Below are 221291 nucleotides of genomic sequence, written 5' to 3' on the forward strand. Positions count from 1 at the left end.
TTAATCTTGTTCATTATGGAGGTGCCTAAGTAACAAACAAAATTGGGACCCCCATTATACTATGTAATGCACAATATAGTAGACAATTCCTGTCCCAAAACATTACAATTTAAATAGAGAGGACATACAATAGTGGAAAGGTATAGAACATACAAGCAAAGTGCACAAGATGATGGTAAATAGCATTTTAGTTCACAGTCTTTTTCGGGGGGAGTTAGGAGGTGGTAGCTAAATGGAATGACAAGTGTAGGGAGCAGGGATGCAGGGAGAAAAGCATTTGTAAGAAAGGTATAAGGGGCAAGTGAAGACTGAGGAAGGGGACAGGAAGGAGTTGGAGCAAACAGGGCAGAAAAAGTCAGTCAAAACTGGAGAAAAATATCAGTGTCTGTCATCCCCTGCTTAAATAGCTGCTTCAACTGCTCTGCCATCTTCAGTCTGGCTGGCTCCTCCCTACAGTTTCTTTCCCAAAGCTCACATGGCTGAGGGGAGGAGGGATGCTGCATGATCTTAGTTTCCCGCAGAGGCAGGGGTCCTCCAATGCACAGTTCTGGGAATGGGGTTGCCCCAGCTGGGACCCATTTACTCCTTTCCCAATGCAACAATCCCTGCTTAAGATGCTTCTGTAGCTTCTCCAGTGGGTTTGTTTTCTGGCTGGCTCTTCCTTGCTCTAGTTTCCAAACATCCATAGTGAGTAGCTCGGTTCAGAGTGTATTACACTATCCTGACCTCAAAGTGATAAAGGCTTGAGCAATCCAGGCCTACATCCACCAGAAAAAGTCAAGTCAATCATGGGGAAAAAACACTCTTGGTCCCTGCTAGTATCTGGGCAATGAGAAAAGTGGTATTTTTTTCACTGTCCCCTAAAGAGTTAAGATTTTTCCAGAGGAAACTCATTGTTGAACGAAGACCATATATAGAAAACTTCAGCCCTCAATGTAAATGTTTGGGAATGGAACAAGCAAGTGAAAATAGGGGTCTATAGTGAAAACTGGTTTTGCAACCTCAGTTGTAATAGTCACTACAGGCAGTTGCAATAAAAGCCATGCTACAATAAAGTTAGGTCCCGTGGCCTGATTTCTCAGCCTGAGCTCCTTCCACTTTTTATAGTGTGAGCCAAAGCACTGATGAATTGCAGCCTTGAAAACTTCCCACCATCATTCACCTGGGACATTTTTTGTTTTTGGATTTGTTTGTTTGTTTTCCTTCCAATCATCATGGTAAAGAGAAGGCAAGTTTTGTTTTGGCCTGGGCCTCTACATTTTTATGATAGATGTGCAAGGTTGGATTACTCCATCCTGTACACTCACACAGGATTGAAGATTAACAAACAAAAGTTCAGTATAGTTAGAATGAAAATCCTCTCCACTCTGGAAAGTTTAAATCTTGGTTTGACCTTTATGGTTAAGGCCCATTACTTAAAAGCAAGTCATTAGCCGCATATAGGCTCGCTTTACAAACAAGAGGGCCCTGTAGATGTCTCAGAGCATAAGCCAGTCCTAATGACAGACCATATATGTAATTGAAGTAATGGGAGCCAAAAATAAAATAGAGCTCACTAGGCCAAGCAAAAATGACTTCTGTATAAAGGAAAAGTTAAATGTATAACCATTGTTCAGGTACATAAGTTGGGGAAAGTCAGGGTGGGTTTTGTTTTGGCAAAACTTAGTCACTGAGTTTGCAGTTTGCATGAAGGAGGCAAAACTTGACAAGTTCTGGATTTTGTTTTTGGATTCATGGCCTGTAAATATATATTCATACTTTCCACCTTTTGTCCTGTTCAGTTGCAATTCCTATGTTGAAAGAGTAACTTCCTTTGCTAAGTTTTGCTCTTTTACGTTGATGAGACATGGAGGAATAATTAAGAAAAAAAAAATGACCCTAAAATTAAGTCTTCAAAAATCACTTGTATAATAAAGCATCTCTAAAACATATAAACATAAACATAAAAATGGCCCTACTGGGTCAGACCAAAGGTCCATCTAGCCCAGTATCCTGTCTTCCGACAGTGGCCAATGCCAGGTGCCCCAGAGGGAAAGAACAGAACAAGTAATCAAGTGATCCATTCCTTGTCACTCAGTCCCAGCTTCTGCTAAACAGAGGCTAGGGATACTAGCCCTGCCCATCCTGGCTAATAGCCATTGATGGACCTATCCTCCATGAATTTATCTAGTTACAAAATTATATAAATTCAACAACTGTAAGCCTATGTGATTCTCACCCAGCATATGCATCCTGAGTATTTTGAAATACTGTAATTTAAGATTTGTATTCTTACTGTCTCATTCTAGTCCAAGAGTGTCTGCTAGCTATTGCCTCTCTGAATAATCTTGCACCTACAATTTATAAAGGTGTTAAAGAGTAAACAATAGACTTGATTCCAATAATTTGGCCACATCAATATTACTGATATTAAACAACTCACTCTGTCAGTGAGGATCCACCTGTAAAAAGAAACATTTGGCTAGTAATTGGACTAATGGCTGCAAAGAGGTTGTGATTTGGTCACTGCCCTGAGTGAGGCTGAAAGGTGTGCAGGTTTTTTGTTTGTTTGTTTTGCCATTTCAAAACACCTCATACTGCCAGCCAAACTCAGTGATATAAAAGGACATAGCACAGATCTCCATCTAATGTAAATTGTCATAATTTACTCCATCTGAGGATCGGCTCCCTTAAGTATAAGTTGGCCAGGATGTGTGTAAAGTGGTGTAATTTGTACATAAAGTCTTCAGTGTTTGTACAAAACAACTGTAATCCACAAATGCCTGTTTGTTGCTTCATATGCTACCCCATTCCCCTGTTACCCCCTAACTTTGGTGTGACGGTTACATTAATTTTGCAAGCAAATTTCCCCTGTTTTCTAAGTAGCTTACATGTAACATAACTTCCATCACAATTTATAGCCTCTCTGAATTTACCCCAGAGATTTGCGGGAGCTGCACCCACTTATACCAAATCTAGAACTGGTCTTGCATGTTTATGAAAACACAGCAAATTTGAAAATTGCACAAAAATTAAACACAAATTATTTTCCCAGAGCTGTTTAACACGTAGGCAATATGCTTCTCTTCTGAAGTTTTGTTGGGTTCAAACTGTTTTTCTACTTTACATAATTAATCAGATCTAGGTTGTTCATCTGACCTTTCATTCACAAGAGCATCTGGAAAACAAAAGCATTGTGTAATCTCATTTGCAATCCTTGTTCTTCCTTACTCATTTACTTTTCCTGAACTTTGATAAAATCTTAGTCTGAATTTAGTTCACTGGGTATTTTCTCACTAGGGGAAGGTCTTATGTCTATTTTTCAGCTGCATCCTTCTATGAAATATAATTAACATGCAGAGACAGTCCTATGATACAAACTGGAACTGAATAGTCAGTGTAAGATTGTCATTAACCCCTTTAGGCTCCACTGAGCCACTGCTCTCAGAGAAGAGCTGCTATTAGAAAGCTATCTGTAACTCGTTTTATAAATAAAATATTTCAAAGTCACAAAAATCCATTGAAGATTTAAAAAAAACTTCAATACTCTATGGATAAAATATTACTTCCAAGGTTTACTCAAATCTGTAACAGCCTGCACTGCTTCAGTATTGCAAACATTCCCCGAATGGCTCTGCTGCTCCATGTACTGTACAGGTTCTTTCTTTCTTCTTTCTTGTATATGGAGTTATTACTTCTAGGTTTCAAAAATGAAATCACTCACATTTTGTATAGTACTTTGCAGACCATATTTATCATCTGTTTCAGTGGTAGGGGAAGTCAGAGTCTCAGTTAGCAAAGTCTTGTCCCCAAGGTTTGATTGTAGATGATGGTGTTTACACATAGAAAACAAAATGGATTTACATTATTATTAAGCCAAACTCTCCAGGACTGAATTCTGTCACTCTTACTCACATGTGTAGCCCAATTCACTGGGACTACTTAAAGTGAGGGCTACTCAGCATCAGTATAGGCTTGTAATTTGTTGTACAAGCCAGTCTTGTGATTCCCTGTGCATTGTCAAAGACGTTCCTCCTGTCTGATTGCCACTTAGGTCTACATGGCAATCACATCTGTGATTGCAGCACATTAGACACATGCTAGCTTGGGTACCAATAGCAGTGAAGCCATGGCAGCACAGGCTAGCTGCCCAAGTGCACCAGGAAACCTGAGTATGGGCTTGTACACTGCTAGGCTTTGCTGGTGTTGCTTCACTGCTATCTCAACCTGAGATAGCTAGCTTGGGTATGACTACATGACAATCACACCTCCATCTGCAGCGAGAGCCTGTTTGTACCTTCAGCCCATAGCCCTCCCTCATCATTCTCCCCTGTACAGTCATAAAAAGTTGAAGGATCGTAACTGGATCCTGACTGACAAAGACCCCAACGCCCTCATCATTTGTTTGTGCCACTATAGTGACTTCTAGTGAAAAATTCTAATGCACTCAGGAGTATGGAAATGACCTCGGTCAATAGTCAAGGAGCAGGTGTATTCCTGAAAAACAAAGCTGCTGTTTTCATACATACGGTGAAGTGACAGACTTACAAGATAAATGGTTGCTTAATAAGAAGTTTAAAATAAAAAGCTTTCCACAAAACAGCAGCACTTTGAGTTGACCTACTTTTTTGTGGGTTGCAGGGCTTTTTATAGAAGAGACTTTCAAAAGAGCTTGAAGAGCAATTGTATAGGGAGAAATGCTGTAAACCTAAGGATATGTCTACACTACCATTTACGTGGCTATAACCTATGTTGCTGAGGGGTGTGAATAAGCACTGGTGTGAACAGAGCTATGTTGGCAGGAGAGCTTCTCCCACAAACAGAGCTGCTGCTGCTCATTAGGGGTGAATTAATTAAGTTGATGGGAGAACTCTCTTCTGTCGGCTTAGAGCGGCTACACTAGAGAGCTTGCAGCTGCAGCTACACCGCTGTAAGCTCTCTCGAGTAGCTGCTCTGCTGTAAACTCTCCAGTTCAGTCATAACCTAGGAGGCAGTCAGATCTAGACTCTAGAAGAAGGAGTATAGGATTGGGAGACAGGAGCACCCTCATTCTAATGTCTGTTTGCTGTGTAGCTTTAGGCAAGTGACTTCACTAGTAAGTTTCCATTTCCTAATTGGAAGGGGAGGCAGGATTTAAACAGGGGTTTCCCACAACCAACGTGAGTACTCTAAGTACTAAGCTATTGGATATTCTTTGCGGCGGAGCCCTCCCCCTCTAGTCTGTCCCTAACCACCAGCCTACAGAATCATTCCCTGCCACCTTCCTCTCTCTAACCCAATAACTATTTATTTAAGTATAAATCCACAGCAGAACAGTCTTTAGGCCAGAGAGGGAATGATTCTGTGGTGCAGTGGTTAGGGCATCCATGTGGGAGACCCAGGGTCCAGTCTCCCTGCCCTAGTCACTCTTCCATTATTTATCCACAGGGGCACAGTTTCAACAGGAGAGATTGAGGGAGCCCCACATCAGAATAGCCCTTAGCTCAGTGGGTAGAGCTCTCTTCTGAGGATTTGAACAGGGTCTCTCACCCCTTTCTCCCCATCTTGTAGAGAGGGGGAACTTGAACCTGGGTGTCCTCCATTCCAAGGGAGTGCTCTAATCACTGGTCTAAAAGTTATAAGGTGGGTAGTGCCTATAAGGGCCCAGAGTGTAGGTGGTCTGGCCTAGCTGTCACAGCTGGGCTCAAGTCCACACATCAGGGACGGTAGTCAGTGAGCAGTGGTTGGAGGAATCACTAGGGCTGGGTTCAATAATCAAGAGTCAGGGTCCAATTCAGGCTGGGGTTAGAAATCAGGAGACGAGTCACAGCAGGCCTGAAGTCTGTGTTGTTGCCCAGACAATTTCCTGGAGCACCCTCCAGGGTTAAATAGGGTGGTTGGCCAGTCAGAGGGCTGAAGTGTACTGTCTCTCTGGCTCCCCTGGGTGGTACTTCCTGCAGTGCCTATTGGCCCCAGTGCTCCCTGGCCATGGCTCTGCATGGCCTCCTGGTGGCACTGTGGTAATGTCAGCCATCCCAGGCTCTGCAGACCTGCGTTCTAGGCCTTGTATCCTTACAGCAGGTCCTTCTCCTACAGCCATTTTGTATGGAGCAATGAAGATGCCTAACACGTTCCTGCAAGAAATGACTTCGGTGCCTGACTCCAGGAGAGGGGTGTCTGTTTGTGGCTCTCTAAGCGGAAATAGGCACCCAGTCCAAGCTGCAAGGAGGCACCTAGCTCCACAAGATGGAGAGGGGTGGCTTAGGACACACCCCTCTCATTGGTGTCTCCTATTGGTTAGCTTAACCTGCTCTCTGCTTACTGTGCTGGCTTTTGAAGATTGCATTCTAACGTGCCTACTCTCCCCATTCATTGTGTAGACAGCATACACACCAACTTGGCTTTGTGGATCGCAGTGTTGTTCCCATGATTTTCTAGGTGCCTATAAGGCTCCATGATGCTCTGTGTTGCAACACCTAAATCCCTTGATGCATCCTATTGCTTGAGATTGACTGTAAAGTGCTACATTAGAACTAGGTATTAAAATTATAATCTGCCTGGAAAAAAGACCTGCTCACCCCCCTTCCTCAGCAAATGTTTAACAATGACAGCACTATACAGAAGTGACACATAAATAAGACTTTTACCTACAAATTCTACTACATTAGGTTTGCTAACATATTGTGAAGTTGTAGTATTTTTAATTCAAACCAAACCACAATTTTCAAACTGAGTAAAGTTTATGTTGTGCTACTCTGCTTGCTTTATATATACACTTATTGGCTAATATATAAAATGCAATATGATTTTGATTAATGTAGAAGAAACTGCATTTTTAAATATGAGGCCGATTCTGACCCATCTTCCCTCCTTACAGAAATCACAATTAACTGTATTTAAGACCTTAAATAGATTGGGATTCCATTGTGCTAGGTACTGTACAAATATAATTCCACAATCAGATCCCATTCATTTTAGTGCACTTCACATGGACGCAAGGGTCCACGCTATACAGTAAGTCCTCCAGAAAGTATAGAGATGCCACACCTCCTGTACATTCTTCAGGTAGATTTTGGTTGCCTCTGAGACACTTCCTGCTATGGGGGGAGGGAGAAAGGAAGCCTAAGCCAGGGCAGTCACAGGCTGCAGCTACACCGGAAGTTTTGTTATCTCGTTTCTGTGTATAGCTCCTGTTCCTAATAAAGGGTTTACATTGAAACTAGTCTGCTGGTCATGAAGATGCTACCTAGTACCAGGAGTGGAAGTCACAATGCGCTGGAAGACCCTTGGAGAGGTAACGTTGAAATGGCTACTACAGAGCCTGTACAACTGCAAGTAAGTCTCCCACCAGCCCTGAGATTCAGGGGAAATGCTTAATCATCTGGATCACCTAGATAAATTGGTCCTTCAGCCCTCATATAGATTGTGCTGATCACAAGAAGTCTTCCATTTTTCTTAATATGCTTTTTGCAAATATGACTGTAAATGGCTCAAACAGTAGTTTGAGCTGCATATGGAAGCCACAGGGGCAAATAAACTGGAGGATGACCAAAAGATTGCTCTTCTCTTAACAGCAGTATGCACAGAAGCCCTAGATGTACACAACACATTTCATGGCGGGCGGGGGAGCGGGGAACTTTGCAGAAATAATGAAAAATGTTTGAGGATCACTATGTCCCTAGGAAAAAATCTTACTTGTGAGAGATATGTTCAGCATGAGAATACAGAATGAAGGAGAAACAATAGAGAAGTTTGCCACAGATTTAAAAACTAAAAAGTCAGTTCTATAAATATGGAATATTAAAAGACCATATTATCCTGGAATGTAACAACAAAAATGTCTGTGAACAGTTACTAATGGAGATAGATTTGATGCTAGAAAGGGCAAAATGTATATGCCATGCAGCAGAACAAACTGAAACACAAATAAACGGCCTAGAGAAAAGTACTGACCATATAACTGATTACCATAGCTAAACCACCAAGGGAAGAGTTCACAGAAGTTAAAATGGCCAAGGAGAGAAACAGAAAGCATTTGGGGGGGAGGAACATGTGTGGAACATATCAGAAGTACAGAGATTCCCAGCAAAAAGAATCAGTGATATTTCACAAATAACGATTAGTTCCATTGGACAAAGTTGGAATTGATATGTTCAGCCTAGGAAGATATGATCAGCTGGTTATAATGGACTATTTTACCAATTTCCCAAAAGTAGTCTCACTTGAAGATACCATAGCTTCAAGGCACATTAAATCTGTATTTGCACATTATAGAATTCCAAGAAAAGTAATAACTGACAACAGACCATAGTTCAAAAATAGAGAATTTTTGGTCTTTACTAAAACGTACAACTTTCATCACAAGACATCTAGTCCCAGATATCCTCAAACCAATGGATTAGTTGAATGTGAAGATGCACAGTGAACAAATTGCTCAAAAAGACAATGGATGCAATATTTGGCACTACTCGATTATAGAGCTACAATACTATATAGTGTGAAAGTCACCTGCTGAACTGCTCTATGTAAAATACCCGATTACCAGATATGCAACAAAAAAAGACTGGCTGAGAAGTCAGTTATAGTGAGGGGGAAAAGACTGGGAATGTACAATCAGACAAAAATATGACGATATAGGAACAAGACCTTTCCCGCAGTTAAAAAACATAGGCTCTTGAGAATTTGGCAAAGTGGACACTGGCCACTCAAAGCTACAGTGATCACTGATGAAGGCAAAATTTTACAAAGGAATTATAAGCATCTGCTCAAGATTCCTGAGAACTTGGCTGCAAAACGTCACACATCAAAAATAATTCACAGATTCATCCTGTTATTGACCATAAGACTGAACGGTCTTTTACAAACAAAGATTTGTCTAAAGACGCTTTTGCAATACAGCAGATTGGGGAGATTGCTGAACACTCTAAGAAACTGATCAAGGCATATTAACATGTTAAAGCAACCTGAAGGATTGTTAAGTCAGTTTATATATTTGTTATAGTTTGTTATTTTAGTTCAGAAAATTGAAAAGGAATCTAAAAAAGGGAAGATAGTCTACAGAGTAAGTTCTCGAGGAAGTGGTGAGGTGCCATATGTCCTGTATGCTCTTCAGGCAGCCTTTGGTTTCCTTTGAGACATTTCCTGCTGGGGAGCAGAAACAAAGAAGCCCAGGGCAGGGTAGTCAAAGGCTGAAGCTTCATAGAGTAGCAGGAAGTTTTGTAACCTCATTTCTGTATATAGTTACTGTCTATAATGAAGGGTTTATCTTGAAACTAGACTGCTCATTAGTAGATGCTACAGGGTCCACCTGCAGGATATGATGCAGGATCAGAGTGTATAGAGAAAACAATTCCTGCCACACTAGCCTTACACTAAGAATAAGAGAGAGAACAAGAGGGTGAGCAAATGAAAGCAGTGCCTTGTGGACAAAGCACTTGACTGGGACTCAGATATGAGTGCAATTCCTGGCCCTGGCACAGAACTCCTGTGTGAACTTGGGCAAGTCACTTAATGTCTCCCTCCCCTATCTGTAAGACAGGGATAATAATAGTCAGAGAGTAGGAGAAAGGAAGTACTATCTTGTCTATGTAAAATTTTAGCAACGTGGGGCTGGGATTCTTGTTATTTGTACATGCAGTGTCTAGCACAATACTGAGTGAGGCCTTCAGAAACTACTGTAACCCAATAATAAAGGAAGGGTGGTGGGGAAAAGGACAGGGTCTCAGTAATGCATTATCAGTTTATGATGTTCCATTGGCATCCTCATAGAAGTGGGTTTGGGAAGTGGAAGGAAAAAAAGATAGGGAGTTCTACCCCAGTATGGAGCAGGGCAGCTTCCAACCTCACCCTCGTGAGCACTCGGGAGGGAACCAACTACATCACACCCCAAGAGAATATGCTCTGCATACCAAGGAACCTCATCAAGTCTCCTGATTGAAAGCAGGTCTGCTGATACCTCTAGTGTGCTCTAGCCAGAGTTAAATGCTCTTTCTGTCTAACGGGCCTTAGCTTTCAGGAGGTGCAGCTGCTCCCTTTGAACCATCTTGTGCTGACAGGATGAGTCTGTTAACTCATCAGCAGCTGGAATTGCTCTGTTTCCCACCCCTGTGCTAAGTGCACTTCCTGTTAATAAAAATGGGGTTTGGCCCTAAATTTAAAAAGTAGCAATTTGTTTCTGCCTTAGAAAGCACAGAACTACTATAGAAACATATGAATAACTGAGTGCTTCAAAAACATAATATCCTGTCTGGGGAAGTGAAAAATAATGGGCATTTCCTTAACTGCTTTTAAACAAGAACTTCCAGGGCTGTCCCCTTTAAGTATCAGATGTTGGGAATCTGCTCGAGACAATAGATAACGCTAAAAGAGAAACACATTAGGAAGGTTGACATGTATGCTTCTATATAAAGAGCAAAAAGATGAGCATAGTTCATCTAACTAATCCAATATGGTGCAGGTTTTTAAGGAATGGCTTCTCTGTCCTATTTGGAATCTGATAAACAATTAAGGAGATGAAATACACATTGTATACATTTAACATGATCATCATCAGTATCAGTGCTGATAGATTATTGCCAACTGATCTCCCTACAGGTTATGACCTGAAAGTTAGTATTAGCAATTAGAACACTGAGTTAGTATGTCTTTAACTGTCTTACTCCAGTATATTTGAAAACTGATTATAATTGATTCAGACTACTCCCACCAGGGCACATGTTGAAGCAGATGTTCAGCTGGTTTAAATAGGCATAGCTCCACTAAAGTCAAAGGTAAGATAGCAAATAAAACTCTTTCAATTGAATTGGGGCAGATTCTGATCTTGATTACAATAGAGAAGTCATTAGACATACTTGGGTGAAACTGAGATCAGAATCTGACCAACTGTTTTATTTATTTTAATTAGCTCAGTGATATTATATGAGCTGAAGATTGGCCCACAATGCCTGATCTTGAGAAGTTCAGAGGATTCAGCACCTCTAAGATCAGGCTCACTAACTGTACATTTTTGAACTAATAAAATTCAAGTAAAATCACTTTCATATCATGGTCAGAAGTAAGTGAAAATCAGTCAGCTAGAGGGGATGAAGAGTTCTTGGAGGCATGAGTGTTCAGAAACTTACAATGATTCTCCTGATGTGCAACTTTATTTCCGTTTAGCTAAGTGATTGGGATACCACTAGGTAACAGCCAGTTTCACAGTAAAAGTCTAACATTTGATTTTTCTAATCATTTATCCACGACGCTTCAGTTTCAAGAAAAGCCTTAAAGACTATTTAAAAGTTGGACATTAAGGCCTAGGTTCTCAAAGCTCTTTAGGCCCCTCTCTGCCATTTTGAGCACCTCACTCCACCATTTAGGCATCCCTAACATTTTCAAAACTTCCACTCAGCTGCCACCACATCTCCTTGGTGCCTGAATTACTACTGGTCAGCTTTCAGAAAGCCACCTAAGCCCTGATGCGGCCTCACAGCTAATAGCACAGCACCCACACAAGAGATAGCCAGGTACAGGGAGACATAAGATAAGCATGAGAGGGGTAACAAGTGGAGGGAGAATGAAACCCCAGCTTAGAAGTGAAAGTTCTGAAAGCACATAACCAAATGTGAGGGAGGGGAAGGGCTTTCAGCTGCTAGGGCATAGGTTACCTAAGTAGCTGACCTGATTTAGGTGCCTAACTCCAGGAGAGGTTCATGGCTAAGGATCCCAAGTGGAAGGAGGTACACCAGGTCAGTTGTTTAGGAACCTGAGCCCCTCCCATCTCCGCACCCTGCCTCAGTATTTCTCTCTTGAGTAGCTTAGGTGGCTCTCTACTCAACTTGCTGTCTTCTCAGAATCCCTTCCTTGGGTTCCTAACTCTCCCATGCATTGTATGAGAAGCCTGCATGCCTAGCTCAGCGATGAGGAGTCTATTAAGTGGCAGAGTGTCTGGGGGTTAGGAATTGTATCACTGAGCAGAGAAACACTTATGTATCTTTGAGGATGTGGGCCTGAGTACTTCCTCCTATAAATAAATAGACTAAACTAATAGGTCAGGTCTAATTTTCACCCCTATAAATCCAACGTAACTCAATTGACTTTGCTGTTGTAACCAAGATCAGAATCTGGCCCAATTACCATAGAGGATTTAGATACCTTTATTTGTTACTTTACCTTTTATTAATGTACTTGTCAGAGCCAGGTTGTGGGCAGCCAGACCTAGTACTCAGAGCCAGAGTCCACAAGCACAAGACAGGAGTCAGAAAAACAGGAGGTCAGAGGCAGAAGAAAAACCAGAGAGCAGAACCATAAATCAGGAACCAAGGTCAGGCCAGGTCAGAATACCAGGAACTCAGAGTCAGGAGACAAAATGGAGATCAGAACCACAAATCAGATGCCAGGAGTAACACTGGGTTGGGATGCCAGGAAATCAAGCCAGAGGAGCGGGAGCAGGAAGCACAAGGCACACAGTCCAGAACAGGGTGATGCCCAGTTGTTCAGATACCTTCCTGTTCCTGGCTTACGTAGGGCCTGGAGGCCAATCAGCTGCTCGGTGACTCTGCCAATAGTACTGCAGGGGTGAAGCTTCAAACTGGGGCTGGGCTTCATGGGTCCCAGGTAAGCAAGGATCAGCAGGCTGCCAGATGGAGGGTTAGAGCAGGGCTGTTCCTATAAACCCTGCAGACCCAGATTTGAGACCTTGGGTCATGACAGTACAGTTATATACAACTTAGAGAACAGAATAACTCAGAATAGACACATAGATCCAAACATAATGATGATTCAGGAAATCCTAAAGAAATCCTATAACCAGAACATCCATGAAGGATCCACTTTGATATTATTTAATACTTGTATTACATTAGTCCCCCTGCCCGCCCCCATTGTGGTAGGTGCTCTGCAAATAGTGTAAAAGTTGGTCTCTACCTCAAAGAGTTTATACTCTAAGATACCATCCATCAAGTAGTGGTAATGAACAATTAGCATGGTGGGAATGAAACCGAGGGTACCCAATTATAACATGCATTCATGCAGGCCAAATAGCTAAGATAAACATCAGAAGTCCCTACTGGCCTTATACCTAACCATAATAAGTTGATCGTTTCCCATAGGCTTCATGGCAGCAGTGTCTCTTGAAGAAGGATTTGAAGGGGGATGAAGTAATGGCTTTAAAAGCAGATTCATATCCAGAGAACAGTGATGATGTGGGTTATTTTTGTTTGCTGTTTCTACACTGCTTTTGTCTTTTTAAAAAGTGTTAAGTAAATTTCATGTTTGTGAAAGGGGCCCTGACTGGCAGCCTCAGAACTCTGGTGACCTGTTCAGTCTGTCACCAGAACAGGTACAACATAGAGTGCAACAATGCAAGCTTTTCATATGTGCTCTGTCGATATGCCCCCAAACCACAAAGCGGGAAAGAAGATTGGGACTCAAAATAGTGGGCAGATGAATGAAAATGAATCTGAACCAAAGGATCCTATTGGAGTTATCTTCTGATGTAGGTTTAGGCAGGATGACATAAAACTCTTGTTTAACTGACTTGAAATTGCCACAAATAAAAATACACATCCAATAATTCTGTACATTGGATTGCAGAATATATGGTATTTTAAAGTTACAACCACAAGGTAGCAGAAGAACTTTAACTTGAGCTGCATCCAGTGTTGTAACAAAAGTCTGGGCAGATAAGAAAAGCTCATTTAAAAAAAAAACACTCAAGACATTCCTTCATGACATAAATGCTAACATTCAGTTGTGTTTGGAAGTACAGCGGTGGAAAAAACTGCATAATATGTAATGTAGTCACATCATAGGGAATGTTTAAAAGTTATATTTTATAACCCATGAAATACAGTAACATTTCTCTCATTAGATTTGGGTTTTTTTTAATTGTTTAAAGTCTGGGAGCTAATTACAATGTGAATTCAATTTTGTTCTGTCATTGAATGAAGTACTCATTTTCTTGGTCATTACATGTGCAGATATTCCTAATTTCACAATAAAAAGGGTGTAATTTTTTTGTTTTTTCATTAAACTTCAGTATCTTTTTCAATTTTAATTTTTTCTTTATATCTAACTTCCTTTTACCTTTTGGGGTTGGGTTCTTCCTTTGAAATCAGTGGAAGTTAGACTCCTAAATACCTTTGTCGACCTGGTGCTTAGCCTTGGCCTAGCTTTGTTCCCTTTGAAGCTAATGGTAGAACTCCCACTGATCTCAGTAGAAGCAGGGGTAGGCCAAGCAGTGCACTTTTGGAATTCCCATCTTTGTTTCTAAAGCACAGGGTTTTTAGCACCGCTGTTGAAATCATATAATTTGCGTCTACATAAGAAATATAGAGGAAAAAATTTAACTCACAAAATGGCTTTAATAATTGTTCCAACATTTGGAACCTGCCCGAGTTGCCAGCAGGCGACCTGGTACCAATCTGTGTTGGGAAACTTGTCTATTAGCTGTAGGAAATGGAACTGGCAGTTCTTCCTAATTACATATTATCTATCCTTTTGGGGTTTAACCAGCTGTCTCGTGTGATCCTTGTGGAGGTGTTAACTTTCATTTAATAAAAACAAAACAGAACAACTCTGCATTGTGTCTGGATATGACACAAGAGACAGAGACGTAGAACAAGGTCAAAAGAGGGTAATTGCAAACCCCAAGTGAGATTAGCTAAAAGAAGATCAACAGACATTCTTTACCACAGTAATTCTAATTAAAACATTGTTCACTGTATAAAAATTTACTAACAAAGAGGTAGCTTAAAATATAGTTTTCAAAATTTATGTTTTGCTTCCAGTGTAAGGAATCCTACACATCTGATCAAAAAGTTACATATAGAAAATAACAGTTCAACCAAATAGAGATTTAAGCATATTTAAATGTGAATGTAAATGTTTTGACTACAACTCACATAAAGGAAAAGGGAAGCTAACCACCTGAAAATTTCCCCCTTGGTTTTCACATGGTTAAATTATGGTTATCCAGTGTGGCTCATCTTGTACATACGAATTGCTTTTGATCAGATATATATGGAGGCACAAATTAGGCATTTGGAGGGACAAAAAGCTTTGGGGAGATTGAGTTTAGGGATTGCTAATGGAAATTAGAGACTTTTGATAAATGACAATGTCACAAATGCAAACGCACACAAATATATATATCAGAACAGCATGGCTTCTTTGCAACTGTAAGTCTTTGAAAAACCTGAGGTTAACATTTGAAGTGAAATATGGGAGCTAGGTAATGATCTGGATTACAAACAAGTCTTTTATTGCATTTAGTAGCTGAACCATTTTTATACTGATTGGAGTGCTGTGCAAACCCTACAGTTTTAAACACTTCACTTTCAGCATTTGAAAAGCTTTGTCTTCCCACTTATTGTACTTATGAAGCTCATCACTTCTTCTAACAAAAATTAAACATTTTCAAGTATCTTCAACATTCAGTAGGAGGACCCGTGAAACAGAAAAAGTTTGAAAGACTTATTTTACTGCAGGGGTGGGGAAGAAAGGAGAAGTGGGGAAATGTTATACTAACCAGTCTAGGAAATGGGGAAATAACTTAAGATTAAATTCAGATGCTAAGCAAAAAAATTGCTGCTAATTACGTGCACATTGCACCCTACTTTAAAGAAGAAAAGAGTAAAAACATAAACTCCTTCCCCTCACCATTTATGCCAATACTACATAATTCTCCATGCAAAATGTTAAAATAAATTATTTCAGGCTTCTACAAATGTTTATACACATGAGTGTGGTATTATAAGGATAAGAAAAAAGGAACTATTATTAAGTCAAGAATAAATTACAAACTAAGGAGTTAGAGTCCTGAAGCAAGACAGCTTTGTTAGGCCTTGGAGATGAATAACTGAAAAGAGGATAAAAAGACTTAATTTAAACATGCATAACTCAGAACAGGCATTGCAAATAATGTATGTTTAGAAGGGGAGCAACATTATGTTAATGCACCAAGTGAGACAGCATAATCAAACTGATTTGATTTTGAAAGAATCTATCCACAGAGTTTTGAGACTAGTAAAGACTCAACCCAGTGCTTATAGAAGTCAAATGGGAAGACTCCCATTGACTTCAGAGGGCTTTGGATTAAGCCTCAAAATAGAATTTCATGCTGTATTTATCCTAGTTCTAAGTTTCAAATAATATTTTTTTTTCTGTTTTTGTAATGTTCCAGTAAAAAAACAAACTGAAGTAAAGGCTACCCGAGTATTTCTAGCATCTGTTGTTACCGATATCAAATGAGCAGGTACATATTGCTGTTTTAAGACTTTCATAAATCAAAGAGATCTCACTCCATAATGTTTGCACTATTTATCATATCAAGGGAGAAGAATTGCTAACCAGGTTATGGGATGCTATCAGACAGACAGCTATAATGATGTATCACTGGCCACATGTGGGAAAATTTATGGTGTATCTTTTATAAGATTTTGGATTTTTATGTGTTTAGACTCCAATCATGCAATGAAATCTATGTGTGTGGACCTTTTGCCTGTGCAGATTCCTGCTACTACTACATCAGGAGTTCATGTAAATCCATGTGGATTTTATTTCAGGATTGGGGCCTTAGGTAAAGGTTTTCTTTTGGAAATGGTATATTCTGCATAAAAAAAAATCCATAATGCTTCAATTTTAGGTGATCAAATTGAGATAACATAGAGGGATCTGGTGCTCAGAAAGGGCTGAGCAGCCACTTACTGCAAATCAGGCATCTTTACAGAGTCTGCACTGGGCACTCAAACTCACTCGTCGCTTTTGAAAATATTGGCTTTGTCAACAAAAGCATTTCTGTTGCTGTAGCACTCACAATTGTTCATAGGGAGAAAGGAGATCTCATAAAATTTAGATTTTTGAGAACACACTTGTCTCCAGGCAACACTGATAACGAGACAGCTGAGATCTGACATGTATGATAGAAAGGAAAAGAGGAATAAATATATATCAACAATGGACACAATATAAGTTATTGAACAACTACAAACTATTAAACTTTACATTGGTTTTTAAATCAGTTCTTGCCTCTGTGTCCTATAATTGTTATCTACAGTTAAACTAATGATGTAGATGGTAGACTCTGCAGCATTTATCTGTATGTGCTGTTGATTTCTTTCATGTTTCAGGTTTGAAAACAACCATCTTTAGGGATAACTACAGTCTATACTATGTATGTATATATTATCTATCTGTGTATGACCCCCAACAACACTTTGGTCCTGAGTCTCCCTCAAACTTCTCCCCTGAAGTGTCCAGTCCCTCTTAGAGGTACCACTAAGTTCACTGCCTCCAAAGAGCCAGTACACACAACAGCTTGTTAGCTCAGCTGGGATGGTCACTCCACCTTAATGCACAGCCCTGAGATAGTTTGTAGTAAAACCAAGAATACGTTTATGAACAAAGAACATAGATTTCAAGTGATTTCAAGCAAGAGTGAAAGAGATATGAAAGGGTTGCAAACAAAACAAAAATAACATGTTTTCTGGTGTCTAAAATTTAATTCTAGCAAGGTAAAGCTTTGCCTAACATAGATTCTTACTCACACCAGGTTATCCGCATTGCCCAACTAATTTAGCAAGAGGACCCATCTTTCATAGATACAAAGCACTGGCTTCTTTGTTCTCCCAGATGATGGATGACTCAGATGTCTCTTTGCTGCCCCCCCCCCCACATATTACTCAAAAGATCATTATTTCTGTTTAAAGAGCCCAGAAGGTACAGACGCCATCTCCTGTAGTGATCATTAAGCAGTCATCTCCCATACTTACTAGCTTGGTGGCTTTGTTTACCTTACATGTAAATAACACTTTTCATTGTCCTCTGCAATCAAGCTGGTCAGACAAGTAAAATACATGTTCCTTTGTCTAAGGCAGGCTGGGCTTTATTAACTATCTGCCAAACACCTTTTAAGAATGTATTTCCAGCATGAATTTATAACTCTTTGTACACACCCTGTACATACATCACACAATGATTTTCGGGACCAGCTTGTTATCAGTTTGCATATGATACTTTACACAATACCTTTTAAATACAGATTACGATAACAGTAAACTGTTTTGTCCCCTCTGTCTGTTAAAAGACTCAAAAACATAATATCAGAGTTTCCCTAATTTCACATACAGCATTGTTACATACATTTCCCAGTGATATTTATGACCAGTGTGTTATTAGTTTTCAAGTGATTATCATGACAGGGTGTCAGGTATATTGCACCGGTCAGGCCAGCTGAGATTTACTGTTATATCCCCAGGAGCCCTTTGCCATCTTGTACTGGGGTGCTTTTAGCGTCACAACTTCATGTAGGGAATACCTGTAAAACTGTAATAATTTGAATAGTAACCACTGTGCTGTGTAAAAGTAAGGACCGATATAAAGCACTGCACACTTAGGTTAGAATGGTTTCCCGTCCTTTGTCAATTGTGGTTTATCTTAAAAGCAGTGGTTGGCATGCCCAGGTGAAGTGAGACAAGACACTGTATATAAAGTATTATTGCAAGATTTATGATTGTTTCTAATGTGTTTCAACTATGAAATCTAGTATCTCATTTATTTGGTGTGGTCTGTAGAAATGGGCTCAACTATTCTGAAAACTTCCAAATACAGGACAGACTTGCTTACCCATAAAGTGGTAAAACAAAAGGTAAAGCATAACTTAGGGGATTGGTAATGGCAAGCTCAACAGATACTACTGTGGCATTTAGCACTTCACAGGATCAGGCCCACAAACTTCTTACCTAGATAGATAGGAATTTATTTCCCTTAGCATCTACTAAAACCTGCTTTGAGGCTAATTTTTGGAGTTCTTAAGCATTTCATGGTTTGCTTCCACTTTGTTTTATTGTTTCTTTGAGATTGTTTTGTTTGCTTTGTCCTGGTTTGAGTTGTTAATTCGGGTTGTCTTCTTTCTTTAGTTGAGCCTGGAAGTCTTCTTTAATGCTGGTATATCATTTTATCAACTGAAACTGTTACTTCTGGTGGTGCTGAAAAGGGTAAGTTACAGGAGTGAAGATTGTTTTAAATTGATAAGGATATTAGGGATCTACCTCCTGAAATCCTTATTCACACCCTTATCTAACTTTCATTAAAGTCAATGGGACACTGTAAATTGATTTTAACTGGAGTTGGATTGAACCATTAATCTTCACTTGGGCAAAATTCCCTTTATTGGGAGTTTTGCCTGAGTAAGGACTTCAGGACAGTGCAGAATATCCTGCTTCTGACGTTCTAGCCAAAATTCTTCCAATGGACATATGCACAGAATTCTCATTACCTCTATAAAAGGCATGCTCCTATATCTGAGGATGGAATTTCTCTCATAATTTTTCCTTTTTTACATATATTTATATATTGCTTTTTGTTTATTAGTATAGATTTACTGTCACTATCAGATTTTTGTGCTGCCGTCTCCCAAACCAATTAGAGTTACTAGTTTTCAGAGTTATAATATTGTTGCATTAAAACCTTACTCTGAATTCTTCAGGATCATGTGCAATACTATATGATAATATTTTAGTTTTATACTATGCTATTCATTGTCATGTAATTTTAAAAAACTGTTCCTGTAATAAGAAAAGGAGCACTTGTGGCACCTTAGAGACTAACAAATTTATTTGAGCATAAGCTTTCGTGAGCTACAGCTCACTTCATCGGATGCATTCAGTGGAAAATACAGTGGGGAGATTTATATACACAGAGAACCTGAAACAATGGGTGTTACCATACACACGGTAACGAGAGTGATCAGGTAACCAGCAGGAGAGCAGGGGGGGGTGGGGAACCTTTTTTAGTGATAATCAAGGTGGGCCATTTCCAGCAGTTGACAAGAATGTCTGAGGAACAGTGGGGTGTGGGGGTGGGGGATAAACATGGGGAAATAGTTTTACTTTGTGTAATGACCCATCCACTCCCAGTCTCTATTCAAGCCTAAGTTAATTGTATCCAGTTTGTAAATTAATTCCAATTCAGCAGTCTCTCTTTGGAGTCTGTTTTTAAAGTTTTTTTGTTGAGGAATTGCCACTTTTAGGTCTGTAATGGAGTGACCAAAGAGATTGAACTGTTCTCCGACTGGTTTTTGAATGTTATAATTCTTGACGTCTGATTTGTGTCCATTTATTCTTTTACGTAAAGACTGTCCAGTTTGGCCAGTGTACATGGCAGAGGGGCATTGCTGGCACATGATGACATATATCACATTGGTAGATGTGCAGGTGAACGAGCCTCTGATAGTGTGGCTGATGTGATTAGGCCCAATGGTGGTGTCCTCTGAATAGATATGGACTACAAGCCGCCAGGAACAGTATCCCCGATAATGTCACGGCATACCTGGTGGCTGAACTTTGTGACTTTGTCCTCACCCATAACAGCTGGCTCCCCACTTGGACCCTGGTAACAACTTATCAATGCAGAAATAGAACTAGCTAGACTTCAGAGAGACGACCTAATGATTCTGTGTTTCCTGCTTGGTTATAACATTAGACAACAACAGAGAGTGAAAGAAGAGAGCTCTTTGTCCTTATTAAATTAATGGAAAAGAACAGGGATGGATAAAACAATTGCATTGAACAGATGATGATAGACACTAAAGAAGTGTGTTTTACAGCAGTTGCACTTGATTCTTCCTTAACCTCTTAAGAATTTTGATTATTAATAATACTGGTTGTGTACTTTTAAAGACCCTTCCATCTGAAGTACAAACCTTTTAGTAAATTAGGCTGGGATTCCCTATGGGGGAATTAAGGGACACAACATCAGTGGGAACTGGGTGCCTAGCTCCCTTAGGCCTCATTAGGTACATCTGCACTGCATTTTAAAACCTGGAGCTTGTGTGGCTCACACTACAGTACTAAAAACTGCAGTATAGACATTGTGGCTCAGACATTGAAGCCTGGGGAAGAGAGAGAGCTTCAGAGCCCGAGCTCCAACCCAAGCCACAATGTCTACACTGCTGTTTTCAGTGCCGCAGCATGAACTCCTCAAGTCCGAGTCTCTAGACCTGGGTTCTGAGACTCTCTGTCATGGGTTTGAAAACATAGTATAGACATGCCTCTGGAAAATCCCACCATTAAATATGATCATTTCCAGTTTCCAGGTGGGGAAGCCAGACATAGAATCGTAGAAATGTAGGCTGGAAAGACCACAAGATCATCCCTGACAGGTGTTTGTCTAATCTGTTTTTAAAAGCTGTTTTTAAAAGATGGGGATTCCACAACCTCCCTTGGAAACCTATTCCAGAGGTTAACTATCCTGACAGTTACAATGTTTTTTTCTAGTATCTAGCCTAAATTTCCCTTGCTGTAGATTAAGCCCATTACTTCTTGGCCTGCTTTTAGTGGACATGGAGAAGAATGGATCACTGCCCCCATTATAATAGCTCTTAATGTATTTGAAAGCTATTATTAAGCTTCCCCTCAATCTTCGTTTCTCAAGACTAAACATGCCCAGTTTTTTTAACCTTTCCTCTTAGGTCTAGTTTTCTAAACCTTTTTATCATTTTTGCAACTCTCTGGATTCTCTCCAATTTGTCCAAATATTTCTTAAAGTATGATGCCCAGAGGTGGGCCCAGTACTCCAGCTGAGGCCTCACTAACACCAAGTAGAGTGGGACAATTATCTCCCCTGTCTTGTATATGACTATCCTGTTAATACACCTCAGAATGATATTAGTCTTTTCCACTACTGCAACACATTGTTGACTCATATTCAATTTGTCATCCACTGTAACCCCCAGAGCCTTTCAGCACTATTACTGCCTCGCCAGTTATTCTCCATTTTGTAATTCTGTATTTGATTTTTCCTTCCTAAGTGTAATATTTTGCATTTACTTTTACTGAATTTCATCTTGTTTATTTCAGACCAATTCTCCAATTTGTCCATGGGCCAATTTTCCCATCAGTTGCCCCCATGCAAACAGACTGGACTGAATGAAGTTGCATCATGTATATAACTGAGGGCAGAACTGGATCCTCAGACACAAACTAACTCATAGTTTTTCATGTGTTCGTAAGCAAACAGTCCACACTATGTAAAAACTAAAGGCCCAATTGTCCTTTCTCATGGGAAAACCCAAGGAGTGGGGAGCAAAACTCTGAGGTTCTATTTGCTTGAGCATTCTCCCTAATTGTTCCATTGCAGATGCAGGGATAGGCACTGCACAACAGGTCCTGAGACGAGCCTTACAAACTCTGCAGATGTCCTGTGTTTTGTATGGATCCTAGGGGATTGGTGAGAGGCCCTGGCCATCCATGCTGAAGCACAGTGACTTCACAACAGCTCTCTGCAACACCCAGGCAACACAGCTCCAAGTGAAGCTAGGTTTGGGGCATTTGATAGCTGCTTCCAGGACTTTACTTTTAACAGGGGCTCTCAATAGCAAATGTATCTTAGGCTGCATTATTTTTCTGGAGGACTAGTAAAGGGCAATAATCTGTATCCTCCTTAGCCCCACTCCTATCCTGCCTATTGTCCAACCCTTCCCCGCAGGTATCCCAAACCTGCAGAGAGATCTCTGTTGAATCTGGAGAAAGGAAGGAAGCTCTGGCCACCACTCCATGCCACCCTATATGGTAGGTCCATACTCAGAAATGCATGATCAGGCACTAAGTGCATTAGTCGTTTGGAATAATTCCATCTTCACCTATGCCCATCCCAAAATGGGATGTGATTTAGCACATTTGAGTGTAATAGTTTATATTCGGGCAGCAGATATCAACCACTGCTAGTACTTCATCATCTACACGTCTCTTTGATCTGAGTTATCTCGTTTCCATTTTATTCCAAACTACAATGAACACCAATGTCAATTTAATCCACTTCTTATTGTTATTTTTATTTCTAGCCATATTGATGTGATCCTGCTTGTATCTTCTTTAATGTTCCTTATCTCAGTTCATTCCAAACTTCCTTCCTCACGTTTCTGTTCAAAACCACTTCTTTCCCTTACTATTTTATCTCTGAACCAGATAAAATGGTGTATTTTTTGCTAGCCAAAGCCTGGATGATGGAATACCGTCTGTATTCAGTTCATGTAATTTCAGTTCCCATATATTTAATATATTTAATATAATAATTTATATATTAATAATTAATATTTTTATATTAATTTTTATATTTTATATTAATATTTATATATTAATAATTAATATTTTTAAGACAGACACCTTAAACATTGCCCATGATTGATTCTCTTAATACATGTCAAAGCCTCTCCTCATTTTCTGATTTGTTTTCCCCCTCAACATTCCTTTTTTCTTTCTAGGCCTATCTGTCAGCTTGACTACTTAATATTGTTTCCCTTCTGTCAACCATTTGCTTACTTTATTCAATTTATCCTTAGTGTGTTGTTTTTTCATTTAAATTATGTCTTTCTCTTCCTCTCCCATTCACTCGTATAAACTCTACCTGTGCAGCTCTCATCAGTCTCTCATTTGTTATAATGGCCTCCCATTTCATAGAATCATAGAATCATAGAATATCAGGGTTGGAAGGGACCTCAGGAGGTCATCTAGTCCAACCCCCTGCTCAACCCCCTGCTCAATCCCCAATCAAATCATCCCAGCCAGGGCTTTGTCAAGCCTGACCTTAAAAACTTCCAAGGAAGGAGATTCTACCACCATTTAATTCAGGTATCCCCTAAAATTAAACTGATGGTCTCCTGAATTTCATGAAAAGTACATGAAAATAATACAAAACGCTCTCAAGAAAGGGAGGAAGGCTGGTCCAGGGGTTGGGGCCCTCGGCTAGGCCATAGGAGACCTAGGTTCAATTCCCTGTTCCACCACAGGCTTCCTGTGTGAACTGAACAAGTCATTTATCCAATTTGTGCCTCAGTTCCCATCTGTAAAACAGGAGTAATAGCACTTCCCTTCCTCACAGAGGTGTTGTAAGCATACATACATTAAACATTTTGTGAGGCACTTTGAGATCTACTGATGAAAAGCACTACATAAGATCTAGGTTTTATTATTACTTTAGCTATTCACACACACACACTGCCCCACCTATATTGGAAGCTCCTGAATTTCATGGAAACTTTTTTAAAGGTCATAACATTTTTTAATTGTATATTTTGTCTAATGTATGCCCACCACTTTAGCCAGACATCGTACTTGTACATGCATAATGGTTTATAATTAGCACAACTCACTGCTCCTAAGATGCTATGAACAAGTTACATATTGTGCCCATTCTAGCAGCAGTGCCATTCTAGCAGCAGATGAGAACTCAGGAGGCCTGACGACCAGCCCATATTCTCCTCTAATCAAACTCCAAAGCCTCTTGTTTCCTTTCCTCAGAGGCAACCATTTGTTAAAGAAGTCAGAGAGTAGGTAATGATTTAGATATTCCATTGTCACTTCACGTGTTCTTCCTCCTAAGCCACGTGCCTTCTGCAAAGTGCTGAGCATTCCTGGAGCTGCAATCATTTTAAATCAACAGGAGCAAAGGCTACGCAGCATCTTGGAGGAATCTGAGTTTACAGTACATATCAAAAAGACAGAAGCATCCACTGCAAGCATGACTGGGTTTGTCATTGGTGTAATGGGCAGCTCACCATAACTAATTGCAGGCTTCCAGTCTCTAGCTCAGTCTTAATTGCTGGATGTTCTTTCTTCATGTAGTCTTGACGTTATGAATAGACTATTCAGCAGACAGTAGATAATCCCTTCCTTTTAGTAGAACTATCGTCCCTTTCACTAGTGATCTATACTGGTTTGTTGCTCTCTGGCTATCTGTCTTTAGGAATCTTTCTATTCTTTTCTTTTGATCTCTCGCAGTCTATTTTTTTCTTCCTTGCAAATTGAGGTGCCCAACTCATTGTGGTTGGGACACTCTCAAAGTACTATGGTGTTTCCCAACCAAATAATTCTGTTAGCCACAAAGTAAACATTCTGGATGCTTGACACTCTTTTTAGGTGTAAAATTCTCCCCTGTACAGAAGGCCAATAATATAAGGCTATTGAAGTCCCACTAATGCCTAGGAGGTTTAAGTGCTGGTCCCTCTGGTTTTTCAGTATTAAGAGCCAGATCTGTTTCTGCAAGCCATTTTGTTTGAATTGAATCACACAGTTCCTCAGACAAATCTCCTTAAGAAGCGTTTGAACTGGCAACATTCTTACAGCTTCCATAGATCTTCTAACAACAAGAAACAATTTTTATTTTTTCCTTTCTTTTTGTGTGTGTGTGCTTTGATGTAATTTAATCTGTTAATGAATACAAGGGGACTCTCTAGCAATGCATTTATTTATAGTATTAAAGATTCTGCACCTGATCATTCCCCCATCCTCTGTCTGCGGATCTCCCGCTCTCATGTGCAGAGGCTGCTCAGACATTTCCATGGCCTGGAGGCAAAAATCCTTTGAGCAGATGTCTCTGGTCTCCAGCTGTTTCCCCCAGGATTTGAAGTCAGCCCTGAAGCCAGTATCCACATTGCTTCAGACTGATCCTGCAGCCAGTTCACAGGAGGGCAAACCCCACCCTGTGCTGAATGACTGAGAAGAAATCTCCAGGAGGAGATGGATCTTTGCAGAGTTTTCCTTCCCCTCTAGCCCCTACCACAGGTTATCACACAGGAGGGGTGCCCAGGCCTATGTCTTTTTTTTTTAATTAAGCCATCTGTAAAAACAGCACAAAGTTAATAAAATGGCTCTGTGAGTGGGGCTTGTTTGCTGTTTGTTTGTTCATCTTGGCCTGTTAGAACATTTCCTGCACAACAGTACTCTTATCTTTTCTGTGTGTGTAATACAGGGTGCAGTTTGCCCATTTATAGAAAACAGCACTCCAATAAGATGTTCAGACCCCACTGATGCCTTTAATGGTTTGATTCACTGAGGTGCTGAACACTCTCAATTCTTGTTGTAAGCTTTCGTGGGCTAGAACCCACTTCATCAGATGCATGGAGTGGAAAATACAGTAGCAGGTATATATACATAGTACATGAAAAGATGAGAGTTGCCTTACCAAGTGTGGGGTCAGTGCTAACGAGACAATTCAATTAACAGTACAATAAGAAGGGAGGAAAAATCACTTTTGTAGTGGTAATGAGGGTGGCCCATTTCAAACAGTTGACAAGGAGGTGTGAGTAATAGTAGGGGGAAATTAGGTTTTGTAATGACCTCATTTTGTAATGACCACCCTCATTACCACTACAAAAGTGATTTTTCCTCCCTTGGTATTGTACTGTTAATTGAATTGTCTCGTTAGCACTGACCCCAAACTTGGTAAGGCAACTCCCATCTTTTCATGTACTATGTATATATACCTGCTACTGCATTTTCCACTCCATGCATCTGATGAAGTGGGTTCTAGCCCACGAAAGCTTATGCCCAAATAAATTTGTTAGTCTCTAATGTGTGACAAGGTCTCCTCGTTGTTTTTGCTGATACAGACTAATACAGCTACCACTCTGAAACCTGTCAATTCTTGTTGGTTTCCGTTACAGCTGAGGGTGCTTAGTACCTTTGGGAGGCACTCAGCACTCACAGATTTTGGTTCTAACGGCTAGCTTGTGACATTAGGCACAGCCCAAATCAAAGGCTAGTGTGTAAGCTGAACTTCTTCACACCTCTGAGTCACAATTCCTCTTCCTCTTGCACCGGGGAAATGGTAACTTACTACTGGCCTATATTAGCTGCAAATTATAACACCCAGTGCTCTAGCTCAGCTGTGCTGGCCAGCAAGTAGGGGGAGTGCAACCAAAGTTCCACTCACTCCCATCCCCATTCATTCCTGGCCCACCTGCTGCATGCTCTGTGCCCCCTTTCTCCTATATACCTGGATTCAAGGTCTGGGTATGTCACACACAGGTGTAAGGGGATGTTCTTGTCATCCCTCCCTTATGTTCTTGCACAGGCATGCTGTCCAAACCATTCTTAGCCCAAAGTTAGTACTAGATGAGTCAGTTTTCCCATGTGTAGCCAATAAATAATAAGTTCAGCTACTCCACTCTGCTTTTAGAGCTTTCTTTTCTTGTTACTTTACTAAGTAAAATAAAGTTCTTCTGTTCTGGCAAAAGACAAAGAAGGGAAACCCTTCTACTTCTTTCATCCCTCCCCCTTTTCCTCAATCACTTTGTAATGCCCAAGCCATACAGTATATATGGCTGACAGACACATTTTTCTTTCATATTAATTTCAGCTTTATTGTCATGCTTTTATTTCTCTTTTCATGGTATGGTCTCATTCAGCTAGATCCCAGCCCTTATCATTAGCTCATTTGTCACCAAAAAGAGATGTGTTCTCAGGGCAGGCAGAGTTCCATTAGTTCTAATATCAGAACAAAATCTATCTATGTTTTTAAACCACATTCATCGCCACGGTACCGGAGTGCCTACGCTTCAAGGAGAATGGCTGCACTTCATGCAGCTAACATCTCAGTCATATAGTATACAGGATGGGTTACAAAGAGCAGTTTTTCTCGTGCACTCACATTTTGAAGTAATCATTTTATTGTGCCTGCAATGGTTATCCATGTTGCTGTCACAGGGGGATCATCTTTGATCCATTGCTGCAATAAAACATGTGTTTTAGTTTATGAACTAAAAGCACTTGTGAAGTCCAGCAGTGTCACACAATCAGAATGGTATAGACTCCTGTGAAATCTTTATTTGCCAGCTGGAGTTTGGAAGGCAACTTGGTGTAATGCGGTATGTACCTTTGTTTAGGCTCATTTAGCAGGAAGTACCTAAAGCTTTCTCCGCTGATATTGAGTGTGTACACAGAGTGACATCTCTAGTGAGAGAACAGCCAAGCCAGTCAGAAGCACGTCCTCATCTGCTGAGGTCAGCCAATATGCTGTAACAGCTAATATTTTGGGCTTTCAAAGGGTGGGAAGTTTGGAGACTATTTTTTCCCTTCTCTCCCAGGAGAAAGTATAAATACCAAACAGGCCCATTTGATATCTGGAAACTAACAGCTGGAGATGAGAAATGAACTTGCTGAAATCATTGAGTGACAGAATTTGAGCCCAGGGATTAATTTCATCTTTCCTAGTGCAGGGAGGGGTAAACTACACCTTCCTGTGTGGACCCAGCCTGTTGTGCCCCCAGGAGATGGTATGTGGCCTCCCGCTCTGCAATGTAGTGTTCTATGCCCTCCCTCAGGGTATTTATCAGGGAGGTCAACTTCAGTCTCCCCCAAGGGGTCCATTGCAGCCCTACTGCTAGAGTGGTACATGGCATCAGAGCATTCCCTGGCCCTAACAAAGCCATAAATTTGGCCAGCTCTGTCTAAATTTGGGAAGAGTTCTGACTGGCTTTGAGCCCTCTTCCCTAAGCTCTTTGGGACACTCTCATTTGTACAGTGCCTAGTGCAATGGTACCCTCCTGGCACTCTCAGGGCACAACACACCCCAAAAGGGGAAGGATGGAAGCAGATGCATAGCTTCTCTACTCCTCATGATCAGTCCCTGGAACTACTTGGGTATGGTGCAGGGCACAGACTGTACCAACCAAAGGCACAATCACTCCCAGAACTTTGCTGAGGAGGAGCAGCTCTGCACTGCACCCAGTATGTGCTGGTGGCTAAATGCCATTAACTGGCTTCATATTTTCATAAGGTCCAATTGTTACATGGCGATCTGAATGAGAATTTCCCCTTTTCTTACCCTATAGGTAGTTCTGAGGCAAAATGTTCATAATAGCATGTAAAACAATTACCCTTTGTTACCAAGTGCATTCTAGGATTGTGAAAGGAAAAAATAAAAAGCTCATTTGAAAGTGAATTCAGTCATTTCTTATACAAAAAGCACCCTCAGGAAGAATACAATTTATATTCATATGTGTTTTTTACCTGTCATTCCTTCATCTTGATGGCTGTCAGAATACTAGATTTTTTGCAGAGTTGCAATTGCTGAAGAACTTAAATATACCCTGTGATTATATTCTGCAAGGCCGACAGCTGGAATTCTGAATGGCCATCTGTAATGCTATTGGCAATACTATTCTCCCTTTGTTGCAGAAATTCAGGTGCTTGTCTTCTATTGTAATTAGTGTTTGATGTTTGGAATAGTTTTTTTCTCTCTCTCTCTCTCTCTGTCTCTCTCTTTTAACATTACTGATACAGTCAAAAACTGCATAAATTACTATTTCACCCAGCTTGGATGTTATGTTATGTTAAAATACCTTATGGAATTGTAAACTAGTCTGTTTCAAAAATCCTTGGCAAACTATACAAAATTGTGTCCTTTCTAGGGACCATTGGTAATCTATAATGTAAGTGAGAAGAACAATCAAATGATATTTGATAGGCCAGCATGGTAACATTGCAGTTATTAACAGAGTTTATCTAAAAATTAAATGTGAAAAAATCTTATAGCCAATATAATGAAACAATCACTATGTTGAGGGTTGCTTGTTTTTTGAGAGAGAAATGGTAATCAAACATTAAATATTTCAGAGAGGCACTGAAGCTAAAATGTCTTTAAAGGAGCAGACACCTTTATTCTTGTTACATGTTTTAATTATTTGCTTTTCTGTATACTTCCCCATTCAACAAATATATAGGGGAAGTGTACAGAAAAGCAAATATTATATATATATATAGTTAACATGTTTTTGTTCATGGTAAAATGGTGGACAGTGAAACTAGAACCAAGAGATGGCAGTTTTTTTCCAAACTGTCATTCTATTCTTGAAAAAAAAGAAAAAAAAAGAAACATTCACCTTAACAGCTGTGGAAAAATCCAATCCATATTTCTTTTCCAATGCATTTACAGTGGATATGATTTTCTGAGCTATCATGAACTGGCATGCCAGCTTGTGGTAACCAGAAATGTTACTTGCCATGCTACTGGACAAGTTAATTTGCATTGTGTTGATGTATGGAGGCATGGCCTGTACATGAGTGTTAGGGCTGTACAAACACTGCAGTTTATGTGGGCCACACAAACTGAATCCTGCAGGGTCTACTCAAGTGCTGGCAGCAAACCAAACCTCACACATTTTCTTTAAGTTTGCATCTTACATTAACCCAATAAAACCATTTAAATCCAGATACAGTATCTGCCTCTATATGGCCCAGCTAATGCATTTTAGCTAGATGTCAGCATTTTACCTGAGGGGGAAATGTTCTCTACTCTCCAAAAATATTTATTATTTTCCTTTCTGATCATCGGTCCAACAGAAGTGTCTGCAAAGTTTTTCTGGTCCTGAAAATATTTATACTTTTTAACTAAAGAAATTCCTATGGGTAGATCCCATAATTATGGATCTTTTAAAAAAGACAAGAATCTGATTATCATCCTGTTTTCCCCACCACTTAAATTCTAACATGATTTAGTCACTGCTATCTCAAGAAAAGCTAGAGTTAAAAACCAGTGCTTCATATATAGTGAATGCCTGAAATTCTAACTTTCAAATGTAAAATACAAATGACTAACTCCAGCTCTTAATGACATAACAGACCCTATCAGAACTGAAGTGGAAGATGTCAAGGTGGTAGTCAGGATGGTGGCCTATGAGCAGATTATTTAGTAGCTGCCTAGTGCAAAGTTCTTATGCCTTCCTCTGAAACAACTGGTACTGGCTAATGTTGGAAGGAGGATACTGGACCTTGTGGAGCACTGGTTTGTCTTCCTTTGTTTGTGGAACACTTTGTTTCTGCTGTCTTGGAACCTTCAAGGGCTGCAAATGAATGCTATGCAACTCCGGAAGGCTGAGAATCCCCTGATGTGTAGTGTATGTTTTGTTTCTACTACATAGAATTTACAAGACTTTGAATCTTCAACCTGTCATTGTCCTCTGTCTAGTGGTAATTCTTTTGAGCTGGCCCAGGACTCAGTATAACTCCCTGACCTTGGACTAGTGTAATATTTATTCCCTCAGAGGATTCCTTTATATAGGGTAGGAGAATGTCATCCGCTAAGGTTTGTGAACCATTAGGAAACTTGGGCTGAGATTCACAAATATATAAGACACCGAAACTCACCCTTTATACTGAAGTTCCATGTGAACAGTCACAGCTCTTTCATTTAGGGCTAGATCCTATAGTCTTTACTCAAGAAAAATATATTTTGAAATCAATGGGGCATTTGCTTGAATAAGGCCTGCTTTAAGGACTTTAACAGTAAGTTAACTGTACTAAGTCATGTATCTATACTACATATTGACATGGAGAGTGCTTAATACAAATGCCACAGCCCTGCTAGAGTTAGAATGTCCTTTATTTTGTTCCCTGTTCCGGTGCAAGTTGCCAACTGGAAGTCAGTTAGACAGCCATTCAAAGTTGAAAGACCAATAAACAATTGAGTCAAATCTGTCATTTACTAGGTTGACATTTCCAAAAAGAACTGGTGCACTTGATTACTGAATATATTATATCTGTGCACAGAATATAAATGAAAAGGAGTTAAAATCAGATTTTCTTACACTGCAGTCCTGCCTGAAAGTCTGACTGCTAGCTGTCCCTCCCAGGCCTTTAAGATTTGAATAGCTAGCCACTGCCTATGACCTAAACTAGCAGCTACATGTGTAAAGATGTGGGGTTTATAAATACAGTTTGACAGATAGAAACAAAAGGAGATATACATGATCTGATTCTCCCCTATAGCTAACAGAACATTGGGAATCATTAGGAAAGGGATAGATAATAAGACAGAAAATATCATATTGCCCCCATTTAAATCCATGGTACATCCACATCTTGAGTACTGAGTGCAGATCTGGCTGCCCCATTTCAAAAAAGATATATTAGAATTGCATACAGTTCAGAAAAGGGCAACAAAAATTATTAGTGGTATGGAGCAGCTTCCATATGAAGAGACATTAATAAGACTGTGACTTTTCAGGTTGGAAAAGAGACAGCTAATGGCGGGGGGGAGATATGATAGAGGTCTATAAAATTATGATTGGTGTGGAGAAAGTAAATAAGTAAGTGTTATTTACTCCTTCTCATAACACAAGAACTAGGGGGTCACTAAATGAAATTAATAGGCATCTGGTTTAAAAAAAAACAATAGGAAGTATTTCTTCACACAATGCACAGTCAACCTGTGGAACTCTTTGCCGGAGGAGTTTCTGAAGGCCAAGAATATAACAGATTTCAAAAAAGAACTAGATAAGTTAATGGAGGATAGGTCCATCAATGGCTATTAGTCAAGATGGGCAGGGATAAAAAACCATGCTCTGAAGTGTCCCTAGCCTCTGTTTACCGGAAGCTGGGAATGGGCGACAGGGGATGGATCACCTGATGGTTACCTATTCTGTTCATTCCCTCTGAAGCACCCAGCATTGGCCATGGTCGGAAGGCAGGATACTAGGCTAGATGGACCATTGGTCTGACCCAGTATGGCCGCTCTTATATTCCCCTTATGTCCCCTGGTGTAAATGAGGAGTAACCTTTTGATGTCAATGAGAATTCACTGATATAAAGCCATTGTAAAGGAGAGGAGAATCAGTCTGACTATCTTTATAGGTAGTTTTCTCATACTATATTAAAACTTACTTTAAATGTACATGACTTAGGCCTACATTTTCAAATAATCTTTGCATACACACATAGTGTTATGCTGTATCTGAGCATTCTTCTGTTTGTAGGAAATGGGATCTGTTTTCAAAGACATATGTGGATGCCTAGGATGATCTGAAAATTAGGCCCAAATAGTGAGTGAGCAAAGTCTAAGTGCTGTGTGTGTATGCACAGATTTGAGATTTTGGATAAGGGGCTTTAGATCGTCATAGAAGAGCTCTGTGTAAGCTTGAAAGCTTGTCTCTCTCACCAACGGAAGCCGGTCCAAATGCCCACTTTTATAAAAAAAAATTGGGTATAGAATGTGCAGGGAAGTGAGTGGCGATGCCAGGCCCACGCAGGCAGGGAGGCAGGATTCGGGCAGCGGGCAGGCAGGGCTCAAGCAAGCAGCGACACCAGCCCTGTGGGTGGAGGGGTTCAGGGCTCTGATGAGCGACTTGGGTCAGCCACATTGGTGGGGGGGCCCCCTCAGGCCAGCCCCAGGTGGGAGTAGGGACTTAGACTAGTGGCTCAAGCCAGTCCCACATGGGGGCGGGGAGGTTTGGGCTAGCCCCACGCAGTGTCCCGTTTTCCCTTTGGGAAATACATACCCTACACATGAGGCTTTTTTTCCTGGAGGCTGCTCCAAGAACTGAACTGTGTTCAGAAGCAAAGGATGTGTGAGAGAGAGTAATCACTTGTTAGCACTGAGTCGTCACAGGAGTGCTCAAGTACAGTGAAATTGCATAGCTAATTGCAATGGTCCATAGCAAGTGTTGCTAGGTATTTGGTCAATGTACAAAGACAATACCAAAAGACGTGGAATTTTCAATGAATTTAGTGCTTGTGAAAAGTGTCATTTCTAGGTCTGAGTCTTCTATCCCCAGAACAGGTAGCGCACAGACAGCATCCAGGTAAACTTCTCCAAACTTTGTTTCCATTGTGCCTACGCCTTAGCCTGGAGGGATCACCATTAGCCTGTGTAGCAAGGCGAAGTGGCCTCCTTCTGAGTTAACAGGGAGGAACCGGAAGTATAAGAGGCGGGTCTCCAGCTCAGCTGCGCCAGCATCAGGGAAGGAGTCAGACACCTCTGTCATGCTGCTTGCCCCTCCACCAGGGACCAATCTGTGCCAACCCCTGCTCCTGGAGGAGGACCCCAAGGGAAGAGAGCTGCTGAGGCTGCCATCAGCCAAGTACCCCAAGAAACTGCAGGGACTACTGGCTTCAGAGGAGCCTGGGGACCTGTAAGCAACAGAGCCCTACAAAAAAGTTGGGAAAGCCCAGGGAAACCAGACATTAGTCCAGTTGTGTTGCAGAAACTACAGTCAGCATGTTTCGGGAGGATCCCCACTGACACAGTTGTGGGATCACTCACCACTGATAGGGACATGGGCTGGGACCTGGTGGAGTAGGGTGGCCTGGGTCTCCCTATCCACTGCTGCCAACCCCATCCCTGGGGTGACAGCCTACCCACCTGAGACCGGATGGCCTGTGTCTGTTTGCTGCCTGACCCAGCCAAAGAGCTCGGCTATAGACTGCTGCTGCCCTGCCCTGCCCCTAGGGGCCAGAGACCTAGACTCTTTACTGGCACATACTACGCTTGTCCCCTGCCAGTTGGCTATCAGCTGCTAGGTGGCATAGCGAGGTGGAGTGATCTCCCTCCACAGCTGATGGAGAGGAACCACTCAAAGCCACTACAGGAAAGAATAATTTAGGCCCACTTTCCTATATAATTGTACGAATTATCCTGTATTGTTTTTATCTGTCTTATCATAGGTAGGAAAAAAATATGGTTTGGGGGGCAGGGAGGGGGAGTTCTCCAGAACCTCTTGTGTGCAAATCTGAAAGAGAAGTTGGCAGATGGATTGTAGAAGTCAACCCTTCCCACATACAAGGTGACTATTCTTGCAGAACCAAAAGTGCAGCCACTCCTGTTCGAACTTGGTATAGCAATGGCTCAGCCTGCCTCCCCTTGCTCCTCTCTCAGCCTTCCCCAGAATACATCAGTATGGGAATGCAGGGGTGACCTCCATGGAATTGGATTCCATAGTAAGAGTGGGAAACAGTTTTCCTATCCTGTGAAAATTTGTGAGATTCTGAAAAATCTTCACATCCCAAATTGGGAAGAAACATCAAAATCTCAAAAATAGTTGTGAACTGAAAATTTTAAAAAAAGATTCTGTTCCGGTCAATCAAAACATTTAATTTCAATAATTCTTAAACACTTTCTTTAGATTTCATTTTTTATACTCTCCTTAAATTTCTAAACAAAAAGTCATTTTAACATGGAAAACTGAAGTTTTTCATTTTAAAAATGTTGAAATAAACATTTCAATAATTTAAATGTTTTAAAAAAATTTCCAGTAAAATATAGTTGATTGAAACCAACTCTTTCGCACAAGATGTTTGTTTCAAATAGGCATTTTTTAGGACAAAAATATTTTGACTGTGTACTCTACTCCACAGTACATAGGGATCCCCAACTCCTGCCTCCTACATATAGCAGAGCCAAACTGGTTCTGCTACAGGCAGGGCTTTGTGCAAGCACAGACAAGGGGCTGAATTTTTTGCTTAACACAGGAAGCTGTCATAAAGTATAAATAGCTCTGCTGTTGGCACAACAAAGGCAAGGGTTGCTATTGCACAGCAGAGCCTGTAGCCTCAAAAAGAAAACCAGAAGTATGTAAACTGGCAAGGATAACTGTTCTTAGTTCACTTTTTCAGAAGGGAGAAATATACAAATATGACGCTCTTCTATATTTGTCTAATGAGTCCTATTAACCCACCACCATTACTGCTCAGGAAAACACATGCATTGCTTTAAATGGAATATAGAGTATTTCTGCATATTGCACTTAAATGCATAAATGTTTTGTTGTCTCTTCTGTTTGTTCTTTAAGTGTTCTGTAAAATTTTATCTGCATGAATCCCATTGAGGCTTCATGGGAGTTTCACACTGCTCTGAAATTTTCAGTGAAAATTGTATATACTTAGGAATGGCTAAAGCATTCAGAAGACTTAAATAGAACACAAAATATTTCACATTTTTATTTTGTTTTTTGCTTCCACTTCTCCATTAAGGGAATGTGCTGTAATTACACAGCGATAAACTTTGACCTTCGCAGCAATTCATTAGATTTCTTGACTGCATTTCAAGGCGAGAATCTGGAGAGACAAAAATAAAGAGCCCTTCTTACAAGGACAAATTTCAAGCTGACGAGTGTACAAAGAATCCAGCTGATTCCAGCTGTCTTTGGCTGACTGTAGATGCATACTTCAATGTTCAAAATAATCCATCCTGAAGATCATTCACCTCTAATATTACAGAACATTGCCAAGAACAGGATATCAGTTTGTAGTACCAAGTCACAGTAAAAGCCATTAAAACAATAACATTTGCCAACGGTTATCACACAGTGACCACCAGTGTCTCTTTTCCAAATGTTTTAGCAGCAGAAAGAAACGAGAGAGGGAATAATCTTAAGAGGCCATGAATAGATCATTCTTCCCCCAACATTCGTCTGTATACATCAGCAGAATCTCTCAGCCTAACAGATTTCCTGATCCCCCAATAACCCTTTTTTCAATTTGAGTCTCATTTTGTACTGAACTGAATTTGGAGTATAATCTGTATAATCGCAGATACCACTGTGTAGTGCTTGTTGGCAAATGTACCTGTGCCAGGTGTTGCTGGCAGCAACTAGGGCCAGGTTCAAATAGTTAGGGGCCACTCTTAAAACTAACAAACCCCATTGACTCGAGCCCCACCCAGAATTTCTGGGATCATTAACTCCCTATCCTGGGTGCTCTTAATAGGTAATATGTCCCCATTCACAAGCAGGGAGTCTGTGTAGAAAACAAGGAGAACACAACGGGGCAAAAGGGAATATAGCAAAAATATATGTAAATAAATGAAAAGTAAAATACACCCCCTGTGGCAATTCTGGCAGTAACTCATTAACTTGGCTCTCCACACACCAGTGTGAATGTCCAATTGGCAAATATCTCCCTTTACCACATCACGTTCCCACTCCCTCACTCATGGTTTGATATCAGCAGGTAGTATAGTCCCAGCGTCCTGAGGTGCACTGGGGCAGGCCTGTCTCTAGTCCCTAGTGCCTGGTCCTGTCCTGAGGCTCTACCTCCATCACCGAGAGATTTCAGCTTTATTTAGCGGCTGTAAGAGAGGCCTCACCAAAGGCCACATAGCTCTGCTGCTGTCCTCTGTGGCTTCAGCGAAAAGGCATCTCTGCACTGCGCCTGTTGAGAAGCCACCTCTACATCATGTCTCTTATCCTGACATCCTCAGTCTGTGTCAGCTCTCTTTTGCCAAAGCCTCTCAACAGCACAGGATCCTCAGAAGAGGTGAAACAGTGGCATGTAGGACACTTGAGCAGAGTCCTTGCTCCTGGAGAGACACTTCATACTGCAAGATAGGAGTCCTTTTCCCCCTCATTCAGTTGCACTAACCAGCCTGTTCTGAGTTTGTGAACTATGGTGGTGTCCAGAGTGTCACTGGAGGAATTCTTGGAAGAAAGGTCATGCTATTGAAGTGCTGTCTGTAACTATACTTACCCTGTTCACCACAGGATGGGGGCACAGAGCTCCTTTCCCTTTGGAGCATCTGTCCATCCGGAGTTCTGACTACATAGTCATGCAGATGAAATAGCTCTGTGGCCATTCTTCCCCCGTTCACCAACAGATGGGAGCAGAGAGCTTTTTACTCCTTGGCACTTCAGGACTGGCCCCCATATAAATCTTTTAATAACAATCACTGAGGTGGTCTGCAGTCTGGTGCCCTCCCTCATTATTGCCTTCCTCCCCTCACTTTTACTTCTCCCAGCCCTATCCACTTTGCTATTTGCAAATGATAAACACATATGTTTTGATTCTATCATTCAAAGCTCAACCATCGCACTGATATGTTAACTGGTTAGCTACATAATAGACTGTGAAAGTACATATGACTTTTGTATCTATCTACAGTTCAATAACGTTTGTGGCTGGGGTTTTTTGTGTGTGTTTGTTTTGTTTTTAGCCGTGTGTACTGCATAATAGATCTGACTTTTTGAAAGTCATACTCAACTTTGCTTGCTTTTTTTGTCTGGTGTATGGTATGTGATCATGCTAGCAATGGCTCAGAACCTCAGCTCCTGTAGATCACAGTAGTTCCATTGGCCTCATTTTTAAATATTAATTTGTTCAGCTTTGGAGATTTGTGAAGACATTTAGCAGGAGTGGAAATGGGACTAAGAAGATACTGCAGTTTATTATAGATTTTTAAAGCTGTGTAATTTCAATCTATTTGATAACCCGGCAGTCCCACATTGTACATTTGCATCTTACTCTCACCCTTTCACATCTCCAGCCTCTGACTTGCTGGTCTAATTCTGGATCTGGTTAATTTGTACAACATTTAGTGTACCCTCATAGATTTAAAGCCCTGTTTTAGTTGTCTTTTAACAGTTCATTATCTGATTTCTTCTCCTTTTATCTTGTTCCCATACTGGTTTAAAAAGGCCTTATTATTCATCTTCTTTTCTATTTAGATGTAGATTAATACAATTTTATACTTGAATGGCTTTATCCTCTTAAGTAAAAAATGGCTGATTTTTATCATTAGTAGATGGGACCGAATATTTCTTGAAAACAGTGATGGAGTTGCATTTCCAAAATACTCTTATGAACTAAAAGTGGGCATTACTATCCCACTAGTAACTGAAAGTCCTTGCTGTAGCATGGGTGTAATTCATAAAGTCATGTGTGTAAAAGAGCCAAAAATGGCTTGGATAGTAAGAGATGGTGAATCCCAGTGATGATTGAACCTGGTGATAGTCCAAACAAAAAGACATTTCAGCCATGCTTGTAGCTGTTTCCATCACTTCACTCTGACTTAATAGATGTTCTAGACTTTCGAGTGATGTTTGGGGTTATTGTGGAATTGGCTTGTGTTGTGCTGAGATAGTTGTGTGGACTGGTGCAGGTAGCAAATGAGGGTGTGTGCTGTGGCAAGGGGCTATATATACTTGGGGTTAATGCATATGCTGGTTGTGTTGATTTGTTTGTAGGGAGTTGTGCTGGGAGATTTGTGTGGATTTGTGAGGCAATTGAGCACCTCGGGGTGGCAGCTGGGCCAAGTAATCCCTCATGTGTGCTGTCTCCCTCATGCACCAATTATATTGTTGTATGCAAATTAGCTGTAAAGTAAGGGTGGTGATTGGTTGAGTTACCTCTCCTATAACAATGGTCTAGGACTCTTGGCATGGCATAGATACATGCCTTACTGTAGCTATATACCACACGGGTATAATTTGTAAAGTCAAAATGGCAGAGAACTTAAAAATTGGATGGTAACAGATCACAAAACCCAATGATGTTTGAACCTAGTGATATTCTGAACAAAAAGAGCCCTGAACCATGCTTGTGGCTGTTTCTTTTGCTTCACACTAAGGGTATTTCTACACTGCGCAGTTGTCACCAAAACTTTTGTCTTTCGCGGGTACTTTAAAAAGCCCCCCCGCAAAAGACAAAAGTTTTGCCGACGCAAGCAGGAGCGTGAACACGGCTTTGTCGGCAGGAGCGCTCTGCCGACAAAATACCACAAAAGAGTATTCACACTCTCTGACTTTTAGCGACAAGGCTGTGTCGACACAGCTTTGTCGCTAAAAGCTGCCTACTGTAGACAAGCCCTGACTCAACAGACATTCTAGGCTTCAGAGAGACACAGAGAGTGAGAATCCTGGAATCTTATTACGTAGATTGATGACAAGCCTAAGACCACTTTATATGTTTTCTCTTCCCATTATCTTCAGCATGTTAACTTTCTCTATATTCAGGATTATTGTTTATTTCAAATATGTCATCAAAGTTACACCAGCAGCATGAGTCCCACAGGGACTCAGATAAAGGCCAGGCACTGTGTGCTCTGGCCTTACCCTGACATGGAGGGGTCCGGTGGCATAGGTATAGGTTCACTGGCTGTACACCACCCAAGATTCCCCTGCCTTGTGAGAATCCTCAGCTGCTCCTTGTGCTGTCAGGTCAGGAACCAAAGATCTGGCCCTAAAGCTCCTCTCCTTCAACAGGAAATCTGGAAGGAAGGCTGTGCCATCTATTTTCCCTGGGAGTGAATCCCCCCTTGATGCAGGTGGGCAGGCTGTTGCAGAGCAATGTAATTCACACCTTGCTGAACCAGCTTTAGTTAATATGGGCAACTATCTCCATGAATATATAACTGTTGGTATGTATATAATTTTTAACCCTGGAGCATAGTAGTAATACTTGCCATTCCTGATATGAACTCCTTGCCCTGAACTTTCCATCTGATGAAAGCCAGGCAAACATTTAGGAAAAGTGTAACATTTCCAGCAGTTCATGAACTGTTATTGAATACAAACCTCACATCCCATCCTATTTCTTGTTTAAAGAACAGTAGTGTTCTGAATAAATCTTAGCCAGAATTTCACCTATAGTCTCTTTTCACACTGGTTCCTTTGATGCTATTTTAATTCCACTGACTTCAGTGCAGTTACTCCTGATTTCCATTGGTATAGGGGCCCATTCTGGCTGCCATTGAAATTGGTTAAATCTCCCACTGCAAGACTGGACACTAAAGTGGGGCAGAATTAGGTTCAGTGGGACCTGTCCTTCAGTTCTTCCTTAAGGACAATTCCCATTGTAGCCTGTGAGAGTCTTGCCTGAATAATAAGGGCAGTATCACACCCATGGTCCTCAATAAGCAGGCAGGAAGAACTGACTATGGGCATAATGATACTGCCCTTCTTTGTAAAGTACTTTGAGATTTACCAATGAAAAGTGTTCAAAAAGTGTTAGGCAGTGTGATGCTGTATTATTGAAATATGAACATTCTCCTGGTATTAGCTCATCTTAAGTGATCATTCTCCTTACAGTGTGTATGGTAACACCCATTTTTTCATGTTCTGTGTGTATATAAATCTCCTCACTGTATTTTCCACTGACTGCATCCGATGAAGTGAGCTGTAGCTCACGAAAGCTTATGCTCAGATAAATTGGTTAGTCTCTAAGGTGCCACAAGTACTCCTTTTCTTTTTGCGAATACAGACTAGCACGGCTGCTACTCTGAAACCTGTCATTTATATCAATGATATTGCCACTGTTAAACAATTGCAACAAATCTTACAAAAAGTATATAATGTAAGGTGTCAATGGAAGAGTTATGATTTGCTAAATAAGATTATCCTGTTTATATGCATGTATCTTTTTTTTTTTTTAAAAAAAAGGAGGACTTGTGGCACCTTAGAGACTAACCAATTTATTTGAGCATCAGCTTTCGTGAGCTACAGCTCACTTCATCAGATGCATACTGTGGAAAATACAGAAGATGTTTTTATACACACAGACCATGAGAAAATGGGTGTTTATCACTACAAAAGGTTTTCTCTCCCCCCACCCCACCCTCTCTCCTGTTGGTAATAGCTTATCTAAAGTGATCACTCTCCTTACAGTGTGTATGATAATCAACGTGGGCCATTTCCAGCACAAATCCAGGGTTTAACAAGAATGTCTGAGGAACAGTGGGGGGAGGGGAGGAAGGAATAAACAAGGGGAAATAGGCTTGAATAGAGACTGGGAATGGTTGATTCTTTTTAACCTAAGTTAATTATATCCAATTTGCAAATTAATTCCAATTCAGCAGTCTCTCGTTGGAGTCTGTTTTCGAAGTTTTTTTGTTGAAGGATAGTCATTTTGAGATCAGAAATCGAGTGACCAGAGAGATTGACCAGTTCTCCGACTGGTAATTCTTGACATCTGATTTGTGTCCATTTATTCTTTTATGTAGAGACTGTCCAGTTTGCCCAATGTACATGGCAGGGGGGCATTGCTGGCACATGATGGCATATATCACATTGGTGGATGTGCAAGTGAACGAGCCCCCACTGTTCCTCAGACGTTCTTGTTAAACCCTGGATTTGTGCTGGAAATGGCCCACGTTGATTATCATACACATTGTAAGGAGAGTGATCACTTTAGATAAGCTATTACCAACAGGAGAGTGGGGTGGGGTGGGGGGAGAAAAAACCTTTTGTAGTGATAAACACCCATTTTTTCATGGTCTGTGTGTATAAAAACATCTTCTGTATTTTCCACAGTATGCATCCGATGAAGTGAGCTGTAGCTCACGAAAGCTGATGCTCAAATAAATTGGTTAGTCTCTAAGGTGCCACAAGTACTCCTTTTCTTTTTGCGAATACAGACTAACACGGCTGTTACTCTGAAACCTGTATCATTTTTTGTATCTGAAGTTAAGAATATTGGCTATGCACTGGTATCTTACATCTGTGCTGTCTTCCTAGGCAACAGCCATCAGATAAGATTTACATCTAGGCTAGACAGCTATGTGTTGATGGCCCATCAAAGATACTTAGCTGTCACAATGGGCCATAGAAGAAACTCATTCCACCCAGATGTGTCTTCCTGAAGATGCCTCAGTCTCTAAGGGGACAATGACCTGTGAGTCCTCAAGCCATGTAAGGACATATGATATGCTCATGTGACCCTGCAATCCATCTCGTGCTAGTAACATTCCAAAGACTGGGCTGTGAGCTTTGTTTGAAACAGAAAATGTCCAGGCATATGGCAAAGGATATAAAAGACCCCTGGAATGACTCCATTCTGCCTCTTTCCTTTCCTGAGTCTATAGACTGTGGATTTACAACTAAAAGAAGAATATTGGCTATGGACTAAGGACCTTCCAATCTTTTGGAAGTTACCAGGGACTTTAAAAGGCTACAAACCTGATAAAAGGACCTTGCCATTATTGTATGTAAATGATCTATTAACCATTTTTAACTCTCTTCTTTTCTTTTATTAATAAACCTTTAGATTTTAGTTGCTAAAGGATTGGCAGCAGCATGATTACTGGGTAAGATCTGACTTATATATTCACCAGGCTATGTGGCTGATCTCTTGAGATCAGAAGAACCCTTTGTTTGATGAAATAGCTTTTCGGTAACCACTCATCATAAAGTCTAGTGTCTGGGTGGTGAAAATAGGGCTCTTGTTAACCAATGTGGTGAGACAGAAGTTTACTTTTGTTACTGGCTTGGTATATCTAATGATAGAATAACCACCAGTTTGGGGTGAGTCTACCCTATTTTTCAGCAGTTTGTCCTGAATCTGGCACTCTCAGCTGTGACCCACTGACAGATGATGATAGGTGGTATTGTTATTATATCCAAAAAGAACAGGAGTACTTGTGGCACCTTAGAGACTAACAAATTTATTAGAGCATAAGCTTTCATGGGCTACAGCCCACTTCATCGGATGCATAGACTGGAACATATAGTAAGAAGAAATATATATATACATACAAATAAGTTGGAAGTTGCCATACAAACTGTGAGAGGCTAATTAGTTAAGCTGAGCTATTATCAGCAGGAGAAAAAAAACTTTTGTAGTGATAATCAAGAATGGCCCATTTAGACAGTTGATACCATTAACTTGGGTTTGAATAGAGACTGGGAGTGGCTGGGCATGACACATATTGAATCTATTTCCCTAAAGTTAAGTATCCTCACACCTTCTTGTCAGCTGTCTAAATGAGCCATCTTGCTTACACTACAAAAGTTTTTTATTCCTGCTGATAATAGCTCATCTTAACTACTTACAAACTGTGAGAGGCTATGGCAACTTCCAACTTATATGTTCCATTCTGTGCATCCGATGAAGCTTATGCTCCAATAAATTTGTTAGTCTCTAAGGTGCCAGAAGTACTCCTGTTCTTTTTGCGGATACAGACTAACACGGCTGCTACTCTGAAACCTGTCATTATATGATTAGCTAGGGTCTGACACATCCCTGGAATACCGGGCATTCTGGTACTTCCAGTAATGGCAAGGGCCTGCCCCTGCCTGCATGCTCCCACCACAGCAATGGTGCCTACGAGATCTGATAGCACAGAGAACACCATTTTGAAGAGCATATTGCTCTACTTCCACCAACTTTGCACACATGGTGCACTCTTCAAAATGTAAGCAGAGCTGTGTGAACAAATGGTTTGTTTTTTTCTTTTTTCGTTCTCTGGCCAGATTAAAAAAAAAAAAATCAAGAAAAAAAAATTGTGTTTATCTATCTTCAATAATTTTTAAATAAAATTGAAGTAAATTCTGAAATGAAAAGTGGTTTCAAATAGAAAAATTGAAACATTTCATTTCAATATTTGTAAGCAAAACATTTCAATTTTTTCAGAATGTTTTTTCAACCAAAACAATTCAGTGACTGATACAAATTCACAAAATGTTAACCTGAATCTGCATTTTTCAGTGGGAAAAAAGTTTCAGCCAAAAGATTTCAACCAGCTCTATTTGTAAACACTTTGTAGATTAAACACACTATATACACACTAAGTATTATTCCATAGGATTAGTGATTGGGATGGGAGGGGGTTGTTGGAAAAAATGTATTAAGAATTTTTCTTGATATGTGAGAGGTTCTGAAAGGCACTCTTCTCACAAAGTAGCAAACTGGATAATATTACCAATAAGTTATTTGTGGTAACAGACTGAAGTAAAAATGTTGGAGTTTAAAGATGTATTTCAGCTTCTTATTTGTTCTTCCTGTGCTAAATCAAGCTACCCAGAGAGTAGGATTAGAATGTACTAGATTTTATAAATGAGATTAAAAGGGTAAAACAAAGCAGGCTTTTGTTAAACTGATGGGAACTGACTAATGTAATATCTTTGTACATAAAAGGCAGCTCTCCAGCTAGCAACGAAAATAAGAGTGAGAACAACTCAGCATGTGCCCATACTTACAATGTTACTCCTCTCCTAAAACAATAATCTCCCAAAGTTTGATCTCACTGAGTTCAATGGGCAGACTCCCTTGACTTTCATGAACTTTGGATCAGGCCCATAATGTTTGTTCTTATTGGAAATTATACTGAAATACAGAATAGAAATGGATAGAAGTTTGTCTTTAGATGACTCATGAGCTCTTTGGGGGCAGAACCAAAGGGGCAGATCCTCAGCTGATGTCAATCAGTATAACTCTATCGATGTCAATAGGGCTATGCTGATTGACACCATCTGAGCATCTGGTCCCAAGTCTTCAAATATGTTTCAAAAGCATTGGGCATATTAATAGGCATTACTCAAATCCTCATAATAACCACCAAATAATTTTCTCCATTTAATGCTTGAGCCCCTTCACTGGGGCTCATTTTAGTAGTTGTTTTTTAAGTTGTTATATCATTGTATCCAAATGTCATACTACATTTTAAAACACCTTTAAATGTTATATAGTTTCACAAAAGTGCAACATTTTCTGAGCCTGCAATCTTTCCTTATTGCCTTTGTGAGCAAGAGCTAAAGGATTTTGTCCTTTAGTTTTAAAAACAAAGGACCAGAATGCAGTTGGCCCTGATGTAGTGGAGAAGGGTGGAAAGAGAGCACAAGAAGCCTCTCTCCAGGTCTGGCCACAAGGCAGCACAGCACCAAATGCTGCACTTCCTAAGACATGGCACATGTCATAAAAATAAAGGGAAGGGTAAACCCCTTTGAAATCCCTCCTGGCCAGGGGAAAGCTCCTCTCACCTGTAAAGGGTTAAGAAGCTAAAGGTAACCTCGCTGGCACCTGACCAAAATGACCAATGAGGAGACAAGATACTTTCAAAAGCTGGGAGGAGGGAGAGAAACAAAGGGTCTGTGTGTCTGTCTATATTCTGTCTTTGCCGGGGATAGACCAGGAATGGAGTCTTAGAACTTTTAGTAAGTAATCTAGCTAGGTACGTGTTAGCTTATGATTTCTTTAAATGGCTGAGAAAAGAATTGTGCTGAATAGAATAACTATTTCTGTCTGTGTATCTTTTTTGTAACTTAAGGTTTTGCCTAGAGGGGTTCTCTATGTTTTGAATCTAATTACCCTGTAAGGTATCTACCATCCTGATTTTACAGGGGGGATTTCTTAGTTCTAATTACTTCTATTTTTATTAAAAGTCTTCTTGAATGCTTTTTCATTGTTCTCAGATCCAAGGGTTTGGGTCTGTAGTCACCTAGGCAAATTGGTGAGGCTTTTTACCAAACCTTGTCCAGAAAGTGGGGTGCAAGGTTTTGGGAAGTATTTTTGGGGGGGGGAGACGTGTCCAAACAGCTCTTCCCCAGTAACCAGTATTTGTTTGGTGGTGGTAGCGGCCAATCCAAGGACAAAGGGTGGAATATTTTGTACCTTGGGGAAGTTTTGACCTAAGCTGGTAAAGATAAGCTTAGGAGGTTTTTCATGCAGGTCCCCACATCTGTACCCTAGAGTTCAGAGTGGGGGAGGAACCTTGACAGCACATCAGCCAGGCTCAGCAGGGAAGTTATAGGGAGCAATATGCCCTACACAGTGCCTCCCAGAGTTCTGCTACACACCATCCTCTGCTCAGAGCTGTGTCTTCGTGACACTCCAGCTCAATGTTTAGTTAGTACAGTTCCAGTAACATTTGATATGTATTTTCTATTAGAGATTGGCCAAATCAGCAGATCAGACTCTTCCTAGCCCACAGCTCCATTTGTTTCTGAACTCTCAGAGCTTTATCCTGATACCAAAATCCTACAGTTGCCTCCAATTTCAATCACCCTTTGGTTTATACCAGAGATATCTAGAGCCGTGTGTCTGATGCTGAAAAGTTTTAGAATCCCCTAGGATACAGGGGGAACTCTAAATTTTGTTCCAAAAACTTTGTTTCAGTTACTCCTCAGTGTATATAGCAGCAAATATAAACTTTCCATATTTTCTAGTTTAAATTATGTGCTCATCACCAAACAAGAGACTGCTTGCCCTTATAGCTCACTTCATAACACTCAACTAGAGCTTCCATCATTCCAGCTGCTGATGCTGTGGTTTTTCCACTACTATCCTGCCAAAAACAAAATTGACTGTTTAAAGCAGCAAATGTCATTACCAAGGAGGTAAACCACCCATAACTACTAACAAGTGAATCGCACTCAGAATAAACAGAGAAAGTCAGGAATCCTGCATTGTAAGCTTACTGCAAACTGAGAGCTCCAGCAAGCGGATTTCTTTCTGACTAGCGAAGAAAGCTGAGTGATTTGCACAGATCTCTGCCACATATCCAGCACTTTGTCCCTGGTAAGATTACGTGAGCCCTTTATCCTTCAGAAGCAGTTCCATGCAAATTTTCTGTAGGTGTGTCATAGAGTCCCCACAGGTTTCTTCCCTCTTGAGCCTGTGGCCTGTGTCTAGACTGGCATAATAAAGAACCTTCCACACCTTCTTTTACTGGATCACCCAAGTGTCTTTATTTACAGTGTTCATGAAGTTCCCAGACCCTTCCTTCTTTGGTAAGGAGACAGAGACAGCAACACCACCCTCCTGTCTCCTCCCAGGTCAGCCTCCCCACTGAGCTTTGCCCAGGGCTTTTATAGCCTGCTTATGCCTCAGCCCAGCTGTCAGCACTTAGTTCAGCATGTTCCTCTGAGCCAGCCCTCATTAGGGCTTGCAGCTGGGCTCCCTGCCGAGTACCTGTGTCTCTACCCCGGTCTCCTGGCCAGAGAGCAGGCTGCAGCGAGCATTTTGGCAGGGCCTTAAAGGGGCTTATCCCTGTCCTGCCACAAGGTGAAATTCACTTCTGAGGAAAGGACCAATACAGGACCTATGCACCATATAAATATGAATTAAATTCACCCAGTGTGAGAGTCTTTTGGCTAAGATCTTCATATCCATTGTCTTGCCTGCTCTGTGTGGAGCGTATTGTTAAGGCTTGTCCTGGCATCCTCAGCCAAAAATTCCCTGGTCTGGCTTCTATCCTCAACCCCATATGTGGCTGCATTTCAATGACAAATTGATTCCTACATGCACATAGTTTGTAAATAACTGTTTCTTTGGAATGAAAGAGGCAATAAATAAAAGCTGTTATAATAAATGCACAAAAATAGTGTTAATACAGCCCTAAGGATGTGAGAAAGCATAGGCAGAAGTCAGGAAATTCTAGAATATAAGGTTGTTCCAATAACCTTAACTCAGCCATCACCGTATATCATATATACTTTATGGAATAGACTCAGAACAAAATAATGTATTAAGGTTTACAACTGGTGCCCAGTCCTGTAATCCTTACTCACGGGAGTAATTCGTACTCATTTGAGCAAACCTAGTGACTTCAATGTGATGTGGCTGTGAAAAAGGCAAATGCAATCTTAGGATGTATCAGGCGAGACATTTCCGGTAGAGATAGAGAAGAATTAACGCCATTGTACAAGGCACTGGTAAGACAACTTCTGAAATACTGTGTACAATTCCAGTCACCCATGTTCAAGAAGATGAACTGAGACTAGAACAGGTACAGAGAAGAGCTACTAGAATGATTAGGAGAATGGAGGGCCTCCCTTATGTGAGTAGACTGGAAGAGCTTGGCTTTTGTTTAGCAAAAAGCAAAAAGAGCTTGCCTTTTGTTTAGCAGAAGTCTGAGGGTGGATATGATTGCTCTCTGTCATTAGTGGGCAAATACCAGGGATGGTGAAGAGCTTTTTAATCATTTAAGACCATATTGTGACAGGAACAAATGGATATAAACTCGTCATGAACAAATTCAGGCTGGAAATTAGAAGAAGTGGTCTAATCATCAGAGGGGTGAGATTCTGGAAGAAGCTTCCCAGTAGAAGTTGTGGGGACAAACAACTTAATTAGTTTTAAGAGAGAGCTGGACAAATTTATGAGTGCAATTGTGATGATGGGGGCAAAGCTTAACAGCCTTGGGGCTCAATTCCGGTTAACATTTTATGTTCCTAAAAAGCTCATTCTTCAGAGTTTCAGTTGGCCAGCTGCAGTGGTCAGGAAGGGATTTCTTTTTTCCCTCATAATGTATTCTGTTGTTTGGGTTTTTTTTCTCTCCTTCCTCTGAAGCATTAGGGATGGCAACAGCTGGAGAAGGGAGATTGGGCAGGGTGGGCCAGGTGCTTTGAGGTTTCCCCAAACATTCTCTCTCTCAGATGCTTGGCTAGCTGGTTATTTTTCACACGTTCAGGATCTAACTGATTGCCATATGTGGGGTCAGGAAGGAACTTCTCCCCCAGGTCAGACTAGCAGTGACTTTGAGGGATTTTTGCCTTCCTCTGCAGTGTGTGGGTGCAGCTCACTTGCCAGGATTATCTGGGTATATTTCTTGTTTAATCATTTCCTTGTCACTGTGGGGACCTCGGGCACTGGTGCACCTCAGTCCCTTCTATTCTCTGCCTGTGGTATAAAACATTCTAGTTTCCTGTGGGCTGTAATACTTCGGTCTAATTACAGTTATTGGGTTTAATGTAAAAAGAAAAAGAGTACTTGTGGCACCTTAGAGGCTAACCAATTTATTTGAGCATAAGCTTTCGTGAGCTACAGCTCACTTCATCGGATGCATACTGTGGAAAATACAGAAGATGTTTTTATACACACAAACCATGAAAAAATGGGTGTTTATCACTACAAAAGGTTTTCTCTCCCCCCACCCCACTGGGTTTAATGTGTGGATGCTGGGTGGTTTTGGTGGCTGGTGATATACTAGTCAGATGAGGCAATTTGGTGGTTCTTTCTGGCCTTAAACTCTGACTGTAATGGGACTGTTTGCTCAAGCAAGGATTACTCATGTGAGGAAAGGTTGAAGGACTGAATCCTTAACAAGAGAAAGAGAAAATACTACATACTATATGTGCTGTGTGGTCAAATTAAGATTGCTGGAGTAATTCTAACTTTGAATATCCTGACTCTTGAATACTTGATCGCATGATCTTAGCATTGCAATAATGCGTTTGTGGTTTGGTTTGGTTTAGAATTTTTTAATGTCATTTGCTTTTTAAGGGGAAACCTGTAAAAGAAAGAAAAACTGGAGCCAGTGGAATTTGTGTTTTTTGAATAAATAAGTGCAAACATATCTATCTGTGCACACATGTATGTTTCAGCCAAATTTTCAAGTAGCCTGTCATTTTAATAGTCGTTTTAATCTGTGAATACCCACTAAATAGTTTTCAAATGCTTGGGTATTTGTTAAATCAATACAGTGCTTTGGGGTTTTGTGGAGGTTTTTGTTGTTTTTTTTCAAAATCAAACAAAAGTGTTATTTCTCTGTGATGGGTTGTGTACCCCACACAGGCCCTGAATGGGTTAAGGTGGGCCTAAGAGGCCAATTAACATACCTGGCAGCACCTGTTAGAGAAAAGGCCAGGCTTCATTAATGATGAAGCCCAGCTGAGGAGGAGCTGGGTGGTGATCAGAAAGCCAGGAGGTTGAGAGCAGAACGGACAGCCACAGGGAGCGTCTGCAGTCTCGAGAGGTCATAAGGAGGAAGCCCAGGGGGTAGAATAAGTCCTGGGATCCTAGCCTGACAAGAAGAAGCCAGCCAGCAACCAGGGACACATTAAGCACCCACTGAAGTGCAGCAGGCTCTGGGATTTGGACTGCCATGGAGAAAGAAAACCCTAGAAGAGGTGGATTAAATTGTCACTTGGCCAAAGGGTCAAGTTATGGGAAGACAGACCACTGACAGGGGGCGCCAGACAGCGGCTATGCAATGTGTGGCCAGAAAGGGCATGCTCTGGTTCATGAACCCCTTCACACCCTGAAAAGGCCTGTTTTCATGTCAAGTTTTGTTTCAAACCTCAGCTCTTTTAGCTAAGATCAGTGGTTCTCAAACTAGGGCCGCCGCTTGCTCAGGGAAAGCCCCTGGCAGGCCAGTCCGGTTTTTTTATCTGCCGCGTCTGCAGATTTGGCCAATCGCAGCCGCCGCTGGCCGTGGTCCGCCGCTCCAGGTCAATGGGGGCTGCGGGAAGCAGCGTGGGCCGAGGGATGTGCTGGCTGCCCTTCCCGCAGCCCCCGTTGGCCTGGAGCAGCGAACCGTGGCCAGTGGGAGCCGCTATCGGCCAAACCTGCGGACAGAGCAGGTAAACAAACTGGCCTGGCCTGCCAGAGGCTTTCCCTGAACAAGCGGAGGCCCTAGTTTGAGAACCACTGGCCAAGATCCTGTCTAAAAGGGTATGGTCACAACTTTTGAAAAACAGGAAAAGGATTTTTCTCACATACCCAAACTAAAAAAAAAAATGGCTGTTGGGATTTTTCTCAAATTTTCCAAATACAAACTTCCTTTAGCCAGAGAAAAATCATGTACATTTATAGCCTAAATTTTGAATATTTTTGGAGAGTTATCAGAACACAAAAACACAGGGCTTTAATGGAATTTTAACTTGAACAGATGCTATAAGAATTCTTTATAATAATCACATACCAACAGGAGTCCAGCTCTGAAGGGCTGTCTATCATATTTCTGCAGAACCTTCCAATGGCATTTCACCCACATAAGGACTACAGGATTGAACTTTAGGATCTAGAGTCTTTCCAAGTGCAGAAAAACCCATGTAGTGATGGGAAATTCCTATCTAGCTCAATCATATTTGTAGAGTACCCATTACTATTTTATCTGAATGCTGTCTCAGGGGCTCTCTGACCTACTCCCTTTCAACAAGTGGCACAAACTTTTGAAAAATACTCTTTTAGAAAAACATTGGATTGTAGGATTAGAAGCAGGAATGGTTAACTTTGTAACATTATGAGAATGGATTCATGTGGTGTTCTTTTCTATTTTAGTTACACAGGTTATCATAAGAATGATATTTTTAATCCCTCCTTGTTCCTTGAAAGACACTGGGTTAGCCTACTACCCTGGCCTTTTAAAGGTTCCATAATTTGATTGGCCTTTCCTATTCCCCTCACTTTCCTGTCTCAGTAGCCAGAGAGTGGTAGAACAACCATCCAGCCAAAACACAAAATATTTTAAAAGGTCACTGTAGCAGTACAAAATTCTGTTTATTACAAAACAAACTGGATTTGTCATTAAAACTCTTGCTTGGCATATGCAAACCAGTCAAGCCAAGCCACAGCATTGTTATCAACAATGTTCAAGGCATGAAGACCTCCAGGAAATTGCGTAATTCTGCCGTCCTTAACAATATGTGTTATGGTTTGTGACTGCTCACATCGACATAGTGGACTGTCTCTAAAATGCCACCAAAATTCCATTGCAACACAAATTCCATGTTCAGTACGAAAGCAGTTCAGAAGGCTCCATTGCCTTTGTAGTAAATCAAACCCAGGTTGACATTGAGTGGGGTCTGAGACAAGATAATTATTTGTCACTTTCTCTGTGGACCATGAAGCTCATCACACGTTCTCTACTGTAAATCCGTCACCCAGTAAACTTATCCACCATGGGCCACATGAGGGCAGATGACCATGTGGTGGATTAAACTAGTCTTTAATTAACAGTAGATGTGGCATATCCTGCAGTTTCATCACAACCTTTGCTACACTTTCCTCTATGCAAACACTGGCTGGAGCAATATTGCAGAGAACTGGTAACCATGGTAGAGGAATAGATTTAAGTGTGCCTAAAATAATACGCATATGGGAATTAAGCTGTACATCAATCATCTTTGTGTGAGACGAGCGAGCCCATACTGAAGCGCCATACTCCGCTGCTGAATAACAGAGTGCCAAGGGTGAAATTCGTAACATTTGGACATTGCCTCTCCATGTCGTTAAGGCCAGTTTTCCAAGCAGGTTGTTGGGCATTTTGACCTTAGTCATTGCCTTTGTAAGATGGTCACAATATGTGGGAGAGATATTCTTGCTATTATGAATGAAAAATAGGACAAATGACAGTTTTGCTTCTCATCTAGATCTGTAATTTGCTCACTTCTCTTAACAGTAACAGATACATTGTACCACCCTGTTCTTGTCTGACGTAAAAGTATTGCTTATGTTGTGTGCTGAACACTAGTGATTTCAGTTGCAAACCTAGGGTAAATGTTAATTATGCAATATGACATTACAAGGCAATACATGAACGGTGCAAGACTGAAGGTCAAAAGACCTTAACCACTCTACAATTGCAACCATTACCCAGAACTGTACTATCTTATTTCCTATTGACATTTAAAAGTAAATTTCAATTAAAAAAAAAAACAGACAGAGCGTTATTGACTTGGAATGGTAGACCTGAGAATTGCATATTGCAATTGACAACCAACTAAAAAGCTCTTGTTATGTCCAAAGTCCATGTGCTATGTCAGGTGTTTTTGTGCATGTGTCCCATTTCAGCTATGTTCGGAAAGAGTGACGCTGATGACTAAAATGCTTTACTATAAATCTGCTTTGCACAGTCTCTCCATTGCAATTGAAAAGCAAAACAATCAGTTACCGCTGCTTATTGATCACATGGGTGTCCGCCGAAGACTGCCCGAAGGCATACGTGAACAAGGACACTGATAACTGTTGGCCCCTCTAGATCAGGGCATTGTGATATTGCTGGTGCAATGTAATGAAGCTGCTACTACCACAGCCTGAGAAATAACTTCTTCATTCTTTTCTCAGAGAAAAACTGAAAGTGAGTATTAAACATAATGTAGACTTTTTTTTGTCTCGAAGCTTCTCTCCCTCAGCCCCAAAATATCTGAGGGGTGAAAAGTCTGTTTGAAATGGGATCTTTAAGCTTTGTTTTGCAATAGCTCTGACAAGTCATTTGAACTCCCTGTTGTGTTCCAAAGACTATCGCGGGTAACCAGAAGCTATAGTTGTATCAAATCTACCCACTCTTGCCATCAGCCTTGCAAGTAATACCAACTGCAGGCGTGACTGATGGCTAATATTTGGCCTAACGGCATGAGTCTCTACAGCTTGAGCTAAAACATCAGGCTGTCTCAAGCTAACAGCTGTGTCATGCCTGCATCCTCTATGGTTTAGGCCCAGAGAGGGATATATCGACCAATGGGTGATGCAACCTCTTCAAATTTGATTAAAAATAGGCTGAGGTTGTTACAGTGAATATAATTTACTGAAGGAGGCTACTTATTGTAAATGGAACGAATCCCAAGGTCCTTACTCAGTTTGAAATCAATAGTTTTGCCTGAGTAAGGATTGTAGGGTCCAGATTCTTTCTTTCTGCAGAGGAAAAACAAACCAAAACAGAAAGAGGACAGGAAACTGCACAAGGTTCCAGTCAGAGTTCCCACCCACCTCCATAGAATTTGCACTTCCCCTCACATCCACCCTGATTTCTGAGAATCCATCAGAGACCAGCGTATTCCATGTGGCATCCCTATGTCTCTCCAGTGACTCCTGATACTCTATGGCTTTCCCCATCCCTCTGTCAGCACAGTGGTGTTAGGGCTATGTTGACAGGGCTTTTGCTTTATGAAGTTGTCCCTGGAACAACTCTAAGAGGTGTCAGGGAATTCCATACAGTCCAACGGTAACAAATTCATAGTGGAGCTCTCGGTAGTTTCCAGGTGGAACAATGCACATGGCACACCTATTGCCCCAGTCCCTGCCCTCCCACAGAACTCCTCTCCATGGAGAGCTTTCCACAGAGTTGTAGAGTAAGTTGGGAAGAACAGTGGTTAGAGGTGGCACTCAGCCCCCTTCCATGCAGACAAGGATTGCATGGATCCTCGCCGCCTTCCTTCCAGGACCAAAAACTAGAGCAGCTATAAGGATATGCCTGCCATATGCTAGAGACACACCGATTACAAAACAGGATCTATATCCTTAGTGCCGTATTATCCATCAGTCAGTCTGAGGCTTGACAAGGCTGAGGTTTGATAATGTCAATATCAGAAAAAAATGAAGCCAAAGCTAGTGAGAAACTGAAAGAAAATAAAAAATGGTATTAAAAATTCCTGGGATGCAAATGGCTCTAAAAGATGTGTTAAGAAACAAACCCCATTGTTATTCTAGCCAGGAATCAGGATCAGCTGGTTATCCATTTAAACAGCTCTCAGACTGTCCCGCCAGCAGATGGTCTTCCTCAGCCTGTATGACCAAAGCCACAGTTATTGGAAAAACTTCAAGAAATATAGCATCATTCTGATCTCCTCCAGAAACTTCACAGTGACTAAAAGCTCTTTCTCTTCATTCAATAAATAACTGCAGCTCCTGTTGAAAGACAGGCAATGGAATGTCTGTCTCACTTTTCGCCTGGCTGGGAGTTCAAGCTCCTGGGAAAAGGTGAGAACCACTTTTACCCTGAATGTTTATGCTAAAAATTTCCATTGCACACACAACCCTTTGTTCAATGACTAGCAGCAAGTGCAGTTTCCTTTAAGGCACTGGCTACATTGTTTATTTGGGATGGGCGGTTCACTCACTTTGTGCTAAAATGGCACAAGTCTATTTGAGGTCATCTATTGTTTAGTTACTTTCACTTACAAATTAGTTGACTTGAACAAAAAGAAAAATACCCAATGTTATCACATAGAAAGAACCTTGAACAATTTCCAAGGAATCTTTAATCAAGCCCCAAGACATAAAAAGAGTGTGAAGAGATACAAAGTGTGTATGTTGTGGGGTGGTGAGGGAAGAGGGCTAAGCCAGCAATAAACAAGCAAGTCATATGGGACAAATGTTGATCCTACTGATGTTGATGGCAAAACTCCTATTGATTTCAAGTCAATGGGAGTAAGATTGCCCATAATTCAATTTCTGGAATCACTACAAAGCAGGATTAACTATGGAGATACAAATTTAACAAAATTGCAATAAGGAACAAGAGACCTTGTGAAACCCTCTTTGCCACTTAAATCCCATGTGGGATGCCATGGAACCAATTCCTCTGCATCGCAGAGATGCACTTTGTACTGGCTTTGAATTTCACCAATAGATTAATCTAATTTATCTGTAGTCTGATTAGGATTTTGTGTCCATTTACAATTCCTTAAGTCATTCTAACATTTTTTGTTCCATTTGGTTGTCTAAAGGAATTTATTTTTTGTCAGTAAATACTACTGTGTCAGATAACATCTCAGGTAAGATTTATGAGATTTTATAGCAGTCAAATAATGCTTTTTAACGGATAATTATGCCTTAAAGTGTAAGGAATTATGTAGCCATTCAATAAAATATGGATTTTTTTTCTAGTTAAATTGTCATTTGGGGGGAATAAAATAGAAGATGACTGTTATCTAATCTCAAGATAAGCCATAACCAGAACATTTTCATTTGATTGATTTTATCTCCTGAGGGAAATATAACAGCTGGTTTCCAAAATTATATTCATTCAGTATTTCAGCTTTTTTAAAAGGCTCTATCCAGTGGAAATGAAGAACATGTGCAACAAATATAGTTTTATCTCTGGTTCATTTGAGAAAACAAATTACCTTAAACAGGAATGCATGACATCCTGTATGAAGCATTAACCTGCACTATGCTTTCTGCAAAACCACCTCATCTTGTTTATAAAAATTCTCAGCACCTTTTTCTTAAAAAAATGTTAAATACTGGTATTCCATTAATTAAAGATAACTAAAATCCTTGTAAGTGCCAGCAGTAGGATAAAGAGCTCCAGTTTCAGTCAAATCCTGCATTGTAGTCTCAAACAATGCAGTTTAGATTAGTTTCAACAAAAGCCAGTGTGTCCTGGACTTCAGGAAAAGGAGTGGATGGCTTTTGTGCACCAAACTTCCGGAAATCTATGTTTACAAGGAGTTTGCTTTGTTGCAACATTTCTAAATCTGTTGTGATTCTCCCTAGAAAAATGCTGACTTCATTGAGGCATATGGCTGTCTGCCTATGTTTTCTGTCCCTAGGGCAAGTGTGTCTGTTGTGGACACATATTAGAACTTGAGATCACATGAAGGATATCATAGCCAAAGCATATAGTAGATGTAAAATATTTTTTATTATCAAGCTGGTGAGAAATCTCATCAACTATTTATTGTGCCACCTGTTCCAACACTGACCTGTATGATAGGATATAAACCATAATCTGCCTGATAATGAATATAATAAATAATATGAAAAATGTCCCTGGTTTCTTGGTCTCGTGATGTCATCTCTGGAGCTTTGGAGGATCCCAGAGACAGTAGAATAACTACAGTTCCACTGCACAGAGACCAAGGCAGGATTTGCTGACTTGATGTGTGGTGCGGCAGAAATGGTTAGGTAATGGGGCTGGAAATCAGGAATATTTTATGCAAATGAAAACATGAGATTATGAACTGCTTTTTGATCTTATCTCTGAGCAGATATTATAGTATGTTTGTAAGCACGATGTAACTATCATCACCAAAAAATAGTAGGTGGACTCTTTCAGTAGCTAATGAACAGAAACATATTATGTTTGTGTTTGTAACAAGAGGTATTGCACACCATACATCTATAAGTGTTACAGCTCTGTCAAATCAATAAAGCGAATGGTGACATGATGTCAGAATAAAAAATGCCCCAATATATATCTTGAAAAATATATATATCTTGATTCAAGTTTATGTCCTATACTTTATATTTCAATATTATTTTGTTCCCCATATAATTTTCTGTCCTGGTGTCAAGGAGAAACTATTATGAAGAGAAGATTAAAAACAAAAACAGGATATTGTTACATTATGTAGTGAGCTTCATTTCAGCACTAAACCTTAGAAATAAAATTAGATAGATTTAGGTTTACAACATGTCATTTTCACCTCTAGAAAAGCTTGCTATGTCATGTGTATAATGAACAGAAAACAGATGTCTCCTGGAGATTTTAAAATATATTTACATCTATTTATTAAAATGTGAACTTGAATCAAAATACCTACTTACCATTAGAGAGATAAGGTAGGTGAGATAATATCTTTTACTGGATCAACTTCTGTTGGTGAGAGAGACATGCTTTCGAGCTTACACAGAGCTCTTCTTCAGGTATCAGACCTGGTGGCTATGTAGGCTCAAAAGCTTGTCTCTCTCACCAACAGAAGTTGGTCTAATAAAAGATACGATCTCACCTATCTTGTCTCTCTAATCTCCTGAGATACAACACTGTTGTGACTGTGCACACTTACTACTAGTAAGCCAATCTGTTTGGTTGCAGTTGGTTGGTTCCTAAATTTATCCACACAATTTCAGTAAACTGGTGCAGGAGATACAATTGGATGTTGTGAATGAAAGAATTTTTCTTTGCATCTGAAACTCAACAAAAGGTTAAAAGTTCATTCCAAGATAAAAACTTTGTTACAGTTAACTTAAGTTGAAAATACAGATCTGAAACTTTAGGTGAAATTTTCTTGTGTGTTTTGAACCTTAAAAGAAAAAAAAGTTAAATAGAAAATTAAAAAAAAAAAAAAAAGGAATAGCTCTATCATTGTAAACCAGAATCTCCTTGGCCAAATAGGGCTACCACTATCATTCAGACATATTCTTTTATTTTCGCTAGGGCCCTTGTAGAGAGCAGGAGTGAAGAGATGGCTTTATGGCTACTGCTCACATCTTTCCAGTAGAAGAACACTGGCAACTGGCAGTATCCACTGACACAGAAGTCCACTTCCAGAAAGCTCATCACTGGATAAGATCCTACAAGATCAATGTTTTTAGGCTCCACTCTCCTGAATGACTATCTTACTGCTGAGCCAATCTTGTTGAGAGATATTTTAGCAAGTACAGCTCTTAGGAGTAGTAGCTTCTCTGTGGAGTCTCATGATCTTGGTGCTTCCGTGCATAGTCAAGCTGTTTATGGGACCTGATGAAAGATGACATTTGACTGTATGCAATCTTAAAGTCAGCATAGCCAGCAATACTTCCCTCAGCCAATGGTCTTTGCCTTCTCCACCACAGGCAGAATCCTAGTTGATGAGTTTTCCCCCAACTTCTACCCTGGTAACTTACTGTGTTTTAGACTTCTAGAACTGGAGTCTGGAAAACAGAGAGGGCCCTTACTCTTCCTTGAAGACTTCTGAGACACTTGGAAGCTGTGTGAATCATAATAGGAAAGACTACAGAGGGTGCTTCTTACACTGCCTTTTCATCTGAGGCTGTTTCGTCAGAGGTGGTCAGAAGAGGGATGCTTATTAATTTGCAGACACCACTTGTCAGCCCCTTTTGTTCTGAGCAAATGAGGCATAGATTTCTTAGAAAGATACTCAAAGAAAGGGCTGCCATACTTGCTGCAGCTCGGTGGTAGTGGTTACTGCTTCCTCACTGAACCTACCCTTCCACATTTTTGTTTAGGATTGGAAAACACTGCCTTTCTTTATGTGTGAGGGCATACAGAGACCCTTCAAAAGTTGTGGCTGTGTGATGGGGTGTCCACCCCACAAATGCCCTGAAAGAGTTAAGTCTGCTTGAGAAGGGGGCTAATTAATGCAACAGGCCACAGCTGAGAGGAATCAGGTGGCTAAGCAATCCCCTGACTGAGGGAGGAAGCCCAGCTGGGGAGGAACGAGCTGGGCTGGATTTATAAATACAGGAATTGGAAGCAGAGAGGGCTGCTGGGAAAGCCTGCAGTTGCTCCCTGGGAGAAGGGAGGTGTGGTTGGATTGGCAATCCCGGGGGGGGAAACCAGGAAGGTAGGACAGGAATCAAGGAAAGACAGTAAGGTCTAAGAGGGAACAGACCTTGATTGCTGGCTAGAGGGTCCCTGAGCCAGAAAAAATGGAGTAGAGAGCGGCCCCAGCTTCTCCTGTCAGCCACTGAGGGAGTGGCACTACGAGACAGTGAATAGGAAGACTACCTGAGCCTGTTTCTTGGAAGAGACTTCCCAACCCAAGAAGGAGAAACCATTATGTGGCCTGGCCAGAGGGCCAAGTCACAAAGAGTCAGCAGCGGTTCCTGGAGCGAGAGAGGGTTGGCAGACGAGAGAGAGATGAAGAGATGGCGTGCTACTGCAGAAGGGTCATCTACCTCCGAAGCTAATTCTCAGAGCAGCCAGGAGGAGGTGCCATCCCTGTGGTAAGTGGACCACCTTGTCACAGGCAGCTATTGCTGAGTTGTAAAATTCAAAATTAACAGTTTTGAACTGTATATCTAGTGATCGCATTTGGGCAAGACAAGCAAGATAAGGCTAAAAAACCCCAGCTAAATAGTCTTGAGTCAGTCAGTGGTCTCTGAAGCAGTGTTCAGCTTGGGAAGGCCTCTGTGGAGTCCAATACAAATAAAGTAACCATCCAGCACATGCTTCGCACTCTCCACAACACCACGGTTGCACAGTCGGCTGTCCTGGATGCCCCTACCATAGTCGGTCATGGCACAGTGAACCATGCCACACCTGAACCTAGAGGCGGCATGGGAGTCCAAAGCCAGGTAGTTGCTCATCTGGCCTGGTGGTGATGTGGGAGTTCCTGTTAGTGGCAGAGGCTCTCTCCCATTCTGTCCACCAGAGTGAGCTGAAAATGTTATCAGCTGGATGGAAAGCATGCCGTACTGTCCTGATAGGATTTCTGCTACACAGTCAGTGGCAGGGTGCATCCCATATATCCCTGAACACTTAAGTGTGGTATTTGCTGTACCTTTATTAGTTTGTTGGCTGCATTCTGATGACGGATGTTAGGTGGAGGGATATTGGCTAGGACTGGTAAACATACAAGTTTTGTTGGCGTCAGGGCGCCTATGATAATTCTGTTGGTATGATTAAGCTGTGTTTCTACCACGCTAGTGCAGGCGGAGCTTAACTAAACGGGGGCACAATATTCTTCAACTGACCAGCAGAGAGTGAGCCCTGAACAGTATTGTCACATTCCCCTGGAAGGTAATCACAGGGTAACCAAAACTGCAACCAGCAAACTGAATCTATTGGATCCTGGTTACTGTGGACCTAGAAAAGAACAAGGATCTGTATTAAATGTTGGCCCAAAGAATTATGAGTATAGTAATTGCTGGATCAGCCTATCTACTTATGTGCAAGAATTTGGGGGAAGAACCATAAATACTTACACATAATTAGGTTTGGCTAATTCAATTTTTTAAAATAATTTTGATGGATTATATCAATGTTTGTTTTTAATAATTTTTTTCTGTTTTTATCCATTTAAATTTTCACAGTTATGGGAAATAATGGCAGTCAGACAACAATTATTTCATGACGGTAGACGTTGAGATTCAAAAATTAAACCTTTCAAACACAAAGTGTGAGTATCACAAGTCAAAATATACACAGTAAATATGCTTAAATCAAACTCTAGTTCTCAAGCAGCATTTTTTTTTCTTTGCCTAACTGTAAATTTTTATTATTATCAGTGGAAACATTTTTGTCGGTTTGTGTGTATATGGTGACATTGATTGTTTGCCAACAGTTACTGATAAAAATTGAATCCTTCCAAGCCTTCCCATAATGGACATTTCAGTTCTGACTCATCTCTAATTCTGAAAGCTAAACGCTTATTCTTTCTTGGAAATACTTCATTCTCTCCTTCCCACGCCCCGCCCCCCATCAACAGTGCTCTGAGCAAGGATTCTCACACTTATCCAATGCAGGAGATTGTCTCATACACCACTTCCCCTCCTACTCAAAGTTACTTAATATCCTTGTGACAACTAAGCAAGTGCTCACACAGAAAAGCAATCGTAGGAAAATTAAGTATTCTTAGCTGTCTTTAGTACAATATGTTTAGTTTTTATGGAACACGAGTTGAAATTCTGGCCATGTTGAAATCATTGGGAGTTTTGTCTTCAGTGGGGTAAGGGTTTAACCCCCATTGTCTACTTTGCTTTCCATTTCATCTCCCACTCTCATCTGCTCTGCTTCCCTCAACTGCAACAAAGAAGGAAAGTCAATGCCATGGTACCAGCCAGCTCTGCATGGACCATCAGTGGTCCACTAATAACCACTTGAGACCCACCAACTTACAGAATATCTATTTCTCTTCTTTATATAAGAATGTTGTTCATTCTTCCTTCGCAGCAGCAGCATCATTGATCAGTATTCTGTCATTCAAAATTTCTGGTAAAAGAAAAACTACACTCTTTGATGTCATACTAGTAAATGGGTAGTGAGTAAGAAGGAGCCCTGTTAGTGATGTTATAGTCAAGGTTTTCAAAAGCGTTCAGTAACTCAATTGTTAAATGCCCAACCTGAGACACTATGAAGGGTATTGCTTTTCAGAAAATGCTGAGCATTCATCCACCCTCTGAAAATCAGCCCCCTTAAAGGTATCTCAAGATGGGAACCAAAAAAATTAGGCACCCAAAATTACTATTCCCTTTTGAACATTGAGGCCTATTATATAAAAAGGCAACATGCTTCTAATGCCTCATGAGCTTCATCCTTCCCCCATCACTTTGGATGGTGCAGCTGCCTTCCCCAGGATGACCAGTTCTGTGGGCCGGTACCAACAGGGGTATGAAGCCATGGCCCTGACTCCACCATGGCCCTCCCTTCCATTTTGGGACAACTTGCACCCCTGGGAGATATCAGGAGGGAGTAGACCCTGTGTTTTCCTAAGCACTAGGATAGCTTTTATGCCTGGCCTTTGCATGGAGTGCTCTGCATGGGGAAGGGTAGGGGGAGTCTCTATGTTCCTTACCCCCAGCCAAGTACACCATGCTATGGCCAGATGCAATTCTCAGTGCAGATCAGGAGGGAGACTGCAAAGCTGGTGCTGGACTAGTCCCCTGGCATAAATTAGAGCAGCTGTGGTGGGTCTATGCCAGTCAATGCTCACTTTACACAAGGAGAATCCCTAAGTGGTAAGATCCCATGGGTTAAATTCTGCTTTGAGATGAGCCAGAGAACTGGGGCCACAATCTTTATCAGGGATGTACACTTCTGGTACTCTATTTCAGCAATATCTTTAAGATTCTTTTACATTCAGAATTCTGAAAAAAATGAGAACTTAACATTAATGTAGGTTAAGTTGATGTTTTTGGTCTTGGCTTGTTTAATGGGTACCCTGCAGTACTGTTTAGACTGGGGAATGGAGAGATTACTGTTTGCTAACAGGAAATTAGGTTGAGTTCATTATAAACACACCAGTAATCATCTGGAATGTATTTAGGATTATATTTTAACCCTGTCCCTCCTGCGTATTATACTATGTCATGTTTTCCTCCATACCAACCCTTACACATGGAAGATCATTGCTGAATTGTTCCATAAAACCACTACCCTTTCCTCCTTGAAATTCTTCCCAAGACCCACTCCCTCTGTAATACCTACAAGAAAATTGTCTAATACAATTCCAATCAAATAATAATATAATATCTATTTCTCATGTATGGTAAGTCTTAGCAGCTTCATTATAGACCTTAACAACTGATATTTAATAATTCAACAAAGAAAACAGTTTTGACTGCCATAGCTCTGATAATAGTATCAAACATGTCTTTTTAGATAGTTTACAGGTTGATGGTTTTATGTGTATAGTCACATTTTCAAAGCACCCAGTTTTGTGCATTCTGGTGCTTGTAGACACATACTTGCCTGTACCAACAGGATGGTGCCTGGTTTCCAAAGCCCTATGGGTACAGGTTGAAAAGTAGGCCTGACTGAGAGCACTGAAGGTCTTGGCACACAAATATTTTGGGCAGAAGGCAGTGCAGGGATTTAAAAATGGGCTTGAGTGCATCAGATCTTGACACCTTTAAGAACTCATGGAGGACTGGTGAGGTCCCAGAGGCCTGAAGGACAAACATAGTACTTTTCTTTAAAAAGGGAAACAAAGATGACCTGGGGAACAATAGACCAATCAACCTAACTTCAATACCTAGAAACATACTGGGACAAATTATTAATATTGAGGAAGGAATGCAAGCCAAAATACATAAAGAACAGGTTAAAGAATATTTAGATGTTAGGTGTATTCAAGTTGGCTGTTGGAAACTTTCACTTCAGTTTCCCTGCTGCCTCCCCATTGCCAGAGCCTTTCTCCATTACCAGAGACTTTCACTACAGCAAAAAAGGTTCCAGCAGTGGAGAGGCAACAGGACACCAGACTGCTAAAAATAGCCCTGTAGACATGGGAGGCACTGCTTGTGTAGAGAGCCAATAGGATATATACCATAAAGGTTCTGGTGTGTCTGTACTCTACTAGTCTAAACAGTGCCTCACAATCTACACTGCTGTTTATATCCAAGCTAGCTGGGCATGCAGTGTCTCTATCATATATGCTGCCATAAGTACAGACATAGCCAAAGAGTTGTTATTGATGGTTTACTTGGGGAGTATATCTAGTAGGATCCTTCAGGAGTCAGTCCCAGGACTGGTACTATTCAATATTTTCATTAATGACTTGGAAAATGAAGGTGAGAATATGTTTATCAAATTTGCAGATGGCACCACTGTGGGAAGGATTGCAAGCACTTTGCACTTGTCTTTATTGAATTTTGTCTTGTTGATTTCAGACTAAATCTCCAATTTGTCAAGGTCATTTTAAATTCTGATGTCCTCCAAAGTACTACACTTAGGAAAGAAAAGTCAAATGCACAACTACAAAATGGGGAATAACTGGCAAGGTGGTAGTACTGCTGAAAAGATCTGGAGGTTATAGTGGATCACAAGTTGGATATGAGTCAAAAATGTGGTGGAGTTGCGAAAAAGGCTAATGTTCTGGGTTGTAAGACATGGGAGGTAATTGTAAAATTGTGCTTGGCACTAGTGGGGCCTCAGCTGGAGTATTTTATCCAATTCTGGGTGCCACACTTTAGCAAAGATGTGGATAAATTGGAGAGAATCCAGAGGAGAACAACAAACAGGATAAATGGTTTGAAAACTTGACCTATAAGGAAAGGTTACAAAACTGGGTATGTTGAGTCTTGAGAAAAAGAAAACTGATAAGTCTTCAAATACCATAGGGTCCTTATAAAGAGTACAGTGTCCCCTGAAGAAAGGGCAAGAAGCAATGGGCTTAATTTTCAGTAAGCAAATTTAGGTTAAATATTAGGGAAAACTTTCTAATTAGAAGAGTAGTTAAGATCTGGAACAATCTTCCAAGGGAGTCCGTGGAATCCCCATCATTGGAGGTTTTAAAGAACAGACTGGGCAAACACCTGTCAGGGATCGTTTAGGTTGACTTGGTCCTGCTGTAGTGCAGGGGGCTGGACTTGATGATCTCTCAAAGTCACTTCCAACCCTACATTTCTATGATTCCGTGATCTCTCCAACTCTAACCCTCCCCTTTCTTTTGTTCCCCAACTCTCCTTTGTAGCAGCAGGCTCTGGGGAAGTTGAGGCATCACCTAGCAATTCTCTGCTCTACCGGAGCTCAATAATGTGTTGACACAATTCAAATTAAGGAAATAAAACTTTTCTATTTAACGTTTAGAGTATTAGCTGCTCTCATGCCTTGTGACACATGAGGCAACCCAGGTTTTTCACCTCCGTCTGTATAATGCCACATGTCTTGTTCCATTGTTGGTTGTATCCATCACAGCAACATCTTTCTCAGTGGTTTTCTTATGTTATCTGTTGTCTCCCCCTCTTCCATCTTTCACCAAGTTGCATCCAGTCAAGGGCTTGTCTATGGATATAATTTTTTAACATCCATTCAACATGCCCAAACCATGTCAGCCTTTTTTTCTCAGATCATCGCCTCTACAATCTGTAGGACAGTCCTTTGTTACTCATCAGCGTAAGTTACTATATCCCACTGGCAGACATCAGGTGTTCTCCACAAGCATCTCTGATGGAATGTGTCAAGTTCCCTGTTGTGGGCTTCTAGCATTTGCCAAGTTTCAGAAGCATATAACCATGTGGGTATCATGGTATCATAACACTGCATAACTTTATCTTCATTCTTGTGTGTATCTCCCTATTTTTTTTCATATATTTGATAATCTTGACAAAGCTCCACATGGCTTTCCAATTCTTGCTTCTATCTCCTTATGAAGTTGACCCTCAGTACTGATTGTGCTTTCAAGATATGCAGATTAATTAACCTGCCTATACTCTTCTTTATCAATCACATATACGCCACCATTGCTGACTCCTCTTTTAATGATCTTGACTTTTGTTTTCTTAAAGCTGATTTCTAATTCTACTTTGGTGACCTCACGTTTGACACTGATAGTGGTCTTTTTTATGGCATCATCATCTGTGTCTAACAAAACAATATAATCTACAAAGTCAAGTTCTTCTCTATTGCACATAACTCCTGTGTCTTCCTTTGATGTTGCTCTTCACATCATGTAGTCTATCAAAATGCAGAAACAAAGGGGTGATAAGATTCAGCTTTGCCACACTGCTTGGCATGGGTCAGCCCTAAAGACGTATAGAGCTGCTTATTATAGAAGCTTATGTTACTACTTTAAATCTAAGGCTGTAACTCATTTGCATGGGTACATTTCCTGTTTTAACCTTGTAAATAACTTTCTTGTTTATAGTTTATTACAGGATTGGCTACAGGCATTGTCTTCAGTTTTGAGATCTGCACACAGTGACTTTGGGTAAATCACTGGTCCTTTGGGACTGGGAGTAATCTGAATATTATTGTGATTTTTGGTGTAAAGTGACCATCAATCACAGTCTGACTTACCAGGGTGGCAAGATAGACTGGAATGCCCAAGAGGCTGTCTGTGACACCATGGTAAGACTGTTATAATACTTTAGGAGTTCACATTTGTTACTGGGTTGGTGAAATCTAATTATAGAACATACAACCAGTTTGGGGGTTCTGCCTTGCTTTTTAACAGTCTGCCCTGAGATTGGCACTCATGATCATGAGCCACTCCAGATAGCATGACTGCTGTGTTTAAGAATGTGCCACCATGAAACTGACTATGGAAAAAAAATGGCAGCATCTAAATCACCAATCTATCCCTCTTTCCCCATGCATTCTGTCATAGCTACATACTTCACATACGTAAGTTCCAAGTTTACTTCTGTTAGCTCTTCAGAGCCAACACAACTATGGAACATTCAACTAGATCCTATTAATCAACAGCATTGTTAACTAAGTTCTGATTGCAGATACCATCCAGTGGAGGGTGATCAGACAGGTGTGGGGAATGGGCAGAGTCATGGCTTCTCCCCCTAAATGCTGTGGCCAACAAAACTACAGTTATACATTGGGAGCAGTAATCTGCACAAGATGTAGGGCAAGAGAAGATTCATCCTTCTCCTTCCACCAGATAAGGAAGGGAATTGGAGATAGATCGTGACTCTATAGAGCAGATCTGCAGCTGGTGTAAATTGTCATAGCTCCATTGAAGTCAATGGAGAGGATCTGCCTCAAATTCCCAGTAAGGAGTAACAAGGCACTCCCCCTCATCGAAGGTTTGTGGCAAAGCCATAATTTAGCCTTAGGAGGGCACACTTCACTGTAGAAGCCCTATCTTTTGAATGTACTAATTTATATGAAGTAAGGTTTTTCTTTTTAAATTGATGCCATAAAATATTATATACATGTAATATGGAGCTGTTCACGTTGCTGCAACCTCTCCTGATGGTGCACCTAAAAAAAATCCAACAATACTGCATTATGAGCCTTCTTTTGTTGGAGAGGGAGTAACACCTTGTGTGGTAAAATAGCAGTTCACACTTGGTAATGCTTCTCTCCTGACTGTGGGGATTTACAGTTTTAGAGCAAACACTTTAAATATTACCTTATAACATGGGGTAAAGATGTTATTGTCATGAATTAGATAATGCTTCTTCAAGCTCTTAAAATGCACAGTGGTCTCTTAGTGCTAAGTATTGGTTTTCTAAATACTTTTATGAAAGATTGGAAAATGTCTGAATAATAACTAATCTTTGTTTGAAAACATAATTAACTCACTTATTTACAAGAAAGGCTATAATGAATATAAAATGCTGCAAAGGGATAGACAGCTAGAATGAAGCTTTTAAACCTACAAGTAATAAAAAATTAATTCACTATCTCAGATTTCTGGTCTCAATTCAAATAACTTTATTTTTCTAGATTGTATACAATGGTCTCAGAAATGAACCAAGGAGGCTTGCATTAGACTGTATGTTGTATGTGTCTTTTTATGGCTATCATCCTTAGAATATGGATTGCAATCTCTGGCTGAACCTTTTCTTTAATACATTTAAACCTAAATGAGTAAACTCATTTTTTTTCCAACTTCTTGGTCATAAAGGCTTCAGTCCTACTTCCATTGAAGTCAATGGCAAAACTACATTGATTTTACTGGTGCAGAATTAGGCTTCACAGAGTACAGAAGCAGCACCACTTGTGTTAAAGATCAACATAATTTTAATCTTATTCTATGAATGAGTATCCAAATAAAACTCAGGGTTTCTGATCTTATCTTGAGATAGACAAGGTAGGTGTGGTGATATCTTTTATTGGACCAACTTCTATTGATGGAAGGCATAAGCTTTTGAGCTAGACAGAGCTCTTCTTCAGCTCTGAGGACGGAAGCAGAGTGTCTAAGCTAAATACAAGTTGGGACTAATTTTTAAGCAGAAGGGGTAACACATGTTGGAGGTGATCACTTGAAATGAGCAACTGGGAATTAGATTGTTGTGCGTAAAGGGTTTCAAAAGCTTGTACCCTCCACCAACACAAATTGATCCAATAAAATGTATCACCTCACCTATCTTGTCTCTCTCATATCCTAGGACCAACACAGCTACAACACCACTGCAAGCAGTTTCTCTTTCGATATCGATTGTTACATCGCTCAATACGTTACATTCCAAAAAGAGACATTTTACTTGTGCTTGGGTCTGGTACAATGTCATGGAGTTCAAAAAAACATAACCTGAGTTAAAAGCAATGCTATAGTATGCCAGAGAATTAAAACAGTGTCCCATGAGCCACAGGAATCAGTGAATCAGGTTTTCAGTGTAGGCTGTTGACTATAAAATAGTAGTTTACTCAGTAGAAATAGAATAGTACAGAAAACAATGAAAAAAGGTCTCTCAATGCAAAAATAAATAGAAGCACCATATGTAAGAATCCTTTCATTCTATTTTATGTGAAAATCCTACTACATTAATAATAAAATAAAACTTAGTCATAGACTAAAGAGAACAAGTTGAAGTTTGATGGCATTATATAAAAAGAAACTATGTCATACATTCATCCCTTTCTGCTTTAAGATATTCATGAATACAAAGAAGTCATCAAGAGAAATGAAGGCTTGAGTAGATTTTTCGGAACATGTTATCTTTCCAGAAAGAGCTGAAGTAATAATTACAATAAGGACTACAAACTCAGGTTGAACACTAAAGAAAACAAAACTGTCTCTTACGAAAATGTGGGAGAGAAAAATCATATAGTAGTAGTTGGAAAGTATTTTAAATCTGATGAGTATGGATCGATTCCTTTGATTTCAGTAGAGATACAGACTAGGGATGAATTTGGCTCAAGAGTATTCTAGGTCAATTGATATATAAACTCATATTCCAAGCCAGGAAGACAAACTGAAGAGAACAATAAATCCTGGCTGTTCAGTTTTTGTGACAATATCGAAAATATGAAGAATTTTGAATATGAAGCACTTGTATAGTATTTTCCACTTTTAAGATGTTTTACAAACATTAACTAATTAAACTATTACAAACTGGAAAACAAAATAATATTATGAAGATCCATGTGTCAGGCTGTCTGGAGTGGCTCACAACTGAGAGTGCCAACCTCAGAGAAGACTGTTACAAACCATAAATTGGTTGTATGTTCTATAATTAGATTTCACAACCAAATATCAAGTGTGAACTCCTCAAGCACTGCAACTGCCTTAACATGGAATCACAGACAGTCCCCTTGGGCAATCTGGTCTGTTTTGCCACCCAGGCAAGCTTGCCTTTATGATAGATGGTCCCTTACACCAAAACTCACAATATTCACGTTACTCCCAGTCCCAAAGGACCAATCACTTACCCCTGATCAATTGTAGCTCAGATCTCACACCAAAGACAATACTTGGAACCAATCCTATAACAAACTATCTAAAGATTTATTAACTAGGAAAAAGAAATAAGAGAGTTATTTACAAGGTTGAAGCAGGTAAACATACACACACAAATGAGTTACAATCTTGGGCTCCAAAAGGTAATTGAAATTGCTGTAATATGCAAGCGCTATATGTCTGGTAGGGCTTACCCAGCTAAGCAGCTTGGGGATCCCTTGCTTATGCTTAAAAATATTGCCCTTTCCAAATTCCAAGCAGCATAGGGCTAACAATTTCTTCTTGACAGGGATTTTTAATCCTTTCTCTCCAGAGTTCAAGCTGTGATGGAATGACTGTTTGTGCACAGGTTTCAGAGTAACAACCGTGTTAGTCTGTATTTGCAAAAAGAAAAGGAGTGTTGTACCAATAAATTAAAAACCAGCAGGATCTTATTAAAGGGAAAAAGGCAAAATACCACATTTATTGTGAATACAGAAAGAATCATAGTGAGCAGTTAGTTACAGCTATAACATTCCATTCAATCTCATATTTATTCACACATTCATTCACACACACACACACACAGGTTCTGCAAGGTTGTTATCATAGTTACCAGCCTTAGAGTTGCTCATGCCAAGCCACTGGCCAGGTGGCCTGGACATGAGGAGGGAGCAGGGCCTTGTCAGATGCTCATCTGATGCTCCTGGAAGTTGGTTTGCAGAATCAGACCCCAAAGTTCTCACTTTTTAGAGTCTATTTTTATAGGAATTTCTTCCTATGCCAGTCTATGGGAATTGCTTCATCGTGCTGTTGCTGAATCAATCAGCAGATAGCACATTCCTGACGGCTCCAAGATGTTATCTTGTTCTTTAGTTCTCCCATTCTTGAGGCTGTTGGGTGGATTCCAGTCTGCCCTCCGGGGGTCCTCTGGTTATTTCCACTTCACGCCTTCTTCAGCCGATGGACACTGGATTCTTAGGCTGGCACCTCCCTGATCATTCAGTTATTATCCACACCAAGCATCCATCCACATACATCCTCTATCTCTATTTTAATCACAATGGTTAATACAACAAAAGGGCGGGGAGTCTCTGGGTGCTGTTTCTGTTGTTAGAGTATTGCTTTGAGTCTCTCTCTCTGTGAATTGCTTTGAGAACAGACTCTGTCTTAGAATGTACTAACACAATTAGCAGCTTGCAAGTTTCACACATAGAGGGAGAGAAACAGTACCAAAAACCAAGAGACCTCTTAATTAGTAATACCCTGGAATTTAAACTATGGGGAATCAAACTCATTTGTGATTTTGATACAGAACTTCTTTAATATGATCCAACAGGAGTACTTGTGGCACCTTAGAGACTAACCAGTTTATTTGAGCATAAGCTTTTGTGAGCTACAGCTCACTTCATCGGATGCTGTAGCTCACGAAAGCTTATGCTCAAATAAATTGGTTAGTCTCTAAGGTGCCACAAGTCCTCCTTTTGTTTGTGCACATCCCCTCTTCGTGGGTGTGAAGAGAGCAATCAACAAAGTCTTTTGTCCACTGATTTTTCACAATGGCTTGCCTGGTGTCTATGCGGCTTCCTTTGTTGGGCAGGAAATGAGCTCTTGTGGTAAACTAGCATTTCATATTTAGTAATGCTTCTCTCCTGACTCTGGGGGTTTTCAGTTTCAGAGCAAAGACTTTTATAGTTACAAAGCAAATACTTGAATATTACTGTATAACATGGGACACAAATACTGTAAGTGAGATGAATGCATGCAGCAACTCACAAGCATTTCCAAAAGTCCAAACACTGAACACAACATCTCTACAAATCTAATACCTATTTTAACAATACTAACAAAAAGGTAAGCCAGATACATTTCCAGCTATGCATTTGTCAGTGTTCATTGAGACCTAGGGGCCTTGGCGTGAGCTGGCACCTGGTATGCAAGCATCACACTCTGTCTACAGGAAAAAGTGGGGTATTGGGGGAAAATTCATACCACTGACCAACAAAGACAGAACCAAAACTTGGCATTCTCCAAGAATATCACTGTCAGGACCAGGACTTGGGTAGTCAGACCAAGTGGTAGGAGAAGGAGCTGAAGTCAGGAGTCAATAATCAGAGTCAGGTATTGAGCCAAAGGTCAGAGCCAGAGTTGTAGTCAGAGACCAAGGGCAGGGATCAGGACCAAAGCAGGAACAAGTCAGGGATGCGCAGGGCCCAGGACCAAGAAAAGGGAAGCAAAGTTGAGGAGTTAGGAAAAAAGGCAGGATCCAACATAGCAGCCAATCAGGAATTCACCCAGTTGCTTAGACAACGTTCTCTGCTTCTTTCTGGCTTAATTAGCACAGACAGACCAATCAGTGGAGTCAGGCGCTCCTCCAGTCAGGACTCCTGTGGGTGGATGACTTTGGTGGGGCTATGGTTCCATCAGTCACTTGGCCCACCAGCTACTAACAAGCCCCTGGATGGTGTCTCAGATGCACAGGACTTTGGACCTGGGTTCAAGACCCATGGATCATCACCCCTCTTCTAGGACACCTTCAGGGCATCACTTGTCATCCACTCCCAGCTTCTGGCAGTCAGAGATTAGGGAAACCCAGAGCAGGGGTTGCATCCCTGACCATCTTGGCTAATAGCCATTGATGGACCTATCCTCCATGAACTTATCTAATTCTTTTTTGAACCCCATAATAGTTTTAGCCTTCACAACATCCACAGGCAGCGAATTCCACAAGTTGACTGTGCTTTGTCTGAAGAAGTACTTCCTTTGGTTTGTTTTAAACCTGCTACCTATTAATTTCATTGGTTGACCCCCCCCCCCCCCCGGTTCTTGTGAAGGAGAAAATAACACTTCCTTTTTCACTTTCTCTACAGTGTTCATGATTTTATAGAACACTATCATATCCCCCATTAATCATCTCTTTTCCAAGCTGAAAAGTCCAAATCTTTTTAATCTCTCTTCATTTGGAAGCTGTTCCATACCCTTAATAATTTTGTTGCCATTCTCTGTACCTTTTCCAATACTAATACATATTTTTGAGATGGGGTGACCAGAAGTGCACACAGTATTCAAGGTGTGGGTGTACCATTGATTTATATAGTGGCATTGTGTCTTATTACCTATCTATGATGGGGCATCTGCCCCACACTGGCCCTTAAGGGGTTAATAGAGCCCTAGGGACATTGTGCAGGAGGCAACCAATCACAGAAGGGCTTATAGGAGCAACCAATCAGGGCCAGGCAGGCCCATATAAGAAGAGCTGCAGTATGGAGCAGCTTGAGGAGGATTGGTTGCCTTGTAGGCTGAAGGTAGCAAGCACCCTGGACAGAGCAGTGCTGCAGGCAGAGACCCGGGAAGCTAAAGGCAACTCCTGGTAGGCTGCAAGAATCTGTAGGCTGAGGCAAGGGCAAAGAGGGTGCTGGGCCTATGGGGAAGTGGCTCAGGGAGATCTACAAAGGGGATGCAGCAAGTGGCAGCCATCTACAGGGTCCCTAGGGCTGAGACCCAGAGTAGTGGGCAGGCCCAGGTCCCTCCCCCAGTCGCCACTGGGGAAGTGGCAGAACTCTGGACTGCAGTTGCCACTGAGGGAAGTGGCTGGACAGATATTGCAGAGCCCCTGGAAGGGAGGAACCCAGAGCATAACATGGCTGGAGGGTTGTGTCACTAAAGAGGATGCCACAATCCTGGGAGCGATGTGGGTCCCAGAGCAGAAGCGATGGCACTGAGGCACCACCAGAGGAGGGTGCCCTGGCAAGCAGAGCTAATTCCCAGGACAGCTGGCAAGTAGTGCCACAGCAGTGAGTTGCACCACATCACACCATCCCTTTCCTAATGTTAGCTTTTTTGGCTGCTGCTACACATTGAGTGGATGTTTTCAGAGGACTATCTACCATGACTCCAAAATCTTTCTTGAGCAGTAACAGCTAATTTAGATCCCATCATCTTGTATGTATAGTTGGGATTATGTTTTCCAGTGTACATTCTTTTTGATCCACATTGTTTGTAATTTTTTTGTTTCTTTGAGGTGGTTCTTTTAACTGCTCTTGGGTCTGCAGTAGCCAGTCTGAGGCTGCCAGGATAAAGGAGATTGTGGGTAATTCCAGGTGAATCTGGGATATAACTTTTAATTTGAAAGGGGGGGGGGGAAAGAAGGGTGGGCGGGGGGAGGTTGCCTTGTAGAGTCACATTTGGAGCTATTAGACGCAAACTCCGCAGAGGGAACAGTGAGGACCAATTGCTGTGATGATGATTTATGTAACAACATATGTACTATTCTAGTGTTTGATTTACTGTCTCCATCTGGCTGTTCATCTGGGGGTGGTGGGAAGAAAAGGGGCAGGAATGAACTGTTAATATTCTGAGGGCTTCATGCCAAAAACAGGAGACGAACTGTGGGCTGTAATTGGAAATGGTGTGATCTGGGACAACCCAATTTATCCATAGCTGGAGAGTTTCCTCAGAAGAAGGCAGGCAGGTGCAGGGAGCAAAGTAAGTCATCTTTGTTAAATGATCCACAACTATCAAAATTGTCATATAGCCATTGGACTGAGGTAGCTTCACTGTGTTGTCTAGTGCAATAGCTTTTCAGGGTCTAGGTGGAGTCTCTAGGGGTTGAAAGAGTCTGAGGGGTTTACTGCACTGCACCTTGGTGAGGGCACATTCATTACAGAAGGCAACATATGCCTGTGTTGTCAATCACAGAAATCCGATGATAAAAGCTGGGTCTTGGCACAACCAAAATGCTGCACCAAGGGGGAATTGTGACATGGTTGCAGGGTTGCAACTCATGAGAGTTCGGGGAGAGAACATATGTGTCCCTTCACAAAAGAGCCCATTCTGGGCACTGTGCAATTATTTGTTTATAGCTTCCTGTTCACAGGGGGATCCCCATGGTAAAGACCACACAGATTAGAGCAAACAGTTCCTGGTGGAATGTTGCACTGAGGAAGTTATGGGGTTTAAAGATGTACGAGGTTTCTTGACTAGGCCCTTTTGGGTCAATGTAGTACTCTCCCTTCTGGGAAAATGCCATTACAGGATCCCAGAGAGTAGGAGATACAAAGTCAAAACAGGAAAAGAATAAGGCCCACCAAAGCTGTTGCTGATTGAGAGGCTTGGCCCTGCAGAAATACTCCAAGTTCTTGCGGTCAGTGTAGACCTGAACCAGATACCAAGCTCCTTTAAGTTAGTGGTTCCACTCTTCAAAGACAACTTTAGCCACCAGAAGTTCCTTGTCTAAGACTTCATAATTTCCCTCCACAAGGGTGAGCTTCCTAGCACAGAAGGTGCACGGATGCAGTATCTGCTGGGGTCCACACCTCTGGGAGACTGCCACTCCAATTGCCATATTGGAGGCATCTGCTTTGACAATAAAAGCTTGAATGGTGTCTTGGTGGGTCAATATAGAAGTGGTGTTGAATGCAAGCTTTCGATGCTCAAAGGGATGCTGGGACTTGGGGGACCAAAGGAACTTGGAACTCTTGTAGCGCACTTATGTAAGAAGTGTGTTTTTTTTTTTTTTTTTTTTTCTCAGAGAACCTTGGAATAAACTGATGGTAAAAGTTTGCAAAGCCCAAGAAGCACTGTAGGTTACAGACATTTTGAGGCATTGCCCAACAGTGGACCTTTATATTACAGGTCCATTTTTGATAGTCTCCGGAGGCATGATAAACTCCAGAAACTCTATGTATGCATGGTCAAAAGCACATTTCTCCAACTTGGCACAGCACAGAGGCCATGTTGGTAAAGTCTCTCCAAAACAGTTCAGACATGTATGGTGTGTTGCTCAGGGTTGTCAAAGAAAACAAGTATAGTGCTAAGATACATACTGGTCCATGATGTCCTGACACTGATGAGATGTTTGAATGTGGTGGAGACAGGAAGGTAGGGTCTGATGTAGCAGAAAGCCAGGAATTCACCCAGTTGGAGACACAGGAAGTTGTGTGTGCTTCTGGATTAAATAGTGCAACCAGACCAATTGGTGGGGTTGGCTCTCCTCCAGTAAAAACTCCCAAAGGCAGTGCCTTAGGTTGAGCTAGGGTTCCACTAGCCACTTGGCCCACCAGTTATTAACAAGCTGCTGGATAGAGGCCAGAATGCAAAGGTTGTCACAGACCCACGTTCACAGGCTGGCTCTAGGCACCAGCCTAGCAAGCAGGTGCCTGGGGTGGCAAACGGGAAAGCGCAGCATAGCGGTGGATTTCGGCGGCACACCTGCGGCAGCTCCTCCGCCTCCCTCTTCGGTGGCAGGTCCTCCTCTGGCTCCCTCTTCGGTGGCATTTTCCTTCGCCACTTGAGGCAGCAAAAAAGGTAGAGCCGGCCCTGCACGTTCAGGAACCATGGATCCTCACAATCAAGCATCAATTAAAAGCACAGTGTAGTGCTGGAACTATTCTAGATCCTGCAAGGTCTTACTCCGTGTTCTTCATGAAGGAGCCCTTGAACCTTTCAGACATAATGTGTCAGATGAATTCGGATATGGTCCTAGAGTCAGATGGAAAAGCTGGAGAGCACGAATATGGACAACAGAACAAACCAAACTGAATGACATTTCGAAGACTATATGAATAAGCAAATGTACTAATGGGATGTAACAAAATGGAAGCTTAATTATATCTACAACATAATAAAAATCACTAGAGATAATAAGGGCTACAAGTAATGAAGACAGACAGAAACTATATAGTCACATTTGAACATGTGGTGTCTTGCAAGTATTGAACATAAAGATAGTGTGGTGATCACCTCAGTGATGATGGACATAACTGGAACATAGGTAAATATCAATATCATGCCCCCCTGAGAATTACTGATGTTGTTAAACTATCCATCTAATGGAAGTCCATGCTCAGTCCACTTCTGACAATTTGAAGCTGCAGTCTTGTGGTGTTCGCTGTGTGCTACCAATTAGCAGATGTCTTTTCCCACTACAGGAAGTGAATACCTCCTTGAAAAGTTAATGGAAGTTGCTCATATCCTACAACGAAAAAGAGGGCCCATGGAATGTGGATCCCACATATAACCAGTCGGGTAAGTCACCCTATTTAGAAGACCATATGAATCTGCCCAGTATTTTTAAAGCTTTGGCCTTGTTCTTTCATCCACCACCCACTAGATAGGAATCACTCCCTTTGGTTTCAGTGGGCATGACTTCTATCCACAGGGAGAAGATTCAGTCTCCTTTTGAGTTTTTTTACCATTTTGTTTCCTCTGACCCCTATCTAACATAACACTTAAACTCATGCATACCTGTAAGCACTTGAGTATGCTCATTTGGCTTCAAAGGGACTACAAATGTGTTTGAAGTACTTTGCTGTATCAGGGACTGACAGAGGAGTTCTGCTAAAGACAAATAGTTCTCACTTTATACTACTTTATAAAAAAAAAATCCTCCATGGATATTTTTGACATTTTACAAGAGAGCCAAAGAATTTGCAAGACCTTGAGATTATTTTAAAATTAGCTTTTACTTTCTTTTCCAGCCAACACAATATGAGATTTTTTTACTGAGCTACTCTGATCCACTGAATCTGTCAGCATTTGATAGGGTGATGTTCTGATATTAAAAAAATACTTAACTGTGATGGGCAACTGGGCAACAAGGAGTTAAGGAGCTGCTCTGGGCTCATCCTGCTCGGCCCCACCACACCTGCAAGAGGTGCACAAGCAGAAAGAGGAATCAAAAGGGAGCAGAACAGCTCACTTGCGGGCACAACAGGGAAGAGAGCAGACCTGTAACTTGCAGCACCTGAGAGAGGGATAGCTCAGTGCTTTGAGCCATTTAGGGATCTGGGCCAAAAATTGGGGATTGGTCCTGCTTTGAGCAGGGGGTTGGACTAGATGACCTCCTGAGGTCCCTTCCAACCCTGAGATTCTATGGGCTTCTATTCTAAAAGATGTCCCTCTGCAATATCCAGAATAGGCCAGCAGAAGCAGTAAAGAATTGAGGGAATGCAGGATCTCTCCCTTCAACAACTGCGGAAAGATCCTTCCCTGAGGGAAGGGAGGACCTGCTTCAGGTATACCCTGAGACTGAGGGAGGCATTTCCCCCATCTCTGTCATGTGGACTCAGTTTATTTGTGTTACGTCTCCTCCTTTTGTTTATGGGCTACCCCTGAAGAGGAGAGATTTGGAACTAACCTGGCTGGAGGGACATGGCATGAGAGAAGGCAGCCGTCACTTCCAGAGGAAGAAAGTTACCATTCCCTGCCTGGCCATGAAGAGCCACCATGTGGTGAACTGACCCCCTTTCACGCTTCCCTGTACAGACTGTAAACAGGGACAATAGAGGGGCAGTAGGAAGTGGCCCAGGAAGGGCAGCCTTAAGGTGCTTCTGGGTGTTGGACCCTTTTGTTGCTCTCATAGGGCCCTGGACTGGAGCCCAGTGCAGTGGGAGGGCCTGGGTTCCCCTACCAAAACTCCCTTTGCAGGTTGAAGGACCTAAGCCCTAACCATTAGGCAATGGTCCCTATGAGTGAAGAGCATAACACCAAACTACTAAACACCCAAGCAACTCAAAATACCCACATATCAAGCAGGTACCTCCATATATACCTATTAACTATCACTAAAGTAAATTTTTAAAAATTCATAAAGAGTATTTAGCTAGGACTTCTCAGCTGGGGAATGTATCTAGCAAAATTGGCACTTACTGTAGAATGGTGTAAAACAACTATTCCAACCACAAGGAGGGATGAATTGGGCTTCATTATGGATCTGTATGTTCACTTCCTTTGTTTGAACTAGGAAATAATTTTGGCTTGTCCTAAACGTGATGTCATATGGTTCAAATTCTCCTGTGTACACAGGAATATACCTAATCAGTCCAATGGTCCATCTAGTTCAGTATCCTATCACTGACAGTAGCCCTTATGAGATACTTTGGATGCTACCACAATACAAATAAATACTGATTATAATAATTCATAATTGCCTATGAATTATTATAAACCTTATCAGGGTTATTTCTAATCCCAAAGAGTGAGTCTTACTCTCAGCCAGTATGTACATTTTCCACGTGTACAGAAGATCACAGATGTAGTATAATAATATTTGAAATGGCCTTTCTTTTGAATTGTGCCTGGAACAGTTAGTTATACAATGGAAATAAGTATTTTGATATACTGTAAAAACGAGAGATGCTCCCCCATAGTTATTTTGTTTGTGTGAAGATAAGGCAATAAAAAAAATCTTTAAAAGGTAAATATTTGTCTTGCAGAAAACATGCAGAACTAATCTTTTCCTTCTAATTGATAAGATGCAATCAGACATTTGTAAGATTTCATGAGGAAAAATACTAAATTATAACTTTTGCATAAACTCACTTTTTTATTGCTCAAGATTAGCATTGGTTTGGTTTTATTCATAACTCTTATATCTGGAGAAAAAGTTATATTTGGCTTCTTACATGGGCACCAACAGTATCTAAGGTCCTGATCCTGCAAAGACTTATATACAGTACTTGCTAAACTTTATGAACTGAGGGTAGTAGCATTGAAGTAAACAGGACTACTCAATGTTCAAAGTTAAGCACGTGCACACATTTTCACAGGATCAGACCCACATTGAACATATTTAGAGCTGAATTTATCAATCTTCTGAAAATCTGTATTTCCACAGACTTTACATAGAAGAATTATGTTCAGGTGTTCTCATAACACTTAAGGCAGAAATAGAAAACACATTTTAACTATGGCTAATGGTCATTAGTACCCTTATTTTATTAGCCTCAGAGGAACTGAAGAAAATTCACTGAAATCCTGGCTCCAGCTCAAAAAGGGGAGGAGAATTCCGTAATGACCCACAATCTGTAAGTCCTTGAGATCATGTTTTGAACTCTATTTCCTTGCCATAGTGCAGCACTGCACCATCTCAATTTCCTTTCTTTTGTAAAGAGTAATACAATAACTTGGTAGTATGTTCAAAGATGAATCTCAGATCAATTGTTTTGAAAGGAATGTAACACAAACTGGATACACCTCTGGAACATCAGAAAAGAATAAATGTTGCCAGGCACATTTGCAGTTGAGTTTAAAATATCCTGAACATAGCTAACTTCAGGGTGAGCAGTGTCTCAGCATTATTCATAGGGTTTATTCAGTGATTAATTCGTGAAATTCCTGAGGGAGAATGGAAGGGACCACAAAAGAGTTTGGAAGTTGTGGGCAGAGGTAATTTTTGTCTTGTGCTTGAATGATAATGCAAAGCACGTGCAAATGCAGAGAGCATGAGGAAATTCATGCATCCTCTGTCTGGGAAGCCACTGAAAATTTAGATCCCGGCAACACGTAGTTTGGTGGGGAAGGGGGAAAATTCCCCGATTTTCTCCTACGAGCAAGTGACCGGCTTTAGGACTGTGGTACAGCACGTACACACTTTTAGAGTGACGTAAGTGAAATAAAACTAGCCCAACAAAAGCCGCTCTCAGCCTGGAAGTGTCTTGTAATCTGGATTTAACGCACTTCTCTTCATCTCTTTGATTTGTTTCATATGCTGAGGGAAGGAAGGGGCAGGAGACCAATGACACGCCAGTTGTAATCCAGAGCCGGACATCCAGCTCTCTCCTACTGCCCTCCCACTCCCATCTGGGGTGCGGGTTGGCCGGTAGGAGACACCCATGAATTATAAAAGTGCATATGTCCCTTTAAGGTTTGCTTTGCTCCCTGCAGACTTTAGCCTAAACACTGAGATCTGACTTTATTTGTGCATGTCTCTCCGCTCTGGGATCCTGCCACGTGGGGGTTTCAAAGGCTCAGAGACCGTTTGGGGTTGCGGGGGGGGGGGCGGGGGTGTGAGGGGGCGCAACTCATCTTGATGAGAAGAGAAAACTTAAAGGGACTGAAACAACAAACAGGAAATGCCTAGCCCGGCTGCTGATGCAGAGGGGACCAGAGGCAGTTGCAGCGCACTGAGCTGTTCTCCCTAACAGGCAGCGTGTGAACGACCGAGCTAGGACAGGGGATCTGCTGCCCCCCCGGCCCTGTGCTCCTTCACGGGCTATCCTTGCCACTGCAGCCATGGGCTCTCAGCCCCTCCGTAGCAGAAGCCCAGGGGTCGCTGTCCCATGCGGGATTCTGACAGGTGAGAGAACTCTTCTCTCTTTCCCTCTTCTCTGAAGACCCAGATCTGCCAAGTCTCGCTCCTCTGCAGGGAGGCTCCCTTCTTGGGGAGGATGAATCTCTCAGGATATGGCATCCCAGAGTCCCTTCAAATAATCTCTGCATCCATCATCCCCAACAACCTCACTTCGCTCAGAGTGCCCCGGTTTAAGACGGCTCTTGGGAGTGGGTTTTTAAGAAACTTTTCCTCGCCTAGGATCTAGGGAAAATACTCAAAAAGCAGGAGGGATGGGAGAGGAGAACAATACAAGTAGAAGCTGCTGGGCGAAGGGTGGGGTATGTAGGAACAACATTTATGAATGTGAACTTTTTTCTTGGTTTCTGATATGGTTGACTGCGAAGGGCAATGTTAACTGTTCAGAGTGACTGTGGGAGAGAGAGGGGAAAAAAGGTTACAGGGACGGTAGCTCAGCCCATTAAGCATGGAGTATTTCCATGTAAGGTCTTAATGTTGTTGGGGATTTCTTTTGTTTTGCCAAAAAAAAAAGGGGGGGGGGGCAGCGATTCAAGTATGGACAACAATTTTTGATATGTTGTGGGATTTGTGGCTAAAGCATTTGTATTTGGAGAGAGAAAATTCAAGGAAATGGAAATGAGTTGAGGAAATGCAAACATTCACACAACTGTGGAATTTGGCTCTCTGGGGTACAGTTTTCTTACAGTGTGAGCAAGCCAAAATAATTGAGCTGAGAACGTCTGAAATTAACCAATAAGAAGAAATAAGCTTTATATAAATAATCTAAATGGAGAGAGACAGGGGGTGGCGGGGAAGGATAAGATCATTTATATTGTTGAAAGTGTTTTGTAACTCTTTTCTTCACTTTGGGATTGTTCTGAAATGAGATTCGTGTAGAAACCTGAACAAGTGTAGCACACTAGGTTTACCAGGCAGTTGACAGGTAGCACTTTTCAAATGTATATCATGTTGTTATAATCTCCTAAACTATTATATGATCCTTTTCCAAATCCTTATGCTTGGTTTTGTGTAAGCGATGGTGGTGTTTCTTTGTGGAGGGAGGATATGCAGCAACAGCAGTTTGAAATACTTATCTCTGGACTCCTTTTCCATCTGGAACTGAAAAATTAACACTTGTATTGGCTTCAGATGGTTCAGCAAGAAAAGTGCAAATTTAAATGAAGTCAAGAACTGCAAAAGTTAAGGTTCTTTCACGTGTGTACAATGTGGACAAATTAATAGTGCTATTATCTTAATTGCCTAATCTTTATGACAATTATAATACCATTGCATACACAAAGATTGTTTTGATATCAAAACAATGAGGCTTCCTCAACTTTCAGCCTCACTCACTCTCAATCTGTTTCTACACAGCCCCTGAGCCTTCTCTCTACTGGAGCTCTTTCTCTTCACGGGCACATTAATGAATTAACCATGTTTATCATAGTTCCTAAGGACCAACCAAGAATGGGCTACACAGAGTAGAAGTGAAAACACAGAGTAGCAGATAGTCCCTACCCAGAAGAACTTACAATCCACATAGACAAGCTAAACACAGGCTGAAAGTGATATAACAGAACTATCCCATCCCTTCTTTTCTTATGCCTTCACTACCTCTTCTCTTTTCTTTTCCTCTTGTCCATAACAATTTCTCTCCCATCATTTCTCAGCTGCTCTCCCCACAGCTTTTTGCATTCAGAGACCTCTTTCCCATTCAGAGCCCCCTGTCTTGTTCTGGACTGTTGCAAGTTTACAAGTCCAAGATACACTGGTCACACCCCTTCTTCCTACCAGTGTCACCTCAGTCTTGTCTGGATTCTGCTTTAGCCAGAGCTACTCTTCATACAGGTTCTGATCTAAGATAAGCAACGAAAAACAAGTTGATGGTGCAACTTTGGTTTGACTAAAGAGAGCTGAGTGACTCAATTGCAAACAAGATATTATCTAATCAAAAAGAGGAAACTTCAGAAAATCATGTTAACACACACTATACACACTTTATTTATTGTACTGCTCAGAGCTTGAAAATCAAGTACTGAACTGCTATATTTAAAAAGAAAATAGAACCCTTTAAATTATCTAGGAAAACAAAACAGAAAGCTAGAAAAGGTAGGGGTGGGGGAGTGAGCGTAGCAAGAGCTCATGGGTCCTACACGTACAAATCTCTCTCTCTCTCTCTGAGAATGAATGGGAGACAACATATAATCCTTCACATTTCCCATTGAGCTCTTGGTACTTTTGAATTTTCTGAAATTTTTAAAAATAAAATTGATTGATGAAAAAATGTAATGCATAGTAATGGGTACTTAGCAGATGTCTCCTTGGTCATAGGATCCTGCCCTACTGAAGTCAAAGGCATAAGTCTCCATGTCTCATTGGGATCAGGACCAGGTTTCTGGTGCCACACAACTCAGCTATGTGTTCCTCAAACTTACTGAGATAATATTTATCTCTCCAGGGGCTAAAACTTTTGCCCATTAAAATGAACAACACATTCTTGAGCTCAGTGGATGCAGGATCAGGCCATGGGTGCAATACCCTGCTTGTAGTATAGTTTTATACAAAACTATTATAAGAAGCAATTTACTGCTTCCAGAAGCTCTTAATGAACTAGGCTGTATTGATCTCTGTGTTCAAGAGATTGCTTACCACATATGAAGTTCAATTGTCACATTGTAACTTCAGATTTTAAGCAGAACTCCTGACTTTTGCACCTCTAACTTTTTTTATCTTAATACTGCAACTTCTGTTTTAAATTGTCACCCTATGCTGCAGAAACAGGCAAAATAATTTGATATGTTGGGAAGTCAGAGTTTACTATTGCTTTATTTAAAATTTAAATTCTGCTTAAAGAGACACTCTCAACTTGAAATCTAGTTTGTTTTTTAACATCAGTTAAAAATAGCGTCCGGTAAAATACCTGTCAATTTTTGTCCTGCTCTTTAGTCTCCCTGCCAGCTTATATGGTTTTACAATCACAATTTCCTATTTTTTAAAAAAATATTTCTCTCCCGTGTCTTCCACAAAAAGGTGCTACACAAAATAACAGGGAAACTGTTTAAATGACTGAGTTCAATTCTACAAGCATTATGCTTGTGCTTAATTTTACACAAGCAAGTAGTTGCAAGAGACCAGATCCTCAGTTATGTAAGCTGTCATAGGTCTTCAAAGTTTAAACCAGGTGAGGATCTGGCCCATTGACTTGAATGGGATTACTCACATAAAAAAGATAGGTTTCAGAGTAACAGCCGTGTTGGTCTGTATTTGCAAAAAGTAAAGGAGTACTTGTGGCACCTTAGAGACTAACCAATTTATCTGAGCATAAGCTCTAAGGTGCCACAAGTACCCCTTTTCTTTTTATAAAAAAGATACTCAAATGCTTGACTATTTACAGGATTGTTTGATCCATGACATTACTTCACTGCCCATCGCATGACTACTTAGCTACTCTAAGTCTTTTCTGAGGGACCTTGTTAAAAGTCTTTTGATAAATCTAAACAGTCAAGTGGTTTTTCTTTATCTACTACTTTAATGATGCTGTCTAAGAGATTAATGAGACATTATTTTCCTTAGCAGAAACCCTGTTGGCTAGATACTATCATATCATGAACTTCAAGTGTTTTATTATTTGATTTTCAATTGTTCATCCAATTTGCCAGGTACAGGGTAAGGCTTCCAGGTCTGTAATACTCCCCAGAACCATTTTATACACAAGTACAATATTTGCTACCCTTCAATCATCTGGAACAATAGTTTAGAAATCTTCCAAAATCTACCTAGGGAAGTAACCCTTACTCACGCATGTTGTCCCCTTTGCTTCTATAGGGCTCTTCAGGTGAGTAAAGATTTGTAGAATATGGGACCTACCAGTTTGATCTTTTTCTGTTCTTCAGAGATCCCTGTATGTTGTTAATTTTTAATTAAATAATGAGAGTATTAGTATTTATCACAGAGATCTTGGAACAAGTGAATAGTGACATATGAATGGTTAACTTTTAGATGTTGGTAGAATATCTGAAGTTGACAAAACAGGCTAAAATGTGTTTGTCTATTGAAGTTGTATTAGTTTCATTCTTAAAATATTTAACTTGATTCTTTAATACTTATGCAGCTGATCAGAATGCATAATTTAGGAGCACACGTCTGAAAATTCTGGCCCATATTCTTACTATCAATATTGCTATAGTATACATATGCTGTGACTTCTATAAAGAGCATTGACTGTGCACTGTTATGTTAGCCACTAGATGCATATACAATATCACATAACATAAGCCTCAGAGTAGATGTGGACTATGCTTTCCCCACGACAAAAATAAGTATCTGTTCCCTAATATCTGTCTGTTCATTGTATGAATATAAATCTAGATTACAAGAACATAAGAAATCATAGGGATGGAAGACTATCAATTAGAGCCTCTCCACATTGCTTATATTGTGTTGGATTAACTATCTCCCCAATTCGTGTACCTCTGATATTTTTCCTTCCAAATACCTTATGGTTTTTAAAACTTTGTTAGATGCTTCCATGCCTGCTCTTGACAGAACAGAAAAAAGATTAGTAACAGGAAAAGACAACCTGGCTCACTTACATGCCCTTTCAGTTTGTGGTTTTAATTTCACTTTCAGCATTAACTACTCTTTTTTTAAGATTAAACTAATGTTTTGACTCCATTGTGTCTATCAAGCATAGCCCCAGACCTCCCAAATGCACAGAAAAAGTATGTTCCCTGCCACCCCCATTAGAGAAGTGCAACATGTAATCCTCTCCACTAGCAGGTACAAAGAGGGAGAAATTGAGACCCCATCCTCACTTCTTGGATGGTTGTTGCCCACAGGGATACTAGCAATCATTGTTACATTTTTCCTTTCTGTTCCTTCCAGGTTTCTCTGCCTTAATGTGATTGCTTCTCAGATTCCTTTTTTCAAAGGATTCCAAGCCTCTACCCTTTTTGTATAACTAAAAGACTGGTCTTGTTACTTGCTAAGAATTAATTTTTTTACATAAACAAACTATTCCAAAATAAGAGTTTTCTACTAAGGCCTGCACTGAAATAACTGAAAGTGCAAACTGCACCTCTAATTTCAGTTCCATTTTCCATGTAGACAAGGCCTTAAATGAGAGAGGAGTACGTTCAGCGTCTCAGGGCCTGAGTTTCTCAATTACTTGAGTCCATTTGATTGCCTCTATCATAACAACCTTTAGAATTCAAGATATAATAGAATTAAGTACGTTTTTAAAAAAATTCCATGCTAGGAAAAAGTTCCTTATTTTTTCCAGTACTACTGTTTGAAAAAAAATGCCCCAATTCTTTCTGCAACTTTTTCAGTATATACATAATGCTACACGGTGCATCTACACGGGGAAAAGAACCAAGACAGTTAGAAAATTAACTTTTACTAACCCTGATATTTTTTTCACAGAGAAGTTCTTATGTGAACGATCTGCACTTAATATAAAAAGAAAAGGAGTACTTGTGGCACCTTAGAGACTAACCAATTTATTTGAGTTTAAGCTTTTGTGAGCACAAAAGCTTAAACTCAAATAAATTGGTTAGTCTCTAAGGTGCCACAAATACTCCTTTTCTTTTTGCGAATACAGACTAACACGGCTGCTACTCTGAAACCTGCACTTAATATAGTTTCTTATCTTGCTTCCTCTCGCACAGTGGCTTTCAACCTGTGGTCTCTAGACTGCTGAGGAGGTCTGCAGACTATGCCTAAGATTTCCAAAGGGGTCCTATCTCCATTTGAAATTTTTTAGGGGTCCACCTAAGAAAAAGGTTTGAAAACCCCTGATCTAGCTGGCACAATGCTGCTTTTTAACATTTCCCAAGAGTTTTATCCTTCATGAATTCCAAGGCCAGAAGGGGCAATGTGATCATGTCATCTGACCTCTTGTATAACACAAGCCATAAATCTAGCTTCATATCTAACTTACTTAGTCTTCAAATTTGGCTTGTTGTGGGAACTCTAACACTGGCAGCTTGTGGGAGCCCAAGAACTGCACTCAGGAGCCTTGGGTGCTCTGCCACTGAACTGCTGAGTAACCTTGGGCAAGTCTCTGCTCTGCACCTCGGTTTCCCCATCTGTGAAATGGGGTAATGATACTAACCTCCTTTGTAAAGTGCTTTGAGAGCTATTGATGGTTAAGCGCTGTATAAAATGTAGATATTATTACTAATCACTATTAAATGGAAGAGCTAGCCGATGGCTATATGTGCGGGCCCTACTGACCAAGGTGTTACTCTAGCTTTGTGCCAAAGGGAAGTGGAACAGAGCAAGGCCCTGCACCCAGGTGGGCCCGGCTGTCAAGCAGGGCGAGAGAGGCTCCAGCTGGAGATGCTCCACCTCGCTGCCTTCCACCAGGTGTCGCAGTCCTCGCCCGGCCCGCACTGACTGCGTCAGGAACTGCTCGGGGCGGAGGGCGGCGGCTGGACAGGGACAGCGGAGCCTGGGAGCAGGGGCTGGGCCGCGAGCCGCCTGGAGGTCAAGCGCAGCCCCGGTCAGAACAACGGTGATAGGGCCACGTGCGCCACCCCGATCCCGCTTCTGTCCGGGCCGCGGCCGCCACCGCCTCTGCCTCGGCAGCAGCAGCCGCATCCAACGCCGACCGTCCACCCCAACCCTGGCTCCCTCCTCCCGGCCCGGGCACCTTCCGCGCATGCGCTAAAGGCGCGCGCGGTGGGGGTGCAATCAGCGTCGGCGGCGCCCGGCTTTTCTGTGCGCATGCGTGAGTAGGACTCGCTGCGGGCTCCCTGAGCCAGCTTACCATAAGTGCGCCGGAAGTAATCTTAACGTCTCTGCTCCGGGTCGGCAGTGTACGCATGCGGTGTGTGAAGGAGCTGCCTGGCTGGCGCGTACGCGCGGAGACCATGCTGTCGTCGGCTGCTTTTGAGCGTGCCGCGTCCTGTCACCAGCCAGTGCGCAGGCGCGTCCCGGTGTCGCCGCCGCTCCTCACTGACTGACTGCGCAGTGTCGTCAAGCGCCGCTCGGATCAGCGCGGTTCGGCGGAGCGATCAGCCCCTTCGCGGGAGGGGTCCGGCGCCGGGCAGCACCACCCCCGCCCTGTGCCCCGGGCCTAGAGCCGGCCGGCCTCGTCCCACGTGTCCCCTCCGAGAGGCTTCTGTCCCCGCTGTGTGGGCCAGCGCTGTCCCCGTCCCCTTCGCGCTGAGAGGACGCGGGGCCCCCAGGCCGTGTGAGGCCCAGGGCGGCCCGTGCGTAGGCTGAGGAGCCAGCGCCTGTCCCGAGTGCGGGGCGCCGTGCTATCCCCGTTTCCCGGTGAGATCAGAGAGGGGCGGGCCGGGCAGCGGCAGGATGAAGCTGGTGAGGAAGGACATCGAGAAGGATAACGCGGGGCAGGTGACCCTGATCCCCGAGGATCCCGAGGACATATGGCACACCTACAATCTGCTGCAGGTGGGCGACAGCCTGCGGGCATCCACCATCCGCAAGGTGCAGACCGAGTCTGCCACGGGCAGCGTGGGCAGCAACCGCATCCGCACTACCCTCACTCTCTGCGTGGAGACCATCGACTTCGACTCGCAGGCCTGCCAGCTGCGGGTCAAGGGGACCAACATCCAGGAGAATGAGTACGTCAAGATGGGAGCCTACCACACCATCGAGCTGGAGCCCAATCGCCAGTTCACGCTAGCCAAGAAGCAGTGGGACAGTGTGGTGCTGGAGCGCATTGAGCAGGCCTGCGACCCAAGCTGGAGCGCTGACGTGGCAGCCGTGGTCATGCAGGAGGGGCTGGCTCATATCTGTCTCGTTACCCCCAGCATGACACTGACCCGGGCTAAGATTGAAGTGAACATCCCTAGAAAACGAAAGGGTAATTGCAGTCAACATGACCGAGCACTGGAGAGATTCTATGAGCAGGTGGTGCAGGCAATCCAGCGTCATATCAACTTTGAGATTGTGAAATGTGTTCTGGTGGCCAGCCCGGGGTTCGTAAGAGAACAGTTCTGTGACTACATGTTCCAGCAGGCAGTCAAGACTGACAACAAGCTGCTGCTAGAGAACCGGTCCAAATTCCTTCAGGTAAAGTAGATAAGTAACCCTTAAACTGGGAAATCCAAAAAGAGTGAAGAGTTATACAGTGTGACAAGAAGGTGTTATAAGTAAAGTGACATTAACACAAAGAAAACTTAGGCTGAACATCAAGAGAAATTTATTTTTTGTGAGATCTTAAATGATGGGCTAGTAAGGAATGTAGGTGTCCTTTCGTTTGGGACATTTAAATCTAGACTAGATAAAGCAGTAGATAATTTAAATGCAGCAGTGCAAAGGTAAGGATGGCATGGTATGGTATTGCTACCCTTACATCTGCACTGCTGCCTGCAGAGCTGGATCATCAGTCAGCAGCTGACACTCTGTGGCCGCCCAGCTCTGAAGGCAGCAGCACAGAAGTAAGGGTGGTATGGTATGGTTTTGGTATGCTTTTTTTTGGTATGCCACCCTGACTTCTGTGCTGCTGCCTTCAGAGCTGGGTGACCAGCTGCTGCTCTCCGGCCACCCAGTTCCAAAGGCAGCACAGAAGTCAGGGTGGCAATACCACGCGATCCCCCACCCCCAAATAACCGTGCGACCCCCCCCCCCCCCCGCAACTCCCTTTTGGGCCAGGACCCCCAATTTGAGAAATGCTGGTCTCCCCCGTGAAATCTATATAGTGTAAGGTAAAAGCACACAAAAGACCAGAATTCACGGTGGGAGTCCAGATTTCACAGTCCGTGACGCGTTTTTCATGGCCGTGAATTTGGTAGGGCCCTAATCATGAGTGTTTAATGACAAATTTAATGCTGCTGTAAAAAAAAAAAAGCAAATGAAAACATATCTGTAACTGGCAGGGCTGAATTAACATTGCTGTTGAAAACCTTAATATTTGTTTCTCTTCACGTTTTGCTGTCTGCATGACCTTAAGGTTTCATTTACTAATTATTTTTCATCTGACTTCTCGGGTATTTTTTAAAGGAGGATGAAAAAAATAAGAAAATCCAGATCTTCTTGGCTTCCTGAGTTTACTACTTCTGGCTTCCTAGATTAAGCAGGTCTTTAATCCAAAATCAAGCTTCCAAGCCTTTGGAGGTCCAGTGCATTAAAAATAGCTTCAGAAGTATGAAACGGGCATTTGTTTTAACTCAGTGTTTTAACATGGATATGCATCAGGTATTATCTGATTTGCAGTGATGACCAGCATGAGGAGCAGGGTCCAATCACTACTGAAAAGCATCTGCAGCATGTGCAATGCATGCCTCTTCTGAAGCATATATCTGTAGCCGTAGCAGGTTGTTGTTTTTCTGAACAGTTGGTATATCATTTCAGAGCTGTAACTTTAGAGAGAAAAACAACCCATCCTTTTTTTTTTTCTTTTTCTTCTTTTTTTTTTTTCAAATGTAACAAAAGCACTAGTTCCTATTGAGAATTACTCTGTCTAGTTTCAGATATTTTTTGCTCTAGGCCAGTGCTTAAGATCCCAGGATGTTCAAAACAAATCTTGAACGATAGAAGCATTTTTTTCTATCCTTGCTAAATTCAGAGGTAGCTGAAGAGATTTTGTTCAATATTTCTGAAAAAAATTCACCTTGATAAAAAGACTGACGATGGAAAATTTCAGTTCACAGGTGAAACATATAAGACTGAGTAATCAGCATGGACTAAATGATCCACTTTTTCTTCTATCTATAACATTTATTATTGTAGGTCCACTCCTCCTCGGGACATAAATATGCACTGAAGGAAGCTCTTTGTGACCCAGCTGTGGCCAGCCGTCTCTCTGACACCAAAGCAGCTGGTGAGGTCAAAGCCTTGGATGACTTCTACAAGATGCTGCAACATGAGCCTGACCGTGCTTTTTATGGCCTCAAACATGTGGAAAAAGCCAATGAGGCCATGGCCATTGATACCCTGTTGATCAGTGATGAGCTCTTCAGGCACCAGGATGTGGCTTCTCGCAGCCGATATGTGCGGCTGGTAGATAGTGTGCGGGAGAACATGGGCACAGTGCGCATATTCTCCAGCCTCCATGTGTCTGGGGAGCAGCTTGGCCAGCTGACAGGGGTAGCAGCTATCCTGCGTTTCCCTGTTTCTGAGCTCTCTGACCAAGAGGAGGAATCCAGTTCTGAAGAGGATTGATGATGATGGCTCACTCCACCCTTCCCTCATAGCATAATAAGACTAAAGTGACAGTCATGGCACTTCCTTTCCAAATACTGCAAGCAGATGTGCTATGGCATGCAATTTAACTTTTTGAGGACAATATTTTTTAAGGTGTCTGGTTTTGTTCAACACACTCTACTGGACGGTCATATATATTTGCACTTGCTGTGGTAATGATGATGATGGGTATGTTATAGGTTGGGGTTGACCATTGTTTGTACAGACTACACTCTGGATCTCCAAGAGCACAACAAACTAATATAAAATTCTCTGATTTGGTTCCTGAAAGCTGCTGATTAGGTATTTTAAAGCAGATGAGTTTCTTTGCCTTTTGGTGAATGTACAAAAAAGGATAATAAATTAAGAGGGGGAAAAAAACACAAAACAGGAAATGTGACATTTTAAAGTTATGTGCTTGCAAACAATACTACAAAGTATGGGAAGCAACGTGTTAGGTATCATATTATAAAGAATACTGATACTTTTCAATCAGCTATCCAAGGCTTGCCCATCTGAAGGGCTATGTTGACAACTAGGTCAGGAATCCAGGGGCCATATCTTACTGATGTAAAAAGGAGTAGATTGTAGTAGGGATGGGAAGAATACCAGATGTGGATCTGTCTTCGTCATGAGTCCAGCCATCTGGCTGAATTTGGCAATATTTAATACTGTTCTATCAGAAATGGAAACTAAAAAAAAACCAAAACTGAATTGACAATATCTCTTTAGACATGATGGAAACTGCCGGTCAAGGTGTGAAGCTGTATGTGCCATGCTTTTAACATTTCTTTAAATGCACTACTTCAGATCCCTGTCATGTGAGCTCCAGAAAGTTGTGCTCTGTGCTGGTTTATATGCTATAAATCAGACGCTCCAGCTTTAATTAATTGTTTTCTAATGAATCGGCATTGGGATCATTTGGACCTCAGGCTGCAAACCCTTACTTGCATGAGTAAGGTTTGCAGAATTAAGTCCATAGCTTCTCCAGGAATCCTTTTGGCAATAGATAAATGGCTTGCATTACAATCTCACAATCTGTTATTCTCATGTAGATGTTTTTAAAAACAGGTATGTACAAAACAATATCTTTTGGAAATAGAAGATCTAATTAGAGGCAGGACTTTGACCTTTTTGAAGGTAGTGATCGTTAGAAAAAGTTAACTTTATTTCCCAATTTTATTTAACCTATTTATCCATATTTATTAAAGGTGCTTAGAATTGAGGTGATCAAACAGTAATTCAGTATTTCCTGGAGTTTATAGCTTGGAAAAAAAGTTTAGCGGAGGGGAAAGGGAGGGAATCTTCAGAATCTGAAACCCAATTAAGGAGGGGTTTTTGGGGGGGCGTTCAGGAGTAATAGTGTAATTTTTACATACAAATAATACTCAGTTGTCAGGCAAGGCATGGCCCCAAATTTATTTTTTTTTGTTCTTTAAATATAACTGTTAGAACTCAACTTATGGGCAGCCCTTTAATTATAACTTGAATTAACTGCAGTGAGTTGCTGTGGTCCACTTTGGATATCTGATTATAGGAATCTTGGCCTTAGAGCCCAATCATGCAAGGTCTTGAACACTCTCAACTCCTATTGAACATTTATCTATTTGAGGAATTATAAGTAATCACTGAATTTTTCTCTAACAATTAGCACTATTTCACTTTAAAAAAAAACAAAAAAAACATTCTTGTTGAAAGGTTGTAGTTTTATTGGGCAAGATCCTGAGCCACTAGCAAGGGTTGGAGTGCCCTCAGCTTACATTAAAGTCAATGTGATTTGACAGATACTCAGCACATGGCAGAACCAAGTTGCAATAAATAGTCTTAAATCTGACAAGTTAGTTTTATAGCACTAAATGGTTTCACTGTGTCTAAATACTGCATAAGTATTTTCTCCCTTGAGATAGCTGTAGTAGGCCTGTATGTTGGTAAGCAAACATCAGTGGTCGTTATTAAATATTGCAATAATCTTCAGGATAACGCTATTTATAATTAAGACCAGACTACAGTACTGAGCTTGTATTTAGCATGGATAGCTAGTGCCCCCTTTAATTTGGTTGGATTAAAATATCTTTACATTGGTATAATTTGTTGAATTATGCTATCCCAGATTGTGGGACAGAAGGGCTTGCTGATTGTTTGTGTCTTGAGTGGAAAAAATGAGTTCATTTAAAAAAACGTTCAGTGGTACTACTTTTTTTAGCCTTTTGTAGTACATGAAAGGTACAAAGTCAAAAATACTGTAATTCCACAGTTCTACACTATGTGCCTCTAAGTATGACAGCATGTACTGTATTGTCAAATACAGCTCTTCAAATAAATACAGCTAACCAATATATCAGTTTTTTGGAAACGTATAATTCTCAGAAGTGAGAGAACTTATTTTTGCAGTTCAGTAACAGTTGATTTATAGTGATTTTGTTTCTCTGCAGTATTTCTGTTTAAGTTTAGAATTGGGAGTTCTGCAGTGAATGAAATTTGTAAAATACAGATTTTTCTTTTAACTATTATTGCAGTGCCGCTAGTTTACTGGAAGAAATACATACTTCCAGAAAACAAGACACCTGGAAATTTGTTCATAAACACTTTTGTAGTGGAATCAAACTCATAAATGATACACAAGTAACAGGTAGAAAAATGCATCAGATTTCAGGAAAAAGGGATGAAATCATCCTCCAGGCAGATACAGTAATGCAGACTCCTTACACTTGGCAGAGTTCCATTGATGCTGATACCTTTGTAGTTAGAGGTATTTGCTGAAGAGTCCTTTCCATACTGGCACATGTACTTGCAAAGTTAAGTCCTTAAACTTATATAAACCATATACAGGGATACTTCACCACTAGAAGTCAGCAAGTGTTAAACAACACAGCAGTATTACACTACAACTTAGGACAGGAAATGAGTACCTTTTCTAACCAAAACTGCAATGGAAGTAGAGATCCCTGCGCTGGGATTGGGCCAGAACATGGAGGGCCCCACCCTTAAATTTATGCCTTTGGGTTTTCAGCAATCACAAAGAGGACCTCAGTATTGCCTTTCTGAAAGAAGGATGAGAAGTATAGACTTATATTAACTCTATATAATATGGTTTATGCTGTGGTTACCTTATTGATCACCCCTTCACCCCAGATCTGAGACTGTGAAGTATATGGGACTTAACATAGAAAGAGGAGTCCGCTCTAGCATATCTGCTTGTAGGATTGGAATGTTGTGACCTGGCCTATGCTTAACATTAAGAGTATCAGTAGTCCTGTTTATTTTGATCCAGCAACCCCTGTTCCTGGACTGAATAATTCACTTGGGAAAAACCACTGCTGATCTCAACATGTAAGTGTTCTGGGATTTTCAGTATGAAATTTACTATAAAAATAGAATATGATCATCAACTAAAAAATAAATCCACTTGATTATATATCTTATTTTATTTGCTTTGTAACAGCTTTTTTAGAGAAGAACATGATTAACACAGGCAATCATTTATCTTTTTATTTGGCATTGAGCAGTTTTTTTCTCATTCAGGCCACTCAAATAAAATGCTATTAATTATGGACATATAAAGGTTATTTTACCAAACTTAAAACAAATTTATAGAGCAGTATTACTCAGACCTCAGTGGTTCAGGAGCCAAGTTAGCAATCAACATTACCCAAAAGTGCCACAGTAGTGTGAATTCATTATATGTGTAATACACACACACACACACACACACACAAACATTCTCTTACAGTAAAATGAGTAAGTATTATTTTATCAACCACAATTGGTTAATAACATAGTAAAAGCATCCTGACTGCTTAATAACTTAGACTGGTTAATAATTAAATCACATCATGTTTTAATGTGTCTCCTGCTGCTCTTTGCAACACACATTAAAGAGCCACTTGCAACTCTTGAGCCTCAGTCTGAACCCTCTAATTTGAAACATCCATTTAAAATGCAGACACTAAATCTGGATGCAGTGGTAGTGGACTCAGGGATTCATGATAGTGAGCCTTGAAATGTAAAACTTGATTTTTAAGTTCCTTTTGTTACAGCAACACTAGTTAAATAGAAACCATGTAATGATATTAAGGATTATATTTTATTGTTGTATCCTTGGGTCTGACACCCTCCAAAAAAACCTTAAGTACTAGGTTTGGAGCAGAACAGAATAGTACCAACTCCACTTATTTTTAACTGTTGAAAATATAGATGGACAAACAAATTTTTTTTTTGTTACTTAGCATATATTTGACATTTTGTTCTGTTTACTTTGAACTATACATAATGAAAATGTAACCTACTTATAAAAAGTGAACATATATATGTAGGCTTTTAATTTTCATTTTTGAATTAGCTCAGCTAGACCACTGTTTACATAACTAAAGTTTTCATATTCCTAGCTATGCTTTCTTAAACAGAAATGGCACAAGTTACCTCATTTTTAGAAGGAAAAATATGTCAAGTGTCAAATAGCAAAAAGGTTTATGCTACTGTTCATCTTATCCCCAGTCTGTCATCTGCAAAGCATAATCTGTTTCTTATACACAAGATCTCTGAAAGTAATTTTCAAAACAGTGAAATTCTTGAAGAGGGCCAACAATTTATGGAAATGCTTACTGAGAAATCTGAGTTACTTTGAGGATGTAGTTATCAAAAACATAAGGGAAAGATTTAGAAATATGCAGTTTTCATACTTTTGAAGTAGATTCAAACAAGCATGAATTTGGAAGGTCATTTTTATATAAAGATCTCTAAAGATAAAGAAACATTTTATCGTGTAATAAAGTGAATATTTTGAGGTGTGCAATTTAGATAATAGTGAAGTTTTTCTGAGAGGGAATGACTTCAGGATAGTTGATTCCACAGCACCGTAATTATCTGATTACTTCCCCAGCTTGTAGGAGAAGATTGTCATATTCAAATGTTGTGTAGAAAAGTAACTTTATTAAAACCTATAGAACTGTTAACATGGAAATCCTGATTAAGGAAATCTTTATTCAGTGAAGACTGAAGTAAAGAAAATGCCAAACAGTTCAGATCTTGCAAGTATTATATTAGGATCTAAATTCAAGCTCCAGATTGAGCTTTTTTTTTTTTTTTCCCAGCAATGGAAGGAATAAACACAGGCTGGAGAGCTTCTAGTCTGACACTTGCATAAAGAATTGCTGAATGAATAATGTTTAATGCTGCCAAATTTTTTGTGTCTGACTTATTTGGTGCATTGGCTCTGATTTTAAGATAATGACCACTTGTATTACACGAAATATAAAAGGAATGAAAATCTCTTAACACAAAGCTAACCAGTAGCGCAAGCTCTTTCAACTGACTGAATTAGAAATATCACAAAGTCAAGTTGTTTTGTAGTCTCCTAATGTAAAACAGAGTATTAAGAAAAAAAATGTTAAATTCGTTCCTTATTGTGCCATTGTTCAAAAATTATTGCCCTTCCCCATCGCAGCTGAGAACTGTAGAAGGTGGGGGAGGGGAGTGAATATTGCTTCGAGCAGCATTAACTCCTGAGCTGATCTCTTCTAGGAATTCCACTATTCAACAGCATGCTAGGGAAAGTAGTAGCTCCCTAGCACCTCAGGCTTCTGGCTGATCCCAACTGTCAATTTAATTCTGAACAAGTACTGGCCCCTGATTTTTTGCCATTCACTTTGGAAACTCTGAATTCTGCACAAAATGTAGCTGATACCATAAAGCTCAAATAAATTAATCATACAGTATAGAAATGCTTAAAAGTTTCTGTGCTGGAAAAATGTTCAACTGCCTTTTTACTGGAAGAACTTCAAAGCCAGCAAACAAAATATATATTGCTGCAAGAATATGTAATGTCTTCACATGAAAGACAAATTTAATTAAGTCTTTCAGTGAAGCATTAACCTTCAGAAAGCTGGCACTTCTATTTGCCAGCCAAAAGAATGTTTAGGAGGAAGGTTATGTCTTTTCTTTATATGTATTTCTGCAGGCCCCAAATGTTCAACTTTTGTGTGTAGAAAAGACCTGATTTGTACAGTGTTAAACACTATTTCCTTTTTCTTTCTTGGGAAAAATTTGGCAGCCTCTCAAAATCACAGAACACTCCAGACCAGGCTAACGCTATCATATTAGTAGGCACTACTGCTGAAAACCCCTGAGAGCTGCCACAGCAGCTTTTGGTGGGAGGAGAGGGGTGTAGGAAGGGGTACTACATGGAGCAGGAGTTCCTCAAACTCCCAAGATAGAGAAATCCAAGCTGGGCTTCTATATTATATGGACCCAGCAGCCCATTACCTCTAGTGAGATGGCTCTGATGGCTCCTAGGGTGGGGTGGGGGGGAGAGAGAGAGCCAGCTATATTCTGGACATAGCACATAGTTCCCTTCCTCTATCTGGGTTAACAGCCTGCTGCCAGCTAATGTTGTTAGTCCTGTGGTTTAAGTGGTAGATGTCTGTGCTGTAGTGTTAAAGGTTCATGTTTCAAACCCTGATGATCATTCATTATGGGGAAGTTGTTACAGTTATACATAAATGGGTTTTAGATTTGCACACCAAAAAAACTAGGAAATTACATATAAAAATCTATGTTAAAAGAATATTATTTTTTCAAGCATTCTGAAGCATCCATCTCCCTTCTGCATATGTATTATGTTAGTCTTTAACTGCATCATCACATACTATTTTTTGTCTCAGAACACCTATTTCATTCAGTGCACAGGTTAGATGCAGAGGGGGACGAATTAAAGTTGAACAGACAACGGTAAATCTGGCATTTCCTAACTTTTGAGTGTTTGACTTTGCAACCTACCGTAGATAGATAACTTTTAACAGTTAGGAATATATAATTTAGAACATATGGAGCGTTTCATGTCTAGAACATAAGCAAAAATTCAGCTCAGGTGCATAGTGACCGACAGCCATGACTGGGGTCCTACCAAATTCACGGTCCATTTTGGTCAATTTCAGGTCATAGCATACCATAAAATTGTAAATTTCATGATTTCAGCTATTTAAATCTGAAACTTCATGGTGGTGTAATTGTAGGGGTCCTGATCCAAAAAGGAGTTGGGTAGGGGGTGTCACAAGGTTAGGGGGGGAAAGGGGGAAGGTCTTTTAACACCGATTTTTATATATAATTTCTTTTTGTATGCAAAAGTAAAAACCATTTATGTATAACTGTAACAACCTCCCCATAATGCATGATCATCAGGGTTTGAAACATGAACCTTCAACACTGCAGCACAGACAGCTACTCTTACTTCTGCGCTGCTGCTGGCAGAGGCACTGCCTTCAGAGCTGGGCAGCTGCAGAGCAGCGGCTACTGGCCAGGAGCCCGACTCTGAAGGCAGAGCCACCACCAGCAGCAGCACAGAAGTAAGGATGGCCTGGTATGGTATTGCCACCCTTACTTTTGCGCTGCTGTCTGCAGAGTTGTGCCCTCGGTCAGCAGCTGCCAATCTCCAGCCGCCCAGCTCTGAAGGTAGCGACACCAAAATAATAGTGGCATAGTATGGTATTGCCACCCTTACTTCTGCGCTGCTGCTGCTGGTGGAGTGCTGCCTTCAGAGCTGAGCGCCCAGCTGACAGCCGCCACACTCCGGCCGCCCAGCTCTGAAGGCAGTGTAGAAATAAGGGGGGCAATACCGCAACCCCCTAAAATAACCTTGTGGCCCCCCTGCAACTACCTTTTGCGTCAGGACCCCCAAATTAAGAAACTCTCGTCTCCCCCAGTGAAATCTGTACAGTATAAAGTAAAAGCACACAAAAGACCAGATTTCACGGTCTGTGACACGTTTTTCATGCCTATGAATTTGGTAGGGCCCTCGCCATGACTATTTTGGAGGTTGAGTAGCCTTATATGAAATAAAAGATTGCCTCAGTTTAGTTCTTAGTGGGCATTTGTTTACATCACATGAGGACCCCAACAAGGGCATTGAATGGACAGGAACCATTTTTCACCCCTATAGCTGGACCTTCCAGACTAGGAATGAGGCACACTAGCAGAGTTTTGTGCAGATGCTTACTTACACTTATGCTACCTATTCTGCAGCTGTTGTGGGAATTAACAATATTTCAATCTCTAGTACCTTTCATGAGCTCTACATTTTAAAAAAATATAAAATGAGAAACCTGGAGTCTCCTGTTTTAGATTCTCTACAGGCACTGAAGTGATTGAACTTATGTCACTAAAGGTATAGCTGCACTTAAAATGCATTGGTGTAGGTAATCCACCTCCCTGAGAGTACTCCTGGGGGAATTCTGCACCAAAAAGTTAAAATATCTGTGCACAGTATTAAAATTCTACAAAATTCTGCAAATGTTATTTGTTAAAATAACACAATATAATCAAAAAGAAAAGGAGTACTTGTGGCACCTTAGAGACTAACCAATTTATTTGAGCATAAGTTTTCGTGAGCTACAGCTCACTTCATCGGATGAAGTGAGCTGTAGCTCACGAAAGCTTATGCTCAAATAAATTTGCTAGTCTCTAAGGTGCCACAAGTACTCCTTTTCTTTTTGCGAATACAGACTAACCCGGCTGTTACTCCGAAACCTGACAATATAATCACTCCAGTTTCAATTATTTTGGTAATTTGTGTCCAAATACTTGTCTGCAAACATGTCTGTAACAATACAGACACACACAAATTTCCCCAAGGGTAGAGAGTTAAAGAAATCCTATGACAGCCCAGTTCTTATTTCTCTGCATTCTCTGCCCCCAGAGCCCAGCTAGGGGAGCAGACACTCACACTCCTTCCCACTCAGAGCGCAGCCCTGGGGCCCTCCCCAGCCCAGGCACTCACACCCCCTACCCTCCAGAGGCCAGCTTCAGCCTCCCCACCTCCCACAGAATTCCATTGACCTACCACTGTCTTCACCAGGGTGCTAGTCCGCTATAGCTATGTCTCTCCAGGATGTGGATTTTTCACAGCCCGGAGAGACGTAAATGTAAATTCCTACTGTAGACCAGGCCTCAGTATTTAGTTTTAAGGTTAAAAGCAACTGTTGACGTATATCTAGTTGACCTAACAATTTAATACTCTGGGCACTATAGAATTGCCTTGTTAAAATTAAATTATGTGTAGCCACTGTGAATTCTAAAGAATGGTGCATATACTAGAAATGTGTGGGTTGAAATGGATTGATTTGAATTACAATAAACAGTTTCTGCTCTATGGAACATGGGCCCTCTGAATCCAGTTCCACTGGTCATGATACAATCAGTACAGTAAAGTAAACTATTATTTCTGTTCTTACTAATAGTTCTTATTAATTAGCCAACCACTATTCTTGTTTAAAGTCACTCAATGAAACATTTATGAGGGAACTTGAACTTGGTTACTCTAGTTCTAATCTCCTCTTCCAGGAATTATAAAGTGCTGGATGTGGAAGCTCATAGCTTGTGCAGTCCCAGTCCCTCCCCCCCCCCCCCTCGCCCCACCACCACCACCAAGTAGAAGTTCTAGAATGTTAAATTAAATTGGAAATGTTGCAATATGTAAGAAAATACCTTAAATACACCAGATAAATAGATTTTTAACTATAAATTCCTAAGCTTGACAAAACTAAGATCCAAATTCTCTACTACACCCAATCTCCATGCACTACAGCAAGGATAGGGTCACAAAGGAGCAAACACAACTTCCTGATATTTTTTTTCTTCTCCATTCACCGCAACATAGTTTAGAACAGCCTGGGGTCTTCCCTAAACAATGGCAGCTGTTAACATCCTCCAAGGAGCTGTCAGCTAGCTAAGACTAGTTGAAACACAATATAGCTTCTGGCACACCCTGTAAGCTGAGGCTGGAAGAAAAGGGTAACTGGCCAGTTTCCAGCCCCTTTGTCCTGCTGGAGCTATAAAGCTGAGAGCCTATTGATGTAAGAGAATATGATAAAACTATAAAGTGAAAGTGTTTATTCACAAGAGTTCATTTCCCTGTACATGTTGGTAGCTTATAGCTTTTTAAAAAAGGTGTTGAGCACTTGCAGCTCCTATTGGCTACTGAAGATGAGACCATTGATGTGCATTGCCAAAACGAGTAATCTACATGAGCCTTGCAACATTTGCTCACCCAGGGCAAGCAGTGTCTAAAATAGTGAATAAAATGCCTAACTAGTAAATTTTCATGTTATCTTTGCAAGGCTGATCTAGATGTTCACAGGGAAGAGCAGCAGCCTCTTCACTAAATTCTTGTTCTGCTAGGATACTAACTTTTTTACACTCACTGGAGTCCTAAATGTACCATGGGTGGGGAACGTACAGTATCATCAGCAATTATCCATGTATAAAAGCTCTGGTTTTAGGACTAAATGTGAAAAACTAGATTTCTCCCTTCCTCAGAATCCAAATGTCAAAATTAAGGCTTTAAACTCGAAAAAAAATCAGCTTAAAAAAATCCTCTGCATGGCTGGTGCCAATTTACCCTGTGTTTTTATTAGACAGTTGAGCAACATTCACAGTAAAAAGCCAGAGCTTAAATTAAATTAAATTAAATTACATTTTCAGGACTGTCATCTAGCTCGCAGATAAAAGGTCCTTAAATGACTACTGAGCATCAAACTCCACTGCTACAACACAAAAGGTACTTAAAGCTCCTCCTGCTGGCCAGATCCTCCACCCCCATACAGTCTGTGGGCATACATGTTATGGAAGCCATATATTACACATGCAACTGAAGATGCACATTCGCGGCTTCAAGTTGAAAATCTCTTGAAATTATTTTAGCTCTTCAGAGAAATGATCCATTTTTACATAAAATCTAAAAACTTCATCATTTCAATCCTAAAACGAATGTGATTTTTAGTCTGAACACCTTCCTAAAGTGTTAATGATTTATTTCACCTAAGATATTTTTTGAACTAGTTCAACTGATGAACTGCAGTCTGCAATGGCAATAGCAGGCAATGGCAATATATGTCTCTTGAGTATAATGCACTTCAAATAAAGCACACAAAAGAGAATTTTCAGATATAGCCACAGCAACATAATAAATATATATGTAATTTTTTGCACTTACTTCAGCTAACTTAGAGATCCAAGTGCTAAATTAAGTACTCAGGGGCTTCATGTGGATTTGTGATGTTCCGTGGAGGACTTAAATCCTAGACCAATTACTGTAGTGAATCCATTCACAGGAGATTATCTTTCATCTGACGCCGATATATAACATGGATAATATTCCTCTTATCTTCATTTTATTTATAACTAACTAGCAGGTACTAATATGCAGTACAGTGAGTTTGTAACAGTGTTTATCTGTCGCAGACCACAATAGAAGTGAATGTGCTTATACAAAATCTGAGAGAGAGTAGTAGCAATTTGTCCGTCAATTTAAAAATATATATCTCAAAACAGATGTGTCTCAATGAACGAAATAATATAATTCAGAAACATTATAGTGTAAACCATTCTTCACACAGAACTTGATATATGAAAACATCTGTCACTAATGCTCTTCTATTTCTGTCTATGACAAACTCAACATATCAACCTAATTACTACCAAAAGATGACACATTTAAACATGTATCTTCTAAAGATGTGCAGTGTTTTGACAGAGCAGAACAGACTATTCTATGTTGGAATTTAGCATCTAGATAATTGGAGATGAGGAGACGCTTCCATTTGACCTCCATTTACACGAAGTACAGGCTCTCTTTCTTAAAGAGATGGGGCTCCTCCCTGGCAAAATTCCAACAGTAGAACTAATTGAATATTGCTTTCTTTTCCTGTACTGCTTATAGTAATCACTAAAAATCCATATGCTTGTTGCAGCTGTGACTGCTAGTTATATGTTAAGAATTTTTTTAAAATGACATCTCAAACTATATTACTTAGCAAGTTGATTTTTGTGAAGAATTAGCACACTAAAAGCAATGGAAGATAGCAACACTTACAGTGATGCTTTCATGATAATCTAGATTCGATTTCCACTACCATAATTACATATTTTCTTCTGTCTCATTGGCTATTTAACATTTAACTTCATCTAATTAACGTCTATGTAAGTATCTTTCCAATAACTACTAATATATCAAGATACTAATATATCCAAGACATTCACATTGTGTCTAAGAACATAACATACAGGATCAATCCAATAGTCCATCTAGTCCAATATCCTGTCTTCTGACAATGACTAATACCAGATGCTTCAGAGGGAAAAAACTGAACAGGACAATTATTCAGTGATCCATCCCTTGTCGTCCAGTTCTAGCATCTGGCAGTCCAAGGCTTAGGGACACCCAGAGCATGGGGTTGCATCCCTGAACATCTTGGCTAATAGCCATTGATGGACCTATTCTCCATGAACTTATCTAATTATTTTTTGAATACAGTTATACTTTTGGGCTTCACAAGATCCCCGGGCAATGAGTTACACAAGCTGAGAGTTCATTGTATGAAGTACTTCCACTTGTATGGGCAGCAGGTATCGTAGGCACGGGAACGCTTCGCCTTCCCAAACAGCCTGACATATTTCGCCCATGCTCCACCCCCAGACCCCATCCTGCCTGCTGTTCCCTTTGTGCCAGAGGTTGGGGCAGGCAGGCTGGGAGCTGCAGTGCGCCCCCGGGACTGCACCACGCCACCCGTCCTCCCAACGCTGAGGCCGCACTGCCCAGCTCTGGGGCTGGCAGCTCCACCGGGGGGGTGCCTTTGGTGGGGGCAGCCAGGCGGGGGTCAGGCCCTTCGGCATGGCCCATGGAGGCTGGGGCATGCGGGCCGGGCAGCGTGGCCTGGGGAGGCTGGGGCCACGCTGCCTGTTGCTCCGGGGTCGGGGAGTTGGGGGTGCTAGCCTGGGCAGGGGCCAGCAGCCACCGTGCGGGCTGGACTCTGGTGGGCGCGGACTTGGGTGGAAGAGGCAGGGTTGGGGGGCTAGCCCACCTCCCATGTCCATTGGCTTGTTTTAAATCTGCTGCCTGTTCATTTAATTGGGCCACCCCTGGTTCTTGTGTTATGTGAAGGGGTAAATAACACGTCCTTATTCACTTTCCCCACACCATTCACAGACCTCTATCATATCTCCCCTTACTTGTCTCTTTTCCAAGCTGACCAGCCCCAGTCTTTTAATCTCTCCTCATATCAAAGCTGTTCCATACGCCTAATCATTTTTGTTGCCCTTCTCTGTACTTTCTCCAATTCTGGCATTATGATAATTTCTGTCTTATTACCTAACCCTTTCCTAATGGATCCTAATATTCTGTTTGCTTTTTTGACTGCCACTGCACATTGAACAGGTGTTTTCAGAGTACTATCCACGATGACTCCCAGATCTCTTTCTTGAATTATAACAGCTAATTTAGACCCCATCATTTTGTATGTATGGTTGGGATTATGTTTTCCAATGTGCATTTTTTTGCATATATCAACATTGAATATACTCTGCTACTTTGTTGCACAGTCACCCCATTTTGCGAGATCCCTTTGCAACTCTTTGCAGTCTGCTTTGGATTTAACTATCTTGAGTAATTTTATTTTGTCTGTAAACTTTGCCACCTCACTGTTTACCCCTTTTTCCAGATCATTTATGAATATGTTGAACAGCACAGGTCCCAGTACAGATCCTTGGGGGAACCTGCTATTTACTCTTTCCACTATGAAAAATGACCGTTTATTCCTACACTTTGTTTCCTATGTTTTAGCCAGTTACTGATCCATGAGAAGACCTTCTTTCTTATCCTATGATTGCTTACTTTGCTTAAGAGCCTTTGGTAAGGGAACTATTCAAAGGCTTTCTGAAAGACCAAGTACACTATATCCACTGGATCACAGTTATCCAGATGTTTTGTTGACCCCCCTCAAAGAATTCAAATAGGTGATACAGCATGATTTCCCTAAAAACATTTGTTAACACCAAAACATATTTACAATGTGACCTGGTGTGTTCTAACTTATCTCTAATTTGCCTCTAAATTATGTCACTTCACTCATATTTTACTGGGCCTTCTTATTATCAAGCCCAAATTTAGGCCCCAAAACCTATTCCCGACTTCCATTTTAGCACATTTGAGAGTTAGGTGGCATTATTTATTTATTTACTTGCTTATTTATTTATTTATTTATTTTGCTAAAATGATAGAGATTTCTCAAGTCCTGATGAACTAAATATTATGAATAAGAAAAAAATTGAAGGTAATTTTAATATTTTACATGGGGCCCACTGCAGTGCCCATTAAAGTCAACACAAAGGTTCTCTTTGACATTAATGGACGTTGGATCAGGAATAGAAACAGTTACTGAACATTGTTCCAAAACTATCTTCCAAATGAAAAACTTAATGTATTATTAGAGTTCCCCATTAATTGTTCCTGCGAAAAACATGAATAGGGCTTTTGTGCTAAGAAATTCCAAGAGTGGAGTCTACGTTCCCATCAGACTCTGAAACTTTTTCTTTGCTCACTTCCCTGTTTGCATTATAATTGGGTTTTCTATTACATAATTATACAACATATATGCCATGAGATAAATTAATGTCAAGTCATAAGGAAAGTTAGATGCCTGAAGTCCTGATCCCTATTCTTACTGATTCCCTGGCACAATATTGAGCCTTATATTGATAACAGTTTTTCATATCACTGAGGTATTAATATTTAACCCCTGTAGAGCCTTAAGATGAACAATGCATACCCTATGTAAGACTACTGGGGCTTTCAGGATACCTGCATGGCTGCATGCATTTTTGCTGTACGATAGCAAATTACAAGTCTGTCCTTAAACATTCTGTTCCAAGGTCAGTTCTAAAGGCTAGTTGTAGTATGATGTGCAACTGACTTGCAGTTGAGACTAATTCACTCTTTTGCTCCCTAGGCTAGCTGAGCTTGGGAGGATCACATAAGGATGGTTGCTATTCCTTCTGGATGATTTCTTCTTTTGCTTCAGCCTGTACTGATGGAATCAGAATGAGGCCTGAATGTCTATATGTTCAGCATATGGCATGGCAGACACAAGGGTTTGTGGCTATTGAGGATCAAAGAAGTGAGAAAAATAGCTATTTTCAGAAAAGATTTATGCTGAAGTTCCATTCCTCAAATTACTTCTACTCTGATATCTGCCTCTAGCCAGACAAGCTTTGCGGAGATCTTCTCAGGGAGGGAGAAATCCACAGGGAAGCTGTTTGGGAAGATAAATAATGGTGTAGCCTGGACTGGCAATGAACAAGCCAACAGGGCAAAAACTGTTCTTGGGTATTTTTAGTGAGATGTCAACAATATATTTTAGGTAGCCCTCAGTTTTGATAACTGGGCTCCGATGTTTATATTTCATAGACTGCAGGAAGGGAGTTGTTATATTTTCTTTTTCCATTCTAGAGATCACTAGATGAGTGTAACGGCGTCCCCGAGGTGCAACCTGGACCATGGGACCACTGAGCCCTCCAAACCCACCCACCTGGGCTATCTCTCACACTGTGATGCTAGTGTCAAGCTACAAGTCTCTGGCAGGCACTCCACTTACACAGCCATCCACAGGCAGGGACACACCTAACTGAGTTACATGAATGATCTCCCAGCCACTCATGAACCATACACAGAGAAGCTTCAGACAATTCCCTCCAGTTCCAGCCCTACACCCCAGAACTGGACAGAAACCTGGCCACTGTAAGCTCATTACCTAGTTCACCGCTCTGTGGAATAGACATACACTAGCCTTTGTAGTCTGAGCTGAGATTCCCCAAGCACTTCAACCAGAAACACACTGAGTTTTAGGTAAAATATAAAACAGATTTATTAATTGTAAAAAGATAGATTTCAAGTGATTATAAGTAGCAGGCATGGAGATCAAAGTTGGTTACCTAAGAAACAAAAATAAATCTGCAGTCTAAATTCTAACTTAAACAGACTAAGCATGATTTGAATCAAACTGACTCTCACCCTAACAGACAGTACCAGCAGTTTACAGTTCTTTGATACACTGACTGGACCTCTTCCAGCCTCGCACCGAACTCCGTGTCCAAACTCTTTGTCTTTCAAACAATCTTCTAGGTGTTGAAATGGTGGGGAGAGAGGCCAGGTGATGATGTCACTGTCTCTCTTTTTACACCTTCTTCCAGCAGCTAGAAAGATTCTTGCTGTGACGGATCAGGCAGTCTCCATTGGTCAAACAATCTCCATTGCATATGTGCTTTCTCTAAGGAGCCTCTGGGATAGCTGATTCTTTTTTGATGGGCCATCAATGCCCATCTGGCCAGTGCTTCTTTGTCCTTACAGAAAGTCTGGCTGTACGCATCTCCCTACCTCACAACATATTTCAATAGCCCATATAGCCAGGGGTGAAAATAACATTCCACACTTACCGGTAAGGGAGCTGACTCCGTCCCCCAGAAGGGGCGGGGCCTCAGGCGGAGGGGGCGGGGATGGAGGGGTCAGCGTCTCTGAGCCAGCCCATCTGCACTGCCTGGCCCACGCCACCCAGGGCTCCAGCAGTGATTTAAAGGGCCCGGGGCTCTGGCCACTGCTGCAGTAGCGGCAGCAGCTGCCAGAGCCCCGGGCTCTTTTCAATCACGGCCCTGGGGCAGCTGCTCCTTTTGCCTGGGGGGCGGGGCAGCAACAGGCAACACTTTAAGTAGGGTCCTTTGCTGTGGCAGTGCTTTAACATCAGCTGAATATGGGCACGTATTGGCAGCCACTTTTTACTGGTATGCCGTACCAGCCCGTACCGGCTTCCTTTCACCCATGCGTATAGCAGTACTTCATAACTTCACATACAATGACAATGCGTACAATCCAACAGGATATTAATGTTCAACAAATCAAGACTTTTAAAATGATACCTCACAAGGCATACTTTGTACAAAACATATCATAATTATATGACAGTGGTGAATATGGGGGTTCCAGGGTGCTACTTTGAGGTACAGAATGTCAGAATGAGTAATTGTATAGGGCAATAGCATTGACTGATGTAGAGCAGTTAGTGCCATAGCTTCATATTCCTGGTAAATTAAAACGAGATGGCAAATTTTTATAGCTCTCAGCACAGTCCCAATGCATCCAGCCTCATCACTACATTAAGTTGACTGCTGTGTCTAACAATTTTTCCTGCATTATTGTCAGAGTATTTCTATTGCATTTGTAGAAGATAAAATGCTAAGCAAAACAGCTGACAAGGAAAAATAACATATATGCAAAATAACATTTTCAACAAGAGACCTAAAATGCACAGATATAGACATTATGAGCTTTTCAATGAGTGTCTGAACATTGATGGATGGAAAACTGCTCTGCCTCACCTGAAAGAGTGACCACCTTGATAAGTCATAGCTTCAGTGGGGTTAAGGTTTAGGTTTCTTCTAGGGCTTGATCCTGTACTTACAAGTAAAATTGGGATTTTTCTCTGTGTGTGGGTATAAAGCCATTGTCAGGGTTCCTTCCCCACTCTGAACTCTTGGGTACAGATGTGGGGACCTGCATGAAAGACCCCCTAAGATTATTTTTACCAGCTTAGGTTAAAAACTTTCCCAAGGCACAAATTCCGCCTTGTCCTTGAACAGTATGCTGCCACCACCAAGTGATTTAGACAAAGAACCAGGGTAAGGAATCCTATTTCCCCAAGCCCTACACCCTCTTTCCAGGGGAAGGCTTCAGAATAATATCCTCACCAATTGGTACAGGTGAGCACAGACCCAAACCCTTGGATCTTAAGAACAATGAAAAATCAATCAGGTTCTTAAAAGAAGAATTTTATTTAATGAAAAGGTAAAAGAATCACCTCTGTAAAATCAGGATGGTACATACTTTACAGGGTAATCAGATTCAAAACACAGAGGATTCCCCTCTAGGCAAAACTTTAAAGTTACAAAAAAACGGGATAAACTTCCCTCTAGCAAAGGGAAAATTCACAAGTTGAAAACAAAAGGTAATCTAACGCGCCTTGCCTTATTTACTTACTCTTTTTGTAATATCAGAGACTTGTACAGGATGGTTTATAGAAGAAGGAGTTTTTTCACCTGATGCTTCTCTGCTTTCCCCAGAGAACACACCAACAAAGCCTTCCCCCCCTCCCCAAGATTTGAAAGTATCTTCTTTCCCCATTGATCCTTTTGGTCAGGTGCCAAGCAGGTTATTTGAGCTTCTTAACCCCTTACAGGTAAGGAGGAATTCTAGGCTACCCTTAGCTGTATGGTTATGACAGCCATGCATCAAAGAGGAAGATGAGGAGAGAGATTAACAGTCGCCTATATGCTTATGATTTAATTACAGAAACGAATCCTTCTCTGGGTGAAGAATAGGCACCACATACATTGTTTAAGGTGCCACTTCTGCAAACATTTATGCACAGGAGTAGACCTACTGATGTATTCCTAAAAGATTTCACATATTTGTGTTACGAGGTTTGACTTCAATATTGTAGAACTTCTCTGATACTAAGACATATCTTTTTAACCGGTTGATTACTGACTACAGAAAGCAGCAGAGTGATACTAGTCAAGGATGTTATAGCACAGCATTTCTCAAACTGGGGTAACCCCTGGAAGTCCACAAGGGTACTCCAGGGAGTCCACGGGCCCCGCTGATCAAACCTTCCCCTCCCCCCCTCAACTCCTCCCCCTCTCTCCCAGCGCCTCCTGCACGCTGCTGAACACCTGTTTAGAGGCATGCAGGAGGCCCTGGGAGGGAGGGGGAGGAGTGGGGATGGGATGCGCTCGGGGGAGGGGCGGAAAGAGGCGGGGAAGAGGAGGGGCAGTTGTGGAGTGAGGACAGGAAGAGCTGGGCTGGAGGTGGGGCCTTGGAAGGGGTAGAATTGGGGCGGGGCTTGGGGCTGAGCAGGAGGTTTCGGAGTCTGTGAAAATTTTTTAAATCAAAATGGGGGGCCTTGGATTGCTAACGTTTTAGAACCGCTATTATAGCAGATTTAACCCTGGTGGTAAATTTAACAAGGTAATGAATGATTTTGCCTCACTAACTTATTTCTGCCAGGTATAGCAAGATACCAGCTAAACTCTTCAGCATGAAGCAGAGGAACAATGTTGAAAAAACCTTTGTTTGGGGAGGACTGATGTGCGTGGATGGATAACAGTTAGAAAATTAACTATAGTATTTCTGGAAGCTCAGTGTGATAGCAAAAAACTGCAATGCTAATGTAAGAGCTAAAAATATTTCTTTGCTTCCTCCTGTTCAAGTTCATATTTTAGAAATCTGTTCTTAAAAGAATATTACATTTAAAATGAAATCACTTATTGTGATTAAAAATACATAGGAACATTGAAGCATGGTAGAAAAAATAAGACTAGATACTCAAATGCTACTTGTAGTGCTCCAAAGAAATTCTCAGGCTCTTATCAGACATATGTCTTTGTATTTAGGGTAATATTAATATACTGATATTGTGTAGAGATGTGTAAAGGCATGTGGTTTTAATTGGGGATAAGAAGCCAGCTTACTAGTAGGGGCATTTGATGAAAAAATACCATGGAAGAAGTAATACATGTCTAGGGCTTGGTAAAAGTGTAGTGTGTGTGTTTAGTTCTAAAGACAACATAACTGACAGAAAGTGCTAGATTAGAAAATGCTGCAACATGCAAAGCATATAGTGTTCACTTAAACTTAACCTTTTGCATAAAATAATTTTCTGTACCTTCACACTACTTGGTTTTTTTAAAAGTCTCAATATTTCTTCATAACAAATTATAGCCTAAATAATTTTTAAAGATACTCTAATGTATTGCTTCCTAGGCCTGTATAAAATAAATATATATGTTATCCTTTGTTCAGCTATTAGGTCAGGGGACAGAAGTTGGAGTCTGGTTTAGGGATAAGGTAGAAAATGATATGCCAGGACCTAAGGAAGAAAGTGAGATGTACAGAAGGGAGTAGACCTCAGAGTCCAAACTGGAGTGGGAGCTGAGTTTCTAGATAGTGGAGTAGAGTCAATGGTACTCAGGGAGGGATATATGAGGAGATGGATTGGAGATCACTGAATAGATGAGTTGAAGAGTTTTCTAGAATTTGCTGTGTGGCCTTCAGCATATCACTCAGCCTCTCCGTGCCTCAGTTTACATATATTTCAAAGAGTATAACAACGCTTAACAACCTCACAAGGCTCTTTGTGAGGCTTCATTCATATTTGTAAAGCACTCTGGGAACCTCTTGCATAAAATGAAATGTGCAAATTGTTAAGAGCTGCATACATACAAATGCCAGTTTCCAAATTTCTAAATTCAATGGGCTTATTCAGATGGTTGTACAATTTAGTAGGTGACATTTTCTAAAACTCTGTTATTGTATTTAGAAAAGTTTTTCCTGTTATACAGTCTTATTCATTCATGAACAGATTACAAAGCTTTGATTCAATACATTTCCAGGCTTGATACCACATTATAAAACTATGTTCCAATACAAATCACTTTGTGCAAGCCAGTAAAGGAAGCTTTCATTTGCTGGTTTGTACAAAGCATTTTATTGGGGTTGAATAAGTCATGACTACTGAATTTGGAGCTTTTTGCAAGATATATATTTCTTTGCCTTGTTTTATTGGACAATTGTCTACTTTTAATAATGAAAAGTCGTTTTTCAGTGGACTGGAGTCTATCCAGAAAGTCAGTCTTTTGCTCCTCAAAGGTTAAGGATTAAGGAATACTAGTTGGAGGCAATATTATAAAAAGGTTCTTTTGTAGTCCAGAGAAATAAAAAGCCTGATTTAAACTGTACTGAAAGGTTTATAAAGTATAAAACTTTTTATAAAGCTTTTTCTGAAATACAGACACTGATATTTAGCCAACTGGAATTAAATACAATGTGAACTCCCAGCATAGCTGTCTCAGACTTCTGCTGTGAAACTAAAGCACTCTGTCTCCTAAGTTCACAGAAGTTCATTGTACTACAAATGAATATTTTCTTCCATGTGGAATGTTTGCAACTAGTCCTATATTTCACTAAAAAGAATACTGGTCTGATAAATAATAGACCAAGATTGTACAATTCAGTGGTGACATTATCACAACCCAGGCAAAAGTTAAAGTGTGAAGCTTCTTACACTTATCTTACACAATGGAGGAATCCACTTCCGTGTTCTTGAGCCGCCAGTTAGTTATTAGCATTTCTGTGAGTGAGGTCTAGTGATAGCATCCAAGCACTGAGAGGGCCTTCTTGTTTCTATCCTTAGCTCTGCTTTTCACCAACTCACAATGTGACCTTGGTTAAGCAACTTCTGACTGTGACTCATTTTCCACATCTATAAAGTGAGGATAACACCTACTTTTGTGAAGAGCTTTGGGCCTCAGTTTCAGAGTTGCTTCATGTCCTCAAATGAAAGGTGCTTTGTAAGTGCAAAATGGTGGTTTTACTTGACTTCTTTTTCACATTAATCATAGCAGTGAAGCCCAGAAAACACTCCCAGTCAACTGTCCATTATTGCCATTTCTAAATAACTCTCTCCAGTAATTTGTCAATAACTTGGAAATTTCTTTTTTTTATCCTATTTATTTCCAATTTTCATATGGACCATAAGAGCACTAATGGAATAGGCAGACTTTTACAAGGCAATAATTTGGTTCCACATCAGCATAAACTAATGTACAAGGCACTCAGGAACTCGATTATTGCCTCATAAAACGGGACACCCATCCTAGTATCACTTAATTATAAAAGAGTGCATCTTATAAAAATATGTTGATAAGTTCTCAGGTATTCACATATCCTTATAATGGCATTTGATGCATTATGTGTTGTACAAAACATTATAGCAGTATTTTTTTTTCCTGCATAAGGTTCCTGACTGAACTTTTATACTCTGTACAACATTTTAATCTTCATCTTAAATTCCCCTGTCATCTTTTATTACCCAGAGTCATGGTTAGATAGATGTTGGATTTTCCTAGCTGCTTTTTTGTAGTTTCCTAAGGCTTTTCAGTTTTATATATTTAGCTTTCTGTGAGGTGTTTCAGTCTGTTTTGTTCTTTTGCATTGCACTCAACCCTTTTAGTTTTTAACTTCTTTTTACAAAGTGTCAAACCTTAAGCACCTTTGTACCATTGTGCGCAAAGACTGATATGTATATAGGTTTGGTGTTCGGGGGCCAAAATCGAATACAAATAAATTTGAATTTGATCTTTCTACAAGCTGTTGGGGAGGAAGATGAACATAAAGCCAATATGCAGCCTCTGTTAGATGCAAGGTACAATCCCTCTTGTGCACCGCAGCTGGCCTGTGTCAGCTGACTTGGAGTTGCAGGGCTCAGGTTGCAGGGCTATTTAATTGTGGTGTAGAGATTTGGGCTCAGGCTGGAGCCCAGGCTCTGGTACCCTCTCCCTCGCAGGGTTCCAGAGATGGGTTCCAGCCTGCGCCTGAACATCTACACTACGGTTAAAACCATGGACTTATAGACTTTAAGGCTGGAAGGGATTATCGTGATCATCTAGTCTGATCTCCTGCACCTGACAGGCCACAGAACCTCACCCAACCACTCCTGTAATAACCCATAACTTCTGGCTGAGTTACTGAAGACCTAAAATCATGATTTAAAGACATCACGATACACCATTTACTCTAGTTCAAACCAGCAAATGACCCGTGCTCCATCCAGCAGAGGAAGGCAAAAAATCCTAGATTCTCTGCCAATCCAACCCGGGGGGAAATTCCTTCCCTACCCCAACTATGGTGATCAGTTAGAATCTGAGCACGTCAGTGACACCCACCAGCCAGACACCTGGAAAAAATTCACTGTAGTAACTCAGAGCCTCTAGTGTCCCATCTCTGACTGTTGGAGATATTTTCTGCTAGCAGTCACAAGATGGGTCACTTGCCATTATAGGCAATCTCATCATAAACAGCCCCGCAGCCTGGGTCCTCCAAGCCTGAGTCAGCTGACATGGGCCAGTCATGGGTGTTTGATTGAAAGGTAGGTGTACCCTATAGGGCATGCTAAGAACAGATTTCAGATCTGAGCTTTAATTTTTTTCCTGGCTTTCCTGGTTAAATCAGTAACCAAGGACATCTCTTCCGGATGATATGTGGTGATTTCTTTTTTCTTCCACAGCACAGCCATGTGTCCAATTTTGTGCTACCATTCTACCTGTGTTTGCATCACTCTATTCTGGGAAAATCTGGACATTTTACAACAGTACTTCAGCAGAAGATAATGTGCCCAGATGACCTGCACACAGAGTGGCACCAACATTATATTATTATGATGGTTTTCATAATTATAAGGAAAGGAGGGAGTGAGAGCAGCAGAATGGACAATGGACTTCAAAATGTAGACTTTAACAAATTCAGAGAACTGGTAGGTAAGGTTCCATTGGAAGAACATTTAAGGGGAAAAAGTTGTTCAGGAGAGCTGGCAGCTTCTCAAAGAGAAAATATTAAAGGCACAACTTCAAATTATCCTGATGCAAAAGAAAGACAGGAAGAAGAAGAGGAGGCTGGTGACACATGGATAAATTGCTTAGGATAAGTATAAAAGAATAGAATAAACATGCAGGGACAAAATCATAGAGGGTAAGGCACAAAATGAGTTATACCTAGCAAGGGACATAAAAGGCAGTAAAAAGAGGTACTATACATACATTGGGAGTAGGGCTGTTAAGCGATTAAAAAAATTAATCGCGATTAATTGCTTTGTTAAACAATAATCGAATACCATTTATTTAAATATTTTTGGATGTCTTCTACATTTTCAAATATATTGATTTCAATTACAACACAGAATACAAAGTGTACAGTGCTCACTGTATATTTATTTTTGATTACAAATATTTGCACTGTAAAAAACAAAAGAAATAGCATATTTCAATTCACCTAATACAAGTACTGTAGTGCAATCTCTTTATAATGAAAGTTGAATATACAAATGGACAATTATGTACAAAAAATAACTGCATTTAAAAATAAAAGAATGTAAAACTTTACAAGTTTACAGAACCTACAAGTCCACACAGTCCTACTTCAGCCAGTCGCTCAGATAAACAAGTTTGGTTAAAATTTGCAGGAGATAATGCTGCCCACATCTTGTTTACAATCTCACCTGAAAGTGAGAACAGGCATTCGTATGGCATTGTTGTAGCCGGCATCGCAAGATATTTACATGCCAGATGCACTAAAGATTCAAATGTCCCTTCATGCTTCAGCCACCATTCCAGAAGACATGCTGATGACGGGTTCTGCTCGATAACAATCCAAAGCAGAGCGGATCGACACATGTTCATTTTCATCATCTGAGTCAGATGCCATTAGCAGAAGGTTGATTTTTTTTTGTTTGTTTGTTTTGTGGTTCGGGTTCTGTAGTTTCTGCATTGGAGTGTTGCTCTTTTAAGACATCTGAAAGCATGCTCCACACCTCATCCCTCTCAGATTTTGGAAGGCACTTAAGATTCTTAAGCCTTGGGTCGAGTGCTGTATCTGTCCTTAGAAATCTCACATTGGTACCTTCTTTGTGTTTTGTCAAATCTGCTGTGAAAGTGTTCTTAAAACGAACATGTGCTGGGTCATCATTCAAGACTGCTATAACATGAAATATATGGCAGTATGTAGGTAAAACAGAACAGGAAACATACAGTTCTCCCCCAAGGGAGTTCAGTCAGAAATTTAATTAATGCATTCTTTTTTTAACGAGCATCATCAGCATGGAAGCATGTTCTCTGGAATGGTGACCAAAGCATGAAGGGACATATGAATGTTTAGCATATCTGGCATGTAAATACCTTGCAAGGCTGGCTACAAAAGAATAAGGGTGACCGGATACTTAATACAATTAATATTAACAATAAGTGGAAGAAACACAAGTCAAATTGGGAAAGAACAGGTTCAGCGATATTTGGATAGATTAGCTGTATTCAAATTGGCTGACCCTGATGAAATTCACCCTAGGGTGCTTTTGAAACGAGTTGGAACAATCTTGTAACTATGAGTAATTGTGTTAGAGAACTCCTGGAGGACATATGAGGTCCCAGAGGACTGAAGAACGGAGACATAGTACCTATCTTTAAAAAGGGGATCAGAGAGGACCTGAAGAATTATACACCAGTTGGCCTAACTTTGATACCTTGAAAGATACGAGACAATTATTTAATAATTTGTTCCAGTAAGCACCAAGAGAATAATAGAGTTATAAGTAAGGCTAAATTTTTATCATGGATATTTTTAGTAAAAATCATGGACAGGTCATGGGCAATAAACAAAAATTCACAGAAGCCTGTGACCTGTCTCTGACGTTCAGTAAAAATATCCCTGGCAAAAGGAGTAGGCAGGTTCAGCACCTGCTGCTTCTGGGGCTCCCGGGTCCCCCACTGCTGCGGTGCGTGAGAGCTCAGGGGTCCCCCGGCCTGCGGGTCTGGGCTGCTGCAGGGTCCCCTCATCCCCAGGGCAGCTGGGAGTTGCAGGGTCCCCTGGTCGGGGCTGGGGAGCTGCGGGGAGTCCCCCCACTGTGGCTGGGAAGCTGAGGGGTCCCAGGGTGGGGGCTGGGAGCTGCAGGGGCTGGGCTGGTTGGGAGCTCCAACCCCGGGGAAGAAAATGTCACAGAGGTCAATGTAAGTCATGGATTCCGTGACCTACATGACATAATCGTAGCCTTAGTTATAAGTAATAACCAATGTGGATTTAGAAAAACAAATGATGCCAAGCCAAACTAATTTTCTTCTTTAACAGGGTTACTGGGATGCGGGGGGACATCTTGATTTTTAGTAAGGCTTTTGGACACAGTCTTATATAACATTCTCATAAGCAAACCATGGAAATGTGGTCTAGATGAAATTACTATAAAGTTGGTGTAAAACTGGCTGAAAAACTGTACTTAGAGTAATTACCAATGGTTTGCTGTCAAAGTGGGGAGACGTATCTAGTAGGGTCTCTCAGGAGTTTCTCCTAGCATCAGTACTCGTCAATATTTTCATTAATGACTAGGAGGCAAAGACAGGGGGTAATTCTGAGGGATCACTGGCTTCATGCCCAGGTCCCATGGAGTCTTAGGCAGTGCTCAGGCCACAATTGTTACCCAACAGCTCACCTGAGTAAACTGGGAAGGGTCAGCTTGCAGGGGGCCCCACTCCAAAGGTTCCTGATTAAGGCAAATATCCAGCCCCCTGATTGGCTGAGGAGTGCTATATAAACCAGGAAGTTGTCTGAGCAGGTAAAGGAATCCCTGGCTGGCTACTACTATGGAGCCCTCCTGCTTACCTGACTCCTGAGCCCTGTATTTCTGCCTGCTCTTGGTTCCTGTCCTCCATCCTAACCCAGACTTCCATCTATTCCCAGTTCCTACTGTCCTGTCCTACTCCAGGACCCTACTCCTCCACCTTATCCCTGGCTTTGTCTTTGGCTGTGGCCCCTGGCTGAGCACCTGATGCTGTCTTAGGTTTTGACCGTTGGCTCTGACAGCTAGGCCTGACTCCTGCTCTGACTACTAGGCATGACTGTCCCTGCCCTGGTCACTACAGTAATAGGAAATGAGGAGGAACAAAGCTGAGTGAGAAAAGGAGAATGAACAGATCAGTAAAGAGAGAGCATTAGAAGGAGCGCAGGGATCAAGATAGGGAGTGGAAGGAAATGACACCAGAGATGTAGGTAGGAGTGAGCTTGTGCAAGGCCTTGAAGTGAAGAATGAGGAGTTTGAATCTGAGACAATAAAAGAAAAGAAGCAAGTAAAGGACTGGGAAGACATGTGTGTGTGATATTATGTAATCCTATATCAGTGTTTCTCCTTCCTGTGTATAATACAGGTGAAATCCTGGTACTATTGAAGTCAATGGCAAAACTCCCACTGACTTCACTGGGGCCAGGACTTGACCCTACACCTGCTTCCTAATCTAATTTGCATTCAAGCTGGGTGAGAAACATTTTCCCATCCCAGGAAAAAAATTGAGATTTTGAAAAAAAAATTCCTATACCAAATTAGATGAAAAAGTAAATCTTGAAAGTTTTTTTATGAAAAGACGACAACAAAAATCGGTTTGGGTTAATGTTTTGATTTTAATCTTTAATTTTCTTTTACTACACTTAGCTTAAATTTTGAAACAAAGTCCTTTTGAACTGGAAAAAATGAATTTTTAATTAAAAAAATATTGAAATGAGACATCTTGTCAATTTTGAAACTATCCCAATTTTTTTCAAAATGAGAAATTCTTTGAAACCACTCCTTTCCCATGGACAGTTTCAGTTTTGATAAATCAGTGTTTTCCGATGAAAAAATGTTTTGTTGAAAATTCCCAACCATCTTTAGTAATCTTACTTTTATCCATTATGGAGAGTGTTTGGGTGTCTAGGTTCCTTTCACTGACTGTATGTTGAAGTTTAGTATATTACAGCTTTCTGCATTGCATTAGAACACAGTTTGAACTTGTAAGAAGGCTCATATATGTATTTCCTTTAATTTTCTGTACAATAAAAGTACAGCTGATATGAATGTATTCTCCATTTGGACACTCTGGTATCAAAACTCTATTCAAATTTCTTCTAGTAAGTTTCTAAAGACCCAATTCATCACAAAAAATTCTGTTTTTACAAGAAACATTGTCGACAGCAGTGGTTCTCAAAGCCGGTCCACTGCTTGTTCAGGGAAAGCCCCTGGTACGCCAAACCAGTTTGTTTACCTGCCACGTCCGCAGGTTCGGCTGATCGCTGCTCCCACTGGCCGCGGTTCGCCACTCCAGGCCAATGGGGGCTGCAGGAAGCGACGCGGGCCACTGGACATGCTGGCCGCCCTTCCCGCAGCCCCCATTGACCTGGAGCGGCGAACCGCGGCCAGTGGGAGCCGCGATCGGCCGAACCTGCGGACGCAGCAGGTAAACAAACCGGTCCGGCACGCCAGGGGCTTTCCCTGCACAAGCGGCGGACCAGCTTTGAGAACCACTGGTCTACAGTATTGTGAAGCTAGACAACATTTATTTTTCTCTTTGTTTTGTTAATTGAAATGAATTGGGTCCTCACACCGAGTCACAGTTACCCAGTGGATTACAATTATAAAACTCTGTTATAATCTTTCAAGGGTAAAGGTGGAAGTCTTATCCATGAAGATAATTGAAACAAAGCATGGCAAAAGATGCTATCGAGAACCATTCTATATTATCAGGGCACTAGATTTCCCAGTCTTATACAGGAGAGCAACTCTCATCTCTTGTAAACTGTTGAAATTAAGAGTTACACAGGGAATAAAGAGGGCCTATGTCTCTCCATTACTAGTTCCAGTAATTCTATTATTGTTTCTATTATTATTATTATTATCTGTGGAATAGGAATTATTATAGTTGTGCTTTGAATTTATATAGAAACATCTTTCTTCCAGGGAGCACTGTACAAGCATCCATGAATTAAACTTTATAACACTCCTGTGAAGTGTCCACATTTTACATGTGGGTTAACTGAGGCATGAGATGTTGGGTAATTTATGCAAGGCCGTACACTGAGTGAATGGCAAGCTATTTAAATGAAGTTGAAAAGTGGGCATTCTGAATCCCAGTCGTATTCTCTAACCAGTAGACCAGATTCCCTTTTTGCCTTATAGTAAGACAATGTCAAAAATTCATTGTACCAGTTGATTATTTTAAAATATTTGAGATTTAACAAGTCATTTTTATAACAAGTTACATATTTATATCTATCACAAAGCTCTTGAACTTTAAGGAGCAGATTCCACAACCATTCCATGGAACTTCTTGTGTAAAGAACTACTTAGCATCAATAAGTGTAACACAATATGGTCCTTAATATTTTAATGAGAGGGACTTGTGCTAAGTAGTCTTTTTTTTTCCCCAGTAATCCCTGTCCTTTTCTCCTCAGAACATCCTACCATAAAACTTTTTGCTCAGCCCTCAACTCAAACCCATAATAAATCATTTCTGAGGTTTAAAAGTTGACTTTCTGCACTGCCTCATACTGTCTGGAATCTGCAGAGTTAAAATATCACAAGAAAAGCAATTCTTAGGCTATTTCCTGCCGAGCTAGAGCCAAAAATACCACAAAAAGAGTATTTGTGAGTTTGTTTCAGAAAAGCAAATAAGTACAGTATTGAACATTTGAATATTCAAGGGTTCACATATGAGGTTCACATATCACTTCATTTTAGGCTTGGTAAGAAAGTTGTATCTAAATGACCACTGGTTATTTAGACAATTTACTGATTTATAACAACTGTTACATATTGATATGTGTATTTTTACATAGTTGTTTAACTTCAATAAATATTTAAAATCATCAATTACTTTTTGCGATTAAATTAAGTTTAAGTGTATAATTGTTTACTAAAATAGTTGTAATAGCATGTAAATAGTTCTTGATTATTTACCTTTTTCTTGATTCCTTCACATTAGGTTACTTTTACACACTTAATATCTGATCTTGCACCACAGAGGTCAGTGGGAGCCTTTTAGTCCTAGAGCAGCATTTACAGTATTGAAATTTAGAGCAACTTTCACCATTACTCTATATTTACACCACTGTCAACAAGAGCAGAATCTGGCCTCTAAACTCTGCCTTGCATATGGTGTGGGGATTCTGAAAGTATGAATGAATGGTCATCCTTGGTTGGTCACTTCCCCTAGTTTTGCAATAAGGTCTTGGCTTTGACCTGTAAACTTGATATTTTGATAATCTGGCCATTTTTCATGTACATATTCATCAATAGGGTCATTGACACAAAATGCCAAAACACGAAGGGGAGCTAGATAACATATAATTTCTTATTTATGGTTCTGATTTCACACTAATATTATGTGGACCACCAGCTCTGTCTGCTTGAATTTTTTTACACACTCATGTTTGAAAACATGCCGTGTGTTTAAGAATTGATAAACTTTTATAATTAAATTAGGAGAAGTCAATCTGAATAGTCATTCTTCATCATTGTGTGGAACCGACATAACAAAACAGTATGAAGTTGTATGTGTGGCAAAGAGACAATCCACAAGAGGCTAATGGTTAGAATTCTGGCAGTGCTCACAAAAATGCAGACAAATACTTTCATGATAAGAACATGTAGTTGTGTGAGAAATTACTGTTTCATCCCATAAAGAAATATTATAAATAAAAAACATGGTCATATTTGCAAACACTCCAGACAGGACAATTGTAGTATTACAAGAAAACCATTTTCTTCAGTCCAGCATTTTGGAATTTAACTTGGCTGAAAGCTCTTCACAATATCCTTCATGCATACATTATGACTTATGTTGAAAATCATGTTGTATTCAAATAGGCAATTCCTGAGTTTAATAAGGGCAATGGAGATCTTTTGTGACTTCATATTTTACATTAGAACTGCAGATAGATGAAACCCATGAAAATGACTGTAAGCTAAGATCCTCTTTGATACTGATTTACATGCAGATGAAGAACTTTACATAATGAAGTTTAATTTTTAGACACAATGGTCCCAGAACAGAAGAATGGTACAGTAACGTAAAAAGGGTAATGCTCTCCAGGTATAACTGTGTGTGAACGTGAAAGGGAATGGGAAAGGAATCCACTCCAACATACAGTAAATAAACAATCAATCAATCAATAAACAACACAAACTATAAAGGAAGCAAGGTTTTGAGCTTTGCCCTGAGGAGTACCATAGATGTTCTCTGGTGAATCAGGGGAAAACATTTCTGTTGCAAGCATTCAGCAGAGAAGGCTTTGCATCCATCCTTTCAATCTTATGCCTAGTAGGCAGTAACTCCAACCTTAAAGCTAGCTTGGTTTCTGCTGTCCTCACGCTACTTTTCCCTGTCCCTCCAAAGTCCTTTATTATCATTATGTCTCCAAACAATATTCTCCCATCCATTTAATATAATAGGTATCTAAGGATTTTCTCTGAGTGTATCGTTGGTGTACCCTATTGAGAGTTGGTGCACAGGTGTGATATCATTAAAATGCCCAAACTGGCCAATTGGAATGAGGCTTTGAAGAATCAGCATCCCCAGCCATACCCAAACAATATGTAAAATCTATAATAGTATATCACGTGCGTATGTGAGGATCCATTTCCTCATAGTCTGTTGTGATAACTGAGATAATTTCAGCAACAGTTTGTGTCCCTTTCAGCCACTTGTACCTTATTTTTCTGTGTAAAAGCTTGGGAGTTGTTCTATATTCCAGAAGTAGACTTTATGAAAGGGAAATGAATTAAAATTATCTGCTGGGCCAGAAATGTCTTGTGAAATAGGGGACGAGAGAAGAAATGGGTCCAAACAGCTTAGGGAATTTTTTTAAAATAAGTATTATAAAATAGTTGAAAATAGGTATTTATATCCTTTCCCCTACTACTTTCTTTATCTCCTTCAGAAGAAACTAATTTTCCTAGCGCAAGGATATATATTGGCAACTGTCGATTCACTGGATCATGGTGTATGTATAAAAGGTCTAGTCAGACTTATGGCTGGGAAGCCTAATTAGAGAGCGACACTGCTCGATACAAGTTTTACAGACGTACGTGTTGTCAGAGTTGGAGTCCAAGATTACAGCATGCTGCTTTCTTCTTTTTTGCTTTGTTTCCATTCTCTGGATCAAAGCCACTTCATCTTGAGCTGCACCAAGTGCCAGATGTTCTCCTCCCAGTTGTCTACATTGATGTTGAATAACTTCAGATCATTTTTGTACACATAATGGTACAGCCATAAAGGGTGACCACACTTTCTAGTGCTGTCTTGAATCTCCCTGTAAAAAATATTCTTGGGGATATGGCCTCCACCCATTCTCCTGATATGACCGAGCCATCACAACGTCCTCTTCTTGATAGTAGTTTCTAAGTGTGTCAGTCCCACACGCTCCAGCACCTCTGTGTTTGGTATTTTGTCTTCTCACTTTATTTGCAGAATCTTATACAAGCATCTCATGTGGAAGCTGTTCAGCGTCCTGATGTGCCTAGCATATGTAGTCCATGTTTCTGGACCATAGAGCAGGGATGACAGCACACAAGTCTCATCTGCACCTTAGCTGATAGTTTGCTATTATTACATGCACGTTTCTGTAATAGCCAGAAATTCTTAGCTGCTTTTCTGATTCTGTTAGTTCAGTCTGAAGATCAAGATTCCTGCTGATCATAGAACCCAAGTAGCAAAAGCTGCCGATGATGCCAGGAGATTTACCCTCCAGAGTAATGTCAGGCTATGAAAAGTAGTTTTATAAAAAATAATGAAGTGTTAAAGGAATATGACAGGGCATCATCCCACTCCTGTCTCTTTTCTAGTCACAAACCATCCAGAGTCCTTCTGCTGGTCAAATTTGCACCTTGTGCAATTTATTTGCAATGCTCTTTCCCACCAGCCTTACAGACTTGTGAAGCTCAGTATTTACAATAGCACACACTCCTTAGCTGGCGTGACCATATTTTCCCAAAGGGAAAATGGGACTCCACAGGGAACCGACCTGAGGTCCTCCTCCCTTCTTCCCTGATGTGCAGGGCTGGCCCAAGCCCCCCCCTGCTGCCTGCCTATATGGGCTCAGCCTGGGCCACTCTCCTGAGCTCTCCCTCCTGCATGGGGATGGCGTTGCCGCTTGCCCCCCTGCACGTTCCTCTGTGCTCCACTAGAGGTCACATCCCACTTTTTGGGCAAAACTGGGCATTTGTCCAGCTTGCTCTTGCTAACTGATGATCAGTTGGCAAGAGCAAATGGGACAAATGCCCAGTTTTGCCAAAAAAGTCGTGACAGCTGGGACAGGGCTTAAAAAAGGGACTGTCTCAGCTAAAACTGGACATATGGTCACCCTATCCTTAGCTCACTCAGCCAAGGAGTGGAGAAGGCATCTTCCCTCCAAGACATCTCTTCTGACTCTGAAAACTCTATCAATCTCTCTTCCCACCTGACCACTTTCTTCTTGCACCTTTCTACTTACTGGGTTAATGGGTTAATTAGCCCATCCTCCAGCCCATCCTCAGTCTATCAGTTAGACACAGCTTTGCCCCTCAAGTTTACTCTGGGGCAGTTTAACTAGTAATCCAGTGATCAGATCGCAGGTACAGCTGCTGTTGCCATACCCTCTAGCACAAGGAACAAGTCAGACTCTAATTGCAATAAGCCATTCTGACTGAGCATTGATAGGCTATTAGAATAGTCAAGCACAGATATCACAAAGGCATGGATCATCATGATGAACTCTATATGTAGAATTAAAATGTACAACTTCTGGCCTGGTGCTAAAAGCCTGTTCTTCCATATTCTGCTGATGGTCAAAAATTACACCCAAAGTGTGAACCTTATTATTACTTTCCTGGAGTGCACTTAATTAACAGATAGGAAGAGATCCTGAGTCATCAAAATCCATCCATCCAGAATCCAACCAGTTCTCCCATTCCACAATTTATAATTCTGTTTTATCTAGCTTTCTTGCATCAATCCTGCAATTCAGCTATTGCAGAAACAGAATCCTCATTATATTTTTGTTTTAAAATTAATGAAGATTTTTTATAAAGGAAAGTTATGAAACTAATATTAACTAAAATTAAAACTTAATGTGGTTGCTTAATATTTATTTCTGCTATTCAAAAATGCCATTTTGAGCAAAATGGGTGACTCCAATAGCCACCTCAGTAAAATCACTTTTAATCAAAATCACAATGGTCACTTTACTCGGTCTTGATTTGTATACATAGTTACATAATGTTGCATGTTACATTGAATTTAATTTTTTTTAACAGCTCTGCTTCACCTCAGTGCATCTTTCAATGTTGATGTCAAAAATGCAATGACGTTCAATGGCTCTGTGGAGGACATGTTTGGGTACACGGTTCAACAGTATGAAAATGAGGAAGGAAAATGGTGAGTTTTTTCTAAATAGCATAATATCCTAATGGTAAACTATTTAATAACAGGAATAGCACACATTGGAACTGTATTCTGTTCAATAATTTCAGTAAATAAGGGCCAGGTTCTGCCTTCTTTAGTCATGGTAAATATTTCCTTGCTTTGTACGGTTGTCTCTAATGGGTTCTGTCAGTGATTGTCTCCACTGATTATGCCAACCTGGAGGAAGACTTTTAGATCAAAATATCAAATAATACAATACCCTTTAATTTGGGCTAAAATGTCTTCTTTGATTATTATATTGGTGTTTGGTGTTTTGGACCCTCTGCTCATTGCTGCTACATTCTGAAATAAAAGTTTTATTCAGCCAGGTTTGTTGCTGTCTTTGCTTCTTCAGAATGATGTCATGCTAGATGTTCCACTGAGATGGCAATGCTATGAGAAAGCTCAAATCAGAGAGGGGACCATCTCCTCTGCACTGAGAGTGGAATTCAGAATAAGACTATCTCGTCCGATTACCTGTCCAGTTGATAGGGAGTTAATAGTCCTCTCTGCAGGTGCATCTTTGAGAATTATTCCTGTTCCCACACTCGTTGCTGGTTGGGTAGAGGATTGAATTGGAAGTCGAATGACCCAAAAATTGGGAATACTGAAGCATAGCTCTGTAACATTCACCATTCTGTGTAGGTTTCCCTATTTTTGAAATGGGCTTCTGCAGCAGTCTAATATTTCTGCTGAACAAGACAGGAAAACAGCCAATGACAATCTACGGGTTTGAGGCCCATGTGGCAATAGATATATTCTGCTAGATCAGGCTATCAGTATGTAATACCTTCACTAATCTTATGCACAAATGTAACAATATAGCCGCAGGTTGTTGATGAGGCCATGTACAATATTACTGTCTCACGCTGGCTATTACAGAATCACTAGAAAGTATTGAAAGTAATGAAACTGCAGGTGCCCCTTTTAAAATACTATTTCATGATCTTCTGGCTTGTGGGTTCTTTAAATATACATTAAGGCAGTGGTTCTCAAACTAGGGCTGCCGCTTGTTCAGGGAAAACCCTTGGTGGGCCGGGCCGGTTTGTTTACCTGCCGCGTCCGCAGGTTCGGCCGATCGTGGCTCCCACTGGCTGCAGTTCGCCGCTGCAGGAAGTGTGGCCAGCACATCCCTCGGCCCGCACCGCTTCCCGCATCCCCCATTGGCCTGGAGCAGTGAACTGCAGCCAGTGGGAGCTGCAATCGGCCAAACCTATGGACGCGGCAGGTAAACAAACCGGCCCAGCCCACCAAGGGCTTTTCCTGAACAAGCAGTGGCCCTAGTTTGAGAACCACTGCTGTAGACCATTGTAAATTGTAATTTAAACTAAAATGGAAAAAAAAATAAGAGAGGAGAGAGAAGATGTTTTAAAAAAGACAAATGCAGATACTTTTTCAAATCTTTTGTCTCCCAAAATGTCCTTGGCGTTTGGCATTGTCTTTTCCTCCACACATCCATGAACACATACACTCACACACCTCTTTCCTTTTTTTGTGTTCTTCTCAAGGAGCAGAAGACAACATGGTTACTTTTCTTTGTCTCTGAACTAAGAATATGATGCCATTTTTTCCAGCTGTGTCTCCAGCTTGCACACTTGTGCAGAGCTTGCTGCAGATGGGCCCCCCAATAAGTTTTATAAAGGTGCATTATACTCAGTACTGACTTTCATGTCCACTAATGGAACAAAAAGAAGAATGTATGCTTTGAGGAGAAAATTCATGTGACTTATTTCATTTTCAGGGTACTTATTGGTTCTCCATTAGTTGGCCAACCCAAGAAGAGAACAGGAGATGTCTACAAATGCCCTGTAGGGAAGGGCCAATCACGTTGCATAAAACTGAACCTACCAGGTATGAAATAAAATAGGGGTGGCAGAGGACTACCCTTATCCTGTGTGTGGAGCTCTCATAGAGGTGACATCTTAGCAAGTTTATAGCTAAATTTTTTTTATTAAAATTGTTTACAAAAAAAGATAGCTAAATTTGTGTAGCTAAATGCTTACATTCTGGGGGATAAAATAACTCATGATAATGAAATAGGAAGTCTTTCAAATCAAGGTTGCACATTTGAATATTAATAACAATAGTATTCTCTTCATGTCTCTTCAGTGCCCTATGTCTGCATGAAATATGTTGGTGATTTCAATCCATTTGATGGTGAACAATGGCTATGTTATATAAACACCAGTACAACTGGCACTAATTGTCTCTGTGTGGCAGTCCCTAAATTATCATGGATTACCTTTTCAGTATCTCATCCAAACCCCACTGAAGCCAATGAGAGTCTTTCCAATTACTTCAATGGTCTTTAGATGAGATGGTCACTGGCTAGAAGTGGTCTCACCAGAACAGGGATGAAGCAATTACTATGTCAATTAGAGTAAGCCTGGATTGCCACCATAACTGTGGCTGGCATCTGGAGATCCTTGATAGTGACAGGAAAAGAGTTACTGTCAAGCTGAGTTTTACCAGATTTATTATTTAGTTTTAATCTTTACTGAAACCCCTTACATATTAGTGATTTATTTCGATGTAAAATCTATAATATATATAACAGCAGACTTCTATACAAGATGTAATGTTTATTTGTTCTAACTGGTAAAATTGTGTGAACAGTAATCTCCTGCTTTCATCGCACTGCTATTTCTACGTTCTTTTGTGGTTCAGGAAAACTATTTGAGACAGTGACCCAGACAAAATTCTGGGATGAAAGCCAGTCTTGGCATGTTTACTTGTTCATTATACTCCTAATCACTGTTCCGGCGGGAGGAGGAGTGCTAAAATACTTGATAGAACCAAAAACAAGCTGTGTTTTATGTTTGGAAGCTTTATACTAGAGGACATATAACTTAACATCTTTTCACTTTTCAAAATACTTAACATTTTGATCTATTTATAGCTGACACTTCAGTTCCTAACGTCATGGAAGTAAAAGAGAACATGACTCTTGGAACAACTTTAGTAACTAACCCAAAAGGAGGCTTTCTGGTAAGAAAATAAATACATTCCTTACTTTGATAGGGAATTATACATATCCCAAAAGCTTCATTATCTAACTTTTAACTCTTTCTGTTTCTTAAAGGCGTGTGGACCTCTCTACGCTTACAAATGTGGGCATTTGCATTACACAACTGGCATCTGTTCTAACGTCAGTTCCACATTTGAAGTTGTAAATGCCATTGCACCATCTGTACAAGGTATGCATACCACAGTACTGTTCTCATGTGTTTGAAAGCATGAAGCACTGAACAAGACAAATGTATACACACAGGCATACCAAAAAGCATAAACTATTTTTCCAAGCTACCAGCATTACCAAGTTAAGTAAATGTTTTCATTGTCAGTATATAAGCTAACTTCTTGCTACTTTTGGAATAAATGTGCAGTGTAAACAATCTCTAGAATGCTTTGTAATGTCCAAACATAATTGCTAAAAATAGTCCTGATGCTTTTCCTTATGGTCAGAAGAGTTTCTTTAAATAATGAAAGTAAGACATCTAACAAGCCCTGTCTGGTAAGATATACATTACAAAATCTTAGGACATGTTTAAGTGGAAGAGCTAGAGTAGGAAAGTAGGAAATTGGAAAATTAAGGGTTTACCTTAGTAAAGATCCCAATCCTGTAAACAAACACATGCCTAACTTTCTGTATGCAATGTTCTACTAATGTTAATGGGACTACTCACACATGTAAAATCCTGGGACTAAAATGGCAAAGCAAATATTGCTGAAAACCAGTTTGTTTTAGACATGTATTTTTAAAAGTCAGGCTTCGTTGTGATGTCTACAATTATTGGTGCAATGATTATACATTTGACTCTTGTTTGTGACAGTTCTCATCTGGCAATTTATGTTGCAGAATGTAAGACCCAACTGGATATTGTCATAGTTCTTGATGGTTCTAATAGTATTTACCCATGGGAGAGTGTCACAGAATTTTTAAACCGCCTTCTGAAAAAAATGGACATAGGCCCTCAACAAACACAGGTAAAGTGATGCTGTGATATTATTCTTGTTTGCAGAAAAATATGGTTTACGGAAAATAAAACGAGAGGAGAGTCCATGCAGAATAAAGTGAGTTTATTACAATGAGGAGTCAAAATAAAAAAATGATTTTATCCTCACTTTGTCAGTTTTGCCACAAAGAAAAAGTTCCTTCCTGCTCAGACCCACAGCTTCTTGGAAATACTGTTCAAACAACACCTCCATTACAGGGTGGGGAAGGCGAGCAGCAACCACAGGAGAATGGCTGCTGCCTCATGCCCCCCGACCTTCACATACAGGTAGAATAAGGATATGAAAGACAATCAACTCTCTCCTCCCCTCTATTCCCCAAGCTTAGCCAATGGCAGCAGGAAAAGACAGAGAATCTCTATGCCTCTGCCATCTTTCCTATCAAGGCACCATCTCTATGTGCATTCTGGGTAGAGGGAAAGCCTCAGAGCAGCCAAGTCTGTTCTGCTCTTCCTTCCTCTTCTCAGGACCCCTGCCATCATATCAAACATCCCCTTCCTACTGAGATAGGAGGAAGGCTGTGAGAGCATGGGAAATTTCATTCCAGATTACTAAATTGCCCATCAGAGAGGCCCTGGCCAGTTGAGATCCCACCCCTCCCCTCTCACTGGGGAGATCCTGATAGTCTGAGACTTCCCCCCTGCCCCTCCCAGCCTCTCCACTCTCCTTGGAGAGACCAGAACCACCAGGATTTCTCCCCATTTCCTCTCCCGTTCCAGGACCAGCTGGAACATCTGCCCTTACTTCCCACTGGAGAGACCCTGACTGGCCAGGACTTCTCCTTCACCCCTCCTCTCCCCCAAGAGTGGCCAGGATCTCTCCTCCTTTCCCCTTGCTGCCTAGGCGAAGAGGAGTGTGGCTGGGCCCTCTGCCCCTCTGATCTATATTTTTAAACATGTAGGCCTTATTTTACTCTCACTCACACTGCTTTAAATTCTATGTGACTGGATCAGATTGGATTTGTACAACCGTCTCCATCACTATAATTTCTGAGCACTTTGAAATCTATGGAGTTACACTGATTTCAAGCCCAGTGTTCTACAAGTGACAGGAGAATTGGGTCACTGCTGTACACTGTAGTTTCGAATGAATTTATAATATGGCTTTGGCTATTAATTTTACAAAACCATTTTCTGATTGTCTGCTTGGGGCGTTTTGGTTTATCTCCTCCATGAAAAAATGATCATCGCAGTTATGGCTAGATAGATTTCATCTTCTCACTATAACTAAGAAAGGAATGGAGTAAAAGGGAAAGAGAAAAAGTCCTCCATTCTCTACTTTAGAATGATATTTTAAAGCAATAGCTAAAACATTGAGGTACAAAGAGTACAGTACATTGCTGTATATGTTTTTCCCACAAGAACTTCCTCCTTCTCCTGTCTCTTTCCCTAACTGAGCAGAGTGCTCAGCACAGTTTCTGAGGCAGCTGGCCTGCTTTTAAGTTGTACTTGTACATCAGACATGTAATGTATGTTTCCCTGTTCAGCATCAGATGTAAGAGTTCAGCTCAAAAGCAGTCCAGCTGCTGGAGTTCAAAGCAGCCCAGTTGTCTCAGCCATGGCTGGTGAGAACAGAAGCCGAAATGAAGGAGAAATGTGGCATTCTCCTTTGAAGTCTGGCCACTTGAGAAGCAATCATGGTGCCCCAAACTCAAACTGAAAGGTGACATCGCTATTGCTGGTCATGCGACCATCAGAGCTGCTCAAGTGGGTGGGCCAAGTGTGGTTGCTTTTTCTGAATGGTGGGAAGAGAACTGAAGGAATATGGCGGGGGAGGAGGGGTGTGAGAAGGGAAAGGGTCATGGCGAAAATAGGAGGAAAGAAACAATTAAAATGGGGAGTGGGGTGAGAAGCTGCAAAGCAAAGAGAAAGTTAAAATGCGGATCATGAATAAAGGAAAAAAAGCATTACTGCCTTTTTCATACAAGTTCTTTTTTTCCCTCCTGTCTGAGCTATTTCCTGTGGCACAAGCCCTATGCCGAACAGCAAAAAAAGTTTCATTAGAACTTTGGAACCATATTACAATGATTTTAAAAGACTCTCAGGCCTATTTTATTGCTGCATTAATTCACACTTTGGGGGGCTATGGGCAAGTGGCTTGTGCCTCATGATGCCCCCCACCGGGCTGAATCAATGGGCTAATAAAACGTGCCCCGTGGTATCTTAGTGATCACTTTTATTTCCAAAAGACAGAAAGGGCATTACATGTATAAAAAATATTATGGCATTAAGGAGGTTTTGTATGAAGGGAGGATTTAGTGGTGGCTTAAAGATCATTATGTTTGACTCATTAGGGGCAAGATAGACCAAACAAAATGCCATGGAATAAATCAGACTGTGTCATTACTGAGGAAAGTTCAGCTGGTTCTATATCCATAAAAATGAACCATCTGTTATTGCTTTCCAAGCTTTTTCAGTTTTTAATCTCATCTCAAATAAGTTGGCTAAAACCAATAATTTTCTTTCTCTGCCTCCTCCACATCCCAGTGAGGAATGTCCTGGCATTTCATTGCTTTAAATTTTACTGTTTTGTTTTGTTTTTTTAGGAATACAATTGTTTCCATGTATATTTATTAGGACAGCTAATTTATATACTTCAAACAAGGGAGTGTATTTATTAATAGAAGGAACAACAATATATATTGCCACAAAAAGTTTTGTCTTAAAATAGAACGGTCACACAGAACATAGAACTTTTCCTTGAATAGTCTTACAGCGCTTTTGCACAGGAACTTGGGACAATTACAGAACCATTCCCTCATGGAAAATAAAAATGTGTGGAATGTAAGGGAAGAGGACAAAGACATGTTCAATAAGTCATGAGTCAAAAAACATGTTCAATAAGCTGTGGTCAGTAAAGCTGGGAGGAAAAATGTTAGCTTTTCTCAGGCAACATAGAAATACCACCCCCTAACTAATAGGATCCTAGTTCACATATGTAAACCAAGTAAATCAAGATTCATATTACATGTAAGATTGGGATTAGTAGTCTGATGAGGTATGGGGGTTTGGACAGGATCATAGTCCCACTAAGGTAAGGTTACATCAGTCACATGTGTGCCCCGTATAAAAGCCCCCAAAAGCCCAACCTTCCATTCCTATTACAATAGAGATTTATGTCTAATTTTAAAAGGTGGAACTGATTCTGTCACTTTGCCAAAGATTGTAACAATTTTCTCGAAAACCAGTAAATTATCCCTGCCAGAGATGATGTATCCTTGACACCTTGGACTAGATTGTACCAGATGACAGGTTTTTTCAAAAATTCTCCCAGGGCAGGATTCCTCAGAACTCCCAAAAGGTCATCACATCTTCCTCCTTCATATTTTACAAGCTGAATGCTGTGCTATACTATCAACACATGCAGTGTGATTTTCAGAAACAAAGTGTAAACATTTTCAGCAAATGCTCTTAGTATACATTTGTCAAGAGGTGCTGTTTCATTCCATGGTTATGGGCACGATTTTCTTTGAAGAGGGAAAACTAATGAATCAATTCCTTAGTCTATTGCCCCTCTTCTCTGCAAAAACAAGCACCTCTACATACATAGGACATTCCTGGGGTGGGGTGGTATATGTGGCAGCCAGCATCCTTTCCGCTTCCCTGATCCCGAGAGCATCCAGGGGCCGATATGGACCCTACCGCAAATTAGAGCAGCCTCAATGCTGTGATCTTATTTGTGCAGGCAGTAATAGTTTCCTGGGAATCATTCCATCAGCCTAGGTTTGCTGGAGTGCAGCTTGCTCTGCCTATACTCATTCATGGCCCCAGCTTGCTCTTGGCCTGTCCCCTGCACTAGGAGGACCAAGAGCAGGTGGCATGGAGCTGGCTAGACCAGCTTTATGCCACCCAGGGATTCCTTAAAACACAAGGGAATCCACAGCTGATTGCTGGAACAAGCCTCTGTCCCCTTTGTGTGGCTAGAGCAATGAAAATACAACCAAGTAGGGAACAGGGATATGGCCTTTTGAGTTTATCACAGGTGAACGGGGAAAGTTTTGAGAGCCCCTTGTTAAAATATTCACAGTACCTCACTGGAATTATTTTATATGCAAGAGCCAGATCATGATTGAATAGAGCTAATTTCCATGTACCAATTTATTGGCTGCTACCACATGAAATGGAAGATAAGGGGGGATGAAGCTCCATCATGGGTTTAATGGTCTTATCTAAGAAAAAGAAATCACTGAAAGCCAGCTTCCTTTGACTGGGCACATTCCTCCTTCAACTGCAGTTAAAACACATGCCACAAAATTAGGTGCAACGGAGGCAAGGAGTTCAGAATTTAATCTTTGACAAGGGATACAGTTTTAGCCACACGTCTTCTATGAGCAGTAAATGTCATGTGTGCCTCAGTCTTTTGTGTAACCTAAACAAGAGATACACATTGTGCAGAATCCACAGGGGCACACAGCCCCTGGATATTCCTCATTATGGGAGCAGAAGTGAATTTTTAGAGGCAATTTTAAAAGGGTGCAACTTATCTTAATGGGGTGAACTTATGTATATCCTTCCTTTAGAAAAAGCAAGCAAATCTGAGTTGCAGAAGTTAAAGGTGATGTTAGGATTCTCTGTTATTGTCATATCCCTTTATAATCATACTGCTAGCAGGATCATGGGGTTAATAAGACTATTACAATGTCAATGTTTACTTTATCACAGTATAGGATATTTATCCCATTATAGCATCATCAGTCTGAATGCTAGTAAACAAAACCTTTTCACAGCCGACGGAAATGTTATAAAATTGTCTCAGAAACACATCTATAAAGCAAGTCTAAAACACACACCAAGCCACCTATAAAATAATATGACTGTATAAACATTATAGAGGTCTTATTGATCCCCAATACCTAAATGTTACAGAGCTTTTAATAATAGATGGGCGAAATATAAATATGCCACATAATAGTGCATTACCCTAAATAACACCAATAAATCGTAAAGCTTAACATAAAATTGAAATATGCTAATGGAATATTGTGTGGATTTTTCCCAGTAAAAGCAGTCAAGAACCTGCCAAAACATTAAAAGAGACTGAGATGAATGAGGGGAAATTAATTAATATTTAGGAATATTGCTTATCTTTTTTATTTTACATTCTGTTTTTGCAGTAGGTTCCCTCAGGCATTTGCACACTGGCTGTAATTCAGTGTGTCAATCTCTCACACAAAGACTTGTCCAGCTGAGGTCTTCTTGGGTTTCCCTTCTTTCCAGGAGCTGCCATTTTATTCAAGTTCTCCCCTCTGGCGCATGTCAGGCATAAAGAATCTATTGGTTTGGCTTACCTCCTGCTGGGAGAATGGCCTGAGCCTGAACTACCCTCCCTGCTGTCCCTTAAATCAGAGAGCACTGTGCTCTTGATCAAGCTAAAGATCACTGTAATCTTCATCTCATGCTGGGGCCTGCAAACATCAGCTGAGTGATACTTCTGCTCTAGGTTTAGTATAAATGATATATTGGATATAACTGAAATGTATTTTAAAAGCATTAGCATTATTGGATGTGAAATATGTCCTCTTACTCCATAGGCAGTTGTCTAAGCTCACCTGTAGAGCTAGACAATTTTTTTTTAAAACAAAACTGGTGAGAGGGAGACGCTCTATAACATGGTAGTTAAGACACTGGCCTGGCTCTGCATTCAAATCAGAGTTTTTCTATCCCAGTTTTTCTATCCTAAATCAGACTTGAATCTGAGTCTCCTAACCTGTTGGTCAATGGCCTAACCACCAGGCTATTAGCTATACTGGGGTGGGTCTTGCTCCTCCTAACCTCCCACACTTTTTGTGAAAGATTCAAAAACCAAATTTTAAAACCTCAGTATGTCTTGTGAAACACAATAGTTGTTTTCGAACCATATCTACTCACATGCAAACTATGTATTTATCTTAGGAGAAATTTACCCCAGGACTAGAAGTGAGTGAAATTTTTTGGATGCAATTCTTTTTGCCAAAAAAAGTATCTTCAGGTCAACCTAAACAGCTCATGAATATGTGTTAAATTTACTGAATTGTTTTGTCTGAAACAAAAAAGAAAAAAATTCTGAAAAAGTCTAAATGTTTTGTTTTGACATCTTCTAAATGAAATGTTTTAATTTTTTTATTCAAAATTATTCTTTAAAAAAGCTTCAATTTTATTTTTAAAAAGGTTTTAAAAACTCAAAAAATAAATGAAATGTTTAATTTGGGGTTGGACAAAACATTTCATTAGGCCTGAATAATTATTTTCTCTTTTTTGTTTTATTGAAAATTTTGAAGTGTTTTCATTTTGAGTTCACCTGATGATTTTTTTGCCTGCCAATCAGTTACTCACACAGCTCTACCCAGGACTTGTGTTGTCCATACCCCTTGCCCTGGCCTTCAGCAAAGGAATGTATTTAACCCATTGAGAGAGACTGATGATCGCAAAAACGTTTATTATTGAGGGCTTTTTTTAACAGAAATTGCTTGTTTCAGGTTGGAATTGTTCAATATGGGCAAAAGGTAGTCCATGAATTTAACCTCAGTACTTACATGACAACAGATGATGTACTGATTGCAGCCAAGGCGATAAAGCAAAGAGGTGGAGCACAGACTATGACAGCCCTTGGAATAGATACAGCAAGGTAAGTGCATACTATTTTATGAAGTATGGATAAGTTACAGTGGAGATGAATAAAATCAGATGTGTTTGTAGATTTGGTTTTTATAGATTTTGATTTTGCAAATCAAAATCCAGGGCAGTTTGCATCTGGGTTCCATTGTATCTGAACTAAAGCTAGGTGAATAATGGAGTTTTTTAGTAGTAGATTTAATTTAAATAAGGAGTAAATTTAGAGTAGAGCCAAAACCAATTTTTGCTCAGTAAATAGAAAATTTTAAAAGAATCATTTTGACAAAATAAAAATGTTTGTTTTGATGCTGACCATTTTTAAAGGTTTTTGAATTTTTAAAATAAAATTAAAGGCAACTTAGAAATAAAAATTCATTCGAAACTGAAAAATTGAAAGGTTTCATTTAAAAAATGTCAAAATGAAAAATTTTGATTTTTCCAGAATTTTGTTTTTTCTAAATAAACAAGTCAGCAAAATTTACATGAATTCACAACATATTGTGATGTCGCCAGACTATTTTATTGAAAAATAGTTTGGGCTAAAAAATGTCACCCAGCTCTATTTAACACATCCTTATGCCATATGTAATTATCTGTATAACACATGCAAGTTTGTGTATATGAAAGGTTTATATTCTTAGTTTTTTCCATGCTGTGGTAAATGTTCTTTTTATTTTTCCTTATATAAATTTTGGTTTTTATATCTTATTTTTGTTACGTGTAGAGGGAATTTGGGTGAAAAAAATGGGAGTTGAACACTGATACTTAGTATTCTTTGTCTGTCTATCTCTTTATCTCCGTCTCTACCTACAGACAGGGCACAGATCTACCGATCTAACGAGTCTGTCTATATTGCTTCTAGAGTGACACCATCTGCTTTAATTGTTCTATTATTGTATTTAATAACATCACAATCTACCAAAAAGCCCCTTGACAATGCAATTTATTACATTATTTTGTTCTCTTCTGTAGTTTATTCAGTCCTCATCTCCTCCTCATACCTTAACATCCTATTTCAGTCAGGATCAAAGCATTCAAATGGGAGAGGGGGAAGGAGGAAGCAACCTCACTGAAGGGAAGGTTAATGAGCACAGCAACAGTCATGGGTACTTCTAAAGCTGAGTGGTACAGGGATTTGTACTGATGTTTCTGCTTCTGTTGCTCTACTTAGTACTGTGGTACTCTTCAGTAAAACAAATCCTGTAGTAAAAAGCTGTAAGAGACATTCTCTCAGAACCAAACTTAGAAGAATCTGCAATTCTATTGGATGCTGAGCATCAGAAGCTTCTGAAAGTACTGGCTCTCAAACACTGAGCATGCAGGGAGAATTAAAGTTCTTTTTTCTGTATACTGTTACTTTGGGAATCCTCCCTTACCCGCAATACATGAATTCTGGCTTCTGCTGGATAGACAATAAATGCAAAATCGGACACTCATACAACTGATGTGGACAGCTGTTTGACCAGCACTGTGAATCCATCAGGCGAGGCTGTGAGGTAATTGAAAGAGACAGAGATCACAGTACACATAAAAGAAAGAGAAAAGAATGTAGGGGTGAGATTTTAACATTTGATCAGATTAAGCATTTATGTCTCCCTTCTGTTTATTGGTTGATAGCAAGTAGTTTAGTCTCTGATCCATTTTTTAAAAATTCTGTGAAATCAGAGTGGTGTTTTGCTTTTCTGTGTTCTCTGTGTGTTCCCTAAAGGAAAGAGGCGTTCACTGAGGCTCGGGGTGCAAGAAGAGGAGTAAAGAAAGTAATGGTTATTGTGACTGACGGGGAATCACACGACAGCTACAAATTAGCAGACGTGATTAAGGACTGTAAACATGAAAACATTCAGAGATTTTCTATTGCTGTAAGTGAAATGATACAGGGAAATTTAGATCTTAAAAGCATGTTTCATCTTTTAAATTGTAATGCCTGTTAAAAAGTTTATTTCACAGCATCTTTATGGAGCTATAATTGCTCAAGAGAGAGGGGGAAATAAGAGAAACTTAAAGAACATAAAATACATCTTTCAAATTTTATAATACATCAGAAAAAGCCGATCAATTCATCCTCTGTGTGTGTGTGTGTCTGTGTTTGTGTGTGTGTGTCTGTGTCTGTGTGTGTGTAATCTATTTGTTAAGAGCAAAAGTGAATTGAGTGGATTAGTCTGAATCATCCAGCAACTTCTTAAGAGACTCTATCAGGTTTTTAATCATTTTATTCCTCATTGATATTTGCAATTAGGATATTGAAGCTGCCTCTCTCATGAAGGGGGGCAAACCCTATAAGCCGGGAGAGAATGAAGATGAAATTTTGTGAAAATATGAAATTATGTGAAAATAACCTACGCAGAGAAACATAAGGTCCTTAAATATTTTTGTGTGTGAATTATCTACGGTAACTATACATTAGAATTAGTCTCATATTTAACTAGTTGATTTTTTTAGAAAGTTTATTTTTAATCCCTCTTCAGGATCACATTTCTCTTTACTGCTCCTAACAGGAACACCACAGTTGTATTGCTTCCAGGTTTTGTAAGCAGAGCAGATAACTGCCAGATCCAAGAATCTATTTCCCTGCTACCCCCAGTCATGAACAATACTATCAGGAAGTACTGTTCCTGCAAGGCCAAGCAGCTCACTACTAATTGTTTAAATATTAAACATCAGTGTAACTAAATGGCACAAATCACAGGTTTTAAAGGAGGAAACAATATTTGGTTTTAGGCTGACAGTATTTTAATAGTGGCAGGTGGTAACACATGAGGCTTTGGTGATGGTTTCCTTCATTAAGCAAGAGTTCAGCAAATTAAAAATCCCATGTGGAGCTGAAATGTCATAGTTATTGATGGGCTCTAGCAAAATTCAGGTCTCTATCTGGATCTGTACTTCCACAAAGGCCAGAGGAATTAGGATCTGGAGGTAAGTTTCTGGCCCATCGCTAGTAGTAAATAATACTGTAATCCACAGGGCAAATTGTATCCAAGAATCTAAGAGTGCTTTAGAAAGCTCAGTTAATTAACCTTCACAACATCCCCGTGAATTAAGGAAGTTCCCATTTTGCAGTTCAGTAAACTGAGGTATGGAGAGGTTACATAATTGACAAAGACCTCACAAAGTTGGCAACAGAGCGGGGAACAGAACATAGCTCTCCTGATTTCCAGTACCATTCTCTAGAGTCTAGTCATTAGCACTGCAAAGAAGTGCCCATTATTGTTGTTTATTTTTATAATGCAATAAATTTTCATGGCACTTAAATAAAAGAGAGTATTCCTGTCCCCAAAGGGCATACAATCTATGGCCCTGATACCGCGATGTGATATGAGCTCGTGGACCCTTGCACCTGTACAGGACCTCACTAAAATTGTGCATCCCATGTAGGGTTGTGGCCTGAATTACGATGTAACTCAATGGGTGATTTAGAAATGTTGTAGGATATAGGGAAGGATGAGGGTAACAGCAGTTATAACACGTGATTGTTGTGGTGGATATGGTTGGTATTTTCAGAAAAGCTAGGCCTTGGCATAAACGTTCAAATTAACATCAAATTGACTGAGGCCCTGTTAAAAAGCAATACTGCGTAGTTGGATTCTTTTTATATACCTTCTTATCTTTAAGGCTTTAGGGTTCACACGGGGAAAGGTGACACACACACACTCCCATACAACTCTCTGACACGGGGCGGGTGACCGACCGACCTGACCCTCCCTGCCTGGCGCTCTCTGCCCTCCATGACTGGCTGGGGCCCCAGGACAGGCCTGCCTCTCCTGGCACCTGGCGCCGTGTCTTCCCAAGGCAACACGTGGAGGAGGGGGAGAAGTGTAGGGTCGCATGGCCCCCATCCCCAGATTTCTTCCATGGTTCACACCAGAATGTGGCCAGCAGCAGCTTTTCAGCACTGTGCAGGAGGGAAGGGATGGGAGCTGCTTCCAGCCACAGGGGAGGAGGAGTGGGGGAAGGGATGACCTGGCCCCTGTCTTTGCAGAGCTCATCTGTCCCCTCCACACACACTCCCCTGTGGCTGGAAGCAACTTTTCCCATCCTGCCCGCACAGTGTCGAAAGGCAGCTAACACCTCCAGGCTGCTGCTGGCCACCAATATAACCCAGCTGCCTCTGGTCCCCCGGCTACAGCACGGGCAGGAAGGGATTAAGTCCTAAGGATGCATTGTACGCCAAGGCCCTGAGACTGCAGGGGCTTCAGTAAACCCAGCTCAGCATGGGAGGGTGCCTAGGGGACAGAGAAACCCCATGCTCCCTGTGGACAGGACAGGACCCAGGGTGGGGGGAGGGTGGATGAAGAGGGTGCTAAGCCCCCTGCCCGGGGGTGCTGCTGTGAAGCCTGCAGGGTCGGGGCACAAACAGGCTGGAAATCACTTCCCTCACCACCACTCCAGAACTTAGCTGAGGGGCAGAGAAGCTTCCCTGTGCCAGCACTAGGTGGGGCTTTGGCACATGCAGGGCTTGGCTCCTCCTGGCCAGCACCACAGGCCAGAGGGTCTTGGGCTTTTCCAGGGTACTGGCCCAGCCAGAGGCAGTGGGGGAAGGAAGGAGCCTGCTGGCCAGGCTGTCGGTGAGCTGAACGGTCCGACCAGGGGCTGGTTCTCCGCACAGCTGGGAGCGGGATGTGTCCCGCCGGGGAGGATATGGAGGAGCAGCAAGGCTGGGGGAGATGATGGGGCGAAGCAGGGAGAGGACAGTGAGAGTTGGGGCACGTAAAGGGCCGATGGGTGGGCAGCAGAGGCGTCATGTAACCCGCTGCCACGTGGCAGCTGCCTACACTCACCAGCCACCGCAGCTCTCAATGCACAGCCACTGCTGTCTGGAACCAGGACGGGGGGTGGGGCCTTGCTGGCTGAGAGCTGGCATGCAGCAGGGGCTGTGCTGATGGACCAGCAGAGGGAGCGGCCAGCCTGCACACTGCGTCTTCGTCCCTCCACCAGCCTTGCACATGCCCGCCCCCATCGTCAGCTACTGGACCACCCCCTCAATCACCACTGGTGGGCGGGCGGCTCGTGAGAAGGGATCTGGCCAGCAGCAGGACCCGCCAGTACTGATATGGGGGGGAGGAGGAGAGACATAAAATATGGGACAATTTGCCAGTTTTTAAGAAAAAGTCAGGACACCTGCAGGAGGTCTTAAATACGGGATTGTCCCTTTAAAAACGGGATGTTTGGTCACCCTACATAACTGTGTACTCCTTGAAGATATCAGTGGGAACAGAGTTAGTGCCATGTTGAGCTTTTTTGAACGCCCCACTCTAAATTCACACTTCAATGGAGGTTTATGGATATATATATATATATATATATATATATATATATATATATATATATATATATATATATATATATATTTCCCTTAAATTTGATGTTTGTGAGAATCTGGTTTTTTGAAGGGAACACGAGAGTTTGCGTCAACTTCTAGACAAACTTTAAAGTTAATATTCATGATCTCATATTACCAAAAGTGCTTTTCTGACACTGTAGGGCTAGTGTTAAGTGGATTGAATTAAGCTAAGGTACTATTTCCCAGTATGCACTGACAATCTGCCTAAAATGTGTCTTTAAAATATAATTTGTAAAATATATTCTTGACATTTTTTTATTGCCTTAGATTCTTGGTAGCTACAACAGAGGAAATTTAAGTACAGAGAAATTTGTGGAGGAAATAAAATCAATTGCAAGTGAACCTACTGAAAAGCATTTCTTCAATGTCTCAGATGAATTAGCTCTTCTTACTATTGTTGAAGCACTTGGAGAGAGAATATTTGCCCTAGAAGGTATGAAATTTCTTTAAATTTTAATGTATCCTTGCATTATGACTGAAGTAAATAATGGATCACCTACTCTTGGGGATGTATTGTACTGGGTAAAGTACAATACATTATATGTTCATTTTTTAACATGCTTGTCATACAGCTGTCTTGCAATACATATCAGAAAGGGTAGATGATGTGAAATGTTATGCTCCGAGGCTGAGTAGATGGAGACAGTGGGCTGGAAAAAGTAAAGAAGGTCACTGTATTAGGCACCATTGTGGTAACACACCAACAGTACCAAATCTCTTCCTCCTATATTTATTTATTTATTTGAAACTTTACCTGGAGTTTGAAGTGTTAAAGATAATATAAAACAAAATGGATCTCTAAATTTCTCCTGGTCTCATTTTACATTTCATTGGTGTTTGCTGGGACAAGGTGATTTTTGGAAATTATTGGGAAAGGAGTGCATTTTGATTTAAAGGGTGAAAAATTTCACCATGTCTGTCTATCCTACATTTTTCTGTAGTGCCCCTCCCCACAGTAGTATGTGACTACTTTCTAAATGTTGGTTAGTTATTGATTATAACTAAGGCTGTGAGTTTGTCATGGAGGTCACGGAAGTCACAGATTTCATGAGTTTCCGGGACCTCCGGGACTTCTGCAGCAGCCAGTGTTGCTCAGGCTGCTCCAGGGCCAGCCGCACCAGCCACTGCTAGGGCAGTCTTGGGCCATGCCCCACCCCCCACAGGAGCAGCGGGAGTTTGGGTGTGGAAGGGGGCTCAGGGCTGGGGTGGGAGGGGGTGAGGGCTCTGGGTGACGCTTACCTCGGGGAGGCTCCCCGGAAGCAGCGACATTCCTCAGCTCCTAGGCGGAGGCATGGCCAGGCAGCTCTGCGCGCTGCCTTCACCTGTAGGCACTGCACCCACAGCTCCCATTGGCCACGGTTCCCGGCCAATGGGAGCTGCGGAGCCAGTGCTCGGGGCAGAGGCAGTGCGCAGAGCTGCCTGGCCACACCTCCACCTAGGAGCTGAGGGAGGGTGATGTCGCCACTTCCGGGGAGGTGCAGAGCCAGGTAGGGAGCCTGTCAGCCCCAACAACTGCTCCCCACAGCACTAGTGGGGGTGCTGGGCCATGCGCTGCTGCCTGCTCCCCCACCAGCACCAGTGGGGGTTCCAGGTTCCATGCCGTCCCTCCCACACCCTGCCAGTACCAGCAGGGGTCACGGGCCACCCTCCCCCATCACCCACAGTGCCCCTGAGATGCCCCCCAGGCCACCTCCCCCCCCCAAGGTTTAGTCAAGGGTATATAGTACAAGTCATGGACAGGTCACAGGTTGAGAATTTTTGTTTACTGCCCGTGACCTGTCCATGACTTTTACTAAAAATACCCGTGACTAAAAGGTAGCCTTAATTATAACATTACTTTGCCACACAAGATAGTTGGCCAAGGAGGCAGAGCTGCACCAAACTATTCTTTCCTTTTGGAAATGTTCATGGAGTCCAAATTTTTAATAGAAAAGATCCTTTGTGTATTAATGGCTGCCACATCCGCCATCCAAATCAGCCCACATGCTCTATTCCAATGAGTCAATATTGTGTTTCAAGTGTGTGGCTAGTAACAGAACACTAAGTTGTTTGTTCATCTTAAATTAGCCACTTTTCAAATATAGCCACTTTTCAAAAGGATTACATTGCCATGCAGGGAAGACATCTGCATATACTTCACATTTCAATATCTCAACTTTCCAGATAATTGGAATGGGATTGTTTATGGCTAGACCAAAAGATACTGTTAACTTGAATGTCAAGAAATAATATAAATATAAGAAATAATTTATAAAAATATTTAAATTAGAATTCCACTATTTAGACACATTTAGACAGCTTGTTATTATTATTATGATAAAGCATTTATCTGGATAAAGTACCAATATTTTTAACTGGATTGTTTAAAAATATTAGACAGCTTCTTTCGATTAAGTGTTATATTTTCTTGTTTTCTTTTCTTGGCTTTTGAAGACTTCTAATTTTCTCACTTTTGAACTTCGTTTATTTGAGGAAGGTGAAATAGTGGCCTTCAAAAGACAAAGGTTTAGCTAAACAAAGAAAAATACCATATGTTGTTACATACCTCAAAAAAAATGTAGCCTTTTCTCCAGCAATTTTCTAATTTCAAGTACATTTGATCAAGGTACTAAATGTTTTCAAATTCATACAAAAGGACTTTTTTAAATAAGCTCCTGTTTGACACAGGAAAAATAAACTTTCTGTTGTATGCAAAAATGATGTTCAGGCAAAATTAAGGTTAATAATGTAAACATAGAGAAGTCAGGAATTGAAAAATTGAATCAATCCTCAGCTGAGCTGGGCTTATGTTTTGTGCAACTAGAGAGATGGGAAGGAAGGTGGCTCTGAAAATCCTTTCCAACCCACTGATTCTGGGCTGGTCAGGGGCTGAAACCCAAGGCCTGTTCTGAGTTACATCAGCTGCCAAAGTCCCATTAGGACTTCACCACACCCTCTAAGGGTAAGACAGAGCACTGGCTGTGCTGCATTTTCCTCCCTGTGAGATGAGTGGAGTGGAGCTGGCTATGCTCTATGCCATCTGCACCAGGGAAATCTTTGTCTGCCCCTTTAGGGAGGCTGGACTCGGTGCTGAGGGTATGGACCAAGGTTCTACAGTAACATTGACTGAGCCACTTGTGGGGTTGGAGGAAGTATAAAATCCTGCCCCCTCTTCCTTGGTGTGGGAGTTCCCCAGACTCAGCAGAAGCAGTGCTGTCCAGCTGCTCAGAGGCAGCAGAATGTGCACTAAGGAGCCCAACTCTGTGGGAACCCCTGTGTACCAATGTGCAGTGTAGTCTGTGTTGGGGCTAGGCAAGGTGGATTGTGGATTCTGTAGTCGTTGCCTCACACAGAGCCGAAGACACAGCTGGAGTTATTCCAGTCTCAGAGCTGCAGTATCAACCATGGACACAATATTGCTAGGGGAGGGGAAGGATTCACTTTGTCCTTGCCCTTGGGAAGCTTCCCTGTGTCAAACACAGCTTCATGGTTTTGGTGCTGGCTAGAAAGTGTTTGCTAACTGTGCTCAACATGGTTGAGTTATCTTCTGCAGCACAGCATGAAACTTCATGTTGAAGTGCCTGACCTTAATGTGTTTCAATTCTAAGTCTAACCAGCATTGTATTAACATAAATCTTACATTTTATTTCCTTGGGGAGGGGGTTGTTTGTTTAAAAAAACCTACAAAGGAAAAAAACAGAGAGAGAGCGCAAAAACCAAAGCCAAGTAACACTGCACAATTCAATTCTGTGCCAGAAAATGCATTTTTGTACATAATCTTTTTCATATGACTCTAAATCTCATGGCATGGGCTGTGGATTTAACAGCAGTTTTCTGTTTTACCCAAACTTTAGGTTGGCAGAAGTGTTTTTTGCACAAGACATCTTTAGAATGTTTCGCAGTTTAAAAAAAAATGGAAAATTAGAGTGGGCACCATTCTCTAATCTGTATTCACAGCGGTAACTGTAATATTGTCATCTACAGTATAACAGGAGGATCCCACTTTACCCCACTGGCTTCAGAGAGGCCGGCATGGGGAGTTTAAGGCTGCCCATGGTAAATATTAAATATCAGCCAATATGTAACGTTAGAATTTTCTGCTTTTAAACATTACCTATTTTTCTCAGACTAAGTACAATAATTAGGTCTTGTGCATCTATGGGGCTTGTCTGCACGTATAATACATTGACTGAGTGGCCATGATCATGTCTCCCTCTAGTGGCTGACCACAACAATTAATAGTTTATTGTTGACAAAAAAAATTACTCCTTTTGCTCAAGTGATGGACACCTGGGTTTTATGTACTGAACTTCACAGGCTGAACTTCCTCTGATGCCTTTGGTGACTAAATATGCATGAGGCAATGGTTTCTTACAAAGGGATTTGTTTCACATTCTTTGAGGTTTGCCTGGAGTTAAGGTTCTCAGACTACAGGCAAACAGCAGGTTCTTGCCAAGCAAACCTCAAAGTATGTTTACAACCCCTTTTCCTCTGTTACCATGGGTTGTTCTCTGGGATTTATCAACCCATGGAATGAAGTAAAGATATGAGCTGAATGTAGCATTGGGCCAGGGAGCCTTTCTAATCCTGCCATTGATGAAAGTGGGACCAGACAGACTATTTATTCCACTGAAGATATTTGCTGTGCTTCTCAGAGTGAGGAAGACTATTTTGCCAGTCCCCTAACACTCCAGGTAACAGGAGCTAGATTGACAGCAGTCCCCCGAAAATGAAGGTGAGGCCAGTTGGCTGCCTCCTGAATCTTTTGAAAAGATGCTGTACCATACCAGGCCACCAGATTAGCTCCTTATCCAAAGCCATCTAAAAGAAAGAGTGGGGTGTTCTTGTAGCTTGTTGGAAAAGAATAAGGTTCCCAGCCCTTGTCTGAAGCCAGGTCAGCCAAGTCTTGCCTGAAGTTCAGTGAATCTTTTAGTGGGGGTTTTGGTGTGGAAGGTTCACATGGCTCTAACATTAATTATTCCTTTCTGACAGGGCATATAAACGCTGTCCCTGGCTGGAAGGGGTTAATTGGCAATCTGAGGCTTAACTAGCCATACCCTATCACATCTTATTTGGCCGTTAAGCTTAAAAGGAGAGTTTAAAAGGGGGAAGCCCAACAATTAGAGGCTGATGGGGAAAGTGGTACAGACAGACTGTCCTGTGGAAGGCAAGGAGCCTGCCTGGAGACAAGAACCCTGATGAGCTGCAGCCTATCTGAACTGTTAGCAAGGGGAGGAGCGTACTAACCCCTAGACAGTGGTGGTGTTTGAGACACAGGAACCTGCAGAAAGGTGTGGTGAAAATGGTAGAAACTGAGGAATAGGTGGTTTACTGAGCCTGGCTGGGCTGAAGGACTGGTTGCTTTTCATTAGGGCTGTCGATTAATCGCAGTTAACTCATACGATTAACTCAAAAAAATTAATTGAGATTAATCGCAGTTTTAATCACACTGTTAAATAGAATGCCAATTGAAATGTATTAAATAGTTTTGGATGTTTTTCTATATTTTCAAATATATTGATTTCTATTGCAACACAGAATGCAAGTGTACAGTGCTCACTTTATATTATTATTTTTATTACAAATATTTGCACTGTAAAAATGATAAACAAAAGAAATAGTATTTTTCAATTCACCTCATGAAAGTACTATAATGCAATCTCTGTATCGTGAAAGTGCAACTTACAAATGTAGATTTTTTGTGACATAACTGCACTCAAAAACAAAACAATTGTAAAACTTTAGAGCCTCCAAGTCCACAAAGTCCTACTTCTTGTTCAGCTAATCGCTAGGAGAAATAAGTTTGTTTACATTTATGAGAGATAATGCTGCCTGCTTCTTATTTACAGAATCACCTGAAAGTGAGAACAGGCATTCCCATGGCACTTTCATAGCAGACATTGCAAGGTAGTTACATGCCAGGTATGCTCAACATTCATATGTCTCTTCATGTTTCGGCCACCATTCCAGAGGACATGCTTCCATGCTGACGATGCTCGTTAAAAAAATAATGCATTAATTACATTTATGACTGAACTCCTTTGGGTAGAATTGTATGTTTCCTGCTGTTTTATCCACATTCTGCCATATATTTCATGTTATAGCAGTCTCAGATGATGACCCAGCATGTTATTCATTTTAAGAACACTTTCACAGCAGATTTGACAAAATGCAAAGAAGGTACCAATGTGAGATTTCTAAAAAGATAGCTACGACACTCAACCCAAGGTTTAAGAATCTGAAGTGCCTTCCAAAATCTGAGAGGGATGAAGCGCGAAGCATGTTTTCAGAAGTTTTAAAAGCGCAATGCTCTGATGGGGAAACCACAGAACCCGAACCACCAAAAAGGAAAATCAACCTTCTGCTGGTGGTATCTGACACAGATGATGAAAATGAACATGCGTCCGTCCGCTCTGCTTTGGATTGTTATCTAGCAGAACCCGTCATCAGCATGGACGCATGTCCTCTGGAATGGTGGTTGAAGCATGAAGGGACATATGAATCTTTAACATATCTGGCATGTAAATATATTGTGCTGCTGGCTATAACAGTGCTATACAAACACCCGTTCTCACTTTCAGATGACATTGTAAACAAGAAGCAGGCAGCATTATCCCCTGCAAATGTAAACAAACTTGTTTGTCTGAGTAACTGGCTGTACAAGAAATAGGACTGAGTGGCTCTAAAGCCACTAGGCTCTAAAGTTTTATATTATTTTATTTTTGAATGCAGTTATTTTTTGTACATAATTCTCCATTTGTAAGTTCAACTTTCATGATAAAGAGATTGCACTACAGTATTTGTATGAGGTGAATTGATTAGTGGTTTAATCACAGGATCAATCATGCTTAATGTTTTTAATTGTGCCATTAATCACGATTAATTTTTTTAATCTCTTGACAGCCCTACTTTTCATATTTTTTAGGATTTTGGTAACAGGCTCAGAGGCCCTGGAAGGTGTTAACTAAAATGGTCTGGCCAGAGTAGACACTGGGGAAAATGAAGCAGTGTTTCTGCATTACCATATCTGGCCACAAGGGGTGCACTGAGGTGGCAACTTTGCTACATTTTCATTAAAGCTGCCTACCATTTTTGAGTATTTGAGAGCAAAACAAAGGTTGCACAAATAGGGGTTTTACTGGGGGGTTACTTAGCTCAAGTGAAAAATGGCTGGATCAGTTTTGATCAGACATACCAGACATATTTACCATTGGGCTGAGGTCAGTCCAAACATTATTTTAAAACAAATGATAATACAATAAGTTAGAATGGATATAATGCACTAGAGTGGAAACAGCTTCTTGTTCTTAACAGTAGCACTAATTACCCAGGCCATTAAGTCTGTAATGTTCATTAAATAATGATGCACAGTAAACTGTGTTTAGTGAACAGTCTAGTTAATTGCATCATCTCACCATCAACTCAGGTCAGAGTTTTCATTATATTATTTTATACTGAAACCCATAACATGTTTAAAATTTCAAATGTCCTGTTTGATAGCTACAACAGACCAGCTGGCAGCCTCGTTTGAAATGGAAATGTCTCAAGCTGGCTTCAGTGCTCATTATTCCCAGGTAAATTGACTGTTTAGATATAGAAATTATTTTTAGAAGGGAAGCAGCTGTTTATTGGTTAATGCATGGATCTGGAATTAGGATTCCTGAATTCTGTGCACAATTTTGTTACTGGTTTGCTGTATCACATTTTGGAGCTCTCAATAACTCAGTCATTTGTAAAATGAATAGAAAAATATTTATAAGAATAAGTTTTGTGAATCTAAATTAATTAATGCTCACATAGCACTGTGGCATCAGCAAATGATTTTCTATAAATGCAAATTGTTGTTATTGTATTTTAAAAGTAAGAGGTTTTTATGCCATCTCTTCGAAAGATTTCATATTATTAAATGACAGTTTTAACTATAAAATACTGAAATGTATAAGTTCTGTATTACTAGAGGTATAGCATTTTTTAATACATTGACTATTTCAAATACATAAATTCTAAGTGGTAAATATTAATGGAACATCAGTGCAGGGTACTGAATCACAGAATATCAGGGTTGGAAGGGACCTCAGGAGGTCATCTACTCCAATCGCCTTCTCAAAGCAGGACCTATCCCCAATTTCTGCCCCAGAACCCTAAATGGCCCCCTCCAGGATTGAACTCACAACCCTGGGTTTAGCAGGCCAATGCTCAAACCACTGAGCTATCTCTGCCCCCACAAGCTGAAAACTGTAGTAACCAGAAATCATTAACTCTTTATTTATTTTAGAAAATAATAATGTGCCCATTGTGATGATCTAGACAATGTTCAAAATTAATATGTTAATTAAATACTAGGCCCAAAGGATGGAAAGACCTCCACCCTAAGAAAAAAAATAGAGGCAAAGGAAAACAACACAAAGATAGAGGGAATGAACTGGGCAGTTCATCGGAGATGAACTCCCCCACAGGTTTGAATGCGGTTAGAGTTTAGCATTGATGAAAACCTGAGCAACAGACTTTGTTTCATTTGACCTTGCACAAATACTGTTTCAGAAATACAATCTCTCCACTTTTACATGGAGGGATATAAAATATAGCATGGTAATTATGATTCAGAGAGATTATTAGCCCTTACACACAGATATTATCCAGACTACCAGCCAGAGGAAGGCTTAAGATCCATTTGGTATTGTATATGGTTGCAGTAGCCAAAGGGTCAAACTGCCAAGATCAGAACCTCATTGAAGGAATGGATTTGTTGATATTTCAGCAGACTGGAAATGGGACACCTTTACTTTTTCTGGAAGGCCAGACTGACTCCTACAGGCACAAAAGATCAGCAGACCCATCCCCAGGGGTTTAAAATCCATCTGGAGATCAGTAGAAGCACTGTACTAAGAGGCTACCCAAGAATGGCATTAAATGAGTGCATTTCCTAGTTGGCCTTGCTCTGGCTACTTTTGCTGTCTTGCTTATGCTATCTGGCTCTGCATCCCCCAGTGGAATAAGACATGTTCCACTTTGCCTTTACTCCTTTGGCCCAAAGTTGTTAATAAAAATGGGATGAAAAGTGACTTCACTTTATGATTGTGAGGAACATACTAATGTATGAAACGCAAGGCTAAATATTGCAAGTATATGTGAAACAAAAATCAAAGAATATCAAAGAAAATCCAGAGATGATAATTATGGTTCTTGTAAAGAACAATGGTTTTGTTTTGTTTTTTCTGAATGTAAGGACTGGATCATGCTTGGAGCAGTTGGAGCATATGACTGGAATGGGACAGTAGTCATGCAAAAAAACAGTATGGTTTTAATGCCAAGAAATGATACATTTCGTGACAAGTCTTCAGAAAGAAATGAACCTCTTGCAGCTTATCTAGGTAAGAGAAATGATCCTGCGGAAATCTTTGCGGAAACCCCTGTGAATTTTGTGTGTTCTCTCTAAAACTCTTCCAAAAAGATATTCCTGACAAAATACAGTCCTGGCTTCCAGGTGGTGAGGAAGATTTGGACTCCAGAGGCATGTCTAAACTATAATATTTCATCATATTAGAACCTGAGTATGACCAATCGAGTTAGATGACACAATATGACCATAACTCTGCAGTCAATGTAGATCATGAAACACCCAAACCTTTCGGGTCATTCTAGACTGCAGCTGAAAACAAGCTTCCCAGCCTGAGCAGATTGACTCGTGCTTGTTTGGCTCAAGCTAACATGCTAGCAGAGTGGCTAACCACTTGAATTCAGACCCAGGGGAGTTGAATCCAAGGTAGCACAAGTCCTTCTACCTGGGCTATGAGGCTCACTCTCAGCTGCAGTGTAGATGTAACACTGATAGACCCTGGTTGTCAGGATTGAACTAGGGACCTCTGGAGCTTAGTGCATGAGCCTCTACTGCATGAGCTAAAGGCTAACTGGCTGTTAGCTAAGGCTGTAGAGCAAACTCATTTAACTCTTAAGTGGTCTTGGTGGGACAGAACACCACACCCAGAAGGTCTGTGGGTTACATAGACACACCCTTATACACATCTGCTAGCATGACCTCATGGAAACAAAGTTACACTTGTATGTGTTTTTGCAGTATTGGACCTTAAGGTTTTGAATCACAGCAATTATTGCTGATGCAGTCTGTAAATGTTACATCTTGAATTATTTTACTTCTCCTAGGATACACTGTAAATTCAGCATTGACACCCGGAGATGTGCTATACATTGCTGGTCAACCTCGCTATAATCACACAGGCCAAGTTATCATTTACAAAATAGTAGGAGGAGATGTAAAAATACTACAGCGGTTAAATGGAGAACAAGTAAGCATGTGTTTTACAATTAAAATGTAGGTGGAATATAGTAAACAAATCTGTTCACAATGTAATTTGAATGAAAACTATGGATCAGAAAAGCATCTTAGGGAAATTCATAGAATCATACAATATCAGGGTTGGAAGGGACCTCAGGAGGTCATCTAGTCCAACCCCCTGCTCAAAGCAGGACCAATCCCCAACTAAATCATCCCAGCCAGGGCTTTGTCAAGCCTGACCTTAGAAACTCTAAGGAAGGAGATTCCACCAGCTCCCTAGGTAATGCATTCCAGTGTTTCACCACCCTCCTAGTGAAAAAGTTTTTCCTAATATCCAACCTAAACCTTCCCCACTGCAACTTGAGATCATTACTCCTTGTTCTGTCATCTGGTACCACTGAGAACAGCCTAGATCCATCCTCTTTGGAACCCCCTTTCAGGTAGTTGAAAGCAGCTATCAAATCCCGCATCATTCTTCTCTTCTGCAGACTAAATAATCCCAGTTCCCTCAGCCTCTCCTCATGAGTCATGTGCTCCAGCCCCCTAATCATTTTTGTTGCCCTTTGCTGGACTCTTTCCAATTTTTCCACATCCTTCTTGTGGTGTGGGGCCCAAAACTGGACACAGTACTCCAGATGAGGCCACATCAATGCCGAATAGAGGGGAATGATCATGTCCCTTGATCTGCTGGCAATGCTCCTACTTATAAAGCCCAAAATGCCGTTAGCCTTCTTGGCAACAAGGACACACTGTTGATTCATATCCAACTTCTCGTCCACTGTAACCCCTAGGCAGTGATGAGCTACCAAAATCTTAACAACCGGTTCCCTATAAAATGTTCTGGTTTAAGGGAAGTGCCACAGTATGTATTTTTTGTACCTTTCTCCATAAGAAGTGGCAATGCATTGAGTCATTGGGAGTCATACTTAATTAAAAAAAAACAAAAACATTTTTACATGTTTATTACAATAGAAACAAATTATTGCTTTATTAAATGCATATCAACATAATGAATTAGGCAAGTGCGACCCCTGTTAATAAAATAATAAACTAGACCAGGGGTGGGCAAACTTTTTGGCCCGAGGGCCACACTGGGGTTGCAAAATTGTATCGGATGCTGGGTAGGGAAGGCTGTGCCCCCCCCAAACAGCCTGTCCCTGCCCCCTATCTGACCCCCACCCACTTCCTGCCCCCAACTGCCCCCCTCAGAACCCACAACCCATTAACCCCCACCATCTCCTTGTCCCCTGGCCACCCCCTCCCAAGACCCCCCACCCTAACTGCCTGCCAGGACCCCACCCCCTATCCAACTTGCCCCCTTCCCTGTCCCTTGACTGCCCGGACCCCATCTACCACCACCCTGACAGACCCCGGAACTCCTACGCCTCTCCAACCCTCCCTCCCCCATTTCCTGTCCCCTGATCACTCCCCCAGAACCTCTGTCACCTCCAACCGCTCCCTGCCCCTTATCCAACCCCTCCTCCCAGCCCTGGCCCAGCCCCCTTACCATGCTGCTCAGGCAGCGTGTATGGATGCCGCTTGGCCTGCTGGAGCTCGCAGCCCCACCCTCTTACCATGCCACTCAAAGCGGAAGGAGCTGCAGAGCTGCCCAGGAGCGGTCCAGAGCGCTGGTGCCGGCAGTGCGGCATGCTGAAGCTCTGTGCGGGGGGTGGGGGGGATGGCAGGGGAGGGTTTGGGGGAGCCTCCCCGGCCGGGAGCTCAGGGAGCCATAATAATTTTTAACAACCAATTCTAAAACTGCTTCAAAATTTAACAACCAGTTCGCGCGAACCGGTGTGAACTGGCTCCAGCTCACCACTGCCCCAGGTCCTTTTCTGCAGAACTGCTGTCTAGCCACTCGGTCCCTAGTCTATAGCAGTTGTAACAAAGTTCCTCCTCTACGTTGGTGGGTCTTGTGCTTATTGGCGGATTTGCTCGCCTTGAAGCTTCATAGTAGCCCTCAGTTTGGCCGTTTTCATGAACCCACAGTCCAGGTCAACTCCTCCTGTGTCTGACCAGGAGTTGGGAGGTTTGGGGGGAACCCAGGCCTGCCCTCTACTCCAGGTTCCAGCCCAGGGCCCTGTGGAATGCAGCTGTCTAGAGTGCCTCCCGGAACAGCTGTGCGACAGCTACAACTCCCTGGGCTACTTCCCCATGGCCTCCCCCAACACCTGCTCTATCCTCAACGTAGGACCTTCCTCCTGGTGTCTGATAATGCTTGTACTCCTCAGTCCTCCAACAGTACGCGTTCTCGCTCTCAGCTCCTAGTGCCTCTAGCTCCCAGCTCCTTACATGTGCACCACAAACTGAAGTGAGCTCCTTTGTAAACCCAGGTGCCCTGATTAGCCTGCCTTAATTGATTCTAGCCGCTTCTTGATTGGCTGCAGGTGTTCTAATCAGCCTGTCTGTCTTAATTGTCTCCAGAAGGTTCCTGATTGTTCTGGAACCTTCCCTGTTACCTTACCCAGGGAAAAGGGACCTATTTAACCTCGGGCTAATATATCTGCCTTCTGTTACTCTCCTGTAGCCATCCGGCCCAACCCTGTCACACAGTGCATGGGATTCTTCCGTCCTAAGTGCAGGCTTTGCACTTGTCCTTGTTGAACCTCATCAGATTTCTTTTGGCCCAATCCTCTAATTTGTCTAGGTCACTCTGTATCCTATCCCTGCCCTCCAGCGTATCCACCACACCTCCCGGTTTAGTGTCATCTGGAAACTTGCTGAGAGTGCAATCCACACCATCCTCCAGATCATAAATAAAGATATTGAACAAAACCGGCCCCAGGACTGACCCTTGGGGCACTCTGCTTGATAATGGTTGCCAACTAGACATGGAGCCATTGATCACTACCCGTTGAGCCCAATGATCTAGCCAGCTTTCTATCCACCTTATAGTCCGTTCATCCTGACCTTGTTCGTGAAGACAGAAGCAAAAAAAGCATTGAGTACATTAGCTTTTTTCACATCCTCTGTCACTAGGTTGCCTCCCCCATTCAGGAAGGGGCCTACACTTTCCCCAACCTTCTTCTTGTTGCTAACATACCTGTTGAAACCCTTCTTGTTACTCTTAACATCCCTTGCTAGTTGCAACTCCAGTTTTGATTTGGCCTTCCTGATTTCACTCCTGCATGCCTGAATAATATTTTTATACTCCTTCCTGGTCATTTGTCCAAGCTTCCACTTCTTGTAAGCTTCTTTTTTGTGTTTAAGATCAGCAAGGATTTCACTGTTAAGCCAAGCTGGTCGCCTGCCATATTTACTATTCTTTCTACACATAGGGATGGGTTGATCCTAATACTTCATAAAGAATAAGCTGTTAACATGCTCACAGGATTCTCCTATCTGCTAAGGAATGCAAAGTGGACTTAAATCAACCAGATATTTCCCCAGGAGAATTTCCCGTGTACAGGGAATCTTAGCCAGTGTATACCTAGTGAAGGTGGCATAGCCACCTCCTACACCAGCTGCTACGCCTATCCCTGGGGAGGAGTGGGTATGGCAGGGCAGAGCAGGGGTGTGAATGAGCTAAATTCCACTACACTTGATCTCCCCACTAGTACAAATTCTGCAGCTGCTTTAACTTCCACCAGGACTGGGCAGCCAGGGACCAGGGAATCACAACCAGCTTCACTGCTGCCATTGTCAAGTATGCCTGAGAACAGCGGATGTGGTTGAGAATTGTGATGTTTGTATATTGAAGGCAGGAGAGACCTTTTTAACACTCATCCAGATTTCATACTGTGTCATCACAATGACCTTTTATTATGATTACGGTAAATTTATAAAGCTTATACATTAATATAAAGCTGGAGTCTAAGTGTATCTTTGATTCACAATTTCAGGTATCAGCAAAAAGAATGAGCAGTACTTGTGGCACCTTAGAGACTAAAAAATTTATTTGGGCATAAGCTTTCATGGGCTAAAACCCACATCATCAGATGCATGCAGTGGAAAATACAGTAGGAAGAGATTTTATATATATATACAGAGAACATGAAAAAATGGGGGTTGCCATACCAACTCTAACAAGACTAATCAGTTAAGGTGGGCTATTATCAGCAGGAGAAAACAAACTTTTGCAGTGATAATCAGGATGGCCCATTTCAAACAGTTGACAAGAAGGTGTGAGTAACAGTAGGGGGAAAAATTAGCACAGGGAAATAGTTTTTAGTTTGTGTAATGTCTCATCCACTCCCAGTCTTTATTCAAGCCTAAGTTAATGGTGTTCAGTTTGCAAATTAATTCCAATTCAGCGGTCTCTCGTTGGAGTCTGTTTTTGAAGGTTTTTTGTTGAAGAATTGCGACTTTTAGGTCTGTAATTGAGTGTCCAGGGAGGTTGAAGTGTTCTCTGACTGGTTTTTGAATGTTATAATTCTTGATGTCTGATTTGTTTCCATTTATTCTTTTGTGTAGAGACTGTCCAGTTTGGTCAATGTACATGGCAGAGGGGCATTGCTGGCACATGATGGCATATATCACATTGGTAGATGTGCAGGTGAACGAGCCCCTGATGGTGTGGCTGATGTGATTAGGTCCTATGATGGTGTCCCTTGAATAGATATGTGGACAGAGTTGGCAACGGGCTTTGTTGCAAGGATAGGTTCCTGGGTTAATGTTTGTGTTGTGTGGTGTGTGGCTGCTGGTGAGTGTTTGCTTCAGGTTGGGGGGCTGTCTGTAAGCGAGGACTGGCCTGTCTCCCAAGATCTGTGAGAGTGAGGGATCATCCTTCAGGATAGGTTGTAGATCCTTGATAATGTGCTGGAGATGTTTTAGCTGGGGGCTGAAGGTGACGGCTAGCGGCATTCTGTTACTTTCTTTGTTGGGCCTGTCCTGTAGTAGGTGCATCTGATGAAGTGGGTTTTAGCCCACAAAAGCTTATGCCCAAATAAATTTGTTAGTCTCTAAGGTGCCTCAAGTACTCCTCGTTCTTTATTCAATATTTTGTTTTCTTCTCATTCAGTGTGTGGCCCCATATCTTATTTATTGTACATCACTCAAACCCCAATTCTCCAGGACCTCATTCAACTGCCTTAACCATGAGTAAGGCTGAAAGTCTGTCACCGAGGTCATGGAAATCACAGATTCTGTGACTTCCTGCGACCTCCGTGACTTCTGCAGCAGCCGGTGTGGCTGACCCCAGGGCCAGTCTGAGGGCCAGCCACACCAGACACTTCTCAGGTGGCCTGGGGCCAGCCACACCAGACACTACTTGGGCGGCCCTGGGGCCAGCCACACCAACCACTGCTTGGGTAGCCCCAGGCAGCTGGCCCTAGGGGCTGTCGGAGTAGCAGCAGTCCTGAAGCAGCAGTGGCGCCCTGGGCCACCCCCACCCCCAACCACTAGCTGTGCCCCAGGTCGCCCGCCCCTGCTCCAGAGCACCAGTGGAGCACCCCTGCCACTCCAGAGCAGCAGCAGCGCCCCAGAGCCCCTCCTTCCCCCAGAGCAGCAGCAGCAACCTGGAGCCCCACAGAGAACCTAAGATTTTGTCAGGGGTATTTATAGTGCAAGTCATAGACAGGTCATGGGCCGTGAATTTTTGTTTATTGCCTGTGACCTGTCTATGACTTTTATTAAAAACACCTGTGATTAAATCTTAGACTTAACCATGAGACACTCCTTTCTCATCCCTGTAATCCCTGGCCTCATTCACTACATATCTTCCAACTTCTGCAGCAAATAAAAGAGGGGTCACTACACAACCCTGATCCTTCCTCAGAGCAGATCCATCCAGTGCACTGAATGAGGCAGGAGTCCTCTGGAAAAACTAGTATGTGGTCATGTAATTAAAGACTATATCAAAATACAAATGTACAAGGGGGCCAAATTAAGGGTGCACAGGCAACCCTAATTCTGGCATTTCCTAACTTCTGAGTGCTCGGCATTGCAATCTTATTAATAGCCTTTAATCAGGTTGGGGTTTTTTCCGTAATTTCCTAGGTATTTAAAAAAGCAAACTGAAACATCAGAAATTCCATCATATGGCATCATATCGACATCCACATGGTTCATCTGCTGAGTTGGGACCTTTAGATCCACTGCACAGATCTCAGCTTCTTGAACTAATGGAGTAAAGGATAGCAATAGTAGGTTGTCATCCTCTATGTGGAGCAGCCCCAGGCGGGGAGGAGAACACACACTGCCAATGGGAGTCATCGATACTTGCTGACAGCAGAGGAATGGTGAGACTCGAGAGTCTTGCATTCCATTCCAGGCTTTGAAGGGGAGTGTACTCTAGTAGTCACAGAACCTTCTGCCTGTTTTCTTACCCAAGCTTGACCCTTTCTGTCATGTTCCCTCCCACCTGTACCTGTCCCAGTCTTTACTCTTCCCCCACCCCTAGCTCCTCATCCCATCCCATTCTCCTTGCCTTCCCAGTCTCCACTCCTCAGGCTTCTCATGCTATTCCCATTCGCTTTGTCAAACCAACACCACATTTGCCTTCTCTTCCCAGCTCCACATCTGATCTTGGTAATCTGTCCCAACTGGCTCCCAGTCCCACTCCCCATCCCCCCACACACATACAGAGTTTTCCTCACTGGCTCCCTGTCTCCTTGTCCAAGCAGTGCTAGCCTCCCCTCAGTGACGAGCTGCCAAAAACTTAACAACGGGTTCCCTCCTCAGCCCACGAAGGGGTTGTTGCCCAACCCTGCCCCCCAGGACCCCTGCCCCATCCACCCCCCTCCCCTGTCCCCTGACTGCCCCCAGAACCGGGCAGGAGGGTCTCGTGGGCCACCGTAGTGGGGGTGAGGTGGGGAATCCCAGAGGTGCTTACTTGGGGAAGCTCCCAGGAAGCATCCGTCAGGTCCCTCTGGCTCCTAGGGGCTGGGGAGCATAGCTGGGGGGGAGCAGGGGGAGCGGCTGCTCCCCCACTGATCACATCAAAAGTGACTCCTTAGGCGCCGACTCCCTGGGTGCTCCAGGGCTAGAGCACCCACGGGGAAAATTTGGTGGGTGCAGAGCACCCACCGGCAGCTCCCCGTCCCACGCCCGGCCCCAGCTCACCTCACCTCCGCTCCACCTCCTCCCCTGAACGCACCGCCCTGCTCTGCTTCTCCGCCCGCCCCCAGCTTCCCAGGAATCAGCTGTTCTGCGGGAAGCCGGGGAGCGCTGAGAAGCAGGCGGCGGCTTCCTGCTTAGGCCCAGGGAGGCGGAGGTGAGCCAGGGCGGGGAGTGGTTCCTCTGCATGCCCCCCCTCACCGGGTTACCTGCTGCGGCATGGGCGGCCCTCCTCATGCCCCCCTGCTCCAGCTCACCTCCACCTCCCTGGGCCTGAGCAGGAAGCCGCAGCCTGCTTCTCAGCCTGCCCCAGCTTCCCGTGCGAACAGCTGATTCACAGGAAGCCTTGGGGGGGGGTGGAGAAGCAGAGCGGGGTGGCACGTTCAGGGGAGGAGGCGGAGCGGAGGTGAGCTGGGGCCAGGGGTGGGGCGGGGAACTGCCGGTGGCTGCTCTGCATCCACCAAATTTTCCCCTTGGGTGCTCCAGGGCTGGAGCACCCATGGAGTCAGCACTTAAGGCGCCACTTTTGGCTGGTTAAATTTAGAAGCCCTTTTAGAACCGGTTGTCCCTCGCGGAGCAACCGGTTCTAAAAGGGCTTCTAAATTTAACAACCAGTTCTAGCAAACCGATGCAAACCGGCTCCAGCTCACCACTGCCTCCCTCCATCTCCCCCCACACCAGCTCCCAGGCACAGCCTCCTTACCCAACAAATCCTAGACTCTCCCCCCAACTCCCAGTCATAGTTTTTTCTCTTCTGCCTCACGAGGCTCTTTGTTCTAATCTGCTCCTTTCCTTTCCCCTGAGTCTGGCTTTTGTGCCGTCTGGATTTGTGTCAGACAGCTTCCTCTTCCATACTGTATGACCAGCAGAGATGGTCACTGAGAGCACCAGAGAGACAGACTCCTTGCTGTCACTTCCAGAGCACCCCAGTCCACATCAGCAGAAGCAGTAATTATAGGGAAAGTCGGGCTTTGCTCCCCATAACCCTGGGCTTCAGTATGCTCATTTTCCTTGTGGGGATGGTGTATGCATAGTCTGGTCACACGTAGGAGTTATGGAGGGTACAGCACTAAACTCTAACTCTCTACGAAAACTAAAAACGGATATTTTTCAAAGGCTTATAACTTGTCCAAATTTGGGCAGATTTTCACAGGAAGAGCAAAAGACAGATCCCTGACAGAAAGGCCACTCCCTGCCAAATGTCAATTCCCTGCCCCCAAAGCAGGGGGGAGGAGTGCTAAAGCAGTTCAAGGAAAAGGTCCCCACATTTTTTCTAAAGGGAAAAAAACATTTTTTTCTAGTCTGATTCTCAGAAATTGGTGAACCATTTTGGCTGAAATTTTCCAGAAAATGCAGCTTAAGGCAGAAACCTCACTTGTAAAATTTCAGCCCAAATGGTTAATGTCTCACAAAGATATATGCAACTGAAAGCAGGGTCTTATAATGGGAAATGTTGAGCCTCCGTAATATTAGGCAGTACTATCAGTCTCGCCTATAATAAATATATCATATGTTTTTATTGCAGATTGGGTCATACTTTGGGAGTGTTATTACTACAATTGACATCAATAAAGACTCATTTACAGACATTCTGCTAGTTGGAGCTCCTATGTACATGGGAACTGAAAAAGAGGAACAAGGAAAAGTGTATGTGTATTCTTTGAACAAGGTAACAGCGATACAGTTATTGGCTGGGGAAAAGGGATATGCTCATTAGTTTCTGTGGATCCCTTATTTGAACAAATAATTTGATTAAAACCATGACTTGGAGATACTCAAATGACAGAAGGTGAGGGAGGTGGCCTACAAAAAGAGCAGAATGGAAAATATTTTTTTAATGACAAATCTAGTTAAATTACCAGCACATAATACGGAGTAGTTCCAGGAAATCTAACGTAATATTATATATGGCTAAGAAATGTATCCTTAGTAGACCTGGGTGAAAACTGAGTTCAGCCCCCATTCATACTACAACTTTCAACTGTGTTGTCAACGAATTAGGGGAAAACCTTGCTGTACCTGGGTTTCCTGAGTTAGTTACAACTGCAGTGTGGATGGAACTTGTTGGGTCTTCCTGCTTAAAGAGGAAGGATGGTTAGAATGCTAGCCTGGGTCGGGGGACAATGGGTTCAGTTCCTTGCTCTGCCACATACTTCCTGCTTGACTCTGGGCTTGTCCACATGGGAACACTCAGGGAAATTAATCTAAATTAATGGTTGAAGTGGATTATTAGTTAAACCACATTAATCCTCTTTGTGGACACTCTGAATCATAAATTAAATGGCCTTTAGCTTAAGCTAAATCAAATTAAGGCAGTTTTAATTATGAATCAAAGTGTCCACACAGGGATTTAATCTAGTTTAACTAATCCACTTTAAATTAATATCTTTAGTTAATTTAAATTAATTTTCCCAAGTGTCCCCATGTAGACAAGCCCCAAGTGCATGCATAAAATAGGTGTAATAGTGCTCCCATACTTTACAGGGGTGCTGTTAGGATGAACACATTAAAGATTGTGAGTTGTGGAGATATTACAGGGATGGGGCCCAGATAGATAGATTCTGATTCACTTCGTTCTCTAACTTGGCAATGATATTCCTGAATGTTCTTCAAATGATTGTCCATGTGGATTCCATTCTTGAGGCGCATGTGCCCCATTCACGTAAGATCGGATTCTTTTGACCAGCAGTGTCTGTGTGGGCTATGCCTGTGCCCTAGATGTCTTCATACCCCACCATCCCCACTCCCAGTCATAAAGGGTACTGTGAGCCTGACCATCCCTTAGTTTTTTCTTACTGCCCATGGTGGTGAGATAGAACCCTTGCAGTGTCTGACTGCATCTCTGTGACTGTTGCAGTTAGCGTTAGTGATTTATTAGTTGAGGTAGTCAGTTAACTTTTATTTTGCCCAGTGGCTCAAAAATATAACATTTTTATTAATTTTTCTTACACAGTTAATAGGCTCAGAGCCCCAGCCGTCCAGTACTGGGACTTAATTTCTGATAATAGAAGCTGCATCTTAGGAGTTTAAGACATGCTCCTCGTGATGCTTCTGTGCCTCTCAACAATAGGCACTCTAAATGGCTGATTTGTTTAGGTGAAGGGCATATCCCTGACCATTGCTCCAGCTGCCTCTCTTTTTCCAAGCGCACTGAGAAGGGATGCCAGCCAAAGGTTATATTGTCTGGAGCAGGGGTAGGAAAGAGCCTCACTCCAGAGATAAGGAGACCCTCGTAACTGGGTCACAATTGTCAACATGTGTTCATGCTGGTCTTGAACTTTGCAGTGGAATGGCCTAAGATGGGTTCCTCTGGACTCTGATGCCAGCAGTACCAGCTAAATCTAAATCCACTGACCACCTTTCCTCCAGTACTGACTCTTTGATACCCACAGGACCCAGTGCATTGATATCATCCCTTTTGACACCTGTGGCCTATTTGAGACCAAGTGGCAGAGTCCCCCTTGCTGACTCATACAACATCAGCTATGCTAACGAGGCCTTCAGTCACTGAAATTACAGGACCACATACAGCTATGCAGTACCATCTGCTTCTCCTACCCAGATAAAGGGATGCAGGAGCACCCTAACACAGCAGAATGGGAGCCCCACCACTGGAGGAGGGGTATGTCTTCTCTATCATAGAGACTCATTTCCTGTTCATCCCCCTCCATGGGAAGCACACTGAGAGTCAGGGAGGGATTACACTGTGAAATTAATGGCCAAGACCCTTGACATCTCACTGGAAGCTGTGTGACTTCTCTTGCATGATCAGCTAGACATTCTGCACCGTTCCATACCTGGTAGAGTCACCATATGCGTTAACGAGGGACCGTTGCAAGGATGAGGAGCAGACTCCAGCATCAATATCTGTCACTTGTAAGAGGGTGGATAGATGGTACCAAGTTCATCACAAGGGCTTTGAGGAAGCCCCTCACAAGGGCTTCTATTCACTTCTGGTGCCAAGCTCATTTGTCATAGTAGCTATTCAGGAAAGATCCAAGCATCAAGGGCCTTATAAACAACACCAAGGGAAAAGGATCATTAAAGAGTGGATCTGTTCAGCAAAAAAGTCTACTCCTCTGACAGTTTCCAGATAGGCATTGCCAACTGCCAGGTGCTTCTGGCAAAATGTGACTATCTGCACTCGAACAAATTGTCTCAATTTATAGAAAGACCTCTTGCAGGAGCACACGGAAGAATTAAAATTCATCATGCTAGAGGCACAGCTGATAGCTGGGAACTTCCCTGCAGGCTGCTTTGGATGTGTCTGAGACATCTGCATACACCATGACCACACTGGGGGCAATAAGAAGATCCTCCTGGTGCTAGTCACTGGGGATACCAAGGGAGGTCCAAATCATTTGAGGATTTTCCATTTGAGGACTGCAATCTCTTCAACTCAAAGACCAACAAGTCCTTCCACTCATTAAAGGACTCCAGAGCCATTTTGTGTTCTCTAGTCTAGTACATGCCAAAGAGAAAGCAAGCCAGACTTCAAGCCTCCTTCAGCCAGCATTCCTGTGCCTCATACTATTATAACCCAGAGGGGGCACTGGAGCTACCAAGGAAGAAGCAGAGGTTCCAACGCAGATGACCCACTGCCTCTGACAAATACGACACATTTGATGTCTTTCTCTTGACAGCAGCTTTCACACCACAGTCAGAACCTTTGGAGATTTCTACTCTTCTCCTCCCCCACTTTGCCTCTTTTGGTAACTGCCTTCCTTTTTTTCAGTAGTCTGGATTGGGGTCATCATGGACCAGTGGATCCAAGAGATTGTCAGTAATGGATATTTGCATACAATTTCAGTCCCTTCCTACCCTCCACCCCCTTTTCCCATCCCCTTCAGGGACCCCTCACAAAATACCATTGAAGCAAGTAGACTCTCTGCTACATCTCAGAGCAACAAAATAGGTACCCTTAGAGTTCAAAGGTAGGTGGGTTTATTTCTACAATAGTATCATTCCAAAGAAGAAAGAAGGTTCAGTGTCTTAACTGCATATTTCCTATGAGTCAGATGTATCTCACATTTCTAGCAGGAATATCTCCGTATACATACAAAGTCCTGCCCTTTGGCCTTTCCACAGCTCAAAGGGTACCATCAAGTACTTGGCAGCTCATTTGAGGAGATGTATCCCATTTACAGGTTGATCTGAGGAAGATCATCCCCAGCAGGTAACAAACTCAATTCAAGTTACATTACACTGGGCTCAAAGACAGTGAAAAATCCACACTTACTCTTAATCAAAGCATAGAGTTCATAGGAGTCATGTTAGATTCTAGATCACCAAGAGCTTGCCTCCCAAAAGAAAGATTCCAAACTATAGCCGACCTCATCAGCCAACTTCAAGCTCATCCAAAAACCTCAATAACAGCATGCCTCATACTTCTGGGACACATGTCCTTATGGTCCTATGTGACAGCTTGACACACTTTGCCTATACTTCATGCAAGGGTGATTGAAATCAGTGTATCTACACAGCAGACACTACATGGATGTGTTAGTCACAGTTCCACCCTCAAGAAGTCCCCTCTCATTAGATTGGCAAAAAGACATCTCAGGTGTGCAAGGGAGTAACCTTTTCTGCACATCAGCGTACCAAGACTCTGGTGACAGATGTCTCATCTCAGGAATAGGGAAATCATCTAAATCACCCAACATAGTCACACAACACAACAGTTAGATCCTACATCCAGATCCAGTATTGTTATACGTGACAGCCTGGAAACTGGCTAGCCAGCATCCACTGAAAGAAAGTGTTCAGCAGAAGTTCAGAACATTCTTCTCCAAAGCAGGAAAGCCTCAGCTAGACTGACTTCCATAAAGCTAAGTGGAAGAAGTCTTCTATTTGGGCGTCTCATCACCAGCTCCCCAACAATACCCATGTTATCAATATTGGACTATTTCCTGGCCCTGAAATGATGACTTTCTATTCGTTTCAGAGGGATCCATCTAACAACAATATCTATTCATCACCCTCCTATCCAGGGCCACGTTGTGTTTTCTTACCCTGCAGTGACCAGATTCCTTACAGGCCTCTTTAATGTTTTTTCTACAGTTCAGAAGCTCCATCCCACTTGGGACCTCAGCATAGTATTAATAAGGTTGATGGATTCCCCACTTTGAGCCATTAGCAATCTGTTCTCTGTACCACCTATCTAAGAAGACTGGCTTTTTAGTAGTCATTACATCAGCTTGAATGATAGGGGTGACTCAGGTCCATAAGTCAGTTCTTCTATAGTGTTTCATAAGGACAGCTTTATTCTCAGAGCTAGCTTCCTGCTCAGAGTTGTTTCAGAATTCCATATGAACCAATTTATTAATCTCCGAGTTTTCTTCCATAAGGTTAACTCAACCCTAGGGGAAGTTATACTTGATGTAATAAGGGCATTGTCAAGACAAAATCATTCAGGAACACACGTAGGCTCTTTGTGACCTTTGCTTATAGGGTTAAGGATCTCACAATATCATCTCAGAAAGTATCAATATGGGTCTCTAAGTGTATAAGAGTGTGCTACAGTTATCCAGGTTAGATCCACCCAGCCACATTACAGCTTATTCCACTAGAGGTCATGCAGCCTCTGTTATCTGACTGAAGAATGTCCCTATTTGTGACATGTATAAGGCCAGCAACATGGAGTTCAGTCCACACATTAACAGGAGACTATTCTTTGATACAGGCATCCAGATCAGATGCCTACTTTGGTAGGGCTGTCCTGCAGGATTCCTAGTATCCACCTCTACACAAACAGAAAATTGCTTGATGGCCATCACAAGTGGAATCCATATGAATAATCCTTTGACGAAGAAAGCATGGTTACTTCCCTTACAGTAACTGTGACTCTTTGAGATGTGTTGTCCACATGGATTCCACAACCTGCCCTCCTTCCCTGCTTCTACAGAGACCTACTCCTCTGGCATTCTGTATTGACAAATGAACTGAGGATGGTTGGGCACACTCTGCCCTTTATACCTCAGGTGGGGGGCTTGAGGACATCTAGAACCTGGCACAGCCTGAATGGACCCTGATGACCAAAAGAATCCAATCTTGCACACATGGGGTGACTATTTCAGGGCTAGTAAACAACCCATACCTTACCAAAACTGGAATTACAATATTCAGGACAGCTGCCATTTGTGATCCAGAATAAACCTTGTTGTATCTTTCCAGTTCAGGGAATTTCTTTTGGAAAGAATCCTTGCAGCACCTTAAGGGGTTAAGTGGTTTAGTTAAAGTACCATACAGACACTATTAGGATGCTGTGCCTTCCTACAGCCCATTACTTCAGACAGCTGTCACAGACAGACAAACACACTGCATGTCTCTCCTTTCCTGCTTAGAGTCAGTATGGCAGCCATAGTTTAGGAACCACAGCTTTTCACCATATATAGAATAATATTTTAACACCACATGGTTTCTGTTAAGCGATTTAACTTTGTGTAATTTATCTGTTTGTCTTGAGTGCACGTGCTTTTAAAAGCCTGCTTTGCTGTAAAGTTGATGGCAGTCCCTAAACATTACATTTATCCTTTTCACAGACAACATTTGAACATCAGATGAGCCTTGAACCTATGAAGCAAACTTGCTGTTCGTTGTTAAAGCACAGTTCCTGCAAAAATCACAAGAACGAACCTTGCGGTGCGCGCTTTGGGACTGCAATTGCTTCAGTAAAGGACCTCAACCTTGATGGGTTTAATGATATTGTAATAGGAGCTCCTTTAGAGGATGATCATCGAGGAGCTGTGTACATATATCATGGCAATGGCAATAGTATAAGGAAAGAATATGCACAGGTAGGAGTCTGTGATAGGGTTTACAAACCCCACAAGGGCTTGTAAGGGCTACAAGGGGTTAAGGGATTATTTTGGGATCAGCCAGCCCCGCTCAGCCACACCTGCAGCAAATGCTCCATCTGGTGGAGGAATTAAAAGGCAGGGAATTAGCTCATTTAGGTAGCAGAGCTGAAGGTGAGCTGGGTGGCAGATCTGCAGAGCAGAGCAGAGCAGAGCAGAGCAGAAGACTCTTGACTCAACTGCCCAAAGGGGCCCTCTGTGTGGGAAGGAAGGACCCACCCCAGAAACAACCAGTGAAGGAAGTATCCTGTGGAGGTTGGATGTTGGTAACCCCCTCTTACTTATTGTGATTTGGGTTTCCCCACCAGGGGAAAGCCTTGGACTAAGCTGATCCCAGGGGGTGTCCAAGAGGAAGAGGCCCAAGGAGGACAGCCTTATACAGCCTGGGTTGTCAGATTACTGGTAGCCTAAAGGGCCCTGGGTCAGAGCCTGGTGGAGTGGGAGAGCCCAGGCTCCCCTCCCCACAATCCCCTTGGCAGTCAAGAGTTGCAGCCATGACCACTAGGCCACACTCCCCAAGTGAGGACCGTTACAAAGTCAAACATATAGTTTAGCAGCAGTTATAAGAACAGTGACAGGTTTCAGAGTAGCAGCCGTGTTAGTCTGTATCCGTAAAAAGAAAAGGAGTACTTGTGGTACCTTAGAGACTAACAAATTTATTAGAGCATAAGCTTTTGTGAACTACAGCTCCGATGAAGTGAGCTGTAGCTCACAAAAGCTTATGCTCTAATAAATTTGTTAGTCTCTAAGGTGCCACAGGTACTCCTTTTTCTTTTTATAAACAGTGTGTCTTAACAGACATATCCTTTGATTTAGGGTGGACTTATTACTCCTTGAGGGCTTAATCCAACTCCTATTGAAATGAGTGGAAGTCTTTCCGTTTACTTTGGATTAAATCCTTAGTTTCTTTAGTACAGCATTTGTGGCTCAATGGCAAGATTTCTATTGACTTCAGTCAGAGTTTGATAGGCGCCACTGAAGTCAATGGGAGTTTTTCTACCGACTTCAGTAGGGTCAAATTGTGACCTCCACAACCTTGACAGCTTCCTTTTGAGAATGCTAAGTACAGTTAAACTCATTCTGACTTTACTGAATTTGACTATTATGATCTATTGTTATAAAACACTTTTTCTTATGTTTTATCATGTTTTCTACTGTGTTTTCATTAGAAACCTTCTAAATATGCTCTATATGAATAGATAAAGGAGACACTTAACAATTCCTAAAAGATCTAGTGGTGTAGCTGGGCATTTATATTGTGCTCATCACCATGATAACTCTTTTAGAAGGTCTATAACAGGGGCGGCCAAACTTACTGACCCTCCGAGTCACATAAGACAACCTTCAGAAGTTCGAGAGCCAGGGCGCACCTGACGGGGCTCGGGACTTCAGCCCCACAGGAGGTGCCTGCCGGGGCTTCAGCCCAGCTCCTGTTGAAGCCCTGAGCCCTGGCAGGTGTACCCCACGGAGCTGAACCCTCAAGACCCCCCTCCCCAATGGGCAGAAGCCCCGAGCCCTGGCAGGTTCACCCCGCAGGGTTAAAGCCTCGAGACTCCCCTCCCCACTGGGCAGAAGCCCTGAGCCCTGACAGGTGTGCCCCATTGGGCTGAAGCCTCGAGGCCCTGCTCCCCGCTGGGTAGAAGCCCCTACCCTACCACCCTGCTGTAAGACAGAGGTCCTGAGCTCTCCCTCCCCCCAGTCTGGTAGGTGGAGAATGGGGAGGTGCATGGGGGGGCTCCGTGAGCCGCACTTTAATGGTAAAAGAGCCGCATGTGACTCGCAAGCCACAGTTTGGCCACCCCTGGTCTATAATGAAAATGCAGTGTTAAAATTCTAAAAAGCCTATTCACACCCAACTTGTGCATCCTTAATTTTTTGATATATGAGTTGTTGTATACGACATAAAGCTATTAATTCTTTTTCATAGCATATTCCATCAGGTGGAGATGGGGAAAAAGTGAAATTTTTTGGTCAGTCTATACATGGAGAAATGGATTTAAATGGTGATGGTCTAACGGATGTCACTATTGGAGGCCTTGGTGGTGCTGCCCTCTTCTGGTATGTATATTAAAAGCATTTGTTTAAAGGGCAAAACCCTAATCACCTGTAGATGGTTGGATGTTCTCTGTTGGTAGATGAAAGGTTTCGTGTTGACTGTTTTCCTTATTCCTGTACTGTTGTTGTATTAATTTAGATGGAATAAAAGAGCCTAAAGAGCCATAGGCATTAATATGACCTGAAACTTTCCAACATTAAACAGAGTTAAACAAGGTTCAGGGTTTGGTACACAGAGACCTCAGCTTACTTACTTTGTGCCATGGCAAACAAACCATTAAGCATCCTTTTAACCTTTTATTAAAGGTACAGAAAAATAAGGAAAAGCAGTTAAAGCATTTGAAATGCAAAGCCTTAAATAAGGTTTTCATTTTAACAACATTCCTTGTTCCCTGGAGAGAGTCTTTAGAAGGAATTCCCACCTCCAGCCCATCTCCCCCCACACCTTGTTCGACAGTTTTATAGGTGGTAATAACTGTTTTCTTTGGGAAAAGAGGTGGGCTGGAACTTGAGCTGTTGCTGCTGCTGTTATTGTCCATCCTTTCCCATTTCCTAGAAGACCCAACAAGTTGGGGACACACACAAAAGTGGGAGAGAAAAAAATAACAAAGAGAAAATACAGCTTCTCTCACTTGCAGCCTCACTTCTGGAGAAACACAAGCACGGCTCATGGTCTTGTCAGTCACTCCAAGACCTGGCAAATTTGTACCAACATTGTGCAGTTTAGGGCATTGCATTTATCTTCCTGTTTCGTGACAGAGGCTTAGAGCATTGTTGCAAAATATATAGTCTTGGCCAACTAAGCTAGACTCTTGTTAGACAGAAGGGAAAAAGGAGAGGGATAGGAAAAAGAAGAAATAAAGTGGGGAAGGAAAAGAACATACAAGTCTCACATCCCAGGTAGTATTTGGGATTTAGCCAAAGCCAGTGGAGGTAGTGATGTAATCTGGTTCCCTCTCTCAAGTCTGGTCTAGTCAGGACATCTTTCAGGATTAGAAGACAGTACGAGTAGCAGCCATGATAGTGAAGCTTGCTCCTTTCGCAGTCAACCAGCATCACAGTAGCTAGCTTTTCCTCTCGCAGTCTCTTTTTGAGGACCCCAAAAGGGGAATGATGAGCAGACTAGTCCTCTCAGTATTGTCCATCTATTAGGCCTAGTTTCTAGCACACCAATTTTGGTTTACTGATTTTCAGTTCTAGACTTTTCTTGTTTACAAAGCAGGATCTTAACACATTCCTTGAGTTATATTAATAGGCCTTTTTGTTCAGACTAATTTATTTTTTGTCACCTTTTTGCATCTTTTCCCATCAACATTTGCTATAGGTTATTGTGACATCTTTTAAACTTATGCCTTACTTTTTACATTTGACCTTACAATTAGGGTAAATTTGCAGGCCCAATTATTATAGGAGTGTGTGTGTCCATTAAAATAATAGCACAAGTTAAGCACCTAATTAATTAACATACACACTCCAGATTGAAGGGTGGACTATTGCAGGAAAACTATGTATCTCACCTGTGTGTACTTGTTTCATCTCATATTTTAGAATTATCTATGGATCTTAATATTTTTAATGTCTCCCTGAGAGGAGGAATAATGAAAAAATGAAACTTGCTATATTATAAAAGGAAACATAATTTTAAAATTTTTATCTAAACAAAAAGACCCTATTCTTTTAGAATGTAGACAAAATAGAACCTGCAACATTTTCACTGAACTAACTGTGGCTTAAGATGTAATGGCAAAATTAAGCATACATTACATCTAAGGTCAAAAGAATAAATAACAAATCCAGCACTTCCTATAATAATAATAATAATTAAACATATAAAATCCTGTTCTAATTTAAATGAACACCTGAGACTAAATTCAGTATTGGTGCTGAGTTTGTGATTACTGTCTGAATGACAGCTAGTCTATTCTAAGCAGATCCTATCTTTTGTTTCCCCATTTTTCTTCTTTCCCCTTCCAACCTACTTTTGTCTCATCTAATTGTCTTGTCTTTTAGGCCCCAGTTTCGCAATGGAACCACTCACAGTGGGTAAAGTTAAGCATGTGTCTTTGCAGGATCAAGGGTCTTAGCCTGTCTTTCTTTGGGGCAGACTCAATGTTAACAACCCCAAAAGGTCAAAATCATGAGTCAGACTCCAAAAATCATCAGATTTTCTTAACAATCATAAGAAATTTTAAAAATAATAAGTTTGGGGTCTTCTTATTTACATTTTGGCCTTTTAACCATTAAGGTGCCCTTGGGTTACATTTTCAAGCTTTTCTTTGTGACTACAAAGACTAGAAACTTCCTTTTTGTTTTTAAATGACAGCTAAGATTCTTACCTAATCAGTGATCCCCAGGAGCTGGGGTTTTAAGCAAAATACCAAATATCACAAGACTCTTGACAAAATCATAAGACGTGGCAGCATGGGGACTGTCATTTACTATATATGCCTGGTTCAACAGAGGCCTGACCTGGTTGAGGCATCTAGGTACTTCAACATTAGATAGGTTAAGTCATAATAGTGAAAGCAGTTACAACTTCTGAAGCCAATGAATGTTGTGCCTATTTATACTGGGCTGGATTTAACCTTGAAGTCAGTGAAAGTTTTCATAGACAAATCAGTGTTGTCTTATAAAAACAGAACAGAAATCATCATAACAAATAATGCTTCTCCCAAGACTTTGCCAACCAGAATTTTGGACTTAGAACTACTTTTATTTTTTGCTCTTAATACATTTTATGTTGCCTCAGTGTGGTTTTAATTTGCTGGCTTTTACATACTTTGCAATCATCAGAAAAGTAAGAAGTAACAATCATTTTGGATAAAAATTTCAAAAGCTCCAAAATGACTTAGCGGACTAAGTCCCATTTTCAAAGTCCCTTTGACTTGCAATGAGATTTAGGCTCCTAAGTACCTAACAATCTCTTTAGAAAATGGGACTTAGGCTTCTGTCACTTAGATGCTTCTGAAAATCTTATCCTTTGTGCATTTCTATGGAAGGTCTGAAGAGTATTTCAGTAACTGCTCCTTTCCCATTATACAGTATACCTTATAGTATGTATAGTGTATGTCATTATCTGCCTATATCACTGTATGTATGTTCAGTAATGTACAGTATTGCACAGTTTGACAAGTTTGTTTTTAAAATGCTAAAAGATTTACATTATTTAAGTATCTTCTTTCCTCTTGGTGTTTTCTTAAGGTCTCGTGATGTAGCTGTAGTAAATGTTTCCATGAATTTCACACCCAATAAAATCAATATCCAAAAGAAAAACTGTAATATGGATAAAAAAGAAACAGTATGCATAAATGCCACAATTTGTTTTGAAGTCAGACTAAAGTCTAAAGAAGATACAATAAATGAAACCAGTAAGTAGACAGCAAGTCATTGAATCTTTGCATGAAAACCTGCTCTATTTGCATTTGAGTTTGTTTTGGTTTGTTTTTTGGTTTTGGTAGGTTGGTTTGGGTTCCCTCCTCCCCCCAAAAAACAGCATGCAACTCTGAAATGATTATTTTTTTAAGTTTGATATTCACAATCTATAAAAATATTAAAATTGTTAAAATTTTATTATAGTTTATTTTTAAAAAAACAGCAAAAATAAATGGGGAGAAAAAAGAGTAGGGAGATGTCTATCTGCTTATAATCCTATCCACATAGGTTTTATTATTTCAATTATCTTTGTAGGTATACAGTATTGGGCTACGCTTGACTCACAAAGACAGATATCTCGAAGCTTGTTCATGGAAAGTCAAGAAAGGAAGATACAAAAAAATATCACTGTCAAAGGGTCAGAATGTATTAAACATAACTTCTACGTGTTGGCAAGTAAATCATATAAAGTGGCTATATTTTCTCATTGTTACACTACAGTTATCTCTAAGTGCATTTTTATTGCATTAATGCTAAAATAGATTAAAAAGGCTCCTTACATTCACGATCATTGTCAATAGCCGGTATACACATTATTAATCAGTTTCATAGTATTAATATTTCTTTGACTATATATTAAATTCTCCTAGCTCAATTTATTTTTATTTCTTTGTTGTTTATATTTAAAATCCAAATAACACATTTGGGCTGAATTCATCAGCCATGTAAAGGATGGTGGTGATGACTTAGGTGTGAGCAAAAGAGTCAGCTGGAAAATGTGAGATGAAAGTGTAATTTGCACATTGGTGCAATTCTTTGCTAGTGTAACTCTAATTAGGGTTGGGACAGAGTATGTGTGAGATGACCAGAGCTAGACCTCTTTACTATAAAAAAATAAATGTAAAGCAGTTAGCAGTTCATATGAAAGGTCCGTTATGATCATTGGTTTTATAGAATCATTAGGGATTTACACTATTCGATACCTATTCTTAAAACATCTAGGGCTGAATACTCAAAAGGATTTCGGCATTGTCATACTGAGCCCAATGACTGGCCCAACTGACTCTTTAAAGGGGAAAGAATGAGAGCACAAGCATGAGAATGACTCTGTAGCCTGATGCTTGGACTACTTACCCAGGATATGGGAGACACAGCATCCAGTCCCCCTGCTCCAGTGATTCTTTCATTATTTATCCACAGTGCAATTTCATGAACAGGAGAGACAGAGTGACTCCCTATATCAGAATATCCCATAGTATAATGGTTAGAGCACTCATTTGAGAGGTGGCAGCTCCTCCTCCTCTCCACCCCTCAAGCTGCTTTGTGTAAGCTCACCTATGGGAGCCCAATCCGTTAGGCAGCCTGTGAGCACATCTACTGCATCAGGCCTCTTGGGGGAGTTAGGGGACCAAACACTTTTCTTCCCATGTTCTGTGAATCACGCAAGGGCTTAGGTGGGAGATAGGCATCTGGACGCTCACAGGGAGGCAGCAGTGCACTTGCTCAGAACACAAGTGCCTAAGGAGCTTTTACAGCAAAAACTCAGGTGGCGGGCGAGTTGAGATGCCTACAAGGTCATTGGGAGTTTTGTGCATCGCAGTGGTCCGAGAACTGGGACCTAGGCTCCTAACATAGGGACTTAGGTTCCTAACTCCTGTTGTGCACCCATATCCTAGCAACTCCACAGTTGCTTGCCGAAAAAATTACCCTACTGGTATATGATGCATAAGATTTGCTTGAACGTGCAATATGTGTAAGAATAATGGGCACAGATTCATCCCTGGCACAAAAGGGCACTCCATTCATGTCCGTGGGCCTCGTATCTGCCTATTCCAGGGCTGCCTTTGAAGAATAAGAAGTATAAAAGTAACTGTAAATGTTGACGCATTTAAGATCTTGAATGATCGTGCATTGGTAGAGGGATGGACTAGATGACCTTTTGTGATACTATGGGACATGTATTTTGGAGGTTTTGGTTGGAAACAAGCTGGTCGTCATTAGCTAACTAGACCAAGTTGTTCCTTTTTCAGATATTTTTCCTACACTGTGGTTCTGATGAGAATGAGACTGAAAAATATTGCATTTGGGGGGATCTCCGTATTTATTCTCCTTTAGAGGCTTCCATACCAATGGTGGTTTTAAGGGAAAATGTCATAAAAACAGTTTCATTTATTTCATTTCTAGGACAAGCCTGATTTTCAGAACTCTGTAAAGGTTTTGTTGGAGTTCAATTTTTCCAACCCAGAGAATGGGCCAGTTCTCGATAGTGACCAGCCGAAATCAGCGTATGAATATGTAAGTCATTAAGATTCATTGCTAATATCTAGAGTATTTAAGCTGAGATTCACCCGTCTCCAGACAGCTCCTGCAAGGCCTAGAGCTGGATGGCTTAGTCCATAAATTGGCTAGGGCTGGACAGTGAGGGTGGAGGGGCCAGGCTGGGAGATGCATTCTCCCATGAAACCTCCATTGGTGAGGACTTTGACTTCAGTGGCATTTGAATCAGGTTGTGAAGCTCTAACTGAATTTTAAAGCTGAATGACCTGCCCATAGGACACTCCAGCGAAAGGAGGCAGCTGTATCTAGTCTACAAATTAGAGCAGGGGAATGTGTCAGGACTCATTGGTACTACTCACAATTTTGCCACTGACTCACTCTGTGATTTTGGGTAAATCACTTAACCTTTCTGTTCATCCATGCATAGGTATCCCTCTTCTGCAGCTGGGTAATAACACCCAATAATTTCATAGGGTAGCAGGAGGCTTCATTAACTAATACCAACAAAGGTCTCCATGACAGTCAAACAAAAGGTGTTTTATAATGTAAAATACATAATGACTTGAAATGCTGATACTTAGATTTTGATTATACTTATAACAAAATGTGAACACAACTATCAATATTATTGTTGCAGATTCCTTTCACAAAAGACTGTGGAATCAAAAATAAATGTATTACAGATCTCGTTCTGATTATAACAACAAGTATAGCTGGAGACAGGTAACTACACTGAAACTTAATATAGCTGCCATACTAATAAAATAGAGATTCTGTGTTCTGATAGAATACTGGTGATCAATGTTTTCTCAAAGACAAAACAGTATGGCCATGGGGAAAAAGTTCCATTGCTTAATTTTTTTTATCAGTTTGTAAAGTAAAGATAATTAACACAATTATTTTATTTTATTTTACAGTTCCTCTCCATTCATCATAAAGTCAAGCAATGATAAGTTCAACGTGCTACTGTCTGTCAGGAATAAAAAAGACAGTGCCTATAATACCAGAGTTTTAGTACAGTACTCTCCAAACATTATTTTTGCTGGAATTGAGGTATAGATTTTTCAATTTATCACAATCTGGTGGAGAGATTTGAGGGGGTTGGTCTATTAAGCTGCTAAACTAGGGACATCAGTTTGAGAATTATCATGGGACTAAATTTCTTAGGCCAGTGCAAACCAAGCACCATTATGGTCTTTAAGGAAATGGGTGAGAAACAGTACTGTTCAACTGAGGATGGTGTCAGAGCAGTGAAGATACATAGGGCCTAAATCTGCCTTCACTCCCACCAGAGAGACAAGCTGGGTGAGGTAATATCTTTTATTGGACCAACTTCTGTTGGTGGAAGGGACAAGCTTTTGAGCTTCACAGAGCTTTTCCTCATGTTCTTCAGCTTTAGCCTGGACGCTCTGGTTATCTTCTCCAGACCTGAGGAAGAGCTCTGTGAAGTTTGAAAGCTCATCCCTTCCATCAACCGAAGTGGGTCCAATAAAAGATATTACCTTACCCACCTTGTCTCTCTTATATCCTGGGACCGACACAGCAACAGCAGCAAAGCAAATTCACTTACATCAGGAAGACGATGTAACTCTTTTGACTTAAAGGAACCATATTCATTGGTGTAAGTGAAAGGAGGAATCAGTTCCATGAATGCAGTCTTGGAGGAGGCTCTGCATCATATCATCATAGTCAAAGGGCAAGAAGGAGCACCTACAGCAGCAACAGTTGGGAAGAGGGGATTATGAAATGCACGGGAAGGGGAGAATAACAATATGTGCTTTGCTGACATTCTGATGTCAGGGGTACGGGGAAGCACCTTATCAGTTAAAACAAATATTAATAATAAACATGTGATGACCTCAGAGCTATAGAAAATTAATGATAAACAATTCTGAAGTTACCAAGATGATTGGTTTGATTAGATGTCAAGAATTTAAAATGTTGTTGATCTATTTATCCTGGGCCTGCTTTTTAAAAGTGTGCATGTAATTATGTGCCTAAGTTGTGTACACAGTTTCCACCATTATATGTACAAATCAAGTATTTGTGCATACAAATGGCCAGTTAGATCCAGTGCTTGATTGCATGATTCCTGGTGTGTATGAAGTAAATGCTAGATTTATATGGAGTCATGGTAATTGTGCTTGCAAGTAGGCGTGATTGTGCATGCATTTTTGTGCATTCTGAGTATGAAACAAGAACATTATAGGAGAAGTGTAAACAAGCCAAGACAGCTGGGAAAGCAGAAGAATTAAAAGCATTGCACAAAGCAGTGAGGAAATCACAAATGTTGGACAAGAAAAGTTTTGGAATGAAGACACTCAACAACTGGCAGGAGCAGCAACAAAACAAGATATGAAAACAATATACAAAAAGGTTAAGTTGTATAGAAACACAATCAGGGCAATAATGCAAGTTGTCAGACAGCCTCCAGTGAATTAACAACCAATGTCAAAGAGGTGATTAAAGTCTGGAAAGGAACATTTTGACACAATGCTGAACCCTGTAGTGGGAATATGGATTAAAGATGTCTGCTGCTTTCATCAACTTCACAAAGGCATTTAATTTGGTTTGGAGTAAAGTATTGTGGAAAGTAGTAACATCTATATGGAGTTCCAGCTAGGATAACCGCAGTGAAAAAAGTTATGTATGAAGTCTCCTGTACTTCTGGTGGAAGATTAAGCATCTGATTCAAGTAAGAGGGGTGTAAAACAAGAGGGCATGGAATAACCAACACTATTTATCATGTTCCTAAATTAGATGTTAAGAATAGTAGATGAGATGGAGGGTGTGACATTGTGTGATCTAGAATTAAGTTCTGTAGCTTATGCAGATGACATTGTACAACTGCCAGACACCTTTGATTTAAATATGATACTCTTCACTACCAGGGAAAATTGGTGTAGTCAACTTGGACTTACAATAAATGCCAAGAAGATGAAGTGGTCGCATCTTGTGAAATGGACAATAGATGAAGTGTTGAAATGCAGCAGTGGTGAAGCCATTGAACAAGTGAAATTTTATGTGTACCTAGGAAGCTTGATCATTGTCGATGGTTCCATCAAGGTTGAGGTTAAAACATGTACTTTGACTACCAAAGTGAAAATTTATCAAGCGAGTTTATTAACAGTAGTACTCTGGAAGTAGCTGCATTAAATGAAATGGATATCAGAAGGCTTTAGGCAGTAGAGATGAGAGTTCTTTGGAAGATGGCAGATATAAAAAGTGGGATGATGTTAAAAGAAATGAAGTTAGGAGGAGACTAGAATGTGAAATCGGAGATCGTTATGAGATTGGCTGCAATCAAAAATATTATAATGGTGGGGACATTGGACAAGATAAACGGTAGAAAGGAAGCCAAAGAAAATAATGCAAAACACAACCAGGGTCAGTCAGACCTAGAGGCTGATCAGACTTGGTGATGGAACATCATACATAAGGACATGACCAAGCTGGGCTTAGTGGAGGTACAAATCATGGTCCAAAATGAATCATAGGACTGGAAGGGACCTCGAGAGGTCATCTAGTCCAGTCCCCTGCACTCTTGGCAGGACTAAGTATTATCTAGACCATTCCTGACAGGTGTTTGTCCAACCTGCTCTTAAAAATCCCCAGTGATGGAGATTCCACAACCTCCCTAGGCAATTTATTCCAGTGCTTAACCACCTTTTGACAGTTAAGAAGTTTTTCCTAATGTCCAACCTGAACCTCCCTTGCTGCAATTTAAGCCCATTGCTTCTGGTCCTATCCTCAGAGATTAAGAACAACAATTTTTCTTCCTCCTCCTTGTAACAACCTTTTATGTACTTGAAAACTGTTATCATGTCCCCTCTCAGTCTTCTCTTTTCCAGACTAAACAAACCCAGTTTTTTTTCAATCTTCCCTCATAGGTCTTGTTTTCTAGACCTTTAATCATTTTTGTCACTCTTCTCTGGATTCTCTCCAATTTGTCTACATCCTTCCTGCAATGTGGCGCCCATAACTGGACACAATGCTCCAGCTGAGGCCTAATCAGCACGGAGTAGAGCGGAAGAATTACTTCTCGTGTTTTGCTTACAACACTCCTGCTAATACATCCCAGAATGATGTTTGGTTTTTTTTTGTTGTTGTTGTTTTTTTTTTTTTTTGCAACAGTGTTACACTGTTGATTCATGTTTAGCTTGTGGTCCACTATGACCCCCAGATCCTTTTCCCCAGTACTCCTTCCTAGGCAGTCATTTCCCATTTTGTATGTGTGCAACTGATTGTTCCTTCCTAAGTGGAATACTTTGCATTTGTCCTTATTGAATTTCATCCTATTTACTTCAGACCATTTCTCCAGTTTCTCCAGATCATTTTGAATTTTAATCCTATCCTCCAAAGCACTTGCAACCCCTCCCAGCTTGGTATCATCTGCAAACTTTCTAAATGTATTCTCTATGCCATTATCCAAATCATTGATGAAGATATTGAACAGAACTGGATCCAGAACTGATCCCTGCGGGACCCCACTCATTATGTCCTTCCAGCATGACTCTGAACCACTGATAACCACTCTCTGGGAATGGTTTTTCAACCAGTTTTGCACCCACCTTATAGTAGCTCCATCTAGGTTGCATTTCCCTAGTTTGTTTGAGAAGGTCATGCGAGACAGTGTCAAAAGCTTTACCAAAGTCAAGATATACCATGTCTACCACTTCCCCACCCCCAGCCCCATCCACAAGGCTTATTACCCTGCCGAAGAAAGTTATCAGGTTGGTTTGACACAATTTGTTTTTGACAAATCCATGCTGACTGTCACTCATCACCTTATTATCTTCTAGATGTTTGCAAATTGATTGCTTAACTATTTGTTCCATTATCTTTCTGGGTACAGAAGTTAAGCTGACTGGTCTGTAATTCTCCGGGTTGTCTTTATTTCCATTTTTATAGATTGGTACTATATTTGCCCTTTTCCGGTCTTCTGGAATCTCTCCAGTCTTCCATGACTTTTCAAAGATAATCGCTAATGACTCAGATATCTCCTCAGTCAGCTCCTTGAATATTCTAGAATGCATTTCATCAGGCCCTGGTGACTTGAAGACATCTAATTTGTCTAAGTTATTTTTAACTTGTTCTTTCCCTATTTTAGCCTCTTCTGATCCTACCTCATTTTCACTGGTAGTCACTATGTTAGACGTCCAATCACCACCAGCCTTCTTGGTGAAAACCGAAACAAAGAAGTCATTAAGCACCTCTGCCATTTCCACATTTTCTGTTATTATTCCCCTCCGCCCCTCATTGAGTAATGGGCCTACCCTGTCCTGGGTCTTCCTCTTGCTTCTAGTGTATTTGTAGAATGTTTTCTTGTTACCCTTTATATCTCCAGGTAGATAGATCTTGCTTTGTGCCTTGACCTTTCTAATTTTGTCCCTATGTACTTGTGTTAGTTGTATATACTCATCCTTTGTAATTTGACCTAGTTTCCACTTTTTGTAGGACTCTTTTTTTTTTTTTTTTTTTTTTTTTTTAGATCATTGAAGATCTTCTGGTTAAGCTTGGGTGGTCTCTTCCCATACTTCCTGTCTCTCCTACACAGTGGGATAGTTTGCTCTTGTGCCCTTAACTTTGAAAAACTGCCAAATGTCTTCAATTGTTTTTCCCCTTAGAGTTGCGTCCCACAGGATCTTATCTACCAACTCCCTGAGTTTGCTAACGTCTGTCTTCTTGAAATCCACTGTCTTTATTTTGCTGTTCTCCCTCCTACTATACCTTAGAATCATGAACTCATCATTTCATGATCACTTTCACCCAAGCTGCCTTCCACTTTCAAATTCTTAGCAGTTCCTCCCTATTTTTCAAAATCAAATCTAGAACAGCCTCTCCCCTAGTAACTTTCTCCACCTTCTAAAATAAAAAATTGTCTCCAATACATTCCAAGAACTCATTGGATACTCTGTACCCTGCTGTGTTATTTTTCCCAATAGATGTCTGAGTAGTTGAAGTCCCCCACTTCACCACTGAATGGTGACACTGTACTGCTCCCCATATTTGTAAAGATGCTTTGGGATGAGAAGAGAATTCTTTTGCATGTATGCATATTTTAAACTCAAGCCCTATGCATTTTGTGAAGTTCTCTGTACACTTTCACTGATGATAATAGTAATTCTGATATAACTTTATATAACAATATTATGATAAAAATATTTTACATATGTTATGAAACAAAAATGTAGAAAGTTATATCCATTAACAATTTGAATTTTAGATTATGATGATTATGATGATGATGGAATGTAACTATTGCAAAGAATATGTGCTATACTTCTGGACTGTTTAATTTTTAATTAACACATTTTTTAAAATGTTTCACATAAAAGTGAAATCACTCTTGTAATGATGTGACTCTTTCTGTCTAGGGTATACAGAAAGATAGCTGTGAATCCAATCACAATATTACCTGTAAAGTGGGATACCCTTTCCTAAAGTCTGGAGAAGAGGTAGGAAACTGTTAATGGAATATTTTTGGAGAGGGCAGCAGCCCTGTATGGCAGCTGTCCATCCTGAGCTTTGCTACATGATCAGTTATGTATTTATGCACCAATTAAGCTTCTAGATGTAAATAAATCTCAAATAACTCCATGTCAATGAAAAAAGAACTCCTTCCCTCCCCCCCCAACACACACACACACACACACCTCACTGTGCCTCCCTAAAATAAGACTCAAAAGGTCCACTTTCTAATATAGATTTTGTCTCTATGGAAATAGCCATGTAAGATCCAGGAAATGCCATGATGTTCCCCCCCCCCTGCACATTTAACTCTCAATTCTTCACGGAAGAAACCTAGCCTCTATAATGAATGGGGAGAGATAGGTACCTTAGAATGTGATTCACAAAAGCCATGTGTGAGAGAGGTGTGTCCTAAACCCTGCCCCTTTCACAGAGATAGTTGTCTCATTCCAGGATGCAGGGACGCACCTGGCTCTGCTAGTCAACCACAAAGAGAAACCCCTCTCTTGGAATCAGGCAGTTTAGCCACCTAAATTGGGTTTTGTGAGAATGAGTTAGGCATGTGCCTCACTCACACAAAACAGGAGGTTAAGATGACACCCACCTTATAACTTTTAGCTCAGTGGTTATGGCATTCAATTAAAGAGCGGGAGCACTGTGCCTTAAGTATCCCACCTTCCAGGTGGATGCCTTAGCTAGCAGGTTACAGAGTCATTCTCTCTCTCTGTCTCTCTGTTTCTGGCCCTATGGCTCTTTAAGAATTTATTCACAATGAAACAACTTCAACGGGTGAGACTAAAGGAGCCCCACATTGAAATATCCCCATCAGGCAAAAGGGGGAGTTGAATCAGGGTCCCCCACATCCCAGGTGAGTGCTCTAACCACTGAGCTAAAAGTTATAACATTGCCGCCGCCACCGCCTTTTCCATTCTAAATGGGACCCAACATGATGATCAGCCTATGAGCACACCTACTGAATGGGGCCTCACATGCGAGATAGGCAGGCAAACGTCAAACTTTCCCCAGTTCCAGATCGCTCTGGGGCTTACTCAGGAGATAGGTGTCTGGATTCTTCCACTGAGGCAGCAGTGCACATGCCCAGAGAGAGCTTTTACCCTGGAAATGTAGGCACTGATTTTACATGCCTAAGGGTTCAGCAGGAGTTTTGTGGCTGGCTCTACCACAGGCCCTGCCCCCACTCCACCCCATCCCACCCCCTCCCTGGAGCCTGCCGTGCCCTTGCTCCTTCCCCTTCCCCCACAGAGCCTCCTGCACACCATGAAGCAGCTGATTGGGAGGGAGGGGAGGCGCTGATTGATGGGGCTGCTGCTGGATGGGAGACGCTAGGAGCTGGGGGGAGCTGATGTGGGGACTACTGATGTATTACTGCGGCTCTTTGGCAATGTACATTGGTAAATTCTGGCTCCTTCTGAGGCTCAGGTTGGCCATCCCTGAGCTAGATGAAAGAAAATTTCCTATAACCTCAACATTTTGCATAAGAAACATACCTAGAGACCTGGAAGTAAAAATGTTTAAACAATTGTAACCTATTTCTTTATATTTTAGGAATAAATTTCTGGTAGCCCAGATGTATTCTTTGGTGATTAAATCAAATGTCCAAATGCAGCACTTTAAATTTGGACTTCAGTGTTTGTAAAATAGCTTAAAATAAGGACAATCAATTGCACTTAAATTGCTCTAGGATAAAATATCTTATTCCTTTTATTTTGGGGTACACCAAATCTTGTGCAGATATAATAAATTACCTTAGATTCTCTCTCACACACCAACATACACACTTTTCCAATTCCAGTCTCTGAGCAGTAGCAACTAGATAAACTGTTCTTTCCATGTAGACAAATCAGGACAAACCCCACTTATTATTCCCATTCACAGCTTCTTAAGAGTCTTCTCATTTTACTTTCCAGCTGTTATTGTCAGTTTGTCTGTGGCTAGAGTCCTTCAATTCCCACTCAGTCTGAAAACCTAGATGTTTCATACCCTCATTTGCATTCAGATATTAATTCGTCTAATTGGCTGATAAACAGTCCCAGTAAATTCCTGTTCTAGGCCTCTTCCTGCCTTCCTTATATGCTCAAATTGCCCATACAGTGTTCTCTGGATCACTTATACTAAAGTTGTGCACACGTTTAAACCAATGGAGAAATAAAGAGCTTGAATTCAAATTCCTTTAGATTAACAAATTGTAAGATTGTTATATCACATAATTACCAAATGCTACATTTTCATTAAACCAAAGCAAAACTGCTACGGTGTAATCTGTCTAGTGATGCTGAGAGGTGCATGTTTAGAACAGAGCTTCCAAAGCCTTCCAAGTGACAATGTTATGTTATATTGGCCTTAATTATAGTCATTAGTAAATTGTTGTAAAATCCAGGATTATTTATTTGTTTAGATTTCTTAAATACATTTAAAAAATACCTATTCAACACTCTAGGCACCTTTGCCATGTATTAAAAATGCCATCACATTGGTACGAACAGATGCAAACCCAGCAGCCTCTTCTAAATGAGAAGGGAAACAGCCCATACCAGCTATACTACCAAGGCTTTGTATACAAATCCCTCCCTAAAGGCCTGATAGCTGTTGTACCAGGCTCTCGGGATCAACAGATGTGGAATTCTTAAATCAAGGAAATTAAATTTACAAATTGGAATTTAAATATGTAATTTTATTTTAATTATCTTTTATACACACATTATATATTCAATTTTATTCTGAGCCACCAGTTTTGAAAAATTGGCCCTGCAGTGTAATAACCTGATGGCTATTGGATTTCCTTTTCATTTTGGGCAAAATCCTGAAGTCCTACTCGTTCAGTTAGATGGACTGAAAACTGAGTATGGACTCCAAGATTTTTGACTTAGGAATTTTGCCAGTTTTCATCTGAATACATTTTAATGTTTAGCTGAGTATTACTCTCCTTTTCTTAGTATCTTTTTAAAATATGTGTTTTCTCCCCCAGATTTCTTTCAGAATAGTATTCCAGTTCAACGCTTCTTATCTTCTGGAAAATGCTACTGTTCAGGTGTATGTAACAAGGTTAGTTACCAAAATTGCTTTTATATCTCAAACTTTCCTTTTAGTTACTGTATAGCTTGCGCTCCAGCTGGTATGACAGAGATGGGGGGTTTTGGGGGGGCGGGGCGGGTTGGTTCAAAAGAGAATATTAAATGTCTAGAATGGCCAGCTTTAGAGATGTACAGAACTATTGGTTTGTTTGAGGCTATCAAATGATGTGGATTAAATAAATGGACATTCATTTATAGAGGCCAATGAGACAAGTGACTCAGATTTTCTAGCCTCAACCACAGAAGACATCTGTTCTGATAATAAAATTACCATACATTGTAACACAATTTGCAGTCTCTGCCAAGGAGAGAGGCCTAGGCCTCAAATAGCAATGGTGTTGCAGCAAGTCAAGATTGAGGTGCCTTGCCATAGCTGCATGGGTAAATTGGACTGCACCTGCCTGTAATATATGGTGTCACAGGAAATTACAGGGATTGTGTGATGGAGATGGCCCCTACTTGATATAATGTAGCTATTTTCAATCTACTGCAGTTTGTATTCTCATTTCTACAAGGGTGTAATTTTGACTTTGGCCTAATGCAGTATGTACCTTTTACTTACTGGAAAGAGCCATTTCAATTTATTTTTAAAAGACCATAATTAACTTGAAGTGGTCAGTGGGATTTTTTATATGCACAGCTGCAGGTATTTCAGTCTCTCAGAGCCCTCCCCACCAACTATACATACTGTGTACTGAGGAGTATCATAATCTGACCAGAGTGGTATGTTTTGTTCTAGTGACAGTGAAGAACCACTTGAGACCCTGACTGACAATGGAGGAGACGTTAGAATCCCAGTAAAATATGAAATGGGATTAATATTTTTAAGGTATTGTTTTTCTGTATTTAATTTTCTAGTATGGGATACAGCAGACATTTAAAGAGACTATTGTGTGGTTTTGCTGTTAGCTTGTACTTGGTAGTGTAGACAAAAGACAAACACTGGTTTTGTGAATAAAAAGCAAAGGGTTTATTGAAATGGATCAGTCACTGTCAGTAGCAGGCTGCAGCCACTTTTTATGTATCTACATGTGATTTATAGGATGACTAGTGCAATAGCAGCTTTCGCTGACTCTCATACTTTGTTCTGTTTATTCAGAGGTGTGTCACGTGCGTTAGAAAGCACAGCTTTCCCCTTGTAGTGAAAACTAGCATTTTGTATTGGCCCTCTATTGTTTTTTTTTTTTTTAAGGTTTCATAAATTAGCCTTAATTTCCAGATTCTCAAAAGCCTTTTATCAGTTCACATATACATTTTTAATTCAAGGGGTCTGCCATAGTAAAGATATATTCTTTGTTCTCAGGAACAGTTGAAATTCAGTTGAATTCCATTGTTAGAAATATGTGTGCAGGGTATGCCTACATATATCAATATGGGATGTGCTGTGTGTATATTTGTATATGTAAATGATTAGGCTAAATTCATGCCAACTGGGATTTTCAAAGCATCTGAAGGCAGTTAAGTGCCTAACTCCCATTTTTGCTTCTGAAAATTTCCCACTCTTTGTGTTACTTTGTTGACTTAAATCATCCCTAATAAATGGGTGTCAAATCTAGCTTTGAATACAGGTCCTCCCCATATGGAATAGAGTTAAATTTGACCCATCTGTTTTTATCCACCTTTTCTCTTTTCTGTTTGTTTACTAGGATTCTGCCTATTTCGCATGGCACTAGGGTTGGAGTGAAGTACTGCTCCATGTGAGCAAGGCAGTGTAGAGTCAGGCCTTAAATCCATCTTTCTTTTATGAATGATTTGTTCTGATATAGTTTTAACCAAACAAGGGATTTGTAATGTACATTATACTTAAAAAGACACAAGCACTTCTTAGAAAACCAATGACTTGTGCATTAATGGAAATAGTAGCACACTGTAATAAAACTAGCCCTGAAGGATTAACTTAAAGTAACAAAAAGTTCTCTAGAATTAACTTAGAGTGCATGATTATAAAGGTTTTGTTATTTTTTTAACCCACAGTCATTTGAAAGATCCCAAAGAACCCCATATTATAATTGCCGCAAATGATACAGTTCCTGCTGTTATTAATACAACTGAGAACATTGGGGATGAAGTTAACATAAACTATAAGGTAAGAAACAGGAGCTACAATGACACTATAAAGGGACTAGTTCTGTTTTTGAACTTGGTTGAATGCACTTATGTCCTTTGCTAACCTATTACCTAAGTGTCACATTTGCAACATATTAAACCTCCTACAGCAGCATTTTGTGTTTTTTGCTTTCAAAATATTATATATCAGCGGTATTCAAATGTGATCTGTGGGCCATGGAGCCATTCAAGACGGTCAGTGGGAAAGCATGTGCCATTGAAACTAGAAGCTTCCCTTAATTCATTACAGTTTGTACTTATTTTTGAAAATTGATATTTCCAGAAACCAGCTAGCTTTGAAGGAAGTACCATGCTCTAAGGACTTTGCATTTCTAATTAAATGAAGATGGCAAAGTAGAATACTTGGGCTGGAAGAGACATTTAGTGGGTTATAAATCCCTCACATTGTAGCAGGACTGATTTTAGTTATCTCTAAAACATCCCTGTTTCCCAGTTTTAAATCTAGCATTGAATATTAGTCCTATCCATATGAAAAGTCTGAATCAGCAACTTTCTGTCTGTAATAGATGGGCCTTGGGAAAGGACTAACTCTTTCTATACAGTAATTACAAAGGTGAAATTGTTATCCCTCTGCTATATTATATCCCACCTATGTCGTTGTTACCCACCCATACTTTTTAAACATTAAAGTTTAGATACAGTATTCTCCAATCTTTGTGTTAATGTTAAAATTAAGAGATTGTTTGAGGTGGGATTATCTGATTTCTAAACCCTACCTGACTGAATAAAGGCAGAAGCTGAGGGGCTGCAAAGCGCATAGTCAGAAATCTGATAGACAGTGTCCCTGCTACTAGCTTGGGACCCTGCTTGTAAGTGATAGTCCTCCTCCCCACCCCTTCCTGCAGAGTGCCAGTTCAGAAGGAGCAGAAATTTGTGTGTGAGAGAGAGAGAGAAGCCACTGTGATCTGAGAAACAAGTCAGACTGAGCTGAGATAGGGAAGGAGGGGAGCTGCAAGAAGACGGTTGCTTTAGAGCTGTTCTAAGAGTCTTTGGGTAAGAACGTTCTTTTGAGCCAGCTAGTACTGCTGCCAGAAGCCATTTCCTTTTCCCAACAATGGCTCCTCTACTGCTTCCCAAGTTAGAGCATTGTTTTGGATTTGAACACGGAGTTAAAAATAGAAAGGAAAGCCCCTAGGAACTCACGTAATACAAGTCCTAAAGGGAAAACAGATGAGCTGTACAAGGGAGTGGCAAGAAATGTAGAATATGTCAAAATAGACTGAATCCTGTCTTTCTGTCTGCAGCCACCTATTTATTCATCAGATACATAGTAAACTGCATTTGCTAATTCTGGAGTACAATTAATACCTGTCTGCTGCTTGAATAAAATTAATGGAGCTCACATCATGCTCCCTTTCACCACTGGCTGACTGCATAGTTACGAAGGGTTAAGTTTAGAGGCGAGAGCAACAAGGGTGATGTTATGGTGGACATGTGCTATAGACCACTGGATCAGAAGGATGAGGTAGACAAGGCTTTCTTTGGACAACTAACTGAGGTTTCCAGATCACAGGCCCTGCTTCTAATGGGGGACTTCAATCACCCTGGACTATAAGGTGGATAGAAAGCTGGCTAGATCATTGGGCTCAATGGGTAGTGATCAATGGCTCTATGTCTAGTTGACAGCCGGTACCAAGCAGAGTGCCCCAAGGGTCGGTCCTGGGGCTGGTTTTGTTCAATATCTTCATTAATGATCTGGAGGATGATGTGGATTGCACCCTTAGCAAGTTTGCAGATGACACTAAACTGGGAGGATTGGTAGATACGCTGGATAGAGATAGGATACAGAGGGCCCTAGACAAATTAGAGGATTGGGCCAAAAGAAATCTGATGAGGTTCAACAAGGACAAGTGCAGAGTCCTGCACCTAGGAAGGAAGAATCCCATGCTCTGCTACAGGCTGGGGACCAACTGGCTAAGCAGCATTTCTGCAGAAAAAGGGGATTACAGTGGACGAGAGGCTGGATATTAGTCAGCAGTGTGCCCTTGTTGCCAAGAAGGCCAACGGCAAATTGGGCTGTATTAGTAAGAGCATTGCCAACAGATCGAGGGAAGTGATTATTCCCCTCTATTCGGCACTGGTGAGGCCACACCTGGAGTATTGTGTCCAGTTTTGGCCCCCCTACTACAGAAGGGATGTGGACAAATTAGAGAGAGTCCAGCAGAGGGCAACGAAAATTATTAGGGGGCAGGGCAACATGACTTATGAGGAGAGGCTGAGGGAACTGGGGTTATTTAGTCTGCAGAAGAGAAGAGTGATGGGGGATTTGATAGCAGCCTTCAACTACCTGAAGGGGGGTTCCAAAGAAGATGGAGCTAGGCTGTTCTCAGTGGTGGCAGATGACAGAACAAGAAGCAATGGTCTCAAGTTGCAGTGGGGGAGGTCTAGGTTGGATATTAGGAGACACTTCACTATTTCACTAGGAGGGTGAAATAAACCCAATCACTGGAATGGGTTACCTAGGGAGGTGGTGGAATCTCGATCCTTAGAGGTTTTAAGGCCTGGCTTGACAAAGCCCTGGCTGGGATGATTTAGTTGGTGTTGATCCTGCTTTGAGCAGGGGATTGGACTAGATGACCTCCTGAGGTCTCTTCCAACCCTAATATTCTATGATTCTATGAAGGGAGGGGGGGAAAAAACCACAGTCAAACACCAATAAGGTAAGGAAGGTCCTAACTAGAAAACAGGAAATACAGAGTTGTTCTTGTTTCTTGTAGATTGAAAAAGGTGAACACTTTCCAGTGCCACAACTCACTCTGCAGATTTCATTCCCCAACTTGACTTTGTCCAAAAACCCCATTCTCTACCTAAGTGGATTGTCATCTTCAGATGTAAGTTATGACTATAAACATGAATGCACCTTCATTTTATTCTAAAGTTTAAATGTTTTTCTTCCATTTTTTTGTGTTTGGTGTCAGAAAATGAAAGACTCAATTTGATTACATATGGGCACTTAAATTTAGCTTTGATTGCAATCTACATGATAACTTGGATTTGGAATAAGATGTAAACCTTCTTGAAGAATTTCTAGAAATGTAGCCGTTCACAAAATAAGGCCTGCCTAGCTTTGGTGTTTGAACAATAATTTGAAGATATCAAGATTAATTTCATTTATTGTCAAGCGCGTGGCTTAGTGGTTAGGGCACTGAAAAGCTTCAGCAGCATCCTGCTTTTCACTGAAGCATATAGCTACATGCATACTACCTACCACTGCCAATGGTGTGCAGATTAGATGTAGCCTAAATTACCTCATAAAAGACTGTCATATTTGTAATGAGAAAAATAATAAAAATAATATGCTTCAACAGGTATGTCACCTTCATTTTGCTCTTCTATGCTCTGGTTATTAACAAATGTATAGATATATAGTGTATATAGTGTATATAGTATACAAATGTGTATATATAGTATACAAATATATAGTATAGTATATATAGTATACAAATGGGTATACTATAAAATGATCTTGTTGTTACAGTTGCTAAATCTTAGGGTACTGACCTATTTCTGGAGCTTTTTCATGTTATTATTTTGGACCTTCGGGCAGTAAGAGAGATGCTGGTATTTTTTCTAACAGAATGCAGTCTGCCAAACCAGTCACCCTATAGATCCATTCAAGATCAATTCTGGGACGCTGTTTGTGGTGGCAAAAATAAAAGAGCCTACAAAAGATACAAGTATGGTAAGCCTGTCTAAAATGTGTACATTCATTGCAGTATTTACCTGGAATGTTTTGAGTTGAATATTTCTAATAAATACTGTTAAGATATTCCTTCATATAATTTCGTCTTAAATATTTTAATAGCTGAAAGCGTTACCTTTAAAGGTAACATGCTATATTTTTTTATTAGCTCTTGCTGTAAAAACTGCACATGAAGCTGAACTACACATCCTTGGGCCAGATCTTCGACTTGTGTAAATCAGCGTAGCTCCGTTGACTTCAGTGGAACTATGCCTATTTACATCAGTGTAAATCTTTTATCCTCGTCCTTCTCGTCTAATGAAATAAATATTAAGTAATATTTTAAAGACCTGACCTCCCACTTCCTGGCAACTTTGTTTAGTCATTTCCAACTATGCAAAATTGGTACAAAATGCTAGCATTCTGATATGTTACATTTGAATTAAAAAGTAAGCTTGGTTATTTCTGTGTAATTTTTTTGTCTAGCCAAGCCCCGGTAATCAATATTCTTTTAGTGTTAATAACACATACAACTAACCTATAGTAAATTACAAATCACTGGTCTATACATAGGATGTTTTATTCTAGAGAGTCATATTAAAATGTTTAATTACTAATTCCTGTCCATAAACATTTAAACAGGACTGTGATACATACAACTGTGCATCTATTAATTGTACTCTGGCCCCATCTGATATAACTCAAGTGAACATTTCATTAAGATTATGGAAACCTACCTTTATAAAAGTAAGTAAGCCTTCTCCACATTGAGTATAACTATGGGTTTGAAACAATATTAAGCCAAATATAATGCTTAGACAGTTATATTTTTTTTAATCTTCAGTCTTCTAGTACTTGAAATTGTTTCCTTACTATTTTAAGAATTCCCTTGAAATTAACCTACATATATTCTGTTACTGAGGTACTCAGAACATCAGAATTAAAAATGCATTTTCACCAGAGCTGCATAGAATAGAATTATTACCTACCTGTGATGTGATGCCTCTGTGTATATGACCCAAAATAGCATTCAGATTATAGCTAATATTTCACATTGCAAACTCCTATTTCAGCAATTCAGTTTTTCAAGACTCTATTTCCCTTTAAATATCTAAGTTTTGCCTTGTTTTTTGGAGATGTATTAGGCTCCACTCCTGCAAACACTTATGTATGCACTTAACTTGATGCTCATTAATTATACCTACATGCTTAAGATATTCATGTGTGCAATTTTTGCAAGATCAGGACTTTAAATATGTCAGTCTTAGTTTCATATTTTTTGTTTCTTTCCCATAATTTTAACTGTACTTTGGGGTTCAATCCTACAAGTACTGAGATGTACTACAAGTACTGGCATGTTGCAGGATCAGACCATAGGTCCATGTGCATTATTTCTGTCTTCACTGTTGCTTGAAACTTTAGCATCATGTACAGAATTAATGTGCTGTCCCACTATGCCTCTCTGTGATTTTTCTATTTATCATTCCGTTTTGCTCTCCTACCACCTCACAACCTGAACTTAGTTCTATGCTGTTATTCATCTCTGAAATTTCAGTCTTAAAAATATTTAACATAAACAGTGGCATTTTGTTTTCTTCCAGGCAAGTATTCACAGTTTACATCTCATTGTAAGAGCATTACTTCAGAGTGAAAACTCATCACTGATTTTGAGAAGAGACAATCAAAAACGAGAGGTATGTGCGACCCTAGTCTCTGACACCCATTGTAGGATTTACCCTGTTAATGACATGTTTGATATGTTACCTGCCGCAGTGAACCACACTTCTCTGAGGAAGAGGTCTATAATTTTCTATCTATTCAGAGTAAAAAAAAATGTCAGAACTAACTTAAAATAATATTGAATGATAGAAAAACTATGCTATTTATCAATTTACATATGAAGTAGAAAATTATTCACCTAATCTGGAGCTAACCATTGCAGTAAATTAGTGCTTCCCCTGTCCATGTGGATATGAGACACACTTAAAATGAATCTTTTAAAAACATTAGTAATTTAAAAAGCAGCTGTCCTAGGTAGTCTTGAAAAACAAATGTCCTTTAGAAACAATTCTGCTTATATGCAATATTTTCCTCTAATTGTTTCCTCCTCTTCATTACCAGGAGTATTTATATGAACATAAGATTTTATTTCTTAAAGCTACATCTACCCTGACTGTGCAATCCTCATTTGCAATACCTCTTATGGCCTGATCAACTCCTATTAAAGTTCATTGCCTGTTAATGGGAGCCAGTATAATCATCTCTATCCTATTTTTTCGTTTGTAACTTTTATTTAACTCTTTAAAACATCGTAGAATACATTGCATAAAGCTATACAAAATAAATTTATTGTATTGTTTTCTAGGGTAATTTCTTGTTTGTGTAATATTGTATTAGATAACTACACTGGTAACTCTAGGTGGTAAATCTTACTGTATGTTACTGTGCAGTGCCCCCAAGAATTTCTGAAAGAGTGACCTTCAGAATGAATTAGTTCTTGTACATATTACTTTGGGAACTACTAATTACATGCCAGTGATGAGCCATAAGCTTTTTCTTTATTTTTCTACATACATTCCTTTTAAAACACAGATTAAAATTTAGATCATAAACTAAAATGAAGTTTGGCTGCTCTTGAGGATAAACTGAGCTACCTCTACATTGTGATGTGAATCAGAAATACCTTGTTTTAATTATAAGAAGTCATTGAAATTAAATGTTTAGTTTACAAATTTTAAGGCCTTGCTGCACAAGAGAGTTGCATTGTTTTAACTTAAAATAGTTTTTAACACCAATTTAAGATTAAAATGGTGAAAGGCCCTGTATGGACACTCTTATTTCAGGTCATCTTAAACCAATTACAAATAAAACTGAAAAAACAAAATAAGTCTCGTTTAGAATGAGAAGATTTTCTACACAGCCTTTTATATTGATTTAACTAAATTGGTTTAAAATCACAAATGTAGTTAAACCACTGCAACTTTTTCATGAAGTTAAGCCCTTAACATGCTCCTCTGAATCATGGAGCAGGTACTGTAAACACTCCATAGTGTGCAGTCTTTCCACATGCATTTTCTGTACTCCTGAATGAACACACATCTCTTTTTTAGGAGCTTAACACAAACTTAAATAAACATTTCCCAGTATTACTGAAAATCCTTTCTGAGAATCACAACCATATGATAAACAGAGAAATGTTATGCCAGAATTTTTGTGACAGCCTTCGCTAAGGGTTGTTTGGTAGGAGAGCACTGTCTAGTGGTTAGGTTAGTTGGGGGGGTTGTTGGCAGGCGAGCCCTGGCCCTCCCACTCCACTGGGCTCCAACCCAGGGCCTTTTGAGGGCTATCCATGTTCTGACAGCTGGGGAGGCTTAAGGCAGCCCTTCCTGGGCCACTTCCTATCACCTTCCTGCAATTGTCCCAAGGTCGCCATCTGGGGTTAGGCAGAGTGAGGACAACTGCCTCCTCCTGGGGTATGGCCCAGCCTCCTGGGCCAACTCAGTCCAAGGCTTTCCCCTGTTGGGATAGTTCAAACAAAAATTAAGGGGATCAATCCAGTCCAGAGTTCATATGAGAGGGCAATGCTTCTCTCTCAGTATGTCTCTGCAGCAGGCCCTCCCTTCCCCCAGGGAGGGGCCTTTGGGCAGTTGTTTTGCGAGAAATACTGCCTTTCCCTCAGCTCATCTCCCTGGAGCTGCTAGTAGCAGGTCTGCTCTTCTCCCTGGTCTGCCCCCAAATGAGCTGCTCTCCTGCCTTTTAGTTCCTTCTCCAGTTGGTACATTTGCTACGGTGTGGCAGGGTGGAGCTGGCTGAGCCCAGAGTAATTTCTTAATTCCTGGTTGCTCAGTCTGGGGTTTGTGCACCGCATCACACTTCAGAAAATATAGTTCATTAGAATACTACATTCACTTAGTAGCAGAATTGTGATAAATAAAACAGTGACTCCTAATTAGAAGGTACTTTGCAATGTTCTTGTAGCCATGTTGGTCCCAGGATATGAAAGGGACAAGGTAGGTGAGGTAATGTCTTTAATAGGACCAATTTCTGTTGGTGAAAGGGACACGCTTTCAAGCTTCTCAGAACTCTTCCTCAGGTCTGGAGGAAGAAACGAGTGTCTGAGCTAAATACAAGGTGGGACAGATCCTTAAGCATAAGGGATTCACACATGCTGTAGGAGACCACTTAAAATGAAGTGAGCAATTAAGGGTTAGCAAGCAGTAGGTTGTGTTCCAAATTGTTGTAAGGGCCATAAAAAACAGTGTCTCTATTAAGTCTGTTTTTTATTATCCAGCAGAGTTGCAAATTTAAGTTCCAAGGCTCATTTTTTGATGGTGTTGGGCAGGTTTCCTTGAGGACGAGGACTGAGAGGTCAGATGCACAATGATCATTTTGAGAAAAGTGTTCACCCAGAGGTGATAGTGTATTTCTGCCTTTTATCATTTTTCTATGTGAGTTCATTTGAGAGTGTAGCAGTTATCTGGTTTCACCTATGTAACTGTTGCTAGGGCATTTGATGCACTCTATGAGGTATATCACATGTTGTGATAGGCATGTGTGGGACCCATGGATCTTGAAAGGTTTATTCTGGGGCTACCAATCATTGTAGCAGTGGAATTATGTCCGCAGGTTTTGCATCTGTTGTTCTGGCAGGGTCTGGTCGCACTTTGAGTTGGTGTGTCCTGGTCTATGGGGAGCTTGTTGAGGTTGGGTGTTGTCTGAAGGCTAGAAGGCAGGGTTTGAGAGAGATTTTTCAGGATGTAGTCCCCATCAAGTATGGGTTATAACTGTTAGATGATACCCCATGTGGTGTGATAGGTAACAACTGGAAGTGTGCGGTCAGTGAGTTTTTTTTCCCCCCTATATTGAAGCAGGTTCTTCTGGGTATTTGGGTGGCCCATTCCATGATACAATCTATTTCTTTGATAGTGTGTCCTTGTTTAGTGAAGGCAGATTTAAATGTGTTTAGATGTGTATACTGGACTTCTTATTTGGAGCAAATTCTGTGGTATCTGAGTGCCTGGCTGCAGATAACAGATTTCTTGGCATGTCTGAGGTGGTTATTGGATCTGTGATGGTAAATGTCGTGATCTGTGGCTTTCTTGTATATAGTTGTCTGTAGGGTTCCATTGTTGAATCCAATCATGGTCTTCAGGAATTTGGTGCTGGTGTGACAGTGTTGTAGAGAGAGTTGATGGATCGGTGGCGGTGATTGAAGTTGTGGTAGAAAGCTATGAGGAAGCTTAGGTCATCTGTCCAGAGGATGAAAATATCATTGATGTATCTCAGGTATATCATTGATTTTTGTGGTGCATTTTTCCAGAAATTCCTCCATGAGGTGTCCCATAAAGAGGCTGCCATCTTACTAGCCATTGCTGTTCCCATAGTTTGGACAAAGTGTTTGTTGTTAAATATGAAGTAGTTGTGGGTGAGGATGAGTTTGGCTATGCGTTTGGGGTGGATTTCTGAGTGTTCATTATTTTATAGGTATTTGAGGCAGACAGTGATGCCATCATGGTGAGGGATGTTGATATATAGGGAGATGATATCCATGGTGGTAGGGATGGTGTTATGAAGGAGGTTGTTGATGTTGAAGAGTTTCTGGAGGAAGCTTGTAACGTCTTTGAGGAAACTGGCCCATTGTGTGAACTTTACACATCTTGTGAGACTTTACATAAATATCAATTTTCATACTGAGAGTTAAATTCTGTCTTTCATCCTTTAAATTCTACCCACAAAATGAAACTATAGGGTTCTTTTGAAAGTCATACTACAGTATCTACAGTAGGTGATACAAGTTATGCTACTTTGTTACTTAGAGAATTTTTTTTTTTTACCATTTACCTTTTGAATAATTTTCACAGATCACGATTAAAATTTCAAGAGAACTTCACCCTGGCGTCATCCCTTTATGGGTCATTTTACTGAGTGCCTTTGCTGGACTCTTGATTCTTGCACTTCTTATATTTGCATTGTGGAAGGTAAGCTACACATTTGTTTGATTTGTGTTTAGATTTTTACATACGTAGATGTTTAAGGGCTCAGTCCTGTGTTCTTACCATTAGAACTTGGCAAATATAATAAATCCCTAAATTAGTAAAATATCATAATAAATACTTAATGAAATTTCATTTTTCCCTAAGTAAAATAGACCATTCTAACCACTTGGGTACAATCAATATGTGCCAGTTTTCTAGCAGTGAGATTTCATTAAAATTAGATTCAGTTAGAGTTCTTGTCGCAAAAAGTGGGTTCTGACACAGGGATGCTTAGAAAAAGTGCTGCTTTGCACTTTTGTCCTACTAACAAGAGATTCTTCCATCTTGTGAAATCATTTCTAAGCCAGTTCAATCTGGTCATGCCTCAGAGATCAAATAATGAAAGTTTCACTGAAATACCTTAGAGCTACTCTGTGGAACACTAACACTGATTCACCACAGTGAAGTAGTTAAGGTATACAATACAGAATGGTAAATAATTTTAGCTAACCATGCCAGGTTTCTCCTGCGTTCCTTTAATTTTGGGTTGCTTCAGCTGAAATACAGTCTCAAAATTTCTTAAAAATTTGGGAAGTCAAAGCACCTCTGAGGGTCAGGCCCTAAATAGCTACTCTCAGATATCACGCATTAACTCCAGGTATGTATGGTTTGATCCTGCAAAGTTATGAGTACTTCTTGAAGGTGCAGGGTGCTCTCCACTCTCAGTCAACTCAGTAGGAATTAAGGTTTCTCAGCATCCCACAATAAGCATTTAAAACCTTGCAAGACCTCTAATGATCCAAAGCCATTTCTAATAACTCTAGAAATAGACCATTGTTGTAACCATAAATAGTAAACTAAGATTAGCATTATTAACTATCCCAAACAAAATTTCTATACCATGAAAAGGGAGAAGAGTCAAAATCCATAAAGTCCACTAGGGACTTTGCTATTGCCAGTCTGTTTTATACCTTATAGCAGTACCTTAGAGAGATGGTGCTAGTAAAATTTTAGTATTGGTACTGATTCATAACAGTTTTCTCTTTTAAAAATAAAACTGTGAATAAAACTTTACGCTACTTTTTTTTTAAAAAAGTGGGAGTCTTGAGGTCCATATGCAAGAATCCACATATAATTTCACACATACATACATGCAGATACACTACTGCACATGTACAGCCATTTGAACATATAATTAAACTGATTACATTCTTAGCTAGCCATGTACACACACACGGTCACTTGATTTGCATGTACACTCGTGGTAGGCACAACATTGCTCATATTTCTTCAGTTGATCTCAACCCTTTATTTTTATGATATGTGTAAAAAATTAGAATTAGGCAATAAAGTCAAAAGTAAATAGTGATTTTGGGTGCCCGACTTGAGACCCATTAAAGGGGCCTGACTATCAGAAAGTGCTATGCATCCACTATCTGACAACCAGGCCCCTTCAAGGTGTCCAGTTTAGCAACCAAAATCACTAGTGAATTTAAAAATGTAGATATTAAGTGTCATTAGTACCTATTAACTGATTCTTAATCATTGCAGAATTAAAATTAAGTAACTATGAAAATACCTCCAGCGCTTACATATTTACAAAATCAGCAGAACTAGTAGAAAACTAGCGAATACGTTGATATGTTGGGGCCAATTTTCAAAAGTGGCCACCACTACCTTTGCATCTTCAAAATTACACATCTACAATTCACAAATAATTTTAGACATGAAATTACCAGATTTTCATGCACAAAAGCAGGTTTTGTCTGTGCCATGTTGCAGGTTAACAAAAACTGGCCTGGTAAGTGGTGATTCTGAGTGGAATAAATATGCTGTATAACTAGCTGTCTGTTGCCCTCATTAACGTTGCAAAATATGACATTACATTTGTTGTTAGCTGAACAATTAAATGAAGAGTGTAGCATTATAAAATTATTTTGTATTGACTTCAGACTTGATATTCTTCAGCAATTCAAATTTCAAATTATAATTTAAAGACAGTAAAAAGAACAAGGAGTAGTTGTGGCAGCTTAGAGACTAACAAATTTATTTGGGCATAGGTTTTCGTGGGCTAAACTCACTTCATCAGATGCATGTAGTGGAAAATACAATAGGAAGATAGATAGAGGACATGAAAAAATTGGGGTTGCCATACCAACTCTAACGAGAGTAATCAATTAAGGTAGGCTATAATCAGCAGGAGAAAAAAAACTTTTTTGTAGTGATAACTAGGATGGCCCATTTCAAACAGTTGACAAGAAGGTGTGAGTAACAGTAGGGGGAAAATTAGCATGGTGAAATAGCTTTTAGTTTGTGTAATGACAAATACATTGTTTGTTTGACTGCTGTGCTTAAATCTTTTGCCACAAGTGGGCAGTCTTCTCAAAGCCAAAACTCAGTTAGTATGTTAGTAATTAGTATGCATAGCCACTGAAAAATCTGGAATTTAAACAGTAAACTAATATTTGTTCAACAGTCCTCTAATTTGTTTGAAGACTTGACAAACCTTTGACACTTTCCGTCAGCATAACAATGATTCAGCAATCATTGTACATTAACTTTGCTCTCAGTTCGTCTGTTAATGTGAGATATGTCATTATTGTTCCAGTCCATTAAAGCAACATTGTACTTCAGTAATAAGTGAATTTGTATCATCTGTAAGCATTAAAACAGTAAATAAAAACATTTAAGCTTTGCCAAAATGTCTCATGTTTCTAAAATTCCAGTTTTGAATTGCATTCTCTTTTTTCTGCTATATACAGGCTGGATTTTTCAAAAGGCCACTAAAGAAGAAAATGGAGAAATAAAGAATTCTACCAAAGGAGAGTATGTTGCTATTAAACAACGATCTGTCCTCAGGTCTGCCTCAAATATGACTGTAAAGCTATAAATATAGTTATAAATTTGATGGTCACAACATTTTCTAAACTCCATCATGGACTAATCAAGGTGTTTTTTAAAAAGAGGAAACGGCAGCAAACAAATCAAGTATATAGGTGGATGTTAAAAAGGGAAAACAGCCCTATAGTATTTTGTAATATGTTAGAAAATATCTTAAGCTGTTACTCATTTTTGGAGAGTAATTCAATTTTAAAATTCTGAGTTGTTTTGTATAGGGAAAATAGTCTATTCATGTTTTTTATCAAATGAAATATTTCTTCAGCCCAAATTATGCAAGAAGCCAAGTTGCAAGCAGTAATCATAATCTCTTTACCACATGTTCCTTATTTTCAAAAGAACAAAGTATTCAAAAGTCATTTCTCATAATGGACTGGCAATTGGCTAAGCCAGACTTTCAAACCTTGAGCATGCACCAGATACAGTCGGGTATATCTGACAAAAGGATAATCCAGAGGAAAGGGGCAACTGCAGAGCTTGCACGAAACTTGCAATTCCAAGGGCTTTTCTTCCCTCTTAATGTAGTTCATCCAGATGTACAGAGGCCATTCCATGAAATAAATTTCTATTATTAACAAAACTATTCAAGATTGATCCCTTAAGTCGTACAAGTGTCTGAACCAGAATCTGACTTTTAGCAGGCCTGTAAAATTATGCTCACAAAATTATAATTACAAGCACAGCTGATTGCTCATTGTTTGCAAATAAGCAGAATCACATTTGGACTCTCAAACTGATGTGTGCAGCAAAATTGTAAGTCTTGTGTTTTTTAGAGACACCCCAAAAATTTGCCCCTCGCTGTGTATCTTGGAGTTGCCAGTAGGGTTGCTTCTTGAACTATCCATGAAAAGTTACTGTGTAGCTATTTAATTCAGTAGGTTGAAAGTGCCCAACCAGATAATTATCAAAAGAGCAGTTACAAAAGCACTGACAAGCATTTTATATTACAAACCATGCCTCATTTTTTACTTACAAGTTTAAGAACTGATGCAAAATTTGTACAGTGACTAAGCACTTAACAAATGATGTTTATTTTGTATCAAAGATTTAAAATGTTATATAATACACTGAAACATAGATACTAACATTATATTTCTCTAAACCCATTTCGAACACTAATCATTTTTAATATAAAACTGCCTCTTTTTTTCACATGGGTCACATTCCTTCTACCGAATGAGCATATGTGGATATGCCTCCATCTTCCAAAAGTAGCCCAGCATTTAGACAATGGAGTTTATTCATCTCCTTGGTACAAATTTCACTGAAATGCAAAAGCCACTGCAGTTTTTCCAAAGAACATAACATGTCAGGCATATTTGTTCTATTCTTTGATAATAGTCTTACCAAGTGTATTGTTACTTTTTAATATGAGTGTATATTTTTCTAAAAAAGTGACCATAGGTTGAATTATATATGTGGGCAAATAAAGCTCTGGAAATTTAGGAGGTGCTTCATATCTGAAAGAGGATATCAGGGGGTAAATCATGAAGTCCCTCGTATCTACTTTTTGGCTTATATGGTAGTCATTGGGATGGGTTGAGACTTATTAATATAGCAAGTATGAGTTTGTTTGAAAATGTTTGTAAACTTTCTTTCATGTTCAAGAAAAATTATGATTGCACAACCCTAACCTGACTGAAATTGCCCATGTCTCGTATTTTAATGGACATAATTCATTAGAAAGTGTGGCAGAGTCACAACATGGACTTGATAAATAACTGTGCCTCCACTGTCCCATGGAGTTTGTGAAATTCAGCGTAAATCCACCAAAGTCAGTGGACTTACCCCAAAGGTACACAGGTATAACTGAGAGCAGAAGTTATAGAATTCAAAGAGTGGCATGTAAACCCCCGCCCCTGCTTCATTCAGTGTGCAAATTGGTCAGCAGTTGAGTGATACAAAGGTCTACTCATTGCACAATGAAGATGAAAATAAATATTAAACAGCTGCTTCGTTGTCTGCAGTCCAGTTTGCACACTATATGAGTACAGGTTTTGTAGATAGACATGGCCATATAGCAATGAAGTTATCTGTCTGAGGTACATAATATGGTGATGAGGGCCATATATCTGTCTGCATGCCTCACAATGATTAATGTATTTATCCTCATACCATCGCTGTGAGGTGAGGAAAGGGCTATTATCCCTATTTTTGCAGAGAGATTAAGTGACTCCCCTGTGGTCACACAGGAAGTCTGTGACAGAGCAGGAACTAAACTCCCAGTCTCCTGAATCTCTTTCTCGTGCTTTAACCACAAGTTCATTCTTCTTCCCCACCTGTGATTAACCGCTGTATATGTTATAATACAATGGGGCAGTGCTAAGACACGTCATTTTAACTTTAGCATGTCCTGACTTTTAAGCGCTTCATGTTGCAACTGTGATGATCTCTTCAGCAGTATTTTTAATGAAATGTTACATTTAATTTCTGAGCAATGCTGTTATTGACTAATATGCATCAGCAACCATGTTAGTTTTTATATACAGTATATTTCCCTAGAGAAAGTGTACAAAAGTATTCTTCCTAGGTAAAGCACGTTTCCATTCATTTTAGCCACACTTTGGATCATACATGCAATAATAGGCTTTATATAATAGCCTTTCTTCTCTGTTTGTACCATAGCACTTTCTTCCTACTCATTCTTGCTCTCATAGCCCTGGCCTACACTGGGGAAGGTGGGGAGGTTGACCTAAGATATGCAACTTCAGCTACATGACTAGCGTAGCTGAAGTCGGCGTATCTTAGGTCGACTTACCTGGCCATGAGGACGGCGGCAAGTCAACCGCTGCTGCTCCCCCATCGACTCCACTTCCGCCTCTTGCGAGCTGGAGTTCCGGAGTCGACGGGGAGTGCGTTCTGGGATTGATTATCGCGTCTAGATGAGACGTGATAAATTGATTCCTGATAGATCTATCACTACCTGCCGATCTGGTGGGTAGTGAAGACCTGCCCTTATTAGATTTTCAATTTAAAAAAAGAAACTATTTAAATATAATAATATGTAAAGTAAGTACTGCCATGGAATACTTTCTTATCACATAACCTGCATTAGCAATCCACTATTTCTACTCGAGAGAACCTTTGTACATACCATCACACAAACAATATTACTCTTATCACACAAACCATAGAAAACCCTATTGAAACCAATGGTGCAAATATCAGAAACATTTCACTGACATTCTGCATCTACTAAAGGTTACAAATAAATACTCTGTTTCATATATTAAGCAGCAGCAAGTTGCAATATGATTCTAATAATTAACAGTTGGTGGGTTGGGACTTTTTTTGTTTAAGCAAAAGTTTAAACAGTTTAAAAACATAAACAGATGCAGTTGTAAAATGATACAGGTGGCACCAGGGGCCCAAAGCATTTGCAGGTGTCATTGGGGATCCAGTAGCACCCCAAATTGAAAACTTCTTAAATGAAAGAAGGATAGCCAGGACAATCACCCCACTTTCCCTTAACACACTATCAGTGCTTCCCTTATGTCCAAGCTAAACTTCTGCCAGCTTGCCTTTATCTAAGGGTATGTCTTCACTACCAACGTTAAAGTGCTGCCACGGCAGTGCTTTAACATGGCTGTGTAGTCGCAGCACCAGCGCTGGGACAGAGCTCTCCCAGCGCTGTAAAAAACCCACCCCCACGAGGGGAGTAGCTCCCAGCTCCAGGAGCATGGCTCCCAGCACTCGTGCACTGTCTACACTGCCACTTTACAGTGCTGAAACTTGCATCACTGGGGAAGGGGGTGTTTTTTCACACCACTGAGCGAGAAAGTTTCATTGCTGTAAAGTGGCAGTGTAGACAAGGCCTAAGTATTGCTCTCCGCCAGGCACTAGGAAAGCAAAGATGCTGCGCCATCTGGGTCTGATGGAAAAGAGGCATAGAACTGTGTGTGTCCTGTGCATCTTGATAGAACCACAGCCCAAATTGTTTTATTATTTTCCTCAGTATGACATACAGGCGGGGCAATCAAAACCAGCCTGGCAGAACATGCATGAGAACTGTCTCTGGACAGATAAGCAATTGATCAAAATCACATTCTCTGATCTCTTGGGGCCAAATCCTGTTCCCATTGAAATCAAAAGACGTTTTGCTATTGAGTTCAATGGGAACAGGCTTTTACATTTGGAGAGGAAAGAACAAAATTACTCAAGCAAGGACTATGTGGCTTACATCTCAGGTATCAAAGGCTGCTGACTCATATGAGAGAGCAAATATCTGATCTTTGTCCATTGCAAGGGAGAAATCGGCAATCAATGAGGCTAGAACAGTCTCTGTACCATATACATCTCATAAGTCCATCTGCAAAGGATCAAGGAAATATGAAGGCTCCAGATTACATTAAAGTCCTCTGTCCCTTGGTTAGAATGCTCCCATCAGTATATGTTCATAGTCCAGAGTCTGGAGCAGGAATCAAAAACACTGTTTAAATACCTTCCATCTCCCCTCCCCCCCACCCCCTCTTGAGAACTCCTGACCAACTTAACAGCAGAATACATATGCTAAGCCTTTGTTTATGTTTGTTAGCATATGTATTGTGCTGTTAAACCCATATAAAGAATGAATGCCCTCCCTAGCTGTGTTCTGTTCCTTAAAATACCACTAACAGTAATAACTGTTGGAATTTTGCACAGTTTTTAAGAGAGGGAATCGTAAGAAAACCTGTTGAATTCTGCATGTTTGCTTTTCTTCTGTAAAATTGCTCCATACATTTTATCAATAAATAATAACAATGTTTCCAGCCTGGTTGACTATTTTGTTTGTTTGATATAATGTGGCTCCCTAGGCAATATGAAAGAACCATAATATGGGAGCAAATGTGTTTGCCATGTGAATAGAAAAAGTATTGTAGAAGTGCGCATTGGGGCAAAACTATAACAGCAAGGAAATTTCTGCCATTATTAAGTATGAAATTATTGCAGCTAAAATAACTATATAATATCTGGTTTCAGAGTGGCAGCCATGTTAGTCTGTATTCGCAAAAAGAAAAGGAGTACTTGTGGCACCTTAGAGACTAACAAATTTAAGTTTTTTCATGAAGTTGACAGATTTTTATGCTCAGATAAATTTGTTAGTCTCTAAGGTGTCACAAGTCCTTCTTTTCTTTATATAATATCTGACATCCAGAGGCAATTTTTCAAAATAGCCACTGAAGCTGTAGGTACACATTTTGTGTGCACGCACCATTTTGGAAACTTTTAAAATAACAAGCATACACAAAACATTCATACATCTACACAGTATGTCTAAACTCCTAACATGGACAAGATTTCACAACACCATGGAAATTAAAAATGAAAGCATATTGTCTCATGTTATCTGCCCCTCTGGCCACTCCACAATTGTTCCCTGCAGTTTGTTCTTGAATACTGAGCTGTTCTTGTCTAGTCTAAAATGACTCATCACCTCCTCCACAGCCTATCAAAATACTTCACATAGCATTTCCTGGGAGGCAAAGGTTGCAACTTTTATTTCACAACACAATGTTTTTGTAAACAGTTTTGTGTTCAATTATACTCCTACAATTTTGTTGACTACGTGATCTTATCAGATAGAAACCTGCTTCAACTGTGAATCGCTAAGTATTAATAACATCCTGTCCCATGTTGAGAAAATGTTACCAAGACTTCTATGATGTACATGTCTAAGAATCAGAACTGGCTGAAAAATCTCCATTGAAACAACATTTTGAAAAAAATGGGGTTGTGGGAGGATCACAAAACTTTTTGCTATTTTTTCCCCATTTTCTGGTCCCCTTTAGTGACACTACTCCATATGAATAAAACAGACCAGAATTACATCCTCAAGTAAGCTTTGTAGTATATTGTATTAGTGATACAAAACTGGATCTAAATTGATCAAATTAAACAGTCTTAGTCCTGGAACCTGCATACTTTAAAGACACTGGCACTGTCCAGTTCAGTGAGTGAAGTATTAAACCCTGTAAGAGTGAAAGAAAACCAAAAAATGAAGGGGCTATGTCTCCTGCAGCTACACCGCTTTAGCGTTTTAAATGTAGACACTCCAACTCCCCAAGAGGCATTAGCTAGGTCTACGTCTGGTGGGGTGGGGAGTTAGGTCAGTTTAATGACGTCCCTGTCGGGTGTGAAAAATTCACATCCCTGAGACATGTAGCTATACTGATGTAATTTTTCAATGTAGACCAGCCCAAAGACTAGGAGACTGCCGAAATCATTGTAAAAGAGTTATATGGGCAATCATCAACACCCAAGAGATATAGATACAGCTACCTAATCATTCTTCTGATAGAAGACAGTCCCTGTTCTCATGGTTAAGACTTACACAGCACTTTGCAGATGTAAAATGCTGTCGCTAGACTGGCCCCTTCCTTAAAATAAGAGGAAGAGTGTAGTTGTGCTGCCCCATGAGCAGGCCAGGGAGCAAACTGTGACCCAGCGTTACAATTCAGTTCATGCTTCCCCCTTTCTCCCAAGCAGATGTAAGCCATGCTTGCCCTTTTCCTGATGTGGCTTACTTCCTCCTTAGGTGCACTGGCTCAACGCTGCTGATGGGGGCATGAGAGGCTGGGGGCAATAAGGCCCCACCACTTCACGTGTGGAGGAGGAGGAGTAGACTGGCAGCTTCCCCATCTCAACAGGGCGAGATATTTGATTGACCAGAAGGGGAAACACAACCCCGGGATTCTGAAAGGAGAGAAGAAGGGCGGAGGCAGGCGTGGCTGGTCTGGGACCTTCATTCCTCTCCTTATCCAGAACATATATGGAGATTGAGTGTGTCGGTGGATGACAGGAGAATTCTCTACTTCTCCCAGCTGTGATTGGTTAGGCTCTGGGGGCAATGGAAGTTTGATGCCTCTTGCACCCTGCCTGGTCTTGTATTTGGAGCTCTCTACTGGAACTTTGCTGTGGCTGCTGCCCCATTCTCCCTGCCCTCTAATGGAGGTGCAGTTGGAACTGTGTTTCCAGAATGCAATGGGTCTGATAGATTGCTAGCTTTGGGGATCAAGAAGGAAATTTTCCCTTGGAACTAGATTGACAAGGTGTCCAGTGGGTTTGCGGCAGGAGGAGGGGTTATTTTAGGTTTTTTGCCTTCCTTGTAGTATCCTGGAGGCCATTGGTTTTAGGTTAATAAAGAGTCAGGATGGATTTAAAAGTTGTAAGTTTAAAATGGAGTTTGTAAGCTTGTCACAGCTGGTGGCCCATTTACAGTGTGGGTGAGAGGCCCAAAGAGACCAGCTCCCAGAGATCCAGGAGATAACTGATTGACCCTAGTAACCTTGAGAAAGAAAGGGAGATCTTAAGGCTTCACAGACTCAGGTATCCTTCATCTGTACCACAATATATATTATTATGTGTACCACAGTTATTCTCACAGCAAAATGACTAACCAAGTACTATTATTTTATGAACTACAACTGGTTAATAACATAGTAAAAGCATCCCAATTGATTAATAATTAAATCACACAGTGTTTTAATATCATGTGCTGCAAAGAGCCTCAGGAGACAGGTTAAAGAACCACTTGCGGCTCGTGAGCCACAGTCTGAGTATCACTGGTTTAGATTAATCTCCAACAATGAGCACTCACTCCAGGTTCTGGGCACCCTTAACAATCGCTTTTAAAAGTACAAACTCTAGTCTTCCTTCCAAATTGCAACACCAGCAGCAGAAAAAATGTAACTAACATTTAATATAACCTCCTGCCCCCAAAGAATCCCCATCAGAATGTCCCACCTGTAATACCAGCCTCAATTAGGGTTTTATCACATAAGCCAAGGAGAATATATGGGCCTTGCCATCTACCTTGAAGGTCAACAAAGGCAAGTCAATTTCCAGAGTTTAGGGCCTGGTGCAAATTAGATCATCCCTCAGGCTGCTCTAACAGCACAGCAAGTACTAGTACTGTGCACACAGAACAGGATCAGGGCAGTGCTTAGGAGAGTTTGACACCACCTTTTCCCACCGTCTCTGATTTATGTTTTGGGCATCGTGTCTATGCACTAGGCAGCATCTGATTCATAAGACTCATGCTGGCAGTTTTTCCACCTCTTGTGATATCTGGTATTTTTTCTTAAGCCCCAGCTGATGGAGGGAAGTACTTATATGGAAATCTCAGTGCTCATTTAAAGAAAAAATATATTTGTAGCCCTCATAGCTGTGGGGGAAAGTGATGCTACACCAAGGCAAACAAAAAGGATGCAAAAATGTATTTGTTGTTTTTTAAAAAATCATTATTTTAAGTCAATCTCATGAAATTTGAATGTCTGATGTTTTAGTCTGGAGTGATTGATGAAGAACTGTGAATCGAGTTGATTCTATTGGAGAAGGGTTTGAAAAGCAGTAAAATAGAAAAATTGGATGAAAACTGTGCAATTGTGAAATCTGCAATTGTGAATACGCTGAAAACTATTTTCTCTCTTGAAGTTTCAGTATATCTTTAAACTGACAATATAAAAACACTACTGGACAAATCCAGCACGCCTTAGTCACTCAAAAGACCTATTTGCTTCAACCGGAGTTGTAATTTGGTTTGAAGCGTACCTATCAAAGGATTAATAACCTCTTCAGCTCAGACTATCAAAACAGAAGCATGACTAGGTTTTGATTTCACACATCAGAAAACAGTCCATGTGGTCTCAAAACAAGAATTGTCCTAAAATGGATGAAGAATGTAAATACAAAATATTTTGATAAAAAAAAATGTACTTAAAGCTCTTAACTGGAAACTGTTTGGCAGAAGAGATTGGTTATTGTTAGTTATAAGGATTAAACTCTCATTGGAACTGTACCAAGGTTAATGCTTTACTAAATGTGCTGAATTTACGTAGAATAGATTGGGGAAACACATGCATTGTTTCAGAGGTGGATGGACTCTTACAGACCACCTCACCTCCCCTTTGTGATTACATGAACCATGTCTGCTTTCACTGTAGACCAAATAACATCCTTGTGGCAGCTCTCGCATTTGCTTACATGGCAAACAAATAGGAGGAAAGTGTTTCATGGTTGTTTTAATGCAATTTAGCAACTGAAAACAAGGAAGAGACTGCCTCATATAGTCTACACGTGTGCCATGAACCACTGGTGGTCTGTGGACTGCAGTATGGGAACCATCTCCACACAGTATCTGAGCACATGGAAATCAGAAGTTTCAGCTCAGAGTAGAGTGGACTGAGGCTCAAACTGCCATTTTAATAGTAACTTTTCAGAGTACAGTCCCACTTGAAATGTTTTCAGAGTTCTCCTACATAGATGTTGTGACCGGGATCCTAGTGGGGAGCCAGCTGTGGTCACTCAGTTAGGGTGAACGGCAAAGAATGGTTTCAGACTAGCAGCCAAAAAAGCTGGTGGATATTCCAATACTTAGATTTACCAAGCCAGCATAAAACGGCTTCTTTATTACCTTACTGGTTACTCAGAAGTCCGAACAACACAGTTCCCTTGAAGTGATCCAGCCGCAGGCCTCCATCCAGTACCCACATCAAATATGATGAAAATTTCTGTAAATCTTATTTCATCATATAAAAGAACAGGTTCTACCAATCCCAAAGGATCAGACACATTACCTCCCAGGTTAATGAATGTTTCAGATCTTACCCAAAGACATGCTACAGTTCTTATTAACTAAACTAAAATTTATTAAAAAACAAAAGATAGAGAGTATGGTTAAAAGATCAATATACATACAGACATGAGTTCAATCCATTGAGGTTCGGATTCATAGCAGAGATGGTAAGCTTTGTAGTTGCAAAGAGTTCTTTCAGAACTAGTTCATAGTTCAAAGTCCAATGTCCAAATCTCATATTCAGGGCATACCAGCATAACTGGGACCTAAGTCTTGTGACTCAAACGTCCCCTGAGGAAGTCTAAGCAGATATGAGGTGAGAGAATCAGGATCCAAGGATCTTTTATACAATTTCATGTCTTTTGACAAGTTGGAATTTCCTCGGGGAACAAAAGGTAATTAGGATTACTTTGAAGGAGGTCCATCACTGGTACTTAGCAATACAAATTAACATAAGGCCATTTGCTTGTTCCTCCACCATTCACAGTACATTTCAAAGAGAGATGAATACCGAGATATCCTGTGTTTACAATTCATTTAAATGCTAGGATCTTCTTTTGACCTCTCAATTATCATAATACAGCATAGACAGGATGGTTGATTACATTAGCCACCCTACTCATACATATGTAAATATACAAAAACACAAACATTATCTCCCCACATGTCTTTTGAGGGTTATTAATTTTGCAGGATGTTTAACCCTTTCTAGCCATGCTTTACAGATGTTATTTAGCGCAAAACAATTTGATGATTTTCTTTAGCCATAGGACAAAACAAATGTTGGGCTATAGCTTGTGTGCTTTCTCTCCATAAAGGACACATCTAATTTCTTCAACCCTGTATCCTCCTCCCCAGCTGTTTTGTATCTTCCCCCATTGTCAGAAAGTTAAGTATATGCTGACAATTAAGCTTTATAACATTCCACAATAGCCCATTCCTGATCTATCCATCTTTCTCTATTTGTCAAGTTGCTTCCTCTCCCTTTCAATCCTAACAACTCTTGTAGGAGAGTCAGGTTATTTGGTATTAACTCAGACCCTGTATTTATGCTTACTTTCCCTTGAGAAAATTTGCTTCCCAAAGTGAATTTAAGTGATTCTCAAAGTGTTAGGAGTGAGAAGATATGTGGCTTGAAGCAAGGAATCAATACAGTTGGAGGTGTGACATGAGAGATGCAAATCAAGGACTTCCAGTAAGAAAATGACCTTTTCAACTGAGAACTACGATTTGGAATAGGCACTAAAATCTTCCAGTCACTGACATCTTGGGGGAAAAAAAATAACCTGGCCAGATGTTGCTAACCGACAGTGCCTGGAGTTTGAAGGTTTCAAAGTAGCAGCCGTGTTAGTCTGTATTGGTAAAAAGAAAAGGAGGGCTTGTGACACCTTAGAGACTAACAAATTTATTTGAGCATAAGCTTTTGTGAGCTACAGCTCACTTCATCAGATGCATTCAGTGGAGTGTGAAGGTTGCCAATAAATAGTCTAGTTTGTGAATAGTGCAGTGAAATCACAGCCAATGAAATTCATGAAATGGAAAGACAAACTGTGAATTCCATTTTGGCTATGCTGAAGTGTCAAATCTTCATGAGCAAAATATTTCTGCAGGATTAGCCACTATGCTAGTTCTGCCTTCTCCCCCCTCCCCCCACAATCGTTACATATAATTGTACAAACACTGAAGCCAAAAATATAAAAAATAGTTCACTGAACAATTCATATTGCCTGTGTGAATTCAGCTGAGTAACTGAGCTTCCTCATTAGTACAGAGCTACTCACAAAGATGGACTACAAGCTGTCAGGAACAGTATCCCCGATAATGTCATGGCAAACCTGGTGGCTGAACTTTGTGACTTTGTCCTCACCCATAACTATTTCATATTTGGGGACAATGTATACCTTCAAATCAGCAGCACTGCTATGGGTAACCGCATGGCCCCACAATATGCCAACATTTTTACGGCTGACTTAGAACAACACTTCCTCAGCTCTCGTCCCCTAATGCACCTACTCTACTTGCGCTACATTGATGACATCTTCATCATCTGGACCCATGGAAAAGAAGCCCTTGAGGAATTCCACCATGATTTCAACAATTTCCATCCCACCATCAACCTCAGTCTGGACCAGTCCATACAAGAGATCCACTTCCTGGACACTATGGTGCTAATAAGCGATGGTCACATAAACACCACCCTATACCGGAAACTACTGACCACTATTCCTACCTACATGCCTCCAGCTTTCATCCAGACCACACCACACGATCCATTGTCTACAGCCAAACTCTACAATACAACCGCATTTGCTCCAACCCCTCAGACAGAGACAAACACCTACAAGATTTCTATCAAGCGTTCTTACAACTACAATATCTACCTGCTGAAGTGAAGAAACAGATTGGCAGAGCCAGAAGAGTACCCAGAAGTCACCTACTACAGGACAGGCCCAACAAAGAAAATAACAGAACGCCACTAGCCATCACCTTTAGCCCCCAACTAAAACCTCTCCAACGCATCATCAGGGATCTACAACCTATCCTGAAGGACGACCCCTCACTCTCACAGATCTTGGGAGACAGGCCAGTCCTTGCTGGCAGACAGCCCCCCAACCTGAAGCAAATACTCACCAGCAACCACACACCACACAACAGAACCACTAACCCAGGAACCTATCCTTGCAACAAAGTCCGTTGACAACTGTGTCCACATATCTATTCAGGGGACACCATCATAGGGCCTAGTCACATCAGCCACACTATCAGAGGCTCGTTCACCTGCACATCTACCAATGCGATATAAGCCATCATGTGCCAACAAGGCCTCTCTGGCAGTACTGGCCAACCCAGACAGTCTCAGTGCAAAAGAATAAAAGGACACAAATCAGACGTCAAGAATTATAACATTCAAAAACCAGTCGGAGAACACTTCAATCTCTTTGGTCGCTCTATTACAGACCTAAAAGTTGCAATTCTTCAAAAACAGACTCCAATGAGAGACTGCTGAATTGGAATTAATTTGCAAACTAGATACAATTAACTTAGGCTTGAATAAAGACTGGGAGTAGATGTGTCATTACACAAAGTAAAACTATTTCCCCATGTTTATTCCCCCCCGCCCCCCCATTGTTCCTCAGACGTTCTTGTCAACCGCTAGAAATGGTCCACCTTGATTATCACTACAAAATGTTTTTTCCCCCCTGCTCTCCTGTTGGTAATAGCTCATCTTAAGTGATCACTCTCAGTGTGTATGGTAACACCCATTGTTTCATGTTCTCTATGTATATAAATCTCCCCACTGTATTTTCCACTGAATGCATCCGATGAAGTGAGCTGTAGCTCACGAAAGCTTATGCTCAAATAAATTTGTTCATCTCTAAGGTGCCACAAGTACTCCTTTTCATTATGCTGTGTGTATTAATATATTTTTAATCTCTAGGTATATTCAAAGTATGATTTGACAGAGCCTGAGTAAATTGTACAGACAGAAAACGTATTATTGGCTTCTAAAATTAAAAATATAAAAAGACTCAGATCTCATAGATCCTAGTGAGTACCCCCTGCTGTCCACCCACTAGGAGTGTTGTGAGGGGACTCTGTCTGCTACTATTTCTCACAAGTGGAGCTCTCAGCCCGCCTGCCCTAGGCCCCTAGGCCCCCAGGACCAGTGCTGACCCTTAAAACACCCCACTTACTTAAACACACCACTTTCCTAGAACTAGTTTCCACCCCAAAGTGAAGCCTCTGGGTACCCTGTTTAATGCTGTCAGGGGCGTACAGCAGTTGAGAAGCCCGTCACTGAATGATTGAGTACTTAACAGTCTACTTTCCTTGATTATTTTGACACCAGCCTTTGGAATTCCAAACCAACATGGAGGCAAACAGACCATAGAGAAGGCTAAAGGCTGCATCTTCAAAATGGAGGTTGCAACGTGACATACACATAGCAGAATTCATAAATTGTACAGCCATATTCCCAATTCATCATAGATGTCTCCCACAAAAATAGAAAAAGGAAAAATAAGATAATTAAGATAAGTAGGGAGATTCAGACTCTTCAACTCTTGCAGTCTTCTGGATTCTTGTAGAGTAGAAGCTAGATAGAGCCAGACACTAATGTTCAGCTGGCAAGTGCTTCTGGCTAACAGGCCTGCTTTGATTCCAGAGAAGAACCCAAAAGGAAAAGGCTATAAAGGCCCATTTGTTGCTGTCTGGACTTCCTCTCCCCAAATGATCAGTCCTGAAGATTCCTGAACATCAGTTTTCCCTCAGGTGGCCTATTGGCCTGAATGACAAGGCTTCTCAGCCTTGATTGTTATCATTTGCAAACTTCACTTACTCTACCTTGCAGTGCATCCCTCCAAGGTTTTTTGACAAATTAGGTGTAAGACCTACTTTGGAGCCATGCAACTTGGTCCAATCAGGTTCAAATGAGGTCATCCTTAGCTAGCGTCAGTTTGGAAAAAGTCCCACTTAAAACAGCAATTAGAAAAATATTCTCTGTTTTGCAAAGCACAAAGACTGTGAGTACATGCCACTCTCCTGTGCCCCCCAAAATTATCAAAAATCCGGATATATGAGACTATTTCTGAGGAAGTTGGCATGGTCTTATCTGGACAAAGGGTCTTAAAATGATATTATGTCACCACATTATGGAAAGTTCAGTATAAACATCTGTAAAATTAGCTAATTGGTAAAACCGTAGTAACAAAACTAGTCATGCAACTTTTGTTGAGCAGCAAAATTAAAAATAAATTCAACCTTAGGATCAGTTCTATCACTTTCATTTTCTTATTCTTCTGGGAAACAAGGCAATTATAATAAAATAAACTTCTCTATTTCAGAAATGAGTTGTCAGTCAAACAGCTTATCTTCTGGACTCTTCATCTTGATAGAGAAAAGTTACTTTAAAGCTTATCAAGATGAAACACATTTGAAACATAGAGTCTTTAAATGTATATAAGCTTTTGTATAATTTATATAAAATCTAATCTTGCATAAAACAGATTTGATGTCTTGCAAGTTAACATTAATTAAAATTGCTATTTTCCTCTCAGTAGTGATCTAAAATACATTAGTATCAGCCCAGTAAGGGTTAATCAATAACTAGCATGTTTTTGCCTCCGTTGTGCTGAGTAAAACATATCTTTTATTATACTCTCCTTAATGGTAATAATCAATATTGTCTCATTGTTTACTTGTACTCCCTGGTATGTCAATATGCATCTGTCATCTCTTGATTTATACTTGGATTATAAATCCCTTGGGGCAGGGATTGTCTTTTTGTTTTGTGTTTGTGCAGCACCTAGCACAATGGGGTCCTGGTCCATGACTAAGGCTACTAAGTACAAACAATAAATAATTTGGGCTGTTGATTAATCACAGTTAACTCTCACAATGAACTAAAAAAAATTAATGGTGATTAATCACAGTATTAAAAAATAGAATACCAAATGAAATTTATTAAATATTTTGGATGTTTTTGTACATTTTCAAATATATTGATTTCTAATACAACACAGAATACAAAATGTACAGTGCTCACTTTATATTATTTTTATTACAAATATTTGCACTGTAAAAATGATAAACAAAAGAAATAGTATTTTTCAATTCACCTCATACAAGTACCATAATGCAATCTCTTTACAGTGAAAATGCAACTTACAAATGTAGTTTTTTTTGTTACATAACTGTATTCAAAAACAAAACAATGTAAAACTTCAGAGCCCACAAGTCCACTCAATCCTATTTCTTGTTCAGCCAATCGCTAAGACATAAGAACGTAAGATTGGCCCTACTGGGTCAGACCAAAGATCCATCTAGCCCAGTATCCTGTCTTCTGACAGGGGCCAGTGCCAGGTGCCCCGAGGGAATGAACAGAACAGGTAATCATCAAGTGATCCATCCCCTATCGCTCATTCCCAGCTTCTGGCAAACAGAGGCTAGGGACACCATTCCTGCCCATCCTGGCTAATAGCCATTGATGGACATATCCTCCATGAATTTATCTAGTTCTTTTTTTTAACCCTGTTATGGTCTTGGCCTTCACAACATCCTCTGGCAAGGAGTTCCACAGGTTGACTGTGCATTGTGTAAAGAAATACTTCCTTTTATTTGTTTTAAACCTGCTGCCTATTAATTTCCTCTTGTGTTATGAGAAGTAGTAAACAACACTTCCTTATCTACTTTCTCTACACCAGTCATGACTTTATAGACGTCAATCATATCTCCCCTTAGCCGTCTCTTTTCCAAGATGAAAAGTCCCAGTCTTATTAATCTCTCCTCATACAGAAGCCTTTCCATACCCCTAATCATTTTTGGTGCCCTTTTCTGAACCTTTTCCAATTCCAGTATATGTTTTTTAAGATGGGGTGACCACATCTGCACACAGTATTCAAGGTGTGGGCATACCATGGATTTATATAGAGGCAACATGATATTTTCTGTCTCATTATCTATCCCTTTCTAATTATTCCCAGCATTCTGTTAACTTTTTTGACTGCCACTGCACATTGAGTGGATGTTTTCAGAGAACTATCCACAATGACTCCAAGATCTCTTTCTTGAGTGGTAACAGCTAATTTAGACCCCATTATTTTATATGTATAGTTGGGATTATGCTTTCCAACGTGCATTACTCTGCATTTTTCAACATTAAATTTCATCTGCCATTTTGTTGCCCAGTCACCTAGTTTTGAGAGATCCTTTTGTAGCTCTTTGCAGTCTGCCTGGGTCTTAACTATCTTTAGTAATTTTGTATCATCTGCAAATTTTGCCACCTCACTGTTTACCCCTTTTTCCAGATCATTTATCAATATGTTGAATAGGACTGGTCCCAGAACAGACCCCTGGGGGACACCACTATTTATCTCTCTCCAGTATGAGAACTGACCATCTTTTAACCAATTACCAATCCATGAGAGCACCTTCCCTCTTATCCTGTAGCAGCTTACTTTGCATAAGAGTCTTTGGTGAGGGACCTTGTCAAAGGCTTTCTGAAAATCTAAGTATACTATATCCACTGGATCCCCTTTGTCCACATGCTTGTTGACCCCTCAAAGAATTCTAGTAGATTGGTGAGGCATGATTTCCCTTTACAAAAACCATGTTGACTCTTCCTCAACAAATTATGTTCAGCTATATGTCTGACAATATTGTTCATTATTATAGTTTCAACCAGTTTGCCCGGTACTGAAGTCAGGCTTACAGGCCTGTAATTGCTGGGATCACCTCTGGAGCCCTTTTTAAAAATTGGTATCTAATTAGCTATCCTCCAGTCATCTGGTACAGAAGCTGATTTAAATGATAGGTTACAGACTACAGTTAGTAGTTCTGCAATTTCACATTTGAGTTCCTTCAGAACTCTTGAGTGAATACCATCTGGTCCTGGTGACTTATTGCTGTTTAATTTATCAATTTGTTCCATAACCTCCTCTAATGATACCTCAATCTGGGACAGTTCCTCAGATCTGTCACCTAAAAAGCATGGCTCAGGTTTAGGAATCTCCCTCACATCCTTAGCCTTGAAGACCGATGCAAAAAATTCATTTGATTTCTCCACAATGGCCTTATCCTCCTTGAGTGCTCCTTTAGCACCTGGATCGTCCGGTGGCCCCACGGGTTGTTTAGCGGGCTTCCTGCTTCTGATGTACTTAAAAAAAAATTGCTATTACTTTTTGAGTCTTTGGCTAACTGTTCCTCAAATTCTTTTTTGGCCTTCCTCATTGTATTTTTATATTTCATTTGCCAGTGTTCATGCTCCTTTCTATTTTCCTCACTGAGATTTAACTTCCACTTTTTAAAGGATGCCTTTTTGCCTCTCACTGCTTCTTTTACTTTGTTGTTTAGCCACAGTGGCTCTTTTTGGGTTCTCTTACTATATTTTTTAATTTGGAGTATACATTTAAATTGAGCCTCTATTATGGAGTCTTTAAAAAGTTTCCACGCAGCTTGTAGAGATTTCATTTTTGGCCCTGTACCCTTTAATTTCTGTGTAACTAACCTCCCCATTTTTGTGTAATTCCCCTTTCTGAAATTAAACGCTACAGTGTTGGGCCACTGTGGTGTTTTTCCTGCCACAGAGATATTACATTTAATTATATTATGGTCACTATTACTAAGCAGTCCAGAGATATTCACCTATTGGACCAGATCCTGTGCTCCACTTAGGACTAAATCAAGAATTACCTCTCCTCTGGTGGGTTCCAGGACCAGCTGCTCCAAGAAGCATTCATTTAAGGTGTCAAGAAACTTCATCTCTGCATCCCATCCTGAGGTGATGTGTACCCAGTCAATATGGGGATAATTGAAATCCCCCATTATTATTACTGAGTTTTTTAATCTAATAGCCTCTCTAATCTCCCTGAGCATTTCACGGTCACTATCACCATCCTGGTCAGGTGGTTGGTAATGTATCCCTTCCACTATATTCTTATTATTAGAGCATGGAATTTCTATCCCTAGAGATTCTATGGTACAGTTTGATTCATTTACAATTTTTACTTCATTTGATTCTACGCTTTCTTTCACATAAAATGCCACTCCCACACCAGCACGACCTGTTCTGTCCTTCCGATATATTTTGGTATTACTGTATCCCATTGATTATCCTCATTCCACCAAGTTTGTGCGATGCCTATTATATCAATATCCTCATTTAATACGAGGCACTCTAGTTCACCCATTTTATTATTTAGACTTCTAGCATTGGTATATAAGCACTTTAAAAACTTGTCTTCTTTCAGTTGTCTGCCATTACATGATGTAATTGAATGGGACTCTTTTTTATTTGACTGTTTCTGACCAGACCCTGCCTGTATTTTATCATTTTCCATCTTCTCGTCCTCATTAGGACATAGAGATTCTCTCTTTATAGATCCTCCCCTAAGGGATGTCCGAACCATGTGGTCCTCCACACCTGTTGGCTTTCTTCCCGCCCTTAGTTTAAAAACTGCTCTATGACCTTTTTAATGTTAAGTGCCAGCAATCTGGTTCCATTTTGATTTACGTGGAGCCCATTCTTTCTGTATAGGCTCCCCCTTTCCCAAAAGTTTCCCCAGTTCCTAATAAATCTAAACCCCTACTCCCTACACCATTGCCTCATCCAAACAAGTTTGCTGACATTTATGGGACATACTGCTGCCGTCTTCTTATTTAAAATCTCACCAGAAAGTGAGAACAGGCATTCAGAGGGCACTTTTGTAGCCGGTGTTGCAAGGTATTTATGGGCCAGATATGCTAAACGTTCGTATGCCCCTTCATGCTTTGGCCACCATTCCAGAGGACATGCTTCCATGATGATGATGCTCGTTAAAAAAAAAATGTGTTAATTACATTTTGTGACAGAATTGGGGGAGAATTGTATGTCTCCTTCTCTGTTTTTTACCCATTAGCCATATATTTCATGTTATAGCAGTCTCAGATGATGACCCAGCACATGTTTGTTTTAAGAACACTTTCACAGCAGATTTGACAAAACACAAAGAAGGTACCAATGTGAGATTTCTAAAAATAACTACAGTACTTGACCCAAGTGCTGTCCAAAATCTGAGTGCTGTCCAAAATCTGACAAGGTGTAGAGCATGCTTTCAGAAGACTTAAAAGAGCAACACTCAGATGTGGAAACTTCAGATCCCGAACCACCAAAAAAAGAAAATCAACCTTCTGCTCGTGGCATCTGACTCAGATGATAAAAATGAACATGCATCGGTCCACTCTGCTTTGGATCGTTATCGAGCAGAACCCGTCATCAGCATGGATGCACGTCCTCTGGAATGGTGGTTGAAACACGAAGCGACATGAATCTGTAGTGCATCTGGCTCGTAAATATCTTGCGACACGGCTACAACAGTGCCATGCGAACACCTGTTCTCACTTTCAGGTGACATTGTAAACAAGAAGCGGACAGCATTATCTCCTGCAAATTGTAACCAAACTTGTTTGTCTGAGAAATTGGCTGAAGTAGGACTGAGTGGACTTGTAGGCTCTAAAGTTTTACATTGTTTTATTTTTTTTAATGCAGTTATTTTTTGTACATAATTCTACATTTGTAAGTTCAACTTTCATGAAAAAGAGATTGCACTACAGTACTTGTATGAGATGAATTGGAAAATGCTATTTCTTTTGTTTTTTACAGTGCAAATATTTGTAATAAAAATAAATATAAAGTGAGCACTGTACACTTTGTATTCTGTGTTGTAATTGACATCAATATATTTGAAAATGTAGAAAACATCCAAAAATATTTAAATAAATGGTCTTCTATTATTGTTTAACAGCGTGATTAATCACGCAGAGTAATTAATTTTTTAACAACAAAACGATTAATCGAGATTAATTTTTTTAATCACGTGATTAATCACAATTCATTTTTTTAATGGCTTGACAGCCCTATAAATAATGCTACTAATTTCACACATAACTAATATATCTAGGGAACACTTAGATATTTTGGTGACAGGTGCTATCGAAAACCCTAAAATACGTATATAGGTAGCTAGATTCTTGTGATGTGGATTGTTCTACTGGTGATCTTCTCCCATCTCTAATTTAAAAGAAAAAATAGTCTGTTCAAAATTATAAAAATGAAATGGACTGAAATGTTTTAATATTATTAAATCCTGCTGCAACAGAAAAGAGAACACGGTTTCACGTTATTGGCTTAGAAACAATGCATATGGGCCTGAACCTTCCCCTCATCCCCGAACTGAACGCATGCTGAACTTTTTTCTCATATTGAGATAACTCCATTCTTCCTTCCTATTTAGTCCTCACGTGCTGCCACCCCCACCCCTACCCCTACCCCACCCCACTGCTGCCTTCATTTAAGAATTTTGAGACAAATATCTAAGTGGAATGTGCTGTGGTTCATTCACTAACTTTTACTATAGGGTTGTTGTTGTTTTTTTTCTCAAAAGCATCTATCAGAGCAGGACCCATACTCACCACCAAACTGATCTCTGAAGTCCTTTAATTTGAGTGAAGCTATGCTAAGAAGGAATGGGGCACACCGTCTGTAAAATACAACCGAAGAGATTGGGAAATGGATGCGATGGCACTGTTTTCCTATCATATGTACGATACCGTACCAGTTTATATAATAACAATACAATAGTATCAAAAGCTTCTTAAATCTGCTTAAAACTGAAGCATTCCCATTTAAGGTCACATTTTAAAGAGTATGGTATTTGTATGGCACTTATTCAACCGTGTCCTATTCAGTGTATGTGTGGGAGACAAAACTCCCTTCACCTTTGTCTGTGCATGAGGAACTATTTTTCAGCATGACGTGTGAGAGAGAGAATTTCATATCCTTAGGCCACCTTTACAATGAGAGTGATGTAACTGAGTCTAGGATATGGGGAAACTTAAGGTGAGACACTTGAGACAGCCTTGCTCTCTGGGCTTTGTATTTCAGTATTTTTTTCACCATGTCTGGCCACGGGAATGGACATAGGTAATCTTCCCCTTACCATAAGCTGCATGTATAGGGATGCTACATTTCTCCATTTGTTTTATGCTGTAGGTTTCTAGATTTAAATTAACTGATTTTTTTGTTTGTTTTCGTAGAGTCTACTGCCATTTCTCCCTTTGCCTTAGGCTATATTTATACCAAAGTATGGGGCATTTCTCTCACTAACCATATGTGTATTTTTATGTGTACAAACATAGTCTAGAAGACCAGGAGTGACCAGTGCAATGCTTCAGATCTCCTACCTTGACCATGCATTGTATTCAGTATTGCAGCTGAAATCTTCCAGTGTTTGTACATCTTGAGGGTGTGTGTTTGCATGTCAGAGTATGTCTCAGCAAGGGAGAAGCCGAGTGACTGTATTCAGAGAACGGTGTGTCAATCCTAGTAAGTGACTGAGTATACAGGGGGGGATGTTTAAGGGTTAGTAAGTAACTATGTGTTTTCTGGGAGTAAAACTAGTGACTCCATATGTGGGTTTATGAATATGTGTGTCAGGGTTAGTAAGTGGTTTTGTGCCAGGAAATAGGTAAATAATGGAAAGATATTCATAAGTGAGTATATGGCAAGTCCCTCCTCCCTTTTCTCAGTTATGGGAAACATTTAATTTGCTCAGGAAGCAATGCTGCTGATATTTACAGATCAGGAGTATGTTCAAACAGAAGAAAATCCCAGTACAACCACCCACATTTAGTTTTCCGAATTCCCTACTGTTCCTAAAGAATCAGTGCCCAGTATTTATAATTAGTTATTGAACAGATCCATCTGTGTCAACAGATATGTTCATTTTAACTTGGAGCGCTGATTCAGAAGTTAAAATAGAAATTAGGAACCGGGAGAATATTTATTAGAATATTATTACAACAGAAACTAAGTAAGGGCTTGTTTACAGCTAAGGGCTTATGCCATTTTGAAAGTAATCCTTGTTCCAAAATTACTCCAGGGGAATTTTACCAGTTGTCCCCATGTAAACAAGCCCTAAGTTTAAATTTACTCACCAAAGAATCATTGTTATAGTAGATTCCAAACAAAATGAAAAAAGGGAGCAATTTGAATTTGGATACATGTTAGAATTGTGGAAAAGAGAAGGGGAATGTTTGTCCACTGTTTTGAATATATTCAGATAGTGGGATTAGTGCTAACTGGCTGAAAACAGCACGAGTGTCCAGCATCTTACACTGGCTTTCCCTGTTCAATTTCAAATCTGTTTCCAATCCTGACCTTTAAATTCGCAGTGGGGCTAGACCTCTGTTGTGTTAAAGACACATATATGACATATTAACTAGGACACTGCTGAAAAAGACCTGTGTATGCTATAGCAACTGGACTCAATTCTTTGGCAAGATTCCTAGATTCTGTGCTACTCTGGTATGGCAGAATGGAAATTCTGTGGCAGATTCATTGAAATTAAAATATATAGGTTTTTAATTAAACCTGAGATTAAATAACCTATACAGCATCCACTGTTGTTTATTTTTATGGTAAACTCTATGAATTTTACAGTGTCTCTGTTTTCAATTTTTTACTTACTCCTTAAGTGAAATTATGAGTTCACATCTCTCCGAACTATTGTTTCAGGCTGTCTACAGACGGAAGAAGAGACTACTGTATATAAGGGCTAGAAATGTGTGTTATATATACAGTGTGTTTGTGGATAGATGTAAACCACATACAGAGACGTACGTGAAAGCTTAGCTTTTAGAGCACAACTCTGTTACAAGGGATGTTTTTGGTAGCAAATCCCATGGTGGAAGAATCACAGTCCACAGAACACATGCAGCCCTGATGTAGGGTTGACAGTGCACAAAGTCAAATACTCAGCAGCAGTCCTAGGGTAGCCTTTCTCAGGGGAAGACCCCTTGGCCATACAACTTCCAATGATGTTGGGAGGCTGAGCCCAGCTCCTGCTACATTCAGAACACGCAGCTGAACTCAGATCTTTATGCAGGCTCCGATATATGGCGTCAGCTTAGTGAAAGGAGCTGTGTATGCTGGTGGAGGTGAATAGATCTTAGGTCAGGTTAATGAAGGGCAGTGTGTGGTGAGGGGCTATGTCCGGGAGCTGGTGTGTGTTGGATTGTTTGTTTGCAGATGCACATTAAATGGGGTGGGGTGTGTTTGGAGCGACAAGCTAATGTGTGATTTTGGGGCAGGTTAGTGGTGTGGGGTGTTTGGAGGGGCAGGTTACTGTGTGGTTGGGGACAGGTTGGTGGGGTTGGTTGGGGTGTGTTTGGAGGGGCAGGTCAGTGTGTGGTGAGGGGGCAGGTTAGTGGGGTGGGGTGTGTTTGGAGGGACAGGGTAGTGTGTGGTTTGGGGGCAAGTTGATGGAGTGGGGTGTGTTTGGAGGGACAGGTTATTGGGTTGGGGTGTTTTTGGAGGGACAGGGTAGTCTGTGGTTTGGGGGCAGGTTAGTGGTGTGGGATGTGTTTGGAGGGACAGGTTAGTGTGGTGGGGGACAGGTAGGTGAGTTGGGCTGAGTTTAGAGGGGCAGGTTAATTTGTGGTTGGGGGCAAGTTAGTGGGGTGGGTTGTTTGGAGGGGCATATGAGTGTGTAGTTGGGGACAGGTTGGTGGGGTTTGGAGGGGCTGGTTATTGTGTGGTTGAGGGGCAAGTTAGTGGGGTGGTTTGTTTGGAGGGACAGGTTAGTGTGCGGTGGGGGGAGAGGTTGGTGGGGCAGGTTGGAGTGTGTTTGGAGGGGCAGGTTAGTGGGGTGGAATGTTTGGAGGGAAAGGTTAGTGTGTGTGGGAGACATGTTAGTGGGGTGGGGAGTGTTTGGAGGGGCAGGTTAGTGGGGTAGGGTATTTGGAAGGGCAGGTTAGTGTGTGGTGGGGGGCAGGTTAGTGGGTTTGGGTGTGTTTAGAGGGGCAGGTTAGTGTGTGGTGAGGGGGACAGGTTAGTGGTGAGGGAGACAGATTAGTGGGACTTGGAGAGACAGATTAGAGGGGTAGGGTATTTGGTGAGGGGGACAGATTAGTGAGACTTGCAGGGACAGATTAGAGGGGTGGGGTAGGTGTGTTTAGAGGGGCAGATTAGTGTGTGATGAGGGGGACAGGGACAGGTTAGTGGTGAGGGGGACAGGTTAGTGGGACTTGCAGGGACAGATTAGAGGGGTGGGGTATTTGGAAGGGCGAGTTTGAGGGGCAGGTTGGTGTGTGGTTGCGAACAGGTTAGTGGGGTGGGGTGTGCTTGGAACGACAGGTTAGAGAGGTGGGGTATCTGGAAGGGCAGGTTAGTGTGTGAGAGTGTTTGGAGGGGTAGGTAAGTGTGTGGTTGGGGGACAGGTTAGTGGGGTTGGGTGTTTGGAGGGCCAGGTTTGTGTGTGGTGTGGGACAGGTTAGTAGGGTGGGGTGTTTGGAGGGCTGGTTAGTGTGTGGCTGGGGGACAGGCTAGTGGGGTGGGGTGTGCTTAGAAGGACAGGTTAGAGAGGTGGGGTATCTGGAAGG

General features: G+C 41.0%; 2 protein-coding genes across 2 annotated transcripts; both read left to right on the forward strand.

The window, feature by feature from the left end:
• Window positions 1-79716: 79716 nt before the first annotated feature.
• Window positions 79717-201313, forward strand: ITGA1 (integrin subunit alpha 1). Its single transcript, XM_074952532.1, has 30 exons — window positions 79717-80000; window positions 123659-123779; window positions 125548-125657; window positions 126706-126794; window positions 126889-127003; window positions 127666-127793; window positions 134275-134423; window positions 136119-136269; window positions 140016-140181; window positions 147228-147301; window positions 148954-149098; window positions 149889-150031; window positions 158543-158686; window positions 164559-164813; window positions 166801-166931; window positions 170130-170296; window positions 170616-170752; window positions 172485-172595; window positions 173215-173300; window positions 173495-173630; window positions 178955-179035; window positions 182035-182111; window positions 182880-182969; window positions 184115-184226; window positions 186985-187098; window positions 187845-187949; window positions 188592-188696; window positions 189551-189643; window positions 193811-193927; window positions 196687-201313. Exons 1-30 carry the CDS (start codon window positions 79937-79939, stop codon window positions 196729-196731), a joined length of 3561 nt encoding a protein of 1186 aa, XP_074808633.1. The 5' UTR covers window positions 79717-79936; the 3' UTR covers window positions 196732-201313.
• Window positions 86832-90877, forward strand: PELO (pelota mRNA surveillance and ribosome rescue factor). The gene is made up of 2 exons (XM_074952533.1): window positions 86832-88037; window positions 89697-90877. The coding sequence occupies exons 1-2, from the start codon at window positions 87312-87314 to the stop codon at window positions 90126-90128; spliced, it is 1158 nt and encodes a 385-aa protein (XP_074808634.1). The 5' UTR covers window positions 86832-87311; the 3' UTR covers window positions 90129-90877.
• Window positions 201314-221291: the final 19978 nt, after the last annotated feature.

Source organism: Natator depressus, chromosome 5 (assembly GCF_965152275.1).
Source record: "Natator depressus isolate rNatDep1 chromosome 5, rNatDep2.hap1, whole genome shotgun sequence".
NCBI lineage: Eukaryota > Metazoa > Chordata > Testudines > Cheloniidae > Natator > Natator depressus.

Coding starts and splice junctions, on each gene's coding strand:
- PELO (XM_074952533.1), top strand. CDS start 87,312: ATGAAGCTGGTGAGGAAGGACATCGAGAAGGATAACGCGGGGCAGGTG. Junction 88,038..89,696: donor ACCGGTCCAAATTCCTTCAG/GTAAAGTAGATA, acceptor TTATTATTGTAG/GTCCACTCCTCCTCGGGACA.
- ITGA1 (XM_074952532.1), top strand. CDS start 79,937: ATGGGCTCTCAGCCCCTCCGTAGCAGAAGCCCAGGGGTCGCTGTCCCA. Junction 149,099..149,888: donor ACCTCTTGCAGCTTATCTAG/GTAAGAGAAATG, acceptor TACTTCTCCTAG/GATACACTGTAAATTCAGCA. Junction 187,099..187,844: donor GTGGATTGTCATCTTCAGAT/GTAAGTTATGAC, acceptor TTTTTCTAACAG/AATGCAGTCTGCCAAACCAG.